Source organism: Amphibalanus amphitrite, unplaced genomic scaffold (assembly GCF_019059575.1).
Source record: "Amphibalanus amphitrite isolate SeventyFive unplaced genomic scaffold, NRLGWU_Aamphi_draft 000446F_arrow, whole genome shotgun sequence".
Lineage (NCBI taxonomy): Eukaryota > Metazoa > Arthropoda > Thecostraca > Balanomorpha > Balanidae > Amphibalanus > Amphibalanus amphitrite.
In genome coordinates this window covers 194,918-456,751 of record NW_024881940.1, presented here as the reverse complement: position 1 = coordinate 456,751, position 261,834 = coordinate 194,918, and the positions used below count along the sequence as shown (strand labels likewise).

At 47.8% G+C, this 261,834-nt stretch overlaps 10 protein-coding genes and 11 non-coding genes across 24 annotated transcripts; 12 read left to right on the top strand and 9 right to left on the bottom strand.

Moving 5' to 3' along the window:
- Positions 1 to 25,168: 25,168 nt before the first annotated feature.
- Positions 25,169 to 29,806, top strand: LOC122391622. Its single transcript, XM_043385735.1, has 2 exons — positions 25,169 to 27,528; positions 28,520 to 29,806. Exons 1-2 carry the CDS (start codon positions 25,272 to 25,274, stop codon positions 29,014 to 29,016), a joined length of 2,754 nt encoding a protein of 917 aa, XP_043241670.1. The 5' UTR covers positions 25,169 to 25,271; the 3' UTR covers positions 29,017 to 29,806.
- A 4,521-nt stretch (positions 29,807 to 34,327) lies between these two features.
- LOC122391617 (myocardin-related transcription factor B-like) lies at positions 34,328 to 108,238 on the top strand. Its single transcript, XM_043385731.1, has 17 exons — positions 34,328 to 34,489; positions 91,284 to 91,393; positions 94,163 to 94,292; positions 95,515 to 95,580; positions 97,665 to 97,961; positions 98,444 to 98,722; positions 99,094 to 99,269; positions 99,689 to 99,814; positions 100,181 to 100,361; positions 101,055 to 101,254; positions 101,880 to 101,969; positions 102,371 to 102,520; positions 103,514 to 103,619; positions 104,054 to 104,698; positions 105,029 to 105,252; positions 105,665 to 105,731; positions 106,684 to 108,238. The coding sequence occupies exons 3-17, from the start codon at positions 94,187 to 94,189 to the stop codon at positions 107,151 to 107,153; spliced, it is 3,183 nt and encodes a 1,060-aa protein (XP_043241666.1). The 5' UTR covers positions 34,328 to 34,489; positions 91,284 to 91,393; positions 94,163 to 94,186; the 3' UTR covers positions 107,154 to 108,238.
- Positions 52,961 to 57,422, top strand: LOC122391618 (uncharacterized protein DDB_G0271670-like). Its single transcript, XM_043385732.1, has 3 exons — positions 52,961 to 53,360; positions 55,686 to 55,941; positions 56,426 to 57,422. The coding sequence occupies exons 1-3, from the start codon at positions 53,259 to 53,261 to the stop codon at positions 57,358 to 57,360; spliced, it is 1,293 nt and encodes a 430-aa protein (XP_043241667.1). The 5' UTR covers positions 52,961 to 53,258; the 3' UTR covers positions 57,361 to 57,422.
- On the bottom strand, positions 58,205 to 63,042 carry LOC122391619 (protein ANTAGONIST OF LIKE HETEROCHROMATIN PROTEIN 1-like). The gene is made up of 5 exons (XM_043385733.1): positions 62,477 to 63,042; positions 60,575 to 60,790; positions 59,858 to 60,111; positions 59,225 to 59,321; positions 58,205 to 58,875 (listed from the first exon to the last, which is right to left on the bottom strand). Exons 1-5 carry the CDS (start codon positions 62,750 to 62,752, stop codon positions 58,372 to 58,374), a joined length of 1,347 nt encoding a protein of 448 aa, XP_043241668.1. The 5' UTR covers positions 62,753 to 63,042; the 3' UTR covers positions 58,205 to 58,371.
- Positions 108,239 to 108,468: 230 nt separating the features above from the next.
- On the bottom strand, positions 108,469 to 110,729 carry LOC122391620 (glycine receptor subunit alpha-2-like). The gene has a single exon (XM_043385734.1). It carries the CDS (start codon positions 110,577 to 110,579, stop codon positions 108,825 to 108,827), a length of 1,755 nt encoding a protein of 584 aa, XP_043241669.1. The 5' UTR covers positions 110,580 to 110,729; the 3' UTR covers positions 108,469 to 108,824.
- Positions 110,730 to 113,246: 2,517 nt separating this feature from the next.
- On the top strand, positions 113,247 to 168,221 carry LOC122391616. The gene is made up of 16 exons (XM_043385730.1): positions 113,247 to 113,512; positions 125,050 to 125,125; positions 153,916 to 154,008; positions 159,170 to 159,231; positions 159,941 to 160,075; positions 161,238 to 161,375; positions 161,606 to 161,693; positions 162,004 to 162,110; positions 162,380 to 162,527; positions 163,014 to 163,208; positions 163,635 to 163,761; positions 164,134 to 164,299; positions 164,727 to 164,865; positions 165,107 to 165,161; positions 165,474 to 166,710; positions 167,227 to 168,221. The coding sequence occupies exons 1-16, from the start codon at positions 113,453 to 113,455 to the stop codon at positions 167,266 to 167,268; spliced, it is 2,868 nt and encodes a 955-aa protein (XP_043241665.1). The 5' UTR covers positions 113,247 to 113,452; the 3' UTR covers positions 167,269 to 168,221.
- A 6,007-nt stretch (positions 168,222 to 174,228) lies between these two features.
- LOC122391631 lies at positions 174,229 to 174,346 on the bottom strand. The gene has a single exon (XR_006258387.1). It is a non-coding gene; the product is annotated as a U5 spliceosomal RNA (small nuclear RNA).
- A 1,220-nt stretch (positions 174,347 to 175,566) lies between these two features.
- On the top strand, positions 175,567 to 175,685 carry LOC122391635. Its single transcript, XR_006258391.1, has one exon. It is a non-coding gene; the product is annotated as a 5S ribosomal RNA (ribosomal RNA).
- A 459-nt stretch (positions 175,686 to 176,144) lies between these two features.
- Positions 176,145 to 176,311, bottom strand: LOC122391628. Its single transcript, XR_006258384.1, has one exon. It is a non-coding gene; the product is annotated as a U1 spliceosomal RNA (small nuclear RNA).
- Positions 176,312 to 183,047: 6,736 nt separating this feature from the next.
- LOC122391634 lies at positions 183,048 to 183,166 on the top strand. The gene has a single exon (XR_006258390.1). It is a non-coding gene; the product is annotated as a 5S ribosomal RNA (ribosomal RNA).
- A 445-nt stretch (positions 183,167 to 183,611) lies between these two features.
- LOC122391630 lies at positions 183,612 to 183,778 on the top strand. The gene has a single exon (XR_006258386.1). It is a non-coding gene; the product is annotated as a U1 spliceosomal RNA (small nuclear RNA).
- A 1,436-nt stretch (positions 183,779 to 185,214) lies between these two features.
- LOC122391636 lies at positions 185,215 to 185,333 on the top strand. Its single transcript, XR_006258392.1, has one exon. It is a non-coding gene; the product is annotated as a 5S ribosomal RNA (ribosomal RNA).
- A 483-nt stretch (positions 185,334 to 185,816) lies between these two features.
- On the bottom strand, positions 185,817 to 185,983 carry LOC122391629. The gene has a single exon (XR_006258385.1). It is a non-coding gene; the product is annotated as a U1 spliceosomal RNA (small nuclear RNA).
- A 2,689-nt stretch (positions 185,984 to 188,672) lies between these two features.
- Positions 188,673 to 188,791, top strand: LOC122391633. Its single transcript, XR_006258389.1, has one exon. It is a non-coding gene; the product is annotated as a 5S ribosomal RNA (ribosomal RNA).
- A 483-nt stretch (positions 188,792 to 189,274) lies between these two features.
- LOC122391627 lies at positions 189,275 to 189,441 on the bottom strand. Its single transcript, XR_006258383.1, has one exon. It is a non-coding gene; the product is annotated as a U1 spliceosomal RNA (small nuclear RNA).
- A 6,751-nt stretch (positions 189,442 to 196,192) lies between these two features.
- Positions 196,193 to 196,311, top strand: LOC122391626. The gene has a single exon (XR_006258382.1). It is a non-coding gene; the product is annotated as a 5S ribosomal RNA (ribosomal RNA).
- Positions 196,312 to 210,976: 14,665 nt separating this feature from the next.
- Positions 210,977 to 211,094, top strand: LOC122391632. The gene has a single exon (XR_006258388.1). It is a non-coding gene; the product is annotated as a U5 spliceosomal RNA (small nuclear RNA).
- Positions 211,095 to 231,245: 20,151 nt separating this feature from the next.
- On the bottom strand, positions 231,246 to 235,118 carry LOC122391615 (transforming growth factor beta regulator 1-like). Of its 2 annotated transcripts, none has more exons than XM_043385729.1 (4): positions 235,090 to 235,105; positions 234,506 to 234,542; positions 233,812 to 233,950; positions 231,246 to 233,364 (listed from the first exon to the last, which is right to left on the bottom strand). In XM_043385729.1, the coding sequence occupies exons 3-4, from the start codon at positions 233,931 to 233,933 to the stop codon at positions 231,972 to 231,974; spliced, it is 1,515 nt and encodes a 504-aa protein (XP_043241664.1). In that variant the 5' UTR covers positions 233,934 to 233,950; positions 234,506 to 234,542; positions 235,090 to 235,105; the 3' UTR covers positions 231,246 to 231,971. The 2 variants fall into 2 exon arrangements, with proteins under 2 accessions (XP_043241664.1, XP_043241663.1); XM_043385728.1 differs by having other exon boundaries at positions 231,252 to 233,364; positions 234,455 to 234,542; positions 235,090 to 235,118.
- A 319-nt stretch (positions 235,119 to 235,437) lies between these two features.
- Positions 235,438 to 241,217, top strand: LOC122391614 (zinc finger protein 551-like). 3 transcript variants are annotated; one of them, XM_043385726.1, is made up of 4 exons: positions 235,438 to 235,464; positions 236,240 to 236,987; positions 237,460 to 237,582; positions 238,923 to 241,217. In XM_043385726.1, the coding sequence occupies exons 2-4, from the start codon at positions 236,321 to 236,323 to the stop codon at positions 239,738 to 239,740; spliced, it is 1,608 nt and encodes a 535-aa protein (XP_043241661.1). In that variant the 5' UTR covers positions 235,438 to 235,464; positions 236,240 to 236,320; the 3' UTR covers positions 239,741 to 241,217. The 3 variants fall into 3 exon arrangements, with proteins under 3 accessions (XP_043241661.1, XP_043241660.1, XP_043241659.1); XM_043385725.1 differs by lacking the exon at positions 235,438 to 235,464 and adding an exon at positions 235,466 to 235,681; XM_043385724.1 differs by lacking the exon at positions 235,438 to 235,464 and adding an exon at positions 235,691 to 235,865.
- A 13,047-nt stretch (positions 241,218 to 254,264) lies between these two features.
- On the bottom strand, positions 254,265 to 255,692 carry LOC122391613 (C-type lectin lectoxin-Enh5-like). Its single transcript, XM_043385723.1, has one exon. The coding sequence runs from the start codon at positions 255,635 to 255,637 to the stop codon at positions 254,918 to 254,920; it is 720 nt and encodes a 239-aa protein (XP_043241658.1). The 5' UTR covers positions 255,638 to 255,692; the 3' UTR covers positions 254,265 to 254,917.
- Positions 255,693 to 257,448: 1,756 nt separating this feature from the next.
- On the bottom strand, positions 257,449 to 258,545 carry LOC122391612 (lysozyme 2-like). Its single transcript, XM_043385722.1, has one exon. The coding sequence runs from the start codon at positions 258,470 to 258,472 to the stop codon at positions 258,020 to 258,022; it is 453 nt and encodes a 150-aa protein (XP_043241657.1). The 5' UTR covers positions 258,473 to 258,545; the 3' UTR covers positions 257,449 to 258,019.
- Positions 258,546 to 261,834: the final 3,289 nt, after the last annotated feature.

Here is a 261,834-nt window from a genome sequence, read left to right as displayed (position 1 = left end):
GGCGAAAGATGGTTATTGGTTATCGTTGTGCTTCAGGTTTTTTAACAACATCCTAAAGTGCATTAGACTGTGGAAAGCTAAATATGACAACTTATACCAACCGATACTGGTAGCAGCATAGCATATGTAATCTGTAACTCACCACGTCTTAGATACTACCTGGGCTCTGTGTCTGTCTGATATATTGATCTCTGAACGTGAAAGTAGACAACAAAAACAACAAATATCCGATCATAAAAAACATTTGACAACGCTGAACAACGCTTAAAGCCCTAGACGGCTCCAAAATCACTGAGAGCTGTTTTGATTCCTTTTAAGCATATTAGGGGAATTGGTCTAAAACAACACCCTGATCATTTCTCCGAATATACCCCAAATACACTTTAGAAAGTGTATTCTTGTGTATTCTTGAATATCACTCTGAAATTCTTCTAATATACCCTACACTGAGAACCTTATTGATTCCTTTTGAGCATATTAGGGGTTTTGGTCTAAAACAACACCCTGATCATTTCTTCGAATATACCCAAACTATACCCTTGTTCTTTAAATAGCTCCCTTGAATTCTTCTAATATACCCTAGTAAGTACTGAAGAGGAAAGGAATATGATTACTGTTCTATTCCCTGCGATACCCACAGTACACTCCTTCTAACCTACCAAAATACCCTTACATCGAAACCTCTAGTATTCCTTCTAAGCGTATAAGGGGAATATTTTGCAAACTATACTCGCATTATACCACGTAACACTCCCGTATTATTCTGTGCTTTCCATCACTGATCTCAATGTATTCTTGCATTAGACCCCACATAAACCCAGAAGGGAAAATAATAATGCCCTAGGTATATTCGTCGTAGAACTTGCTCAGAAACTGTCTCATTACTCTCAGCTCCCTCGTCCGATTTCCCTTTATATATCGTAACACATCCAAAACGAGGGTTAAGGTTCTATCCCCAGCAGGGCGCGCATGGCTGAATAGCCCAGCGGGACGCGGGTTAGTGGTCAGCAACACGTCCAGGGAGCGACTGCCCGTCCTCCTCGCCCGCCCGGCCGGCCAGTCCCGGCCCGCCGACCGGTCACCGCCGGAGGCGCCGAGCGGCACAGGTACGGTATCTGACAGTAGCGGCAGAGACTGTACACTAGGGTATATTAGAAGAATTCAAGGGAGGTATTTAAAGAATGAGGGTATAGTTTGGGTATGTTCGAAGAAAATGATCAGGGTGTTGTTTTAGACCAAAACCCCTGATATGCTTAAAAGGAATCATTTGAGGAATCATTTGAGTATCTTAATTTACGGATGAATAGCCGCACGATATAATTTTTGGCACAATGTGTCAGGGCACCGTTTCCGCACGATTATGACACATCCCTCATGATACAACCCGCCAACACCTCAGTGCGTCAGGCGGGGAAGGGGGATGACTGTGGGGGTGACACTGTGTGTCAGAGGAGGGGGTGACGTGGGGGGGGGGGGGGTTGACGTGTCTCGGCGTGGGCAGAGACCTGTGCCAGACAGGGTCAGACCCCAGACAGCGAGTGGGTCGTCCGCCAGATGCCGCTGTAGGAACGGGGTCAGGCGGAGTCCCTCTGAATGTCTGTTCGGACCGTTCTGAGCTGCTGTGTGTCGACGGGAGACAGGAGTAGCAAGGGAAGGAAGAGAGAGAGAGAGAGAGAGAGAGAGAGAGAGAGAGAGAGAGAGAGAGAGAGAGAGAGAGAGAGAGAGAGAGAGAGAGAGAGAGAGAGAAAGAGAGACATACAGACAGACAGACAGACAGACAGACAGACAGACAGACAGACAGACAGACAGACAGACAGACAGACAGACAGACAGACAGACAGACAGACAGACAGACAGACAGACAGACAGACAGACAGACAGACAGACAGACAGACAGACAGACAGACAGACAGACAGACAGACAGACAGACAGACAGACAGACAGACAGACAGACAGACAGACAGACAGACAGACAGACAGACAGACAGACAGACAGACAGACAGACAGACAGACAGACAGACAGACAGACAGACAGACAGACAGACAGACAGACAGACAGACAGACAGACAGACAGACAGACAGACAGACAGACAGACAGACAGACAGACAGACAGACAGACAGACAGACAGACAGACAGACAGACAGACAGACAGACAGACAGACAGACAGACAGACAGACAGACAGACAGACAGACAGACAGACAGACAGACAGACAGACAGACAGACAGACAGACAGACAGACAGACAGACAGACAGACAGACAGACAGACAGACAGACAGACAGACAGACAGACAGACAGACAGACAGACAGACAGACAGACAGACAGACAGACAGACAGACAGACAGACAGACAGACAGACAGACAGACAGACAGACAGACAGACAGACAGACAGACAGACAGACAGACAGACAGACAGACAGACAGACAGACAGACAGACAGACAGACAGACAGACAGACAGACAGACAGACAGACAGACAGACAGACAGACAGACAGACAGACAGACAGACAGACAGACAGACAGACAGACAGACAGACAGACAGACAGACAGACAGACAGACAGACAGACAGACAGACAGACAGACAGACAGACAGACAGACAGACAGACAGACAGACAGACAGACAGACAGACAGACAGACAGACAGACAGACAGACAGACAGACAGACAGACAGACAGACAGACAGACAGACAGACAGACAGACAGACAGACAGACAGACAGACAGACAGACAGACAGACAGACAGACAGACAGACAGACAGACAGACAGACAGACAGACAGACAGACAGACAGACAGACAGACAGACAGACAGACAGACAGACAGACAGACAGACAGACAGACAGACAGACAGACAGACAGACAGACAGACAGACAGACAGACAGACAGACAGACAGACAGACAGACAGACAGACAGACAGACAGACAGACAGACAGACAGACAGACAGACAGACAGACAGACAGACAGACAGACAGACAGACAGACAGACAGACAGACAGACAGACAGACAGACAGACAGACAGACAGACAGACAGACAGACAGACAGACAGACAGACAGACAGACAGACAGACAGACAGACAGACAGACAGACAGACAGACAGACAGACAGACAGACAGACAGACAGACAGACAGACAGACAGACAGACAGACAGACAGACAGACAGACAGACAGACAGACAGACAGACAGACAGACAGACAGACAGACAGACAGACAGACAGACAGACAGACAGACAGACAGACAGACAGACAGACAGACAGACAGACAGACAGACAGACAGACAGACAGACAGACAGACAGACAGACAGACAGACAGACAGACAGACAGACAGACAGACAGACAGACAGACAGACAGACAGACAGACAGACAGACAGACAGACAGACAGACAGACAGACAGACAGACAGACAGACAGACAGACAGACAGACAGACAGACAGACAGACAGACAGACAGACAGACAGACAGACAGACAGACAGACAGACAGACAGACAGACAGACAGACAGACAGACAGACAGACAGACAGACAGACAGACAGACAGACAGACAGACAGACAGACAGACAGACAGACAGACAGACAGACAGACAGACAGACAGACAGACAGACAGACAGACAGACAGACAGACAGACAGACAGACAGACAGACAGACAGACAGACAGACAGACAGACAGACAGACAGACAGACAGACAGACAGACAGACAGACAGACAGACAGACAGACAGACAGACAGACAGACAGACAGACAGACAGACAGACAGACAGACAGACAGACAGACAGACAGACAGACAGACAGACAGACAGACAGACAGACAGACAGACAGACAGACAGACAGACAGACAGACAGACAGACAGACAGACAGACAGACAGACAGACAGACAGACAGACAGACAGACAGACAGACAGACAGACAGACAGACAGACAGACAGACAGACAGACAGACAGACAGACAGACAGACAGACAGACAGACAGACAGACAGACAGACAGACAGACAGACAGACAGACAGACAGACAGACAGACAGACAGACAGACAGACAGACAGACAGACAGACAGACAGACAGACAGACAGACAGACAGACAGACAGACAGACAGACAGACAGACAGACAGACAGACAGACAGACAGACAGACAGACAGACAGACAGACAGACAGACAGACAGACAGACAGACAGACAGACAGACAGACAGACAGACAGACAGACAGACAGACAGACAGACAGACAGACAGACAGACAGACAGACAGACAGACAGACAGACAGACAGACAGACAGACAGACAGACAGACAGACAGACAGACAGACAGATGCGAGAAAAGGGAGGGACAGAGCGAGAAGAGTGCTATTATCTCCTTTCGATGAAGCTCCTCTCTCTAAAAGCTGGTTCAAGTCGGCCGGTGTGCACTGTCCACTCAATTCCAGTGAGCATGAAGCAACCGTGCTCGGTGGCTTGCCGGTCACTGATTGGTGGCCTCATGTGACCTTGACCCGACGTAAGGTCGCCCCGCTTGATGGCGGCGCGGTCGGTAATGGCGGAAGTCTGTCCTAGCTCTAAAAGGATGTGTACCGTGATAGTGAAGCGCGGATGTGACATGTGTTTTCTGAGGCTGATTAAGCTAAAGCGACCCATCCCATTCTAGAAGCACGTTTACAAAAGTAAAAAAAGTGAAACAACGATGTCGAAATCGGCATACATATTACATCAACTACAAGTCAATGACAGAATTTTATATATTGTTCGCCGTAAAAGCAGGACTGTTGATGATGATTTGGTGTTTTTAGGGCGCACCAGCAACGAGATTATATGGCGCCCATTGCTTGCTGTGATCTTCAAGATTAGGTGAAATAGAAAAGAAAAAAAACAGCAAACGGAAGTTGGCGATGGAGAGGGGTGAAACGGGATTGCCGGTTGAGATGAAAGATGAAAGAAAGAGGAGGCCTGCGGAGCGGGTGATGGAGAGAGCAAGGAGCAGAGAGGCGGCGCAGGGCGGCTCCTCTGAACGGCTCGCAGCTGTCAGTTGCGGATCGCTCTGCTGCGCGGCCGCCGCGCGTCTCGATTGCGTCTGCTCTGACGATCACTCACCCCGGCACCTGACACCCGGCACACGCCACGCCACGCCACGCCACGCCACGGAGAAGTACGGAGGGATACACACTACATGGAGGCCGCCGGCGCACCGCCGCGCCACGCCACGCTGGCCAAAGGGCGATAGATATACAAGGATACAGCGCACAGGGCTTACAGGGCACAGCTGACACTCGCGCACCACGCCACGCCACGCCACGCCACGCCACGCCACGGAGAAGTATGGAGGGATACACACCACACAGAGGTTGCCAGCGCACGCCACGCCACAGAGCGATATGGAGGGATACAGACTACACAGAGGCCGCCAGGGCGCACACCACGCTGCGCCACGCTGGCCACAGGAGGATGCAGAGGGATACACAAGGGTCGCCAAGAGAGGCTTACGCAGCTACGCTGCACCGGCGCACGCCGCGCCGGTCATGGTATTGTACATGTCCAATCGTTCCATGTTAGTTAGGTGTAAAGGACTGTCGATTTTCACAGTAGCTCTCACGAAAATAACGTCGTGATCAAAACTAAACGTATATTAAGGTTTCCATGACGAGATACCCATTTGTGAATGAAGCACCATTGAGATTATCTTAGAGATCATACTTGGCTGATCATACACACATATAAGGCTGCACTGCAGTGGTCGGTCGACTTTTTTCCTTCCACCAATCCGTGCTGCATTAGAGAGAGAGCGCTGAAAAAGTTGCCTCTACCATTACGTATGCCTTCTCGTTCTCGTCACTGACACACGCACTGTTGTTCTAGTTACGCACATAATCCCATGTCCTCCTAGTCTCCCGTACACAAGCGCTCCACACACAAATGTCAGCGCTGCTCATAATGGATCACTACTCGCACCGAGCCAAATCCATCCTAACGAGGCCCAAGACAGAGCCTCCCCCTCCCCCCCCCCACGACGGATTGGCTGCCTGACCCTGACCTGAGGACGACTGCGACCCGATTCCACGGCCACATCGCGTCGGTGAACTATGTCTTTTAGATGGATTTGATAATCTGGTTTGGTTTTACGAGTAGATTCGGTAGCAGGCTAAACTAAATAATCACGCGACAGAACTATGTAGAGAACTCAGTAAAGTGTAACATAACGAAAAATATCTAGTGTTAATTCCTCTGGCGGCCATCTATGCCTTTTACTGATTTAAGAGTAATGCAATTATGTATGAGCATATTTCTACCGTCTGAAAAGCGTCATACATATCGTATCGACAGGAACTTCGTACCTTTTCGCTTTGCTTGCCCACCGACCATTATTTTCCAGAAAGCACTTGCTGATTTGTTTCCGAAGATGTTCAGAGGTGTTTGCTCTATTCTCCGATAACGTCGACTCGGGATCATTTGTTTTCTGCAGCGGCAATGCATTGCTGACGGGGAACAATAAACTCACAGGCTAAACGCTTCAAGAATGATGTTCTCTGGCGATGGTTGACTTGACGGTACCACATTACTCAGGCTTGCATCAATATCGCTGGTAGTCGAGCAAGATGAAAGTGTGTTCGAGTTGAAAACATTAACATTGCGTCCGCTAGGCTTAACAACTATAACTTCGGCTGCTAAACTGCTATAAAATTTGTTAATTTTTTAACGTGATATTTACATAAAACATGTTCCTATTCCAATCACGACATTTTACTATCACTTCACTTTAGACGTACCGTCCGACAGCTACATACATTCCGTCTATCAACGAAAAGTGTAACCAAAAGGTCACCTAAGGCGGGGGCAGTGGGCCCGACAGGTCAGGCCCACACAACTATGCCCTCTGCGCTCGAAACTCTAACTAAGCGGCCAAAGAAAATAGCACGCTCCCCGATTAGAACCTATGACAAATTAAACATCTCTAGATCGGGGGCGTAGGATACGGTTTTACAGATCATGGCTTCTCATGGGGGGGGGGGGGGGGGCGAGAGGGGGATGGTGAGTCAGGCTCCCGATTGGATGAATTGGGATGAATTGGAATGGAATGGGTCCTTATAAGGATAACTGTGGAACGGGTGGACAATTGTCCAGGATTTCATGGAATGGGTGCTCAAAATTCATAGGATGTGTTGAACCGAGGCGAGCATCTCTTCTTGTGTTGATTGGGACTATAAGCAAGCAGGCTACCACCCTGCAGGATTGACCGGGGTATATGATCCTGTCTTGGTGGAATTGATTGAGATTTTCATCAGCTTTTTGCTGTCCGTTAGTGTCTGAGATATGCTTGAAGGAGATGCATGGCTGAGGGACTGCATACTCTGCCGCTCGAGTGTTGCGCACCAAAATGATAACAAAGTTGAAAGATATTGAGCCTAACCGGAGGCTAATCAGACGAACAGAAATGATATAATCTCTCTTCAACATTTTAATTGACTTTAAAATCGAGTTTAGGCGAACACCTTGAAGGAGTACCTAAGCACCAATAAACAAAAAAAAAAACTACAATTCACTCAGAATTGTAGTTTTACATCCAGTATTACATCCAGTAATATCCAGTAAATACATCCAGTATTTAGGCGTTTCTACTCCTTGAACAGTGAACATACGTCTGTCTCGGCGGCCAGGTGGTGCCACCGTTTCAGTAAATATTCCGCGTCTGACGGGCGAGGGGCGGTACCGCCCCCCCCCCCCCCGTCACCGGGTCCGACGCCAGCGGTGACTCACCCGCGCTGGCACCGGCGCCATTTGGATTTTAATCTGCCGCTCTGCCACCAAGTGCATGGCGGCGGACGCTGAGATTTGGCGCCAACAATCGTCGGGCGCCAAGGACAGGTGGCGCGCCAAATTCCAGCGTGCCTCGGCGGCCATCTCCGGATCCAATTTAGCGGCCAAAATTCGTCGGCAGGCTGTAGTCTGGCTCACAGTTGTAGACAGAAGTTTGGCTCACAAAACGACCTCTTTAGTCTGGCTTTTACTTGTTGGGATGGCTGAGGAAGTGCAGCTGCCAACAGTTTTTTAGTGAGGGTTTTTGATGTGCCTGATCGTCGCGAGCTTGAAAAGTTAGGCATGTAGCTGACAGGAAGTTCGTAAAAGAAAAACAATAAAAAAACGGGAAAAGACATAACATAATAAGTTACCTAAAATGTGTGAGTCAATGAAACTTCATTACAGATCATAAGCTGTAAAAACGTTCTCAGCGTCGCCCTGAACGATTTTGATTTATTTGTAGAACTTAGAACTTCCGGCTCCGACTAATTTATCGTTTTCGGTTTATCTCTACAAAATCATCAAGAGCTAGCCGCTGTCCATATTTCACCAATACCCCTCTCAAAGGAATCTCTTCAATAACCGTCATCGGCTCCGGACGTCCAAATGCCTGGCTCCGAGCGGGAGTCGGCGGCCGCCAAGGCCCGATTTAGCAGCGTGACATTTGGAGTTGGGCACCAGCAGCCGCGAGGGAGGCGCTGATTGTTCCTCCGACGCGCCTCCAGCCAGGTGATTCAGACGCACCGGAAAATTCCAAACATTCCGACGGCGTCAATGGTACAGGTGGAGGCAGCTGTCAGGGGTTTCGGCTATCTCAATTGACGTCAAATCTCCATGGAGCTCAATGTTAGCAGCTGAGGGAGGACTTTGAATCGAGCACTGTTGACCAGGATGAAGACTGCAGTCTCCTCTTAGATGGGTGACAAATTTACGAGCAGCTTATGCAGATTGAAAACTGCGGGAGTGCCTCAAAATTTGTTATTTGTTGAGAAGTCTGTATTTACTTGCTTTTACTTATTCATAGATATTACATAGATGTTTGAATATCATAGATGCATTACATAGAAATAGAATACATAGATGTATCAATATGATTCATAGATGTATTCATCCATAGAGCTGCGATTGGTCTAGCTGATAAAAATGCCAGAAAACAAACTCGAAGCATCGCCTTTTACCATCTCGATAGACTCAACAGTTGCGTCAGACGGTTAACATCAGCATTAGCCGATATCCGAACATTTGCTGCAAAAACATGACCCCTCTCTTTAAGAGAACACACGCTCTAACACCTTCAACCACTTTCAGCTATTCTTTCAACGCTCGTCTGTTTTTCTTGTTCCACTTCCTCCTTGAAGAAGTACAAAAGACTCTAATTAGCAGGGCCGTTTTTCTTCCCCTTTTACAAAGGAAGCATCGTGCTCGCCTCTTCCTGTGAGGTTCGTCTCGTGCCTAACCTACCTCTCCTCCCCCGTTATCTCTTAGATTTTCCCCAGCTGTAGGGGGAACGGAGAGCGTTAGCATTAGTGGTGTCAATCGGAACTTGAATCTTCGGAATTCCGATTTTGTCCAATGTCCAATTCGGAATTCGGTTGGACAATGGCCGCAGGCTTTGGACAACTTTGGACAATCGCTTGCTACACCTCAACATTTTTAAAAAGTAGTGTGTTTAACATTGATTGGCTATTAGAAAGCTCAGCTTTCGATATGATTAACACTTTTTAGCTTGTAGCGGTACATGAAAAGCAAATGAAATAACAGTGTTGAGTGTATATTTTTGCGTAGGTGTCGGACATCTTTGGACACATGGCTGGCTTGGACATTTTTGGACTGACAATCGACGTAAGCATTGGACATTGGACGGACTTTGGACATACGTTTTCTGAAATTGACACCACTAGTTAGCATGCAGTTAGTCACCGGGCAACCGAACCACTGAATCGCTTGTTTTCTTCACCAGACCTGCGGCAAAAAAAAAAAAAACGGGCCAACATGTCATCTTCTAACTGGCACAGTGGCGTGGCTGTCAGAAGCGGCTTCCGCAGCTATTGGGGTTTGGCACAGAGCACCGGCAAGTAGGACAAGGGGTGACTCAGGAATGCCAACAGAATTTCCTGTGCGCAGTGGTCGTGGATTTAAAAGCAAAGTAACGGTTTCAAGACATTCACGTAGCCATGTCGCGATAGTGCTGTAAGGTCTTGATGCATACTACGAATTACGATGGTATCAATTTGTCAGGTTAGATGAAAACTCTTTTCTAATAATGTAGCCTATGGTTTGTTTTGTCTTCCTAATTGGCTTTAAAGCTTAATTTTGAAAAATACGATAACTTATTTATTCTGAGCCCAAGCAGCACTCGAGAAAAGTTTTTTTTTCACGTCAAAGTAAAAGTTCGATGAAATTACAGTTGAGAAACCGGGAACATGAAATTCACCAATTACAGCGTAAGGGCAGGCTGCAGGTTGCAGGTTGTAGGCTGAGCCAGTGAGCAGTTGGGGTCGTTTGCAGTTCATGGCTAGGTGGAATTTTACCATGAGCACCTATTCAACATGAAAGCTGCAACACTTCCGCGGTTGGCCAGGTAATGTCTCGCACAGAACGCATCCACCCAGTGCCAAAACTTTAATTAGCCGATTTGTTTGCGCAAGTGGCGTGATTAATTCAGCCATCTACATCGGTATTTCGTTACGTTATATAATTACGCATGCAATCCTGCAATTTATAGACACCTGGTTCAATGTTGTGTTGGGTGATAGGTATAATAGTATATAGTTATAGTATAATCTCGTTAATTCATTCACAAGTAATCAGGTCTGAGTTCAAAACGCTTTTCATCACTGGTGTAAGTTGTAACAATAGCCATTGGATCTATGTATGTAGCTTTGCAGTCATGTGATCGTTGCGTTCAGCATTATACGCCGGTTGTTCTTTCAAATCTGCAGTGTGAGATACCTTTTCTGTAGCCCACGCTATCCGAATGCCCCATTGAACTTTGAAGTCCTCTCTCCTTTCTCTCTCTCTATCCTATCTCCTTTTTTCTTTCAATCCCTCATCTTCATCTCACTCACTCGCCCTCTCTCTTCTCTCATTTTCTCTCTCATCTGTCCCTCTCCTGTGTTCTCTGTTTGTTTTTTTTTTCTCTCTCTCTCCTTCTCCCTTTCTCTCTCTCTTCCTCTCTTTTTCTCCCTATCTCTCCCACTCCCCTCACCCTTTTTCTCTTTCTCTCACTCTCTTTCGCTTATTCCTTCTTCTCTCTTACTTCCCCTCTCCTCTGCGCAGCATTTCCTCTCCCTCCCTCTGTCTTCCTTCCACCCTCGCCGTCGTCTGTCGGACGACGGAAGCGGTCCGTGCAGCTCTCCCCCTCTCTCTCTCTCTCTGCTCCCTGCTCTCCCCTGCCGATCGGCTGCACTGCCCTGTCGTGTATTGTTGCCTAATCGCGCCGTCAGTGCGTTTGCCATCTCTGCGATTGACGCAATAGCGCAGGTGCCGCCTCGCCACCGCCGACTGCGATTGGACAGACAAGCCAGAGGCGTCGCCAGAAATGAGCTGATTGGGGGAGTGAGCTTTTCCTTCTCGCCCTTTGGATAGGTTAGATCAAGAGAGAAGAGAGGATATTCGAAGTTTAGGCATCTCTCACGCCTACCGTCGCGTTTATATTGCGGCGATTTACATGATTACCATCAGGCGCAAATATGCCTCTTCCACGAAAATTCGCACGTCCGAATGATTGCACTAACACGCGCTCTCGCACGCACAAGCACGTGCAAGAGAGGGCGAGAGAGCGAAGGAGAGAGCGAAAGGAGGATGGATTTGTCTTTTTCAAAGAATGTATTTGTCGTTTTCAAAGAATTTGAGAAGGCTTCTCATTTCAAGGTATTGTACCAAAGCCAAAGTCTATCCAACTCCGCCAGCTTTGAGGCACTGACGCCGCCCCTGCCACTGTCCACCCCGAGTGACCTTGGGTGGGAGCGTTAGCCCTCGGGCTGCGCGAGCCGCCAGCCGCGAGAGGCTCCATTCGTCTTGTCGCACCGCCGTCACCAGTCTCCGTCTAGTTTCTAAAACCAAACCGGCAGATCCGATCTGCGCATTCGGTCAGCACGTGCTGCTGAGAGATTGCAGCTTGAGTCCTCGAAGAGCGCAGTAAAAATGGCCACCGCCGTAATCCACTAAATGTGCTCGACGCGTGAAAATGTTGTGTTGGTTTTGCAAGGCAGGGAAAAGGTGCACTGACCTTTTACGTGGCTGCTTTTTTGTGATCGTTATGCGTCGTACGTCGTTATTAATGTTTTCCGTATGTCATCATTATTTACCCTTGCGCTGCCATTATACGAGTACTAATGTTTTCTGGTGATGCGAAGCTGACTGAGGTGGTTAACGCGCCATCGAACGCAGCCATCGCTCTTCCTTAAATGCGTTTATCAAGCGTGGAAGCCTTTTCGTTGTGCAATGGAAGCAACAACCATCATAAGAGCAAAACGTGACGCATGGCATTCCATTAAAATATTGAAGGAACTTCAACTTCTGGAGCGATCATTGTGGAAGGAGAGAGAGAGAGAGAGAGAGAGAGAGAGAGAGAGAGAGAGAGAGAGAGAGAGAGAGAGAGGAGAGAGAGAGAGCGAGAGAGAGAGAGAGAGAGAGAGAGAGAGAGAGAGAGAGAGAGAGAGAGAGAGAGAGAGAGAGAGAGAGAGAGAGAGAGAGAGATAGAGAGACTGAGAGAGAGAGAGACTGAGAGAGGGAGAGACAGGCAGACAAACCAACAATGAAACAGAGAAACAGATGCAGAATATAACTATTTGCCTGGGCATTTAATTTCGTAGGCGACTGGCCGTGGCCTACCATTAATTTGTTTCTCTTTCTTTCATTTTAGGTAAGACTTTTCCATCCACGTGGAAATATGACAAGATGGACGAGAGGACACGGTCAAATGTCACCTGAGCTAAGCTCAAGGTAAGAAGACGTTATTCCCAGTTCCCACACCTCTTAAAACCCAGTCACAGAAAGTTCGTTGTCTCATAATGCTCTTCCCTTCTTTCCCATCGACCCGAAGGCTACAGTGACGTTCTATTTGATCTCGTTCACGAGTTATGATGTTCAATGTAAAGATAAGCCAGAGAACGCAAATGCTATGCCTTTGATCTCTGCTTGAGGACTGTGGAGCTTTGCTGGTCTGTCATATTTTTCTTCCGGCGCGTCGGAAGAATGCTCAACGGACAATGGCGTCGTCTATTTTCAGTCACGTTGTTACTGCCCAGTCGGTGGTTGGCTTTTTTACTGACGACCCAGAAAAACCGACTCTTCCTCTCACTGCCGCTGCCAAGTCTGTCGGACCCGTGCCCACAGGTTTTAGTCACAGCGCGGACCACAGTTTCTTCCGCCTCCCAGTCTCCCCAACAACCCACAGTTACTTCCGCCAACGCACACAGTTTCTTCCGGCGCCCAAAGTCACTTCCACTGCCACCCATAGTTACTTCCGGCGCCCACAGACTGAGTCATTTCAGCTGCCGTGCCACAGTTAGTTCCACTGCAACGACAAAGTCTATTTGCTAGTCCTCCCACAAAATCTGCATTGCCAAAAATCTGCACAAAATCTGCCCTGCCCACAGCCAACACCACCTCCCACTTTCCGAGATCCTTTATAAACCCACGGACACTGTCTACCGCCCACACCCCACATTCTCAACTTTAGCATTCAACGCCACCCTTTTCCAGCCCCCGCCGCCGCCACCGCCGCCACAGCCACCGTTGGCTCAGAACACGGGTTTTCGTGTGTGGGGTGGGGCCAGCAAAGTCGGGCAACGGCTTCCTCCCCTCAAGTCACAACCACCAGGCAGTTTTTTACAGACATCACAACATATTGCCTCGGCAAATGTGCCATGAAGCGAATCCATTCGGTACAGGCTAGCGATATGGTACACCTGGGCAGAGGCCAGAAATTTTGTGTGTTGAAGGTCTCTGCTAGAAAGGTAAGTAATTGGTTGTGGTCGTTGACAGTTTGCTGGGGATCCGACGTTAATTTTATTATTTGAAGCTCATTTAGCTACACCCTTTCTATTGGTACCTCACCAGCGAATTGTTTCCAAGACATCGCGAGAAATTGAGATGTTCTGGTCCATTGACTAATGGATTTAAGTAAATTGCTAACATGTTTACCTAAACGGAAGATATCTTTTCCATCAATTTATGTGTTTATCCTACATCATAGGCAAAGGCTGACCTGCCCTGCGTTTCTCTGCATCTTTGGTTCTGCCAACATCGAAAAGCAGATAGTGATCGCCTCAAGCGCTCCACGTTTTCGCCGCGCTGCCGAAGATCTGCCGCCCGCCTGACAGCCCTCCTCGCCACACCTGTCTCCCAAACAGCCGTCGGCCTCTTCCGGCCAGTTTCCGCCGGCGACCGCCAGGGGCGCTGGTGTCACCCGGCCACCGACGGCCGTCGACGTTCTGAAGACGACTTTTGGAGAAGGGCCGCGTCGCCGACCGACGAGAGTTTAACCTAGTTGGGAGGGACGTGTGGAGGTGGTGTTGGCACCGGCGCCGACGCAGGGGCGCGCTCAGGTGAAGTTCAAGGGTGGGGGCCGATGCGTGATGATGGGCGGGAAGACTGAAGAGCAGAATTCAGAAACAAGTGGGCGTAAGATCAGCAAAGGAGGCTGAGTCACGACAGTCGGCAAATTGCTAGAAAACAGCTGAGATTCGGTTCATAAAGCTGCAATTAAAACGTTGTTATCGGTTTCAACCAAAGGCCAAAGGCTAAAGGTCAAAGTTATTAAAAAAAAGATAAAAAAGCAAGTCCATTGGCGGCATTTCAATTTGCAATAATCTAAGTATACCTACCTTTTTGACAATATTGTCTCAAACAAGGAACAATGTCACTCATTCATTGGGTTAAAAGTCATGAATTAAGCTATACTTTTTCACTTTTATCTAACCCACCATACCCCGGTAAACTCATCAGGTATAAGGACAGAAACGATAATGATAATGTCCGAGAGCTGCCATTGACGCATCGTGAACGCGCCCGTGCGTCGCCAACACTGCTAACCTCGCTCCTGCGTCGCCCCACCCTCGTGGCCTCCTGGCGACGCCTCTGGCGTGCCATACCTTTCAGGCCGGAGAGCCGACCAAATGGGCCAGAGGCGCCGGGGTGGCAGAGAGACAGACTTGGCGCAGCCGACATATCGTGGCGCACCGTGGTGACGGGTGGTGCTCACTGCTCACCCCCTCCCCCCCCCACACCACACCACACAGATGAGTGGACTCGGCGCCATTGGCTGGTGTGGTAGAGGGGGGGGGGTATGACACATGTCTGAATCAAGCAGGAAACAAGGGCGTGGTTGTGATTTGTGAGACAAAAAAAAGAGACACGCCGGCTAACTCGGGAGAGGACCACTGTCTCAGACACTTTGCTCTAGAGAAAGTAGGTGCAGGTCACACTCTGTATATGGAATAAAAAATTCAGGTAAATAAAAACAAAACATGTTCGTAAGCACAGTCAAGTTCATGGCATGACATCTCCGTTGAGCAAGTTTTAGGTACAAAAAAAAGCTAAAAACTATGCCTTGATTTAGGTAATCCACCTAAAAGTACTGAGAAATATTTGAAATAAATGTTTTTTTTTCTATTATAGCATGAACGGCTCTGCACGATTGTCATTTACATGACCAAGCAGCCGCCGGCAAGAGTCACTCGCACCGAGTTAGCGTCGCAGTCTCCAGCGTATAGCGGCTGGTGCGCCTGACGGGGTAGGCAACCCGCACTACACGCCGGCACGGCGGGCTGCCTACCAGCGCAGGCATAGAACCGCCGCGCCGGAGAGCCCGATACGGCAATTCGCATGGGTCCTTCCGGCTGATTTTCAAAGCGATTGCTCTGATTTGTAATTTCAATTTCAGATCAGTGGAAACCCGAAAACTTAAAACAAAGCAAAGAGTACCAATAACACATTGGGAAAATAGGGATAAACGAGCCACCTTTGGAAGTTGAAGAAAACCCCTGCAGAGGCTGATATCACTTTTGTATCAAGGAATAGCAAATTGTCAATTAAACTCTACTGTTGATCCAAGAAGCACGCTGGTGAATCCAGTGCAGCACACTACTGATCCCGGTGCTACGCTCCCTGCTGCGAAATTTCAACACATGCTTTTCTCCTGTCAATTTTGCATCGAGTTCCATCAAAGGCTACATGCTGCCTGCTGGTCGAGACTTGACAGCGCACAACAACGAGGCCTGTTGTTCCATTTGTGACAGAATGAGATGCTTCTGGGTGTGCGGCAATAGGCTTCTGATTCTGGACAAGACGTCTCAATGATGTTTTTGCAAAGAAATGCCAGAGAACACTCGTCTTGCTTATTGCAAGAGTCGTTCATGCAACCGAAGCCGGGCCTCGGACGGGTTGAGATGTTGCTGTCAGTCAAACTGAGTTGGAGGCCGAGTAGTCACGGCTTCGAGACATTTCTTCTCCCTTTTATTCTCCCGCCTTATTATGCAATATGCATTTTTCTCTTTGATTTCGATAGCTAACATTTTCGCAGATGATATACGAGGAGCATTTATAGACAGTGACGACACAACAAACAAAATGAGAATAATTGAAGAAAAGTAAAGTAGCACTTTCTTTACGAATTCCTAAATTGCATTACCGGGTCTCAATCAAATTCGGATCAAGACTTGCAATTTCTCGAAGCTGGTTCAACTGGCCACTCATAAACGATCGTAGTTCCTCGATGATAAAGTTTTTTTTTGCGAATGGAAGAGGGTGACAGATGATTCTTGATAAGAAGAGAAACTGGTCATGGGAGGCGTCGATGTTCATGCCCGTGACTTATCTCCATCTCCACGTGTTCTCTCTCTTCCTCCCTCCCATGACTCACCCCTCCCCAGCTGACGCGGTTTTGACTCAGCGTGACTCCGAGCCGCGCCGCGTCGGCCGCAGCCGCGCCGTGTCTGCCTCGTGGTGACGATGGCGGCGCGGTCACAGTTTACATGGAGCTGATGCAGCCAGGTGCTACCCGCGACCCAAGGCCGCCCCCGGTGTAAACAGTAGGCTGGTTGGTCCCTAGCTGGTGCTGGGGACCAGGTGGGAGGTAAAGGTGGTGCCCTGGGGTGCGGGGGCGGGCGAAACGTGTTTGGTTGAAATCGACGCATTGGAGTACCGGTGGCAGTTGGCTGGACTTTCCAGCGCCTTTAACCCTCGCCGGCACAGGGCAAATTTCAACACATGCTTTTGATGCAACCCCCCTAAGTGATGCAACCCCCCCTAAGGTTTTTCGCGAATAACTCGCGTAAAAAGCGGCCGATTGCGACGAAACTTTCAGTACCCTCGCATTGGTCAATTTTACACCTACTCTAAAAATTCCATGACCCTGACCCCAATGACCTTTGACATGTGACCTCTTTTCCGTGACCATGTTTGGCCGAAATCGCGATTCGGCGTATGTCGGCTCGCATTAGTCGCGCGTTTGCAAGTTTTTCGTGGTTTCAAACGTTCAAACATGTGATTTGATGTTGCTCCCATACATAAGGGTGGGTGTCAAGGTCACCTGAAGGTCAGGTCAGGTCATTGACCTTTGGTGACCTCGGGTGACCTCGGTTCACTTTTTCGAGTTTCACATGCTTCTAGGCTAGTTTTTGGAGCTGAATTCGAATTTAGCAACCATTTGAACATTTACGAAGTAGTTTTGGTGTCTTCGTAAGTAACATGTTACGAAGCTGTCAGAGGCGGTTGACACGTATTACGAATACCGTCACAACCCCTACCGGTTGACCTGACCTGACCTGACCCGACCTGGTCTAAATGCTTAAAGACATCATCTCTGATCAAAACTAACACGATATTCGTGATTAGCACCCCGGAAAACCACATAGCAGCCACACTTTACGACTTTCTAACAGGTCCCGATTTTTCCAGTTTTCGGGTCATTGACCTGACCTGGAAGGTCACCCGATGACCTAGGACCTTAAAATGCGGTATCATCGGCCTCCTCTCGTGACGGCAACACGCTCGTTTTTTCCGCGAAGCTCTAGCTCGATCAGGGGCCAAACGCGAGGGGGGTCGTATGTACCAACCCCCCCCCCCCCCCTTGTGCCGTCGAAGGACGCAAAATGGCCTGTGCCGGCGAGGGTTAATTCACACTTTTTACGGTCTTTGAGTTCGTCGATGTGTAAATCAGCATTTAAAGTATTTAAGGAAAAATCTTTAGAGACAGACTGGTTATTCTTTATCTTTAACGTGTTGCCTCTTTATACCGGGGTCAAATAGTCTAGCGATTGATTTATTTCAACAAATTTCTTGCACAATGCACATACCTATCAAACAACCATCCCATCTTGGAATCATCTTGGACCCACATTAGCTTCATTTCCGGCTGGATCGGAGACACCGAACAAAAAACGTCCCAACTGGAGCGTGATCAAGGCCGTCACCAGCACACTCGACGCGCCACCGACCTGTCACTTCAACCTTTTTCTCCGGCACACTTTTTGCCTAAGCAAGTCTGGCTGATTTCGCAGAGCACATGTGCCGTTTTGGCCTCGCTCTGAAGTCGTCGGCGGGACGTTTTTGCGTGTGGGCCTGTTTGTGTGCTCGAGGGAGTGCGTTGAAGTGCGGATGGTTTGTTTTTGGGTGTCTCTATTGTTCCTTCGAGGGAGTGTCACACGTGCTCTCGACATGGGTGATGTGATGTCGGTGTAATAACGTCGTGGACGTTGTTTTGGTGATGTTTAAGGTGTAAATCATGAATATTGTATTTTGGAAGTGACGATAATGCGAGAGAGAGAGAGAGAGAGAGAGAGAGAGAGAGAGAGAGAGAGAGAGAGAGAGAGAGAGAGAGAGAGAGAGAGAGAGAGAGAGAGAGAGAGAGAGAGAGAGAGAGAGAGAAAGAGATGTAGTCGATTGCGTGTTGATGTATTGGATTGAGAATAGCTGTTTTCAAGATGTTTATCTGGTACACAGTTGATGCACATTTGGTGCGGACTAGGTGCAGATTTGATCAAATTAGGTGCAGTGTGATTCGTGGGGGCTATCAGCCACTATTGCACAAATTGCTAATATGACTGCTTTCTCAAATTATCAGGCATTGTTGATTAACACACTGAACTAAATTCACGGCTTGAAGATATTTGCTGTAAAAGAAATCTGCACTGAGAGCTGTTTTGATTCCTTTTAGGCATATTAGGGGAATTGGTCTAAAACAACACCCTGATCATTTCTCCGAATATACCCCAAATACACTTTCTTTGAATATCACTCTGAAATTCTTCTAATATACCCTACACTGAGAACCTTTTTGATTCCTTTTGAGCATATTAGGGGTTTTGGTCTAAAACAACACCCTGATCATTTCTTCGAATATACCCAAACTATACCCTTGCTCTTTAAATAGCTCCCTTGAATTCTTCTAATATACCCTAGTAAGTACCGAAGAGGAAAGGAATATGATTCCTGTTCTATTCCCTGCGATACCCACAGTACACTCCTTTTAACCTACCAAAATACCCTTACATCGAAACCTCTAGTATTCCTTCTAAGCGTATAAGGGGAATATTTTGCAAACTATACTCGCATTATACCACGTAACACTCCCCTATTATTCTATGATTTCCATCACTGATCACAATGTATTCTTGCATTAGACCCCACATAGACCCAGAAGGGAAAATAATAATACCCTAGGTATATTCGTCGTAGAACTTGCTCAGAAACTGTCTCATTACTCTCAGCTTCCTCGTCCGATTTCCCTTTATATATCGTAACACATCCAAAACGAGGGTTAAGGTTCTATCCCCAGCAGGGCGCGTATGGCTGAATAGCCCAGCGGGGCGCGGGTTAGTGGTCAGCAACACGTCCAGGGAGCGACTGCCCGTCCTCCTCGCCCGCCCGCCCGGCCGGCCAGTCCCGGCCCGCCGACCGGTCACCGCCGGAGGCGCCGAGCGGCACAGGTACGGTATCTGACAGTAGCGGCAGAGACTGTACACTAGGGTATATTAGAAGAATTCAAGGGAGGTATTTAAAGAATGACGGTATAGTTTGGGTATGTTCGAAGAAAATGATCAGGGTGTTGTTTTAGACCAAAACCCCTTATATGCTTAAAAGGAATCATTTGAGGAATCATTTGAGTATCTTAAGGGCATTCCGCCAGGAAAACGGCAGAGTTATAGGAGCATGACACACCATGATCAAAGGGAATAGAGAATCGTTTTGGTTGTCAGTGTGATGCAGGTTTGGTTAAATTAGGTGCATTTGACAGCCCATCGTTTAAACGGCTAATATGTATTGTATCTATTATGACCAGGCTTGAATATGCTTTAAAGCTAGTTTGAGAGACATTGTAACAAATAGTATAGGAAAATTAACCTCACTCTCATGCTTCTTAAAAGTAAATTCCGGATTCCAAAGAAAACAACTTTTCGAATCAGCTCTCTGATGGCGCCGAATGCCGAAAGCTTCTCTAAAAGTTGTTTTCTTTGGAATTCGGAATTTGCTTTTAGGAAGTATGAGCGTGAGGTTAATTTCCCTACTATTTATTATGGCCGGTTATTTAATGGTATCGATCACCACCGTTAGTCGTTGGTAGTTTAGTTAGGTTTTATGCCTCTGACATTTGAATCATTTGATATGGGATGCGGGCTAATACGATAGCCAGTTGGTGTCAGTATTTTAATTGTTTGCTCAGTTTTAATGATGCTAAAAGCTTAAATGAATAACTATTATATGTCTTCCTTGGTCCGCAGAAAGGGAGGCTGGCCGCTGGAATAAGGAATAATTCTGCCTACAGAAACCCCTTTTTCAGGATTCGTAGTTTTCTTCATTCATATTTCAATCCCAATTTCTGCCACCTCAATATTCATTTTTAGAGTCTATCTCATCAATTTGCATAATGGACAATTCCATAAACTGGCACAGCCGACATGGCTCTTGTTTTGGCACTTGCCACAGGCTGGCGTATGCTCGTACTTACATGTGCTCTTGTTTAGTCTTGCTTAGCGTGCTGTATGTAGGTACATACATACATACGTGTGACCCGGGAACGATAGCTGCCCCGGCCGGCCGATAGCTGGTCCGTCGATTGCAGACAGCGTTGTATTTTACCACTCTTCAGAGTGGCCCTACGCCGAGCTCATTAATCCTGTTGAAAATCCCCGGATTAAGCATAGCCGAGGTGGTCACGATAACGTATAGCGCTCAACAAAGGAGGTTATCTCAAACCGTGCATGACAGTGCTGCGTTTCAGTGCAATCAGTGGACAGATATTGATAGCAACTTATGCATTGTGATGGGCTGTCCCGTCCGATTTTGCGCACAAGTTGTGGCTGTTGGTGCACTTTGCCCCGTACTTTGCCCCGCACTGTCCTTATACGCAGGGGCTCCGACACGGCCCCAGTATTGGTACGGAGGGTCGGTCCAGCCAAAAATCCACAACCTAGAAAAAAAAAACTTTAGGTTCTCTATTTGCTCTTATCATGATCCTCACGATGAGAGCGGTCATTTTCACGGAATTCGAAAATAAAATGCGGGTCATAGGCGCGGGAGCCGGGGGGGCAGTGGGGGCAGCTTGCCCCCCCAACTCTGGGGCCGTGGGGGCGGTGCCCCCACAGCTTTGAGACGGAATACCACACTTTTTTTTGCAAATGTTTTCTTTTTTTGTTGAAAAAGCCGAGGGGTGAAAAATAAGTGGCCTAAAACCGGTGAGAAAACTAGATTTGGGGGTACCCTAGGTTAATCTCTATTATGGTGTGCCCCCCCAGTCGGAAAGTAGTTCCCGCGCCCCTGATGCGGGTTATTTGTGAACATCCCTGCACGTCAAAATAATTAATTCAGTTCCTTTTCAACTGGCATCAACAGTTCCGTTGCACGAACAAATCGCCCGGCGTTAGAGTGCTGAACTGATACCGAGCTGCCCTGTCTACCTATCTGTCCACCCGTTATCAGCCTCAGCCACCCATTGGTAGAGTGTGATAGGATAATGCCGGCAGTCGTATTGAGGTGAACTGAGACGGAGCCAACTGAGCCTCAGTGGTGTCCGCAGATCCGTCAAGAGACGGCGGGTCCTAGAGCTCTGACAGGTGATTGAAGGTAGCGACGAGACTGGAGGTACTCACTGAAGACTGAAGATTCTTACTGGGGACTGAACGTTGCAGCCATTAAGAGTGGAGGCATAACTCAACTTTGGAGGCGCGCGAGGGGACTGCAGGTGGTGATGCAAGCATAGAAATACTGACTGAAGATGGACATGAAGTGAGGTAAAGTCCTGATTGCAGTACGGAGGCTGACAGATAGCACAGCTCTTGTTGCACCATTCTGGACACTGTCTACAGACGGGTGTCTGTGTCAGGACCTATAGCTGTACAAACGGGCATCTTTTCCGACGACGCCATGGGAAATAAGCAGACAAAACCAATGAAGAGAGTAGAGAGTGAGGAGACAAAGCCGAAGAAGAGGCCAGAGTATAACAGACTAGAGAGTAAGATAGAAGGGGAAGAAAAAAAGAACATTGCTAAGGTTCTGGCCATGACGATGCTGCCGCCGACCTATCAGACAGATTTGAGTGGGAAAGTGCCGGCTGCCGCGGTGGACGCTGCCATGGCTGTCTCACCGGTTGGCCAGGAGAACCCCATGCCGGCTACCGCGCTGGCTACCGCCCTGAAGGCGGTACCACAGTCCGACACTCCCGAGATTGAAGGATCCGAGAACGATACGTCTAAGAAGGAAGATTTTCGAAAGACGCTAATTGCCAGTGTCGATGAGCGTATAGAGGTTCTGACGCGAGTGTTGGACGCACCAGACGACAATCCTGCTGAGATGGCGGCCGCGCGGGCGGCGCTGGCGCGCTCTAAGACCTACCCCAAACTGAAGGAGTGGAGACCCTTGGAGGAGATAAGCGCCAGAGAAAAACACAGGAGCGTGCTGGGCGGAGGTGTGCTGCCGGATGAAGAGGCGTGTGTTCTGGCGCTGTACTGCGACCTGCTGAACGGAGGTGAGCCGGGGGAGGCCGAGTGCAGCACGTCCACTGGCGAGGACACCGTGGACAAGGAAGAACTGAGATACGAGCTTGAGGTGCAGAAAATGTACAAACAGCTCATTCCTGGCTATACTTGGTACTGTAAAATGCAAGAGTTACAAGATAAAGCTAGCTGGAGCACATCCGTCAATGCAGCCAGAACTGCCCAAAGAATGGAAGAAGAGCGCGTCCGCATGGACTGGAACGAAAGTCTAGCTAGAAGGCCTGTTAGAGCATATGATCGAGATCAACCAGATGATCAGCTTCCTGAAGATATCAGGGCAAGGCTACTCGAGCTCAGACAAAAGATTGCCATTGGTATGCATGCCTATACATGCCCATTTGTCACCAAAGCTGAGAAATTGGTCAGCCTTTTAAAGCTGATTCAATGGAGAGTCGCTGCAAACAATATCATCAAAACACACTCCGGTCATGAAAGAGAAATCAGTCACCAATCGGGGTCCATGGTGCGAGGCGTCACAGATATTAAGAATCCTGTTGTGAAGCAGGTCACGGTTTACCCGCCGGTTAACAGCACCAAAGACGCCCCACCCCAGGCCACCGGAGAGGAAGCCGGAGAGAGCTGCACGAGTGCCCCTGTGATGGAGGGAATCCGCAGAGCAATCACTGAAAACACTTTGGAAGAACGTTAAGAACGTACAGGGGTATTTAGACCCCTGTGGGGTAAAATGTTATGCCACCGTTTTTCAGAACCCCCATGGTTCTTCACGTAGACGGCTTTGCATTCTCATGAAAAGAATCCACACGATTCTTCCAAAGACTCTTATGAGGTTTAGGGTTTATAATAAGAGCGTTCCTAGCACCTAGATAAGAACCCCAAAGGGTCTGTGAAGAAGTCCCTGAGGTTTATAGGGAAACCACCCTGTGTTCTGAATATCGGTTGTAGAACCCTTTCAGTTCCATTGCAATACCGCAAAATCCCCGTTCATTCGTCTATTGAACCTCTCATGCATGGCTATCGACCTGCGCCGTCACATCTGCTGCGCAAACACAGTATTTGATACACCTTAAAATGTATTACATTCCTCTTTACTCTGAGCAATCAGCCTGCAAGTCTCCAGTCAGGAACAACCAGCCCGCAACCAGCCCATGCGATCAGCCCGCAACCAGCCCGCATTCAGCTTGCGATCAGCCTGCAAGAACGCTTTCCCCTCGGCCTTGTCACTTGCCTTACACATCCAAGCCAAAGAACTCCAGAGCCTTTCGGGCATGTTTAATTATTCAGGTTGATTCCTTCACGCTCAGGGTTGCTTTCTGCACAAATATGAACACATTTTTAGCTTTAGCAAGTGGATGTTTTCCCAAACACAGCATGCGCTATCGCCCATGTCAGCAGCCGGGTGGCGATATCGCATTCTCCCAAATCACATACAGTTTCTCCTTCCACCACCAGCCTCAAGCCAGCGTTTTCGACGATGTCGACGTCTCCGCGCCCCAGGACGCTCTCCTCAGACTCCAGGGCCTCAATCAGAGCGGAGATGGCCTCGTCCCCTAGAATGAAGAGTCGGGCGGATGCGTTATTCAACAGGCAGGGAGTAAAGAAACTTAGATTGACTTCAGAGACCATGAGCCTACTCCAAAAATAAAATAATGCACTTAACATATAAAGTGCAGCTAAATAAAATATTGCACTAATCAGCAAGAACTTATGTTTATTAAAATCAGCCAAATTTATACCTAAATCACTTGACCCCAAAATGGCAAGCTGATTCTATTCCTGATTTATCTTCATTTGGAAGATTTGTCTAAATACCACATGCATAATTTAAGCTATGGGGCATTTATACAACATATAAATACTTACTGCATTGATTGGTCTTGCATATGAGTTTTCTTCATCCAATGCATTCATCCATGCATTTGAAGAGCGTTGTGATATTGCTTATCATTGTCAATCACAAGTAATATAAATAATACACAACACTTGACAAGCCAAAAATTAACCTTATTTCAGTTCTTCAATATTCGATTACTTGCCATTCACCCAATCTTGCACCAGCCGCTCGTCACTGCACAAAGCGTGATACAACGCGATCGAAAAATGGCGATCGCTTCCGGTGGACGCTAGAACGTGGTACCGCGGGCGTGGTCTTGATGAAAGCCATTACACTGATTAAACCACAACCCCTTCTTCTTAAACCCGATGCTAGTTCGTGCAAAACCTTCAAAAGGTTTATCTTTCGCGCGCTTTGTGTGACGTAATATCACGTGACTAGGGAGAACGAAGAAGAACCGGTGTTGGTCGAGTTGAAGCCCCCTGGGGCCGCTAAGACTGCACGCGAAGAAGCAGCACGTGTCTTCGGTCTATGTGAACCACTGTGTGTGTTCTTCATGAACCAGACGTTCTGCTTCGCCTCTAAGCCAGTTTACCCTAATACCCAAAAAACCTAAGTGTGGAATATTTTAAGATGCTTTTGCATTACGTTCTTTCAACTTGTTTTCAGTGATGGATCCTCCGCTGTTACCGGACGAAACGGCCGCAGCTCTAGGACGAGTCCTGCGATGGAGAGAACAACTTCTCTCCGAGTCAGACAGCAGACATCGGGCACATGATTACAAGCAGAAATGGAAAAATGTTTTACAGGGCTTTGAATTCAACCCACAATGTAAACAAAAAGAAATCGAAAAAGAACACCTGTCAAACTGCGGAAAGGAGAACGGCGAGGCAAATGCACCCAAGCTCATAATGCAACGTGTGATTATCTCTGGAAGCGTAAGTGAGGAGACTGAAGTGCATATCGTCAAGTGCGATCCCGGCTCAACAGTTCGGGAGTTTGAGTGGGTTAGTGAGGACGGCTTTGCTATGACGCATTGGATTAAGGAGAAACCTGAAGAGATGGCGACAAGGGAACGGGAATCAAGGGATGACGTGTCACCTCATGATACGTTCGTGTACGGATCTGACATTGACTTCATGCTCGATGTTGGGCCGGTGAAATTGGAGAAAGGACCGGTGAACTTGGAGAAAGGACCGGTGAACTTGGAAAAAGGACCGGTGAAATTGGAGAACGAACCGGTGCAGAAAGACCGTAACACAAAGCAGAGCTGTCTAAAAACCCTGACGACCATTATGGGGCATTGGAAAAAGTCTTCTCGGGATAAAACAGCCCGCGATGGCCCCTTCACTGCGAGGGTTACCACTAGCTCAGTGCAAGTAACCTCATATAAAGTACTGCCTGACTCCGACACAAAGCAGTGTAGTTCAGAGACTCTGCAAAATAACCCCAGCACAAAAGCAAACTGCTCTAGAGTCCAGCGAGAGGACGGCAGCACAGACTCAGAAGGTCCAGACAACATTCTCACTCTTCATGCAGAAGAAATCAAAGATAAGTCGGGTTTCTTGGAGATCTCTCAGGACCTCCCGCGGGAGTCTGACGTCTCTGACAGACGTGAATTATTTACATTCCAATGTCTCAAATCACATATAGCCGCAGCTGTGAAAGAACATGTGAAATGCATCGAAGAGGATCGCAGGGGGCCGAACATTGTAGTAACCTTCAATGATGACATGATTGACCTCGTCCCCTGTCTCCAGTACCCCGGGAGGGTCAGTGACGAGTTTGTGAACCGAGAGCGACCGTCGGGGCAGCCGAGCAAAGACTTGGTGAAGAAGCTCAGTGAGATGTCAATCCACCTGGTTGGTATACATGGCCGTTTCCGTAAATCATTTTCACGTCTCGAATCGGAGGTGATCCGTTCTATGACCAAGCCCCAGCGGATCTGTCTGGTCCTGCTCAAACACTGTGCGGCAGTGACGGGAGGTAGGCAGCACGCATGGGACAAGGAAGCTCCGTTGAAGAGCTACGAACTGAAGACGGCAATGATGTGGGTCTGCGAGCGACGTGCGCCAGAGCTCTGGACTTGGGACGGGATGCTGGCGTCGATGAAGGCCGTTCTCGACTATCTTCTGGATTGTGCGGAGCAGGGTGATCTGCCGTGCTTCTTCTCTCGTGAGATCAACCTGTGGGAAGATATAAGGCCCGATACTAGAGCGGAAGACAGATTCGCCAAATGGTCTGCAGTGTTCAGGCTACAAGTTCTGCTGCCGTGCGCCATCCAGCTGCTGTTGGCTGGCCTGCTGAGCTCGAGCCAGGCGCCGCTGATGCGCCACCTGCTGAACCTCCCTCTGGACGCGCAGCAGATGCTCTGGTGTTGCTGGAAGCGCAGAGTCGACGACCTCTACCCGACGAACCCGTATCATGACGGGAAGATTGACCCGCATGACTTGTGCTGCGAGCTGTACCCGGCGGCGGTGGAGGGCCGCCTCTGGTCGGAGCAGTTCCTCGACACCTTCCGCTGGGAGTCGCTGCCGGCGCGCTGCAGGGAGCCCGACTGGTTCGCCGAGCATGGCCGGGACACGGACAGCGAGGGGGAGGAGGAAGACAGAAAAGACAAGGACGGAGAAGGAGAAGAGGAAGGCAGAGAAGACAAGGACAGAGAGGGAGAGAACGAACGCAGAAAGGACAAAGACGGAGAGGGGAAAGAGGATCACAGAAAGGACAAGGATGAAGAGGGAAAGGAGGGGGACAGCGAGGACACAAACAGTGAAGGAGAGGAGGGGGACAGAAACGACACGGACAGAGCGGGAGAGGAGGAGGGCGGTGTGGCCGGCGCGATGAAGACTGGGAGCGGCAGGGGGGAGGTCACCGGAACAGCTGAGAAAGGGGGAGAGGAAACGGGAAAGAGGAGCCCGGACATACAGGGTGCGTCATAAGTTGTGGTACACTTTTTCTTTTATCAATAAAAAGAGTTACAACAGGTTTACAGAGTTGAGTATTTCAGTAGAGGATCTCTATGAAGTTAAGTCAAAACACGTGTAATATCATGAAAAAATATTAACTAGCTGAGCCTTAATGAAACAAATGGTAACTGACCGCCCGACAGCTAAGTGCACACCATGGCGCCTTTCTCCCCAACAAAGGAAGCTCGCGGGGCCATCGTCTGCATGAAGATGGCGGATATCTCGGTAGCAAAGATATGTCGCGCGCTTCGCTGCACGCGGAATCTTGTGTATCGGACGTGGACCCGGTACCGGGAGACCCAGAGTACCGGAGACCGATTCTGTTCCGGCCGCCCCCGGTCCGCCCACACGCCTCAGCTGAAAGCCGCGGTTCGCAGCCGGATTGTCCGCAACCCCGAGCGTTCCATGCGCCAAATGGCCCGGGACCTTAATGTGTCCGAGCGTTCCATGCGCAGACTCATTTCTAAGGATATGCGCGTGAAAAGCCTCCGCAAGAAGCACGTTCACTCCCTCAACGCTGCACAGCGCCACACACGGAAAGAAAACGCTCTCAAGCTCCTCCGGACCGGGGGCGGCCGGAACGGAATCGGTCTCCGGTACTCTGGGTCTCCTGGTATATACCGGGTCCACGTCCGATACACAAGATTCCGCGTGCAGCGAAGCGCGCGACATATCTTTGCTACCGAGATATCCGCCATCTTCATGCAGACGATGGCCCCGCGAGCTTCCTTTGTTGGGGAGAAAGGCGCCATGGTGTGCACTTAGCTGTCGGGCGGTCAGTTACCATTTGTTTCATTAAGGCTCAGCTAGTTAATATTTTTTTATGATATTACACGTGTTTTGACTTAACTTCATAGAGATCCTCTACTGAAATACTCAACTCTGTAAACCTGTTGTAACTCTTTTTATTAATAAAAGAAAAAGTGTACCAGAACTTATGACGCACCCTGTAGATGACGAGAGTGCTACGACTTCCGAAGAAGTGAGACTAAACGGATCAAGGTCTTTAAGAGGCGTCAGCGAGCAGACTCCACCAGATCAGACGCTCAGCCCACCTCACAGTCCCTCAGTCATGCCGAATCAGGCTCCCAGTCTGGACAACCAGACTGTCTCAGACCTCATTAGTCTGGACGGCCAGACTGTCCCGGTCCCCAGTAGTCTTGGCGGCCAGACTGTTTCGGTCCCCATCAGTCTGAACGGACAAACTGTCCCAGTCTCCATTAGTCTGAACGGCCAGACTACTCCAGTCTACGTAAGTCTGGACGACTCGACTGTCCCAGTCTCCATCAGTCTGAATGACCAGACTGTCCCGGCCTCTATCATTTTGGATGGCCAGATTGTCACGGCCTCTATCAGTCTCGATGGCCAGACTTTCCCGGTCTCCATCAGTCTGGACGGCCTGACTGTCCCGGTTTCCATCAGTCTGGACGGTGAGACTACCCGACTCTAGTGTCTAACAAACAGTGGAGATGAGACTACCCGACTCTAGTGTCTAACAAACAGTGGAGGTGAGACTACCCGACTCGTGCCTAACAAACAATGGACCGGGCCAGATAACCTCGACTCCGCCGGACCTCAAATTCAGCGCACTGTGCAAGTCGTGGACTTCTCACAGCATGTGGACATTCTCTATGATGACAGGGAAAGCTTCTTCGATGGCATGACCTGTGTTTGTGTAATGTGTATCTATCGCAATGTGCAGAGCGAGTTTGTATTGATGTGTATGTGTTGTGCACACACATATGGGTAATTTCATTTTTATGCCAACTGAACAACTGGTGTACACGGCACCCCCTCAGATATTTACGAAAATAACTGATATTTACGAAGTAAAATTTCACTTTTAGTTGTTGAGTTGGCATGGAATGGCACCTATGTAGGCTGCATTCGTGCTTTTGTGCTTTCTTGTTACCTTGTGTGATGGTTACTACCGTTATCCGTAAATGCCTCTGTAAATTTGGCTGTGTATGTATAGTTCTTCTATATTTTTTTATATTTAGCAGAGTGAAAATACGCTTAGTAAGTAGGTCCAACTACCTGCAGTGTACACTGCACACATCGCTATTGAATTGAAAGACAGTAGCCAAACTAACAATGAAAATTGTACTTAACCTGTTATGTGGTTATTGGTGTATGTAAATCTGTGCTTTTGCCTGTCTTGCCAGTAGAATTGTGTGCCGACTGCAACGATGTATGCTGTTATTGAAACATGGAAATGTATACAGGGTGTAACGAAATTATCCGTACATCTTTCTTCCCGCTGAAATTAAGAAGCAAAAAAGCCTGGTGCTTATCCTTTAAAATGACGATATAGCCACCATTCATAAGAACGCAGCTACGAATGCGCTGGAGCATTTTAGTCACCAGGTTCTCCAGCACACTGCATGATGGGTTTGATGCGGTTTGATGTAGAGCAGCGCCACTGAAAACAAATTTACTTATATTTCATGAGTAAACTCACGTAAAGGGCGGTCATATGGACACCTGCGGAGCGAGTCAGCTGATGCGGCCTACACTGTTATTACCGCTCAGCCATGCGTTAACTCATCTCGATGAGCTGAGCGATTTGTCAAAACTCATGCATTCCTGGTAACTCATTTCCAATGCTCGTATTACGTGAGTTCATCTTCTCATGGCTGGGCGGCTATAAGGACACCATCCGTCTGACGGCGCCAGCGATCGGTCAATCTTCTTACCACTCGGTGGTCGACAGGAACTATAACGCGGACAAAAAAAAAAAAAAACAAAAAAAAAACGCACACACACACACATCCGCAGCTAACTGGACGAGAACCCATGCGATCTTCGTAAATACGAGGTGGGTACCCTACAGCTAGGCCACGCGTCTATCTGACTCATAATGAGGTGTTAGTCAGTTTGAATGACGCAGTGGAGTTTTCTCCGGGTACGGCTCCACTTGGTTGCAAAAATGAAGTAGGTACGCCAGCCAAACGCTATCTAGACTCCGTATAAAAAGCCATCGAAAAGATATGCGCTTACCTACACAGCGCACAAGTTTAAAAAGCACAAGGTAGCATAGCTACTGATATTGCTACTGATACTGGTATCAGTAGTAATAACCCGCACGGCCGACATCTCAGCCAACCTCGCACCAATGTTGGGGGGGGGGGGGCGAATTCGGCATGAAGACAGGTTATACAGAGCCGTCAGACGCCCGGTACAGGGGCGGCTACTGCCCCCCCCCCCCCCGCCCTCCCCCACTATTGGCAGCGTTCAGCTCAGTGAAAAAGTGATGCAATAACGGGCATGGCTCCACCCACACACGTGGTCATGGTGGAAATTTACGTCTAAGATCTTTTTATTGCAATTTAATTACTAAGCTATAAAACATTTAAGTTGTTTATTCATTCATGAATGAGACAGCCGATTCCAGTCATGATTTATCGTGATGCATTTTCACTTCCACTTACCCGCCACGTCTCAATTTGAGCCCATTGCTCTGTCCCTCTAGCTGGCCACTCCGCACAACTCCATGGTTTGTTGTCCTCCCATACTCTCTCCCCTAACTTATGTCCTCCTCACTCTCCACCAACGCACCGCTGCCCTTCATGATGTCAGTCACAGTGTCTCTTGGCGGACTCGATGCACCTGTAGTCACCGCCCCCCCCCTCCCATCGCCCCCCCCAGCCCCTGGCGAGCCTCCGTCTAGGCGAGTCTATGTAAACATTGTGCATGGCAGGGATCCAGGGTGGAGGCTGTGCCCGTGTTCTCGACTCGGTAAAACAATGCCCGCCCCCGCTGTCTGGGTGCCGAGCGTCGGGAGGACGGGGCAGGTGGCGAGGAGCGCTGGGAGGACGTGTTGAGGACGAGGTGTGGAGGACACAGGAGGACACAGTATCTAGGAGGACAAAGATGAAGCTGAGCTCCGGGAGGACGGGGCAGGTGGTGAGGAGCGCCAGGAGGACGCATTGAGGGCAGTGGAGGACACAGGGTCTAGGAGGACAGGTGGTGAGGAATGCTGAGGCTGAGAGTAAGAAATGAGGACAAGTATGTATGTATGTATTTACGATCATGGGCGATCCACACATGGCGTGGCGATTAGGGAAGCTAAAAGGACATCTGAACCATAGGAGATGGGGTCTTGGAGGACGCATTGAGGACAAGATGTGAGGACAGTGTCTAAGAGAACAGGCGATGAGGAACATTAAGATGTAGTGTTTGAGAGGACCATTGTGGTCAGGATTTGAGGCACGCTTGGAGGGCCCAGACACTTACTGAGACGACACATTGAGGACAGATGTGTTGCAAACACATCTTAATTTGTTTGCAAAGAACCCGAATCACTTGTCCATTTAGCAAGTGATGGATAACATCAAACTGTCTGTTGATAAGTCAATGTTTTATGCCACACACAAACAGTTTTGGAAGCCTGGTTTTCACACTCTTTTCGCTCTTTGCCTCAAGGTCTCAACCCTGTCTTTTCAAGACCCAAGATCCGCAGTCTCTAGCAGCTAAATGCCATGATGCCCCACGTGTCACCCTTTCCCTTGTGTCCCCTCTGCATCTGTTCACCCCAAACCAACACTTCCCGTCGGCTGCTGGTTGAGCTCGTGTCCCGGCGCAGGCGCGTGCACCCTCCCTCCCCCCCCGACCTCCCCACCGCCTCAGGCGCTGCCTCAGGCACCGCCCATCCCCACCTGGCACCAACGCGAGACGCGCCTGTTGACTGCGTGCTTTTTGTGGGACACGTTTTGTTGGGTGGCTGCGCTAACGGGCCGTTTTGCAGTGAATCGTGCTAGGTCAACAACATTGTTACCATTCCACCGTGGGATGTGTGTGCGGAAGGAGGCAAGACGCGGTTATTCGTGAATTAGGAGCGTGCTTTTTACCAACTAATGGGGCAGGGATGCGTTGTATGATGCCAAGGCACAGAAAGATAGTACGCATGCACTTTTATTATTTTGTCGGCCGAGTATGATATATTTTGCCAAATCCTGCTTCAACAATTCACGACAGAATTAGCATCCATAATCGGTAAAAGGGCCTTATAGGGGCCTTAAAGGGCCTTAAAGGACTAACCAAACGAAGCAATTAGTCTTAGTCATGCTCTTAGCCGCTTCACTATCTGTATTTACGCGTTCCATGCGCTTCATTCCAGCAATCCGACCCAAAAGAGGGTGCTCCCCGTCTCGTTCCTCGTTTCCTAGTAAAAGTACAAATTTATCTCGCTTAATGACTCATCACTCGTTCATAACCCTCCTTCAGTCTACTGAGCTCACTCAGGACCTGTAACGACGGTAACTCCGCCCCGTCTAATTGCTCCTTTGGAACTGCTTCCCGGCCCCTGGGAAATGACTACGAGTAGGACAGTCCCCAACCCCATCCCATCTCTTGCCCTCGTGCTACTTTCAACTGCTCCCTGAAAACTGAGGGCAGGAGCCGTCCCATACCTCGCCATGTGCTACCTCCACTGTTTTCTAATGCCACCTATACGGCTGCCACATTCTTCGGCGTTCCCCGCCACCTCTCCTCTGCTCCCTGAGGACACCGTTCCCATCTCAGAGTGTCAGTAACGCACCAGGTGTGCAGTTCTCTAACGCCTGCTAACGACGGCTCACTGCTGTCAGGTGACAGCTGGTCGGGCAGCTGTCAGCTGACAGTTCACACCTGACAGCTGGCAGCTGACAGCTGCACATGGCGTAGCAGCCATGGTGGAGCCGACAGTCCGCACGGCACTGCCTGGGGTTAACGGCCTGACGCTCCGCACCGGGATAATTAATGGCTGATAGTTCCATTCCGTCTTCTTCAGCTCAGCAGAGGAGCAAAGATGGGAGAGAGCGACCAAAGAGTTATCGACTCATGAATGACCAAAAGAGTTATAAGCCCCAAATACATGAGTAAGTCAAGTAAGTAGGTACGCATCAGGGACAGGAACGGATTTTCCTTTCCGCTTTCCATTGTATAAATCCATTTGTAAAACACATTTACTCTACTCATATGTTTGGGGTCCCGGTCATTGAGAAGCTGGACGTGGGGGGGGGGAGGGGGGCTGACAAAGCGTCTGGACCTGAACGAATCTGGTCATTACTTTTATGTAGTGTGGATCTTGGATCTCACTCTGAGCCGCTAACGTTCGAGGGGGGGGATTCTTCTCCCTATGGGATCCACCCCGGCCCTATATAACAGTTTGATCATACTTTGGGTTGATTTGTGATAAGAAGGAAGATTTGAGCAGGAAGGACGTTAGGGGTTGGGTAACGAGCTTTTTGTTTTGTTGGGTTAGGCCCTTTCGGTCGACAAGACCATTGCAGAGCCGGAAGGATGATAGGAATTAGGGGAAGACATTGGTCTAGGCAGGCACCCTAGTGAGTCGCCGGGGAGTATCGAGCCTCTCAGTGACCATATTATGCTTATCCCGACTGCAGCATATTTTATACCCAAAACTCGGTGCTCCGCGCTAAGTGTACCGTATTGTGGCGGTATCTGGCGGACAATAGTAGAACTATCTGTGTAGATGGCGCTATATGGTCTCTGTCACGGCTGAAATCCTTTGCGGGCAGAGCAGTAGACCAAAAAAGGGATTGAAGAACAGGTAGGCAGTCAGCTACATTTGGTTTAAAACTTATAACTTGGAAATCTGAGCCTATTTGAGTGTAAAAAGGGTGTGAGCCTTGCACAGACATCAACACATATAATCGTACCCAAGATTCCTTTACACCTGCCCTAATGAAGTTTTCCTGCTGCAGGAAGGGAAAACGCTACCATATTGAAGGATTTTTAGAGCTTCATCTGGCCGCACAAAAGCCGTTGGGATGGAGACGTAAACAACGGAAGGGAGGTGCGGAGGTGTGTGCGATCGGTTTGTGCGTATTGGCGTGTGATTTATGTGATTTATAGTGTCAAGCGGGTGTCTAACACTGCGAGGGCATTAATTTTTGGATTGACACGTCTCTGCACATCAGGTAAGCAACGAACATTCGCGTAGAACGAGCAGGTGATGCCGTGACGTCAGAGTGATTCATTTGTGACGCATTGGTATTGACCTTCCTCATGCTCATCCATTGAATGATCAAACCCTTTATGATAATTAACTTCATTTTTTACATGAAATACTATCACATATATGGATGCACATCAGTCTTATGATGGTCGGGAAGGGAAAAGTGTGCATTGCAGGCTACCTTCAGACAGCAACAAAGCTAAGCACTTCAAAGCTGCAAGTTCAAGCAAACTGCAAATGGGGCCCAACCCAACTTCATTTGGCCAGTCTTCTTAGCTCTGACATAATCTGGTTTAAATTCAGACTTAGAAAATATACTCATTAATTCAGAGTTTCAAATAATGCCATTTTAGTTGAAGCGTAAAATGGCTGGGCAATCAAACAGTGAAAGACGAACATTGGGTATGATGAATTTGAATTTTAGAGGATAGCGAAAGGCATGCAGTTTTGGCTGATAGCGTGCTGATGATAACAAAGGTATTTTTAAATATTTGTATGCTGAATGTGCCTCTAGATCTTAGGTGAACACCAAAACAAACCACAATGACCTTGAAATAAATTCACCTCGCAGCACCGCACAAAACTCCTGATATGGGAGGCTATAATTCATTTTGATAATTTGTATTTGCTTTAATGTTATATAAGTCATGTATTCAATATGAAAAATTATCTATTCAGTGATAATGTTTTCAATTCAATCAATTCCACATGAGGGTATCCGAGTCTGCTGTTTGGACTGTTGGACTGTAAGGTTTCTGAGAGAAGCACCTACCTATTTAACTTGTGTTTTGCCACTTTATTTTTATGCCTACATGCCTGCGTGTTCAATGCTAGATGCCTTTTACAGCACAAGTTTTCAGAATTTTTAACATATTAGGCCTAGATTTAAAAACCACACCCCATTGATGTGGTTTTACTTGGGCCTGGTAGGGACTGAGTTAGCACCACCAAAAATTACAGCATTTTGATATAAGTCCTATTTTAACATTATATGGTAGGTAGGTAAGGAAAAATGTGTTTATACTCTGAAATTAACCATTTTATCACTACTACTGAATTCCAGAATGGTTGTGGTGCTCTTTACCATGCCTTTCATACAAATTTTGTTTTTATTTTCCAATGCCTTTACAAACATTGTTAGTTGGGAACTGACACTTTTTTAAGTAGGGGACCAGTAGGAGTTGAGGTTGGTCTAAATTGGGGCTGGTTTTTATTATTGAGGATGGGACCTTTATATTGATCATTAAAAGTGTGGCTTTCAGGCTTACCCTTTATAGGAACATTGATTTTGATTCGAAAATCGTTGTGCGCCGGTACTTTCGATGTTTTTGTAACGATGTATGGTCCGGAGCTCCGTCCTTTTCCCCGCCTGCCTGCGGTAAGTTGGACGCAGTGCTGGTGACAGACTTGCACCCGCTTCCGGTTTGTCTCTGACCTGCGGTGCTTCTGCTCAGTATGACGGGAAACCCGTCTGGACGGCTACTGGGAGGCGTGTCGAGAGAAGGCGGTGTTACCCAGTATCTTGCTGACTACTGACGGAAGGCTAGGTTGCCAGTTGCCACTAGGCATGTGGGCTTGCTGGTCTAGTTGCCGACAGTCTGCATCGAAGGCGTTAAGGCGCTGTTGCCACGGAAGCATTTTTGATTGCTCGCTGATATGGCTGGGAGCCGGCAGAAGTCAAGGCTCGCTGGTCCAGTAATCCACCGTCTTCACTGAAGCCATTGCTACCACGGCGGCGCTGCTGTCTTGCCGGCTGATAGGTATAGCCTGTCGACGGCAACATGCTATGCTGACATGGATGTTTACCGGTCTACGTAGCAGCCGGCCGCCGGGAAATCTGTTACCACGATAGCCTTGTCCACCCACTGGTCCATCCGACCGGTAGTGTGCACTAGTGCTGGCTCATTGCCCCTTCTCTACAGTACACCAACCGTTCCGTGGTTCCCAAACCCTGCACGGGGCCGGCGCCCGCTTCCATGGCCAAGCGTGGCACCCAAAAACCCTGCACACTGCGGTCGACCCGTGGCAACCAAACCCTTCCCACGGCAGCCGGCCCATGGCACCCAAATCCTACCCGCGACGGCCCGCTCGTAGCACCCAAACCCTACCCGCGGCGGGCCCGCCCGTGGCACCCAAACCTTGCACGCGGCGGCCGCCCGTGGCACCCGAAACCCTTCCCGCGGCGTCCGGCCCGCTTCCATGGCCATCCCGTGGCACCCAAACCCTTGCACGCGACAGCCCGCCCGTGGCACCCGAAACCCTTCCCGCGGCGGGCGGCCGCTTCCATGGCCGGCCGCGGCCCTCCAGCCGTGCACGGCCGTGGGCGTGCCGCCAGTACGCCGCGGCGGACCGGTCTGACGGGTACTACTCGGCGTGCTCCAAAGCATCCCTCACCACTGCCGCCGGGGCCGGGGCTGGCGGTGTCCGTCCAGCCTACCCCCCTCCCCCCGTCCCAGTCCCCTGGGAGCCGGGCAGGCGGCCGGTCGGCCGCGCGGCCGCACGCCAAATTACATACAGCTTGCATGGGTGCTGGATGGGTTGGCGGTCGGAGTGGGCTGCAGGGAAAGCATGACCTTTGTGCTGTTCTATAGAAGGGTGAGAAGAAGAAAGCCACATGAGTCACAGCCTTCGATGAGTTAATAGTTACGATGACGAAGCCTTGAACGTGCTGCCAAGGGTCACAAACTTCCTTCTATGTCTTCCGAAGTCACCGGTTCATCCAATTCAAAGTTTTGCGCTATTTGGTCAGTTAATTCTTGCTCTTTGGCGACACCGAGCTTCCTCTACTGGACCGGACTCCGGATTGGTTTTGTTGTTATGATTCTGGCGGCGTTTCATGCTGATTAGACATTCCGGGTGACGAATTTTTGTTCTCTGGCGACCCCGAGCGCTCTCATCTGGGCTAGCTGCTGGATTGGTTTTGTTGTTATGATTCTGGCAGCTTGTCGGCGCTCTGGCATGCGGTGTTGCTATCCGTGTGTTTGTGGTGTTGATCCTGTTTGTGTTTGTGATGTTGCTCGTGTTTGTGTGTTTGTGCTGGTGCTGATCACCAACCTGCTCTGGGGATCTGGTGCAGCTCAGTTGTGACGACACTAATAGCTGTTGAGATGCTGTAACGCGTCATAAACAACTGTCAGAATTGGTGTTTGCAATGATTGCTGAGGATCGTCTTTCACAAACCCAATCAAACTTCTACGTTATTGCCCGGTCAGTCAATTTAATAAGGTCCTGATTTTGATGTTACACTTGACGACATAATTCATCGGTACAAATATTTTGGATTTCATAAGGTTGGCTGAGGCTCGCTACCGGAGATCATGTAGCTACATCAGCTCTCATAATAAATAACATTCTTCTAAACTGGTGCATTAGTGGCTTTCCTTCTGGTATAATTTAGTCAAGAACCCACCGATTCGGTCGCTTGCTTATTCTGGCACTGTGCATAGGCGGGCCAGGCGTCTGGGGCTATATTTATGTGTCCATAATGGCATGGTGTTGGAGTATGGTGATTTATCCATGGTGCAACAGCTTCGTACCTACGTGCTTTTGTTTCGGTTGAATTCCACTCTGCTGAAAGCTTCGTCGCTTTATCGTTGATTGTTCATCGTTGTCTGAAGCTTCATATTTGTTTCGCTTTTTCAGCGTTGATTATTTGGAAGGTGCTTTAATGCCTTCCCATGGCTATCCTGAAAAGACTAATATCGCGTGAATCGTCGGATAGATCCTCGCGTTCGACTTACACTGTAAAAAATGTTAACTAACTTCCGTGTTATCATGGCAAATCTCACTAACCTAAAGCGTGTAAAGTTTACACGCATCTACTGGTCAAACGTGTTTTATATAACACGCTTTTAAGAAAAAACGTGTTATGAAACTAAGACATTAGTTTTCGACGTGGTGTTGACATACACGCCTTTTGCGTGTGACCGTGTTACTTAACTAATATCTACCTGTCAATGTACTAATATTATGCGTGTAAAGTAACTAAAAAGTTAGTTATCCTGGCAAATCTCACTAGGCAAAAGCGTGTGAAGCTTACTAGCATTTTGCGTGTAAGCGTGTTTCCTTTTGTGCGTGTTATGTAACACCGAAGTTAGTTATCATGCAACTAGGCATCGCCTAGTTGCAGGATAACTAACTTCGGTGTTACATAACACACACACAGAAGAAAACACGCTTACACGCAAAATGTGAGTAAGCTTCACAAGCTTCTGCCGAGATTTGCACAACGTGCACATGTTATCCAGGCAAATATCATTAGCCAAATGCGTTATAAACTTCGGGATGCAGTGTGTAAATACAAAGTTTTCACGCATTTGGTTAGTGAGATTTGCCAGGATGACTCGAAACGTGCAAATATGTTTTACAGTATATATACATGTTGTGCGTTTTCACACACCGTGCTGCGACACGCGTCGAAATTTTTATTTAAAAAAGTATCAAACAGACGAGTATTTAAACACAAAGATGTTTATTCAAACCAACGAATAAAGCAACGCAACCAACCTCATGCCAACCAACGTCATAAATCAGTCGGTAATCTGCATCGGTCGTGGTGACAAATCTGCACTGATTCACACCTGCAACTATAAACAGCCTGCAGGAATCCGCACCAGCCATGACACCATACAGGCTCCAAATACGTATCACGAAAACATTGAGAATGCTTCATTTCTGTCGATATGGGTAAACTAAATTGCAACAAAAGGGCAAAAATTCCCTGACCGAACAATGGTGGCTCATGTGTCTACAAAAATCTTATTTGACAACTGGTTGCAGTGACAGGAATTGCATAAAACAGCACCTCACCGCGTTCACTGGTTGAGCGCCCAACCAAAAATTAGGTACATTTAATTTCTTGTTCAAAGCTTAATGCGGTTTTAGTGTGCAACATGCTCATTGAATTCAGTCCGTCATATGTACTTATAGACGTCAATTGACAGTCAACAAATGAACAGTGTCTCCAACCTGAGACCCTCTAAAGCCTGGTTGGAGGTTCAATTGAAAAGAAAATGAGTGACATAGGTACATAAACCACACTAAAACGCCAGCAATATCTGCACTGATCTTTCCCATAATCACTCACCATACCAGTAAGGATGAAAGCCATGTCCAACAGTCCATATCATTTCACTGTTTGACTTCTTATTATTCTTATTCTTAACACCACTTCAGCTCCTTATATAATACTGCACACGCAACACTTATACGCCACAGCTCAGCTCCTTCACAACGCACACGTCCTCTCCCTTCTCTGACTTGGCACAGACTGAACAGTGAACATGGCGGGCGCAGAGGGGCGCACAAAATGGCGATTTTTTCAATTAACTAAGGTCTTTGTAATGCTACAACAAAAAGGGTAGTAAGAAAACTAAGATTGTGAGTTACAACATGCGTTTGATTTGTTAGTTAACACGTTATCCAGAAAAAAAGGCAAAGGAAGCATAAACAAACATGTTTGTCAAATAACACGGCATGGTTTGCACGGATAATATTTGTCGGCTTACAATGATGTTAGCTTTTCTGCTTCGATGAAATGGATGTGGTGTTAGGTTGCAAACATATGTGTTATCTGACCCGTTTTTTGCAACAACGTGTGTTTTAATACTAGATTTTGCTTGAAGAATTAACTAACTGGTTTGTTAGCATTTTTTACAGTGTACGCTTCGACGTCGCACTTGTTTAATGTTCATTTCTGCTGGTGCCTTCATTGCTATTTCGCTCTCATCTGAGCTTTAGGGGGTCGGACGGGTCATGACCAGAAAGTGGGATGGATCCGTACTTCATCAGCTGATCTGATCGTCGCTGAGGTTCATCGGCCACTGCTCTCGCTCTTTGGGAAGCTACAGTCGGCTTTGGTAAGGGTATAAGTGAATAGTGATATGCGATCAGAAGACAAGATTTGGGCCAACTGCCGAGAGCATCGTACCTAAACCGTATGTTTTGAAGCATGGCTGAACTATTACTGGAGCGTTACTGTTCCTTACCCGACCCCTCATGTTTGTTCTGCTTTACTTCGAATGTAAACATCTTTTTATATAAACCAACTTCAGTCGCTTAGAACACAGGATTTCGATCTTTGCTCCACACCACTCGCCATTTCAATAAACATGAACACCTACCACTAAGACTGAACCATATGTGACATGATTCTTGTATCTCTCATCGCTGCACTCTGTAGTCTTTCCCCTCCCCTGAACATGGCGCCAGTACTGGCTGTCAGTCTGCCTGACATCCATTGGCCGCTCGATGCACCCTAGTACCCGGATCTAGTGCTCCCCGTCCCGGATAGTAACCGATCTCTACCGAACACGCAACCGGTACCCCTGTAAGGTCGTCCAACCGGCCGGCGCGGCCGAGAGTTTGCAGTCTGGTATCGCTCACACGTCAATGTGGTGTGATCGGTGCGTTTTAATCAGAAATGATGTCATTGGAGCAGATGGAGATCGACGTCATTGGCGTCACCGTTGTCTGCGTGGATCTGCTGATTCGAGGAGATTGTCAATTGCTTTTCTTCAAATTTTGTAAAAGTTTGAGTCATAGACATCTGTACACCAAGTTTATGCATTGACGGGTCCAGAACACATACTGAGCAGCGCTTGTTTTTAACTAGTGACTTGATGCTTTGATGGGATAGGGGAGAGTGGGGCACATTCGTGCAAAAAATGGATAAACCCATATATCTGTTCTTTGGTTAGTGCAATGGCAAAATTGTTGATTGTAGTATGGAAAGGAACTATTGCAGATAGTTTTCCTCTTAAAAAGTTATCCTATAAAATTATTGCTTCCATTAGAAAAAATGACTTTTATTAACTCTGAACATTTGCACGAAACTGCCCCACCTATGGGGCACATTCGTTCAAGAGATGGGGCACTTCCGTTCACCCGGCAAAATTCGAGAAATTACCGGGCATTACCAGAAATTTACCAAAGGAAATTGGCAGGGGGTCATTTCACTTGATTCCTTTCGACAAGAACGCATTGCACAACAAATGTAGAAAGAATGGGCTGGCCAACAAGAATGTACCAACTGCCGGCCTCCGTGACCTCGCCAAGTTCGCGTGAATTGCTCGTCACGACGTCGCAAGCAGTCGAGACTGAGTCAGGCGAGCGTCATTGGAGAAACCTACTACAGATAAAGTCATAAATCGCAAAAACTAAAAAAAATATGCACGAATGTGCCCCCAGGCAGTGCGTACAAGAACCTGCCCCACAACGTTATTAGTAATATATTTCAAAATTTCTTTTTGAAAAAATGACACTTTTTCAACAAACAAGTTTGCAGCAGTTCCGTAAATAGAGTGGGCTTCTTCACCCCCAATTTTGAAAAGCTGAACCACATTTCCGAGTCAGGATCACGAAAATGGATGATATGAGAGAAGTTTGGAAAGCTCACGAATATTACAAATTTGCGTTTTTATCAAGCATGACAGCAGGTATCTTCTACGGTGAACGAAGGGCGGCAATGATAGACATATTTCCATAATTTACCTTGAGCTCGTGCAGTCACTCGTGTTCCCATAAACTGCTGAAAACGAATGTGCCCCATGCACGAATGTGCCGCACTCTCCCCTACATCCGCTGGTCTCATAATCTTCTACATTTCTCAGAATCATAATCTCGATTTCTAATGATGAACTCCATGTGTGTTTAAGCTCCATAGAGCTATTTTAAGAAAACTGGAGCTCATCTCTCCATCTAATGAACTGTCTAAACGTAAAAAGAAAGACAGGAAGCTCGGGCTAGCAGTACGGCGCGAGAGGTCGTATTCTGTGAGTGTCGTCGGTCGCCCACGCCCCTGTTATCTTCCCCATGTTATCGGATGCGGTGATGGAGGGTGATAGCTGGGGACTTGGGGTGGAACCATGGTTGGTGGGTCCTACATACTGTTCCCGCCTGTAACCAGTTGTATGGAATATGGATGCTGTGCTGATCTAATTGCATGGTTGCTCTTTGTCAAACTAGTATTTTCTCCAAATCTATTTTTAAAATGTATCCAGGACTGAAGGCTGACGAAACTGCTGATCACTAAGTGTGCTGCTGATCGGAGCATGATAGATGTACCAGCCCATACTAGCAGCGGGACCTTTTCCGACTTTTAGTGGTCATGAGTTCGGAATCGGCCATTTCTGAGGGTCGTGGCAGTGCCCTTCGCGAGCCTGGCTGGCAAACTCAGACTTGTAAATGTAGCTCCACGCACGGATTGTAGTGTTTACCAACGGCTCGGCGATATCCGATCAAACGCGATAGCCAATCTCGGGTTTGAAGTATGCCGTTCCGCCTTGTTTAACAGGAACCATGACATTTAATTTAGTCAAGTTTGTCTTGACGCTTCATTTCAAAGAAATACACCGCGCTTAACATTTATACCTATTTGTTTTTTTTTCCTAGCGCAAAGGAAATGAGTACATAATTGCTATTAATTCTGCAAACACTCTATTCTCATTTTACACCGCTATAGCCACCTCGACCTCCAATCTTATCTGCTAAAGTTCCTAGATCTCCGTGGCTTTGAATGAAGATAAGTTATCTGAAAAGTGGCTGAAGATGCTCTTAAATGTGAATGACTTTCATCCTTCACCGTGCTGGACATGACCTAAACACCAACGTATTAATTTGAATTTTTATTATTCCAACAATCGTGAGAAACATTTTTTTTTTGTCTTTGGTTCATAGCGTGTTTTCATTTGGAAAGGTGTTTTTAGCTTTCGAAGTTCCAAGGAGTTTTGCTTCGGCATCTGTTGCTTCTGGGTAGCGATTCATTAGCTTCCATTTCACAGTGTCCTATGCAGTTTTATTTTCTTAGGCCATAACCTTAGCGGACTTTTTTGGATTTATTAAATGCACGCATTGATGCATTTTATTTTCATCCAATAACTGATTGCAAATTCGAGTTTTAAGGGGTTTTAAGTTATGGACAATAACATGCATTTTCAGTTTGAGAAATCACGATTCATTCAAAGTTAAATACAGCGTTTTTAGTTTTTTTTTTTTGCAATTGAAGCTGCATTTATAACAGATTTTTGGAACTACTGGTTCTGTCCATAAACATTCTTCCGCCTATGCATGCAAGTTATGGAAATGCTCCGGTATGTGCGCAGTTTCCGCCGATGCCTGTTGCTCGTTCAGTCAGCAGGCCGTCCCCACACTCGGCATGACGTCACTGACCTTGTGACGTCACCCGTGAATCACCGGGAGACAGGTGGCGCCGCGCCGCGGCCGGCGCCGGAGTTATGTTTGGCCGCTGGCTCGCAGGACCTTCGGCGGGCGTTATGGGCGGCTAGTGGATTTCGGGGTCCTCCCTGTGGCCTCGGTAGAGAGCGAGGAGCAGAGCCTCGTCCTTCCCCCCCCCCCCTCTGGCATTGTCCTGCAGGAGCCGCAGCGGCGGCGGCCGGCGCACGGTCTATCGTGCAAACCTGAAACTGCATGGGACTGGGGTTGGTTGGTGAAACTGGGTCTTTGTAATAAAATGCTTCGGGTGCGCGTGCCAATGTGACGGTAGGAGGAAATGTTGGCCACCGCATTGTCCTTAGAAGCGTGCATCGCATGCGTCCCATACATTCTGGACGAATTTTGTTAATGGCGGTTGCGATGTACCATTGTTCCTGAATGGAGGAAGCTACTTAGTGCAGCGGTGGGTGACATTTGTGTCTGGTTGGTTGGCGTGCGTTGCGTGCGTAATGCGTGCAGGGTGCTGGTGCAACTGCACATACGGGTCACCCATTGCAGTGCGGCGCTCAGAGATATTATAATCTGATCACGGTATATTTATACTAGATAAGCTCGCACGGAACTTATTATCAATTTTTCCCACTGGAATCCGGCACGGACCTTTTGATGACCACTTTTTTAGGCGATGGCATCAGCAAGGGCGAGACGTCACGTCCGTAAATCTGCCGTGACGTGACGTGGAAGACGCCATCCACCCACGACTTGGCGTCGGTTCCAACTGCCAAAATCTCAGATCTGACTGACGTTGATTGGAATGTGAAAATATAGATGGTCATCTGGATTATCATTTCTTTGAGGGTTTCAGTATTCAGGCGCTGTATTTCGTCTGTTGGCTGATTTTTTTAGGCAATTTTCTAGAGGAAGCCTGGTTTGTGGTTATGTGGACGGCCTGTTAGTTTATCAATGCGTCAAGCAATCAATGCATGAAAACAAATGGGTCTTCCACCATGTCACAAGAAGGCCGAATATTGCACCATTGATGCTAACGGCCTTGATTGGTGCCCTTAACTTCCTACGGTGACCGCCATCCTAACGCCGGGTTCGACTGACATGTTGAGTTGACGTGTGTCCGACGTATCGCACAGTGGAAGCCGACCTGGCAGGCGGCAGGGAGACTTCGCGAACGTAGCGTTGAGGCGGCGACAGGGACCGCAGAGGCGACGTGACTGGATTCACCAACACTCCATCGCAAAGTCCGGAAGGAGCCGGAGCGGTGTGGGGAGCCAAGGAGAAAGTAGTTGTGCACGAGGGCGCTAGATGGCGTCGGAGTAGCGTCTTGGGTCGCTGTGGGTCGTTGAGGTGTTCCAAAAGAATGCACGGCAGGAGCGGAGATTCGTGAGGGGCGGTGTCGCTGCATGAGGCTGTAATTTTACGACGAACGCTCGCGGCTCGGCCCATAATTTACGTCAGGGAAGGCTTTCGTGGTCTGAGGTATGGTTGAATGCGAAGGCAAACATTCTATTTTTTAAAGAAACTTTGTATTTAAGACTCGCATTTTAAGAAAGCCAAACGAAGCTCACTGCCCCTCACGTGCCCAAGCTTCCCTTAGTGAGCGTCTTGGGCAAAGAACTTCGTCACTCATGCATCCAAACTCTTCTGAATTAACAGATCAGGTGAGCCTCTGTTTTGCAAGAAAGAAATAATCAGCATTTTGCTATAAGATCCCTGTTTCGAGCCCTGCTTCCCACTAGGAACATTCGCCCCACCCCTCTGGCCAACCTAATCCCACCAGCATCTCATCCCATGAGGCCTCATCAACGCAGATCCAACTGCGTGTGTGGCTCTGATGCCACTGTCCGACCACCTCGCTATGACCGTGCCGTCCCTTCAGTCATGTCCCACAACCAGCCTTCACAGCCCCCTTTACGACTCGACCATGTTGGCATGCTGGCTGCCGACGAGCACCTTCAAGCGTGCGACAATCGCTCCTTTCTCGCGTTGACCTCTGACAGGTGCTATGTCATGGATGGACGTGACACTGGCGCTACGATGCTTTGGGGTTGAGGAATTGGTAAGGAGTGGTCGAGGATGAGTGGTTGATATTCGGGGCTTCGAGCGTGCCTCTGGTAACCAGCTGTCTTTTTTATTTCGTTTAATTTCATTTATTTATGAAAGTGAACGGGTGTTTTATCTGTGTCAAAGTACTGAAGCGACTTGACTGGTGCAAAAAAAAAGATTTAATTGGCTGTAGATGATATGATGCGCTCACCAACTGGTGGTCTTCTTAGGTCTTGAGCTGATTTGATTGTTCCTATCCGTTTATCCAATCGCCCGTGATTTGGTTTTGCTGAACAGAATGAGCCTAAATCAGCAAAATAGATAGCCATCCCCGAGTCTTTTCGTATCTCTACTTAGCATTTTTATATGCAATTACGCCGCTAAGCTCGCACTTATGAAAGTCACTTCAAACTTATCCAACAACCAAACCTGTGCCTGCCCGGTGTCCCTTGTCTGATGTCAATCTAAGTCACCGAGTCACTGGTCACACGTCCCTTCCATCAGACTTCACACCTTTTAAACACCACTCTCTTGTACTTAGCCTCACCAATGGCCATCCATCGCGTCTGTATGCGGTGGGCGTATGTGCGGACGCTGACATGCCGTCGGCACCAAATCCTTCGCTGCGGTGAGGCATGGTCGAGCGTCGTGTCACGCATACTGCGTGCTAGCCTGACTTCTTGGAACGTGCTGCAACCTCGTCGCGCCGTTACTGGCGCTGGCGCCTGGTCGCTCCTGTTCTACAGTATGGTCAAAAGTTGTGTCACGCATACTGCGTACCATCCTAGCTCCCTGGAACTTGCAGCTACCATTTCGCACTGGCTGATCCAGTCCTGTTCCAGTCTTCCACGCTCCAACGTTGTGTCACGCATACTGCGTACCATCCTAACTCCCTGGAACTTACAGAGCTGCAACTTGGTAGCTCTACCATTTCGCGCTGGCTGACCCAGTCCTGTTCCAGTCCTCCACGCTCCAACGCTGTGTCACGCGTACAGTCCCAACCCTACCGCGACGAGGCCTCGTTGGCCGTTCGATACCGATGCTACGTGCTGGTCACTCATATCACGTCCACCTCGTGACTCAGAGTTACATCACCGCGTCAGGGTTTCTCTGGTCAACCGGTCGCCAGCCAGGCGCCACAGGCCTGTGCCAGAGGTCCCACAGGTCACAAAGGTGTGTCGTTGGGTTTGGGATGAAGGGGGAGGTGTCAGAATGGTGGACGTCCTCTTTTTACGAGTCGTAAAGTGGTCGTGAGATCTAGGAGGTCCTGGGCATTCACAATGGCCATTGGCTACTAACCAAAAGTTAGGGCAGATTCATGCGAGGCGAGAAGATCAAGTACATTCGAACGGGATGCGATGTCGAGATGGATCAATTTGCCTAATACTTGAACCAGGTGCATGGGTTAATAAATTAATAAAAGCTAGAAGTGACAATTCATATTTCATCCCTTTGATGACGTTCCGCCTTATTCTTATATTCGACCCAAGTTCTTCAGAATGGTAGCTCAATCGGCTTGGTTCGATCGGTTAAAACTGGCAGAAAGACCTTGGCACCGTCTTTTGACTAGAGTGAGCTTTGACCCACTCTGTGAGCTGAGTGGGATTGAGCGACGAGAGAGCTGCGACCGGTGGGCCAACTGGTCGTTATTTTGGCCAACGATAGCCTCTAGCTCTGTCTCGCTATCTCCCGCTCATCTTTTCGAGCACTCTCCTAATGGCTTGTGCTGAATTCATCTGCTCAGAAGATGACTGGGGTTAATTCTTTAATCTTTTTTAAATATTTTCTGTGGTGATAGCGAACTTAATTAGTGACTATTCGAAATAGACAGCGTTTTGCTTCTGTATACTGAATAGTGTTTGCGCGTATTTTGGTGTTCGGTTTTAAAAACCTAAATGCCTATTTGTATTTTGAAACGCCGTCATTTTCCCCATTCCCTACGTCTTATTCAAGGATTTGCCCCCCAAAACGTACTAGCCCGCCTGTTTATTTGTTTCACGTGCGCCGTCTCACCAGGTTCTCTATCCCGGCAACGTGATTTTATCAGTCGGTGTTTATTTGAACTAGCGGCGGTGTCTGTGTTGGACTCCCATTTGTCAGGAGTGAGCCTGCCACGTGCCGCCCTCGAGGTCAGGTCGGAGTGGTTCCCCTGGTACCGTGAGAGACATGGCACGCACAGAAGCGTCAGGTCACTGGTGTTTAGCGGGATGGTAGAGATGGGATGTGGGACAGTGGGCTTTTCACCTCGTGCAGTTCACTTGCAGGAGTGCACTCCTAGCGCGTGAGGCATGTCGCTTGTCTTATATTGAGCGGATGTCGAGAGGTAGGTTTTTAAGGACGTTTGGAGCGGATGATGCCTGCTTTAATGTATTTTAGACATTTTTATTAGGAGGGATTTGGACGTTTTAGATGACAAATGTCCTTTGCCCGTTTATTTATAAGAGATATCTAGCCCAAGGTTTTGGGAAGAGAGTGCTGCAAGGATGTTTATCAGTTCCTCTGTTATTTATTTTTTGCGCGTTTTCTCCCGTCCCTGGTAGTCCCGGCTCGGCACCGGTCGGTACAGTACCACCAACTCGCCTCACCTCCGTCCACTTTACCTTGGCCAGTTGCTCAATCAGCACGGTCGCTCGACGTCGACCCTCATTGTTGTCTATTAACGGGAGACGAACCATTGTGGCCTCACGGCTCCGCGCGCGTCGCCGGAATACACAACGAACTGCGGGCTATCTGCGCAGCGCATCGCGATCGGGGAGAGGGAGAGAGAGAGAGAGAGAGAGAGAGAGAGAGAGAGAGAGAGAGAGAGAGAGAGAGAGAGAGAGAGAGAGAGAGAGAGAGAGAGAGAGAGAGAGAGAGAGTGAGAGAGAGTGAGAGAGAGAGAGAGGGGGGGAAGCAGAGAACGAGAGAGGAAGGGAAGCAGAGAGAGACATGATCGAGAAGGGCCAGAAAAAAAATAGAAAGCGCGCAGGTGCGATTCGCTGATAGCCTACCGAACGAGGCTTGTCGTGAGCAGAGCACATTAGCATTGTGCGTTTGTGATGTCATGATGCAACCCATTGACGCATTGTTACGCCCCGATGCGCTCTGACATTGAATTATGCAACGGAATGTAATCAACCAATCGTATATCAACCGGTGTGGTGATGAGTTAAAAAACATCGTCGGCTGGTCCAACACTATCAGTGCTAAGAATGATCGCCCTTCTGCCCAGCTGTCCGATCGCCCGTTATATCGGCTGTTATATCGCCCTTAGTGCTCATCGCCCTGCCTTACCGGGTTGTGCCGCCGTATGGGGTAGCGGAGAGTGACATTATCACGCGAACATCTCTGTGGCACGTGGCGTAGTCTCTTGACGAGGTTTATCTTTGTGTTTCAGGTGAGTGCTGAGACTGGGACGACACGACCCCGGGTCAGTGGTGAGTGACATGGGGCTGCTACAAGCGCTGGAGAGAGGGAGAGGTAGAGAGAGAGAGAGAGAGAGAGAGAGAGAGAGAGAGAGAGAGAGAGAGAGAGAGAGAGAGAGAGAGAGAGAGAGAGAGAGAGAGAGAGAGAGAGAGAGAGAGAGAGAGAGAGAGAGAGAGAGAGAGAGAGAGAGAGAGAGAGAGAGAGAGAGAGAGAGAGAGAGAGAGAGAGAGAGAGAGAGAGAGAGAGAGAGAGAGAGAGAGAGAGAGAGAGAGAGAGAGAGAGAGAGAGAGAGAGAGAGAGAGAGAGAGAGAGAGAGAGAGAGAGAGAGAGAGAGAGAGAGAGAGAGAGAGAGAGAGAGAGAGAGAGAGAGAGAGAGAGAGAGAGAGAGAGAGAGAGAGAGAGAGAGAGAGAGAGAGAGAGAGAGAGAGGAGAGAGAGAGAGAGAGAGAGAGAGAGAGAGAGAGAGAGAGAGAGAGAGAGAGAGAGAGAGAGAGAGAGAGAGAGAGAGAGAGAGAGAGAGAGAGAGAGAGAGAGAGAGAGAGAGAGAGAGAGAGAGAGAGAGAGAGAGAGAGAGAGAGAGAGAGAGAGAGAGAGAGAGAGAGAGAGAGAGAGAGAGAGAGAGAGAGAGAGAGAGAGGAGAGAGAGAGAGAGAGAGAGAGAGAGAGAGAGAGAGAGAGAGAGAGAGAGAGAGAGAGAGAGAGAGAGAGAGAGAGAGAGAGAGAGAGAGAGAGAGAGAGAGAGAGAGAGAGAGAGAGAGAGAGAGAGAGAGAGAGAGAGAGAAGGAGGAAAAGGTGCTGGCGCCTTGTCATGCTGCTGAGAATCTCTGAACTGCAACCGAAAGAACGTAAAAAAAACGTAGCCTAATGAAGTTGACTACGTTTTCGGAGTGCAACTTGTTTGCACCGGATTCTATACCGTTGCAACAGTGTACTGTATCGTTCGTTAGGTTGAAGAGCCTAGTGATGCAGATGCTCCCTGAGGCATGCCTCGCCGGCCATATGGTCGGGATGAATGCGTTCGAAGCGATCTATTGGAATTGCATTGTCTGTAAGACTCATTTAACACTCATATGAGGGAAAGTACGAAGAGGCGTCATAAAACCATAATGAACCGGCGATTAGTTATTGGAGGAGAAAACGCAAGGGGTGTTCAGTCGTAAACGAATCCAATAGTCATGTGGAAGTGTAGGAGTGGATACTCAATAACAAATGACGACTCTATGCGCTTTATTCACACCCCTCTCTATCTTAATTGAAGTTCCATCGTGATTCGTGGTGTTAGAATCCTTCTATTTAAAATTCAGATGAATGTGGAGAATCTCGAACAGATTAAAGCGTAGACATGAGTAGGCGACATTTTGTCCTACTACTGGGGCCAACACAACGTGGGCGGGCCAGTCGTGATGACATCTGCGCTCGCGAAGAATGTTTTCTAGATAGCCACGTTTGTTACGGAGATAGACGGTATCATTACGACACCTAACGCAAACAAGGCTACTGGCCTGCTTGATCTTAACTCTCGAACATAATGAGGCTAACTCGAACTTTTTCTAGTGGTTATGTTACCCTATATCACCTTTCGAGGTGGTTAGTCCTAATAACTTTTCATCGTTTCTTAGCGAAGGTTTCTGGGTGTTATCGACTGTCCTATTTCTCTCTACCTTCGCCCATTTCTTGTTCCACCTGATTTCGCCGCATTCCATTGGTTGAGTCTCTGGCGAAACTTCAATGCTTTGTCTCGTGATATTTCATGTCAATGAAATTCCCAAATCCATTTCATCCGCTACTTTTCACAGGTCTCGCCATATTTTTGCACGCCATCACATTTTATCTCTGGGCAACCCTACTTCACTACCTACCTTTCATTCTACTTTTTCTTGTTGTATGTCCGTTTAGGCGTCATTAGGCGTCTATCCTCTTGGTGATAATACAAAACAAACGAACACCACTCGCTCGTTATTTCCACTATTCCACACCTCTATCCCATCCCATCCCATACCATCCATGCCACCTCTCTACCCATCATAACGTCACTTTTCCCATCATAACGCCACGTCTTTCACTGACGCCGCGTCGTTTCACGTTCCTTTCGCCGCTGGCGGCAGCGGCTGTCGTGAGTGATGGCCACGACCCCACGGCTGCCGCGATGGATTCAGTTCGCGCCTCACTTGACAGTGGTATCTGTCTCCATTATGGGCGGTTAAACGGTGAGACAGCCGTGCCTCAGGTGCTGACTCCACGAGGCAGGCTCACCGCTGGACTCCCCGTTGAGACACCCCGCTGGGTCTCCCTGCTGGGAGAACCTATGGGCTCTTGGAGCCGGCGGGGCCGCGCTGGACTCTGTCGTGATAGCAGCTCATTTAGAAAGGGAGAGGATATCATTACATGATTATCTCATTATGATGATATTCATTTAGTGTTAAATTTGTTTGATGTAGTTTATCTCTCGGTCTTACATGATTATCTTATTATGATTATATGCATTTGAGGTGTTTATTTTATTTGCTTCTCTTTAGTTGTCTGCATTTTTATTCCACAACTTTATCGGGGCTCAGTCGATAGCAGTCGTTTTTCGATCATTCGAGCCTCACCAAGTCGGCTTTGCTTCAACAAGAACTGGGCCCGTCACGGTATCTTCAGCGTGGGTGGACGTCGCCGTTCTTCGTCGCTCTCAGGGGTGAGGGGGGGATTCGAACCGTACCGGGACGGGCGCTGACGTGCTGAGCTATGGTCGTTCACATGGCGTGCTTTTTACCACCGGCTTATCGGGTCAGTCACTGCAGTGGTCGGTCTGTGGCTGCGACCGATTTGGGAGTCCCGTGTCCGCGGAGTAGGACAAATCAGTCACGCTGTGGTCGACTCGATCAAGGGCTGCGCGATCAAGGCTGTTTTTGCGAAACAATGCGATATAAAATGATTGACAGTGGTGCTCATGTAAAATTATTGTTTTCAGTGGAAAGTTTTGTATCTACGGATGGCGTATGGCGGAGCAATTTGTAAATCGTTTTGGTGATAACTCTTGAAAACATTTCGATTTTTTTTAGTGTGTCCGGGCTGTATGCACTATGCCATGCGTAGTTGGACGATATGACATGATGCGCATGCAGACGCGCTTTTTGATGCTTTGAGCCAGCGTCACAACAGTCATCTCTACTCCCTATCTTCCATGCGCCCGGACCCTGCCAAACCAGCGCCGTCTACAGGGGTGAGCTGGCGTTTTGTATGCACAGCACACCATGTCTGATGGCGCGGACAGGACCCTCGATCAGCGGAGAGAGGGGGAGAGGGATCAGGGAGGGTCGGAGAGAGGGCCAGTACCGTTCGCAGCAGTGAGCGATACAGTTAAATGGACGCACGGGTATGTCCGATGTGGTGAAATCGCTATATCGACGCGGCGTGATCACTTACTTGGGGCGTGGCTGGGGATTCGGTCACGTAGAGATTCGTACCTATAAATCGGACTAGTAGCTCGTTATGGAGAGCCTGACATGCTGAAGTTGTACTTTGCTACATCGCTAACTGCGTTACAGGTCATTAATTGCTATAGTTCGTTTTTTTTTAAGTTTGACCCTCACTGTAAACGTCTTTTTGAACATAGCACGAGAATTGCTAGCTGAATTACTTACCCCGTTTACATGAGTCAGCGAAAATGACGTTTAGAACGGATATTTCCGTTTAGCGAAAAGTGCGCAAGTTTCGACTCATGTAAACTGGTTAGCGCGCGCAAAAATGACGATTACGCGGAACGGAAATATCCGATGAATTAATGGGAAATATCCGTTTAGAACGTCTTTTTTTAGCGTATTTTTTGAAAATATGCATTAGGATGACTCAGCAATGATTATTTTGTTTATAATTTTCAAAAATAACTCATAATAAGTCATATTTACGTTGAATGAAAAGTAAAATAACAATATAATTAGCTTTTGGCGCCCCATGTCGCGCCTATTTTCAAAACAGCTGTGTTTGGGCTGGCGGCCTTGGTTTGACTTTGTGCCAGTTCAAGTTTGAGGGCGTTGATCAGGGATATTGTCTTTTGTGCTCAATTAGATCAGTTTTTGTAAACATTTTGTTCGATTCCTTGGAGCCGTCGCCAGCCATGAAGCATTGGACGGAGGATGAGGAGCGAGCGCTCCTGCGTATCGTGCAGGAGAAGAACCTGTTGGGGGCGATCGACGGAAGGCGAGCGCGGAACTCCCAGGTTGGTATTTGGAAGACCATTGGTTGAAAGATTAAAACAAAACAGTTCAAGTTATAACACCGCCCATTTTGTTGCTTTGTGTGCTTGATCATCAATTGGGGTGTTGCAATGGGTTTTTTGGAAAATATTGGTGGGCTGGTGGCCATTTTCAACTTACAACAAAATCACAAATTATCAAAAATTCAGCCACAATAGTGTTTAGTTCTTCCACCAGATCTGCCAATTGGACTTCAACTTATGCTTGTGTTGCTTAGCAAAAGAGAAATGAGTAAAATTTATGCTGTCAGGTCAATCAATTTATTGTTCACGGGTTTGATGAAAATGTAATTTTTTAACGCCAGGCTCAAAATTGATACATTTCATACCATTTTGTGACAAATAGTATATCAATCTGGAAAATATTAGTTTGAATATTTGCTTAAAAAAACAGGTACATTACATGCAAAAATAACAAAAGCCTATCAATGTCGCTTAGCCTTACGTCCCATGTGTGATCAGGCCTAAGTTATACCTGTTTTGTGTAAAAAAGTATGGTAAGTTGTGATGTGAGGTGTCACTTTGAAAGCTAAGAAGTATGTATTCTTTCCTTTCATGTTTTTGTTTTGTCAATTCCAGTTTTTAGAGGGTGCAGAAGTGAAAGGTAGCTAGCCGCAGGCTTGGGTTGAAGCCCTTTTTTGCACCTTAAGTCCAAAATTGAATAAAGAAGTTGTGCCAGTGCTACAAGCAGAAATAGCAAAACCTAATCCAACCTTAATTGGCCTTAAGGTCATTTGACATTAGCTAATTGCCTAAGTTAAACTTATTAAGTATTAGGTAGGTACTAGTGCAGACAAAGGTTGTTCAACCAAGAGGAGGAGCTATACCCGACAACCCGTAGATGCTCTTTCTGCCCAAAACAAAACAAACCTAGCCTGATCTAATTTATCCTACAACCTACAAACTTACAACCTACAAACTAGCAATCTACCAACCTACAACCTACCAACCTACAGCAGCTCTCCTTGGTTGGAAAACCTTTGTGTGACAACCCCTCCCTAAATTAGGGAAGAGTCTAAAACATTTAAGTGAAAAATCTCCCTCTTTTTCTGGCTAGACAGCTCATGCAACAGGTTTAAGCCTTTATTCGAGGTTCCAAAAAATGAAGTCCTTTGACCAAGCTGAGACGGAATACCTCACTTTTTTGCAAATATTTTTGTTTTGTTGTTTTCGATGAAAAGGCCAAGTTGTGAAAAATAAGTGACCTAAAGGCTAAAACTGATGAGAAAACTAAATTTGGGGGTAGGTGCCCTAGGTTGATCTCTATTATGGATTACACCAGACTCCAGAGAGGGTCAGTTGTGCCCCCCCCCCCCTCCCAGCCTGAAAGTACTTCCCGCGCCACTGCTAGCCATGGTATGGTATTTATCAGATAAATGTTATAAACAAAACCAGCTGATTGGGAAACAAAATCTTGCCTTGGCTGCTTTGTCCTGGCTTGTTGACACTCTTTAATTATGATTCACTCTAAATTTTCACTCTCACATCGCATTAGAATTTCACAGTGCAAACCATATAATGTTCCCTTAATTGCCATCAAAGAATGTCATTTAAGCCTTGCTTCCATGCTTTTGAAAACAATGTCTGATGTCATTTTCATTCATCATAGCATGGGCAGTTGAACAGCAATGGGCGGCCTAGCGGGCAGTCGTATAGCAATAGTTGATTTGACAGCCGCGAGGTGTCAGGCTGAGGCTGGCAATAAGGCTGCCTGGTGTTTGTGTGTGTCTGATGCATCTTTGTCAGTCCCTAATTGTTTCCCAAACACAGTGATACGCCCTGATGACCTCGGTAGATTGGATTTCTCAAACTGCAATACATCATAGCATCTTCAGACTTCATCGTTCTTTTGTACGGACTTATTAAATGTATACCTATATCCAGGGCCTAGTTTAACATGTTAACTGGGGGGGGGGGGGGGTCGCTTCCCCAGTCCCCAGTCGACAGTCGAGCGGATTGCCCACCACCAGTGACCAACATTGCCCCCCCCCCCAGTCAAAACGTGAGCTTTTCACAAAATTAACTTTTCACAAAATTTTTGTCAAAATAAGTGTCCTAAATCCAGTGAGAAAACAGGATTTGGGGGTTCCCTAGGCTTAGCTCCTAGTTTCTTGCCCCCCCCCCCCTACAATAAAAATTCCTTTGACGAGGACTTGCCTATCTCATAGAGGATTTTCCCAGTATGCCTCAGGGACCCAACCGAATGATTTTTTTTTTATTACCCGGCTGTGTGCCTCTTCTCGAGGTCCATTTAATTACAGAATTGTTTGCTTTGTCCTTCATTTTCAGATATTCCAGTGCCTCAGTGAGGCCATGGGAGACATGGGGTACGACCGGCCGGCGGAGGTTTGCCGAACCAAGTTAAAAACGCTCCGGCTGCGTTTCAACAGCCTCGCCCGGGCCCGGGCACGCTCGGGAGCGGGCAGTGGAGAAGACATGCCGCACCAAGATCTGCTACAGGAGCTACTTGGTGGCCGACCGGTCGCCACCAGCACCGGCTCTACCATGGATCTTGGGATCCCGCAAGCAGATCCTCCACTGCCCGGTGAGATATTTGTGTCACTCTTTTCTGATAGGCCCAAGGGTTTTCTTTTATGTTCTGTTTTGTTACTTCAACTTCATAAAGATACTTTTCTATGATAAAGACCTTTTCTATGTGATGCTGAATAAATGCTCAAGCTTGTCTGGTGTCTGGTGTGTCTGGTGCATTTTTTTCTTTTTTAAGCATCAGATTAACGATACATTATAATATTGTCTACATTTTCTGACGTCCTAACTAATCCCACGTGTGAAACAAAAGCTCGGTGGGTGCGAGGAAGCTCAGTGGGTCCGTTATGAGCCTTCAAAATTCCTAGTGTGGGGCCCCTCAGAGGCCGTCATGGCTTCCTAGCTTCCTAGCTTATTGCACCGTGTGTCTCAAATCTCTTTATGAAAAGTTAAGGCACCTCTGCTCCCTCCAAAGGGCTGCGTGTCCTAAGGAAAGGCCTACTCATTACGGAGTCTTATCGATTCTCGTCATGTCTTTTCAGAAGACAACGTCGTCTCCTTCCGGGGAGAAGCCGTGGACGCCAATACCGACGACATATCCACCGTCGCGGGCGACGCGGAGCTGCAACAGCTTTACGAGGACCTCTTTGAGGCTGGCACGCCTCAGACCCTGCCCGCCTCCGCCGCCCGCCCGACCGCCGCTCGCCTGCCCGCCTCTGCCGCGCCTCAGACCCCGCCCGCCTCCGCCGCCCGCCCGATCGCCTCCGCCGCCCGCCCGCCCGCCTCCGCCGCCCGCCCGATCGCCTTTGCCGCCCGCCCGACCACCTCTGCCGTTCGCCCGCCCGCCTCTGCCGCCCTCCCGACCACCTCTACCCTGAGCCCTACCCCGTCTTCCACCGCACGCCCCGGTCCATCTACTTGCGTTCCGCACTCAGCTTCCGACCTGCTCCAAAGCCCGCGCTCCTCTCAATCAGACAACTCTCTGCCACACCTCCATGACATTCCTGACGACCAATCCGTATCGAGCCACCAGTCCTCTCTGTCGCCCCCCGCTCCTCGCTCCGTTCCTGAATCCCGTAATCGCACCACCTCCTCCTCCTCCTCCTCAACCACTTCCAGCACCCGAAGCCGCCACCCCACCCGCCTTACGCCCGCACAACCAGCTCCGCCAGCCGACGACGGCCTCAGCGGCACCGAGAGGGCCGCTCGGCAGCGGCAGGCCAGGCGCCGCAGCGCGACCGGCTACCGGGACCGGGTGCTGTCCGCCCTGGAGGCCTCCCAGGAGGAGGACCGCCGGGCGGCGGCGCGGGAGGAGGCACGCGACGAGCGGGAGGACCGCGTGCTGGACGCCCTCCTGGAGGAGATGCGGGCCGGCACCAACCTGCTCCGCGAGGCGGTCGGCGTGATGCGCGACATGGCCGCTGCGTCGGCGCGCCGGGCGCACCGTCGCCGTTCGCGGTCGCGTTCACCTATGTAAATATGAATATATGTGTTATCGCACAGCGGAAACTCAAAATATAATCAAGATTTACTTTGTCAGACGTGCGTTTGTTGATTGTCGTGATTCGCGGGCGAAGCTGTCACACGTGCACGTCGCGAAGGGCCGGGGGTTCCTTCATCAAGTAACGGGTGCATTCGTTACGGTTTTAGTATGTTGTTGGTATTTTGAATAGGTACTCAGTATTGTATTAGATGCTGTGCTTTGGCAAGAAGTTGGCATTTTCTTCATGTCAAGTTGGCTTGGTTTCGTTATTTTCCCATGGTTTTATTTGGTATTTGTTTTGGTATCGGTAGCCCGATTTTCTACAATTGACATCGCTAGTGAAGACAGAAAAACGGTAATCACAGAGAATAGATACTGCTACGCGAATGGTCAGGGGCCAGGTAGTAGTATACACGAGGTAAACAGTATACGCAAACACAGCTCTGTTCCAAACGAGGTTTATCGGAATCTCACGGATCGTACGCAACGTCATTCGAGTGACATAGCGCACGCCGCCGCACTGCAGCGCCACGCGGTGAAACAGGGCCCTGGTAGCATTCAGCTCCTTCAGACGCACCGAGAGATATGCGTGCTGACCTTGAGTCCACGTGACCTGAGGTCATCACTGAGTCAGGTCGAATGATGTACTTTGATGCAAACTGACGAGTAAATTTCGATGTCATTGGTTTTGGTCAAACTTGATAAAAAACTAGACCTCTAGCGCCACTATTCCGCCTATCTGGACCCCTGCATCACCTGACCTGAGCTTTGACCTGACCAAATGTGGACAAAAAAAGTGGACAAATCAATTCAAAATGCGCTTGGAGGGAAGCTCATATATAGATGATCAGTTTATTCAGCGGTCAATGTAAACACGGTTTACAACAGCGACGTCCCGAACAGTGCACTGCTTACATGGTACGTTGGCACTTTCCTGCTCACAACTGCACACACAGCTGGCGGTAAACTCAATCTGAATAATCGCCGCGCAGTGCACACCACACATCAGAAGCGCAGAGTGGACTGTCTGAGTGGGCAGTGTCTCGCTAAGTGCACCCGCACGGCATCTCTGGCGTCACGCGCAGTCCGCTCATTCAACGCTGGGTGCGCGCGTCCAGCTGGCTGGGGGTACTGGCGCGCTACATCCGGACTGGGAAGCCAAGCATCGTGAAACACCTCGGACTGAGTCTCACAAAAATTGTGAAGTATGCAGCACGTTGAGACAATCAGAGGGACCTTGTCCACGTCTACCTCTATCCTCTTTTGCAGTTTGCGCCACCTACCCTTCAGTCGACCAAATGCGCATTCGATGGCCATACGACCTGCGCTATGATAAACATTGAAGGACTCCCGCTCGGCCTCCAGCTGCTGTTGCTCATCCGTCAGGCCTCTGCTCTGTGCCGACGCCAGACTCAGCGCGTATGGCTTCATCAGCCACGGCTGCAGTGGGTACGCAGGGTCCCCGAGCAGGCAGAGTGGTACAGGAACGCCCTCAATCATCCTTGGCTCCTGAAATATGACGGAAACAAACACTCAATAGCACGCATTAACCCTATTCCGGGCGGGCTCTCAAAGGTTCGGAATCGGGCGGGAACCTTTTCGACCCCCTTTAAATCTCGAAAACCAAGAATCAGCGACAAACGGTATACGGCTTTTTATAGTTCGTTGAAAGACCTACGAGTCCAGCCTCGAGTCCGGCTCGGCGTCCCGTGCCACCAGCTCGCCGGCGGCCGACGGCTGCAGGGCGGCCGGCAATTGCTGGGGCGCTTTGGCCGCTTACAAGATACGCTTTGGCCGAGCGAGACACCAAACGTTAGCACATTGCGCATGAAGAAGACGATACAAAGTGCGTGTTTACCTTTGGTAATCTGGGCGAATGATCTTGGAGAGGAGATGCCGCAAGAATTCCTGCGTCATGGCTGCTACCAGGTGCGCCGCAGTTAATGTTGCGAAACCTGCGCCAAGGAATATAATGTGAAATTCACAAATTCATAACGAGACGGAAGCACGGTACATCATATCCATCATACCACTGACATTGCTACTGTCGCTACTCGCTACCGATATGTTTAGGTCAAACGCCAGATATTCATTGCAAGAAATGTACAACTTAACATGCTTGCTGAGCTGATGTATCTTGTAAATTGCATGCCTTTTGACATACCATTTTTGTCATTACTTGACAACATTTTACCAACATCCATGGCTTGGGTCGCTAATGATGTTATGTGGAATAATTGGGTTTTAAATTGCCAAAGCAATCAATTTCCGAATTGCAATAGTGAACTCATAATGTAGCAGTAGCAGATAAAACTCATCATCATCGCTTAACATCTTCCATTTGCTTTTGAGTAATACACGAGCGTCGAGCATTTAACCATCCCGTCACTGAAAAGTAAATAAACCAAGCCATCAAGCATAATAGTACAGTTTGGTACCACATCTAAAAAAGATCACGGTAGTACAAGGTAGCCCAATTCGAAGTACTCACAAGTATCTGTCGTCACAGACGGCCTGGAGCTGTATTGAAGGCCAGCCTTTTCTGTTGACGTAGTCCCGAAAGCCGTCGCTCGGTGCCGTGATTGGAATGTGTGTGCCATCGATAGCACCGTAGGCCTGCGGGAACGACCATTTGGCCTCCCAACGACGTGCGATTTCAATGGCTTCGGCAGCAGACGGCAGCTGGATGTAGTCGGCCATGCACTCGACAACTGCTGAGCAGAACCCCAGAAGATGTTTTCTCACCTGCGGCAAGAACGTCACAATCGGTTAATGTGTATCAAAAAACAATATGAAAGGACCTGAGCACACAAAGAAAAAAACGCGCATTATGATGAACTGATACTTGACTTCCAGGGCACTGGCTGGTTCGGGCATCACTGGTGCCACGCAATGTATAATAGATGTAACAATGAACTTGTGCACTTGGTGTGCTGATAAGAGGTCTTTGTGCACTCTGCCTTGCAAAGGCAAAAACGATTGTTAGGTTGACCACTGACCTCTAGCATCAGAGGTCAACCTGATGACCTCTGGCCTGGCATAATCGTTTTTTGCCTTTGCACGGTAGCACTGCACCTACCCTTCTGCTGATGAAGAAGCATACATCAAAAGCATATATCACTGGCATTGACTCCATTAGGATACCTACTGCACAATGCATACCTATTATCATTTATCACATCTTTGAGGCCGGCCATGTTCTACTTACTGTTGTTTTATGGGATCCAAACTGGTTGGCTGTGACACGGTATTCCATGTTGCTGGCAAGGTTGTACAATGCCATTGCCACTCTCTTCTCCAATGGGATGGGTTCCCTCACAGCTGTCGGTTTCGGCTCCATCTTGTAGCGTACGAGGTCAACAAGCTTCAAAAAGGATGTCTTCGTCATTCGGAAGTTTTCCCGCCAGCGATCATCTTCCCATACCTGCAGGCAATAAATACAAAGAATTTGATGCTGAAATCCATGGGAGATAAATATTGCAACAGGCTGAAAACAACAGGTTACATAGGTTACATCAAGTTAGAGGTTATATACAAAACAGTAGGTACACTGAATAGGCCAACAGGGGACAGGCCGGCAAAGGGTGATTGGAGAAAATGATAAAGATAGATGGCTTTAGTAGCCAGTCTCTTGTGCAGTCTCTTGTGCATTTGTAGTCCTGTTAAGATAAACAAGCACAGAGAAAAGACAGAACCCTGTGACAAGATCACAGCAACATACAATATACATTGCTATGAGTGTATGTCTAATGCAGCCGCAGGTTTCAGTTGAGAGAAACCAAAGAAAAGTCAAAAGTTGAGTCTCAACAGCAGGAACGGTTTCTGTGGTGCCACAAGGGAGAACCATGGAAAGCATTGAAACTGATAAAACAAGAGGTGCTGGATCTGCAATAGCCTTCCAGAAGCAGATTACCACTGTCAAATAGAACTGTGAAAATAGAATTGAATTCTCATTGAACTGTCAAATGCAACTGATTGATCAGTTAGCATGATTTCAGGGATGTAGCCATGGGGGGGGGGGGAGGGGGCACGGGGCCATGCCCCCCGTGATGGCGAAAAATAAAATAGAATTAAATATATGAAAAATAAAAAATAGCTGCACCAGACACCCAAAAATAGTGGGCCAAATCTGAGCCCCCAGGAGTTTCACTGTTTTGGAGGAGTAACAACACTAGGGCTGCATATTTGCCTGCATGATTTTCAGGATGGCTAGTATCGATGCTTTAGAAATAACAAAGACCAGCATCAGCTGGAAGACACGTGTAGAAGGGCACACTGTCAAATTTACTTAGGTACACTATTCTGCAATCTGCATCTTGTGCTTTTACATTCATGCAACTGTTTTAAGCAGAATTTTGTGAAAATGCATTATTAATATTAATTCAGGTTTCTGTGGAAAACAACTTTTCAAAACACTTTTAGCATTGCACCATCATCATCTCTTGTAATGGCATTGCATCATTTCGGCTTTGCACCATTATCTCTAGCATCAGCTGGCAATGCTCGGCACTGCACCATTTCAGCTTTGCACCATCAACATCTGACATCAGCTGGCATTGTTCGGCTTGCACCATTTTGGCTTTGCACAATCATCATCTGACATCAGCCAATACTGCTCGGCTTTGCACCATCATCTGACATCAGCTGGCGTTGCTCGGCATTACACCATTTATGCTTTGCACCATCATCTGACATAAGCTGGCATTGTTCATCATTGCACCATTTCGGCTTTGCACAATCATCTGACATCAGCCGACATTGCTCGGCATTGCACCACTTCGGCTTTGCACCATCATTTGACATCAGCTGGCATTGCTCGGCATTGCACCATTGATTTTAGCTTTGCATCACCATCATCTGACATCAGCTGGCATTGCTCGGCATTGAACCATTTCAGTTTTGCACCATCATCTGACATCAGCACTGGCCAGAGCTGATGCCGGAGATGATGGTGCAATGCTCAAGCTTCTTTTAACATTTTGTTTAAAATCTGGGATTCATATTAGCATGAGTTAGGTTCATTTTCTATTTGTTACAATACTGACAAAATATGCCTAGTGCTTAAAATGTGTCAATGTCAATGTATAGGTAGGTAAAAATAGCCACAAACCTGCATCACTTCTCTTTCGAACCAGTGCTTCCTGAGACGTGGCAGCATCCACCTCCTCCCACCATTTCCAAGCTGTCTCTGAACTTGCTGGAGGTCCATCAAAAGATTTATTATTAACCTGCGCTTCTTTCTCAGACGTTGCTGGGTTGCAGCACAGCTCTTCATTCTCGTCCTAGACACCAAATGGTAAACTGCCTTCTGGCAGTTCACCAAATGTCGCCTACACAGCACTAATAAAATCATCGCCTGTGCCATGAAAATATCAAAATCTTCCATGTTTAAGCCTGTGAAATTACATATCCTGTACACATCAACCCAAGCCACAAACGGCACAAACTTGAAAATATGAACTGGAGTGTGGTCAATTGTCAGAGCTGCGCCAGATATGTAAAAATGCGCAAAATATCCGTATTTTTCGGGCTGCCGGCGTAAAGGGAATTATCCGTTCCGGAACGGATTTTTCCGATAAGGCTCATGTAAACGGGGCCGGACCGAAACGCATTTTTCCGTTCCCTGGCTAATCGGATATTTCCGTTTAGGCTGAATGACTCATGTAAACGGGGTAACTGAGAAAACTGGTTGGCGCACACTGATTTAACCAGATTTCACAGACGATCAATTTCATCAAATTTATTTACTATTTCACAGACTCGTAAATCGTATCTGCCAATACCTACAGCCTCACAGGGATAGACGACTTCTCAGGAATTATGTCTGAACTAATAAATAAATTGCAGGGCGCTTAACATAACGTTAAATCGTCGATGTTCAAAACTTATTTTTGAAAATATTATTCATATCTACAATACAATGTGCGCTTACCAGTTTTCTCAGTAATTCAGCTAGCAATTCTCGTGCTGTGTTCAAAGAGACGTTTACAGTGAGGGGCAAACTTAAGAAAAACGGACTATAATTGTTTCATTTCATTAACGTGATGTTTTATTGGTTATTTATGAAGTAGTTTCTTTTCATTAAGCTGATCTTTTATTGGTAATTTATGAAAGCTTAGCCTTAATCATTTTTTTTTGTATTTGTATTATTTTTCAAATTCCTTTCATTATTTATTGCTCATTCCTTGGCACTGTTTTATCGAATTCCTAATGCCATAAACCTTGCTGAAGTGTTCCGCCGACAGTAATAATTCCACTGCTCTCTGGCCTCGCGCTGACCCGCGGGTCCGTCGTGCCGCTCTCCAGCCGCACAAATTCGCAGAACTCACTCTTCAAGAGCCGTCTGGGCGTCCGAATCCCTCCTCGAAGACGCTAGCCGCCGTCCGAATCTCATACTCTGTCAGTGAGTTGGCGTTTAGAGTTGTCTGGTTGGTGCTGTAACCGCTGGGTCACCAGGTTTACAGTCAGTTGGAGCTATCTTTTGAGATGTGCGCTCGAACGAATGGCAATACGCGGCACTGCAATACGCAGGAAGGCAATATGCAGGAAGGCATTACGCAGGAAGGCAATACGCAGTATGGCGATGCCGCGGTACGGTCGATTTCCACGGGGACTGGTGTGCTGGGTTGGGTTTGAGTGTCGTACAGGGGCGGATCCAGAAAATCTCCAAGGGAGGGGCCATTAGAAACCAGGAGGCCCCCCCCCCATAATCCCACCTGTTGGAGGCCCCATCTTCCCACTTGTTGGCCCCCCCCCAAAAAAAACTGCGTCTATTGAGCTTATCTAGCTGTTCAGGCAACATCTCAACATCTGTGCAGGCTTGGAGGCCCTCTGTGCAGGTTAGGAGGCCCTGTAAAAATGGTCATCTCTGTGAGTATAAGAGACCTCCAAGTTATGAAAAGCTTTACCAATCTTCTAACAAAGAAGTCTTCTCAGCTAGTCTTCTAAGAAATAACTAAGTGGGTAGGTTAAAAAAAAAACTCATCGGATTTCGGCCACTTTATTTTCAGGAGGCCCCCTTTTCAGCTTTTTAACTTTTTAACTTTTTTTTTAAATCAGCCAAGGGGGGGGGCCATGGCCCCCATGGCCCCCCCTTGTATCCGCGCCTGGTGTCGTAACCGCGTCCATCGGAGTTTAGTGCGGTTTTAGGACGCACGCACTTCGGGAGATATCTGCTAGCCCGTGGGACGTGCGTCATATAGTTAGGATAGTCATTGAAGTGGCTAGAGCGAATCGCATTGGACCGGCACAGACATTTTTTTAATGTAATTATCTTCAATATTTTCCTGGTCGCCTCCATAAAGTCTACAAACATTCTGCCTATTTCTAGACAGTCGCAACAGCCGCACACGCTAGCTACCCGCCGCCTGCTCACAGTTGCTTGCTATTTCTGCTCATCTAGCCTGACCACCAGGAGACCCCAGACACCCTCAGACAACCTCGCGGGCATCAGCGTCGCTCAGTCCGACCACCTCATTCCGAATTACGTTTGGGTGCCGCGATTCGGCCCAGCGCAGACCTGGGGCGCGCTCAGTTCTGATGCGGGCAGTCTCTGAGGCTACGCGGCACTGTATAGGAACCTGGCCAGCATAGGAATGAAGTGATGTGGTTGTGTAACTTTGGCCGACGCTGAAGCGGCTACCTCAGCGAGCTAGCGAGAGAGCGGGCGGGTGGCAGAAGCCGCTGGGTGGACTTGGTAGGAGTCTGACGGGTCAGAACGGGCTTCTGATGTAGTTGGGGTTGATTGAGATGTCTTCTGGGTCAGACATGGTCCTGATGTAATCGAAGTGGTGAAGTCTGCTTCTGATGCTGATAGATATGTTGATGTATCCTGAATGGTGTTCATGATGCATGATGCATCTGGATTATTCACGCAGTCAAGAAGTTGTTCTCCATGTTGCGAGTTCATATCGATCACCAGTTCGTACATCGGAGTAAACTCCATGGACAATTTAAAGTGCGCAATACCGCTAGCCACTCGCTAATGGGCGCCGATGGCCTCTTGAAGTCCGGGCACTCCAAAATAAAATCCTTAGACAGAAACGACTTGGGGTATACCTTTTCATGTATATATGTTACAGTGTGTCTGCGAAATCCGTGAGTTCGCAAATTCACTGTTTGATCCTAGGGACTCCGCGGAGTCACGTAAACTCTCGTGAATCCGCGGAATCGCTGCCGTGGCTTCGCGGATTTACTAGAGTTTTCAGTGCATCCGTGAAGTCACTGAAGAGTCGCGGGGATCTTCGAACTTCCTAGTTAGTCCGCGGACTAGCGATTCTTTTTCAGTGAATCCGCGAAATACCGATTCTTTTCAGTCATATACGAGTTAACATGATTGGAGCGGACTTCAGCCGTCTATAGTACTATTCAAGAAGGCTGCGTCTGTCCGTTACCGAGATCCCGATGCGGTGAATATACAGTATACCCACGGCACATACCTCATGTCGGATGGACCCCCATGGTTTTTCGCTAATTTCTCGCGAAAAAAGCAGCTGATCACGACGAAACTTTCGGTACCCTCGAGTTCATCAATTTTACACCTAGCCTAAAATTTTCATGGCCCTGACCCAACTGACCTTTTGTTCTGTGACCTATTTCTTGAGACAAAGTTTGGGCAGAATCGCGAATCGGCGTACGTCAGCTTACATTGTCCGCACGTTTTTAGTTTTTTTGTGGCTTTAAACGTTCAAACATGTATAATGATGTTGATGCAATGCATTATGGTGGACGACAAGGTCACGTTGAGGTCAGTTCAAGGTAAATGACCATTAATGACCTTGGTTCACTTTTTGAGTTTTATTTGTTTCTAGAGTGGTTTTTGGAGCTGATTTCGAATTTAACAGCTATTTGAAAATTTACGAAATAGTTTTGGCGCCTTCGTAACATTCTTCAAAGCTGTCAATGATAGTCGACACCTACTATGAATAGCAAGCAGGACGCCTATTGGTTGACATGACCTACCCTAACCCGACCTGGCATATCTGCATGAAGCGATCGTCTATGATAAAAACTAACATGAAATTCGTGATCAGCACCCCGAAATACCCTGTAACATCCTCACTTTACGGAGTTCTAAGAGGGCCCGATTTTCCCAACTTTTTAAGTCATTGACCTGACTTGGAAGTCAAATGATGACCTTGGACTTTTGCGAAATTGCGAAACTGGCGCAATTGCGAGGTCGAGGTCCACTCAGATAGTTACATAACTATTTACAGCAAATACCCACGTTTAAGTGGAATAGTGCTGCGCGCAAGTTTTTTATAATCTAAGAAAATAGTACCTATTTACAAAAAAAGTTAGAATACCTACGTAACAATGTAACATAAAACTTACCAAACGTCCCGACATTTTTATTCTGATAGACTGATTGTACAGCCCACCGCTAAAGTAATGTAGGGTTTTACCAATCTCAACGGTTGGCTTTGACTGGCGATTGTTTAATGCGGAGTGATCGAAAAGAAGATGTCAATAGCTAAAGTTGCAGCTGCAAGGGTGACGATACATATAAGCTACATTCAAAGTTTCACTGTAGTCTGGCTAATCGTTCCTAAGCTTCAGAAGCAGAACATACCCATGATTGAAACCCCACATTACTTCTGCTGTGGACTGTACCTAATTGACATGCCGGCCAAAGCACAACACGACCACCATATCGGCAACATGATTCGGTTCCAAATTCCAATTGTCTTTGAGCCTCTACGAATAATCGGCAATAGCTCTAAATAACGTTTTTTGGACATTCTCTGAAAAAAAGAATCGGTATTCCGCGGATTCACTGAAAAAGAATCACTATTCCGCGGATTACCTAGGAAGTTCGCAGATCCCCGCGACTTTTCAGTGACTTCACGAACGCACTGGAAACTCTAGTAATTCCGCGGAGCCACGGCAGTGATTCCGCGGATTCACGAGAGTTTATGTGAGTTCGCGGAGTCCCTAGGGATTTCGCGGATTAACTAGTTACTTCGCAAACTCACGAATTTCGCGGACGCACTGTAACATATACATAAACTGACTGCGTTTTGTGATTAGTAGCCAGTGGGTAGGTATATTGGGATGAGCCAATCTTCCTTCCATCATCAACTCGATGACTGGTCAACAACTTTTGAGTCTGCATCACCGCCCGGAGTTCCCTGCTAAAGAGCTGCGAAGCTGGACCGACAATCAGGGCCGATTGTGTGGCGGTGTGGCCGACTGGGGGTGATTTATCGAGCCCTCTGGCGACCCTGACCTCGATCGGGCCCTCTCCGTGGCTGAGACGTGACGCTGGGTCATCTGACTTCGGCCGGGTCGGAGACCTCTGCTGTATGACACTGCTTACTCGGACCTTAAACCCCTGCTTTGTGACTATTTTAAGTGAACGTGACCGTATGGTATTATTGGGCTTTCATAATGTGCCTTTTTAAGCTGTTGGTGTAGATAACTTGATTTTGTTTTTACCTGGCTGACTTACGGGCAATATTCAAGCCTGGAAGTTAACAAATATTACAAACCTCATATAAGAATTTCACTGCAGATATTTGGCAGATAGCCTCCAATAAAGAAGTCATTATTGTTTTAGCGACCATTCCATTTTCTGTCAGGCCTTGTATAATATCAAAATCATTTCTATCAGTCATCTGCATTGTTAACCTACGTTCTACCGCCGGTTATGCTACCTCAAATCCTCCAGCTCATTTTTCAACGTCCACTCTAGCCCGCTATCCTATGATAGTGGCACGTGCCAGCGGCCAACTGGCCCGTGCACAGAAGGAAATCAGATAGTCCACCAGTGAATAGAAACTGGGCACCGCTGGAACCGGCCTGGTTCGTGCACGGTACACGATACGAGGAGGCTGTTCTAACTGGTGTCGCAAAATCGGTACTAATGTCGACAGGTGAGACGGATGTGTCACTGACACGTCGGAGGTGTCGGACTGACACACCACCGTGTCGTGTCATTGTCGGATTTACGATGTGGCGCGCAGGGTCCATGTTTTCCGTCATTTGCGTGGTGAAGACAAAAGGTGCGTGTGCGTAAAATGGTCTGATTACGAGATGAGTGATTTTGATTGAAATGTCAGGCATCGGCTTCGTTATTTCAGGGTTCGTCTTTGCACCTTTTGACCGCTCGCCCAGTACACGTGCTAAATGTGTTTATTACACCTCGATTGAAATCAACCCTTCCAAACGACGAGCCGTCACTGCATAAGCTGATTATTTGAGCCGAAGGACGCACTTGAACTTCAGTAAGCCCCTTGGAAGGCTGCACATCGCCACAATGACCTTGGCTGCGCTGACTCACTGAAGACCGTGCTGACCTAGAAAACTCCCTCTCTATGCTCCTGACATCCCCCCGCTGGCTTCTAGTCACTCCAGCCGAATCCCTATCCGACTCTATCTCGTTAAATGGCGTCACGACGAGCTCAAATAATGGAACAGACAAGGCGTTAAACCAGATTGGATGAGCTGCTTAAGAGGCTCTCAATTGAGCGGCGAATGTAATGGTGTGAGGCGAGGATATTTGCGGCGTTCTAACTAAACGAAGAGATAAGATGCATCTGAGATCATAAGAGCTGGATATGTGAGATAGGAGCGTTTATGATACGCGGAATACGGATATAGGAGAAAGGCATTGTACAATTATGAAGAAGTAAGAGAAGCGGAAGAAAGAAAAAGTAGAAGTAGTGGAAGAAGGTAAAAGTGTCCAGTAAGAGGAGGCATTTTGAGCGCACAGGCATAGCTAGCTTTTAGGCGTTGGTTGATTGGTTCGAGAAACTCTCAGCGAAGTCTGTAGAAGCTCATTTCACTCTCACTGACTGGACCATGAAGCGGAATCGTCCGAGTCCGGCTCGCACAGTTTACATAGTTTGGCAGTTGGCACGTAGTTTGGCAGTTTCCCCGAGGCATGGCCGCGCTCGTATTATATAACTGATGGCTTTGGTCATGCATGGTTATCAATCTTGTCCAGGTCGTTCAGCTTTTAACGCGTCTCACGCAACCTAGAAACATGCAGTTTAACAGTTTCTATTTTTGATTGCAAAAACATGATCTCATTTAGAAGAGCATTTTATTGAGTGTCTCAGTTTGAGTTGAACAGTTTCAGTGTCACTACCTAGTCAATCACCTGACATGACGCGGTTACCAGTTACCATGCCGTTCAGGATACCATGCGCGGTCACTCCAAGCTAGTTTGGAGTGATTCGTATGTTCTTATGTGCAGGAGGGTGCTGAATATCGTGTTAGTGACTCAGTGACTCATAGGGTGGCGATGAAATGAGGTCCGATTTCCTGCAATATTCGTTGGAATAGCTGGATAAAGCTTTGCATTAGTTCAGCTGGTGTTAGGATTTTCTGGCGATATGAATTATAAAATAGTCCGGCATATTGATAAACGAATATGTCCTACTCGCAATTGACACTATACATCTGAATTTGTCGTGAACGAGGAAAGGGTAAAGAAAAGGGTGATAACGTTTTACCTGTGGTGTCCTTTTTTTCAAGGCATATTTCGACAATCAATTACTAACATTTCTTTCTTCGGTAGACGGTAACCCTGTTCTCGAAACATAACGAATCACTCAGTAGTCACTTTAGTATTCACCAATAGCTTGTTTTTCTATTACCACCTTTTGTCACCACTGGATAGCTAATTAAAAACGCAGCTCATTTGCTTTTTCGGCAGCGGTTGCGCTTCCAGGTTTGACGGAGCACCATGTAATCACTGTTCAGGCATAAATTACTGAACGCATTCGATCCATGGGACTCACTCGACTAAATATAACGTCTCAGCTTATGTTGTGGTTGCGGATATCTGACTCATTCAAATTTATGAGCTTAGTAATGGATATGGCTGGTAGAAACGCCTCATGATCCTGATACTTTGTCTAATGCCCTGAAGTGAGAACGCAGACCATATTTCATCAATGGAAATTCACTTGAAACACCAGTTCTTAAATCATTTTCATTTGCATTAGTGCTGCTTAACTTGCATTGTTCTCTCCCGAGTATTTATTTTTCTCTAATATTTATAGAGGTGGATGGTTTCGCACACTCCGAGTGTCCTGTGTCCTCTGGCTTTGTCCCACTCCAAGCTGAGAGACCGGTGCGGTGTGAGACCGCTGTGTGCGTTCCTTTCCGTTCCCTCATTGTCTGCTCAGTTGTGTAATGTCGCCTCTTCTATTGTGACCCGCGCCGCGACCATGCTCCTTGTGGAACCTAGCCGCCTAATTGATGATCCCAGGTCATCCGGAGACCCACTAATCTAGCTAATTCGCCCACCGATCCTCCTGCGACGCGAAAGCTCGGCGATCGGCCGACCGCCGTGACCTGACTTTGACCCGATGCGACAGGGAGCTAATACACCGACGTTGTTAATGATTCGGAGAACATCGAACGATGGCGAAGCTCGCTAGGTGTTGTTCGACACGACACACTGCACGGGGGATCGAAGAAGAATGAGCTACTGATGGACGCGTGCCCTTCTCTTTGGGTGAAAATGTCGTCAGCTGGGGTGTCATTCGTGCTACTCGTGGTCTCTCCAGCGGTAATATCCGCTCATCATCTCGTGGAGCACACGTGTGGCGAGGAAGGCTGACGCGCCGACGCCGGTGAACTTGTATAGCTCCGAAATTCCATTGTAGACCAAGCGAGAAAGTGAGATGTCTCGGCTAGAACGCGGGTGACGAGCAGGGTTTCGTAATGCGGACCCGAAGAGGGTGATCGGGCGCGAATTGCACGTTAAATAATGCATCTCAGTGTCGGCACGGGGGTTTCGGCTCGGAAACAGGGCGGTGATATGGCTGAGATAGCCTCAACGCGGGCGACTGCACACCTCCACGCGGGTGACTGCCTACGTCAATCCAGTTTTCCATTTCACAGATGCTCTTAGGTGTCTCAGGTCCGAGGTGTTTGTCAGGTGTCTATCTTTGACGGAGACGAGCATGGGCCTGTGATGTTGAATGCAACCATCACTTTGACACGATGGCTTGTTTGGGCCCTTACTTTTCTTTTTACCTTACCAATTTGGCAATGCAGTTTTGCGAATAACACCATGCAAACTGCATCTCCAGCAACGCCAGTTTTCCAAAATACTCGCGGAGTCGTGGCTACTACCCATGTCTCAGGAGGCGCCTCTCTGCTACCTTGCCGGCAAACGCCGTAAGAACATGACTTCTCTCAAATCTCCTCTTAGAACTTCTTTGACTACATATCTTCTTCAGCTGCCACTTTCAGATGACCGTATTCAATGGCTGTTGAATGGGACGATGGTCTGTGCAAACTGGGCCACTTCTTAGGGCGCTCAGCGGTGTTTTGAACTATGTGCGCGGGTCAAGTTTTTATGCGGGCGGCCCACAAGGACGGGCCAGTCAACGCTAATGGATTTTTAACGACGAGCCACCTTGGTCGCTCCTTCGCGGGATGGCTAGTGCCGCCGCTGCTGGTGCGAGTTGGTGTCGAGAGCCTCATGGACCAGAGGTGACCTCTTCCATAAACTCGTCATTGTGGCAGTAATGTGTGTTACTCGCGAAAGCCATTTCATGTCTCTCATCTCCTCTGTTGCTTGTCGATGTCTACTCGTCCCAGACTGTTTCTAGAAAGGAAGCGTCTGACATCTACCATATGGGATGTTCGCTGATTGAAAACAAATAGCACCTGGCGGCCAATCATGTGTTCGCTCACCCAGCCAATGCCCTGAGGCACTTTTCCTGGCTGTCGCTTGCGTCACTTCCATGATTATGGCTGGCGGGAAATGTGCTACGTAGTCAAGGCACGCCGCAAAGTGTTAGAAAGGCCGCACTCGCTCGCTCTTCACTATTAATTACCGAACTGGCATGGTGTAATTACCCGGTGGGGAGGGGAAGGTCGCTGAAGATGGGGGAGGGGCTCGGTGGAGGCCGGGTGACCCGGGGAGGTTTTGCCAGACAGACGAGGGGGTTTGGCGAGTAATCTCGGCGGGTCATCTGAGTATGGAGAAGGCACTGGGTAATATGGTTTCTTGGATGCGAGTATGGCGTAAGATGGGTGGAAATTAGTGATATGTCGACCGATTGTTTTAATTAGATTGCGCTCCTGTTTCTATACATTTCATCGCAAAAATGATTTGATGTCGCTTCTCTTTCCAGTTAGCTGGGAAATTTGTGTAGTTTACTATGTCGCCTGACCGGTAGAGTAGAAAGTGTTGAAAGTTTAAGTCCGATGGGAAGAACCCTATTGGATATCTACAGCTGCAGTAATTAGCATAAAGCTCCGTGGGATAATTGGCGTGAATTGATCCTATGCTAAGTGCTACAAGTGTGCAGGTTTTATTGGACGATATCAAGTATCTCGATCACTATACACAACATCGGTTTCTGTGAATCCTCTTCTGTTCAACAGATTCATTTTGCTGGAACTCAGCACAAGAATCACCAATTACAACTGAATATGCCAAGGGAGTCTCCAATAGTAATTTGATATTAACTCCGTGGTTGCCGCAATGACACCCTCATTCCGCATTCGTTGGAAGTAATTCCTTGGCCAAACGTTATGTTGTGAAACGCTTTCCACCAGCGGCAATTACATTCGGTTGGAGGCGTCGGTGATGAAAAGACTACTGAAGACCACTGATGAAGTCATCACTGGTACTAATATGTGTCAAACACCTACAAATGTCTGTCGAATAATTATCACTGCGACGACTCCTAATTTGCGATAGGTGACGTAAAAGGTGTGGTGTAGAGAGGTGCGTCGTAATTGACAAGGTGCGAGCTGTCAGCGAATCGACAGCTTGCTTCATTGTTCGATTGTTTCGGTTCGGCGTTAAATAATGCATTCAGATTTGATTGGTTTAATTGAGTCGGTCTGTGACACTTTTGATGATGTGGTTTTCGAGCCACTTCGATGCGTTTCTTCACTGGATCTTCTATTTATACCCTTCGTTCGCAAATTAATTGGCAGCTTTATGCCACTTACATGCATCCCTATCAACTTTTGGATGACGCTGACAGATCAACTGAGTATTGAGAGCCAGGGCGAACGGGCCTATCCAGTTTCTCCTGCCCACTGCCCAGTGTCCACTGCTTCCATAGGGGGAAGGGTCAGAACCGGGGCCTCGCCACAGCAGGTCAGATAGCAACCTGCCTAGATGCACGACAGATGCTATGGGACCACATGTCGCACAATAGAAGCGTGCTGTTCTTCATTGAGGTCGTCCAGTCATCATTGATCATGCCGAAGTGACCTGGCGCACGGCCCTCACTGGCTGGAGCAGTACTGCACCTCTCACTGATGATTGATGGCTCTCTGAGGCTGCACTTAATATCCAGCGCCGTACTGCAATCTTGCATGAATGACAATGCATCGCGGCGGGATGTTTCATGGGAACAAAACATATGTCGGCAATGTAATACCTTGTTATTTTAATAACCCATCATCTGCTATGAGGTGACCGAGAGGGCCTCATTCTGCAATGCCGTGCACACTGGGTTACGTTTCACCTTGCATTAGCAGTTGGCATAAAAGTATTCAAAGAAAAATAAGAAGCACATTGTCATAAGCTAAAGAATGGACCTAAAATCCAGCAGTTTCCAGCATTACATGTAGCGTTTCGCTGCCTGAAGTAACCGTTAAACACTGATTACCTGCTGATAGAATCTACACAGGCCGGCGAGTATTGCCTCGCAACGGCACAGCGAGTACGCAGAATTAGGGACAATGCGCGGACACAGTGGCTCGCTACTAGGGTAACTCTTAATCAGCGGGTCAATCAGCTGTGACCACTAACATTGAACAGCACCCTCAGAAGCAGACGACGGCCAGAACGTGTACTTTTTACCAACCGGGAAAACGGCGTATTGAAATGTCTGGTTTTTATATTAATGGCTGCGATAATTTCGACAATGTCATTCAGAATTACCGTGATGACAGTTATATACTGCATAAAAATCATAATAATGTTCCTATATTAAATTTTTTCTACCGTTCGTCGTGAAAGCATTGCTCTCTTTCCTGGTAACCGGACAAAAGATCGTAAAGCAGAAGATCGTATGGCAGAAGATCGTAGGCAGTTGATCGTATGCAAAATATCGTAATGGATAAAGATCGTACGACATAATGCTCGTATGGACAACAGATCGTATTCGCTAAAGATCGTCAAGGAAAATAATCGTATGCCAAAAGTCGTAATGGATAAAGATCGTACGACATAATGATCGTATGGACAAAAGATCGTATTCGCTAAAGATCGTCAAGGAAAATGATCGTATGCCAAAAAGTCGTAATGGATAAAGATCGTACGACATAATGCTCGTATGGATAAAAGATCGTACCTATTCGCTAAAGATCGTCAAGGAAAATGATCGTACGCCAAATGATCGTATGAGATAAAGATCGTACAGTCAAAATATGGTATTCACATGGTGCAGCCCAACTCCAGCGCATACACAGCTTATCAGTTTCTGTGTTCGCGTAGTAAGTGGCCGTCGTAAGCTCGACCATACATTGATGTTATTTCAGAGCTTAGATGGCTCAATGACACCTAAAAGCAACGCGTTGTATATGTGCCGAATAAATGAATGTATGTGCTGCCGTTTTCATGTACCTATTTGAAGTGAATACAACTAAACCCATGTTCCCCCCCCCCCACCCCCCCACCCCCCCGCCTGGAAGGTTAAAATGTTGCTTAAGCGGCTGAAGTAAACGGCGTTAAAATACTTTTTCCTTCGCACTGTTACATTTTCATATTGAATCGTCATCGCTTTACGAGTCATCAACAGATGTTTATCGCGTTATCACTATCGAAGTCGCAATGCTCCTAGTTATAGGATCCTAGTTTCAATCCAATCCTAGTTATAGGAGTCATTGTTATCGAAGGCCGGTTAAAGATGTCAATTGTCCATCTTGGTTCGAAATCGCCCCAGTAATTACCGAGTTACTGAAATGGGAACAAATTTGGCACCTCTTTTTTTTGTATTTTGTACGTGCATTGGGGGTCACTCACATAGATCAAGGGTATCCGACCTTTGGTAGAAGGGATGCAGCTATCCTATAAAAATTACCGCAAGACAATCGCTCAAGCCGCTGCTGAGATATGCATATGGACCTCTCAAAATCATTACTTTTGCAAAACTACTTGAACACCCTTGACTTCTCACGTGGCACGTGCCACGACAGCCACTGAGATGTATCAAAAGTAGTCAATTACGGGGAAAAAGGGATGGGGCTACCCAGCAAAAAAGACCGGAGGCCAATCGGTTCAGCGGTTGCTGAGATATAAGCCTCTCAAAAGCGTTACAGGCCGGGCCGGGCCGGGCCGGGCTGGGCCGGGCCGGGCCGGGCCGCTCATACTGAGATTTTCCCGTTATATTCAAAAGACTTTCGCTTGGCTCGCTGCGCTCGCTCGCTCGTAACAACACTATTCTATACGATTATTTACTTTACGAACGTAACGTTACGATCTTTTGTCGAACGATCTTTTACAACATACGATCTTTATCTTACGATCATTTTCCTACGATCTTTTTTGTACGATCCATTGCTTTACGATCTTTTGCTTACGATCCTTGGTCGTACGATCTTTTGCGACATACGATATTTATCTTACGATCATTTTCCTACGATCTTTTTCATACGATCAATTGCTTTGCGATCTTTTGCTTACGATCTTTTTGTCGTACGATCTTTTACAACACACGATCTTTATCTTACGATCATTTTCGTACGATCTTTTGCATACGATCAATTGCTTTACGATCTTTTGCTTACGATCTTTTTACCGTACGATATTTTACAACATACGATCTTTATCTTACGATCATTTTCGTACGATCTTTTTCCATACGATCTTTTGTCTTACGATCTTTTGTCACGTAATCCTCTTTCCTTATCATCAACTCTAAAACCATCCGTCGTCGCTGTATCCTTTTTGTGCACTCAGTGTTTGCACAAACGCCCACAAATCTAAACCGGCATCTCGGCGCTAGCGTGGCACGCGGCCCGGTTGAGACTTTGACGTTCGCCTTCCGCCCGCCGCACAGTCTGGCTTGTGCAATCCTCTGTGCATTTATTTTTGTGCGTTCGCCGGTCGGTCGTTGGTCTGTCTGGCCGCTCTGCATTGGTCTGCAGTGGCAATGTTGTGGTATACTGGCGGGGCAGAGGGCAGTGTCGGGTTGAAGGGCGAGTGACGAAGTGCAAAGTGTCGCAGAGAGGGTGAGGTGTGGCTGGCGTGAGTGCTGAAGCTGACAGAACCAGAACGATCGGTGGTTGTCAGGATCCTGTTTGCTAAGAATGTTCGGATTGTGACCTGTGAGGACATACTAGTCACTGCTTATCGAAAGAGATGGTTTGTGTCTGTATACGAGAGTGCAACGAGACGTATGGAAGATTAAGGATGCGAGCAAATGTTTGAAGACTTAATTGGCTGCACCTCAAACAGTGGTGATATTTATACAGAGCCTGTTGTGGGAGAAGAAGCACTCATTTGGGACGTGTGCATACCTATTCAGCATTTTCAGCTGAACTACATATTCGGAAGCGGATGTGGCACTTGGAATCCTCTACTTGGATTGGGGTGTGTCCTCTAAAAACGGCTCGCAACTCCTCGAACTCCACCCCGATATCCGTCGTCCCTTCGCAGCGACATCTCTGTGCTCAGTCGGCCACCCGCAGTCCCAGCTCACGTCCCCGTCCAGCTGACACCTGGACTGACCCGACGCCAGTGACCCTGGCGACCCTGCCGGCCCCGCTGACGTGGCGCCGACCCTCCACTGACCCAGTGTCGAGCGGCCAGCGGGCGTCCTCCGGCCCACCGGCGCCCAGTCGTCGCTAGAAAGTGGTGCCGCCACCACCCGAGCCGCCGCCTTCTGCTGCGCGCACGCGTAGCCCAGCGCACACGGAGCTTGTCGCGCGACGCTCGGCGAGGGTTTTTGGTGGCGCGTCGCGCGCCAGTGGTTTTTGCGCTTTTTGTGGTAACGACAAAGCCGTGTTTTAATTAGGATAAAGGATTGATCTCTTGTGCAACGGCTGGGTTGTGGAACGCGAGGACTGCAGTTGGCGTCGAGACGTTGAAGTGCGCGCAGTGTGGTGTGCGTGTGGTGAAGGACGGCTTAGCTGCCAAGGAGCCGGGTCATGCCACTACCAAGCAGCACCCGTTGTAGGACGAGCTGACCGCCCGAGTGGCGGTTTTGTCACTGGCGGCTCGTCGCTAGCCGGGACACAGGCGCGTCGGCGGACTGTGCGGCGGAAGGAGCTGTGATAACGAAAACGGGGCGGATTCGTCCGGCCAGAACGAGTCCTGTGCGTCCCTTGCCGACGCTCGGGTCGGCAGGCTAACGTCGGTAGGTCTCTGTCCACCTTTTGCCAATCTGGCTGACATCGCTCGGTGTTCCACCTGTGGTCGTGGTCGACTGTGGTCGCGGCCTGCGGTCGCATCCTGTCGCCATGGTGAAGGGCAAGACGAAGGGAGTTGCCACGAAGGCGGCAGTCCTGGAACCGGATATTCACTACGCGGAGGAGGCGGATCCTCGCTCTCCGAATCTTCCGGAGCCGCGTGTGCGCTGTGATCCGTCGTCGCCGCCGGCAGAGGTCAGGTCACAGGTGAGGTCAGTGCGTCGGACGCCGAGAAAGCGTTGTCGACGTTCTGATGTCAGCCGACGATCACCTGCAACGCCTGTGATTTCGTCGGCATCTTCTGTATCTTCACCTACAGTTCCCATGAGTTTGAACTCAGCGCAATTAGCAACAGCTCACACATTGACATCGCCGGGAAGGACAGTTTCGGGAGTGATATCATCATCCTCATCATCATTGCCAACTGCTTCTTCATCGTCACCTCAGGCATTAGTGACGCCCTCGAACTCGAACGCTGCCCCAACGCCTTCAGTGCGAGTGAAGGCTGAACCTATGTCTGATACAGACGAGTGTCCAGTGCGTGTGAAGCAAGAACCTGACGAGTGCTCTGTGCGAGTGAAGTCAGACCCTGACGCGCCGCCACCTCCTACGGTGCGTGCCCAAAAGCGACGCTCCGGTTCTCCTCCGAGGGACGAACATGACGTCCCGTGGTGGCAGGAGCCCGTCACTGCCAGCATGTCCATTGGAGGACTGACTTTCCTTCAGACCGGTAAGGATGTGGATGACATTGGTGGTCGGAAAAGGGGAACTGGGTCATGTTCCTTTGATATTTTATTTCATGCAAGCCTAAAAGAAGGCGGATCGAAATATCTAAATATGGAAACGATTGGGACAGTTCAGCTGTAAATCTTATGCATGGTAAAAACTCCAGTGTCCAAAGTCGCGTCTTGGCAGAAAGAGAGCTTATATGGTTCATTCAGACTTGTAGAATCAAACAATGTAACTGTATAACCTTGTAGCTGCCTCGGTCACCTTTCCGGATGTTCAAAACGCCGTTCTCGATTTGTTCTTAATATCTCTCATTTCAATCAAAGATGGGTTATTTTATAGTCGATGTTTCTTTTTTGTCATCTAACTGCTTGCAATCATAGCCGGTTATTGAGGCTAAGTTCAGTCGGAGATCATAAGGTCAGACTGCGTCCATTGTTCTTGAAATACTGCCAGAACCTCCAGGTCGCAGGTCTCTTTCGCCTGGCTTTCGACATGTAGAAAGCATCGCCGATTTTCTCCTGTGCTCGCGCCGTCTATTACACGTGCTTCGGGTCGGTACGAGAGTGAAGGGAAAATGGCACATTATCTACGGATCCGTCGATGGGGCGAATTCCTTTAGTGCTCCCAGAGTGGTCATCCCCTAGCGTTCCCCGCACCACATTTTGTGCCGCTGGGCTTAGCAGCTTGTGAACTGCGTGGGCTCAGCCGTTCTTCCAAATATTAGTTATTTGATGAAATATCATAGTTGCGTCCCAGGTTTGAGTATCAGTATTACAATGAAGCATGTGTCAACGGTCGCCATGCATTTATTTCCAATCTGCTTGTCCCGGTTTTCTTCTGCAAGTCACCTGTTTCACGAATTTATCTCTGAACTGACTATGCTGTCACCGAGCACTCTTCTGCGTAGTTTCTGCCACGTAGTTTCCGTAGTTCTCGCTCCGAGGAGTCCTCCCTGCACCGGTATATTAATACGCCCTCCATAGCGACGGGCTGCTACTGTAGCGATACAGAGATACGGTGGTCGGCCTTCCGGTACCGCTGCTGCGCTGGCTTCCTGTCCACAGAAGCGGGGGTGGCTGACGGAACGTCAGGGTGTACTGCTGAGGTCGCAGGAACGCGCCCTGTGAACCGGGCTTCGTCCTGTCGTGATGGGTGGAAAGTGTCAGCTGCTCGAAGGGCGGGGCGCACTTTGGGAGCGAGCGGAGCTGCTACAGGATGAGATTTGAGCAGGAATAACTAGTATCGCCCACTTGCAGGTAGAATAATGGCATGCTGTGGAAGTAGAAATGGTCTTGGCTTACTGATCACGTGATTGTTATAAAACCTGTGTGCAGGGATTTTAAGGAATTATGGGCGCTGATCATTGATGAAGTTCGACCGCCCTGAAACCTAAATTCATCAGCGGATTTTGTGGTCTTAATGATTGATGCCTGCGTGCGTATCAGACTTATCCACGAGGCCGTTCAATTTTAGCTGGGCGTCAAATACTTGTCTTGGGCTTCAGATAATCCCATATCGCCAGTTGAGCAACGCTAATGCTACCAGGTGATGGACCCAAATGCTCACTCATGCCTTTGCCACATAACTCGTAATGCACCGGGCGCTACTACATAGTTTTATTTTGGTTGGTACCGGCACTGAACCCGATCTGTTGTTGCCTTCGTCAGCGGCCCATTGTGTGCTCCCGGCCCTCTAAAGTGCCGCCGAGACGCAGGGTGTAACTCAGAAGCCAACCCTGTCCGACCGCTTCGCTAAGCTTCATCACCTAAACTCACGCGATGTTCACACCACCGCGGGCGGCCGGCAAGTTAGCACAGCAGCCCATCAGTTCAATCTGATGAAGCTACGCTATCTGATGAAAATCCCCATCGATTCTATCTTCAAATCAGCTACAGGTCTGCAGCTGTTCGCCCATAGCTTTTAAACCCCAATCATAATTCGCGATCTTTGGGAGTATCCTCAGGGTGTGCCGCTACTAATCAAAGCGTTACGCCTCGGCTTTGCAGCAGCACTGACCACCGGTGATGCCTAGGGCACCCGGTCAGTGGAGCCAACCGATGCCGTTGACGTGCCGCGCCAACGGGCCAGCAGCGACCTTGCTAGGCGAGAAAGTGGTTCGGACGTGACCGGAGCGAGCGGCCTGTCATTCTTCAGGTCGGCGCATATGTGTGAGAGGCAGGTCGCTCGCTGGGGCGGGCGGCTCGCGCCCGGGCTGAGGTGTGCATAGCGGGCTTTTGTCCCTAAGGGAACGGCTGTCACGAGCAGGGTGGAGGGATGAATGACGGGTTTGTGACGTCATGTGTTTGGATATGACGTCATGTGAGGCGGCTGTGGAGAAGCGTGGTTTTACGCCGAGAATTAGCGATCATGGCCGCTCTTCGCGATTTCTACATTTTATTACAAGGCACGATGTTTTCTTAAGCAAGTAGTGTCGCCAATCAATGTTGATGAAATCGCCAGTATATTTAAGCAAATCAACGAGTCATAGACAGACGAGCGTGGTGTACCAATTACATAATTGGCAGCTTATCTGAGGACGCAAGACAGATGCAAAACATTCAACCCTAAGCCTTAGACAAATGCCGTCAGCGGCGTCACTTCGTCGCCACTCGGGTAACAAATTAGACGTACTCGGCAAATTGACGCTAAAACACGTAATCCATGCAAATAGCTTGAAGGCAGAGACAGGCTGCTAAGCTGTGAAGCTGTGGGGAGCTTAATTTCATGCAGCGACTCGCAATCGCTGACAGGACAGGCGACAGCTGAATGGAAATCAATGGACGAGGGCTTCTGAGCTTAGATGCGAAGGCAGGCCGAATACTTTTCTTTTTGGAAGATGAGGTAGACTATAAACATGTGCCATGTGAAATGCTTCGGAGCCATTTCATTAAACAGAGTTGCTTCGTCTTACGAAAAGTATGATATTTTTCTGATCTCCATGCATTTATAATTTACCTGCAAATACCTCTGTTCTATTTATTGATACAATATTTATCTGTCTGTCTTCAGATCGATTCAAGTTTTTTTTTTCTTGATACACGCGGTAAAATGCCGTCTTAACTTCTACCCGTTTTCGAACTGCTTTGAGTCCCTGTTCATTACTAGCTTTTCTGACCCGACAACTGTCGTCAAGCCACGCCCTCGACCCGCATGATCCCAATGACCTCATTAACGTAGTTAGCTCCAGATTCTGGCCCTGATTTCGGCTGCTTAGCGGGCCATTCTCGAGGCACGCGTGCATTAAGTGCACAACGAACGCACGTCGAGCGCAGACGTGTGAACAGAGGGAACGTGATGACAGGGTTACACCCACCGGGCACGAGGGTCATTGCACGTGACCGACCAGTTTGCTAGTTAGCACTCGGAAGTCTGTTAATTTTCGCTGTTGACGGTGGTAGCCTTGACTGATTTGGCAACGAGTCTGATTTTTTTCTGATGTAATTATCGTGTGGGGTGGGTTTAGCTGGCAGTGCCACGTACGATGTCCATGCTAATATGACAACGATAAGCGGTGGCTGTAAATTATTCAGCGGTGATCTTCCCTCATTTACCTCTGGTTTGCGGCTGTGGCCGGATGTCTAACTTCTAAGGATGCTTACGCCGAAAGCTGAACGGTATCCTCAGCTGAAAATGAAATCTGGCGACGAAAGCAAAATTATAAGGAACTTCATCTGTGTTATTGTGCAGCTCTTCTCAGTTCTGGCGCATGGCAACTACTGCAGTTCCACTGTCCACTGTCAAATGTTGTATCCTACTTTGGAGTCTTTGGTGGACGCTGTGGCTGCCCACACTCTGATGTATCTCAACCCCAACCGTTGCACAACTCTCTCCTCATGTAGCACGCTGCCTGGTTCCTTTTTCTCCGCACTGAATACACTGATGTTCGTGCGATGGATGTAGCTTGATTGTACCCTGCTCTCACCAGAGACTCTGCAATCTGTATTGCAGGCATGTCTGCCGCCATAGCGTTGGAGCTCTGTCCAGTGATCTTTGTGGTGGCCACTGCTCTGCTGTTGCCAAAGGACGTGCGCTAGTTGAATATAACTCAAACAGGCATGTCTCATGCGTGACAACGCTGTCCTATCCTTGTCACGTAGGTATTATTTCGAGACAAACACCGGACAATACTATTAGAGTTATTCAACCTCTTCTTGTCTCCTGTTGCTAAGCGTGACACTTATAGTGCATTGCTGATAATAGTGTTGGCTGTGCATTTACTCGTGTCCTGAGGGGAGCCTGCTGCAGTTCCGCAACCCCAGTGACCTAAACTCAGTGTAAGCTCGCCAATCGGTGACGGGTGATTGTTTGCGTGCTTTGGAGCCATCGCTCAGAAAGGGACTGCACCTACGATGGACACGTGTGCCAATAGAGAAATATAATAGCTGGCTATTTTTGTAATATTTTGTAACTAAGATTTATGTGGGGAGATACTTACTCTACAATGTAAAGAATTAAGTTCGGATAGGAACATCATGAGATATTAATTATATGTTTGACTGACATGAATATGATTTATGTGAGTTGATGAGATGAATTCTGAGTCTTCACGACCTCTGGGTCGTTTTGGTACTGACCTACCTCTCTGAAGGTCACTTTACCGCCTGCAGACTTCTCCAACACCGTACCAATCTACACATGTGTCATAATATTACGGACGAGAGTTGGCCTTCGTCTCCGATACATTACTGTGGGCCTTGGTGGTATTGGTTAGATGTTCGGACCCCGTCAAAACGCTGCTAGTGACCAATTAAACACAGCGGGGTCACAGCCGAGGGCACAGCGGGGTCACGGAAGGCGGCAGGGTCAGTTCGATTAGTTACAAGCATCCTGACTATGAGATGCCGTATTTTACGGAATATTTTATTTTGATTTTTACGCTGTTTGGAAATTATGTGGTATTCTATAATGGACATTTTTTGTTTTACCGGTCATAAAATGTCATATCTGCGCTTTAATTTTGGTCTATGTTTTGCCTTATGTCAATCATTCTAACCGAGTAACACTGCCAAAAATTCCGTAGTTGAAAGTCTATCAGAATATGTCGGAGAACATTTTACCGCAGCACCCGTGGGCTTCTACAGGCTTTTTACATTCGAAACGTCAAATTCGCCGCCTTCTTTACGCCGTCTCAAGCCTCCGTTCATTGTTATTTTACGACGGTATAAATTCAGCGCGTAAAGCCATCAAATGTTTTGTTATTTAATCCGTTCATAGGACGGCGTATCACTTCTGTTGCAACCGTTATTCGTACGTGGCAAATCGCTGGTGGTCTCGCAAACGGTCTTTCACTGTGTTACCTAGCTAGTAGTTAACGTAGTTGCCGTCCCACAAGGGTGGTTGGCCAATGGCCATAGTGGAATAGCGTAGGTGCCATTTCTTCAACAGGTGGCAGGGACTGGTCAGTTTTCGGCGCTGTGGCGGCCGGTTGACTAATTGCTAAGGCAAACAGGATCGAGCGGCCGGCGAGGGTCATGCCTGGAGCGTATGGGGCTCCGAGCAATAAGGGGTCTTGTGAGCATCTCATCTCCCCTGACATCTTTTCAGAGGTGACGTAGGGACTATAGGGACAAAAGTCGTTTCGGTGGGTTTACGTTTGGGGCAGGCCATCACATGTGCATTTCTCAGCGAGCTTAAGTGTGTTTGTCGGGCTGAACGCCGTCACCTAGTCCTACCTCGCGACTCGCTTCAGATGCCGTCGTCTCTAACCACAAAAACCGCCTTCCAACCGGCGGAATGATGACGTCATATTCCGGCGATCCGTCATCACCGGTGACCGCGTCGGATGTGTGCCCTTTTTGCACGCCACTCTCTCCGCCTCCGGCCGCACGGCAACGCCTGGGCGCATTAGCCACGCGCAAAAAGGGCACACGTTTTTCTGAGATGTCTCATGTTGATGCGATAGTTCATTAGTGAATGACTGTGGTGCCGCCTAGCTAAGGGTTTAACATTGGCCAGGCACGGGTTGCGATGGCATTAATCAGGAGGTGTTTTATGCGCGCAGTAGTGTGATTATTTCGAAGTGATGCATAGGATTAGGTATATGCGTGGAACGAAGTGCCGCAATGCCTAAAGCCGTCATAAAACGTATTTTGTATTGTGTGTGATATCACCAACCATACTTGGACCTTAAGTGGAATCTCAAGGAATAATTGTTACAAAATGGAACCGTATGCAAAAAAGCACGGTCACCTACTTCGTTGCCGTCATGTTCAACAAGTCCCAGGAGTCGTTGGACATGATTCTTCATCTCTGCCACCGGTATGCTGCTTGGGTTATACCTCTCTCTAAAAGGGGCATGTTGAACTAATTCTTACAAGCCCAGCAAATATGCGTCCCACCGTTTGAACCCACGATATTCCTGTCTCAGCAGCCAAACTCAAGCTCGTAGGTGTAAGCCGTTGGGTGGATCGCCCTGCTACTTTCAGATGTTCTGGGCGAACCATCTTTCTCTCTTCAAATCACCACAGTAGGTGGTCGTCAGACACCATTTTCGCCCGACCAGCTCCTTTATCTTTTGATTACAAGTGAAAAACGGCCATTGTTTATGGTAGCTGCTAAATGGATTAGGTCATTACCGCGGCTTGGTGAGGACCTGGACTGAAGATGATGTAAGTGTGCGTGACAGACGGCCTGGGGGGCTAACATCAGGTGGGTCAACTCCTGGGTTCTCCTGAGTATCGGTTGGGTCCCACTGAATCTGGAGGTAGCTGCTTCTAAGACCGGCTACATTTGGGCGCAGCTGCTCTAAAACCTATCATTGATAAATATCAATAGTAGACTGGCAAGTTAGGTGTAACTTTCTGCTACGACTCTTCGTTGTCATCATTGTTTGTTGGTACCTGTCAATGGTTATATCTGTAGATGTTCTAAGATGCCTGGAGACCAGCTTCATCCGAAACCAAATGCTTAGTAGAGTGCGGGCTCACCTGGGCTTCTCTTACTCCTTTATCAGCTGTTTTGGGGTTCATGGTGAATGGTAACACTCCCTCACTTATGCATAGATCATCCATTTAACCGAGACAAGCAAGTGAAAATGAACTGGTCATTTAAATCGACCTACAAGTGGTGGTCTCGCCTAAATGGCCCAATCGTTCCGCCCCATCCATTTAAATCAGTTCACCCCGTCGAGAAGCGCTGTTGAGAGATGAGGCACCGATCTGACAATTGATAGCGATCTAATAAGACTCATCTCCATACTAAAGCGCCGTTGCTATAAACAGGAGGCCTTGAACGCCGATCATGTCAATGACTAGAAAGAGCAAAAGGCTGAAAACGACTAAATATTGTTTGGAGTTCCTGAGTTATTGTGCAAAGATAATATTTGGAAATTGGTTAATGTGTATGCCATTGTCCTCTTAGCTGAAAAATGGCTTTATTTCAAGTCAAAGCTTACCAGTTTCGTTTATCACGATAAGTTTCTATGTCGTGTTTGATAGAGAACTGACGATGCATTCGTGAGCCCACCCGCGACTCGCCACGGTAATAGTGTATTCACGTGGTGTCCAGGGCCTTTGTTATTCGGTTAAATTGTCGGTAGCTGCGGTACCGCCCAATGCCAGTGGCCATCATCGGCACGCACGTAGGCATCACGCGCTCTGTCCCGCCTGGGTAGAGGGGCGGAGGATGTGGATAGAGTGAGGTATGGGTGGATTTTGGGGAAGTTGGTCCACAATTGTCAGTGAATGCGGTTGTGCTTGTGGTTGTGCACAGAGTATGACAGTGACTGATACCTGCATAGTAAGCTGTTTAGGTGCGCGTATGTGGGTGAGGCTTCACACTTCACAGTGTGCTTTGCCGTATCTTCGATGTTGTGAGTTTGCTTGCCACAATGCGTAGCAGCTGTCCTGACCCCTGAGTGCTCGAAGGGGCGTTAGGGGAGACTGGAGACGGGCTAGTAGTGGGGTTGCCTGCGTGTCTATCTAACGCGGACCCGTGCTTGAGTCACCACTTCGTTATTACGGAGCGAGCGAAGCGAGCGTAGTCTTTCCTTAGATTAACGGAAATTTCTGAGTATGAGCGGCCGGCCGGCCGGCCGGCCGGCCGTGGTCACGCTTTTGCGAGGCTTATATCTCAGCAACCACTTGACCGATTTACACGCGGTAATTTTTGTAGGGTAGCTTCATTCCTTCTACCAAGTATTGGACTATTTCCGATGCATGTGGGTGACCCCTTATGCACGTGCCACGTGCAAAACGAAGAGGTGTCACTTTTGTAATTGTTGCAATATCTCCGTAACTACTTGGCCGATTGCGCTGAAAGTTGGCATGTAGGTAGGCACCCACTAGGCAATGCATATCCATGTGCCAGAGTTGGGGTGCTGCTGCACGTGCGCACGTGCAGGGGTCGTTTCCAGATCTCGAGAACGGCTCGACCGATTGCGCTCAAATTTGGTACACAGTTAGAGACCGGTTAGTAGGGTGCCGTGCACAAGTCAGTTGGGACCCATTTTGCACGTGCGCACGTGCAGGGTGCCGCTTCCAGATCTCGAGAACGGCTGGGCCGATTGTGCCCAAATTTGGCACGTCGCTAGAGACCGGTTAGTAGGGTGCCGTGCACAAGTCAGTTGGAGGTACCCCCTCGCAATTTCGCACGTGCAAGGCCCACCCTCTCGCTCGCTCCGTTGGTCGCCCCAAAAGGCGTTATACTGGTAGCTTATCATCATTTATGCACCATCATTGCATGCATGATGAGAAGGTCAATGATTGACCGCTGAATCTATGCCGTGGTATGACAAATCGACTGGAGATGCGCTTCATTTATATCATCTGCACATGCCAAGAAGGTCGTGACCATGGGATAAAACATTATTTGAACCTTTTTCTTCGGTACACCCTTCCAATGTGTGACATGGTTTTATGTGATTGGCCCAATAGAAGTGGTGTGTCAAATATTTTCAATCACCTTGCGGCCATCAGTGGCATTTGGAATACGGAACCCATGTAGAAGAATCTCTTTCTTATTTCCAACAACGTTTGCTCTGAAGAAAGATTATTGAAGCGTGCCACGCTTGACTGACGCCCACGCTGCCCAAGCTGAGTTTCTGTGCACATTTGGTACCAGTACCCATCCGGTGCCTGTCTTCTAGCCTCGCCTCTTGAATCGTAGAATCAATGATAGAAGAGCCGATGGCATTCAGCATGCATGCTCGCCATAAGCGCTTGATGTGCTCGGTCAGGCAGATAACATAGTGGACTGGTCAGCGTTTGCTGGAAACTTTCATAACTGGTCACCGGCATGATTGAAGTGACGAACAAAAACCTGAAGTGATGACCCAGCGAGTCCTTTTCATATAAGGCTTGGCGGAGGCCGGATGTGTTTATTATTACCCTTCGAGCTTCACTAAGCCAAGTATAACCCAAGATCGTCGAAGATCTCTCTCACCTTTTTGAACATCTGGTCAACTGGTCAACCCCAGACTCTACCGTGACCCTTTCTGACCTAATTGACCATAGTTGACCCTCGCTGACCCCTTCTGACTCAACCCGTCGTACAGTGCAGTTGATTAACCCGGATTGCGTCTGGGCTAGGTGCGGCGCGTTTTATCGCCAATTGATAGTCAATTCTTCGTCATTCTCTATTGGCCATTGCGACCCGCCCGCTTCCCGTTCCAAGAGAGATATGATGTGGAGTCGTGAGATAGCGCTGGATGAAAAGCTCGAAGCGTGGCTGAAGCTCCTGGGTTACGCCGTTTGGGATAGAGCATCTGGCTTTCGCTGTTTTGCTCTTGCATCTTGCTTTCCATATGCTCGTATCATGTAGATATGGACATGTTTGCACGTTTGTGGGCATTTGTAGCTGTCGATTCTTCTCAACTCTTGACAGCCTTACAGGCATACACACCCTCGAGCTTTGGATTGTTGCTCAATCAAATGCAGCGGCTACCGTGCTACTAAGCTGCTGACATGCGGCGGTGTAGCTCGTGGGCTATGCCGCCACGTCTACAAGCGAATGACAGGAAACGTTGTTCGTTCCAGCAGAAACCTTGTATGTTTCCCTGTCCGTCTATCCTCCCTTCACCTGGCCCTGTCATCGTGGTCTAGTCACTCGTCATTCTCACGGCTATACCCGAGAGTTATTCTGGAATAGTCTGGAATCCTTGCTAGTTGCTAATATTCTCTCGACCAATGTGGTGGGAATCACGAGCTGTCTATGAGATGTTGGTTACAGCCATGCGAGGGCCGTCGCCTGGGCTTCGAGATCAGTGCCGCTGCTTTACTTTATCCCGTGCTTCTCGCTTTGCAATGGCCATGCTCTATCCCGTGAGTCTGGCTTAGCAACCGCCGAAGGCTGTCTCGTGAGTCTTGCCTGGTAACCGTTACACAACTATTCCGTGAGTCTCACTTGCTCTCCGCCCCCCTCCCCCACCCCCACCCCCTGGCCTACCCACCGCCACCCAAGTCAGAGCTGTTCTTGCACGGTGCGTGCAACAGGGCGAAGGGCGCCGGCTGACTGGCTTAGTGTCTGGGCGGGGCGGTATGGGTGGCACTTGTTGAGCTGCTTTGCTGAGCAGACCGGGGTTAGCTGTTCGATTCAGGATTCAAGATACCTAACGGAATGAAATATCGTGAAGTATTTCGATTCAGGATTCAGGATACGTAACGGATTTAAGTATCCTGAAGCAGGCACGTCGTATTTGGGGATGAAATTCCCATTCAACACTTATGGCCATATCCGTAATCGCCTAACACTGCACTTAAATGCCATCGACCGCCTGTTTGGAAACTCGCATGGCGCCGTAATTTTTCATCAGCTATGTGCCTCTCTCCCCCCTCTCCCTCCCCTCCCTCTTTTCCTACCTCCCTTGCGTCTTGTTCTGATGTATGGCCCTCCTTACAGACCGCGGCATGTAGCCATTTACTAACCTTTCTAATGACCAAAAGATGCTTCTGATGGAGCCCGCACTAGGTCATCGCTCAGAGGTCCTCGCCACCCACAATGCGCTCTGTCGCTCGACGTGCGTTACGTCCTGACCGACCTGACCGAGCCAAGAGGCGCCCCATGGAGACTCACCTGACCTGACGCACGGTGGAGGTCGTCGCCGCACTGCGTTGAGATTCTATCAGCCTGGCGCGCGCGCGCGTCAAGTTTGTCGCGTTTCACAATGGTGGAGCGCTGCGGGCGGTGAGCTGTCCGAGGTTGAGATCAGGGAGGTCTAGAGGGGACCTGACAGGGAGAGTGACAGACGGGGGATGGAAGACATGCGCTGATGGATCTGCGTGTGGCGCACTATTGTTTAGAGAGGTGCTTTTAATATCTGTATGCTGCCGCCCTCCAGGCGTAGTGTTCTGTGCAGTGAATAACTAGCGTGGTCCTCCAGCAATGGGCCTACAGATCGCTGTAAAAGTAAGTGGGCTCCAGTTGTGTTTATCAGCTGTCGCTCTGATCATTTTGATTTGGCATCCTTTTCTCCCACTTCAGGTGTCGCCAGGTTTCACGGCAGCTCCCGATGTGCACTAGCCTTGGCATGAGTACGACAGCAACTGCGTATCTTCCATTCATAAAACGCCGTCATGCTCGTACGCTGTCACAATGTATCTTCAGCACTAGAACTTATCTCATTTGTACCTTCACGGCTATCGGACCATAACCAATGTGTCACTATTACACCGAATCACTCACTGATAGTTCTCTCAGTGAGCCAATCGCTGCTGGTTGGAATGTGGATCCATATGGTCCATGACATCGCCTGTCCATCTTCATAAGTAATCACTTCTGACTCCGAGATGTGTAGGGATAATAGAGGACTGCCACTAGTAGTGAATGGATATTACCGAGTAAACTGACGTCCGTCTCATTGGGGAGTGTGGAAACCGTAGGGCCTCAGGGTGCGTGGAGATACACATTATGAGGGTGGGCCTTCGCTGGCCGCTGTTCAGGTCGGTGAATGGGAGCAGGATGTCTGATAGAGCGATAATAAAGCGTGGAGTTGTGGTGGACATCTGTAAGCAAGGCGTAGTTTTTGAAAGAAGATGACATCCCAAATGCACGTTTATACCATCATTCAGAAGCTGTTATTTTTAAACATCTTCCTCTACGTCTGACTTCTGCTCGAAATGTTGTTTTTTTTCATAAAAAACATTGACTGTGGCGGCTGCTTTAGATGGTTGGTGCATGTGAAATATCTGCCCACCAATCCCACTGTGCGGGGCATTGCGTATTTCCCAGCCCCGAGAACCAACAATAAGGCAGTGTGATGTAGCCCCGTTCCGCGCCAAAACTCGCCCGGTATTCGGGGAGAGGGACGGGGTGCGGAATTCGGGGAGGGATGGGGCGGTGGTATGTAGTTTGGGCTTCCGTTCTGGTCGGCTCGTGCCGCGATAGAGTCGAGGTCAGACCTCTGTTGGCCGGGCCGTTGAGCTTTGCTGTGGTAGCAGCATATTGGGGCGAACCATCCTGAAAGGAGGCATTCGTCTGGGGTGCTGTAGTTGGAGGGATAAATAAATTGGCTGGTGGTTGTGGTGTCTGCTGGTGGTTAGGAACACCGGGCTGGTGGCATCCGGGAGAGACGTTTTTATGCCGGTCTTCAGAGGTTCGAATCGTGGTCTTATGTAGTCGTTTCATTCAATGAGTTTTGCTCAATAACAAGTAACTTACTCATGCTCGTTACTTACTGAACTGGACGAACTAAATTAACTGAATGTTTTTGTGCTTGCAGCGGCTTGTCAGTTGTCTTGCAGCGGTTATGTTTCCTTTGTTTTTTTATATTTCTATCAACATTTCCTTTCGACATCAAACTGTGTGGGATAAAGCTAAAAAAACTTGTTCCAATACGCACCCCTGCACCACGCCCCCATCCCCCGCTAGTCGCCCCCTCCTGACGTCTGTTTTCTCTATCGTTTCAGAGTCGGGACTGAGGATAATCAGCAACAACCGCGAGTTCTGGTACTGGGGCGTGCAGCTCGACCCGGACCTGTTGGTCACCATATCGTCACTCTATCCAGAGTGGTTCAGGGTGAGTGCCTTATACCTGCTGCCTTTCTTAGGGCGAGAACACAGGCCGCTGCCCACCGCCCAGTGGCCATATCGTCCGTCACTCTTTCCAGAGTGGTTACTGGTTCAGGGTAAGTGTCTTACGCCTGCTGCTCACCATATCGTCACTGTATCCAGAGTGGTTCAAAGTGTCCACCTACTGCTTGTCTTATAGTGAGGACACAGGCTACTCACTATATCATCATCATGCTTACTATATATCACTTTACCCAGAGTGGTTCAGGGTAAGTGCCTTATTCCTGCTGCTCACCCTAAAGTGAGAACACAGGCTGCTCACCGCTCACCATACCATCACTCTATCCAGAGTGGTTACTGGTTCGGGGTGATTTTTAAACTCGTGAGGTGTGCTCTCGTCTTGACAGGTATGGGTTCGTGAAGCATGGATGTGTGATTAATTTGACCGATGGATCCCACGTCAAATTTACCCGGCATCGCCTAGACGTGCGGTGTGCTTGGCTAGGTGTACTTTTAAATCCTTTAATTCATTTAATCTGACTCTATTCAGCCGTCTCCGACGTAATCTATGACTCAGATGACTCGCCCCATAACTCCTATGACTCGCCTATAGCAACACCACCACATGCTCCGTTTTATCTGTTGACTCTGACTCGAGAATGTTGGCCGGCGTCCAGCGCGTGACATAACTGTTACGGCGTTGACTCAAATGACTCCATCTGTTAAACAGCTGTTCTTGTGCCATGAACTCCTGTGTGGTTCCCCCTGTGGAGTCATGGCACCTCCTGACCGCCAGCGAAGTGCTGGCAGCTGGCCCTGACTCCCCCTCCCCTTTCCGGCACTGTGCCAAACCCCTCCTCCTCCCTCGAGCGACCCAGTCATCCCTCTAACGTTGACGTCATCGACTCGTCAGCCAATCAGAGACGAGTATAAATACCTTTGGTGTCCCGAATTGGACCTTTGGTTGACCTGAAGTATGTTGTTCGACGGGACTATTGGGTGGTCTGCCCGGAAACAGAAATCATTGCCCAGATACCATTTTGATATTCCCAATCATCTATTGATGTTAGACTTCTTAATGAACATTTTCATTGAAAAAAGTTTTGCCTGATGAAACAAATTGTGGTAATAAATTTATGTGCGTGCAGGTCTTGCGAACGTGGAGCAAAGCACATATCATGCGGATCGTTCCTTGTTCTCTCCTTTCAATTCTCATAACATCGGGTCGGCTTTCATTTATCCTTTTATTGACCTTCTCGCCTCTCGCTGTTTGTTTTTTATATCCCTGCTAGACGACTGTCCTCGCGCTGTTCGATCTGTTAGCGACATACGGTGGCGCGTGGGAGACCTATCTGGCGCGCCCATCAGGTTACGCTAGACACCAGTCCCTGGTGAGATTTTGGCACCGGTTTTGTTGGTTGGAAAGAGGCGGCGTTTGCTCTAGCTAGACTGGGCTATGTGAATACGAGCGCAGTGTCACCGTTAAGCATGTAATACCGAGGTAAACAGTGTTGGAAATGGTTACGCCACGCTCATATTTTGCACCAAGTTCCCCATTGTTATTGCCCTATCTACGTGATCGGTATGAACGTTCGGCCTGAATGCAAATGCAGCTCTGCATAGGTGGTAAAAACTGATGTGTTATTTCACTCTCAATGCGCTGAATGTATGGGTTATTAAATTACCGCGTGTTGCTGACCCAAATGGTTGCCAAGGACGGTCTCTGTGCGGTTGTTGGGTACTGTCTGTCTGTACGGATAACTTGGCTCAAGGCATTGCATTCCTGTGCCAGTATTGTTTTGTTTAGACCGTTTCTTTAGGTTGTGTTGTTGTTGGGCTATGCTCCAACTTTGCATAGATTCCTTGGGTGGGTTTCACTCGGTGACAAGTATGTATATCGTGCAAAAAGATGCCTCATTATTGCTGTAATTATGTTATGTAGGTATTTGTGAGCATTTTCATTTGCTTTTTACACAAATCCTTATGCGTTGGATAGCTAATTGTTGTCTGCTCGTTATTTGGTGTGTGCGCTCTCGACAGCAGCCGTGGTACTCTTGTCCGCAATAGGTATGTAGTGCGTAACTGTAGTTCCAGTGCACTGGTGACCTGATAAATATCGTACGAGTACCATTTACTCAGACGCTCGGCGCTCAGTATTCAACTCATTCTCTTTGGCTCGTTTCTGCCCGGCTTTCGCCTACGTCACTTACGTCTGTGGCCCGATGGCCCAGCTGATAAGGACCCCGCCCATACCCATCCGGGCTAACCCGCGACCGGCGCCGATGGAAACTTCTTCAGGCTGGTCGATTGGCTTGTGACGTGGCTAAGTTGCCATGGTTGTATCGAGGTGCTGGACTGTGGAACTGAGTATTCTGTATGCCCAGCTTATTGTCAGGGATTCTTTGCCCCTATGTTGCACTTTGGGATGAGTTGGAAGGGGTGGGACTCAAGGGCTCGTAAGGTGCGTTAGGGGAGCATTATACAGCTCTGCCTAAGCCCTGGAAGGAATCCTGCAGTTCTACCCAGGGATGGGTCTTGTTGACCAAGGTGTTGATGATATAGCATGCGTTGCATTGTTTGCAGATGTTGATAAGTAACCAAACTTGATTTAACTCAAATGCCGTTGGTTTTGCTGTAATTCTTGTGATAGGTCACTGGCCAACCCCAGCTCACTGTGCGTAATGTCACCCCTGCTGACAGCCCTTCCCCTTCTCTAGCCCCTTACCTTCCCGCGCATGACCTCTACTGACCACTCTGTCCCCCTCTCTGCCGGCAGAATTTCGACTTTGAACAGCTCGACATGGCCGAGGGAGGGGGCTCCCCGCCCCCCATCATCCCCCTCTCGCCACCCCAGGCAGAGGTGGATGAGTCGCCTCTGCAGAAACAGATGGATCGAAACAAAGAGTGTGAGTAGTCAGTAGTCATGACTCATGGCTCCTGACAGCGGACCTTAGGAAAGGGGTATCGTTTCCCTTACTGAGGAACCTTGAAAGTGATGTGGGTAGGTATGTATTTCTGTGAGTGGTTGGTTACTTGAGTGGTATGTAGAAGTCATGGAGACGGATCTCTCTCTCTCTCTCTCTCTCTCTCTCTCTCTCTCTCTCTCTCTCTCTCTCTCTCTCTCTCTCTCTCTCTCTCTCTCTCTCTCTCTCTCTCGCTCTCGCTCTCGCTCTCGCTCTCTCTCTCTCTCTCTCCGCTCCTTTTATCGTGCCTGTGTATTTATCATACTCAGTCGTTACACATGTGTTACATGTTTCCAATGTGGTAGGTTACCTATTTTACTGTATTAATCTAAACAGGTCCAGGTCGTGTCAAGCCCAGTGAGATAATTTATCAGTGACTTGTTCCATTTATTTTTGTCGTTTGTTTTAGTTTCCATTCTGATACCATCCCCATTGGCCCCTAAATGATTTACATTGGCTGATGCCATCTTCTATTCCGTCAGTTGTTTGATCTGATCAAGTGCTTTAATTGGGTGTCCGAACTTGGCACGACATTCTTTCTCGAGTAGGCATGCGTTGGGTTTAACCTGCTGCGTTTGTCTGTGCGTGAGCGTATAGCTGGCCCGTATAAATCAAAGTTCATGGATGGCGAAAACGTGATGAGACCATCGAGATGGGAGGATTTAGTCGATCTTGGTGTATTGAATACTAATGGCTAGAAATAGATCAGTGTCTAGGCTTCGGGAGCTCGGCCTTGATTTATAGTATTACCTATGTAAAGTGCTGTCGAATATATCATGTCTTCTGTCGGTTTAAGTCACGTTTATTGCGCAATTTCTGTCACGTTTGTTGGTCGTAAGGTTTTCAGCGTATTCTAAGTGTAATGATTTATCGTCCATGCATTCATACGGTTTATTCTCTTCACCATTATTTATTACCATTATGTCCAATATCTAGCCATTCAATTTTACATATATCCTTTTACTTTACTTTTACTGTATATCCTTTCTTGCACCAGTCTAGTGCTTTACTGTAAACCTGTATTTGAAAGAAAAAAAAACTGATACTTTTTTATCAAGTTTGCACAATACGATTTAGTAAAGTGTACTGCACTGTTTTTTTTTTTGGTCCCCGTGTCTCGTTATTGATCTGTTTCGTGACCCCGCTCCTCTTATGTCACCCACAGCTCTGAAGGTCAAATTGATGACCAGGAGACCCATGAACCAACTGGTTGACCAGGGCATTCTTCCGTGTAAGTATTTTGATATGAAACGCTCGCATTTGATCTCAAGTTTTATCTCATCACCGTTCTTTTATGCCAGTGTTGTCTTGCTTGGGAATCCTGGGAGTGGGACCTTTCAGGTTGTAGAACATAACAGCCCTGGCATGAACCAAGTTTGGCCAACTTCATCAACTTCAAACTTCGACCTGCTCGGATCTGTTCCAAAGCAACGCCAACTTTTGTCAGCCGTACCTTATACCACCTCCCCGCTATCATGACGAAGTGGATGGCGCCCTCCTTCGTACTATCTCCAACGAACCCCACCCAGCGTGGGACGAGTCATCCAATGTTGCGTGGGCGGTCACCGGTCTCCGTCCTTCCAAACGACTTGCGTGGGTGTCTTCCTGTCCTAACCGCCCTTCGCTCCTCTGTTGAATAGCTACCTAACACAGCCATAACAGACTGCAGGTCCCGTAAGAGGGTGGACTGCAAGCTATAGGTGCTTCATCATAGCAAGGACAAGCACCGTGTCATGGTGTTATAGTCGTGCAATCTAAGGCAGTTCCTCACATGGAGAGAGAACGGGTTCATGCTGGAGAAGGGTGCGGATGGTCTTTGACCTGTCCTTGACCTGTACTTTGTCTGTACCTTGTCTTTGACCTGTACTTTGTCATTTTTTGGGCACTTGTCCATTAGTAGCACTTTGTTCAGATTTCAGAACATCAAAACGCTCAGTGAATCTTGACATCTGGCCAAATCAGGTATAGTCTCTTGAGTTTCCTAGCTCCAGGGCTGCTGAGTTGATGGATTTTCGGTGACTTCGACTCAGACTCGGACTCCGGCTTCAAAAAATAAACTCCGACTCCGACCCCGGTCAGAACTGTTGACTCCGACCAACTCCGACTCTGACTCTGACCCCGCAGCACTGCCTAGTTCATCACCCGAGTTTGATCGATGTAAGAAATACATCCCGCAACGCGATGAGCTACTGTCTTCGCATCTAAAAACGCCCGGTGACTCATACAATATGCCCTCCGGACATACCTACCGCGCGTGCGCCAGAAACGGGGCGTCACCTCTGACCCCTGACTCCTCCTCCTCCCATTCCTCTGTCCTGACGCCGCGCACCCTTTCTCTGTCGGGGATGAGCTCTCGCTACTTTATCTTACTCAGCGGCGCCCGGTGGCGGAAAAACGGTACATTGCGATGTCACGAGTACTGAAGGAGCCGGGACGGGTGGGACTTTAGCGGCGGTTTGGCGAACGTCTAAGACGGGATAATGGTTTTGAAGTCGATCTCAGAACACTGGAACTTCGTTGTGCATATTATTCAGGAAACCCCTTGATCGACCAGGGCTAATTGGCATTTGTAATGTCTAGTACGCGAATGAATGAATCTCGGATATCACTTTTCATGGGCTGCCTCCTAAGCCTACAAGACAAGCACGATTGCTTACGAATCGCTCAATTTCTTTGGGTTGCCAACAGGCTGCAACTGAGCTTACGAACAAGCCTCAGAAGATAAGCTGCAAGTTGCGAATTACGAACGACGTGAATCGTCTCCATTTATAACGATAGTCATCTGTATTTTGTTTATTAAAACATTATGGTCTTGGTTGGGGTGCAGGCTCGAACACGAAAGCAGGATGCAATGCGAGGAGAAACATGGGGTCAGATCGCAGATAGCTTGTTTCTGATTCAGTGTCGTCAGTTCGTACCGTTATGGATCATTTATCGTTGTTTAAAGACGATCTCAGTTGAGATGAATGCTCATCTCCGACCTCAATTGATGTGACCCACATGTGGGATAAAATCTTTGACAAGAACCATGCGAATTAGCTGCTAGACTACCCAGTCACTTCTTTAAAAATGGTCCGTGCACAGTCGTTTCTTTGAGGCTGGATTTTACATGAAAAGACATCACACGCTAAATAGAAACATTCTCCAATGGTTTGTGGGGTGTAGGACTGTAAGGAGAAGCATCTGATTCTGAAGCCTTTGCTGTAATTATGAAGTGTTTACTAACACCCCCCCCCCCCCACAACACACACTTTGGTTCCCTGCATCTTTTTGTCACCTAGCCTACTCTGACTCGAATTTCCCTTTCCCCAACAGCATTGAAGGCATCACCGGCACTCTACGAGCAACGCCAGCGACTGGAGCGAGCCAAGACGGGCGACCTCCTCAAGGCCAAGATCCAGCGCAGGCCAGACCGGCAGGAGCTAGTGCGTCAGCACATTCTCGAAGACACTGGGAACGTGCATCCTGCTCTGGTGGAGAAGCAGCGGCAGCTGAAGAAGGCCCGGCTGGCGGATGCTCTGAATGTTCAGCTGTCACATCGGCCGGGTGTGCTGGAGCTTATCAAGGCGAATATCCTGCACACGGATGAAACGGTCGAGAAGGCTGTCAAAGGTGGGTACGGGTGGACGAGGGCAGATACATTATACAGTACACACACTACACATAGCACACTTAACATTAGACACTACTCAGTACACACTACACGCTATATGTAGAGATTGTATCCGTAGAGTGTACAGAGCTAGAGTCAGGAGAGTGTAAAATGGACGCAGTTATTGCTTTGACTGAAACTAAAATTGACGTCAGAGAAGTGGAAGCACTCATGCCTGTCTGGGCGAGTGTATTCAGTATTGGAATAATATCCTGCAGTAAATTTGGCATTGTTCTTTCCTGTGTTACGAACTTACAATGGCACGATTCGCCCCTTCAGTGATTACTGATTGTACTTTTATTTTGCCAATCTGTCAACTATAATCGGGTAGTGTACCGGGGAGCTACTGTTTTTTTTTTATGTGACAACTAGCAAATGTCATTTGTCTTTGGTATGACCTGACCTGACCTAACTGACCTTACATTTCTCTCTTTACCAACAGAGGGTGCTATCGACTTCCGCCCCACCTCCCAGGGCGAAGCGCGTCGAAAGCCGGCCGCCGCCTTCTTCCGCACAGAGGACGACTCGAGTTCGGACGCGGGCAGTCCGGACGGCGGCGCTCCACCCCAGTCCCCTGCGGCGCCTCCCAAACCGCCGCCGCCGCCGCCGCCGCCCCCGCCGCCCGTGTCGGCTATCTCACCCAGCGCTGGGAGCAGTGTGAGCACTCTGAGTCCGCTGAGCAGCGTCAGCAGCCCGCAGTCGATTGGAACCATCAGCCCCGGTGAGTTGGGGTGGAACGGTTTGTGGGAAGTGCAATGAAGGGATGGACATGTCAGGGCAACAATGTTGCGCTTACTTTGAGGTTTTGGTTGGAACGGATGTCCAAATGGAAATAGCTAGCAGAATTGATGACGTCAAGAAGTAATTCATGCTATCCCTTTTCACTTCGTTATCCTTTATTAATTCAAGCTTTATCTTGACGACACTTGTTTGACTCCAACCATCATCTAAGGCAGGAATTGTCTCTCCTTAAGAAGTATCTCTTCGTCGGCGAGATTAGTGTTCTCATAGACAACCCTCTAGCTACCACCTAGCCCCCACCTAAGAGGTAGTGTCATAGGCGTGGCACTAACTCCCCCTCTCCTTCTACAGGACCGAGTGTGGCCGGTGCGTCCATCCTCTCGGCCCGACCGGCCTCTGTTCTCTCCCATCTGGGTACGCCCCCACAGAGGTCCGAGGCGCCCGGGAAGGAGCTACACCACAAGAAGAAGAAAAAGTCCACCAAAATGACGCCCAAGGCTAAGACCATCAAGTTCCATGAGTATAAGGTAGGTTGATATCGTGAATGATTAGGCATGAAGATGTAGGATGCTGTTTTGATTGTAAGTATTGCATTTTAACTTGTCATGAAATCCTGTAAATGCTGAATATTAGGGGCGATTGTTTGGTCATTGAACAAAGTGTAAATATTTTGTAAGGTAAACATAATTTTTGGAATGGGGAATGATATAGCAAGAAGAGGCGACATTATTTTAGTCAACCAAATGACTTACAACTGGGTGCCATCTTTCTATCGTTGTGGCACGGCAAACCCCAAGCCGTTATCATCGGTCATATCCGTGAAGTAAACCTGCCAGGCCAGTTATATAATTGCTTACATTTGTTCGAATGGCTGCTATCACACCAACCCCTCCGCCTTGCGGCGTCTCACCCACACTAACATCATTGTCGTCCCGTGTGTCTGCAGGGTCCGCCGAACGCCACCAAGGCCTCCCAGTCCCTACCCACGGCTGCCGACGGGGAGAGTTCGTACGAGCTGCTCCTGCAGCAGCAGCAGCTGTTCTTACAGTGGCAGCTCGAGTGGCAGCACAAGGTAGGTAATACGGTGGAAATAGAAGAGCGAGGCTGATGGAGGGATAATAGAAGCAATAGAGACAAATTATAGAGGCTATGGGGTGTAAGCCGATGTTTTAAAGTTCATAGAGTGTGGCGTACTGTGATTCTGTTGATGACTTTGCTTTGGATTTTTGCGGTAGAAGCTTATCAATTACTGTGAGGTTGCTGTCACCGTATCATATACTGTTTGCTATTTACCCCTTTTTAGCCATGAATCCATTGAGTGATTTTGCGGATAGCCCCTGTGGATGGTCACATTGATTGAAAGGTGCACCCCAAACTCCCCTGCGTCTGTACATACACTTCAGTGACTGACAGCGTTCTCGCACGCCCCGTCGTTCAGTACCCGCAGATAATCCTGCCGGCGTCTCAGAAGCCCATCTCATCGGCCACGGGTTCGTCCACGGCCACCACAGTCAGCCAGACGGCCTCGGTAGCCGGGGCGGCACCTTCTCCGCCGCCGCCGCCGCCCCCGCCACCGCCGCCCAGCGACCCGAGATTCGCTAAACTGGAGGAGATGAAGGGTGAGTGGTGGGGAAGATATTTATGGGCGCAAATGATTGTTTTCGGCCCGCTCTAAATCCCGAATAAATGAACAGCCAGACTTTGACTATATGTGGGGGGGGGGGGAGGGGATAGTCGGCTTTGGTTTTTGATTTTATATAACGCAATTTATGTACGATAACCTGGAAGCAAAATTTAACTCTAGCTGAGCTAGGTCTTAGCCTGTCTTGCTTTGTAGTTTGGCGTCTCCATATTTTCCAATTCATCTTTTTTCTCTGTCCTTAGGCTGTTTCACTGTGAATTTTTGTCGCTTTGAAGGGATACTTCCTTCAGATCTTCATAAATGGACGTTGTTTGTTTCAAATGTTCGTCACACTAACTCAGTTTTTGTCGTAGTTTTCTACCTATCAACCACTACCTATCCTGCCTCGTTATTTCCGAATGTACAGGTCTCGCGAGATTAAGCGGTAGGTTTTGCACTTTTACATTTCCGGTTATATCTCAGAAACTAATCGATCTACGATGAAGCCATTTTTACACGATCATGGCCGGCTTGTTACCCAACAAGTCGATCGCATCTTCAACACTTAAAAGCTTAAGACGACCAAGATATAGCCTGAAGTACACTAAATTTTCTAGGTGCAAAACCTACCGCTAAAACCCGCGAGACCTGTACATTGTGCGTTAACTGACCCGGCCGCTCTCCCCCACAGTATCCGACCTGCGCGTCGAGCTCAAGAAGCGCAACCTGCCCGTGTCAGGCAGCAAGCCACAGCTGATCGAGCGACTGAAGCCGTTTGTCGACCAAATCTCTGCGTCATCGAGTCGCGCACAGTCACCAGCCGTACGATCGGCTACGGCCAGCCCCTCGGCAGTGCCCGCGGCAGTTGTGCCGTGCTCCACTGTGACCACGGTAAGGAGGGGGGAGGTTGTTGTTGTTGTTGCTTTTTAGTTCCTCTGTCGCTATTGAGGTAAATAGCCGAATAGCTCTAGGGTAGTAGGTTTGGGAAGGCATGGCCCTGATAAATCTGAAACAGACTCTTTCCGCATTCAGGAAATCGCGTGCGAGAGCCTATTCAAATACATTATAATTCTTCCCGCATCAATCGCATGCGGGAGGTGCGTGCTATTGATGCAAGTGTGCATCCATGCATTTGAATACGCTCTCGCATGCGATTTCCTGACTATGGAAGGAGTCTGTTTCAGGCAATAGAGATTCTCTTGTGGATAGGAGGGTTGAACGTGGTTTGGCGATTGGTTGTAGGGTAGCTGTCTCAGTGGTATTGAAATCCTAGTCTAGTCTATGTGGTAGAATATAGATGGACGATTCTGAACCCCTTTTGTGCGCAGTAGTTAGTCACCTTGACCATATTAGTTCAACCCTTAATATGTTCGACGTACGTATGGTGGCTAAGCTGACGGTATTGACCCTCTTATGAATGTGGTGGCTGGCTGGACGACGATATACCCTTGCTTCATGTATGTACCTAACCGTTTGGTAGATACATCTAACCGTCTGTTGCGCTGTGTTTGTGTAGGTAAGCATCCCGATCTCAATGGCTACCGTCCCGGCCGGGGTGAGCCGACTGATCCTGGACACGGGACAACTGCAGGTGGCCGATGGACAGGTCAGTGTCTGGTCACCAGAGGTCACACAGAGGTCATGGTCGTATTCGTCTGGCACGCTATGCACAGGGCATATGGAGACACATTGGCCAAACTTCGGTTACACGAGAAACGCTAGATCATACTAGCGTATGCACATTTTACAGTGTAGCCCATGGCCAAAAGAAAGTTTGTTTGAGTACGGAACTTCTATCTCCTTCAACGCTCAACGTGAAGGCTGCAATTATGGCAACAGAATTAATAGTGTGGGCCTGGGATGTTTCGAATCTCCGTCAGGCGTCAGTATGCATGCTACTGCTGCGATAGCAAGGTAGTGAATGAATACTTAGTATCCTGCCAGCTTTTCATCGTTTCGTGTCATCACTGTTTGTTGGGTACTTAAGGAAATGCTATCTCTCCCCAGGTGAAGGTACATCTTCAGTCGGTTGTGTCGCAGCCCCTTCAGCAACAACAGCAACAGCAGTCACAACAACAGCAGCAAGAACAAGCTCAACAACAGCAGCAGCAGCAGCAACAACAACAACAACAGCAACAACAGCAGCAAACTGTCCAGGTACTGTCCGTTAGCATACCCTTTGCTTATTATCACATGACTTCGCTGATCGTTCGTCTGTCTATTTACCAGGGTTGGCAGGGGGTGGCAAAAACTGGTTTTTGCCAGTGGTTTTAACCGGTTTAAACCGGCTGGCAGAAACCCTTGTGGCAAGAACTGGCAAAAACTGGCTAAAACTCAGATGGCCAAACCTACAACTTGTCTAGTCAGGAATGGATTTGAAATGTACAAATGCATTTCTGGTAGTTATATAGATGCACTAAACATCCGAAGTTGCCTCATTCCTTATCCCTGCTTAAAATGTCTATGTATGTCGGTAGACATCCACAACGGAATGTATTTCCATGTAAGGGGAGAGAGGGACAAGGCGGCCACGGTAAGTAGGGTGTCATGCGGTGCCGTGCGCATATCAGTGGCAGATACCTCTTTGCACTTCTGATTGTGCAGGACTCACCCAGTCACCCTTGCACTGGCTCATTTGTCACCCCCAAAAGGCATCTTACTAGCTCCTTATGGATAGCCCATGAAAATGTTTCTGAGTGAGGTATGAAACATTTCAATGGTCAGTGTCACTTCTTTTTGAAAGCATAAAGCTTTCACCGAATTCTCCTTAAAATGTTTCCTGTTCAAAATCATGTCTAGGCATAGCATTGTGATATTTCTGAGTTTTTGCCAGTTTTTGCCAGTTTTTGCCGGTTAAAACCGGTTTAAAACCGGCAAATGGCATAAACTAGTTTTTGCCGGCAAAAATGCCAACCCTGCTATTTACTTGGGATATCGGCTGGATGCTAGAGTCTGGTCCTTATTTTGGCATTCATTGTTTTGTTTAACCGGGCACTGCCCTATGGCTGTGTGTGTCGATTATCTGACCGAAACCGGGCAGTGTCTTTCGGTATGTGTTTTTGTGTGTGTAGGTCATATTCTGACCAAACCCTAGCTTTGTGTCTATCTGTGTATGTCAGTTATATGACGAAGTCTTCCCTCCCGTTTCAGTTTGTACCGGACGTGGTATCGATGGCGATCGCCTCGGCCAGTCCGGCCAGCGTCGGCTCGATACACAGCTGTTATGACGATACGTCCCAGTCGCAGGTCGACTTTGGTGAGTGTTTACAGCCGGCCATTGCGAAACGCAGGATCGATAGCAGCTAACTTTACTGATTGTCTTTCTTGGCTTTGGTTTCAGGGGTAGCTGGGTTTTGTGTTTTATTTTGAATTTTCGCGTTGACTTCTGTCATGGAAGGCATAAAGCAAAACAAGAGTATCTGGAACAGTGCTAGGTTTCTTTCTAAGGATATAGGTTTCTTTCTAGGATAAAGAGATTTAACGATATCCTAGCGTTTCGTCTTTCTTTTCGACACTGTTTCTTAGCCCTGTTTTCAGTGCACTAAGACGATAGCTACCAAATACATCCTTCTCTCTAGGCGATGCTCTACACTTGTAACGTAATAAAGATGATGTAATTTGCGATTGCGCTCGGTCTCCAGTCGTTGCCTGAAGCGCTAACGGCGTTTATGTGTGTTTGCTCTCCCGCAGGTCACAGTCAGGGCTCGGAGGGGCCCGTGTCGCCCGTATTCGACGTGGCCATGACGCCCGGTGACGCCCCCATGGAGCTGGAGGAGGTCTTCGACGCGGCGCCGCCTCCCCCACCGCCTCCCCCTCCCCCGCCTCCGCCTCCTCCCCCGCCGCCCCCACCCCCACCCCCGCCCCCATCCCAGCCGGCCCCCTCCCCGGGCCCCAGTCAGCATATTGTGACGGAGGAGGCCATTCAACAGCAGCGGAGGCGAGTGGAGGAACTGAAAGAGGAGCTGCAGCGGAGCCAGCACATTCTCCAGCAGCAGCAGAACCTACTGCGTCTGCAGAGCGGTCAGCAGCAGCAGCCGGCGACCAGCCAGCAGCAGACGAGTCAGTCCCCGCCGGCCGGGCAGGCGCCCCCAGACGCCAAACGGCTGCTGCTTCAGCAGCACCTACAGCAGAAGGTGGCCGCGCAGAAGCTGCAGACGCAGCTGCAGATGTTGAGACAGCTGCAGACCCTGCAGCAGCAACAGCAACAGCAGCAGCAGCAGCAGCAACAGCAACAGCAGCAGCAACAACAACAGCAGCAGCAGCAGCAGATGCAGCAGCAGCAGCAGAACCATGTCACGTCACATCAGAGGACCGTCTCTCTTCCTACCTTCGCCGGTGAGTTCATGGATATGTTACTGCCTTACTTGTCCTGTTTTACTAACCATTTCTATGCAATTCGTAAACCGGCAGGAAAAAGTGAAACACGAGTATAAATGTCCTGGACCATGTAGCAACAAATGTAGCAAACAATTTTGATGCATTGTTTTCTGCTTAGCTTCCCACTTTGCGTCGCCCGATAACATGTGCCTTCACATGACTTACCCGCTTCGGGTCCAGTACCATTGTTCAGTGTCCAGGCCTTCTTAGTGAAGGCAGACGGACACACAGCGCTATCCTGTAACTCAACTGTGTTTCCATATGACACCCCCCCCCCCTCTTCTCCAGGTCTTCTAACGCAGCTGCAGCAGCACCAGCAGCTGTCTCCAAGTCAGCAGGAGCAGCCGTCCGGCAGCCCTGCTGACCAGCAGTCTCAGCAGTCTCAGCAGTCTCAGCAGCAGCAGCAGTCTCACCGGCCCCTTCACAGGACGTACACCGAGCCGGGTGGATTTGTACGGCCACCGCCGGACTATGTGGAGGCCACGCGCACCAAACCCTCCACCAGCCATAAGGTGAGGATGGTGGATGCTGGGACGGAAATAGAGACACAGTCGAGTGGTATAACACTCTAGACAGAGAGGCAACAGAATGCTAGTCTTTGGATATTGGTCACCTTTGAAGGGAATGGGACGAAACTGACAGGAAAAATGGAACAGAGCGGTGATGTGGGATATGTTCCTTTCTGGGAGGTCATACTGTATCCCTGTTAGGTGTTTTGCAAAGCATAACAGCTTAAAATGTCCTGAATTTAGAAAAATAGTACTCGGATCCGCCACTCAGAACAACACTCCATGAGTGATGGATATTACGTCTGTCATATTTTCCTAATGCCATGAATCCGACCCAATCAGTTCAGTGTCTTCCTTGATGGTCTGCCTGTTAATTCGGACGTTGTCTAACGTTACTCCTCTGCCGTTATTTCAGTCGGCTCGTCGCTCGTCGCGCAGTCAGGCTGTAGATGATGTACTGGAGATACTCATCAAGAACGGAGGTGAGCCCAGCGCCGCGGGGAGACAGCTGATGTGGATGGGAGGTTCAGTGTTCATTCCTCATGTCTTACGCCATTGCCTATCCATAACTGTGTCTGTCCAGTGTCCCCGTATACACCCTTATCTTTCTAGTTGAGGTTTATTTGCCATTGGGTCTACAGTGCAGGGATATTTCTATCTCGCACTCCTCTGAGATGCAAGGATAAGACTTTGTTATTTCTGCATCCCTCTGAGATGCGAAGATAAGGTCTCGCGGGTTCAAAACTAAAAATCAAGAGTTCAAGTGATGATGGGTCAATAACTGAGCTATTTTTAACGGTGACATAGATGACTACATTTGAATATGATATTTAAATAATTAAGAATAAACCTCAACATAGAAAGATATAGGATTCCTCATGGCTCACTCGTGGAAGATCGGATATCTTTTCCTCGCGTGTAACAGAAAAACCTCGCTCCTTCGTCGCTCAGTTTTTCAGTAACCTGCTTGGAAAAGATATCCTTATCTTCCACTCGGAGCCATGAAGAATCATCTATGTCCGTTCTAGAGCCTGTCACTTTGCGTTTCCCAGTCTGTCATGTCACAGACATCATTTGGATCCTCAGTCTCGTTTCAGAGATGTAAGGGTCTGTGTGATTCCTTGCTTGTTCATCTGTGTTCATTCCTGAGAAGTTCGCTCATCTAACCCTGCTCTGCTGTGCAAAGGCAAAAACGATTACGCTGGGTCAGGGGTCATTACGTCACCAGGCTAGAGGTCACCCGAACGTAAATCGTGTTTGCCTTTGTACGGCAGTGCTATACCTTTCCAAAATTGTCCGCCCCTTTTGATACGGCCTGCGTCTCTGTATGTGTCTCGCTCCAGACCCCTACCCGCCCCTCTAACTATGTACTTTTCCTGTTTGCAGAGCTCATTTCCCCCTCTAACTCTGCGTCTATTTCCCCTGTTTTCACAGAGCTGCCTCCCAGTGCTGCCATTGAGCCGAGCGGCGGCCAGCGGGCTGCCCCGGAGCCGAGCCCCGCCGCCGCCTCCGTCTCCGCTCCCTGCACTCAGTCCGCCAGTGACTTATTCGCTGACCTGGCTGAGCTTGGCTCCATCGACGAGCTAGAGCTAGCCGAGCTAGAGGCGATGGAGCTACAGCCTGCTCCGGAGCTAAAGCGGGAGGTCAACACACCGGAGCCGCAGATGGTCCAGCCGGTGGAGAGTAGCTCTTATCACCCTCCTCCAGATGCTGATTTTGATATGGAAGAAATGTTGGATACGTGGCTTCCTGCCAACAGCGACTCGCACAACAGTCGAGACCCGCTTCTGCCTAGCGCGGCGGACCCACTACAGATGCTTCTGATTGATGGCGTCGATTTAAAGATGGGGGGCGTGGACAGCAACTCTTCCATGCAGTGGGACCGGCTGGATTTTCCCGCGTAATACGTGACCCGGTGAGGAGCGAGGATGGGAGATTTGATGTCCAATGGTGCTCAACGGCCACGAAATCTCGCGCGCCGGACTGAGGGGGACAACAGAAGCGGTGCGGGACACCGCACAGTGCCAAAAAAACGGCGCGAAAATGGCCAATTCGTGGGTCAGGTCTTTCTTTACGATTTAATGAGGTCTGCTGCGGGGAGCGACGCAGGCAGCTAGAGGGAAGAATAAAAAGAGAGAGGGGTGGGAGGGCGCGACTGTTAATGTCTATAAGAATGTGTGAGGGAGTTCTAAGAGTGATTTTATGCGATGTTACGGATGGGATAAAGACAGTGATGTGTTGAGCGATAAAAGCCACGGCTGAGTGGCGCACATTTGACTGAGAGGTCTAGTCGGGTCCAATATGGGAAGACGGCAAAAGCCATGCGCGGAGATGGGGCGGGCCCGAGCCGCTATTGTACGCCGGTGGCGTTAACGCTCCAATCATATCTCGTGAGGGATCAGTGGGCCGCGTGCCGATTCCAGCGGCCGGCGCGGCGCACAGTGCGTCGTGTCACGTTTGTTGTTTGTTTGTTTTCTAACCATTCCACATGTGTTCTGCGCCCGCCTAGCGTCCAGCAGTCCTGTAGCTAACCCGGCAGATGCCTAGCCCGCTAATTTGTACAAAGCCAGCGTGGCCGTCCCTTCCCTTCATTCGGTGCGATCCCGTTGTCTGGGCTACTAACCCGTTAGACGTTGTGATAACTGTAGCTAGTGTCGCCCGTGTGTGTAAATATGTATTGGAGTTTCGAGCGACGGCCGCGTGTGGCGCTGCGGTGCTGATATAGGTGGCGCTGCGGTCGCCCGTTTGTGCAGAGTGGTTCAGTGGATCATGAAGGGTTTTATCGCGACAAAGCAGAGAAGAGCCATAGTATGAAGGAGGGCATGGGGACCTGGGGGTGTTTCGCACAACCACACCTGCCATTTGGTGCTCTTGTTCCCAATGTTGATGTATTTGTAAAAGGAGACGGCTTGGCGCCGCCAAAACTGTAATTCTGTACATACACCTACAGATCTTGTTCCGTTGCCTCAATAAATCGAGATAGGCGCATGAACAATTGTGTTTTTGCAGAGCATACGGGTGAGCCGGGTTATTTTCGCTGATGGTAGTTCTGATGTGAGCTCGAGTACATATGTCCCTACCAGTGGGTGGGTGGTGGGTTGGGTACCCGGCAACACACTGTGTTTGAAGAGAGGCATTTACAACCAACCTATTCTGTCCCGTTATAAATCGGTACATCAGAGCTCACTGGCTGGAGTTCGCTGTTTTCTGACGATAAGAGCCTTGATGCTTGTGTATTGCCTTGAGAGGTCGTGCACTTACATTCTAATTATCTGTTCACCGACGTGAGATAATACAAACGGTCATACATTATGCTTCACAAGTACGCATTTCACACAGTGAACGATAAGTAGAAGCATTGAAATGTATGCCATCAAACGAACTTCAATCTTGGGTGTGGTGACTGGTGACAGAATCATGCTGAAGCACTCATGCCACAATGTAAATTGTAAACGTTGCAATCACATTTACACGATTACAAATCATTCAGCACGGAAAACAACAAAGACCGAGACGAAATATGTTTGGCATATTCACAGCACGTTCCATTTACTACTCGATCATGCTGATCTAACTCAGTGTAGCTCACTTTCATCCAGAAAATGCATGACGATCGGCTCTGGGGTGAACCCGCGCTCCAACGGACCTGCTAAATCCTCCGGTGGATGCGCAGCCGTCAGATAGTAGGCCCAATAACAAATATTAAACACTATAAACGCTAGCGGATACAGAATCAGAGAAAGCTTTTCAAACACGACAGCCTTGTGATCCAAACGGTCTTCAAGAGTCGCCCTTCGTTGCCTTGTGACAGCCTCTGGTGGAGTGGGAATCGCGCTTGGTGATGGCTCGGGGGCAAAGGTGACACCCAAGGCAGCAGCACTGCGCTGCTTCGAGGGGCCTGATTTTACGATGGAACGCACCCCAGCGCTTGAAGAACCAGCAGCAGTAATGTCAGGTCGACTGGAGACATCGAAGAACTCTGACGGGGCAGCTGAAGCAGCAACATCTTCACTTTCTTCTTCTTTGTGTTCATCTCCGAAGAAGTCAGCAAACACGCGTTTGTTTTCCACAAGCGCAACCGATATCGGTGTGAAGAATCCAAGTTTTTCTTCTTTATACGTCTGCGAGACGACGAAGAGTAGACGGATGTCCACTAGACAGTCGACGACGGCTGCGAATACGAACGTCAAACAGACAAACATCCAGATATCGATGGCTTTCAGATAGGATGTATCCGGCGAGTGGACACTGACGAGCGTGAAGAGGGCTGCCAGCGTCAGCATAGTGGTAATGGTGAGGATGATCCGCCCCTGTGCGTATGTCGGAGGTATGATGAACGTCAACCAGGAGATGATGACGAACAGCACCGTAGGAAAGTAGATCTGAAGGATGTAGAATTGTAGCTTGCGGGAGAAGATGAGTACGACGCCTAGCTGAGAGAAGTTCCCTGTCATGTATTTGACGTTTTGGATGTCGAGCACACGCACTTGGAGGTCGAATTGATCCAGACTGTAGGCTTTTTGTATGCCGATGGGCCGGTTCTTGGACCACACCAGTGTTTGGAAATCTTCGGTGAGACGCCAGCTCTCCAAAAACATTGGGCAGTATTGGATATCCATCGGGAAGTTGTGCAATCTCATGTTGCACGATAACTTGAAGACGCCAAACATCGTGAATGTTATCCGTCCTTTCGCGTTCACTCCGAATGTTTGTGCCTTCATCAAAATCTCTGGTTTGTAGACTTCTTCAATGCCGTGGATAAAAGTGTCTGGCAACCACAAGTGGCTTGTAGTTATATCGGGGACATACGATGCTGTACCATTGTTCACCTCATATGTATTAGGACAGTCGTTTGTGAACTCAGGCGGTAGACGCAGTCTTGTGTCCGTCCAATATTGTCGAAAAATCATCAGCATTCGGACGCTACCGAATTCTTCATCGATCTTCTTTATTTGCAGAAGGTCCAATTTGTTTATGACCATAAGGCTGCATTGGGGAAGCTGTATCTCCTCCTTGAATTCCTTGCATTCCGCCTGACTCCTGTTCAGCATATGACGATTGAAAGTTGGCGGAAGAAATCGATTGTAATGATGTGTGTGCAAAGTCCTCTTCGAACATTCAATGTGCCTTAAACTTGAACGATTAAAATCCCTTACGGAGAACGACGAATCTGTGGTGTTTGTTGGCTGCTGCGCTTCTGTGGTCGACTCCGTCGTAACATTCTGTTCTCCCTCACCACGACATCGATGATCAATGATGATTACGAAGCTAATGAGTGCAAAAATGCACAGAGTGCTCATAGAGCATCCAGACGTTTCGTTATGAGTCATTTTAAACGTGCAAAAATGTTATGTTACTCGAGCTTTGGAATTTTCTACGTTAAATACGAAAGTTTGCCAATGATTTGGCGAAATGACTGTGAAAGCATTATAAACATTTTCGTATGGTGTCCTCATTTCTGCAAACAAATCACTGCAAATGCACAAATTCGAGAGGTCATCAACATTGTATACACTTTAACAGCGTAAAAGCACGTGGCGTTGTTATTAACCTTTTCTTTCGAGCTAGTTCTTCAAGATGGGCGGTGGGTGCATTTTGAGCAAACTGGAACCATTGAGGGAATAACTACATATGTTCACTGCTCAGTGTCTTACAGATCTGGATTGGACAAGTGACTTGCCTTCACAAAGGTAAGCCATGTTCAGTCCATCATGTCAATCACAGCTTTAATCTCAGTATGCCCGGTTCCGGACCTGCCACCCGTTCCGGACTCCTGAGCCATGTAGTCATGTCATGGGACGGACGTGCTTGTTATTTGCTCGGACATAGCGTTTTATAGTGAAACTTCGAAATAAATTCATTGAATTTTGAAGTTTATACGGGGCATTACGCCTGACGGTGAAACGTTTTGTCCTTAATGTTTACTCATTTGTATAGAATAAACAATAGGGACGTAACTCGACGATCTCACGCGTTTCAGATCCAGGGGCGGATCCAAGGGGGGGGGGGTCACATGGGTCATGGCCCCCCCCTTTAGGCCCGGGGGCCCAAAGACCTTCCAGGGGCACCACCGGCCTATCAGGGGTATCACAGTCCTGACAGGGGCACCACAGGACCGCCAGGGGCACCACAGGCCTAGCAGGGACACCACGGGCCTGGTGCCCCTGGGCCCTGACAGGACTGTAACGCCCCTGACAAGCCTGAAGTGTCCCCGGCAGGCACGTGGTGCCCCTGACAGGCCTGAGGCGCCCCTGCAAGGCCGGTGGTGCCCCTGGCAGGCCTGTGGTGTCCATGGCAGGCCTGTGGTGCCCTTGCTAGGCCTCTGGTGCCCCTGACAGGCTTGTAATGCCCCTGGAAGGACTGTGGTGCCCCTGGGCCCTGACAAGCCTGAGGTGCCCCTGACAGGCCAGAGGTGCCCTTGCTAGGCCTGTGGTGCCCCTGGCAGGCCTCTGGTGCCCCTGACAGGCTTGCGGTGCCCTTGGAAGGACTGTGGTGTCCCTGGGCCCTGACAAGTCTGAGGTGCCCCTGACAAGCCTGAGGTGCCCCTGACAGGCCCGTGGTGCCCTTGTTAGGCCTGTGGTGCCCCTGGCAGGCCTCTGGTGCCCTTGCTAGGCCGTTGGTGCCCCTGGCAGGCCTCTGGTGCCCTTGCTAGGCCGCTGGTGCCCCTGGCAGGCCTCTGGTGCCCCTGCGCCCGGAGAGGACTGGTGCCCCTGAAAAGTCTGAAGTGCCCCTCGGCAGGCCCGTCGTGCCCCTGACAGACCCAAGGTGCCCCTGCGAGGCCGGTGGTGCCCCTGGCAGGCCTCTGGTGCCCCTGGCAGGTCTGTGGTGCCCCTGGCAGGTCTGTGGCGCCCCTGGCAGACCTGTGTTGACTGGTGCCCCTGCTAGGTCGCTGGTGCCCCTCACAGACCTGTGGTGCCCCTGGGCCTTGACAAGCCTGAGATGCCTGGCTATGACAGGCTCGTGGTGCCCCTGATAGACCAGTGGTGCCCTTGCTAGGCCTGTAGTGCCCCTGGCAGGCCTCTGGTGCCCCTGCTACCCCTGCGCCCTGAGAGGACTATGGTGCCCCTGAAAAGCCTGAAGTGCCTCTCGACAGGCCCGTGGTGCCCCTGGGCCCTGACAGGCCTAAGTTACCCCTGCGAGGTCGGTGGTGCTCCTGGCAGGCCTCTGGTGCCCCTGGCAGGTCTGTGGTGCCCCTGGCAGGCCTGTGTTGACTGGTGCCCCTGCTAGGCCGCTGGTGCCCCTCACAGGCCTGCGGTGCCCCTGGAAGGACTGTGGTGCCCCTGCCCCTAGGGGTGCTCATGGGCCCAACAGGCCCGTTGTGCCCCTGACAGGCCTGTCGTGTATATGTACTTGCTAGACCTGTGGTGCCCCTGCTTCCTGGCAGGCCTGTGGTGCCCCTGGCGGGCCTGTGGCGCCCCTACAAGGCCGTAGGTGCCCCTGACAGGTTTGTGGTGTCCCTGGAAGAACTTTGGTGCCCCTGACAAGCCTGAAGTGTCAAGGACAGACCCTTTAGACGCCAGGGTCAAGTTCGTCGGACTGACAACGATTTGCTTACCTGATAACGTTCCTGGTAAGTACTCATTACTCAGCGTCCACAACCTATATACACATAGCACATTCATATATACTTGCTTACAATTGGTAAATGTGGTTGTGGCTAAGAGGTAAGATACTGACTAAAAATAAAAAATAAAAATAAAAAACTGAAAATGGGGGCACCACCAAAATGAAGTGGACGAAATCCGTTGAGTTTTTAATTTTGGGTATAGGTAGGGGCACCACTTCGATTCATGACCCTCCCCTTGGAGTTTTCCTGGATCCGCCCCTGTTCAGATCCCACCGTTCCGTTTGGATGTTTTCTTGGTTGCTATTTCACTCGGGCAACAAAACACGCCACCGCTACAGCGAGAGAGCCTGGGCCGAACCAGTTTACTAAACCGCTCACTAGATGGCAGGCTAGGCCGGGCCCATTTTCGGCTCAGGCCTCGGGTCTCTCCGACGGACGGCGAGGCCAGTCAGTCGAGCGCGGAGCTCGAGTGCTGGAGATTCTACCGCGCGCTCCTGTGGGCTTGTGGAGGCGTGATTGTTGTGTAAAATGACAGAATACCTGACTCAGTGGCTCTATTAGGAGCGTATGGTGGGTGGGAGGTCGTGTAGGTGAGAAGGAATTGTGAGCAAAGGAGCCGGTGGTATACCCGACATCATGACGACTAATAAGTTGGATACAGACGAGGTGGCCAAATTGGTGGACACCACTTATAAGGTGAGTCAGTTGGAATCGTCAGTTATCGGTAATCATATTTTTGAGTCCAGTCGTTACGGAGCTCACGAGTCCACTCGGCGCTGGACTGGACTCGCGAGTTCAGGCTGAGGCAGAGCCCACTGCCGGACTCATAAGCTTGAATAGCACTCATCTCACTGTCTAATCGGAGCTCTACTCACGAGTCCAAATAGCGCCCTGCTCGTGAGTCATGAGTGTATACTTAGAAGCTTGATCCACGAGCCAGCGTGGCGCTCGACTCACGATCTAACTGGCGCCGGACTCACGAGTCACGAGTTCGACCGGTGCCTGAAGTACCGCCGATCTGGTGTGTCACGGTAGTCAATAGATATATGTTAGTGATAGATGTTGGCACAGATAACAGTAGTGCTACTGTCATCTGTGATGTTGGTTATCCAAAGTTTCTGGCCATCCTAACTATTAAATTCCACCCCAATTACGATCTCCACATGGTGAAACTTCGAATCAACTTCACGGAACTTCTTCGCATACCTTTAACCCTCGCCCTGGCAGGGGGGTCGATGCGACCCCCCCCCCCTAAGGTTTTTCGAAGATAGCGTAAAAACGGCGGCGCGCAGCGCCGCCAAATTTGGCACAGCCTATGGGGCAGCCTTTTTACATATGACCTGAAAATTTCAGGTCCGGGTGACCTTGGGTCAGGTCACCAGGTCAGAAAAACCGGTACAAGGTCATGGTCAAATTTCAACTTTCTTTTTGCACCTGTACAACTCACAGTTTTCGACTGATTTCCTTCAAACTTTCAGGATGTGCTAAGTTCACCGAGTTGTATAACATATAGTTTGGGTTTTTTGAGGTCACTGACCTGAGGTCAGTTAGAGGTCATTGCGTCGTAATGTTAAGCCTATGGGAAAATACTAAATTCGGAAAATACCGGAGATATCCGCTTCGTTCTATCACTTTTGTGCTTTGAAACCACAGTACGTAACAGCAGGTCACTTGGTGCTTCTTTGTTTGGTGTACTTATCCATGGGTCAGGTCAAATGAGGTCAACTGAGGTCAAATCACACTTTTTCCAATAACTTGGCACATAATGACGCTAGAGCTTAAAAATGGTGTCATTGTGTTCCTGGTGATCAGCCGAATCGAATGATATGCGATATGATGCAATTTGGTTAATTTGAACTTAATTAGTTAATTTAAGCTTACTTAAAAATTAAGAAAAACTTTAAGTACACTTAAGCAAGCTAAAAAGTATATCATTCGACGCGCCTTGACGTGCTGAGTTCACTGGTGCTTTTCTTTTTGCTCTATCTTAATTAGATCAAAAGTTATAAGCGAAAAACTTTTGACCTGTTTTTAGCGAAATTTTTACATTTATACCCCCCAAAACCCCCCTAAATATTGACCTAGAACAACCAAATTTGCACAGGGGCGAGAACTCCATGGGGCCCACCTACCTGCCAAATTTGGTGTTTCTAGGTGCCATAGGAGCCAATCGCGAGGGGGGGGGGGTCGCATCGACCCCCCCCCCCTGCCAGGCCGTGTTATGAAAAAGGCCCTGCCAGGGCGAGGGATAAAGCATTCACCTGACGGTGAAACGTTTTGTTTAGTTTTTGCGAAGTGAATGCCCGCCAAAATGTAATTGCGTCATTGTATCCATGCTTTTCTTGTTTTCTTTCGTAGATTTCATTCGAGTATTTCTAATGGGACCTGGGAGAAGTAAAGGGGTAGAGCCCGCGCCAACAAGGTAGATGCAAATAAGACACACATTCTGTCACTGTCACGACCATAAAAACGGCAAGTCAGAAAGCGAACGGCAATCGTGACCAGAACATGGCCGTAGCTAGCTGATCTTGGATCGCTAACGATCGACAACACAACACTTCGTCAGTTTTAATTATTCCATCAGCGTTCCAGTATGCGTTTCCAAACTCGCACTCGGTCTTTTGGTGTTTACCGCTTGTAACACTTCAACCTTCGACGATGTCTTCAAGTCCATTCAACGTTCTATCTATCAAATTAAAATCCATTGCATAAAGCACTTGATCAATTATATGTCGGGAAAAAACGTCGATCCGATGCCCCTTCCTCCCAGTCCCCACCCCCTCCCAATTATCATACGGTTTCACAGTGTCACCGGCGGCCGTCCAAAACCATTATCAGGGCTCGTGCATGGAATTGCTCACTGCTTGTGGTCAGGTTGTGGGCTGACGCTTCAGCTGTGTAACCAGCTCGTCTATTGGATCCCTAGGGCATGATTCTATTGCAACTGTAAGCTCAGTAAGTAAGCCTAACAGGTATGGCCAATGATGTGATGGCTGGCAAACATTTGCCCATTGATGGAAGGATGCGCCCTTACGCACAGTAGAAAGAATACAAGTTTCTCGAATTATCTTAAATTTCTTGCACGGCTTCTGAAATCTAACATTCCGCAGATTCACCACCAGTCCCACCACGCGTTGGCATACATACCAGTGAATCGCCGGGGCTTTCCTCGCCTCTGTTCTGTCATGTTTTAGGGGCTGGCGGCACACATCAGCTACGAAACTATTTGGCACGGGCCCAGGGCACAGAGGGGCGCCTGGTGTCTTGGCAGTGTGTCCCAGGTCTCCTGGGTTGTCAGTGTTATTCAACATAACACGCACAGCGGTGGTTGAACGTTACTCATCTCTCAGCCCTCTTCCCTGGTGCTCTATCCCTTGAGGGAGCTTCCTCTTCTCTTATTGGCAGGGAGAGGGGGTGTTATGAAAGAAAGCACGTGACCCGGCCAACTCGGTCATCTCTCTCTCTCTCTCTCTCTCTCTCTCTCTCTCTCTCTCTCTCTCTCTCTCTCTCTCTCTCTCTCTCTCTCTCTCTCTCTCTCTCTCTCTCTCTCTCTCTCTCTCTCTCTCTCTCTCTCTCTCTCTCTCTCTCTCTCTCTCTCTCTCTCTCTCTCTCTCTCTCTCTCTCTCTCTCTCTCTCTCTCTCTCTCTCTCCTCTCTCTCTCTCTCTCTCTCTCTCTCTCTCTCTCTCTCTCTCTCTCTCTCTCTCTCTCTCTCTCTCTCTCTCTTTTTCTCTCTCTCTCTCTCCCCTCTCTCTCTCTCTCTCTCTCTCTCTCTCTCTCTTTTCTTCATCCTCCTATTCCTTTCTCCTTTATATGTATTTATGTTCCTTCTCTCAGCTCTCTCCTCTATTACCCTTTATTCTCTTTCCATACTTCTATATCTTATCTCGCAGTCACCTCTTCCCATCCCTCCCTCCCTCTCTCCTCTCTCCCTCTACGTGACTAAAGCATGGTGGCATGAGTGGCATGACACGACTCCAACTAAAGCGACACCTTGACTCAGCAAGCAGCGACGTCCGTCAGCTGGCTCGTTGCATGTTGTCGCGTAACTGGAACGCAATTAAACTGTTTGAATAGCCACACGACAATCGTGTTTTGTGTTGTCCCTCCGAAGTTAGTTGGTGACCTCGAACTGAGGTCAGCCTTGTAACTTGGCTGTAGAAAGTCTTTTTTGATTGGTATATTTTATGCCGAGGCAACTTTGTGTTGTAGGATTGCCGTCTAATGACTAAAGTTAGCTGGATTATTGGTTGATGAAAATTACTGGTAAGTCCTAAAGTTACACAAGGTTTTACATTTTTCGAAATGAACGACCTCTGTTGAAGAAGCTTCCTCAAAACTTTATTCTTTTACCTTTTTAGCTATGGACAATGGACTAATGTAAAAATGTTGGTACCTAGTATTTTATTTAAAAGATTTGAAAAATGCAACATCAAATTTATTTGTCATTTTCATATAATATAGTATGTCATTGTCTACTCACTGCCGTCTGAGCATTCGCCGTCTAACTCGACAATTGCCTATGGCACCTTTTTCTGAAGGCGGCTGCGTGAGATATTTACGACGATGTGTTTACGACGATGTACGACTGTGCGCCCCACGCATGGCTACTGCTAACTAGCTCTGTGGCATATCTCACCGGCCCTGATTGGTCGCCGCTGGAAACTGACAGCTCTGATTGGCTGGCTCCTCTTTATCAGCCCGACTACGGTTTATCTCGCCCATGATCTCCTACAAACTGCTCGTCCTATCGATCGCTCTGTTCCCGTCACTTTCGATTATGGCTTTTCCTTTCACATCTTTATATTGTTATCAGGACTGGACTCATGTTATTTTGTTATCGATTAACAGTGGTAGCAGTTCTTAGTCGAAGCAAGGGCGACCGAAAATAGCCTTAGTTTTCCTTGCCGGTCCGATAAAATACGTCTAACAGCCTCGGAATTGGGAAAAAAATAATGAACCTTAGAACGAACAAATGAAAATATTATTTCCCTCACTTTAATTGCTAATCCTACAACAGCAATTCAGAATATTATTTGAAATGTCACTTTCTTAGAAGTGGGCAGCAATCATTCCTTCAAAGATCAGGCTCATAATCTTATCAACGCCATCTGCAACGCATTGGTGTCTCTCTGACAAGCCCCGGAGTCTGTCCGCCCAAATCACCTTTCCTGAACTCCGGGTCGACAGTGAGATGACCCACCGAGACACCCGGAGCCGGAGCCTGTACAGTCCGTGACCTCGTTGACCTGAGACCGACCTTGTGACCCAGCCCCCATGCCGTGCTAGACAGGTGGTAAACAACGCCTTCAACAAGCTCAAGGCCGGGAGCACCCGACTGAAGCGTTTGTACGAAAATAGGAAGCAGAAGCTGCATCACCAAGCTTCCATGGCGTTTACGTGGACATCACATTACTTGGGCGGGCATGCAGACCCTCTAGATTTAAATTAGAACGCTATAGTCTTCTTCACTGTCTGGTTAACTGCTTGTATATTGGATTAAAAAGTAATTGATGGATAACAGACCATAAACAACAATTAGTGTTTCTCTGTTGCAGAAAAAGGGCGTTCGCCTCCACTTTTGTTTTCTCATTTCTTAAAGGGAGATAATGACCTTTTTCCACAAAATCTGAGTTAGGACCATTTTCTGACAAAACACAACAAGTTATAATGTAAATTAAAACCATTTTGCTCAATTCGGTACCTTGCCGCAAATATCTCAACTTGAAGTCACGTTAGCGGGGAGCGCTGAAAATGACCGTTGAATAAGTACTTACATCACTTTTTGGTACTTGCATGTAATTTTGTAAAATGAGCGTATTCCTTACATTTGATCTTCATCACATCTAGTTAGTTAATGGTCGTCTATAGTGCCTTCAAAAGATATTCATGGTTTGGGGGTGGTTTATGTCTAAATTTACGCAACTATTTTTCCTGTTCATCATCTGACGCCATATGCTGCTATTTTAGTAGCAACGACTCAATTTTGAATCGGTCCCGCCGACTGCACAATAAAAGAAGATAGATACAACACTTTTGCGGCATCACTGAAAAACTTATGCAGTACTGTTATCAAAATTTTCATAACACCGTTCGACAAACCTGAAGTCTTTTTGAAATAAATATGCTTGTATTTTTCGCTTCAGGCTCTGACGCCAAAATAATGAATTTCGTAGTCGCAATCGCAAGATTTGGCTGCGTTTCTGGCGCATGCCGTTCATTTGTGGCGCAAAATAATGTAAACAGTGTCATTTCTCTAGGCACTATGTACCCCCGAATTAGAATCTAATTAATTCTAAACCGAATTAACTCTAATTCAAATTAGAATCCTTACAACCAAGCAACGACAAGGCGATAACATAAACAAAAACCCAAGCGTCGCTGTTTGAAACAAAAGCGCCATATACTGCGACTTTTTTATAGAGAAGGACAACGCATTTCGGTGGGTGTTACAAGTACTGCAAGTACTGCTTCTTTTTTGCAAAAATAAAAACCTTTTTCACATACGAAAATGTGCTAGGAAATTTTCATATTTTATAGAAACTACAGTAGAAATAGTATAGATGTCGAGTAATTTTTATTTAAGAAAAAAGAAAGCTCATTATCTCCCTTTAACTAACAACGCATTTCTGTTGGCAATCCATTCTCGCATTCTCTATCGACTTTCTGTCGACGGCATAAAACAGACGGCCAACAGGTTCCGGTGACACCGCTCCTCCGAAACTCTGCCAGGTCACCGTTAGGCGGCGCTCCCACTCTCTCCGGCCGCACCCCCGGCCTCTCTCCTAGTCACGGAGGCGGCCGCGCCCTCCACACCTCCGCTCCTCCCTCTCTCCCGCCCTCTCTCCTCCCCACCCCTCTGTATTCCGAGGTCAGGGGCACTTCATAGCGGAGCGGCGGGACATGCTCTCAGGCGGATGAGAGAAGGGTGGGCCACCCACAGTTCCTGAGAAAAAAAAACAGGTTATCTGATTTATTTGGGTGAGTGGGTGGTTTATATCAATGTAGCCTCAGAAGAATCTTCCCATATTGCTAGGATGTTGGTTAGAATTGACGAGGCAATTAGGGATTCGGAGGTTGAGATTGACATGATTAAAAATTACATACAGGTGCAATGGGTTTAGGAGTTCTTTATATGTTTGCTACGGGCGCAGAAAACATTTAGTTTTGTTTGCAATGCCGCAGGTCTTTGCTACATACGAGTACCTATGCATCTGTGTTCTTACGCGGTATTGTCGTTTGGTGATAACGCTGCCTCTAAAATGGAATGCCTATCAATAGGTGATACCACTTCAAATCGCAAAAACTTGCTCGATAAAGGTAAAACAAACAACCTCAGTGAGCCGCATTGTGTCGACGCACCAACAATGCCGTTGCCTGCCCTCGGCGTGATTGACGTTGCCATGCCTTGGCGTTTCGTAACTGCACCGTCCATGGTATGCGTTACGGCAAAGGCGTCACATTCTTCGGGCGTGAGGTTGTTATTGTTACGTCACAATCGTTACATTGCTGAAGGCTGTAAAACCTTCTACTGAAGAAAACAAACACTGACAATTACACGCTGTTTTACCAAACCGGGGCTTAGGGTCAAGGTTGTTGCCTTAGAGGTACCAGAGCAATTTGAGCAAAGAGGGTAAAGAGGAAAACAATTTAAAATTCGATGCAATGATATATGCACTTAAAGGTGTGTCATAAACATAAAAGGCTATAAACTTCGATCAACACATTCCCCTGCTAGACATGCATCGACTACATACGCTCTAAAAGCCCCGTATTTAGACCCCCGTCTGTTGAAATGACAGCAATTAAACCTGTGACCTCTAAGGCCTCCCATAGACACACACCTCAGACCTTGAGCGCTACCGTCTAATAGAGGATAAAGACGCGAGGCTGGTTCGATCCAGGCTGTTACGTCGCAGTATTATCGGTTTGTTGATGTAGTTGGTTCAACCTAACACCGAAGGCGTTTAGGTGCTGTGGGTGCCTCTTGTTTATCAGTCGATGTAACATTGGGAGATTGTTGATAGTCTCGTTCTTGAATTCACCGGATCTGAGGAAGGGAACAGTTAGAGGTCAAACAGAGCTATCAAACGGTAAATGAAAAACACTTGTGATATAAATAGGAGGTTGGAAAAGTGAACAATGAATAGTATTTTAGAATTAAACGCCTATCGATTATCGAATTTAATTTTTGTTACGCTGTTAACTTTAATTATTCATTTCATCAACAAAAGTCCCGATGCCAGTTCTTTCACATTGTTAGTATGTGTGTAGTGGTGGTTGTGTTGGGGGGGGGGGAGGAGGCGAGAAACAAAAATGTAAACTAGCACTAACCAGGCTAATTGCAGGCGTTTCCTGCGATGCAGCTTCATTACGAGCCAGTGCAAAGCGACTTCTCCCAAATATATCGAAATAAAACTAAGCCCAAACGACTGACCCGACCCCACCGAGGCGACGGGGAAAAATACCTCATCCACTCTCATGTAACTCAAATCATAACCGAAAAATACGATGTGGCACTTGGGACAATCAGTCGCTCTGGTGCCTCATAACAACTCCAAGGTGGCACTTAGCTGTATCCTGGCGGCGCCATGCCTGCGCGCTGCACCGCGTGCTCGTGGCCAGGTCACGGACAGGGTCAAAGGTCAACGCCGCCGACCGCGTGACCTCGCTCAGCTCACACCGGTTGGACAGGGTGTCGCCATAGGCAGCGCTCGAAGGGATGGAGCCTCGGTTGGGGCTGGGGCAGGCGTTGCTTCGTGCGTTACTTTGCTTTTCTTGCTGGGTATCGGTGTCATCTTGTCGCATCTCTCATTGGCATCAGTGTCCCCTCACTGCTTTTCTCATAAAGTATTACTGTTTTCTTGTAGGGTATCGGTGTCATCTGACATCGTATCTCTCGCTGGGTGTCGCTGGCGTCGTCACTCGCGCCAGGGTCGGTCGGTACTTTTTAGCTCTGTAATGGGGACATCCGGTGGTTCATTAGAGCCGGAGCGCAGTAATAGGGCTGGGCTTGGCGCCGTGGTGGTGCAGAGTAGGGCGTTGCTGGGCTCGCCTCTAATCTGTAATAGACAGCGCCCAGTCGTGAGCATGGCTTGTCAGTGCAGACTGAAGGTCCCCTGATATTTTAGTCCGTAATATGACAGACCTACGGCGCCCAAATTTTGCGGCTCATAACCTATCCGGCTTTCTGAGAGCATCGGACTGACGTGAATCGTGAAGTGAGATGTTACGTGACTCGTGAGACGTGACGTAAGATGGTACGCTCGAAGGCAATTAAATGATACAGCGCTGCTTATACCCACGCCCCATTATTGCATGATCAACGCTAAATGGGATGGTTCGCCCATCCTAGTTTTACCAAGCCGACACTTTTTTAGCTCAAACGATGACCAATTTTTAAGCCAGCACCTCACCGCCTCATTCAGGGCAGTAACTGCTGCATTGTCTTAGTATGCACTTATGTTTTCACCGTCCGCGTGCCATGGAAAGTGATCCACATGTGAGCACCTCTGGCTCACTCCACGGCCTAGTTTCTGCGTCCGGGGGCGGGTGGCGATAGTGGTGGAAACTCAGCGCGGATCCCACGGCCTGTCCCGGCGGGTCCAGACTGTCTGGGATCCCTCGGGGGTGGGTCCGGGGCGTCTGGGATCCTAGAGTGGGTCCGGAGTGTCTGGGACGCCGGGGCGGGTTCAGACTAGAGCGTCTGGGGACGCGGGACGGGTTCAGAGCGTCTGGGATCCCTCGGTGGTGGGCGGGTCCGGGCTGTCTGGGACCCAAGGGAGTGGGTCCGGAGCATCTGGGATCCCTCGGGCGTCTGGGGTCCGGAGCGTCTGGGGCCCTGGGGGTGGGTCTGGAGCGTCTCAGGGAGTTTCTGCAGTACCAGAAACTCTCTGAGTGTTTGAAGACCCTGGAAGTTAATAATTGCCTCGAACTCTGAAATTTCCTCAAATCCTGATGGTTTCTCGAGCATTGTAGCTGCCTCAAACACTGATGCCACATCAAACCCCGAGGCTTCTTCAAAACCTTAGGCCACTTTGAGCTGCTTGGGACCCAGCGCGATCCGTCCTGCCTCATACCCTCAGACAAATCCAATAATGGTCAGTTTCCGTCTTCTAGAAAATCACCTCCATCTGTCTTTTCGACACGCTGATATGAGCCGAACCAACGTACCAGGCCCACCGATGGACTGTTTTGTCTTCGTTAGTCTGAACGTTTGCCCGCGATTTGTGTGTGCGGCCGTGTTGGTAAGACGGCGGTAGTGTGTATTCAGTGCTCATTGGTCACATGTGGTGACGGTTGGTGCGTTCATTAATGGCTCCTGTGTGGACGGGTGGGGCGTCCACTAATGGTTCCCATGTGGACGAGCTGTGGACGCCCTGGAAATAGAAGTAGCAGCAGCGACGTCAACTGAATCACCAGCGGCGGCAGCAGCAGCAGCAGCAGCAGCAGCAAGAGATCGGCTGCGGCTTTTCTGCCTGTGACCTCTACGAAAGCTAATGAGATTGAGGCATATCGATACCATTCTCTGCTTGGGATATTGACGCTATTGATTTTGACAGTTGTTATTCATGGAAGCCATCATAAAAAGGTTTCCCGCTTTACGCATGCTGAGCCTTTACACGAATCGCACGCATATCCTGCAACTTTTGACCACATAATTCACATATCATTAGTGAACATTTATTCTTGAGCGTCTCACTGGAATTCGAATAAACCAACCAGCAACCCACATCTCAGTTTGCGTCGACTAATAGCGATAAAACACATAAGGAAACCACAGTGACAGATCATCATCCCGCAGGTGATAACCATTAGCCTGAACGGTGATCAGTGGTCCCTAACATCAGCTCGGTAAGGTCCAGTTCAAATCGGAGTCCCCACCACTACCAGCCGCGGCTCAAACGCCACGTGCGCGCCACAAATGGTCATCGTGGGAACTGCGGCCAAAGTGGTCACCACAGCGCGCCGTAATCGTCTCCAAATAGGTGTGAAGCCACTGCTACAGTTTCCATGGGAACCTGCGGACGCTAACCGGGTGAATAAACTCGACAACTGTGACAGCGGAAATGCCAGAGCTGCGAGATTTGCCTTTGAGTGGGTGCTATCGCTGTCATTTCCCAGAACTACTAATTACTACGGTAGGCATAGATCACCACTTAGCATTGCAATTACGCACATTTGTGGCTAATTTTGGGTAAACAATGACCGAATATGCAAACTTTTAAAAAAATCACATGTCTGAAGATTCTGAAACCATTTTCTTCTTTAAAACAACTTTATAGAAAATGCATGCTCATTACTCAATTACAATTGATATTAGTGCCACAGATAATACCATTTAGCAGCGGTCTTAACGACTTTCGAGAAATGCAGCTTCCAGAAGACTGCGAGATAATGCTCTCCCCTTGCTACTCCCTCCCGCGAGACGACGCATGCGCTAGTGCCGTACTACTAGAATGACATAGCTTAACAGTTAGCAGCCGTCTTCTACCGTCGTCCACCCTATACGATACCAACCTCCCCACTACCGTGGGACACACAGACACCAATCGGGGCGTCGCCCACCGCGCCAGCTGACTCGGCGACGTTTTCGGCGCACCTGTCCTAGATCACTTTCCGTGTGCCGATTTCGACTCGTCTGCTCCGATTTTGGCACCTAGCGGCCCGCCCGCCGGCGCCGGGTTGGCTCGAATGTGTGGCGGCGGACCATGTGTGAGGGTAGTTGCGGTTAGGTGTAGTTTCTTCGGTGGTGGATAGAATGATTTAGAGGCTTGGATTCATGTCACGTCAATTGTCGCTAAACACAGTCTACAAGCGTGGCTTGGCTTATGGTTATGTGTAAATTTCAGTTATTTTCATGAATGAAAAATGGATCTTTTGTGGGATATCGCTGCTTGCTACTGATATTGTTTGTTTCAAGTGATTCCAAGCTCAGTTAATGCAACAGGTACTGCTTGAGGCTGTGGGTGTGCCCTCAGCCCGTAAGCTTTGTCCACGTGAGCCAATGGATTACCATGGGAAGTGGAGGAATATCGAGAGAACCACTAAAACCCGCTGACATCGCTCGGTTCCCTGGCCAATCACTTTGCAAAAGTTGGACGCGACTGCATGGGGCCTTCCCATTGCTGAATAGAGAAAAAAATGACTGCCTATAAAATGAACGTTTATATATGACGTTATCTGTTGGATGTGTGATTTGTGATGGGCTGACAGTATGTCTGTCTTGTTTCAGAATATCTTGGACAAGTTTAACCCCAGTGCCAGGCAGCTAATCGCTGCGGGAAAGGCGTATCTCAAAGCTCTGCATGGTGAGTACCTATACCCAAAGTGGTTGAAATCCACGACGGAGTCAATAGCTGTTTTCACGACGGCCACCTGGTACACATTTGGTGCCCATCTGGTGCAGATTAGGCGCAGATTTGGTCAAATTAGGTTCAGTGTTTCTCTTAGTAGCTATCAGCTAGGGTTGCACTAATTGCTTATATGCCTGCTTTGTCATATTATCAGAGAGCATCATTGATTAAATCACTGAAATAAATTCATAACATGAAGATATTGCTGTAAAAGAGATTAGGTGCAGATTTGGTCAAATTAGGTGCATTCGCCGGGAGTCCCGTCGTGAAAACAGCCAATGCTGCACTATTCATCAGCTGATTTGTTAGTTAGGCCCACGCATGCGTTGCTGGATGCCTACCTGTCACTCATTATTTGCGCTAGATATCTTGTCAATGAATCGGCCAAACCGAAGTCGCATTGTTCCTAGTAGCTGATCTCGCTAACACGACTTGTGCTACCTATCGACCTGCCGGCACACTCCTCGATATAATCGCTACCAACCGACCAGATGCAGTGACTCGTCGAGGCGTCACCAGGTGCCACTATGGATCACCTCACGATTTTACCCGAATAGTGCTGCGTCACGTGAGTGCTGCAGGTCGGAGGAGAGCCGTTACCGAGGCGCGCCCGATCTCTCGCATCGACGACGCCGAGTTCAACTGGTTACTGTCAACCAGCGACTGGTCCGACCTGCATCGCGCCGCCTCGCCGGACGGCAAGTGGGCTGCGTTTCTCGGGACATTTACATCTCTGCTGGACCGCGTGGCGCCCCGCCGGCGCGTGAGACTCCCTCCGCCGGGCGCCCCGCGTATCACGGACGCGACACGTGACCTGCTGGCGCGGCGGCGCGCGCTGCTCGGTCCCGGTCAGAACCGCGCTGACTACAAGGATGTAAACCGACTGTGCCGAGCCGCAATTAGGAGAGACCACGCCGCCTACTACACCGACCAGTTGCGGGAAGCCGGGCCGACGCGAATGTGGTCGGTGCTGCGGCCAGTCATTGGGTCGGGGAAGGGTACCGCCGCTGCCCCGCCGGCAAGCACACCGGACGCTCTCAATGAGTACTACGTGCGTGTGGGTCCGACAACGGCGGCCAGTGTGCCGGCGCCGCAGACGGCGATACCGAGTTTACTCCCGCGTGTGATGTCCTGCGTTTTTCGACTGCACTCTGTCGGTTTAGATACCCTGTATAGTATTGTAAGCTCTATGAACAAGTCAAGTCACACAGGCTTAGAAGGAGTAAGTGTCGACATGTTTAGACGATTTTTTCATGGTGCAGGACCAGCACTAGTAGATATTGTCAACTGTAGTCTTGAGACCGGAATAGTGCCAGCAACTTGGAAACACGCATTAGTTACCGCCTTACCAAAAAGCTCAGACAGCCACAAACCGTGTAACACGAGGCCTATATCAATGTTACCAGCCATTATGAAGGTCTGCGAACGTGTAGTACAGGGTCAGCTCGCCGAGTATTTTAACGATCATCATTTATTTACTGACGCACAGCATGGCTACCGGCGAAATCGTTCCACCGAAACCGCCTTATCTGTGATAACCGACAAAGTGTACCGTGCGATGGACAGTGGCGAAATATCCATTTTAGTACTGCTCGACCTTTCAAAGTGTTTCGACGTAATTTGTCACGACAAATTGCTTGCAAAGCTTCGCCTTTACAACATTGACGCTCCATGGCTAAGCGATTACCTGCGCGGACATTCACAACAAGTAAAAATGCGACATACAGACGGTTCATACACATACTCAAAGACGCTCCCCATCACATCCGGTGTGTATCAGGGCGGTTCCCTCAGCTGTTTGCTATTCGCCATTTTCGCCAATGATATGTGCCTGCATGTTCCTGAAGTCAGCATTGTTCAGTTCGCAGATGATACGCAGATTTTAGTGACCGGCAAAAAAACGAATCTGAGTCAATTAATATCGGAGATGGAACGTGCACTATCAAAGCTGTTTGACTGGTTCTGCGCTAATGATATGAAGGTGAATGCGACAAAAAGCCAGATGATAGTGTTTGGCACCCGCCAGATGCTGCGAGATATGCCTCCCGTGAGGCTCACCGTGAGCATCCGGTTCGCTGGGACTATTATGCACGAGTCCGAAACTGTGAAAAATCTAGGCGTTGTGATGGACAAGCACTTAACTTTCCATAGTCATGTGAACCATGTCGTCTCAAAGTGTACCGGATCACTCCTGGCCTTAAACCACGCGAGGCATGTATTACCAACACTGACCATGAAACCAATCGTGACCTCGTTAGTAGTATCAACTCTGCGTTACTGCCTTTCCGTGTATGGCACCTGCGGAGCTATAGAGCGGCGTCGACTGCAGAAAGTGCTGAATTTCTGCGCTCGTGTGATAAGTGGCCGACGGAGGCGAGACCATGTATCCGACGTGTTGCGCAGCTTAAGATGGTTGACGGCTGACAACCTGGTATTGTACCACAGGGTGTGCGGTGTACGACGCATTGTCGAGTCCGGCCACCCAAGCGAGATCGCGAGCACGTTGGTCACCGCTGCCGGCCATGGCCACGACACGCGGAATGCCGGCCGACTACGTCTCCCGCGAATACGTACCGAGGCGGGTAGGAGACAACTGGTGTACGGGGGCGTGGACGAGTACAACCAGTTTTGTGAAATTTATGACGGCCGAACATCTTTTAAATATGCGCTCAGAAGATTTTTACTTCTGAAGCAGGCAGCATAACAATTTATCACTGACACTGACATGGCAACTGTTCTGTGATGTTTTGTACGAATGTATGTGTGTATGCTCATTTATCTATAACTACTCGTTTTTACGTTATATGACACTGCGTTAATGAAAAGCCGCGAAAGCGGATTAGCGTGAATAAATGAACTGAACTGAAGTAGCGACCGGAAATATTCGTATTGTGCAATATGTGCATGCATGAGACAGAGCACTTGCTCTCGCTGGTTTGCCCATCTTTTTGCGCTCCTTCATTTTGATCGATTTGATGTCTCCCCCATATGTTTTATGGCCATTTTCTGGATGGCAGTAACCATAGTGCGCCGTGCGTCTAGCAATAAGTGCGAATATCGCGCCTAGGAATAGGGGAAAACGCCATTATGGGCCGACGTTTGATGGATGTGGGCTGGGTTCGTGAGATCCGAGCGATCTGCTGAATCTCCCGCGATCTGAGAGAGAGAGAGAGAGAGAGAGAGAGAGAGAGAGAGAGAGAGAGAGAGAGAGAGAGAGAGAGAGAGAGAGAGAGAGAGAGAGAGAGAGAGAGAGAGAGACCCCTATATGTGGAATTTGTGGATTGTGGATGTTGGCGCCTCGAGTACCTACACTTCCAAAAAGGCTGGGGAGCCTGCAGCGGATATTAGAGTGTATCCTGACAACAGAAGGACTGCGCGTTTGCTGAGTTAAGATCTAAAAGATTTATTTTCACCAACCACGCAATTCACAAGTTTCCATATCGGGTTTCGCTTTCATTTTGTCTGGTCATTGGAATTAATCGAGAGCTGGGTGTAGCGAAAACTTCTCCTTAGTGACCAGACCAATTCAAATGCAAGTCACCTGCAATTTCTATGCAAGTCAGCAGGTCATCTTGTGTGGCTAGATGACGAAGTTGATGGATAAGCACCTGTCGCTAGTCGTATCACGCTTCACTTGTGCTTCTGGTGTACGTCTGTGTTTGTGCAGCGACCTGGATCAAAATGACCAGTTTCACGTTTATCAGGTGCTTATAGAATGCCCAGCTGTTTCTTCTAGCTTCGTGTGAATAGTTCAATTATTCTTTTTCACTTCTTCCTTTCCGCGCTAATTGTTTAATGCTGATTTTCTTTGCTTCATGTTGGCATATAATATAATCCTTCTTCTTTCTTAATGGCTTTTCCTACAAAGAGCGATTAATGAATTGAATTTCTCTTTTATTTTCCAGACTTTTTGCAGCGCTCTTCCCTCGTTGAGCGCTTAAAAGCCTTAATGAGGCACTCAATGCCTGCAAAAGATATATGAATAGCTCATCACTTCAGCTGCCCCAACTGTTAGCAGACAGATCTCTCGCTTTCTCTTTCGTTCCCCTCTTTAGCATGCTGCCAGTCAGCCAATCAAACAGCCGGAATGGCTGTGACGTCATCACAGGCCGACACACATTTCACGCACGATTGGCCCGCGTTTGACTGAAATTTGACGGATCACTGGCTGGTGTCATTTAACCACGGGGCTTGCCGCTCAGCGTTACAAATTAATTACCTACCTGGCGTTTGACTTCACGGCGTTTGTTGGCCCACAAAAGACGTTGATTGGATAGCTGGATGACCTTGGTTGGGCTTTGATCGGTGAGTGATCGGCTGATCGCGCGGCAAAAAGATCATATGAATGGCTGCAGGGGCTATGATTAAGCCAGGCTGAAGCCGCTAGGTTTTTTGAAAGCTGTTGAAAGCTGCAGACGCTTTCCGATTATGTGAATCGTCAAGGGCATTTTCTAATTTCTGTCCTATTTTTATTCGGAAAGCTGCTTTGATTCAACCACATCAATTTCAGTTTATGCCATGAATTAGATTTACTCGCGCTAATGGGCGACCTTTCTCTCCGCTACTGCATCTCGCCTCTTTAAGACCGGACCGCACTGGACCAATTGGTCCCCGTGGAACGTGACCTCTGCTGCCTTCAAGCTCGACGGTGCCGTTACGTGCTGGTATGGTGCAACATTCATCCAACAATAGAAGCACTATCGTCGCATCACAGCGTCGTTCTTCTTCGGGTGTCGTGCCCCAGGGGCATCTCTGTGGCATCTTGACATTCTACTGACCTTGAATTTTGTGTCGAGTAGCTCGTTTGAGCTCAGGGAGAGGAGAGTAGATCGCTTGGTGACCTAGATGCTGCCCAACTTACGTTTTAGTCTTTGTCTGCCTTGACGAGACTGCTCTGCTGATTGACGAGTGCTTCTCTTGCGGATTTTTGGCGTGAACGAGTGGTATGCAAGAAGCGAGAATTTCTCACTTACAGGCATGTCTGACACTACGAAGACATATCAGGCCATTATAAAAACACGGCACATGGAATATTCAATGTGATCTCGCCATTTTTTTTTTTTTACTTACATTTGAAACGATTCTTTCCAAACGAAACAATGAACGTCGTGTCTCATATGATTTACGAAAACTACAGCATTGTTGCCGACGGGCTCATTTCCCATTGCGTGCTCACCTATGCTCTCTAACAGAGGGCCTTCCTGTGCAGAGGGCCTTCCTGTGCTCGGTCGTCCTCGTCGCCTTGCGTGCCCTCTCACATAACTCCATCCGCCGCCCTTGGCTGTGCGTACGCGGATGTGCAGCTAATGGCGGAATGGGAATTGGCGTTTGGGCGCGCCCATTTGGTGTCAAAGGGCGTCCCCGCCCTCCTTGTCACAACTCGCTCACTTCCGCGATGGGAGGGCTGTGCCCTTGTTCGCTTTGACTGAGGCTAGCTGCTTGCGGGCATAATTGTTGTCATCTTGCAACTCCTGTATAGGAATAGGACGCAAGCTATATTGAACAGTATATTTGAAATGAATTGAATTAAATTGAATAACAGACCAATGTTGAGTAGGAGTATGCTTTTGATTTTTGTTAGACTATTAATGATATTTTTATTGATGTTCTTGTTTGTTTCGGTCCGCGTTGTTTGATGCCTCGTCTTCTTGCTGTTTTACTTCTCTGTTGTCTGGTGTTGCAGCTCCGGCTGTTCGCTCGATATAACTTATCAGTGTTCGTTATGTTAAGGTCCATTCAGCAATCAATGTACAACAACAAATGTTTACATCTTCTCCTTTAGCGTGGCATTATTCACTGGAACACATAGGTATGCAGCATTTATCAAACGAGTTTAATGGTTTGTTTTACAAACCATAGGCGGCGGTACGGGGAGGGCACCGGGGCACCGTGCCCCCCTTTGATTTTGGCATTTAAACATTAGCCCTATGGGCGTTGCATGGAAAGAATGGGACCAAAAGTCGGGAGTGCCCCCCCCCCCCTTAATTGAAGGTGTTCCGCCGCTACTGTTACAAACTGCGAAACTATTGCGACTAAGGACCTCGCAGGGTGTCTAATTTAATGGCGATACCTCTCCACTTCTCCGGCCGCTGAGCTGTCTATGAGCCCATGACTCGCCCCTTCTTTGCCATGCATACTGATTGAATCACCCGTCCGCTTTTCTATCGAGGAGCGTTTCTCTGGCCCCTTTTCAGTGACGCGGCTGGGCTTGAGAAGTCTGGTGGAAGCTATGTAAAGGCTGGTACTGCAGTACACGAAGGCAGATACTTGATTCTTGAGCTTTGATATGTTTGATCTCGACAATGGCATTCATCATGGTTCATGTAAGATGTCACTGAGTGGACTTTACTGTCATAGGGTTCCATTTCCTTTGTGGATTAGGCAAATCAAAAATATGTAGTAAGAAAGCTTTTAAAAGTTTTCCGTCACTTGTGCCCAATTTGAAAGTTATCACGATCCAGCCACTATCCATGTCAGTTGTTGTTCTGCCCAGTCAGTTCCGTGATAAGTGGAAGAGGATAATCTTTTTATGAAATATTATATCACGTCTTTGCTTAAAATTCTGGAGCCAGGTTTCCACAGACACTTTCAATTACACCTCATCAGAGGCCCAAACGCCCGTCGAATAGAAACGGCCCGTTTAGTGGCTCTCGTGTGTGGGGTCCTCTGGGATTTGAGAGAGCGCCCAATAGGGTGGGAGCGAGGGGATGTTATTCTCCCTTCACTGGCTGGCTGACGCGGATCTAAATCCTAGCGGAGAATAGCCACTGCAGCTCATCATAGGGGCAGAGGATGCTGGGCGTCTTTTGGAGTGAATGAATAAATTCCGGGAGTTTGGAATCTTTTATAAACTTGCTCTCAGAAACTTGATTAAATCTCTGAAGTTCGCTCATGATTAAGAGGAGAGAAGAAATGCTCTCAATAGAAATACGCGTATGCCGCCTGAGGCCGACTATGCATCAATATCAAGATGATCTTCCAACCTCTTCTTCCCTACGTCCTCCCCCTCTCTTCTTCTTTTCTCATCTTCTATCGATTTTTTATGTTCATCCCCTCTCTGTCCCCTTCCCTCCTCCTCTTCCTCTCTCTCTCTCTCTCTCTCTCTCTCTCTCTCTCTCTCTCTCTCTCTCTCTCTCTCTCTCTCTCTCTCTCTCTCTCTCTCTCTCTCTCTCTCTCTCTCTCTCTCTCTCTCTATCTCTCTCTCTCTTACTCACTCACTCTCTCTTTCTCTCTCTTTCTCTCTCTCTCTCTCTCCCTCTCCCTCTCCCCATCCAACGCCACAGACTATGGATACAGATACGCCATTTGTGGTCGGCGTACACCCTTGGGTGCTGTCTCAGCTCAGCTTGTGAGTGCCGTTTTGTGGATGTTTTCTTGCCGATAACGAGCACAAAACGAGTGTTTTCATGAGAGAGTGCTGACGGAAGGGTGTCAATAGTGCGGGTGTTTAGAAAGTCATCGATACCGTGTGGTCCTTTTCGTTTTTAAAACCGCATTGTGGATGAGTGGGGTAGTTGATGATATTTTCCATGCGTCATGGTTTGACTGAATGTCATCCTGTTTACTGGCTTCATGGTTTGACTAAACTGAACACGTCAACAATTCCTTGCATTCATACGCTTCCTTTATCAGTCAGTGCCCACTCCAAACAGAAAGTGGAAGAGCCTTGACTAGTCTTCAACGATGGATGGCTTAAAATCACGAAGTGCCAGGTGGAGCAAAATCATAACCACTTGTCAGTAGCTGATGGAGGCGGAGGAAATCAAACATTGGAAACTCAGAGTTTCCTCTGAGTTTCCAATGTTTGAACTTCGCTAGGAAACTCCAATGGAACCGCGGACATTCCTATCGCGTTGTTGATATTCGACTACAAAACTGCAATGCTGTTTATAGGGGAAATGCCTACCGTTGGTATCTCCGCTCTCTTGTGTTTTCCTTGTGCTGGTCGACGACCTGTTGCATTCTCTCGGATTGAACGTTTCAACAGTTTCCTTGGAGCATGACGAGATGAAAGGAGAATCATGAAGTGCAGCTGACACGGTGAATCACGAGGATTTGTTGGAATTCGTGCTGCCTCTGATCTCATGTCAGCTGCCTCCGTGCCTCTGACTGAAGAGTCAAGAGATAACACGCTGCACAGCAGATGCTGCTTCACAGCTTAGATATCAAAATGAAACGTTCCGGCATTCATTTTGTGCTTGACGAGATGTAATATCACATGGCTTTGAATTTTGACCTACCGGTGCAGATGTGCTATGAAGTTTTAATCGGTGATGCGGCATTATCTCTGGTGGTTATTGCCACAAATGACTGTCAAATATTCTGGTAAAAGCTATCGCATGCCACCCGATGAGATGTGAGCACAAGAGCATTCAGTACTCATTAAATGGGTAAGGTTCACTCATCGAGCTAAGGCGTCTTTTCTCAGTGAATTAGGATACATGATTCCCTGCTGCCTACATAATCTTCCGATCTTACGATGCCGATTTCATCACATTTCACCCCAGACTTGTCAGTCGCATCTCAAGTGCCCCTCACCTCGTCAAAATTCCAAATTCCAGCCCTCTTGTAAAACACCTGACCTCGGTCTAGATGGCCTGTTGGTCTCTGGAGTCACCACAAGCGCTACCCCGCTCGCCATGTTCCCTTGACCTGCGCGCGCCCCACCCGGGTCGACCTTTGACCTGCGCACACCACAGTTTCTCCTGCGCAATCGGGGGGATGTCGGAAAGTGAAACGCGGTACATGTCTGACACAAAGGTCGCATCGTGGTGGCGGCTGGAGAAGCTAATGATCCGAAATTACTGACGCCGGGATGATGCGGAATTACAAATCGGAGATTACGGGAGGATTTTTAGATGTGGACATCGGAAACGTTTACAGCGTGGGAAACGAACGTTTATTATAGATTTGTTATCTACGGCTGGGATGTCAGGTTTCCTTCGTAGAATTTGAGGGCGTAACTTAGTAGTTAAGACGAGTTTCATACGGAGAGATGCAATTACATCAAGCTCACAAAACTGTGTAATTAATCTCACCGCGCGGAGAAAACTTTGACAACTTGCGGACTACGTCAGAAAATCACCTGGCTGTAAAAAGTTTACATTCCTCGTCCAGCAATCTGCATAAAGTCGAAAAGCCAGGCAATATTGCAGCATCGCTATGAACACTAATTATTAGAGGCTTGATTGGAATACTTGATAAAAAGGATAACAATTAAATCCCCCAGAAAAAACCGCTATAAACATCGTTAGTTCTCGCTTCCTACTGCAGCGCCTAAAGCCAATGCTGTCGCCCATTGGGCCGAAAATTAAGGTCTATTTTCTCCCTCGTCGGAAAGTGACGAGCAACTTGAATACATTCCTGGACAAAGTTTATATGCTGTGCCTCTTTGTACGAGTGCTTCTTTTCTATTTCTGCCAAAATAAAAAGCGCGCTCTATCGACACAAGAAAGGGAACTCGTGTGTTTTGAAACTGCAACGATTGAGGCCGTATTTGTGTGAATAGATCGCGAGTAAACGAGAGCTGTCACATATTTCCACTTTCTCCAACAACTTCTGACCTAATCGACTCGATCTGTCGCGTATGTCACCGGAAGAGTCTACTCCACGTGCCGGAGACGACGGGGAAGGGATGAGCTGAGAGCGAAAGGAGGAAGGGTGGGAGGGAGACGAAGCGATAGGAACGATAGGAAGTCACAGTGATAGTGAGAGTGAGAGTGAGAGATAAACGGAAGCCAATAATACGGATGACCGAGCAGAAATGGCGTAATTGGTGACACAATACAAGCAGAGTTAGATACGCTACACAGAGGCAGAAGTCAGAAGTTACCGTGCCGTAGGGTGCAGAAATGTTAGAAGGCGAACATCACAGAAACAGCAGACCTAGTTGAACGGGATAGAGAGCAGAATATTTCATGCAGTGAAGAGACGACAGATTATGTCACACAGCACATGCAGAGGCATATTTGTCACATTGCATAAAAATCATGGACTTAGCTGTACCGCGCATTTCTTTAATATCAACCGAATTGCAGAGAAAAGGCAGTTTGCCATACCACTTAGATACGGCAGAATTAACCCTACCGCTCGTATGAAAAGCAAACACATTAGCTCAATCGCCGTCGCGCAGTCGGCACATGTATCCGCAAACCTAATTACTAGTTCCACCGCGTGGAGAAAACAGAGCAGGCCACACCGCGGAAACGAAACAAGAGTTCCGCACGATGAATGTAGAAAAAGGTGCGACTGTGATTGAGTGTTGCGCCACAGTGTCAGAGCATTGATTGAGAGGGTCTCTAAATCGTGGAGGGAGCGCCTCTTGGAGTGTCTTGTGTGGGATGTGCGTTACTGAGTGAGTTTTGTTTGCACCCACGCGGTGACCTAGATGGGAGGGCCGAATCAGGGCACAGGACGGAACAAGATGGATGTGTTCAGGTCGGGCATACCAATGAAGAGATGTGGACTTTGTAAGTGAACTGTAAAAAAGTGTTTCATTGGGAATGGTGTGATAAATCTGTCAGAGATTTCTAGTACGCATTTTGTCTTAAGCACAAAGAAAAGCATGTCTGATGCCTAAAAAAAAAAATAGGTTCCTGCTCACTGGCCCCAGTAGAACTAGTAGATCATCAGTATGAGTTTGAATATTGCATATTCCAAGACTTCTTATTAAATTGCTGACTTTTTAGCAAACATTTGAAGCACATATCTGCAACTTGCATGTCACGTTATGTTATGCTTGCCGGCCTCACTTTATGTCCAGTGTCCACGTCACGATAAATATGACGGTACGTTCTACCATAGACCCGGGAACAGGGGGGGGGCAGCGGGGGCGCTTGCCCCCCCAACTTGAGAGCCGAGGGGGCGGCGCCCCCTCAACATTGAGGAAGAGAGAAAGGATCTTTCCTCCCTTTTCCATACCTACTTCTTTCCTTTTTGTTTCCTTTATACATCTTAACATCAACACACGGCATTTTCCTTGCCATCTGAGTTGTTTCTGTTGATACAGTATCGATTTGTCAACATCTGCTATTGTCATCCCGCTTTGGTTTGGGCCTGACCTTGGCCATAAGTTTTACAGACCATATTTTATGCTGGACCATTTTAAGTCAGCTTTGAGAAATATGCACATAACGTACAACGGTGGTAAAATCGTTGCTATAGGCATAACACAGTTTACACGCTCCGGGTGTGAGGGAGGGGTTCGGGGCAATGAGTGCACTTAAACTTTAAAGGTGCCGCCCTCGGAAGGCCGGTATGGGATAAAAGCTCAGCGACACTAAGGACTGGTGTGGTGCCTTCGGTTATCGGTAGTACCCTCAGAGAATCACCGGCGTAGGGCCCTCAGAGCCGCTGGTAAGGGGCCTTTAGAGGCACTGGGGCCGTCATGCAGGTGCCAGTGTGGGCGCTCAGAGGTGCTATTGTGATTCTCTCAGAGGCGCCGGTGAGGGTCCTTACAGGCGTTGCTGTGGGCCCTCATAGACGCTGGTGTGGAGCCGTTACAGACGGGAGTGGGGCCTTTAGAGCCGCTGACGCGAACCCTCTACAAGCCGGCAGGGGGTTCTCAGTGATCGGCAAGGGGCCCTTAGGCCGGCAGAAGCAGTTTTGTGGGGTCCTTACTTAGAGACCGGCATGGTACTGTCGACGCCGGTGGGGCACTCAGTCACCGGTGTGGGGCCCTCAAAAGTCACCAATGGGTGGCCTTTAGATGCGCAGGTGTTGGCCGTTGGGTCCTCAGAGCCACCGATATAGGACTTTAATAGACACTGGTGTAGGCACTCAGAGTTGGGCGTGTGAAACCCTCAGAGACACCGCTGTGGGCCTTCACTGGCGCCGATGAGTTACCGTTATTCCCCAAAGTTACCGTTATTCGGCCCTCAGAAAAATAAGTGTGGGACCATCACATGTGGGAAATGCCCCTAGAACTGGCCCCTCATAGGCCGATAAGAACTCTCAGAGGCCAGTAACGGGCCTTTGGAGACCACCGAGGGACCCTTAAAGCCGTAAGAGGTCCTCAGAAGCCGGAGTGGGGCCCTTATGGAGATCTTAGTGTGGCTATTTAGGGCCCATGAGGTGTTCTAACGAGCCCCATGGGCCCTTCTGAGTCGAAATATGGTCATCGTTAACCTTCAGCGGTCAAATGGCGCCGCAGGGACCCTCGGACCCGAGGGTCCCTTTGAACCCAATGGGGGGGGGGGGGTACGTGTCCCCTAAGAGCCCCAGCTACGCCACTGTTTCATATGCATCATGTCAGGTATTTTAGGCTCGCCCCCCCAACTTGAAAATCGTTCCCGGGCCCCTGCGTTCTACTGCCGCAACTTCCGACCAAAATATCCTATGCTGCATCATGTTGACCATTCAGCAAATGTCCATCGTTTACCCTTGCTCCCCTCCAATCCCCGTCTCCATCCTGCCGGTGACACTGCACGGTGCAAGTTTCACATCACCTTTAACCTCGCTCATATACCCAACCAGCTGGCGAGCGGTCATGCATGTTCGTAGTCACAGCGGTGAAAGGATTCGCCCAACGCCTGGGGCTAAAGGCAGGCGTCCGCTGCAGCGACTGCCAGCCCGACACCGGACGTAAGACTTTCTTTTTGCCAAGGGGAGATGGATGGGAGTTCAACGGAGACTGTAACGGGGACGTGACTGATTTGTGATTTGTGAGGCATTGGGGAGTGGTGTAGCGTCGTTTATTGGAAACTGGGCCAGCCGCACTGAGAATTATTTTTGACACTTCTGTTCCAAAATTAGATGTGGCAAGTTGAAAATGCGAGCTTAAACTTTCACTTAAGTATTCCAAGTTATTTGTTATTTATTTCATGTCATTTAAACAGTCATCAAGTATGATGACGCCCTATCATACCGAAGCATTAGAGCAGAGTAGGTATGTCGAGCTATGTCACGATCAAAAACAGATCAATCAAATCCAACAGATTAGGAGCCTATTGACCTATATCGACCGAGTCCGTGCTCACTGCTGTAACTGCCAATGGTCGCTTCGATTAGATGTCACTAAAGGTCAAACGCCTCAGGCAATAGCGACAACACAAGCCAGTGACTCTCGGCCATTACATACATGAAAGTTACTGTCTAAGAATAGCCCGATCAAGTTGGGCTTCGTGATCAACGTGCCACCTGATTTGGCTCATCATTCCATCACTCTTTTGGTTTATCGTATCGGTTCATGCAGTTCACCAGAAATAGTTCATATCCCATAGGTATGTAGATCCACCAGTGCGTCGATTCGTTGGTTCATGGGACCATCAGTCCGACAATTCATTGGTTCATCAGTTAATTGGTTCATCAGTCCGTTGGTCCACCGGTCTATCCGTTCATCAGCTGATCAGCGAGGACCTTCCTCGGTTCAGCGGTCCGAGAATATTCGATTTCTCGTCGCTCGATTCTAATCTGGTGGCGCCGTGGGGAGCACAGTCGAGCCGACCCGGTTGTCTAGCTAAAAGTGTGCCTGCCTAGATTGTCCCCAAAACCATTGATCAGGTCGCCCTGTGGCTGACCCACTGTCGCGAGCGCCGGCGTGGTGACCCCGAGTGACCGTGAGTGACCCTTGACCCCGAGAGTTCAGTTCGAGGCAGCAGACAGGAGTCGAGTACAATGCCAAATCTGGGTCTTTCAGGCTAATGGTAAAAACCACATATGGTAATATAGGATGTTCATGTGCTGCGGGAACAGGATGCGTGTTACTTACGAAAATCGCACGGTATTATTTGGACCAATTTCATTGTACTGAGGGCTATACGAGATAAGCCATGCAAATCCGATATTTTTCTTGATCGCATTATTTTCGTAAGTTTTTGTTGCCGTTGTTATTGTTTTAATGAGAAATGTATGGCTGTTTATGTCAAATCTTTTTACACACTTAAATATAATTTTACAAGCTTTTTTTTAGCAGGTAAGTTCAGGCGGCTATAATTCACGAATACACATGGTACACTCCTTCAGGTAGAGGTCAAACATCTGCAACCGAACTATTGTATCCTTCAAGTATACCATCGCCTGGCAGAAGTGAAACCCAAAGACTTCAAGACCATGTCTAAGCCTCTCTAACAGGATAGCACTAAACCTCTCCACGCGAGCCACTCCTGAACCTCTGGCTTAGGTCCCGGTGGCGGACTGTGACCTACTTTCCGGCACCTCAAGAGTCAGCTGACCGTGGTAGGATGACCCCGTGCTGGAAGGGTCAACGTGGGCCGGCCCCTCCACCTTCGGGTGTGGGAATTCGCGTCCTCGTTGGAACTGTAAAAACACACCGGAGTTGAAGGTGTGAATTATGACGGAACGAAGTTTTCTTTTTTCTTTTTTGAATATACCTATAAAATGAGGAATGACTGCTAAAGTGCTGATTGTAGAGCTGTGTAGAGATATGGACAAAGTATGCTTGGTTAGACAAACAGATTCATGGTGTCCAACGGATTTAAATTATAGCGTAGCTCAATTAAGGCCTTTTCTATTTTTGCAACCACTTTGGAGTGTGGTAGCTATAAGCTCCATCATCTCTTCCAGGATGAATGCTCCCGTCTCACTCAATTTAATCCCACCCCTCTAATGAGATTTATATGCAAATTCGCCGGAAGCTCACCGCCATTTAACCCCAGTGGACAAAGAGGGCCAACCGAGGCGCGAGGGTAAGATCGGGAGAAGGCGGACCAGATTTAGAGAGTTGGGACGATAGTTGGAGAGTTCAGCGATGCCGATCTAAGTGGCCACGTTTCTGCCGCCGGCTACAATTGGTGAGCCTGTTACGAAGAAGCACTGCTGATTAGTTGAAGGAAAAGTCACCGGGTGGTGGGCACTATATCTCCACAAAGCAGCAGCTCCAATGATATTTTTAGAGCGTTTTCAGCCGCCGGCCTCGCTGGATTCCCTAGAGATGATTAACTGCTGGTGGCTAGGAAATATTTTTGGAAATTAACTTTTGAATGCCGTCATAAATTATAAAGATAATGAAATAGTTTAGACTTTAAATACTTTCATCTGCGAGACTTTCGATTAGAGTGTGACTTTTCGTGGTTTTGGCTTTTGATCTTACTTGATGATATTGTCGTCTGTCATTCTCTCACCCACCTTATCAAATATTGGACAAAGATCGGCTGAGAAACGCACTCAACAAGGCACTCGATGACTGTCCTGAGCGGCAGCATTCACAAGAACGAAGGATCACATGACCTACAAGAGGGACAACACACAGTGTCATGCCACCCATCCCCTTCCCTCTCGCGTCCCTTCCGCTCCCTTTCCGGAGATAGGCGGCTATGCGCGTACCTCCGGGGCTACGCGTTTCGGTAGAAAGTTGTCTCGCTTCACCTGCGTGTGTTCAAAGCCGGATCAGCTGAGTTCACAGCCCTCTCAGTGGTCCCAAAGCCGACAAACTTAGATAGATACAAGTGGATCTACTACCAGATCCTACTAGACCTACAACCAGATGTCTGGATCTTCAGCGGGCGTGAAGATTCCACGCGGGCGAAAGCTGACCTAAGGAGATTATATCGCGTGTTACGGACGACTCTGGGGATAAGTTGTTGTGAGAAATCGCTACTATATAATTAGAGAAGAGAAATACGCGTATGTTTGGTGCTGAGTGGGGCATCTCAATTATATACCTATTTTTAAAGGTAGATCTTGGAAATCAAACTAACGTGTAATCGTCAACGATGTAGGATGTTTGAACAATGCTTAGAGAGCCTTCCCTGCTGTGAAAAGTCATTAACCTGTTGAGTAATCCGACACCTGTTGTCTCCATAAATGGCGGCGGAAGTGCTGTCCACATTAGTCGCATAATCGGCTCGTGAAAATGCTAATCTCCTTTTCACCAGAGTTCAGGAATGCACTCAAATCCCGTTCCAGCTGCGGGAGACTTGTTTGGGAGTTCGGTCTCGCCGTGGTTTTCCTTTCTCCATGCCATGTAGGGTTGTGCCGTATTACCCTGTGTTCGTGTCAAATTTGGGTGAATTAATGTAGACCGCTAGGACACCACTCCTTCAGATTTCAGATTAATGAATGGAACCAGCTGTGCGCTACCATGGCTTTGATTACAAATGACGGACGGTTTTTTAAATGACATCGATGAGAAGAAAGGACTCGCATCCCGCGCTGGGTGATCCATACAGACAGGAACGTCATAATATTGTGACTAGGTGGTAAGCTGTTTCACATAGATTTGGCTACCATATGGCACATTTGTGTTGGAAAGGCACGTAGTGCATTCGGCCGAAATTACATATCAAACATTCGCCAGCGTTTTAAATCTTTCACTGTAATTAGTTCGATTTTTCTCAATCTTCTACTGGAATTGAACATATTTCATAACATTGTAAAGTCAAAGAACCTTATAGGTTTAGGCTTTGGGTTAAAGACTCATACTGCAAGCCTATAAATGTGCATTATGTGAATCAAAAGCTATGTGAATAGAAACATTGCAGCAATGCGTTGCGTCTGAATTTCATCTTTATCGTACTTCTCGTAAATTTTAGCCACCACCTAAGTGTGCCAAAGTTAATAGCACCATCGCTTCTCGTTTGTTGGCGAGTGAACGCGCGGAAAATGAGTTTGGAAAGGAACGCAGATTATGGCATAACTTTTGAACGTCACACCATTTAAAACAGCTTGTTTCCAGTTGACATGATCTTCACTCTATTTCAGACCCAATAAAGCTTTTGCTCAGTTCCATTTTTAACAAAACGACTAGTCGATGCTGAGTTGATGATCAAATGATTTACTATTTGGGCGTCTTGTAAAGTAGTCGCGACTTCGCCTTCCCCGAAGCGAGAAAATACAGTCGATTTTGACATCACTATGGAATATGAAGATGGCTGAACTCGCTAGAATCATCCAAATGCAATTTTGCCTCTTTCCACAAACGCGCTGTTTACCGAATAAGGCATGGATAACTTCGTTGACTGGAAATAAATCACTTTGACAAATAGTAGAAATTTGCTGTTCAACGTTTTGTCGGTTCGGAGTCCAACATTTGTTGCCAGTCATCCTTCTTAGGTATGTTTCAGATTTGCTGACGTTCTTTTGCTGAAATAACTTTTCTTTTCCTGTTTGGCTAAACAGCCTACGTTATGCGCCTACTAACCTCATACGAAGTAGGTAATTTAGCCCCGCAACCCTTGTTGCTGAAAATGCTGGCAATCCTTGTTCCTGAAAATGCTGGCAATCCTTGTTGTTGAAAATGCTGGCAATCCTTGTTGCTGAAAATGCTGGTCAGCTGTAAAAATTACATCGTCGACATGTTTCTTATTTTGGTAAGCCGTCACCTCATCACTTTCGCTCATTTTCGACAGCTCACGTCCCAACTTCCTCTTGGGCGTTAAGTTCCGGTCCCGAAACACCATGTGTGAACAAAATCCCGTATCCAATTGAGTTCCGTACCCAGCTACCTTCCTTGCTAGGTGATGTCGGCACCCACCGTCACGATTTTGAAAGAAACAAGCGGAAGGCGCCCGGAACTCATTTCTGGATCGCCACAGATTGTGTCGCTCCGCCCTCACACCCGTTGCTTCATCCATGAGGAAGAGCCCGCCCTAGATGACCCCATGAGAAGCGCAGTTCCCATCCATTCCCCACTCGCGCCCCGCGTTGACCCGGGCATCCTGTTTCGTGGGTGGGCGCTCACCATCACGCCAGTAGCGAGGCTTAGAGCGGCTACCGTCACTTTCCATTTCATTGGGTGCCGCTTTTCTTACGAAGGCTGTCGGTCGCCCATGAGAGCGTTGGCTACCGGAGCCAGATGTAGTTTCACTTTTTGTTTAGGTGTTACGGCGTGGCACTGTGAAGGCCTTCAGTGTGCCTGCTGAGGCGTGGCGTGGAACTAAAGGAAGATTGATTTGATACGGGAAGACAATTTGACGGTCATCACACTCAGTGCCACCGGCCAAGATGGGGAGGGGAGAGGAGGGCAAATCTATGGAATGATACTGACAGGAGGCGGGCGGGGGTGGGGCCGATGTTTCTTTAAACATAGACCTCTGTATCCATATGTCTGTGATCAGAGAGATCCAGAACTTCATCAGGAGGTTGTAAATGTACTTCAACTTGAAAGAAATTGTAGATTTGCTCATGACTAATAATATCACATATGTCACGTAAAAATCGCCATCAATGTAAATACTTTTGCTCTTTATTGTGATCTCCGTTCCCCATTGTCTTTTCCTCGATCGTGATTCCTCGGCCAGCCTCTCTATTGTGCGGATTTCGTCACCCGTGGTGAGCGGCACAGCTCCTGTTTCCGGAGCCGTCTCGACCCCAGTGACCCCAGATGACCCCGGTGACCTCAGATGACCCCAGTGACCTCAGATGACCTCGTGGCACCTGATGTGGTGAATCCCGCTCGGACGGCGAAAGTCGGATCCCAGGATCCCAGCCTCTCCCTCATGGCTTCTTCTGGTAGACTGCCAACTCGAATAGTGGATTAGCGGTCGTCTGTTCTTGGTCTTTTCTTTCAGACAATCGAAGAGTTTCGTAATGAGCCCTTGGCATTTTAGGTTGAATTGAAGGCGAGATGTTATGTGGAAGCGAATGAAAGGGCTTTTGCAGCTGCATTATGCATTATGGGTGCATACTTTGGCAGTAAGTGTACCGAGTGATAATACTGAACCCTATCACCTCAACCTGCAGATAACCCGATAATCACCTCGAAATATAGCATCACCTCTTATTATGATAACCCAAAGTTATCATAATAAGAGGTCGAATCATACCTGCTGAGTGAGAAACAGTAAAATAATAGATAACTCATGCACATTTGACATTGCATGTTTTATCGAAATCCCTGCGGCGAACTGCCTTCTAAAGGCACGGATTATCATCTTAAGCCAACTCCTCAGTCCTCATCCGTCCCGCCACCACTCCTACAAAGAGCTGTGGACCTCCTATCCGTCAGATCCCCACCCACAGCGCATGGGTGGAGCTTTTCCAGGAAAGTTGGTGGGGCAAAAAGTTGTCAAACCTACAATGTCCGATTGTTAAGTTAGATAAAATTCAACAATGATCAATTCTTTTCATTACAGAGATAATATTTTGCATTACACAGACATTTCAAAGCTCCTCAATGCGAAAAGCATAGGTTTGCTAAGCAGTAAAGTCCTGCAAATCGGCTTAAGTTGGTGGGGCAAAACGCTTATTGGTGGGGCAAAATGGCAAGTTGGTGGGGCAGGCGCCCCACCAAGTGAATAGGAAGCTCCACCCCTGCCACAGCGTTGTGCCACTCCGATGAATTGCACCCTTGAGCGCAGCTTGTTTGGAACACTGGAGCACTGGAACACAACAGGAACACAGGAACAGTTATGGGAGAGACAACACCGCAAAAGGGTCGCACCGGAATGCATCAGTTCCGCTAACGACACGGCTTGGTGGCTTCGTTTTGTCCTGGACTGTTAAGTCGTTTGTTCAGTGTGACATTGTCATTGTCGAGGACATTCGTGGTGAATGCGTTTTGTTCGACTGACGGACACTGATTGCTTTGAGGAGTGCCTACAAACGCGAGCTAATATCCTTTAGCTTGGCTATGGTTAGCACTGGTGTCAGCTCTGGTGACAAACCCGTTGTGAGAAAGGTAGATAGATAGATAGATAGATAGATAGATAGATGTATTCGAACAAGATCCATTATAAAACAATGGCTTTTCACTAGTTCACGTAAGCGAATTAAAACTTTGTGGACACGGCGAAACAGACATACCAGCTGGCAGCTACAATCACGCACATGATGAAGTCGGGTATACCCTACTGCGACTTAACAGCGCGTCTGACCGCAGAACGGAACCCGCACGTTCCGGGCTCCACACCGACACTGTTCAGTAACCCTACTCCTCGGTAGCACAGCCGTCTCCTCCCTGCCTCAGTTCGGATAGTCGGGAGCGTTTACAGGCTGGCCTGCCTCGTGTTATGGCTGTGGCGCTGATCAGCCCGCAGACCAATAGTCGCCATGATGCTTTCAGGCTGCCCTGAAACTATAACCCGCTCGACCGCACACACAGTGTGATATATCACAAGCTGTTCAGCAGTGAGCCACTGCAGTTGTTCCAGGGACTGAGATACGAGTACATGGTCATATCGCCTCTTGCCCGTCACTATATCGAACGCAGAAGTTGACAAGTTTTTGTACACGTCGAAGCTGCGTCATGCCACACGAACCATACACTGACAAACAATACCGTAACACGGAAAGGACAAGTGCCTCGACAATGCATTTCAGTGTCACTCTTGGGATCACGTGACGTGCATGAGTCAGAGCAATAAGAATGCCCGTGCACTTTCTAGTTACATTGTCGATGTGCGTTTCATAGTTGAGATGGCGGTCAACGTAAACACCCAGGCCGTTCTTGGCGGCTCGCGACTCAGCAACAACAGTGCCACAAAAGTGAAGGGAGACTAAGGGCAGGTCGCGCAGCATCGCTGGCGTACCTAATACGACCATTTGTGTCTTAGCTGTGTTAAGCATCATGCCGTTAGCACAAAACCACTGATACATACGGTGTAAGGCGTTCTCCATACAGGCCACCATTCGCTGCACGTCACGTTTCTTTCCGCTGACCAACAGCTGTGTATTATCTGCAACTGGACAATTGTTACTTCATCTGAGACACTGAGGCTGAGGTCGTTGGCATACAACATGTACATGACGCATGATAGCGCTCCGCCTTGAAAAACACCAATGTTATTTTCTCGTGAGCGCGACAGTACGTTCCGTCCTTTACCGGCACACAGCCTAACCTGCTGAGTGTGATCAGACAAATAACTGCTGAACCATTTCGTGTCAGGTCTTTTAAGATTGAATTAATTTAATTACTAAGCAATGATGTATCACAATGACATTGAGCTTTTCATACCTGTAGGTTTTTATCCCATTCATCTCATAGCAAATCAACCCATCACCCACTCCTGCGTTTTTAAGCTATGCTACTCGGATTCGCTCAGAAACACTCCGAGTCCTATCCGATCAGACCATCTGTCCCCGCTCCACTGAGCCGACTGAAAAGATCGCATTTATCTGCCCAATGTAATCACGACGACAGAAAACAGGACAGGGCAGCTCCCTTCTCAGTAAAAAAAAAAAAAAACAGCACTATCTCAAATGGGTCCACGATCTCATATGGATGAAGGGGGATGAATCTGAATGGCCGACGAGAGAAAATGATTGAACGGTGTTTTTTTGTTGTTGTTGCCGGAGCGATTTGAGTTAGCTGGTGATAAACATAATAGGAAGGGATGGGAGGTGATGGAGAAGGGATAGGTGACACACATCAGTGGGGTATATGTCAGATATGTGATATTCTTAGATGACGACCTCCTTTATTGTTAGTGTGCTATAAAATTACATTAATTTAGATATCATATTCTGAGCACCAGACAGTTTGTGACCATTTCTAGATAAATTATGTTAAATTGTGGTTGCATGGACGCATTAGATGGTTTTTATTTAGCCTCTTTTTCTTGTCTGAATTTCATCTTTAAATCCCTACCTTTTTTGTGTCCCTTTTGATCGTCTCGCGAATTATATCTAAAGTTGCTGGTAATGAATTTTTGAAAGAGTTTGAAGTAGGAGAGATTGAACCAAACTTCAAGTAGCTAATGAAGCTTGATTTCATTCCAAATATTTAAACATCGCTCGCTACTCGGGCTCAAATTGCATTGCATCGCTTCGCTGACGCCTGTGTCGCGGTGAACGACCTCTCTATGACCGTTCCTCACCTCCGACCGCAGTACCATGGGTGACAGACAGCCGGTATGTTCCGCAATAGGAGCCGTCATGGTGCACGCGTCTCGGGTATAACGCTGTGACCGCAATGCTGTCACGCCGCGTGTGCTTCGTAGGTCACCGATCCGGTAATGTTATGTCAGGTCGACACACCGCGTCTCATGGGCGCAGTTTTAGGAAGTGATTTACTTTAGGCATTCCTTACGCTATTTTATACCTGACGGCTATGGCTTACAAATTTGCATTTGAAGCATTTTCATCAATCATGCATATGAAGCATGATAAAACCGTTCAGAATGTGTATAAATATCAGCAATAAACGTAAATACGCGAAGTACATTATACCGGACGCCAACATAATGTCAATAATGAATAATGAACGTAAATGTGTGCTGAAGAATGTGTACTTACTGACAGTGCAAGACCGTCAAACTTCACCAAGTGCTAACTTGGCATTAGTATTTGACCCTGGTGCCATCGACCATGGACCAGCGGCCGCCCATTTCTGCGGGTTCAGTCTGGTATCAAGCTGCGATGGTTCTTCAGCAGGTGGTTCCCTGGTTTGTGGTTCGGAACCGTCCCACACGACTGGTGAACCATATCAACCGCTGTGCCGTGGATAACCGCCGTGCGGTAACCCGTGAACAAGTGTCATTTACTGGAAATTGTTGAGTTATTGTTCGACTCGACGGCGCTGAAAGAATTAGACTTCGCCATTGAAAATGGTTTACAGATACTTGTTAGAAGTGTTGACCGTTTTAGAAAGATTGTTTATAATTTGGCAGGTCCTGAGTTCTTCAAGGGGTATTAAGTACCCTTACAGTTTGAGCTTGAAGATACATTTGAGTCTAAATATTATATGAGAATAAATATTCTTACTTAGCCGATTCAAGAATGACAGCAGATGAATAGGCATTGAGGTCCTCATCCGTTCTGCACGGGTACACGTTCACATATTTGGCTGATGTAAGGTCAATCCCACCACTAACGAGCTCTCTCGAGAGAACCACCGCCAAACCCGCCAAACCAGAGGATAAACCAGCACAACCCCAGCCATAAGTACCGACGTGGAATGAAAGCAAACGAATGGGTATTGGCGTATTAATTCTACAGGGTGTCCCAGAAGTCTTGAAGCTTTTTTATTTTTGTCGTGTGACCTTGCTATGCCACCGATTAAGGCAAATGATGCCTCAAACAAAAGAGAATGAACTGAAATTTTGTATTTTCATGCGTAGAGCACCACTTTAGTCAGGTGGCCCCCGTTGTGAGTCGCATAAGAACGAGCGCAAGAGATCACGTTCTTCGCTGCCGCCAAGATCTCCCGATTTGCGAAACACCGGTGTCGCCATGCCCGTTGCTTGTCAGCTTCAGAGCCTTATTCCATGAAGCAAGCCAGGAAACAGCGTAGGTATTGACCCCAGACCCCAAGAAAACATTAGCAACATAATGATTTACTGATCAGGAAGTCTTCTGAGATGTTTTCACGCATCCATTACAAAAATAAGGCTCAGCTGCTTGAGCGCGCTAAGCAACAGCCCATTTTAATCCTTTCATTCGTCGCATTATTATGGGGCTTAGACAAATATCAACCTGTCACAATTTGTGACACAAATAACATTTGCGACACATATTTATCATGGAATATGTGTCGATATCAATCACTCCTCCAACCCGACCGGTAGCCCAACCTCATGTCAGTGACCTCTGATGACGTGTCAATGACGTCATTGTGTACCGGACAGTAGCCGGTCGGTGACCACGCTGACCAGTGGACCGTGGCAGCAGCTGACCGCTGGTGACGTCATGATGGACCGTGGTGAGGTCAGCTGGCAGCTACGAGTGAATTTCCTTGCCGGAACATATGAACATGACACATAGGTGTTCATTGCTTCTTGCCTTAAAGTCTCATAATTAGATCGAAACCGCATGGCTTCTAAATGCATGACGAGTATTCCAATGATGGTTTTGATGTGCACAAGCGGTAATAATTGGCCTCAGAGTGATAAAAAACTTAGTAACAAAACATATATTTTATGAATCGCTATCTGCACTTGCATAAATGTTGTCAAGCGGAGAACGGCTATGGACTATTTTGTTTGATATCATATTTGGGCATTGTCAGATTGCCAGACCAAAGGTCGTACAAAACTTATCTCAATTTGGCACAAAACCTGGAAAGTGTCGTCTGACACGTGAGCAAGCTTGTCAGGAGTGCAAAGACAAACCAGAAGTGTCTCCGCGAAGTCATTCGTCGCGGCCCGGCCGTCGTCGATGCCGTTGTAAAGTTCCCCGGGCGTGGCCTGGGCGAGGAGCCGCACGGCGCGGCGGCAGGGCAGTGGTGCGCGCTTCCGTCGAATTACGGTCTCATGGTTCATGCCCCATGCCTCCGTCATGGACGTGCCTTCATGCCTTCATGCCTCCGTGGCTGCTGCTGCTACTGATCGCTTAACGCTGGAATTGATAGGCTGTGCTATTTCAGTTATCTGGGTTTGGAGCCGACTGTATTTTGTATAAAATGACCGTTGACCAATGACCGAACGGTCGGTGACCAGTGACCGAACGGTCGGTGACCAGTGACCAGTGCAGTGACCTTTAACTGATGCGGTCCGTTTCTGAGTTCCCAGATTAGATACACGAGCCGGACAGGGAAGCATACTGGTTTGTTATCATAATCCGTCTGTCAATTCTACTATCGATGGCTTTCTTCGTGAGCTACTGAGGTGGTTTACTCCTTACGTCGTAAAAGTATCAGCCATCGAGTTTAGTCGATCGCTGCTAACGTTTCAGGGTATCTTTTTCTTCCGAGTCCAACGTCTAAAATCCAAAGCTTTCCCATTCGTATTTCATCAGCACCCCAATGTTTCTCAATGAAGCTGGTTCGTTTTAGGAGAAACCACACGATCCAGAAATGGAACAAACGCACCAAATGAACAGACGCGTTCACCGTCGTCGTGAAGCGAATTTCAGAAACCCAGGACCAGCAGAACGTTGAATTCTCGACCAGCTTGAAGCGTCAGTAGTTAAAACCTCGCAAAACACGTCGCCTGCCTTGTAGAGGAGTAGCCAGGGACGTTTTACGAGCGCAGTTACTCTCAAGCTAGGCTACGTCCGCCATCCATGCCTGATGAGGTTATTCTGGGGCTAAATCTGGCGAGGTCCTCGGTGCTTCACTGTGCTTTAGGGCCTGTTACGTGCGGCCAAGGGAGGAGGCAGGAGGGCATACTGGGATATGGGGATGGAGAAAGTTCCTTCTGAGACATTTGATCTCCTGTGTGCGTATACTTCCGTCGAGGTCGGCGTCCTGTCGCCCGAGGGATGACCCCCTTCCTCAACCCCTCCCCCCACGCACACAATTACCCCATCCGTGATTACTCTCGGAGTAATGTAATCCCCTGCCTAGCCGTGTTTCGCGACCCATTACCTCCTGGTCTTCTCCACCCCTCTCTCTCTCCTCTCCTTCACTCTCTCCTTCGTCGGAGGGCGACGGAGGCTGGTGTGGGATAAGATTACATCATTTGCATATGATCATTAGGAGACCACCGACGCTGCCTCGTCAGTAGCAACAATTGATTACGACCTACGATTGAAAGAAGTGGCGAATTGTTGAGTCATCTTACATCAACCCTCTCGTTACGAAATGTGAGTCCCAGTTTTCATCAAAGCATTTCTGAGCGGCCGTCTTTCCTACCGTCCAGCCACTTTGAGCAACAACAAAGACACAAACAGCCACAAGACGCACATTTCTTGTTCCGCAAATCACGTTGGCTGGAGAACATGGCTTCGCTTTTAAATTAGGCCCTCTCGCCAGTTGACCAGATTGGAACCTTTCCAACAGTGTGAAAAACATCACAGCCAGGTTTTTCAGACGTTCTTCAAGTTACAAAGAGGAGGGATATAGTGGCAGAAGGGAGTGAAAAAGAGGAGTCAGGAGAGAAGGGAACGAAAAACCGGAAATAGCGAAGTTGTTGGCATTTCAAGATAAATTTCAAAATACTGAAAAACACGCATGGATTGATACCGAGACGGACCAGCAGACACACACAGTGATTACACACACATAGACGGACCCAGCCAGAAGATACACATACATGCACGACGCCCGGCTAGACAGACAGACACACAGTCAGGCAGACAGACATGCGTACTCATACGATACGGTGGCAGACAGTGACAGAGCAGCACCGATACACACAGTGTGAGGGGAGAAGGAAGAAGCCCTGCGGAATGCCGGATAGTGTCCCAGATGGTGCGATTCTCACGACCAGGGGAACATCAATAGGTTTATCTGAGTGATCGTGACTGAGGCGACAGTTGTGCATCCTGTAGGCAGTGTAGGTAGCCGGTGCCGAAGTTGTCTACCGTAGACGGCGTAGCCAGCTAGCGGTATAAGTACGCACGCGTGATAAGTAAGTTTGCAAATTTGCAATGCAGAGCAAGCTTTTCTCGACGCGCTATCATCTTCAAGTAAGGCTCGACGAAGACTTTGCTTTTTTAGCTGCTCACTGCTCACTGTGCTCAGTGCTCAGTCGCATGCTTCACAGACTGAAAATTAGTTTCTGCCTTTCACTTTGCTTTATATCTGTTCCACCGTCCACAATTAATCAATTTCTTCCCGTCCACCGCATCCCAGTCTGGCTCACTCCACTTTTCCTTTCATTTCAATTAGAGCGCACAATGGACCACTATTGCGGCATCGATGGTTCACCTGGCTCTCATGTTACGACACCTCTGTCTAGAGGAAGCTGTGGTCACTTGGCGGTTGTGCTCAGCTGTCTGGAAGCTCGACCTTTTGACCCTCCGCCACCGCTAGCTGTGGGTCCATCGTCCCATCGCTCATGGGTGGTTTGCCGAGCAGGGTTTATGAGCTGGCATTGCGGGAAAATTGTTTTCAGATAGGTCTGAAAGGTGGGGCGATGTGGCAAACGAGAAAGTTATCTTAGAAAGAAGGGAAGTAGGCTTTGAAGAATCGAACGCTCATAGAAATTAAGTTTTATTTCGGCTTATTATTTATGGTACGCTATTATTCTCTTTCTGCATGCAGAATACTATCATAATAACTACCTAATATATAAATAAAGGAAAGAAAGATCCTACATATCTGAACTTCCAAGAAAGTGAGAAAAAAATAATAGAATGTGCAGTCCTTTTTCCTTGGTCTTTGGGCCTTTCCTTGTCTTGGTCTTTTCTCTTGATATATGCCGGATGTGTTATATAATGTTTTTAAAGGGAGATAATGACCTTTTTCCACAAAATCTGAGTTAGGACCATTTTCTGACAAAACACAACAAGTTATAATGTAAATTAAAACCATTTTGCTCAATTCGGTACCTTGCCGCAAATATCTCAACTTGAAGTCACGTTAGCGGGGAGCGCTGAAAATGACCGTTGAATAAGGACTTACATCACTTTTTGGTACTTGCATGTAATTTTGTAAAATGAGCGTATTCCTTACATTTGATCTTCATCACATCTAGTTAGTTAATGGTCGTCTATAGTGCCTTCAAAAGATATTCATGGTTTGGGGGTGGTTTATGTCTAAATTTACGCAACTATTTTTCCTGTTCATCATCTGACGCCATATGCTACTATTTTAGTATAGCAACGACTCAATTTTGAATCGGTCCCGCCGACTGCACAATAAAAGAAGATAGATACAACACTTTTGCGGCATCACTGAAAAACTTATGCAGTACTGCTATCAAAATTCTCATAACACCGTTCGACAAACCTGAAGTCTTTTTGAAATAAATATGCTTGTATTTTTCGCTTCAGGCTCTGACGCCAAAATAATGAATATCGTAGTCGTAATCGCAAAATTTGGCTGCGTTTCTGGCGCATGCCGTTCATTTGTGGCGCTTGGAAACTTGGAAACAAAGAAGCGTAGGCACTATGTACCCCCGAATTAGAATCTAATTAATTCTAAACCGAATTAACTCTAATTCAAATTAGAATCCTTACAACCAAGCAACGACAAGGCGATAACATAAACAAAAACCCAAGCGTCGCTGTTTGAAACAAAAGCGCCATATACTGCGACTTTTTTATAGAGAAGGACAACGCATTTCGGTGGGTGTTACAAGTACTGCAAGTAGGTACTGCTTCTTTTTTGCAAAAATAAAAACCTTTTTCACATACGAAAATGTGCTAGGAAATTTTCATATTTTATAGAAACTACAGTAGAAATAGTATAGATGTCGAGTAATTTTTATTTAAGAAAAAAGAAAGCTCATTATCTCCCTTTAAAACACTTTCAAAGCTGAGATTGGGCACCAAACAACCTTCCTCAAACTTCCTCACGTGCCTGGCGCCCTCAGCAGCAGCTGCCGCCGTCCCGTGCCCGGGCGCCGGGCTAGGAAGCCGTGCAATCTCGCCCTGCAGTCGCGCCGCCGGGCGGCAGGAGGCAGTTGGACGGTTTCCCCCACCGTTCTTAGTGTCGAAATCGACTGCCGTCGGCGCCGACGACGACAGGGGAGGGAGGGGAGGGGGAGGTGAGCGGCAGGGGCTTCCCTGCCGCCTTCACCTATTTTTGAGCTGTGATACATAGCATATAGAAATGTAGAGAGGAAGTGAGCTAGTATGAAATTGCGTCTGTTTCTTTCAGTTCTAGCCTCTAGGTAAAGCAAGCAAATTTTCCACGGCTATTTCAAGGACATAATAAGCTTCACATTTGAATCAGACGGAACATTCTAAGGCTTGTCATATTATTACAAAATTATGAAGACGCATGCTAATGTTGAGTCGAGATCAACATAATTAGCATATGAAATAGGACGGTTTCAGTTTCGAAGTCTTTGACTTGTGTCAACGTGTTTCAAAAACGTCCTACGTTCCACAGAAATGCAACATCCTAAACAAGCTCAAATGAAGATTCCACACCCAACCGACGTCCAATCTTGTTAAGATTGACCTTTCCTTCGACGAGAATCGCAGATGTGATGACATTTGGACATGCTTGGCAGTTTGGCACCTTTTGTCCTCTGCGCACTGCAACCAGATGGTGACATGTCCTTTCTGTTATATTGCAGGCGCCTCGGCGGCCTCCAAGGCTTACCTGGAGGCTCTGAGCCGGCTGGGTAGCTGCGCTACAGAGTCGGCATCACATGGCGCCTCAGATATCGGTAAGAAAACTGGAAAACAATAGATAGGTACTGCAGTAGATGCAATAAATGCAATATGTCCAAATGACATTGATCTACACGTTCTAGCTCTCCAAAGAGTAATGTCCATTACTCTTTGGAAAGCTAGAACGTGTAGATAATTTTGCGTGTGCTTGTTTAGTGCCAATCATCGACAAATTTACTCGTTTAATTATTCAATGTTACTACCTATTGTCTAATGATGCAAATCCTAGACCTATTATAAGTTGCAATGCCGAATTTATGTAAAGCAAAGTAGACTTTAAAGTTTATCTTATGTGAAGTCGTGAGTCTTAATTAAAAATATCATTTTCAGCATACATTGCAGATGTCTTTCACAGCCATTATACTTTCGGCTGATTGATCACGTTCCTAATCGTTCCTGTCTTTGTTCCACCGGTGACATCGCCTGCTGAATCTGCCTCTCAGTGGCCGTAATATCCTCTGACCGAAACTGTCCAACACAGTGTCCGTTCCGATTTAACGCAGATGAATAGCCAACCATTTAGCTGCGGCGACTCACAACGCGGGACGCTTTGTCACTGGTCACGTGATCGCTTGTCAGCACCCGCCCTCAGGGCATTAGCCACGGGGAGGGGTGGGAGGGGTGGGGGCTCGAGAGGGGTCGGCCGGACGCCTAGGGGAGGTTGTAGTATGAGTAGACTTAGAGCAAACCCGGCGTCTGTTGGGATATCCAACAGGACGTTGCCCCGGGGTAGGCTCAAAGACTGATGGGTGGGCTGGGATATGTGAGGATCTGTTGCGCTGCTCAAATGATGAAGTGCAGATAGCTTCAGATGGGCCGCTGAAAATGTAATACAGAAATGCTGACCAGTGGTCATAGTTCGAAATTGAGCGTTTATTCGAGCCGTTTTTTTTTTAGAAAACGGACAACGCGGAAGTTGAGAGCGCTTCCTGAGGCGTTGACTTTAGGTATGCATGGGCTGCATTGTAAAAAAGTAAGCAGCTCATAATCTTATGCACAGCTTTGCAAGACAAAAGGCAACTGCCTAATATCCATGCATTAAGCTGCTTTACAGATGATCCTAGAAGTGTTTGAGTGTAGTTATTGGGTGAGAATTCAAGCTCTGAAGTGCCAACGTTTATTAAAAAGTTGAGTAGGTAGGTACCGACGAAATGATAAAATGGTGTTCGTTTTGCAGTTTGAGCCAGAACACTTGTAATCCATATATTCAACAGGCATTCACTATAACTTACAGCCTAAGCATTGTAAAACTAATGCATCGTCGCCGTTTCGCCACTTCCGCGTTGTTCTTTGTGACCGGGAAGCGGCCTTCCGCTTACATTAGCGCACAGCAGGGTGCTCTGAGGGTACAGACAGGGGCTGTCGCCCTCTTCCCTCCCTCCTTCCCTCTCTCTCTCTCTCTCTCTCTCTCTCTCTCTCTCTCTCTCTCTCTCTCTCTTTCTCTCGCTCTCTCTCTCTCCCTCTCTTTCTCTATTTCTCCCTCACACACTCTCTTTCTTTATTCTCTCTCTCTCTCTCTCTCTCTCTCTCTCTCTCTCTCTCTCTCTCTCTCTCTCTCTCTCTCTCTCTCTCTCTCTCTCTCTCTCTCTCTCTCTCTCTCTCTCTCTCTCTCTCTCTCTCTCTCTCTCTCTCTCTCTCTCTCTCTCTCTCTCTCTCTCTCTCTCTCTCTCCTCTCTGCAGTGTATGCTATCAGTCTGTTGTCAGTCCCAAGTCAAAGCTGGACGATTGGCGGATGGCCAGATTTAGATACTGTCGCATAAATACAGGCTGTGTCAGGGCAGGGAATATAGACACGTTGCGTTCAATGATGTGAACTTAAGTCACAGTCGAGGTGGGAAGAGAGAGAGAGAGAGAGAGAGAGAGAGAGAGAGAGAGAGAGAGAGAGAGAGAGAGAGGGGGGCAAAGAGACTAAGATAGAGCCAGGGAAAACGAAGGCATAGATAGAGTGAGGAAGGGGAGGAAGAGAAAGAGAGAAAAGAGCGAGAAAGAGTGCGCAGAAAGGAGAGAAAAGAGACGCGAACGGAAGGAAGGAGGGTGCCGCCGTACCGAATGTCCCCCACACGAGGGCGAGGAAAGTAATGTGATTTACGTATTATCCACGAGACGCCGATGACTGGTGTTGGCAGTCGGGGAGTGGGGGAGGAGAGAGGGGAGGGGAGGGAGGGGAGGTAAGATGGTGGGGTGGAGACACACGTCGAAAGGGAGGGAGTGAAAACATCAGCGGGAGACGACAACACATCATAACGGGAGGGGAGAGCCACACTCGAAGGCGGGAGAAAAAATACAGAGCGATGGAAGGGTGGGCGTCTGCTCGTGCGTGTGTGCAAGCGCAGGGAAATGCCTGCCAATATGGTCATTAATACCTACCGTAAGGTGGGGCTATTTGAGACAGTGGGGCTATTTGAGACAGTATTTAAAATTGTTATTAAATAAAAACCGTTTGAAATTTCTGCTTAATTTTTGCTCAGGCGATTTACCGCTCAATTCCACACCTTTCTGAGCAAAAATATTACATAAAAATCAAACGCTCTTCATTTTATAGCGATTTTAAATACTGTCTCAAATAGCCCCACTGTTTCAAATAGCCCCACTTTACGGTACTCTAAATATGGTAGTTGGTATTAACGACTTTGTTTTACGAACAAGTGTCATAGCGGTGCACGTAAAGCGGTGCAATTTATACATTAAACAGCTCTGATCTGATTTTACTGCCTCTAGCACGTGCTGATCGTTCCGCTAAAACCCTATTTTTTACACGAAAGGCTGGGCATTTCATTGATTTTAATGTCATCAAGAGTACAATGAAGTACAATAACTTACGATTATTAATACTTTTCAGTTTCCCTGCACTTGTTCCTGCACTTTTTTGCCACTGTAAAAATATAAAAACAGTCACCGAAGGCGCTAGCTATGTCCCTCAGCGCGCAGCGCCCGATCGCAGACATTTGATCAATCCGGCCAGAGCGGAAGCAATCCTATTTCCCGCACCTCCCCTCTCTGATAAACCCTGCACAAAGGATAATTGCTGCCAGATTAGGATCACTCGGCTCCATTCCCGGGAGGAATTATCTACACTCGATGTTGATTTAATCAGTAATGCTCAATGGCGTCCCTTGGACCTTGGTCATCTTATAACTGGTGTGACCTCAGAGTTATTTAAGGGTTATTTTGTTGGTCTATCCCTTATAATTTTTTTGAAGTGGTGTTTTTTTATTGGCAGCTATGCTTCAGGCACCTTGCGACAACAAGTGAAATAAAAGCACCATTATTGTCTGTTGAAGAATCCGTGCTTCATTTTACGGCTGTTTTAGAATGGCGCTACACTGAAAACAATTTCACCCAAAACTGGCGAGTAAACCGGTGCCTCGCGGGTACCCCTATCCGCAACCATTTTTAACCACCCTCCCAGGAGTCAATTTAGGACATAACACTTTCGCAATTCACTCTGGAGAGTAGTAACCCTCCACGACTATTCGCGCGCCAGTGGCTCGCGACCCCTCCATCGAAAGGTATTCATCGACGCCTACCTGGCAGCAGCGCCCCACAAACCCCTAGGAGATGGGGTTACCCTCCACGCCTACCCTTCGCCGACCAAGTCACGAGGGCCAAAAAAACTCCCACGTTTGACCATATTTGCGGGAAAATATCTATATTATAGCAATCTCGCACCTAGGAAACATCGGTGAGAAAGTTTCACACCCGTGGGAAAGGTCAAATCGAATTCCCATAGAAACTTCGACATGACTCAGTCACCGGCAGTCATGCAGACCGCCCGAAATCAAGGAGATGTGTCGCCGCTGCTTTCGTGACCTATATAAGAATCAAAATGGTCTCACTTGGTAGTTTCGGAAGAAAAAGCGTTGCCAATCGTCCCGTGATGAATATTGCAGAGATTTTAAAGATGCACCCTAACAATTTTACTTTCGCCCCCACTTGAAAACCGCCAAACAATGTGCCAACATATCATTGGTTCAAAAAAAAAGTTAAAAAATTGTTGTAATTCAAAACTGTATGAGACAACGCCATCTAGTTGTAACAGTAGATCCAACTCCTTCAGGGCAGGTTATGTAAAGGTCGCCATCCACGGATACGCGTTTACGATACCTCGAGTAGTTCCAACTCTTTCAGTGAGGGCTGTGCCAATGACTCGACACCCGCGGGAACAATATCCGGTGCTGGGTAGCTACCTTACTGCAGACTGTGGGTACAGTGCATATTTACGAGTAATAAGGCAGGCAAGTCTGCTTACCCTCTAGCTAGAATCTGGACATGGCGAGTTAATACACATATACCACCCGCAGAGCAACGCTTAATTCGCCAGCTTCGGGTGAAATTGTTTTCAGTGTACTCATAAAGGTTTGCTGTTGACCTTTTCTTTAGAAAAGATGAATATCCAGACTCATCATCTCAATCATCTCACGTACAACAGGGCACCGAAAGAGAAGCTCGAAGCTCCAAGGGCTAGTCCGCATGCCCCTAGCCAAAAGATAAAACTCAGCGAGGAGACAGACCCGGGGTGACGTGGTGGTTCGGCACCATTTAGGCCGGCGCGGTGGTTGGTCGGTTTTATCGCTGAAAATCACATCAATCACGGGGATGGAAGAGACGGGAAAAAGAGACAAAGGGAAGCACGGCCATAGCGGACCGCTAAATGGGGCGAGGGGGACAAGGGGACAGCTAAATGGGGGCAGGCGGGGAGGAGAAAGACTGGGGAGAGACGGCACACCGTGGGCTGGAAAATCGGTCAAATAGCGTGACGAAATGCTCGTTTGGTTCGTTTGGTGTAAGCAAGGGAGGCTGACACTTGTAGGGAGAATATCACGGAGAGAATCTCATCTCAACTCAACGAACTTTTAATAATAGTTACGTATGCTGGAAACGTAAAAACAAACTAATTTTGTGATAATCGACATAAAACTCGATCAATTACGTATGTTGATTAACTTAATTTTGGCGTTTTTAAGAGGAACTCAAACAAGGAGTCCGCCAGTGTCGATAAGATTAGCTTCGGGTGGTTTTTGCGCGCTAAATAAATATATGAACTTATTCCTTTATTTTATTATCATTTTTTGTGCCTGTTCCAGCACACTTTGCCCCTGTTTGACTGTTTGCACGTGATCGTGCCTGGTTGTTAATCACCTCATTTATTTTTTCCAGGTGAAACGCTGAACGACATCGTCCAAACCTATTCAGAAATAAGGAACCATGAGCTGACACTGGTAAGCAATCACCACTGGCCCATGTAACAACGCTTGATGTTTCAAAAATCAAAGCACTCGCTTGGGCGTTGTAGCGATATGTTGATCAATGAGCTACGAGCAAGGACGTCTCATCTTCAACAATGCTATCGCATATCAATTCATTTAAGTTAAAATTATCATCGTAAAGAGACCACTGCATTCATTTATAGCCATCAAACTCTTTATTCAAAGCAGCTCAGCAAGTTGTACAACTGAGGAAATTATACTGCAGGACTGCGCTGCCTGTATTGTATGTATGTATATGGTTTATGTGTGTCAATGTGTTTCCCTCTGTAATGCCCACCGAATGGTGGTTAGTGGGAATATGAAATCTCCTCTGAACGGCAGCTAATGGCATTCCATGACATCCCTTCCATCTAACTGACATTCTTTGGAAAATCTCAGCGCCTAATATCACAGCGACTTCCGTTCGCCCAGGGCTAATCGGGTAGCATTTCATAACCGGCGTTCTCCCCTATAAGCTGAATGCCACTCTAAGCTTGACCTGATGGATACTAGAAAGGTTTCCGTTGTACATACTTGTGTTACAAATTACAATGGTTCATTTCTAACCGGTGTTCTTCCATGTTGCTGAAGGCATTCTACGTGAACCTGATGAGGACTTAAATGTTTGGATGTGGTTCGAACTTCGAATGCTACCTTTCTAACCGGTGTTCTTCCCCCGCAGCTGAAGGCATTCTACGTGGACCTGGTGGCGCCGATGGAGACCAACATTGAGAAGGACTGGAGAGTGGTGCAGGCGGAACACAAACGGTTCACGGCTCACTGGCGGACGCTTCAGGACAGCTTTGGGCGAGCTCAGGTCAGTATGCAAGACAGGAGAGCGTCCGTTGAGCTCAGGCCAGTAGGAACAGAACAGGAGAGCCATGGATGAGCTCAGGTCAGTTTATTGGGGAGCTTCGGTAGAGCTCAGGTCAGTGCACTGAACAGGAAACTTTCCGTCAAAATCGGGTCAGTTTGTAAGACAGGAGAGCTCGCGACAGGTTAGTATATGGGCTTAGGACAAGAGCTGCGGCCCGGCACAGGTATGAGGTAGGGGCACACATCAGGATGCTTCGGACGAGCATAGTCAGTTGTACATTACAAGAGAACTTTGGAAACGTTCACTGCTCAGATGGGGGAGCTTCCGACAGCTCCGGGTCGGTACTCAATTACAAAACATCGGAGCTTTAGACAGACGGGCTCATCCGTCAGTCACCTCTTGCCGCCAATGGCATTCCCAAAATATACACATGAAAGCACCTGCCTATTATGCTACCGCATACCTAACCGCTTAGCCGCGCGCTAAGCTGTTTCATCTTTGCATTTAATTTTCGCCGAATCGGCGGCTGCTTGGAAAGCCGCTATCGCTCGCGGACAGGCTGCCAGGTTTCAGAACAGACGTGCTGGCAGCCCACGTCTTACCGAGAAACCTTAGCCTGGCATCGGAAGCCAGACGGTGGTCGGGCACCGTTCAGAGAACAGTGACGGCGGAGCCCCGCGACTCTGGGGCAGGCTGAAAGATGTCGTACTGTTAGCTGTTGTACCAACAATTCATGTCGTAATGACCACACCCAAATCCTCTCTAGTCTACTTGTCTAGTCAGTTGACTGTTACGACGCTCTTGCGTTGTTCTATCTTACCTTGTCGTTTTGACCAAGTCTTTTACTTTCTAGTCTTGGTATCTAGAAGGTTTCTTCTTTTGAAACACTTGTTTTATTAGTGCGACGTTATGGGCGCAAAATGACCTTTGCTGTCGGCGCGCCCTAAAGCCTCAATAAACAAACAAACAACAACAAACAAATCGTAATACGAGCAGTCGAGCTCTAAATAATGAACATTGCCCGCGGTGCCTGGGGGTTCCGGGGCTGATCTGAAAGCTACCCTTCCGTACAATACATATTACATGCATAGACCACATATAAATATCGTGGTTTAAGACATAAGCTTCCGATATAGTAAGCGCATGACCCCCATGCCGGCAGGTTGGTGTGAAGAAGAGTCAGAAGAAGTTGAAGAACAGCAAGAGCAGCACAATGCTGGACAAGGAAATCAAACAGATCCAGAGGTTCGACGAGGAAAAGATCAAGTGTGAAATGTTCCTCGAGAAGAGCCTCAAAGATGTAAGGAAAAACTAATGATTTCCTTTAACCTGCTGTCGTCTTTGAAAAGTGTTGAATTGGGCTACATAAAACGAATAAACTTAATGAAGCAGAGCAGCGTAGTCTTAATTATCATACCGTTTATATGAGGACCTCAACCACACGTAGCCCAGAAACCTGGTGCTTTGATATGTACCTTTTTATATTTCGTTTATGCCATGACTGACCTGAAGACCTTGCGTTTTTCACAGGTCATGACCCAGGAAAGGAGGCGCTACGGGTTCGTACTGGAGCGGCAATGTTCGCTGGCCAAACACTTCCACGCCCTGCACAGAACGGGTGAGTGATCGGGGTTTTATCACTCGCGACTCCTGTATAAGTTTGGTGGGAATATTAATATGTAGGTACTGTAGGTATAAAAATTGAAGAGAAGTTTACTGTCCTAGGCCTAGAACTTTGTCTTGAGCAAGATGTTTGTTTACTGGTCAACCGTTTCCTTTCCATGGACGTACCAAGATCATTTCACAGATCATATCACAGCACGGAACGAAATACTCGTATGTGTAACTTCTGATGTTTACAATTGGATCCATTTTAAGCGTTGTCGTCGTCCACCCGCGACTTATCTATTATTTTTCCATTCCTTCAGGAGAGAGCTGTTTGGGTCCGAAATTGGAGCAATGGAATCAGGTGGCCCAAACTAGGGAGAAGCTACGCTCCGATGTCGACAACTACTTTGGAGTAGAGCCTTCCCAGGTGAGGATAAAACGTTGTTTGACAACGTTATTGTAGGTATTGAATTAAGTTAAAAACTAAGATGGATGAAAGAGGTAGGTCTAAGGTCATGCAGCTGATCCATCTCGAAGTGCATCATGAATGCTGTCAAAGCATCGAGTTAAAATAGTTACGTAGTATTTGTAATGTGTGAACGGGGATGCGGAAATCGGGTTCCTGCTATCATAGCTAAGCAATTGGAAGCGTTTTACCAAGATATAAATCGCTAACCCGCCTGTGCTGTGTTCCAGTTTGAGTCAGCCTCCTCCAAGGACAGCAGCGCCATGCTGAAGCGGAATCGCTCGGTGGACAGCAGTGTACTGACCTCGCCTGACCAGTGCCGGCTGATGAGGACCCGGTCCAACTACGAGTTACACTCGTCCACCAGCTCCTTACATAGTGAGTGTACCAGCTCTCTGCGCCAGCTCTCTATACAGCAAGCATTTAGCGACACTCTGCGTGTAGAATCATGTGTGCCGTTAGAAGATATGGGGCATGTGGTATAATTAAATATGTCATTTTTGCCCAATTTGTTTTATACCTGTGAAGATTGACCTTTTCGAGTGGAGGAATAGGAATCATATACCTCCAGTGAATTTTTCCTGCCGTCCTAAGTCCTAACGCTTTCGTCCTTCCATGGCAATGCCAAAGATGTCCTCTCGGGCAATATCGACCACCTTCTTCCTGCGTCCCAAACCAGGCCGCCGGGGCAGTCCTGAACTCCTCCTTTTTCTTGCCAGCCAGCGTTCTCAGCTGACCTACCGTCGGCAATTCTAATCGCTCTCATCATTTTCTCCGTCAGTTTTAACTCACTCCTCTTCGGCAGTGTTGTCTGACTTTGTGGATCTGACCAAGTCAAATCTAACCTCTTCTCTCCCCCGGCAGTGATGTCCGACCCCGTCGAACCGGAGGTACCCTCTGCCGGTCCCATCCGACCAGCTTGGGACACTGACTCCAGCGACTCGGCATCAGCCGGCTCCCACAGTGCCGAAAGACCGCTGGTCAGGGCGATCTACGCCTACCTGAGCAGCGGCGAGCATCAGCTCAGCTTCCATCAGGGGGATGTCATCGCCTGTATTGGTGAGAGGGGGATTCACGAGGGAAATACTGTATCGTTGGAGTACTTGTGAGCGGGCATTTCACGAGGGGCACGTCATCGCCCGTAATGATAAGCAGAGTTTCTTGAAAAGACATAGCATCTCCTGTGCTATTGTACTATGTATTGGTGTGCTGGGTTCCACGAAATATTTTGGCGTTTGGGAGAAGAGCTGCGGAACGAGAAATCAATGCCCTGTTTTGGTTCCGCTTGGTGGCTGATTCTCATGTGAGCTCGTTATACATATATAAATAAATGTGGTAGTTCAGTTTTCATATCGGTTAACTTTATTTGTAGGCGTGGTTTCACGAGACAGCGTGACTAGTTCTCCTACTGAGGGTCTGGCCTCTGGGCGTCTGGACTCTCACCTTTGGCTTGCCGCCCACCACTGAACCCCGTCTCGTTCACAGGGGAGCGGAACAAGGGCTGGCAGTTTGGTGAGAACGTACGGACCCGCCGGTGCGGCTGGTTCCCCGCTGCCTACACCGAGCCCGTGACCGACTCAGCCAGCTCACAGGGCTCAGAGTCCAGCGCCGAGTGAGTCACCGAACGACTCACCGACTCACGGACTCACTGACCAGCTTACTACTGACTCTGGGACAACTCAGGGAACGACTCACGGCTGACTGACTCTAAGACTCACTGTGGACTAAAGGACCAGCTCACAGCGCCATCTGACCTTGATAGCACCTCCACACTGGCACTGTCCTTCCTGAAGGCTACGCAACGTCTTCGCGATTTTGGGGTTGAAGTTTGAACGAATGGCGTTTGAAGTCAGTTCTTACCTGCAATGTTACAACCGTTACAAACAATGTGAAGCATTGGGAGGGCAGTCTCCTCAATAACAGATTCCACATTTGTAAGGCAACAGGCTTACCTCCCCCCCCCCCCCCCTATCACTCTTCACAGAGCGTCAGCCCCAGGCAGCCGGCCGCGCTCACTCACCGTCCGGCCGGAAGAGGCGCCACTGTCGCTCTCCACCTTCCGTCCGTCGCCGCCAGGGGCGCTGCCTACACCCAGCCGGCGGCCCACCAGCGTGCATGCTGAGCTGACCAGCCGACTGGCGGCGAGGAAGGTACGAGCTCTATATAACGGGGCGGATAATAAGCGCATCACGCAGCTTTGCAACGTCTTGCAGGATGCCGGATCACGGATGTGGGGTTTTGCACATCGATGACACAGCTGCAAGGGCTCAGACCTTGTGACAAAGAAGTCATGCCCCTTACCTTAGTAAACGGTCGGGCATGGAACTCGTAACCCCAGCCATGACTTACAGGCAGGCATGACGCTTCGTCGTCTTCTCTTTGAGGGCTGTGATATGCGGCGAAGGTCACCAGGCTTCAGCGCATGGGGGGAGGGGTATGGCCGCATTGTCCCCTCCACTGGGTCCTCCAATGCATCAGCCCACCCTTCCTTGTTGACGATGACATAGTCTCGTGACTGATCCTTGCCTTTGACTGATGAGCTCCTGTCTTTTTGACTGTTCCTGTCTTCATTTGCAGCTCAAACCTGCTGGTACATCTGGACAGCTGCCTCCACCGCCACCGCCGCCGCCGCTGCCTCCAGAAATGAAGCGCTCTCAGACTACACCGGTACTAAACGGACCAGCTGACACCAGCCTGCATAGCTCCAATGACTCAGGTGAGGAAGGAAGAAAGTCTTGTGGAAGCAAGAGGAGCGCGACAAGTCAGGCACCTCCAGACAAAACCTAGGCTAGGTAATGTGTTAGAAAAGAGCCAAGGCTTCAGCGAGGGTCAAATGTCGTAGCGGATTCTTGAGGTCTGAGGATGGTGGTTGGGGCGGGTTCATGTAAAAACAAAAGGCGCTGTTGTCTGCCCCTCATGCTTTCCGCAGCACTGACAATGATACGGATTGTCCGCAGGTTTTGGAGCGGACCAGCACCCTCCTGCGCCGGAACAGTTCTCTTCCGACCCGCGGTCAGTGAACGAAGGAGGCCAGAAGTAGCCAGTGGCTGCCTACTAACCCAGACCCTTCGGAGCAACCCCTGAACCCTGACCTCCCATTCCTGCTCTTCATCTCAAGTCAAAAATTGACCTAGCACTATTCTGTGTATGCTTTTATAGCTCCTTCTGTATTTCTAATGCTTTGTTTTTCATAGATGTTTGTGTTGTCGATTTTTTAGTTGGTTTGCTTAAAAACTTAGTTTAACCTCGTAACCTTAGTTTTATTTTCTTCGTGTTTTGTTTGCATTTTGTTTGGTTTACGTTAACACTGCGGCGTGGCACCAGGTCGACGGCCGGAGGGGGTCTGCCTCAGACCCGCCAGGGCTGGCTTATCTTCAGCCAAGGCGACGACACGGAGCTTCTTCGGCCCTACCTGGGGCCATCCGGCAACAAGGGCGTCCAGTTCACGGAGGAACCGTCTAGCGGAGAAGGCAGTCGCAGCGCATCCCTTCTCGACCACTTCGTCACCATCGACCGCAAGGCCCGCCGGCGAGCGAGTCGAGCCCGGCTCGGCCGCAAGGCCTCTCTGCTGCGGGCGTTTCGTCCGACCCCCGACCAGCCCCTGAGTTCCGACGAGTTGTGGCGAACGCCGGAGGTGGAGCGGAGCGGGTGGTCCTCTCCGCCGGCCACCATCCCCGAAGAGCCCTCCGAGCCGGGGCGCACCAGTCCTCGCTCTCTCTCCGAGTCGGACCTCCTTGACCTGGACTCGGGAGACACCCTACTTCTGGTGCAGGACTATCGGGCGCTAACTGTGGCAGGAGTGGAGAGGAGAGCCACCAGGGGTGGGGAGAAGGAGAGGTCCAAACCCGGTCAGGGGATGGAGAAAGAGGGACGACGAGCTGCCGCGGTGTTCGCTGAGGAGTCTGCCGTGGAACATCTCAGTCCGGAGGAGCCGGTGTCGCTACCGGTGGAGAGAGCCCCCTCGTCACGCCGCTCCCCGGCCGGGTCTTCAATGTTCCCTGGCATGGCCTGCCTCAAGTCGGCCGGCCGCGCGAGACGCTCCACATCGACAGCTCCTCTCCAGTCGATGACGAATGTCATCGGAGACGATCCCGAGCCCGTCAGCCTTCCGGTCGACATCCACGCGTGCGCCGCGCGTCGCCGCCGCGCCGTGGACGTCGCCCGTCGCCGCACAGTGGGAGCTCTCGTCAGTGAGAGACCCTCCGCCCTGGCGGTCAGCACCGCTCGAAAACACGACACCGTCTCAATTTTCCAAACGGATGCCGAGTACGAAGAGCTCCGCTATGACGCCGCTCCGGCTCCGGCTCCGGCTCCGGTGTCGTCCGGAGCCGGACGCCGGAGATCCGGCTCCTCAGAGCTCCGGCGGCACCACAGTGTGGCAGCTCCGTCTGTGAGTGAGAAGCTGCGTCAGTTCAACATCGACCTGTTCAACTACGGCAGCTACTTGTCGAGGAGGCTGTACCTGCCGGAGAAGGACAGTAAACTGGAGGAGACTGAGGAGGGACAGCGGTGCGGGCCCTGGTACGACCTGTGGGCCGCCGACAGCAGCTGCCGGAAACAGGTACATGGCGAGGAGAGGAACGGGATGGGGGATGGAATAGTGAGAGGATACGGGAGGGGCAGAATAATGGGGAGAAGGGACGGGAAGGCATGGCTATTCGGTACAGGGGACACCGACACTCGACAGGCTTGGCTATGAAGTCAAGGAACGCATTGTTGTTGGTTGTGTAATAACTCGAAACGGGGATGGGTCGGCTTCTCAGTCGGTGTCAAGAGCATGGGCTTTATTCCAGATAATTTGTACATGTGTTTACAGTTGCACTAACAACTAGTTGCCCCGCTAAGACTCCTAGCACTTATGTGGCATTCATTCACTGAAAAAGCTTTTACCGTCGTTTAGATTCTAGGAGTGTCCCTCCCTCCCCTGCACATGGCGTGCAAATTCTGGCTACGCCTTGAGATGGCTTAGTTTAAGTTATATTTTTATGTCAATTCACACTGCGTAGGAATTAGTTAATCTGTCGTTGTGATTATTCCCTAGTTTTAGCCGCAAATAACCTGCAATTTCCTTCCGCAGGCTGAACACGGCGAGGCTGCGTCGACCGCCATCCACCAATGACCGATCAGCACCGCAGATCACGTGATCACTCGACCGGGCAATCGCCTGATCACGTGTCTCAGGCAACCAGCAGCAACCAATCGGCGCTCAGCTATCGACGACGAGCTGAAACATGGCTAAAAAACTTCTAAGAACCTCAGTGGACGTCTGCTCGGAAGGACTTGGGAAACAAGAATTATACGGCAATGAACAGTGAAATCGGTTACGACGGTTGTTAAATGCAGTGGACCAACCGTGAAGTAACGGTGCAGCTACAACTACTACGTTGATTTTTCATTGAGTTGTAATCGGATGAACTACGTTCGAGTCCCCAATGTGCGGTGCCCAGTTCTTTCGTTACTTTACGAGGGACCAGGAAGGTCCCTACGATATGCAGTTAATGTTGTTGCACTGTATGTTGTACCGCGTCAGGACGGGTTGTGTGGGAGTTGGGGCGATCTAGTTGGGTTACCGTTGACGTTTAAGCGAATTCTTCTAGATGTTATGTGACACGGAAGCAAGTTTATATTTGTTTTTCGGAAAATTGCCTCGCTATCCCGTTGTAATTATCTGATACTTGTTTAGGATTAACATATTCAATGCATTTGCAAGTTAAATTCCGCGAATAATTAAGCTGCTGCAAATCCTACTCTGAGCTATCATTTCCAGCTCCACTCAGTCGCCTATCAGTCACGTGACCCTTCATGCCGGGTCGGCTATCCTCTATGCCACGACCACGTGACCCGTTAGGCAGGGTTGGATGCCCGCTACACAGTGAACGTATGTAACATGGGGAAGACTCATGGGTCCGCTATCCATGGTGAGGCGTTGTGTCTCTCTTGCTGGGCGTCACGACTGGACGCAGACTGACGAATATGGTAAATGTGAACGCTAACCAAAAATTTAGATAGAACTCGTATCGTTATTTTTGCAAGTATCCGTCGATGTAGAAATAAAACTGTTTGTGGAATTGATGAGATGTGTGATTGAGTTAAGTGTAGACTTTTGTAAAAAATGGGTGAGTGAATGTGAAATATATACCTATCTTATATGTATATGCGACTATTAAAAGTGGTTCATTTCTGCGTTTATTGTTGCCGATGAGGGATGCTTTTAGACGGATAGCTGGAACAAGTAAGCACAAGACTCAGATAGCGGATGCTATGGCTAGGAAACGCAGCCAGTCGTACAAGACAGCATAAAGATAATGATCCATCTCGATGAAACATGGTCATTTGGAGAGATAGTCATCACGACAATCCAACAAATGAATAGAAACGGTGTATTCGCCTTATACAGTTTTCCACAATTTTAGGGACTAAATGGATTGACTAATGAATACCTCGTGTTTAATTACATTATACCATGAGAGCCTCGAAAAAAATTATAATAATAATCTATATCAGCGACTGTATCGCCACACATCTCAAACTTACTTTCATACGAGTAGGTAGGTATTAACGTCAATTGCACTTTACCCTAAACAGCAGTCAGCTCGAATCCCACCTGATGTCGCCAACAGGCAACAGCCTATAATGTCGCTATCCGGCTTTATAACTTTCCTGCCCTGAGAAACTCGAGCTTTCCCACCCGCGCTCATTTCCAGACCGTCTTCCCCCCGGCGCCGCATCTCGTTCCTGCCCGCTGATTGGTCGGACGGTGGACCGTCTCCTAGGGGGCGGGGCTTGGCCGGCGGCGGCTGCGGGCGGCGGGGGAGGTTCTCACGGGACCGAGCGGCCGCAGCTCCGCGTGGTGTCGCCGGGTTGTTAGTTGTGTTTCAGATGTGAGTGAGTGAGGTTGGGTGGAATCCGCGTGTGTTGTGCGTGCATATATTGCTCAGTGATCAGTGTTAGACGCATTTATGGTCACGGGTGCAGCTGTCCGTGGGAGGATAGTGTGATGTCAATCGACATGAATGTTTGACCAGAAACGCAGCGAGGGGGACGGACGTCATCCATGGCATACTTCAGCTGGTGAGTACAGTCCTTCACGTTGGGTATCGGCGCTAGGATTCATTAGTGACGTTCTGAACGTACATATTATGATATCGGTTCACATAATCTTCCCGACAACTTTTATATTTAATACATTATTCAGCATGGCTCCATGCAACAATATCGCCGTAGGTTCGCAGCAAACCCATTGATTGGGTATTGGAATACTGTGTTGGCCTCAGGTGATCACGGGTTGTCATATTGATCAATCATTATCTCTCGTCTAGCTACAAGCTACAAGCTAACGCACACCTAAACCAAAGTTCGGAAGTTGACTTTACCAACGAGTTACGACACGATATTAAATTTTAATTATACCTACCTTCTTGCATTCGCTAACAGCTGAGGAGCCGGTATTCAGTAGTCACTTTTATACCAGGACTAGCACAGCTAACCTTTGGGGCTCGACCCACCCAGGCCTGCCCCGTACCCGGGCTATAGCTCGGGGGCACGGTGTGTTCAGAGTAGGGCAGAGGGGCCGGGGACGAGAGAGAGTCAGTCTTGGAGCAGTGGTCGGCGTCGGATAGCAGAGGGCTCTGCGTAACAGGACACCAAAGTGAGTGGACCAAGCTGTCAGTCGATATGTTCTAGTAGCTAATTGACTTGCGTTCTTTGCATCGCCATACTTAAGTTTTGGTGGCTTGGGGAATGCAAGTAAATGTGTGTATGAATAGCATGATAAATGATAGCATGAGCATGATAGCATGATATAGCATTGACCGATACCAAAGCCTAGGGGAGAGCGGGGCCAGTTGAAACACGGGGTCAGATGAAACATGGCTTTATTTTCAACAATATGCAACATATGGCGTTGCCGACACCACTGCGCATCCGCGCTCGACCACTTTCTTTGTCAACGGCGTTTGGGCGGCAAACGGACGGTAATTTTGATTTGACACTTGTTTTTGTGTCTTTGAGGGGCGTTTGGGAGAAATCGTTTTTATGAATATTTTGTGATATCGCATATACATTTGTTTGCTGAAAGAAGAACTCCTGGCTCCGGAATAACACCTTATTTGGCCCTTCATTCAGCATGATGCCGTCCCTCCAGCTCGTTTGACATGTGCTTTACGGCGCGTGCGAGATGGCGGGAGCGGATGGGGTCAATTGAAACGCTTCTCTAAGGGTCAGTTGAAACAGGGCCACAGGCCGTTTCAATGGACCCCGGTGACCTTTGCAATGGTTATTGTTCAGGGGCTGTAAACATTAAAGGAAATAGTCCACCTTTGAAATGAGCTTTTAAACTGAAATAGTAGTTTAATAGAGTTCAATTTTTTACCCCTTTTCTCCAGCCTTTTGCTTGAAAGCACACTATAGTCTGAGATATTTCTCATTTTTCTCATCCGCCCATTTTACCATAGTCTATGTACTTCATGTCACCTATTATGAGGAACTTTGCACTTTTAGCTTTCCAACGACCTATTGAATGTAGCATTTGGAAAAGTAAACCGGACAAAATATCTCCTTAAGAAAGTGGCCTTAAAGAGGAAAACATCCCATTGTTAAGGATAGGTGCAATTGACGGTAAATGTCAAGTTTACGTCCTAAGCACATTTCAATGATATTTCTTTCATATTCTTACATATTTTGACATGCTGAATCCAAAAATCATACTTACATGTCTCGCAAGAACAAAATCATCACCAATACACTAAGCAATTACACCTTCGGACACCGCACGATCAAAACACGTCAAGAGGAAATCGAAAGTATGCAGCGTTGCCATTGATGAAAAATATTTCCTGTCGAGAAATAAAAACAATCAATATATGATAAAAATAAAAAAGAAATATATAAAAAAATATTTATTTTAAAAAATATAAGAAATTAAATAGCAAAACAACAAAGGGGAAATGTTGGGAACCGGGGTTATTGGGTGGGGAGGGTTAGAAAAACAGGGAAATGTTGGGAATCGGGGTTCATGGGTGGGGGAGAGAAAAAATGAAAATGACATCATAGGGAAATGTCGGGAACCGGGGTTTGTGGGGAGGGGGATGGAGAAAAATACGATAAGAATGGTTACAATATTTGGGAAACTTTAGGAATCGGGGTTCTTGCCTCAAATCTAGTTGTTACCTGACCTGGCCTGGCCTGCCTGGCCTGACCTAACCTAACCTAACCTAACCTAACCTAACCTAACCTAACCTAACCTAACCTAACCTAACCTAACCTAACCTAACCTAACCTAACCTAACCTAACCTAACCTAACCTAACCTAACCTAACCTAACCTAACCTAACCTAACCTACTGATTTTTGCCTACCGGGGATAAGGAAAAAGTTGCTTGCAGGAATAGATTGCAGGCAAGAGTAAATCAAATATTTTTAGGTTAAGTGGTCATGCATCAGGCTTCAGGCCTTCGGCCTGAAGCCAGATACATAACCACTTAACCTAAAAATATTTGATTTACTCTTGCCTGTAATCTCTCCTAAGGCATTGCCTTCGGCACTGCGCTGCTTCGCCGCGAGAAATATTATGACAACCTTATTCACAGTTGAATAGCAACTGTTAGATATCATTCTTGATTTTGGCCAACTTTGCACAAGTACCTAATCGCCCCCCAGGCCCCAGTTCTCAGGATTTTCCTTTCCTCCCCCCCCCCAACCCAATAACCCCGGTTCCCAACATTTCCCCTTTGTTGTTTTGCTATTCTATTTCTAATATTAATATTTCTTTTTAAATTATTTTTTTTTACATATTTCCTATTTATTTTTATAATATATTGAATGTTTTTATTTCTCGACATTAAAAAAAGACAAAATATTTTTCACAAATGGCAACGCTGGACACTTTCAATTTCCTTTCGATTTGTTTTGATCGTGTGTTGTGGGAAGGTGTAATTGCTTAGTGTATGGGTGATAATTTTGTTCTTGCGAGACATGTAAGTATGATTTTTGGATTCAGCACGTCAAAATACGTAGGAACGTGAAACAATTATCATTGATATGTGCTTAGGACGTAAACTTGACATATACCCAATTGACCCCATGGGCTGGTTCAATTGACCCTCGCATCGGGGTCATTTGAAACGGGCGTAGAGCTGTTTTATAAGCGTGCGTTTGGCAGCAAAATATGTTTGAAACATAATTTTACATATCTTAAAATAAAGCCAAAAGAGTATATTTTTTCATGGTATTGTGCATTTTTCGATATGACAACTAGATCTCGCTGTGCATGTCAATATATAAAAAGTGGTTCAACTGGCCCCGCTCTCCCCTATACCTACCTTAGGATAACCTGATGTTCAATGATTGCAAAGCCCAGGGTGGGTGACGGCACGTGATCGCCTGAGGCGGTGGGGGGGGGGGGGGGGTAAACATATCTTCGTCATTTAATGCTCAATGCAATCGCTGCGACTGCGAAAGAACGCGACGAGACCAGTTGGGGAAACTACGAGGAGCCAAACAAAAATTGGATTAGCCAATCAGCGTCTGGAGTGGGCGGGGCGATGACCATATATGGTCATAAAATCAGACAACTTCATCTTTTCAATGAATTTTAGCATTCAAATGAAAAAATAAGGCATAAGGATGTTTTTTAACCACACAAGGCCTACACTCACCCGGTGCATAATTAACTGGCGGCTCTAAATCGCAGAGATACAACGCAAGGTCAAACCGTGATTGGCAAATATGGCGGATTGAAACAGACGCGCCAAAAAATGTAAGCAGTACCGTGGTTTAAAAATGTCATTATTTTTATGATTTTGTTTATGGTTTTTCTAATTGTAGTTAAGTTATTATTTTAGAATTAAATATTTTTGTTTATTGTAATTAAATTAAATCTTTTAACAATTTTCTTTCATAAAACCAATCCATTTATTGAATGGCCAGCTGATTGCGACGCCCAGAACATGCAGAAAAGCCGTTTTCCTATCGCCATTTTCGAGTCAATTCGCCGAATTTAATCAAATCACACCAATTCCTAGTGAAAAATGGAAGCCTTTTCTCTCCAATAAGTGGACGCGATACCGCAAGTACCGGCTTGTTATACCGTTTTTCACCCTTAGTAGCGGGGGCTGCATTTATGCCCATATATGGTCATCAAAAGTCCATTTATTGACCAATCCATTTTTTGACGTTCGCCTCGTAGTTTCCCCAACTGAGACGCTTCAGATGAGTGCTCTAAAGTTGAATTTTGAAGTCACAGGTCGGGTCAAGGTTGAGGTCAGGTCAAACACCTGAAATCGGGTTTTCAGTAGCATGGACTTCAGAACCTCGCAATGGGCGTCTCTCGTCATAAACTGTCAAAACGGTGCACAAGCAATCATATAAGGCCTACAAGAGTGTCGGATCCATGTAGGGTAGGTGTCAGTTAAGCATAGGTCAAGGTCTAGGTCAGGTCAACCAGGTAGGCACATATCTCCGAAAATCAAAACTGATATTCGCAGCCTGTGACACATGTTTATGGGTAATTTTGGGCGTAGAACACGGTGGTAACATTCATTTTATCATATGTGTACGTGTTTGGTTCAAAAAGTTCAATTTGAAATGCATGTATCATGGTCGTGAAGAAGTCACAAGAAATTGCCAATATTCAGTTTAAGATTTTGGAAAATGTGGAACGATAATCAAAAATCGAAGATAGCCATTTGATTGCTCATGGTATTGGCAGTCTAATGGCGTTCACTGCATTTCTGTATTTTTATTGTGATTTTATGATTTTTTACATACCTATGTCGTTTTCGGTCGGAAACTCAGAAATCATGACATCACAAAAACTTTGATATCTCAAAAATTTTCCGCCCGATTTTTTTTTTTTGAAACTTTGTCACAATAAACTTCGATCAATTCCCTACAGGCACCCAAATTTTGGCACGCCGTTTTTATGTCGTAGCGCGGCGAAAAAGTGGGGGCGTTTAACGCCCCTCTCCCCCCCCCCCCCCAGCAACTCGCGGGATAAATTGATGAAATAGAATTGCCGCAGGTAGGGAATAAACCGATCCAGATGGTATATTCATTACCTCTCCACACATCATGTTATCAGTAGGCCACCATTGTGGTGGCCGTAAGAAATTCGGCGAATACTCATTTAATTGTTCCCCTCCACGGAAATCTTTAGTAAAAGGCGAAAGATTTGTACGTTTTGAAGGGAAACCAGAGATGGTTCTGGGGGCGAATTTTCAGCCTATACCACGCACTGGTTAGATCCTCATCGTTAGTTTTAGCTCCATTGTGGCCAGTGCAGCTCTAAAGTTATGTTGTCCTATGCAAGAAGTGCGCTGTCATGAGGCAAATTAGGTTTACCTCTTTCGACAAGTAAAGTGACTAAAAAAAACTTTTCATTTGTCCACCCAATAACTCAATATCTCTCCAAAAATTAAGGCCCCCTCGTTTTACCCCATCTACCGGGTGTAGCTTTAACCACAGCTTACGAAACAGCTCACCGAGATATTCACTCCGACTAGGACGGCCATGAAGTTGGTCCTAGGATTTCCTTGTCCATGAATCCAGTTTCTTGTCTATGAATCATGTTTTGGAAAGTGTTTGCATAATCAACGTCAGTCCATCACTACACCATCCCCTTTACACCGTTCACCGTTGTGGCGGGCCGCCGACAGTGACGACTATTTGGGGTTCATGTGAGTAGAAGTGCTGTGGCGTCATCTTTTGTGTTACAGATATGGGTGGTTTGCTTGCTTTGTCGTAGTCGGCCTGCCGCCAGGAGCGATTTCGGCCGTGTCGAATTTCTCGGTTGGGCTTTCTTAGGAGGCAGGCCTCCTACGATTGGCGATACGCCAGCTGAGTGGCGGTACTGAGTGGCGGCGCCATCTGGCGTGTCTTTGGCGTAATGGTGACACGCTTGCGTGGACAGCGTACAGGCCTGCGTTTGCGTGGTCTGGCTTGCCGCCAGGGGCGATATCGGCCAAGTAGGTGTTTTTCTCGATTGCGACTGCGGTTTGCGTGATTCGTGATCTGGATTGCCGCCAGGGGCGATATTGGCTGCGTTGGCGTATTTTGGTGGCTCGTCTTCGGCTTGTGTCTTCGGCTTGGTGGTGTTCGGCTTCCTTCTTCTTTGAATGCTCTGCGACAAAATTTCCCACGAACAACAGGACTTTTTTTTTCATTTTCATTTTTTTTGGGGGGGGGGGGCTTTTTCTTTATATATATATATTTTTTTTATATTTTTTTTATTATTATTATTTTTTTTGCCACTTTTTTTTGCCTCTTTTTGTCAATTTGTACACTTTATGGGCACAACACAACAAAACACTTTTTTTGTGAGCCTTTCATCATTTTTTTTTGCATCATTTTTTTTTTTTGGCTCATGTTTTTTTTCTCCTTCTTCTTCTTCATGAGGGTGGTGAAGCTGGATCCCTGTTGTTGGCAACGACCATACCATGCTGAAAATACCAGTTCCCGTCCGATCACTGAAGTCAAGCAGCATCGGGCCCGGTTAGTACTTGGATGGGTGACCGCCTGGGAACACCGGGTGTCGTTGTCATTTTCGCTTCATCAATCGGGGCCTGATTGTACATATGTATGCATGTATGAATTGACATCAAAAGCCTTCCACATAAGGCGTGGCGATTACGGCTTTTCGTGACGTTTGATGATTGATAAGATGTGATGATTGTTTAGGACAGCTTAACAGCAACGCCGTCAAGTCAACACTTAACCATTACATTTGCTCAGGGGCCAGGGCATGGCAATGGCGTTAGCAGATGTTTATGAACATGACGTAAGTAGGCATACCTTTTTATACACAATGTGGGAACTGGGGTATACCCTGGAGTCTAGGAGCAACGATAAATGGAAGTAACAAATGGTACTATTTGGGACACTGTGCTATGTGCTTCTGTATATAAAGGCACTGGCAATGTTGGTCCCGAACTGTCGCTGATACACAACACACTTACATTTCAACTTAGTAATCTCACTTCCTCATTTATCGGCAATTAAAAAGGGTTGGAGCGCGAACGCAACCTACCCCGCTAACAAAAATTGTACTCCCGAGTTATCCACATTTGGGATAATCGCAAGGGTCAACCCAACCGAAGTGCAATGGAAGGGCCTCGCCCTGGGGGAACCGCCTTCATGATCACGGTATCCCCTGAGCCAGGTAAGTATGAGTTCCACCGTTTTCATTTCATTTGTTTGTTAGGTGCTTCGGTCCATTTGGACCATTGCGCACCGTGTGTGTATAAACTATTCAATGTTTATAGATTCTACTCAAGGACCGTGTTCTTCTTTATAGACGATGTAAGATGTTTATTGCAGCCAGAAAGGAGAAGAGAAGCTGTAACAATGATGGATGATCATCGCCTAAAACAACTGATAAACTCATAGGGACGTCATGCGTTCGGCAATAAGTGTGTATTGGTGTGCGCTCGTTGTTGTACTTAGTACAATGTAAGACTATGTGTTCTATTGTAAGCGTGACTCGACAATGTGGACAAATAGTTCGAGGCTCCCGGTCAAAAATGAAGGAATGAGTAATATACGTATGACCAATTCTTAATCTCGCCAAGACCTGTTCCTCTCTTCTGGACTGTCGATTCGATGATGACCAATTTGCAATGTGTGGTTTGATTCGAAACAGCTGCGTTCCCAATCCAGTTGTGTCCCATAGGTGTTGCCAGAAGCGACAACATTGGTGTTTTATTAAAGCCCTGACGCTATTATGATCAAAAGGAATATCTGTTATTGTTGGAAGAAAAAGGGCTTCCTTGGCATATTCGTCGGCTTTTTCATTGCCTGCAATGCCACAATGACCCGGTATCCAAAGAAAATGAATTTCTTTTCCTGCGTTTGTAAGTTGCTGATGAAGACTCACTAAGTCATGAAGAATGTGTTGTGTGATGTTTGGCTGTAAAAGACTTTGTATAGCAGATTTGGAGTCGGAGCAGATACAAGCATGCTGTATGTGATGTTCATCAATGAGTTTTAGAGCGAGATATATGGCATACATTTCTGCAGCGTATACTGATAATTCATCGGCTATTCTTACGAGTGTTGGAGGAAGACCTTGCGAATAAACGCCTACTCCAACAGTATTACCTCGTTTCGATCCGTCCGTGAAAAGAAAGCGACAGTGGACATTTGTTGCCTGGTATGAAAGAAATGTTTGTCGGATCTCGTTGATCGAGAGGTTATCCTTAGGCATCGTAAATAAAAGTGCAACCGACAGGGGATGGATCATCCAAGGCGCCATCTGGCTGCGAGGCAGAGGTGTAATATTTGGAAGAACACATCCTAAGTCATTTTGATACTTGTTGAATCTCGATGCTATGGTAAGGCCTGTTCTCTTCTCGCATCTACCTAGATAATTGAAGTGTAATCTAGGTAGAATGGATATTGCTGCATAAGCTGCGTGAGAAGGAAATTGTTTTATTTTAGTTTGATACCGTAGTGTTAAATCCATCCTTCTTATGTGCAAAGGGGGTATGTTGGCTTCGACCTGTAACGCTGATATAGGCGATGTTTTAAATGCACCCAGAGCTAATCTTAGAAAATTGTTTTGTATCGTTTCTAGTTTAAGCAAATTATGCAAACTGCCTCCTGCATACATCACAGCTCCGTACTCTATGATTGGCAAAACTATTCCTTTGTATAATCGTAGTAAAGTCGAGCGGTCGGCACCAGCTGGCGTGCTAGTAAAGCAACGAAATAAGTTTAACCTTTTTTGACATTTAGTTCGTACATGCTTGACATGTGGACCCATAGTCAATCCGGGATCCAAAACAACCCCAAGAAACTTAAAGTTCTTAACAAGCGGAATGTGTGTACCATTCAGTGTGGGAAGTCTGGATGGTTGTATTCGAGTATTTCTGGAGAAAATCATAAGCGCCGATTTTTCTGCGGAAAATTCTAAACCGTATCTAACCGACCATTGTTCTACCTTATGAAGTGCAGTTTGTAAGTTATGAATGCCTATGTCATAGTCGGGTGCCGTACACCATATAGCGCTGTCATCAGCAAAAAGAGAATAAGAAACGCCGGAAGGAATGTCCTCAAACAAATCATCAATCATGATGTTAAAGAGGATCGGCGATAGACAACTACCTTGTGGGAGTCCGTTTTCCGTTTCGTAAGTATTTGAGAAAATGGAGCGAAGCTTTACGCGGAAACGTCTATTGCCGGAAAGGAAGTTGTGCAAGTAGTACGCCAAATGACCTTTAAGGCTAAGTCGTTTCAGTTTAAATAGCAAAGCTGGTTTGTATACCGTATCAAATGCCTTTTTAATATCTAAGAAAACTGCTGCAGTGTGTTGTTTCTTTTTATATCCTGTTCTTATGTCACTCTCTAGTCTAACTAATTGGTCGATTGGCGAATGGTGCTTGCGAAATCCGCACTGGAACTTGGAGAGCATATCATGAAGGAAGAAAGTGAGACGCTTAGAGACCATTCTTTCGAGTAGCTTCCCTAAACAGCTGGTCATAGCAATAGGACGGTAATTATTTGTGTCATATCGAGCTTTGCCTGGCTTTAATAAAGCAACAACCGTGCTATCCTTCCAATCTTCTGGAAAATGATGACTAGTGAATAAATTATTGAAGGCTTGCAGGATGTGGAGTTTCGAGTGTTCGGAAAGATGACGGAAAAAAGAATAGTGAATCTTGTCCGGTCCTACTGATGTGTTACCAGCTAAACTAATAGCATCATTAAATTCAGGCAATGAAAAAGGAACGTTATAATCTTCTGTATTATCAGAGACAAAGTCGCGTGGGTCGAGCAAAAAACGTCGACGCGCAACTTCAATGAAGCGAGGACGATATTGTTCATCAGAACTGGTGTGTGATATGTTTTCAGCCAAACAGTTCACGACGTCGTTTGGCTCACTGACTACATTCCCAGTTCCTGGAAGTCTAAGAATCGGGAAAGTTGCACTAGAACGTTTTCCCGATAATCGGCGAACTAAATCCCAAATTTTGCTAAGTGGCGTGGACGAAGTAAAGGAGGACAAAAAACGCTGCCAAGAGTCACGTTTTGCTGTCCTTATAACTCGTTTTGCGTTGGCGCGCTCTCGATTTCTGTTTATTAATGCTTGTTCTGTGCGATGTCTTAAATAAGCCCGAAAAGCTTGCTTTCTTTTTGCGATAGCTTGGCGTACCATGGGAGTCCACCATGGTACTGCATTTCCTTTTTTGCATGGTTTGGTCATAGGAATGCATCTACTTGCTGCTGAAATAATTGCTTCGGTGATAAAAGAAATATCATCAACTGGGTGAGCAAGGTGTTCATCCAGTTCGACTTCACATAACTCCGTGAACCTGGCCCAATCGGCCTTGTTCAAATTCCATCGAGGGCTGAAAGAAGAAACTCCTGCAACTGGAAAGCAAAAGCGAAGAAAAATCGGATAATGGTCACTATCGTGTATGTCACTATCTACATTCCACTCAAACCAAGTAGCCAAACATGGAGAAGAGATGGACAAATCGATGGCTGATTCAGTGTTATGCGATAAATTGAAATGTGTCGGCTGGTTGCAATTGAGTATTACCAGTCGATTTATGTCCAAGAAGTCTTCGAGTATTTTTCCTCTGGGCTTTAATGTTTGTCCGTCCCACCAAGCTGGACTGTGGGCATTAAAATCACCCAGAAGAAGAAAGGGATTCCGAAATTGGCTGACGAGATCATTGAGCTGCCTTAGAAGGTCAGTGTTATCAAGATCTGGTGGAAGATAAATACTACAGATGTCGATGTTCCTGCCATTCATATATATTGTGCATGCTACAGCTTGCAAGTCTGTTTGGATGTTTATTTGACTATGTGTGTAATCGTTTTGAACATATAAAGCCACGCCGCCGTGTCGGCGTTGTCCGTAAAGTTCGTCGAATCTATATAAAGTGTAGTTTGCTAGTTGAAAATTGTATGGATCCGTCGGTAAGAACCAAGTTTCTTGGAGAGCAATAAGTACCGGAGTAAGTACGGAGAAGAAGTTTTTTATTTCGGCCCACTTAGAAAGCAGGCCACGACAGTTCCATTGCAGCATGGTGTACGAATTCATGATTGTGGACGCGAAGATCTTCCACGGCTGGGCGAGGCCCAGCTCGACGCGCGGTTACGCCCCATCGCCACCCGAACCGGTGGCCGTGGCTGGCGATCTTTGGACTGTTCATCCGTGTGATGGGAGGAGGGTTTTGGGCGAGAACCACTCGATCTCTGGACCCTTATCCAGCCAGTGGAGCGGCTTGCCCCAACAGACTTTGGTTTCTGCGCGATCTCGGGAGAGATAGCTGGCTGGGAGTCGGGAGGGGACGGCATCTGTTCATCAGGGACCTCAGACGTCTGAGTCGTGCTCGTGGTGGCGATCGGTTCGGGGCTCAGGGGCCGCAGCAGCTCCAGAGGAGGTAGTGCGGCGATCGGCTCAGTCTGTGTGCTGGAGGAGGTTGTCTGGGTGCTGGCAGCCTTAGCGTAAGTCCTACCGGGTGTTGGTGTTGTGGTTTGGGCTTCCACGCGACGGCGGGCCTCAGGGTAGGAGATGTCAGCTTTGGCTTTGAGTTCACAAATGCTTTTTTCTTTTTTCCAGGTCGGGCATTGAGAGGATGAGACTGTGTGGTCTGGGCTTCCGCAATTGAGGCACGAGACAGGGGAAGTGCAGGGAGAACCCTCGTGAGGAGCCTCACCACACTTGGGGCAGCGAGCAGTCTGCCGGCAGGAGGAGCTACCGTGTCCAAAGCGTTGGCATTTGTAGCAGCGAAGCGGGTTCGGGACGAAAACTCGGACATCCTTTTTCAGCCAGCCAATCACGATACTTTCCGGCAGAGTGGTGAAGTCGAAAGTAAGGACTAAGAGACTCGTGTCGTGTCGTTGGCCATCACGGAACGTGGTCAGACGTCGGATGTGGGTCACCCCGTCCCCTCTGAGTTCGGCCAGGATCTCGTCTTCGGTCATGTGGCGGAGTTCGGGAGCGAAAATAGTTCCTTTACAGGAGTTGCGAGCGTGGTGGAGCGAAACGGTGACCTTCTTGCCGCAGAAAGTTGTAGTCTTCAGGAGTGCCTTTGTGTGTTTGCGTGAGTTCGTTTTGATGATCAGAGTGCCGTTCGCTGGTGCTTCTATGTCTACATAGCATGGACCGCATATGGCGTCTACCTGTTTTTGTGGCCAGAACACGTTGATCTTCCGGAAAGAAACCTCACTATCACAAGGCTTTACGACCAGGTAAGAACCGTTCGAAGCTAAGTAAGGCTCGTCAGAAGAGCGATCAGCGGTGGCACAGGCAGGTGCGTAATCAAAGTTCGTGCGCGGGTCAGAGCTCCGGGAGTGGTCGGTGGACGGGCGAGGGTCAGAGATCCGGGCGTGGTCGGCAGACAAGCGAGGGTCGGAGTCCAGGGCGGGGTCAGAGGTCGAGCAAAGGTCAGAGGTCCGGGCGTGGTCGGAGGACGAGCGAGGGTCAGTACCAGGTAGGGCAGCCGAGGGGTGGGTGGAGGAGGGAGGGGTAACGGTTGGGCGGGAGTCGGTTTCCATGGAGGCAGGAGCAGGGTCAGGAGAGGGATTCGAGACGGGAGGAGAGTCGGTGTCAGAGTCGGAGCAGGAATCAGAAAGCGGGCGCTGACGGCGCCGCTTCCCCATGATGGGGCAAACGGAAGTTGGGTATAGGCAGTGAAGGGTCAAGGATGGGAACAGTTGGTATCAACAGGGAAGATAGGAGTGCGTGCGCGAGGAAAGAGCTCAAACAGTACCCGTGAAATGCCAGCCAAATGCTAACGATCACCTTAGCCTGTGTGTTGTTGAGTTCCACCGGCGACTTTTCCGTATATATCCCATAGTGACTAAGGAGTACGTTCTTCCAACTAGAAGTTCATGGGATAGCCTAAAGCTGACACAAAACGTTAAGGGCGCATGCTGCTTTACAAAAATTTGATGGTCCTGAACCCCTTGTCAGCATTGTTCACCTTAAGATTCAGAAAAACGTTACGGCACATTTTCTAAAAACGCAGCATAGAATTTGGTGCAGTACAAAACTGCCCTCTATGAGCTGTATATTAAGTTATAGTTCAGAGAGTAATCTATGGACCGATAGATCAATGACCTGCTGGTCTATCATGGTCAATCATTACCTACTACAATATAAGTCTACCAGTTTAGTTCATAAATTATTAAACTACCCAGAATGTTACAAATGTTAACTTATTTGAAGATATTTAAGTCAAGACGTAACATGAACATGACTCAAGTAATTAATGACTCCCATAGCATAGAGTGACATCAGCGAGCTCTAGCGGGCTACACCACCGCCATCTATAGGCCGTTGGTAGTAGGTATATCGATAACAGTGGGCTAGCGGGCTACAACACCGCCACCTATCGGAGGTTGGAGAAATTCGCCACCTCTCCAGCTATATCATATTTCATGAGTGACTAAGAATGCTGAAACTTCTCATTTGAGATCAATTCAGACGAGCCTCGTAATATCGCAATATGGCGGAGAGCAGGGCATAGGGCACTGAGCAGGACACGAGGTATGCACTGGACAGGTCAGGGTTCAGAGCTGGGCACAGTTGACAGTTCAGGGAACAGGGAAGGGCGCGAGGCATGACACAGGGCAGGGTATAGTATAGGGGGCATAATTCGAAGAGCAGGGCAGAGAACAGGGAACATGACAGATAGCACGTGCACGGAACAGGATATGACATATTCCAGGGCGAGGCAGTGACCCGGGACACGCTTCATGTTTTAGCTGTCGCCACTCTTAAAGCTAACAGTGCAACTACGACGGTTACTGAATGAATAACCTCTCAACACTATAGTGACCACTCAGGACGTGGAAATGACTATGGTATTTGGGGTTCAGGTGAGTAGAAGTGCTGTGACGTCATCTTTTGTGTTACAGATCTGGGTGGTGAAGCTGGACCCCGATTGTTGGCAACGACCATACCATGCTGAAAATACCAGTTCCCGTCCGATCACTGAAGTCAAGCAGCATCGGGCCCGGTTAGTACTTGGATGGGTGACCGCCTGGGAACACCGGGTGTCGTTGTCATTTTCGCTTTGGCAGTGAGGGCTGTGATGATCGTCTATAATTTCCACTGAATGCTTTTTTCGTTATGGCCTCTGCGGAGCAGTCTGGAAACATCTTCATATTTGTTTGGACTCAACATCTTCATGCTTCGCAACGTTCTTCTCCGTAGTGAAAGACTCTTGGAGTTGGGACTGAAGTCATCGCCAAAGAGTCAAAGACGTTAACGCACCATTGTTTCACATTGCGGAGATTCCGTTGTCCTCAAACGGCAGTGATAGGTATGACCTGCCCTGAAAATGCAGTTTCTGTCTCGAGATTTGACCTGAGTTACGTCCAACTGTGTGTGCCGCTTTCCAGCTTTCTTGTGCTGTCGCTTTGATATGGTCACTGAAGCATAAGACAAAACAGCGTCAACAGTCAACACGTAAACCATTACATTTGCTCAGGGCATGGCAATTGCGTTTTGATACATCAGGCATGACATACATATGAGTGATCATGAAGGCGGTTCCCCCAGGGCGAGGCCCTTCCATTGCACTTCGGTTGGGTTGACCCCTGCGATTATCCCAAATGTGGATAACTCGGGAGTACAATTTTTGTTAGCGGGGTAGGTTGCGTTCGCGCTCCAACCCATTCTTAACTTACATAAGCGGTGAACTGAAAGAAGCGTTAGTGAAGCAAGAGTACCTGTGTTGACGGAACATGTATGTAACATACATGTTATGTAGATACATGATCTATGCATACCTGTATGCGTAGATACATGTATCTACGCATACTTGAATATGTAAGAAGCCCAGACATCTCTCAAACGCCGTATTCCTCAACAAATCATCGTGTCGTGTCGCGGTGCCACTGCCACCGCCGGGCCGGCGCGGTTCACGGTACACTACAAACACAGCTGCGCGCCATAAAACTAGCGCTGCGAGCGCAGGAAATGCGGTCCCCCGGTCCCGGATCACCCACACACGCGCTCATACGGAAACACACACAACACACAGCACGCCACATTATACCAATTCATGAAACGATTCTATCACAACCTGCATAGACGATTTCCGCAAGCATGCTTAGGGTCTTCCCAAGATACCTATAAGAAACAGGTAGATCCGATGTTTGAAAGTAAAGCCCCAGTCACAAATGTGACGCACCTGTGACATTTCCTGACACCCACGTGACTATTGTATTAACTTTTGTGTTTTGCGATGTTTTGACCTTATTTAAAGTACTGAAAGCTCAAAATGAATGATTAATGTTGTTTAAAGCAGCATATTAATAATTATGTTTGTAAATTATCGATAAGCTGCTTATAGCAGGTCACGTGATTGCTACCAGATTATGTGCTCAGAAAGCATCTTTTCAACTTCGATTTTGAACAATTTTTACCTCCTTTGAGGCCAAATGATGGACGGTTTGAGGCACACGATGAAATGCTGAATCTATTGATGCCAAAATTTGTTCGTTTTTTGCATTTTTAGACTAGTATATCCTGGCTCAAACTTTGACCAGTTTGTGTGTAAACCCTATGGTGAAGGGAAAACTTCACGCCCAGCAGACGTCTTTACAGTGCTGCCAAATCGTGTTTGGTGGGGGTCGAGTCTTCCTGCCCAAGTCGTTCCGAATGTGCTGCAAGTACCTTTTGGTAGAGCAATGAGAAATTATATAGGGTGCTACGGAGCCTAATGTCAAGACTAAATAACTTATTGGTGGGAACATGGGCCTCACCGGGATGCCCAAGTTACTCATGCTGCAGATTTGCTTTATGTCATACGTGACTTGCCGAGCTGTCGGCCTCGGCACATGCTTTAAAGACTTAGACCTAGTGTGCCTGCTGCCTAGCGTCTTTGTCCCATTTTGGGGCAGAGACCCGGGACACGCTTCAGCTTTCGCCACTCTAAAAGCTAACAGTGACTACGACGGTTACTGAATGACTAGCGTCAACATTGAAACCATCTTATTCACTCGGGACGTGGAAATGACTATGGTATTTGGGGTTCATGTGAGTAGAAGTGCTGTGACGTCATCTTTTGTGTTACAGATATGGGTGGTGAAGCTGGATCCATGTTATTGGCAACGACCATACCATGTTGAAAATACCAGTTCCCGTCCGATCACTGAAGTCAAACAGCATCGGGCCCGGTTAGTACTTGGATGGGTGACCGCCTGGGAACACCGGGTGTCGTTGTCATTTTCGCTTCATCAATCGGGGCCTGATTGTACATATGTATGCATGTATGAATTGGCGTCAAAAGCCTTACACATAAGGCGTGGCGATTACGGGTTTTCGTGACGATTGATGTGATTGTTTGATGATTGATAAGATGTGATGATTGTTTAGGACAACTTAACAGCAACGCCGTCAACAGTCAACAGTCAACACGTAAACCATTACATCTGCTCAGGGGCCAAGGGCATGGCAATGGCGTTAGCAGATGTTTATGAACATGACGTAAGTAGGCATACCTTTTTATACACAATGTGGGTACTGGGGTATACCCTGGAGTCTAGGACCAACGATAAATGGAAGTAACAAATGGTACTATTTGCGACACTGTGCTATGTGCTTCTGTATATAAAGGCACTGGCAATGTTGGTCCCGAACTGTAACTGATACATAACACACTTACATTTCAACTTTGTAATCTCACTTCCTCATTTATCAGCAATTAAAAAGGGTTGGAGCGCGAACGCAACCTACCCCGCTAACAAAAAATGTACTCCCGAGTTATCCACATTTGGGATAATCGCAGGGGTCAACCCAACCGAAGTGCAATGGAAGGGCCTCGCCCTGGGGGAACCGCCTTCATGATCACGGTATCCCCTGAGCCAGGTAAGTATGAGTTCCACCGGCGACTTTTCCGTATATATCCCATAGTGACTAAGGAGTACGTTCTTCCAACTAGAAGCTAATGGGATAGCCTAAAGCTGACACAAAACGTTAAGGGCGCATGCTGTTTTACAAAAATTTGATGGTCCTGAACCCCTTGTCAGAATTGTTCACCTTAAGATTCAGAAAAACGTTACGGCACATTTTCTAAAAACGCAGCATAGAATTTGGTGCAGTACAAAACGGCCCTCTATGAGCTGTATATTAAGTTATAGTTCAGAGAGTAATCTATGGACCGATAGATCAATGACCTGCTGGTCTATCATGGTCAATCATTACCTACTACAATACAAGTCTACCAGTGCAGTTCATAAATCATTAAACTACCCAGAATATTACAAATGCTAACTTATTTGAAGGTCGTAAAATGAACATGACTCAAGTACCTAATGACTCCCATAGCATAGAGTGACATCAGCGAGCTCTAGCGGGCTACACCACCGCCATCTATAAGCCGTTGGTAGTAGGTATATCGATAACAGTGGGCTAGCGGGCTACAACACCGTCACCTATCGGAGATTGGAGAAATTCGCCGCCTCTCCAGCTATCATATTTCATGAGTGGCTGAGAATGCTGAAACTTCTCATTTGAGATCAATTGAGACGAGCCTCGTAAGATCGCAATATGGCGGAGAGCAGGGCATAGGGCACTGAGCAGGACACAATGTATGAACTGGACAGGTCAGGGTTCAGAGTTGGGTATATTCAGGGTTACTTTTACAGGAAAAGTTGAGAGGGGGAATAAAGTTCGGGGCAAAGGCGGATCCAGGGGCATCTGAAAGGGGGGTGGGCGGCAATACCATTAGGTTTTTCGTTAGGATGGAGCCCGCAGAACCTTACCTACCCCCAAATCCTATTCTTTCCTCGGGTTTCAGCCACTTTATTTTGGAAGGTTGCCAAAAAATAATTTTGCTAAAAAATATACGCACCTACCTTGGCTGTAAGGGGCGGGGGAGGTCCCAACTTTACTGCGCCCTTGCAAATGCCAATCAGTAGTATCAACCTATCAGTGGTATCAATAACTAGTAGGTATACCCCGGCCAAACATTAAGTAACGCCTTTCTAAAGAGAGAGGTTAATCCGCGCCCTGATTGGAGGTCATTTTGGCCCCCATGTGGGTTTTCTTGAAAAGCGAAGAACGGCGGCGCGCAGCGCCGCCAAATTTTTAGTAACTTACCGGGCATCAATTTGAAACCTTCGCACAAAATTTCAAGTCTTAGGTCACCTTAGGTCAGGAGTAATTGATGTCAAACTGTTCGAGCAAAAATGAGCAAAAAACATGAAATTCTTAAACGCTCACAAAAGCTACAGTTAACGAGCAATTCCAAAGTTCTTTGTGTGGTCGTGTATGTAGAGAAACGAAGGCGCTACAAAACTGCAACCTCTACAACTACAAGGTGGGCAGTGATATCCGAACAAAAACTAATGAAGCACAAAACTTGAATTATTACTATTAGTATTAGTGAGCACTGAGCAGTGAAAGTTCCATTGGGAAAGCCGGCTGTGATGAGGTACATTTTTTTTGCGCCCTGCTCTGCATGCAAAGCAGATGAACGTGAATGCTGCATAAAGAGAAAAGTCATTTATTACTCAAAGCTTTAATGCCTATGGGACAAAAATAACGTTGTTTTTCCTTCAATGATTCCGGTTTGGAGGATGGTTAAACACGGCCATTGTCATATTGGGACAAAAATTTTTACATGTCTGGCCTTGGCGTCGATGAAAAAGTGAAAATAATCGTAAATAAATGGGTCGTTTCTGAGAAAGAACACAGAATATAAAAGGGGGTCCAAAAGGGGGTCACCTTCTTTTTGCGTCAAAGGAGGGGCCATGGCCCATTGCCCCCCTCCCCCTGTATCCACCCTTGGTTCGGAGAGGTAATCCCGTCCCCCGCCGGTTTCTACGCCGACGCCTGTACCGATATGTCAGTGATTGCGAAAAGACGGAAGAGACAAGACAAGAGACGGTCCCACCGACTATCCGATCGGTATCGGGTCAAATCTGGAGTTCCTGCTGCACTGAACGTAAAATGGTTGGATGGAACCGAAAATTGAAAATTAATAATTATCTTAACGCCAGCAACGTTGATTGATGACGAGAATCTGATTAACGATGGCTATAGAATCTGAATAGCGAATTGATTGAAAATGGGCTCCAAAATAAATTTGAAAGGGGGAAATTCCCCTTTCCCTCCCTAGCCGTTCAGACACGATTTGAAAGGGGGAGCGGAATTTTCGAAGGGGGGAAATTCCCCTCTTCCCCCCCTTTAAAAGTAACCCTGGGTATATTTGACATTTCAGGGAACAGGGAAGGACACGAGGCATGACACAGGGCAGGGTACAGGGGGCATAGTTCGGAGACAAGGGAAGAGAAAAGGGTACATGACAGATAGCACGTGCACGGAACAGGATATGACATATTCCAGGGCGAGGCAGTGACCCGGGACACGCTTCATGTTTTAGCTGTCGCCACTCTAAAAGCTAACAGTGCAACTACGAAGGTTACTGAATGAATAGCGTCAACATTATAGTGACCACTCAGGACGTGGAAATGACTATGGTATTTGGGGTTCATGTAAGTAGAAGTGCTGTGACGTCATCTTTTGTGTTACAGATATGGGTGAAGCTAGATCCCCTTTGCTGGCAACGACCATACCATGCTGAAAATACCAGTTCCCGTCCGATCACTGAAGTCAAGCAGCATCGGGCCCGGTTAGTACTTGGATGGGTGACCGCCTGGGAACACCGGGTGTCGTTGTCATTTTCGCTTCATCAATCGGGGCCTGATTGTACATATGCATGCATGTATGAATTGGCATCAAAAGCCTTCCACATAAGGAGTGGCGATTACGGCTTTTCGTGACGATTGATGTGATTGTTTGATGATTGATGAGATGTGATGATATGATTGTTTAGGACAACGTAACAGCAATGCCGACAACAGTCAACAGTCAACACGTAAACCATTACATTTGCTCAGGGCATGGCAATGGCGTTAGCAGATGTTTATGAACATAAGTAGGCATACCTTTTTATACACAATGTGGGTACTGGGGTATACCCTGGAGTCTAGGAGCAACGATAAACGGAAGTACAAATGGTACAAATGTACTATTTGCGACACTGTGCTATATGTGCTTCTGTATATAAGGCACTGGCAGTGTTGGTGCCGAACTGTCGCTGTTACACTACATATATACATTTCCACTTTGAAATCTTACTTCCTCACATATCTGCAATTAAAAAGGGTTGGAGCGCGAACGCAACCTACCCCGCTAACAAAAATTGTACTCCCGAGTTATCCACATTTGGGATAATCGCAGGGGTCAACCCAACCGAAGTGCAATGGAAGGGCCTCGCCCTGGGGGAACCGCCTTCATGATCACGGTATCCCCTGAGCCAGGTAAGTATGAGTTCCGCCGGCGATTTTTCCGTATATATCCCATAGTGACTAAGGAGTACGTTCTTCCAACTAGAAGTTCATAGGATAGCCTAAAGCTGACACAAAACGTTAAGGGCGCATGCTGCTTTACAAAAATTTGATGGTTCTGAACCCCTTGTCAGCATTGTTCACCTTAAGATTCAGAAAAACGTTACGGCACATTTTCTAAAAACTCAGCATAGAATTTGGTGCAGTACAAAACTGCCCTCTATGAGCTGTATATTAAGTTATAGTTCAGAGAGTAATCTATGGACCGATAGACCAATGACCTGCTGGTCTATCATGGTCAATCATTACCTACTACAATACAAGTCTACCAGTGCAGTTCATTAATCATTAAACTACCCAGAATATTACAAATGTTAACTTATTTGAAGATCGTAACATGAACATGACTCAAGTACCTAATGACTGCCATAGCATAGAGTGACATAGCGAGCTCTAGCGGGCTACACCACCGCCATCTACATATAAGCCGTTGGTAGTAGGTATATCGATAACAGTGGGCTAGCGGGCTACACCACCGCCACCTATCGGATGTTGGAGAAGTTTGCCGCCTCTCCAGCTATATCATACTTCATGAGTGACTGAGAATGCCTAAACTTCTCATTTGAGATCAATTGAGACCACAGGCTAAGGTGATCGTTGACTTGCTCCGGCAGTTAGCATTTCACGGGTTTGTTTGAGAGCTCTTCCTACACCCACCTTCCCACCCACTTTGATCCAGTTTTTCCCTACTGTCCCACTCCTTGAACCCTCACTGCTCACACCCGCATTCCGTTTGCCCCATCATGGGGAAGCGGCGCCGTCAGCGCCCGCTTTCTGACTCCTTTACCGATTCCGATTCTGACTCCCCTCCAACCTCTACTCCTGCTCCTGACCTCGCTCCCGCCTCCATGGATACCGACTCCCACCCAATCGTCACCCCTCCCTCCTCTGCCCGCCCCTCGACTGATCTACCCGGTACCGACCCTCGCTCGTCCACTGACCACGTCTCTGACCTTCGCTCGACCTCTGACCCCGCCCGGCACTCTGACCCTCGCTCGTCTACCGACCTCGCCCGGAGCCATGACCCTCGCCCGTCCACCGACCACTCCCGGAGCTCTGACCCGCGCACGAACTTAGACAACGCACCTGCCTGTGATTCGGTTGATCGCGCTCCGCTCGAGCCTTACTTGCCTCTCCACGGTTCTTTTCTGGTTATTAAGCCCTGCGACGACGACGTTTCTTTCCGGAAGATGAACGTTTTTTGGCCTAGGAAGCAGATCGCTGCTATCACTGGTTCCATGGATCTGGCTATCGAGGCTCCGGCAAACGGCACTCTGATCGTAAAAACAAACTCCCGAAAAGAAACCAAACCGCTTCTGAAGACCACGACTTTCTGCGGCAAGAAGGTGACAGTCTCGCTCCACCAAAGCCGAAACTCTTCCAAGGGCACGATTTTTGCTCCGGAACTCCGTCATATGTCTGAGGATGAGATTCTGTCTGAGCTGAGGGGTGATGGTGTAACACACATCCGCCGCCTGACCACCTTCCGCGATGGGCAACGGCGAGACACTAGTCTGCTAGTTCTCACCTTTGACACGACGACTCTGCCTGAGAAGATCATGATCGGCTGGGTTAGGAAGGACGTACGAGTGTTCATTCCCAACCCCCTCCGCTGCTTTAAGTGTCAGCGTTTCGGTCACGGTAGTTCTACTTGCCGCCAGTCCGCCAGATGCCAGAAGTGTGGAGAAGCTCCACACGAGGGCTCAGCATGCTCCACTACAGTCAAATGTCTGAGCTGTGACAGCACAGATCACTCTGTCTCGTCCTCACAGTGCCCTGTCTGGCAGAAGGAAAAACGCATCTGTGAAGTGAAAGCCAAAACCGCCTGTTCCTATCCCGACGCACGACGCCGGGTAGAAGCAGAGAACGCCACTCCGACTCCGGGCAAATCCTATGCAAAAGCCGCCAGCACCCAAACTGTCTCATGCAGCACTCAGACCGAGCTGATCGCCGCGCTCCCTCCCCTGGAGCTTCTCAAGCCCCTCGCTCCCAAACCGGCCGCATCCACAAGCACGACCCAAACCACTGAGGCTATCGAGATCGATGAGCCAGTGCCCTCGCCTGACTCTCAGCCAGCTTTCTCTCCTGAGATCGCCCAGAAAACGAAACCGACCCCAGGAACAAGCCGTACTACTGATTGGACCAGAGTACAGGGGCGCAGCGGTGCCCATCCCCAAGCCTCCTCTCCTCGCACAGGGGATCGCCAACCACGTCCACCAATTCGCGTCTCGATGGGTAGGAACCGCGCGTCGAGCTGGGCCTCGCCCAGCCGTGGAAACTTCTCTCGTCGACAACCATGAATACGCACACCATGCTACAATGGAACTGTCGAGGCCTGCTTTCTAAGTGGGCCGAACTAAAAAACTTTTTCTCTGTATTAACACCTGTACTCATTGCTCTCCAGGAAACTTGGTTTTTACCAACTGATCAGTACAATTTCAATTTATCAAACTACACTTTATATAGACACGACGAGCTTTACGGACAGCGCCGCCACGGTGGTGTGGCGCTATACGTACAGAATGATTACACACATAGCGAACTCGATATACACACAGATCTACAAGCCGTTGCATGTACCATGTATATCAACGGTAGAGACATAGATGTATGTAGTATTTATATTCCTCCGGATTTCGATAATTCCGAACTTCTTCGACAGCTCAACCATCTCGTTCAGCAATTCCGACATCCATTTCTTCTTCTGGGTGATTTTAATGCCCACAGCCCAGCTTGGTGGGATGAACAGTTGTTAGACGGTAGAGGCAAAATAATCGAAGACTTTATTGACGTCCATAGGCTAGTTACCCTTAATCTTAACCAGCCGACACATTTCAATTTATCTCACAACACAGAGTCAGCCATTGACTTATCACTCTGTTCTCCGTGTCTCGCCCCTTGGTTTCTTTGGAGCGTTGATAGTGACATCCATGACAGTGATCATTACCCGATTTCTCTTAAATTTAGTTTTTCAGTTACCGGAATACAATCATTTGTTCCTCGTTGGAACCTTAACAAAGCCGACTGGGTGAAGTTCACCCAACTTTGTGAGGCTCAAATGCAGGATCGTTCTGCAAATCCAGAAGACGGAATATCTCACATTACAGAAACAATTATTTCAGCAGCCAAACAGAGCATTCCAATGACAAAAGCTTGTAAAAAAGGCAAAGCAGTACCATGGTGGTCACCGGTTGTGCAGCAGGCCATCGCTAAGCGAAAGCGAGCCTTTCGTACATATTTAAGACTCCGAACGGATCAGGCCTTAATCTCACGAAATCAGGCGCGCGCAAACGCCAAGCGTATTATCAAGATCGCTAAGCGTGAGTCATGGCAACATTTTCTCTCTTCATTTACTTGTAGTACACCACTCAGTAAGATATGGGACTTGATCCGTAGAATGACTGGGAAGCAGACAAGTGCAACTTTCCCAGTTCTCCGTCTTCCAACGGGTCGTGTAGTTAGTGAACCAAAGGAAGTTGTCAACTCATTAGCATCACAAATTTCACACACTAGCTCCGACGCAAGATACTCTCCAGATTTTGTGGCTGCAGCACGTCGACGTTTTCAGGTTGATCATGCATCTTTTCACTCTAACAATGACGAAAGTTATAATGCTCCTTTCACTCTCCAAGAACTCAACAATGCCATAAGTACCTCCGGGAACACCTCAGTCGGCCCGGACAAATTACATTACGCCTTCTTTCGCAATCTTTCAGAGCGTTCGAGACTTTTGGTTCTCAAAACGTTCAATTCACTTTTTGCCAATCATTTATTTCCTGAAGAATGGAAGACAAATACAGTAGCAGCGTTATTAAAACCAGGGAAAACGACACACAATCCTACCAGCTACCGACCTATAGCCATGACAAGTTGCTTAGGAAAACTTTTGGAGCGCATTGTTTCTAAGCGTCTCTCGTTCATTCTCGAGCAGCAGGACATGCTTTCAAGATTTCAATGTGGCTTCCGAAACAATCATAGTACAATAGATCATTTAATTCGACTTGAAAGCGATATTCGACTAGGTTACAAAAAGAAACAACACACTACAGCTATATTCCTAGACATTAAAAGTGCATACGATATGGTCTACAAGCCAGCCTTGATTTGGAAACTCAAGAAACTTGGAATTAAAGGAAATCTGGGCTATTACTTACTCAATTTCCTCACTGGTTCCAGACGTTTTCGAGTTCGGCGTCGTTCGATTTTTTCCGACTTCTTTGAAACTGAAAACGGTCTTCCGCAGGGAAGCTGTCTTTCTCCTCTGCTTTTTAACGTTATGATTGATGACTTATTCCATGATATTCCTTCTGGAGTTAAGTTTTCTTTATTTGCGGATGATAGTGCCATATGGTGCACTACACCCGATTATGACGTAGGCATTCAAAGATTACAAGCTGCACTCGAAAATCTTGAAAGATGGTCTGATAAATACGGATTAGAATTTTCTCCAGAGAAATCTGCATTGATGATATTTTCGAAGCATGTTTCTCTTCGACCTTCACGCCTTCCAACTTTGAAAAACATAGATATTCCACTGGTACCTCACTTTAAGTTCTTAGGAGTCGTCCTTGACCCACGGTTGAATATGCACAAACACATAAAACACATACGAACAAAGTGCCAAAGAAGACTTAATTTATTCCGGTGTCTGCTTAGTACACCAGCTGGCGCAGATCGACTTACTTTATTACGTCTTTACAAAGCACTTGTTCTTCCAGTGATAGAATATGGTTGTGCGATGTACGCTGGCGGTAGCCAGGCAGCTCTGCAAAAGCTAGAGGTTGTGCAAAATAATTTTCTTAGGCTGGCATTAGGCGCCCTTAAAACCTCTCCAATACATTCTCTTCAAGTAGAAGCAAACATACTTCCCTTACACATTAGACGCATCGATCTTACCTTACGATATTATGCGAAGATTAAACAGTTTCCGGAGCATGCAGCATTCGCAGCTTTAGATGTGCTCCCTCGACTACATTTTAATTATCTCGGACGATGCGAAAAACGAACAGGCCTTACGATAGCATCTAGAGTTCGAAAATATGAAGAAGAATTGGGTTACAACATGCCTGCTGTTCTTCCACTAGCTCGTCTTGGGTTCGCACCATGGTTATTCCATCATCTCGCTATTTCTTTGCTTTTCACAACATCCAAAAAGTCTCTCTCGCCTGAAGAGGTCCAACAAACGTTTTTGAAATATCAGACACAAAATGCAACATATCGTTTCATATACACAGATGGGTCGAAAGCTAACGACCTCACCGGTATAGGCATTTTCTCTCCAGATTTCATTAGGATGCGGAAGAGGCTCATCAATAACACGTCAATATATTCTGCTGAATTATATGCAATCTTAGTCGCACTCCAGCTGATCAAACAGTATCGTGTCCAGAGAGCTTGCATTTGTTCCGACTCGAAGTCCGCTATTCAAAGCCTTCAGAATTTGAACACCTCACAACATACACACATAAGTATAGCCCAAATTCACCAGCACCTTTCGGAGATAGGTACCAAAGTACAGTTTTTATGGATACCTGGTCATGCTGGCATAATGGGAAACACCATGGCTGATCATTATGCCAAGAAAGCCTTGGAACTTCCACACATTTCTCAAGCACACTTCGATATTGATTCTATTCGCACTTCCATCAAATCTCGCTGCACTCATCTTTGGCAACTCAATTGGAATACCAACGGACCAGGCTCACATCTTTATCGAATCAAACCGAAGATCGGATGCTGGTCATCTTCTACTAGACATTCCAGAAAAGAAGAAAAGGCGCTAGCTAGACTTCGCATCGGCCATACTTACCATACTCACTCATTCATTTTTGACCGTCGGCCACGGCCCGCCTGTCCCCGTTGCAGAGTGCCACTTAGTATTGAGCATATCCTCTTGCACTGCCACAAATATGATAATGAAAGGAACATTCTGCATCAATATTGTAGGCAGAATGCACTGCAACTTACGGTACCGGTTTTATTAGGAAATGATTATGAAGACCTCTTACATCTCTTATTTTCATATCTTACCGCAACAAATCTCATAAATCGTTTATAACATTAACATACTACAACACAACACACTAGACTTCACAATATATTAACCATGCTACGTATATAAATATATCGTTGATCAACACAAACGGTGCGCAATGGTCCGCAAGGTCCGAAGCACCTATCCAACAAAAGAAAAAGAAAGACAATTGAGACGAGCCTCGAAAGATCGCAATATGGCGGAAAGCAGGGCATAGGGCACTGAGCAGGACACGAGGTATGCACTGCATAGGTCAGGGTTCAGAGCTGGGCACAGCAGTTGACAGTTCAGGCCAGGGAACAGGGAAGGACGCGAGGCATGACACAGGGCAGGGTATAGGGGGCATAGTTCGGAGAACAGGGCAGAGAACAGGGCACATGACAGATAGCACGTGCACGGAACAGGATATGACATATTCCAGGGCGAGGCAGTGGCCCGGGACACGCTTCATGTTTTAGCTGTGGCCACTCTTAAAGCTAACAGTGCAACTACGACGGTTACTGAATGAATAACGTCAACATTATAGTGACCTCTCAGGACGTGAAAATGACTGGTATTTGGGGTTCAGGTGAGTAGAAGTGCTGTGACGTCATCTTTTGTGTTACACATGTGGGTGGTGAAGTTGGACCCCGATTGTTGGCAACGACCATACCATGCTGAAAATACCAGTTCCCGTCCGATCACTGAAGTCAAGCAGCATCGGGCCCGGTTAGTACTTGGATGGGTGACCGCCTGGGAACACCGGGTGTCGTTGTCATTTTCGCTTTGTCAGTGAGGGCTGTGATGAATAAGATGATCGTCTATATTTTCCACTGAATGCATTTTTCGTTATGGCCTTCGCGGAGCAGTCTGGAAACATCTTCATATTTGTTTGGACTCAACATCTTCTCTTCATGCTTCGCAAGCTTCTTCTCCGTAGTGAAAGACTCTTGGGACTGAAGTCATCGCCAAAGAGTCTAAGACGTTAGCGCACCATTGTTTCACATTGCGGAGATCGCGTTGTCGTCAAACGGCAGTGATGTGACCTGCCCTGAAAATGCAGTTTGTCTCGATATTTGACCTGAGTCAGGTCCCACTGTGTTGTGCCGCTTTCCAGCTGTCTTGTGCAGTCGTTTTGATATGGTCACTGAAGCAATAAGACAAAAAAGCGTCAACAGTCAACACGTATACCATTACATTTGCTCAGGGCATGGCAATTGCGTTTTGATACATCAGGCTGCAGGCATGACATACCTATACGTGCATAGACGATCCCGCAAGCTTGATTAGGATCTTCTGCCCAAGTCGTTCTAAATTGTGCTGCCCAGGGAGACACCGGTTGGTCACGTGACTCGGAAACAAAAATCAGCTGATAGAGTGGCGGAATCGCCGTAATCAAACACGAATAATTCCGGACGATAGAGCGGCAGTATATGAGTTTTCTTCACGATAGGCAAACATTGCAATGTTTTATCATTTTATGATCAAGAAACGTTCATAAACCATATATTTCTTCGATGATTACTGCCGCAACCGACGCGCTCATATCGTAGCCAGCGCATAAAGCTGTGCTTTGCGATATTAAATGTAAAGAAAAACATTCTATATCTTGCTTCAACCTTCTACTTACGCTTTTATATATTACGACAGCGACACCATACGGCCTCACCGTTCCGTGCTTCTATCCTCAGGATACTGAAATTCTTCTCCTGGCCACGCCGCAACCCCCCTCCGGGCTGGACAGGCAACTTTATCTCATGCGGGCTGTTCCCTTGGAGCGGCACCGCTGCTCCCGAGGGAGCGTACCCCGTAGCCGGGTGCAGTGAGTGCCTTGGGGCTGGGTGGCCTGTCCTCTGGACGGGCTCAGCCCCGGCGACTCACTAGGGTGCCTGCCCAGACCAATGTCTCCCCCTATATCCTATTATCCTCCCGGCTCTGAAATGGTCGCATTGGACCGAAAGGGCCTAACCCAACAAAACAAAAACAAAAACATACGGCCTATCGACGCTATGCAACTCCATGGAGTGTCCGGCCGCACTCTTCCGAGTGTGCCGAGATCAGAGGCGGACCATCCGCGGCACGTCCAGCTGCACTGCCCGGTCGCTGGGAGGGCGACACCTAGCGCCGCTCTGGCCGCTCGCTTCCGCGCACAACTAAGCTACCTGGCTACGCCTGTGGGAGGGGAGGAGCAAAACCAACAACAGTCTGATGAGCCAATGGAGTCTGCGAGCCGCGCCAATCAGCGCCCTTCCGCGCGCAGACGGGAGCTAGAGCTATTCATCTCCTTTCCTGTTTTCGCTGGTCCGCCAGTCACCAGCACCGTTCCGTACTCTCGATCGTAGCCATTCAGCCGTGTTGTCCTATACAACAACAGTCAGCAGCCTCGGATCGCGCCAGTCGGCCGCCAGAGAATCTATATTATTTATTTGCCGTACAGCATTGCAAGCGTTACAGTGTTTGCAGCCGGGTGTAATCAGTAGTTGACACATTTATGTTTTGTATCACAAAATTTAAAAATTCATTGAAATATATTCACTTTAATTTGCATACAGCTTTTGATTCTTGACGCAGATTGTTAGCCCTTGCTACATCAAACAGCCAACATCCATATTTCTATTTCCAGAGCTGCAGTGCTGGACACCGAAAGTACATTATGTTCTAATAATTCAATCCAAAGGCAGGGGCGTAGGCAGGGGGGGCCACTGGGCCATGGCCCCCCCCTTGGGCGCCGAAGGCGCCCTTTGCGATTGGAGGGCGCCGAAGGCGCCCTCCAATCGCAAATGCAATTGTGATATAATCGAATCGAAAAACAATCGCGACTGGAGGGCGCCCTCCAATCGCGAATGTGTTTACAGGGAAAATACGGATGGAGGGCGCCCTCGGAGGACGCCCATTCCAAATACGGTTGGAGGGCTCCCTCGGGCGCCCTCCAACCACATTTGTAGGCTGTAGCTCTCTAAGCGTAACGGTGGTCGCCTATGTAAGCCGCTGTCCTGTAAATAAGCGCCCTCTCACCCGAAGGCGCCCTCCTGTAGGTCGCCACCCTGCTACACATTGCCGCCCTTCTGCTGATCGGCGTCCTCATAATTATTGGCGCTCTCCTACCTATTGAGCCCTCATGTGAAATTTTGAAGGCCGCCTTTCTCCCTTTTGGCACCCTCTTGTTCAGTGCCGCCCTCCAACCTATTGGTTCCCTAGTCCTTCCTGTTGAATGTTAATCGGGGCCCTTCTCCTATTGGCGCCCTCGTGTAGATCGCCGCCCTCCTAACCACTGGCACCCTCCTGTTGATCACCGCCCTCCTATCCACTGGCACCTTCCTGTTGACCAGCGCCCTCCGCACAGACGCCCTCCTGTTCGTGTCATCCTCTTGAGCAAAGGCGCCCTCCTCACCATTGCCACCCCCATTTTAATCGTCACCCTTCCGCTCATTGGCGACTTCCAATTGATGACCGCCCTCCCACCTATTGGCGACCTCTTGTTGATCGCCACCCTCCTATTGGTGCTCTCCTGTTCCTCGCCACCCTCTTACCTGGTGGCGCCCTCCTGTTGATTGTTGATCGGCGCCCTCCTACCTATTGGTGCCCTCCTGTTGATCGCTGCCCTTCTATCCATTGGCGCCCTCCTGCTGCTCGCCAACTTCCTACCTATCGGTGCCCTACTGTCGAAACTCGGGATGTTGATCGGGGCTCTTCTACCTATTAGTGCCCTCCTGTGGATCGCAGCCCTTCTACCTATTGGCAACATCCGTTGATCGCTGCCCTCCTATCATTTATTTACTCCTTTGGCATGTTTTTCAACTTAGTCGTTCTATTGCACATAGTTGATGTCTTGCCTGTGAAAACTGCCACAAATGAACGTGCATTCAGCACAATGAATGAAGTATCTATACCTACCAAAACTATCTACGCTCTACGATGCATAAAACACGTCTTTGGTCTTAACGGATTGATCCTACTTTACGTGCATCATGGCATCTATATGGATTACGATTAAGTATTGTCAACAGGTTCGGGCGCAACAGCAGGCATCTGAAGTTTCGGTGATTGAAACTGGTTATGTGGGTACACTGTATGCATCTGTGAGAAGGCTATGAAGGCTGGTCTGAGGTAATTTGGATGATGTTTACGCATCTCGCGCTCTGGTATCAATCCGATACGGTGATCTGGTGCGTAGATATGCCACCGCCAATAAACTTTTATACATCGACACCCATGAGCCAAGCTTTCTGTATAGTTTGTGTGGCAGCGGCCCGACCAAACCTTAGGTATTTTTTACACCTTCAAATTTGGTAAAAGAGCGAGAGGAGCTTTGAACAGTGATCGTATAAAAGGCGTGCCTAAAAAGCGGAGGAAAAGGTTGTTTTCAAAAATTTCGCGCGCCTTCGGCGCAGCATTTCAAGGACACTTGACCTTTTGTGACCTGGAGTATAATGAATACACACGATGCAAAATCAATGCAGCACGACCTATACGAGGTTACGCAAAAAAAAAAACTGGTGGCATGGTAAAAAACGCCTCCCAACCCCCCAACCCCCACTGAGCGATTTTTTATCTCGCGACCGTATGGCGCCCTCCTTGGGTGAGGTGGCGCCCTCCAAACCCTTGGCCCCCCCCCTTCGCGATTTTCTAAATACGCCGCTGTCCAAAGGCACATAGATTTCACGACAAACTTCTAGGTTCCAGAGCAAGTATTTTCTCGCCAGAAGCGCGCGATTTAATGCAGCTGGCGCGCTCACAATAACTAATATCGCGCTCGCCAAAACCTGCCGGTTACAGCCACTCACACCTTACTTCCAACCTCCGTCCCATTTATCATTTATTAGCATATCGAGACAGAATGAGACTACGACATAATCGTCAAATTACATAACACAAATTGCGGGACGTCATCGGAGAGCCCGTTAAAATACCAACCCCAATCTCGGCCAACACGTTGGGACGGGGCGGGGGGGGGGCGGGAAGGGCTTGAAGCTGGAAGACGTATCGGCGTATCCTTCATAGACACGGGTGTTTCGCAACGCTGGAGCGTCGAGCCGAATTCGTCTCAATCGCCGCACTAACACAGCAGCGCTGCGTAGCGCGCTGCAGTACGCTGCCGTGAAACAGGGCCCAGGAGTCGGATGGTCTCGGCGGCGGCGGCAGCGGTGACGGCGCTTGTCACCGTGGAGCCCTTGAACGACGCCGTCAGCTCGAGCACCGGCGACTAGTGACCTGTAACAGAGCGAGTCGCGTCTCGTCACGTCGTCACCTTTCAGTCGCGACGGCCGTTATATAAACAGTTACTGAGAACATCACGTACCAGCCACGGCGACCGTCACATTACAGTCACGGTGATCGTCACACAGCAGTCACGGCGACCGTCACAGGTCACGACGGTCATCAAATACCAGCCACGGCGAGTATGACTCATAGTCACAACGTCTTCTGTCGCACACTCAGTCATAATTACAGTACATTAGCCTGTGCATAAACATCTCATCCAAGAAGTCCAAGCCCGATTATTACCCGCGTGGGGCTGCGGTTTGGTGGCGTGCGGCGACCGGCCCGACGGTTCAACGCCGGTGCTTACAGCGGGTCGATCCTGACCAGTTCAACTGGCAGCTCACCGACACGGACTGGACACCTGTGTTAAAGCAGCAGAGACCTACGGAGAAGTGGGAGGAATTTCGCAGGATTTTCCTATCACAACTCGACACAGTGGCCCAGGCGTCCACAACTCGACACAGTGGTGACCAAGGCGCAGCTGCGCCCCCCCCCCCCCCCCCCGGTTCACACAATTACTGACCTGGAGATAATGTGATGGTTTCTGGACAATGTGGCTTGATACTGGCCACCACACTCTACAACTTCCTGCCAGGTGACGTCCTTCAGCTGGATCGAACCGCTGTCTTCAGAACCGCCGACAGCAACGAGCCTGTTGAAAGATAACATGCTCAGAACTAAAAAACCACAAAGCATACAATGGAAACGACTAAGCTGGCCACAGGCACGGTACACAACGGCGGTCTTTTATGCTAAGAAAGTTCCATCGCCACAAAAGATTGCAAATGGCTATGTTATAAAAAAAACTCAGATATCACATATCTAGTCTGATAATGGATACCTGGCCGCACGTCATGTGGATGGCAGCATGGCTTGAGCTGTGTGCTTTGGCATTTCCATGGTGAGATTGGACCCCATGCATGGCGCTGGTGTTTCGTCTGCACGTGCATGTCTGCATCTACTGATCTGGGGTGGTCCAGTTTCCAAGATCTCTTGAGCGTGCTGGGCTACTAAGTTAATAGGTATATTACACTACGCATTCGCGATGGTCCACAGTGATAAAATTGTGGTAAATGGATTTTCTCCTCAGTCCTCTTCTTTTATTCCAACCCTTATTTCTCACTGCCGTTTGGCTGAGGCACCTTGAGGCTTGATGCAGAACGAGAATGCCCATGTCGTGTGGCACACCTTTGATGAGCGTCTGTCCCAGCCAGCATCTGTTAGCAGTGGCTAGGTGGCTGTGCATAAGCAGACCCCTTTGTCAAGCTGACTTGGCTCAGAAACTAGCAGGAGGTTGAGTGTGCATTCTACGATGGGTAGCTGCTCATCTATGTGGCTCTGTGACACAGGATCAGCCTGAGAGAGAAGAAAGCCAGTCAAGGCAGTAATGGGATGTTGTCAGACTGGCAAAATAGTAAGTACTATGCCACAAGTTAAAAATCAATTTAAAGTTTTGTTGGGTTGCCTTTCAAGTTTTGGCCCAAAAAGACTACAAAGTTGGAGGAATGATAGGAATTAGGGGGAGCTATTGGTATGGGCAAACACCCTGGTACAAGTCATTGGGGCTGAGCCCATCCAGTGAACAGGGCACCCTGTCCCTAACACTGCACCTGGCTCCGTGTATGCTCCTAGGGGAGCTTCCCACATGGGATGAAAGTGTCCGCCCAGCCCAGAACAGGGGGTTGAGGCATAGAGAAGGATTTCTGGTATTCATATAGCAGGCATCTCACATGCTGCCACCCATTTGTGAAGTCGCTAGACTCTCCAGTTCTTGAGACATTTACACAAAATTCGCTTTTAAATCTAATCAAATACCCACCTAGTCTAACAGAACAAAACATTATCTAACCTGACCTAACCTTACCTACTAAACTACAACCTACGGTTTATGGTAAAGCTGGCGTCACCGTCAGTTGGTAGGGTGTAGGGCAGGGGTCGGCAAATGGTGGGGCATGCCCCCCTTTGGGGGTAATGGAGCCCTTTCGGTGGGGGTAATGAGGGATTCTGAGAAAGCCTATCTTTTTAGAGTTTGTAGCTCCAGTGATGGAGCCATCGTGACTGTTGCATCCCAGGGTTCAAAGATTAGCCCAGGCCAAAGGCACAGCACACATTGATTAGATACCAATTTTCATGTACATACCTGCTCGCCTCACCATCTCACCCCTCCGTACAGTCGTACAAAAGCAGCTGCACCGTCGCCCGTCTGTTGGCGTTTCAACAGCCGCTAACGTAAGGAGGAGGAGTCGATCGGACCCCCGCGGCCTCTCGGACTCTGAAATGGAGCTGTGCCCATAAAAAAGACGAGCGTGCTACCCGTGACAATAGGAAGCCGCTGCTGCCCATTTTTAGGGTCCTTGGTCATTCCGTCTCATTCAAGAGGGCAATGACAAGTGTCGAGAAAATCGGGACCCGCTATAACTTCTTGAAGTGAGATTTTATGGCTCAAGATGATCTCCAGAAAAAGCTCATAAGCCAACGGTCATTATGGGTCCAGAGGCCACTTTCACCAACAGAAAAATAGCCGCCTGCCGGAATTTTTTGCCTAAAGATCGTTTCACATATGGAGCGTAAACGGTAAAGCCAGGGCCTCGGCTAACATGTTAACTACTGGGGCAAATGCCCCAGTAGAGTCGAGGAATGCCCCAGTAGTGGTCAGGCTTTGCCCAACCTCCACAAAATGAGAATATATCAATATTAACCTTCCAGGCGGTGGGGGGGGGGTCATTTTTTGCCCCCCTTTAGTTTTTTCAATATATCTCGAGAACCGCTGCGCCGATCGTCACCGAACTTTCAGTACCCTCCCGGGAGCAGCTAGCGCACTTGGTGACCAAAAATTTTTCCAAAGGTTATGATAGGTTGGCCGCTAATGACGTCAGAGTGACGTCATTTTTGCCATTTTCGACCGAAAAAAGGTTTCGCGGGAAGAGCTGTCAGGCCTACAGCTTTAGAGATACAGAAAAATATTTCAGACATAAAAGGTGTGGAATTAAAAGGGCTACAAAACTGTTCTTTCGGTTTTTCGAATTTTGTGGATTTTGACCCCCCCCAAAAATATATTTTTTTCAATATAATAGCCAAAAAATCCAAAAAGTTTTTTGAATTTCGAAAAAAAACGGAAAACTTGTCATAGTCCCTACCGCCTTCCATCTACATACCAAATTTGAGATCGATACCTCTTTTTTTGGCCAAGTTATAGCGAAAAAACTGTTCAAAATTGATGACGTCAAATTTTCAAACTCAATTTTTCGCAATTCTAGACCTCGTAGCGCAAAACAAAGACCACCATTAGACTCCCCGTGCCGAGTTGCATCGAATTGATACCCATTTTATGCAAAAATATCAACTTTGAAATTTGACATTTTTTGACCTGACCTTGACCTGACCTCCACCAGAAAGTGACCTAAACCGTACCTGATTGTCTTATAAACAACACCATTGAGTTGGAAATGAAAAACTGGCCATAAAACATGCATCACATAACCTTAGTAAAGTTGGGCTCATGTGGTGACCCTTGGTGACCTTTGGTGATCTGACCTGTGACCTGACCTGGTATGACCAGTGACCTCTAATAGCAACATATGTACTAGACAACTGACGCCTTATCGCTGATTTTCGACAAAATGCGTTTTACTCGGTGTTTAGCGCTTTCCCTAGAAGCCCCGTGAACGGTGAAACATTTTATCTTTGACCTGACCTGTGACGTCATCGGTGACCCCGAGGTCAATGAAATTTGATTTTCCTCGACAAATTTGACAGGGCTATCGAACGCCGTTTGAATTTTCCGGATCCGTCCAGTAGTTTCGGAGATTCGGGGGGGGGGGCAAAAAAATGCCCCCCCCCCCCCACCGCGCGGAAGGTGGCTGGGAGGCCCACCGCCTGCCGGGTTAACGTACATTCTTTCATTCGGGAGCGGTTGAAGACGTTTGTGGCAAGAAATCAGGGGCGGCGGAAGAGGAGTGCGCGGTGTGCACTTGCAGCTGCATCCTCAATTTCCATCCAAAAGGCAAAAACATAGACGTGCATTGGCAAACATATCTTTTTGCACCCCATAATCCATCTTCCATCTTCATTCGAAAGAGCGTCAAAAATAATGACGAAATTACTTCGGCCACTTTTTTGGTCAGGTCAAAGGTCAGGACGGTCATGGTGAAGGCCAAATTTCGCCGATTTTCAGGCCGAATATGGACAGTTTACAGGATGCCGACGCATAACTCGGGAACCAATTAGAGCTACAGCACCGCGGAAAAGCGCATTTGATAGCCATATTAGCATGCTTTCTGGTTATTTCTCTTAGATTTGACCTAACGTCAACGGTTTTGCCTGCAAGGGGCAAAAACTACCAAAATAGACGTTTTTTTCGGGAACAGTTTTTCTGCAATAACTTTTTACTCATGACCGGAAATTGTCATGTTGCATATCAGTGGATCTGCATCGTCGAGACAAACACAACTAAGGCATTTTCATTGCTCTAGCATGCCTCTTTCAAAAGTTATTCGCGAAAAACTGTTAGATACCATTCGTGAACTGAGATGACCTCAGGGGCATAAAGAAGGGTCACGGATGCTACTTTCATGTTCAGGGTGTCAAAGTCACGTACGGCCCTCCAGAAAAAGAGTGGTTGGTTAGCCTGTGTGCTTTTGGTGTAATAACTTTGAATGACAGAGACACTCCTGTAAAATGACTCAATAGAAATGAGAAGAGGGTTCTTGCACACTCTTCGGCAATGGTTTTCAACAGCCATTAGACGTATTCATCAATGCAGATACTCAAGATAGGTTATTGTGATGTTGGCAACCAACCACTAGGTACCTGGAGGGCCGTACAGTGTTTTATAGTGTTTAAAATAACTTTCGTCCAAAAGAGGTGGTTTTGAATTTTCTCCCATGGACTTATAAAAGAGGTCGCAAAATTGAGCTGACCTTAGGTCACCGATATGAAAATTCCGAGATATAAATTTTGTACATGCTGTTGCTCTTATCATTCGCTGAAAGTTTCAAAGTGATCGGTCACTCGGTGTAGCTACGGCATACATTGAAACATTTTATGAGGTGAGGTCACTTGAATTGACCTGGTGACCTGATCTTGAATGACCTTGGTCTGACATTTTTACAACACGTGTAGAATTGATGGATGATGGAGCGCAGCCGTTTTTTAGATATCCGCAAAAAACCGCAGGAAAAACCGCAGGTGTTCAAATACCCCCCCCCCCCCCAGCAGGGCGCCAACACGCTTCGCCGATTTGCCCCAGTAGTCAAAATTCCTTAGCCGAGGCCCTGGGTAAAGCCCTATCCGCTTACGAGCCCATCGCGTTTCCGCTCCGTATGTGAAGCGGTCTTGAGGCAAAAATTCCGGCAGGCGGTTATTTTTCTTTTGGTAAAACTGGTTTCAGGTCATGATATTTTCCGGGCTGGTAAAAAAAAATGTTGGTCTCGAGGGTACAATTTGGTCGTGATCCAATGCCTTTTACGTGAGCTTTTAACGAAAAACCACCCGCCGCCCCTATACGTACAACGGTTAAATGGGATATACGCATAGGCGGCGGAACGTGGAGGGCACCGGGGCACCGTGCCCCCTTTGATTTTTGCATTTTAACATTAGCCTTATGGCGTTGCATGGAAAGAATGGGACCAAAAGTCGGCAGTGCCCCCCCCTCCCCCTTAAAGGGACGGTATCATCGAAAAAAAATCAATGTATGGAGCTGATTTTTTTACTAGCATTCCTTATTTTTCTGAATCAGAAAAACATAGTTTGAGGACCGAACTCGGTGAAAAATATTTTTTCATGAGCGAGTCATTTTCATGAGCGAACCACCACTACAAGCATGGCCGCCACTTTGGAAACCTGCGAAATTACTACAGAACTGGCGCAGATAATACATTATTGACGCTACGCTTACGCGGCCGCTCTATTGAGTTGTCGTTAGGGAAAGGCAGCATTAGGTATTGCCCAGAAGATATCACGTGACAAGCTGAAGGAATTCCTTCAAGCTGAAGGAATTCCTTTATTGAGCCGCTAGAATCCGAAGGAAACAGCGGAAATTGCCTACGACTATTTAATGAATTTAACGGTGATGAATAAGTGCGAAAAACGTTTTGGCTTTAAGTTTATAAAATTTGATGAAATGACCAGGGTACAAGTTTTATTACTGGCGGTCAATTCAAAACGGCGCAAACATTTAAACAGTGAAGATAGTGAAGCACGATTCAAAGTGTAGTACACCTTTCGTTGTATTTGATGCATTGGAAATGCACAAATACCCAAAGAGTTCCAGGACGGTATGGAATTTCAGTAAACTTGGTTGTGTCAGCAATGGGGTCTGGTAGGTGGGGGTAATGGCCCTGCCTGGCGCCCAAAAAGGGGGCACGGCCCCGAATGACCTGCCGACCACTGGTGTAGGGTATAGGTTAGTATGTTAATAGCCAATAGGTAAGGTTAGGTAAGGTTAGATTGTTTTTAAATTTCAGCTTCCTTTTATCTACACATTTACTGGCTAGCGCTGAAGGTGACTCCAGCTTTATTGACACCCCGTCAAGTTCGTCACCAGGGTGGTGTTTCACCGGTGATAGCAGCACGCTGCTATTCTGCTGACGTCACACTTGTGGTTGTGTTGGAGCAATGTGTTATGTGAGTGGGGCTTGTTGATGTCTCCATGGAAACCTAATTTGACACATGAAATAGCAGCGTGCTGCTATCACTATCACCAGTGAAACACCACCCGGGCCAAACTCGCACCACGCTACACTAAATCTGCGCTGCACGAAGCCAAATCCGCAACGCACCAAACCTACACCAGCTGAACAGCCCCACGAGCCACAATGACAACATCTCGTCGAAATTGCCATGCTTCATCAACTAGCCGTTGGGGTAGAGCATACTTGGTAGGATAATTACCACAACTACAAGACAAATCAATCAAAACATCAACTACCTTTGGCCTTGGCCTAGTTACCTTTTACCTATTTTGATTTGAATCTCAACTGAACCACAGAATTCAGAAAAGGATCTAAAACACAAAATCACCCAGCCTGACAGGCAAAATCTCAGGGAAAAAAATAAGTTTTAAAAAGAAGGTACCAAACCAACACCTACCTTCCATTATTTATAGTCACAGTACCTTCCATCTTTACCTAACAAAATCAAATCAAATAACAGACCCCAATAGAGTTCAGTGTAACAGACAAATACAAATTAAAACAAAGGTGTTCTCCATCAGCAAACGAAATGCCGTTCAACCAATCAAATGCAAAGACATGCGTCTGCTAGCGACAGAGGTATATTAGCAGCATTTACAGTACAGTGGACAAAGCACAACTGAGGGTGGTCTGCGGTTTTCAATACCGAAATTCGTAAATTTCCCAAGTTCATCTTGTTTTATGACTCATATCAAAAGATAGAGAATTATTTTATGTTAATTATTAAGCTTGAACTAGACACCGACATTGTCTTGTTTTTTAGTAATATTCCATTAATTGTCATAGTGCTACCTTCAGCAGAATGGAAGATCATTCATTCTAGACCAAAAAATACACCTTACATCTTCGAAACTGCAATGAGATATGCGGACTTTTAAAGAAAATTGAATTCTCATTTTGATATAGACGTTTTAAGAGCATATACCTAACAAGTTTACCAAATACAGATGTTTTTGCTCAGGAGTAATCGGTTCCAAAAAATATAAGTTCGAGATTCATAAATACATTTCTAAAATTTCCCAAGATCATAGCGCTTCAACATTTTGATAGGTAGTAGCGTTAACAATTTTGTAATTTTTGGTGAATGTTTTAGACACCGACATAGTCTAGTTTTAGAAAAATATTACATTTAGTGGAACAGGGTGACCAAGGACACCAATGGCGGTGGTGCATTCAACATCAACTAAATGCAGTTTGAGTTTCCAATGCTTAAAAAGCAACAAAACTGACATAATCTGAAAGAAAATTTAATTTTGATATTTATTGACCATGATTGAAGCCCCACATCACTGAAATTACTCGACAATTCAGGGTAGAGCATTGGCAGGTCCGGTAGGCTGAACAGCTCAGAACCATGATAATTTCGAAATTGAATGAAAGAATGTCGGCCTTTGATATTACTTTTTGTCCTTCAATTTTAATTTTTGATTGTGAAAAATTAATTTTGTCCATGAGCAAGCTTTGCGTTTTAAGATATATAATTTTTAAATGGCGGAGATAGCCAACAATTTATTTTCGTTAATGCTTCACAGGTTCATACATGACGTGCTCTGTGATCATAAATCAAAAATATATATACAAATCGTAAAACTCATCGAAATTTGTTGCTTAGTTCTCTTTTTTAGACTTAAAAGGTCAGCTGAAAATAGTGGTCAAAATACCTTAGTGTTGTAATTTCGAACCGGTTTTACCTAGTTCTCTATATACCGTGGTGCTGCCGAGTACAGTCCAGCGCAGAAAAAAAGGTGCGGTTTCAATTGTGGTAACGCCTTGCTTCTAGCTTAGAAACGATTTGCCAGACTACAATGAAATTTGGGATGTAGCTTGCATGTGTCGCCATCATTGCAGCTTCAAGTTTATCTTTTGGCCAACTCTTGGATCACTCCGTATGTAAGAATTGTCAGTCAAAGCCAACTGTTGAGATTAGTCAAACCGCACATTTCTTAAACGGTGGTCTGTACCCATTTGTAGAGCAAAGAGTAATCCTATCGGGTGACACCGAACCTAATTTCAAGATAACCAACACTTGTTGGTGGGACCACGGCCCTCACCGGGATGTCCAACTTCCAAGTCAACTATGTTGCGGATTTGCTTTATGTGACTTGCGGAGCTGTCGGTTCATGCTTTCGAGACCTTCTGTGCTTGCTGCCTAGCGTCTTTGTCCCCATCAACACATCTAATGTTCAACTGAGACGCAAGCCGTCCCCCGGCCATTCCGTCCCGGCGGTGGCCGGCCGACACTATACATATATGGCCTTGGCCGGCCGACTACCACTACCTCCACACAGGGTATATAGAACAACGGGTACACCAACGACGCGGAAAGCGCCCATTTTACCTGGATGAGTTACATGGTAGGTGATATATTTTTTGAATATGGAAAAAATAGAGTATTCTATTCTGACGAGAAAAGCCAAATTCATAAAGCAGTTATTTTTAAATTATATGTACCAGAAATAACATACTGACCATAGTTTAAAACTTAGTTTAAAGTTAGTTGAAAAACGTATAGTTGATACTAAGATGGAAGGAATCAATGGAAGGCGGAAATGGCGCAGCTGTTTCATTCTTAAAATGTGTTCGCAAGCAGGATTTACGTGATGCTAGCGACATCTATTAATGTAATCGGGGACGCTGATTGGCTGACCGAGTCCGTGAGCAGTATCTTTAATGTACGCCAGTACAGGGTTGAGGCAATGTGCGCATGCGCAGGAACTTGTGCTCTCATGAAGGGGCTTTTGGTACATCGGGCAGCGCCCAATGCTTTTTGGACCTGTTATGACCTCCGCATCGAAAAACGCTAGATAAAAAGGTTGTAGAGGAAGCTTGATGCTACCTTTCCCCACAATAATATTGGCACTTTATCTTTTAGCTTACGTGTGAGGCTCGCTTGAAAAAGGTCGATTTAACATGGAAACCCTATGGGGTAGTAGTTTTTGAGCGCCCATTTGGCCTAATGCTACCAACTGTTACTGGCTACCCCTGACCTCCACAGGCGCCACTGTCGGCGGCCCGCCACAGCGCGCAGGGGCGACGCCAGGGACGGTGTAGGGGAGGTCAGTATATTTGAACGGTGTGGAAGGGGATGGTGTAGTGCTAAATTACGTTGATTTTGCAGCTATAATACATTCCAAAACATGATTCATAGACAAGGAAGTCTTAGGACCAACTTCGTGGCCGTCCTAACTCCTAGCCAGAATGAATATCTCGGTGAACTGTTTCGTAAGCTGTGGTTTAAGCTACACCCGCTAGATGGGGTAAAACGAGGGGGCCTTAATTTTTGGAGAGATATGGTGGTTACTGGGTGGACAAATGAAAAATTCTTTTAGTTACTTAACTTGTCGAAAGAGGTCAACCTAATTTGCCTCATGACAGCGCACTTCTTGCATAGGACAACATACCTTTAGCTGCACTGGCCATAATGGAGCTAAAACTAACGATGAGGATCTAACCAGTGCGTGGTATAGGCTGAAAATTCGCCCCCAGAACCATCTCTGGTTTCCTTTCAAAACGTACAAATCTTTCGCCTTTTACTAAAGATTTCCGTGGAGGGGAACACTCGAATGAGTATTCGCCGAATTTCTTACGGCCACCACAATGGTGGCCTACTTTCAACATGATGTGTGGAGAGATTACGAATGATACAATCTGGATCGTTATATTACCTACTTGAGGTAAGTCTGTTTCGTCAAGTTATCCCGCGAGTTGATGGGGGGGGGCGTTAAAAACGCCCCCACTTTTTTCGCCGCGCTATGGCATAAAAACGGCGCGCCAAAATTTGGGAAGCTGTAGGGAATTATTGATTGAAGTTTATTGTGACATAGTTTCAAAAAAAAATCGGCGGGATTATTTTGAGATATCAAAGTTTTTGTGATGTCATGATTTCTGAGTTTTCGACCAAAGAAATCATAAAATCACAGAATAAAAATACAGACATGCCGTGAACGCCATTAGACTGCCATTACCATGAGCAATCAAATGGCTATCTTCGATTTTTGATTATCGTTCCACATTTTTCAAAATCTTGAACTGAATCTTGGCAATTTCTCGTGACTACTTCACGATCATGACACATGGATTTCAAATTGAACTTTTTGAACCAAACACGTAGGCACATATATGACAAAATGAATGTCACCACCGCGTTCTACGCCCAAAATTACCAATAAAACATGTGTCACAGGCTGCGAATATTAGTTCTGATTTTCGGGGATATTAGCCTACCCGGTTGACCTGAACTTGACCTTGACCTATGCTTGACTGACACCTACCTGGATCACATGGATCTGACACTCTTGTAGGCCTTCGGTATATGATTGCTTGTGCACCGTTTTGACAGAGTTTATGACGAGAGACGCCCATTGCGAGGTTTTGCTAAAGTAGCATTGCGAGGTCCATGCTACTGAAAGCCCGATTTCAGGTGTTTGACCTGACCTTGACCCGACCTGTGATCTCAAAATTCAACTTTAAAGTACTCATCTGAAGCATCTCGTCGCGTTCTTTCGTTTGCCGCCTCGTGCGTTTCGCTGCGCCTATTGGTTCTCGAGTTATCGGCTGGGGGCGTTTAACGCCTCCCCCCCCCCCCCCAGCAAACGGCGGATGGCGAAATACCCCAGCAACTGCCGAGTTATCATACGCAGGCACTTGTGTACCCGTACCTAGTCACGTAGCCGCCGGTAGCTGACGTAACTGAGGTAGATACGATTATTATATGTCTTTGCCTCACGGGTGACTCATAAATGATGCCGAGTGTTTCCACTTTCCTCTCCCTACGTTATATTACATTTATTTTACAATATATTTGTACCTACCTGTGATCAAACATAACTTTAACAAGATCGGAAAACTCAACATATATATATATATATATATATATATATATATATATATATATATATATATATATATATATATATATATATATATATATATATATATATACCTATACAACTTCACGAAAAGGTTTATATGACGAAGGAAACATAAAAGATACTTTTTAAAAGGCTGAAGCTCTGCTTGAGGCTCATAATGAATAATAATAATATAAGAATAACCAGTAACCTCATAATAGCCGTTTGCACGACGGGCTATCCGGCGAATGCACCTCATTGAACCTGATTTGACCAAATCTGCACCTAATCTCTTTTACAGCAAATATCTTCATTTTATGAATTTATTTCAGTGTTTTAATCGATGATGCTCTCTGATAATACGACAAAGCAGGCATATAAGCAATTAGCGTAACCCTAGCTGATAGCTACTAAGAGACACACTGAACCTGATTTGACCAAATCTGCAACTGTCTGGACCAGATGTGCACCAAATGTGTACCAGATGGCCGTCGTGAAAACGGCTAATATTAATCAGAAATAGGAGCCAAAAAGTTATATACAAAATGATCGAATATTTCGCTCTTGGAGCTTCGTCAGCGATCGTCGCTGATGAAGCTCCAGGAGCGAAATATTCTATCATTTTATATATAACTTTTTGGCTCCTATTTCTGATTTATATTATGAGGTTACGGGTTATTCTTATATTATTATGAAACATAAAAGAAGATTATAAACAGATGTGTCCGAGGGTAAGTAGGCACACTTATTTATATATACTGTGGGTAAGTACTGGGTAATACCCTGGGGTCTAGGAGCAACGATAAATGAAAGTACAAGTGGTACTATTAGCGACATTGCTATGCGCTGCTGTATATGAGGCAATGGTGTTTAGGTTCCGAACGCCCACTGGATTCACAATTAAATTAAATTTTACTTTAACAGTAAAACGCCTTTGGGCGAAGAACGAGCGAGCGAGATAGTGAGCCCTGCACGTGTGGAAAGGCGAGATGGTACTTCCAACGGGCTTGCGCAAAGCACCCTTCTAACCGGTCGCTAGCGGTGTACCAAATTTGAACGCAATCGGCCCAGCCGTTCCTGAGATCTGGAAGCGGCATTCTGCACGTGCGCACGTGCAAACGGGGTCCAAACTGACTTGCACGGCACCCTACTAACTGGTCCCCAACCGTGTACCAAATTTGAGCGCAATCGGCCCAGCCGTTCTCGAGATCTGGAAGCGCCCCCTGCACGTGCGCACGTGCACGCACGTGCAGTAGCACCCTAACCGCAACACATGGGAATACATTGCCTGGTGGGTGCCTACCTGTATGCCAAGTTTCAGCGAAATCGCCCCAGTAATTACCGAGTTATTAAAATGGGAACAAATTTGACACCTCTCATTGTTGTATTTTGCACGTGCACTGGGGGTGACCCACATGCATCGGGAGTACCCTATTTTTGGTAGAAGGGATGCTGCTACCCTACAAAAATCACCGCAAGTCAATCGCCCAAGAGGCTGCTGAGATATGAGCCTCTCAAAATCACTACTTTTGCAAAACAGCTTGAACACCCTTGACTTTTCACGTGGCACGTGCCACGACGGTCACTGAGGTGTATCAAAAGTAGTCAATTACGGGGTAGAAGGAATGGGGCTACCCAGCAAAAAAGACCGCAGGCCAATCGGTCCAGTGGTTGCTGAGATATAAGCCTCTCAAAAGCGTTACAGGCCGGGCCGGGCCGGGCCGCTCATACTGAGATTTTTCCGTTATATTGAAAAGACTCGCTTCGCTCGCTGCGCTCGCTCGCTCGTAATTACCTCACCTCCCAACCAATTGAAATGAAAAAAGTAGGAGCGCGAACGCAACCTACCCCACTATAGTTCGTTTTTTTTTCAAAAGGACTGCTCCAAGTACGTTTTTCGTAAAAGCACGCGTTTTAGCGAGCAAAACGAGCAAAAACCACTGAACTCTAATATATACTGGAAGGAGCATTGGTGACTTGTTTTTGTCTATCGATTTCCGCCATGTTGTGTATACCAGAAATATAAATTGCATGTACGGTAGCAGAGGTGCAGTTTAGTGAGAGGTACACTACTCAAAAATGCTGCTGCTTCATGCTTGCAGTTTGATTGCAGTGATCAACTTTTCAAGACTTTGGTATACACAACATGGCGGAAATCGTTAGACATTCTGGCCCATATACGGCCAAGGCGAGTGCCTCCCCCTGGCAAAAACTGAACCTGAGAAACTCGAACGCCGCCTTATTTTAACATGTGAAGTATTCCCAATAATTTCCATACGTGCATTTTGGAACCAGGTATGAGAACAGTGGTGACGTCATGCTGTCGAACTTGTATTGCTATGTAACGTATAACTATCATGGACGAAACCGCTTACTCGATTATAACCTCGGCAACAGTGAAAAACGAAGTTTTTCCCAAATTCGTCGAAACTTTGTCCCATCGTACGGACATTGGGTGCCTGCTGCCACCAGTGACGTCATCATAGTATGCTAATTTTTCAAGACACAATTTCCGGGTACTTACCGTGCACAATTTGAAATCGAATATTTTTTCGGTAAGAAATTATTGGCCAGACGCTGAAGCTGCCAAAACTCATGTGAGAGCTTCGATAAGGAACTTGGAGCCAGCGTCCTTTTGAAAAAAAAAACGAACTATAACAAAAATTGCACTCCCGAGTTATCCACATTTGGAATAATCGCAGGGGTCAACCCAACCCAAAACTTAAGAATGGGCCATGCTTAAGTTTTGGTGGCTTGGGAATACAAGTAAATGTGTGTATGAATAGCATGATAAAAGCCTATACCTACCTTACGATAACCTGATGTTCAATGATTGCAAAGCCCGGGTGGAGGATAACCTGATGTTAAATGATTGCAAAGCCCAGGGTGGGTGACGGCACGTGATCGCCTGAGGCGGTGGGGGGTAAACATATTTTCGTCATTTAATGCTCAATGCAATCGCTGCGGCTATGGCGATGCAAAGAATGCAAGTCAATTAGCTATGTGCTAGAACATATCCACTGACAGCTTGGTCCACTCACTTTGGTGTCCTGTTACGCAGAGCCCTCTGCTATCCGACGCCGACCACTGCTCCCAGACTGACTCTCTCTCGTCCCCGGCCCCTCTGCCCTACTCTGAACCAAGGCTATATAAACCAGGTAGAACGCTCCCGAAGAAAAAGTGGTGACAAGCAATATTTAGTTGCCGCGACCCTCACTTGTTCAAGACTATATCCGCAAGCAGCATTTACAAGCTAGCGGAAATCGACCAATCAGCGTTCGGCGATACTCAACGCTGATTGGCCCGATGCTCGTGACGAAATTGCGGGGGACTGCAGCTATTCCCCTATGGCGTTTCATTGACTTATGACTTTTGAAGGGGATTTGTATCAGTTTTGTTGGGTTTGAGGCCATTTTTGAGCTTGGATATTCTTTCCGTGACCTTTGACTATATAATAACGACATTTAATCATGACATTTCTATATACTACCGGTGTCACATCGGCCAAAAAGACCGTAAGTACATGGGATAGACGGACCACTGCTGATGGGGCCACACATGCCGGCGTGTGGTCATCGGAGGCCCATGAGGGCTCGACATGGGCCCTTTATGGGTCGGTATAGGCCCAGTGGGTCCAGTGCAGGCCTACCAGGGGCCGGTGGCACATAATGTAAGGCTGTCTCGGGACGTTGAGGGCTCATGGGGGCCATATAGGACCATTAGGGACCACATAAGCCAATCAGGGGTCCATTTAGGCCAATAAAGGCGCTTCAGGGACTTGAAGAGGCCATTCAAGAGCCGTGGTGGGCCCATGAGGGGACGGCATTGGTCCATCAGGTGCAGTCAGGGGATGTTGTACGGGTTTCTCAGTGACCCATTTGGGCATATCAGTGACCAATTTAGACTAGTGGTGTCAATCGGTTACCAAAATTTCGGTATACCGATACCGAACCAATACCGATTCGGTATTCGGTATTATATACCAAAAGCATTTGGTATTTTGTCGGTATCATGAAAATCATCTACTGTCATAAAATATTTGAAAGCATTTTTGATAAACCTTCTGAACTCAAATTTGATTTTGCTAAATGACACTGGATGAAGAAAAATGGCAATCATGACACATTTCTCCCAAATGCATGATGTCCTAACAAATGGGCAAACACATCAACTGTAATATCAAATACATCAGTCTACCAATGTTAAATGGCAACTTATCAGTGTTAGCAAATTCCAATACCATGAGGATAATTATCCTACAAAGAAAGCCAATGTGCAAGAAATAAACATGAATTAATGTTTACCTCACTGTATGCTGGAAAACATACTTAAACTGCCTTTCTCAAAATTTTCCAAAGCATTTATTAGCAACAAATTTGACTTTGTTTTGAGGAGTCTGTGATTGATCTTGACCTTGTCTTCCTCTCCATTTTACTGCAATGCAATTACATTATCCAAAACCCTGTTTAATACAGCACTAGCTTCACCATTATCATCTAATATTTAAGGCAGCATTTGTCACTTCATCATCACCCGTATCACCCCACAGATCTTCAACTTCGCTCAACTTCAAAAAGCCTTGTAGTGAGCGATGCTGTCATGATCCTGTGGATAATTTATTTTCTTCAATTAATGTTCTCTTTCCTGCTCTCTCAACAGATACAGATCACTAGCAATTTTATCATAAGCACTCATAAAATATAATTGGCTTTTGGCTTGACTCGCACACAGCAGTTTCAACACTGAACACATCTAAAAACATTTCATTGTCGCAGCTGCGCCAGGTTAAGGAACCGATATAGCTCAATAATTAATTGAAAATAATTGAACAACTATGTTTTTCTGGTACTTCATTTTTCAGCAAAAGCGGCCTACAACTTTCTTGAATTAATTTTAAGATATCAAAATTTATACAAGGAATTTTCATTTAAGTGGACTTAAGCAAAAAAGAAAAGAAAAACTTTATTTTATGCAGTTTAATCATTAATGCAAATGGCCGCCGCCTGTTAGGCCCAGGGGTGGATTTTTATATTAAGTTGGGGTTGCACGTGCAACCCCAACTTTGAATTTTGCAACCCCAACATCGGTTTGTGCAACCCCAACTTTACAACTGAAATAAATCGGCGGGCGCCTCGAATGGTGCCGCCCCCATAACCCTGAGCCATCACAAAACTCTATGCCACCCGTTGACTTGGCACCATCTTTCAAAAGAGCCCTCCCCATCATGAAGCAATAGTCACCCCTCAACTATCTATTGTAGTTGCCGCCTCCTCAGACCTCAAATGTAGGTGCCGCTCCCTCGAATGTAGGTGCCGCCCCCTCGAATGCAAGTGCCGCCCCTCGAATGTAGGTGCCGCCCCCTCAAACGTAAGTGCCGCCCCCTCCAATGTAGGTGCCGCCCCCTCGAATGTAGGCGCCGCCCATTAAATGTAGGCGCCACCCCCTCGAATGTAGGTGCCACCCCCTCGAATGTTGGTGCCGCCCCTCAAATGTACCTAAATGCCGCCCCTCGAATGTAGGTGCCGCCCCCTCGAATGTAAGTGCCGCCCCCTCAAATGTTAGTGCCGCCCCCTCCCTCGAATGTAGATTCCGGCCCTCCTCGAATGTAAGTGCCGCCCCCTCGAATGTAGGTGCCGCCCCCTCGAATGTTGGTGCGAGAATGTGGGTGCCGCCCCCTCAAATGTAAATGTCATCCCTCGAATGTAGGCGCTGTCTCCTCGAATGTAGGTGCCGCCCCCTCAAATGTTAGTGCCGCCCCCTCGAATGTAGGTGCCGGCCCTCCTCGAATGCAGGTGCCGCCCCCTCGAATGTAGGTGCTGGCCCTCCTCGAATGTAGGTGCCGCCCCCTCGAATTTAGGTGCCGCCCCCTCGAATGAAGGTGCCGCGCCGCCCCCTCAAATGTCGGCCCCGGCCACTTATGCATAGGTGTCATCGGTCATCCCATAAAATGTAGGTGCCGTCCCTTCGAATGTAGATGGCACCCCCTAGGGTGTAGCTGCCGCCCCCTAAGGCCTAGTTGCAGTGCAGCCCCCTCAAATGTAGGTGCCACCCCCTAAGTGTAGGTGCCACCCCTTGAAAGGGGTGCCTTTCCCTCACATGTAGATAGATGCCGCCCCCCCATGCGTGGGTGCCGCCCCTCAAGTTTGTGTGCCGTCCCTCAAGTTAGGGTGCTGCCCATAAAATGTAGGTGCCGCCCCCTCTAAGTGTAGGCGCTGCCGCCTCAAGTGCAAATGCCATCGCCGCCCCCTCTAATGTAGGTACAGCCCACCGCTAAAGTAATGTGTGGTTTTACCAATCTCAATGGATGGCTTTGACTGTCGATTTTTTAATGCGGAGTGATCGAAAAGAAGACGTCAATAGATAAAGTTGCAGCTGCAAGGACAACGATACAGGCTAGCTACATTCAAAGTTTCATGGTGGTCTGGCTAATCATTCCTAAGCTTCAGAAGCAGAACATACCCAGGACTGAAACCGCACATTACTTATGCTGTGGACTGTACTACCCTCCTCTCAAGAGCTTGAGCTGTCACAAGGCCGTATAGAGCTGTCGGACATGCAAAAATGACCAGTTAAAAAATCGTGGATTTCGATTCCTGGTGCGCCGCTCACCGCTCAGTGGGGGGTGGGGGTGGTGCCCAGTGGAGGTCGCAGGGGGCATCAGGGCCATGGCCCCCCAAAGACAAATCAGGGGCCATCATATAATTTGCCCCCTTAAACAACCGATGGGCCTCGATGGGCGTAGGGGCCCTGGCTCTTACCCGATTGTCACGAGGCTCAAGAAACCAACGCCAGGTATTATGTAACAGCCCTCATACCGGTCTTTGAGTTTCCTGACTTCTGAGGGCGCTTCAGTGGCCTTCAAGGGCCCACATCGACCTCTCAGGGCCCTCCACTGGCCCTAAAGCGGCATCAGGAGTCCCCCAACCGGCCTTTGAGGGCCCCACACTGATCTCTTGATGGCCTCATTTCTGTCTCTGGGGTTCAGGACTGACCTTTGGGTGCCGGTCACTAAGAGCCCACATCGACCTCTGTGGGCCTCAAACTGGCCTTTGAGGGCCCTGTACTGGTCTCGAGCGCTCCCAAGTAGACCCAAACTGGTCTCTGGGGGTTCACGCCTCTAATGGCCTCATTTCTTTTTCTGGGGGCCCAAGACTGGCCTTTGGGTGTCCCCGAGGGCCGTACTGACTTCTGAAGGCCCGATGCCGGTCTCTAAGGGTCCACATCGGCCTCTGAGGGCCCTATGCTGACCTCTGGGGTCCAACACCGACCCCTGCTGGTCAGCGGTCAGCGGCTGGGGTCAGCGGGCGCGGTTGGAATGTGGACCAGTCTTGTTCGAGACACAATGCAAGCGGGAGCCCTACTGTCGCTTATAACAGGCCCCACACTGGACTCTGAGGGCCCCAAACTGGCCTCAATGGGCCCCAGCCGGTCTATGGGGTCTCTACACCGCCACTGATGGCCCTATTATGGTCTCTGGGGTGTCAGGTTAGTCTGGTCCCTGAGGGCCCACATCGGCCTCTGAGCCTGGGGCCCCATACAGGCCTTTGAGGGCCAATACTGGTCTTTGAGGGCCCTACACCGACCTCTGAGGGCCCCGAATCGGGCTTCTCTGAGGGACCCACACTAGCCTCTGATGAACCCATTCCGGTCGCTGGGGGCTCAAGATTGAACTTTGGGTGCCTCGCACTGGGCTCTGAGGGCCCACATTGACCTCCGAGAGCTCCACACTGGCCTGTAAGGGATCATATTGGGCTGGCCTCTGATGACCAAATGGTTTTGGAGGGCCAGTACAGGCCAGTGGCCACTCAGGGTCCCAATTCCAAACCGGCTTTTGAGGGCCATAACCGGCATCTGATGGACCGAACCGGACCCTGGTGGCCCAAAACAGGTCTCAGAGGGCCCCGCACCAGACTCTGAGAGTCCCATCTTTAGTCTCTGTGGTCCAAGGAAAAACTTTTGGCGTTTCATGCCGTCCTCCGAGGTTCCCTGTCAGTCTCTGTTGGTCCCCATGCCGGAATTTCGGAATTTGAGGGCCGTTATCTCGTCGCAGCGGGCCGGCATTAAGGTCTATTACCATATCGGGGTCACATCGGTTTCTGAGGGCCCATGTCTGCTGCCAAGGGTCCCTGGTCTCTGATAGTTCCATTTAGGTCTTTGAGAGCCCGGGCCAAACCCATCATAGGCGCCTCATGCTATCTTCTTATTCTCTGCCGATCTCGGAGGGCCCCTGTCGATCTGCTTGGCCCGTGCAGGTTTTTAAGGGCGCTGCTAGTCTCTGAGAGCCCCATGTCGTTAGTTGTGTCTATTTTGGGTCGCATTGGCACCACACATGTCTCTTAGGGCCCATACCAGTCAAGGGGTCCCACATTGACCTCTCAAGGACCAACGCTGGCCTCAAGGGCTCACACCACCTCAGAGGTTCCGAACTGGCCTTTGACGACCCCGCACTGGCCTTTGATGACCCCGGGCCTGCACTGACCTCTGATGGCTCAAGCAGGTCTCGTAAGACCCATGTTGGAGTTCAAAGACCCATACTGCTGTGCGAGGTCTCACCCGATTTATGAGGGTCAATCTCAATACTGGCCTTAAATGATCTTACGCCGGGCTTATATAAGGGTCTCATACTGGTTTCAGAAGTTTTCCGCTACTTACGAAAAACTTCAGGGGGAGGGGGCGGATATTCGCCCCCCCCCCCTCCGCGGTACGCGGGTTAAGCTAACATACCGCCCCCCAGCGAGGGTCTACAGGGGCCCCTTTGCCAATTCACCCCCCCCCCCCCAACGCCAAGTTTACGACCGTACCTGGTGGCGCCCACTTCCGGACTATTGCGCCCCTCGGAACCGCTTTGGGCGCCCTTTCAGGGCTGTGCAACCCCAATAAAAAACAAAAAAATCCACCCCTGGTTAGGCCGCCATTATGGAAGAGGTGACACGTGACGTGTGTCAATGCTTCCGTAAAATTATGGACATTTTACTTAGATTTCATCGCGATATCATTACAGTGGTGTCTGCTATCTATCAGTGTGCCTCGTAAGTAATTATTTATCAAGTTTTGTTGTGTTACACATTTGTTTATGAAGAAAAATTGGCTGCGTCAGTATTGTGACATCCTCACCAATCACCATGCTACTTGGGTTTAACTGTAGGTATCATGGGCTTTGTTTACATTAATGGTGTAGCCAGCCCAAGGTGTAGCCCATCATTGTCAATTGGGTCACCACTTTTGGATCATGATAACACACTTAACCCTGTCTTGACCGGACTCGAAATGAATGACTTGAATTGAAAGAAGGTTTGATGGTTCAGGCATGGACAAGATTCAGGGTTCAAGTTATTTTCCTAACACCTCATGCAGTTGACTTGAATCCACATTCCAGTAAAATAACTGACCTGAATTATTGTTAATAGGTACAAAATAAGTTATAAATATTTTTTTGCAATGCAAATAATTAAAGAGATTGCCTGATTTGTTTTTGTTACCTTATTTCAAAGTATGAGGTGCCTTTCAAGGCTTATCATATGTCTTGAGAAAGTTTGAAGCATTTGTTTGATAATTCCCTGATTTCGGTATCTAGTCGGTATTTCCCCCTATTTCTGAAAATCGGTTCGGTTTTGGTATACTCTCAGTGGTTTTGGTCGGTATCGGTTTGGTATTGGTTTCCAAAATTTCTGAAATTGACATCACTAATTTAGACCCAGCAGGGGGCTTTGTAGACCTATCACTATCAGGGGCTGGTGATGGTTTATCGGGGGCCAGCGTTAGTCCATCGGGGCACGGCATATGCCCATCAGAGGTAATTGCGGGCCCACGCTGAACAATGATGGCCCTTCAGGCTTCAACGGCCCCTAATGGATCTAGATTGACCCATGTTCCATGATGTGTCATGTATGCCCCTATGGCAGGCCTACTCAGACCCCTGATGGACGTTCCCGGCCTCTGATGACCCTATACTGAATCGTGGTGGGGCTCTAAGAGTCTCCAATAACCCTTCTTCAGCCCATTATTACCATACGCTGGCACTAGAGGCCCCACATCAGCCGCAGGGCAGTCCGTGCCAAGACAGCATGTCATTTCGGCCGATATTACATCGGTAATATTAATTAAAATCATGATTTTATGGTGCCATTATATAGCTATCAGTCATAAGAAATATATTTCAACTCGAAAACAGCTCGAAACAGCATATAATCTTAAAGAAACCCCTCCGAAATCCAAAAGCCTATTCGGGTCCATAGAGAATAACTGCGGTCCCCCGCAATTTCGTCACGAGCGTCGGGCCAATCAGCGTCGAGCACTGCCGAGCGCTGATTGGTGGATTTTCCGCTAGCGCGTGAGTGCTGCTCGCGGAACAAGAGTTCGTCGGCAATCCTCCACAAACGTCTGTCACCACTTTTCGTAATGCTAAACAGCCGGAGCGTACCCCCCTGCTCTGAACACATCGTGCCCCCGAGCTATAGCCCGGGTACGGGGCAGGCCTGGGTGGGTCAAGCCCCAAAGGTTACTGTGCTGGTCCTTGGTATTGAGAGTGACTACTGAATACCGGCTCCTCAGCTAATTAGCGAATGCAAGAAGGAAGGTATAATTATTAATTAAAATTTAATATCGTGTCGTAACTCGTTGGTAAAGTCAACTTCTGAAACTTGGTTTAGGTGCGCGTTAGCTTGTAGCTTGTAGCAAGACGTGCGATAATGAAAATATTCAATATGCTAGTCCTATCGCCTGGGCCTAACCCTCGCCCGTATAGGGGGAAGGGGGTCGAACGGACCCCCATCGCTGTTTCGCGAAAACTCGCGTAAGAAGCGTCTGATCGCGACGAAACTTTTCGTGCCCTCGCGTGAATCAATTTTACACCTACCCTGATCATTTCATCACCCTGACCCTAATGACCTTTGACCTACTTTTCGAGACCATGTTTGACCGGAATCGCGTTTCGCGTATCAGATATGTCGGCTCGCATTAGCAGCGCGTTTGCAGTCTGTTCGTGGTTTCAAGCGTTCAAACATGGAATACGATGTCGCTCCCATGCATAAGGGTGGTTGTCAAGGTCACCTGAAGGTCAGGTCAGGTCATTGACGACCTTTGATGACCTCGGTTCACTGTTTCTAGTTTAACATGTTTTTAGTTTTTTTCTAGCTGAATTCTAATTTAGTTACCATTTGAACAATTACCAAGTAGTTTTGGTGCCTTCGTCATATATTTACGAAGCTGTCAGGGGCGGCTGACACCTACTACGAATACCCGGCAAAACCGCTACTAATTGACCTGACCTGGCCTAAATGCATGAAGCCATCATCTGTGATTAAAACTAACATGATATTCGTGATAAGCACCCCGAAAACCCCCATGGCAGCCACACTTCACGACGTTCTAACAGGTCCCGATTTTCCCGACTTTTGGGTTATCGACCTGACCTGGAGGCTGGAAGGTCAACCAATGACCTAGGACCTTAAAATTGAGGTATTTATTTACTTTAGGTCCGCATAACAGAGGGGTAAATAAAAGTCATTCACACGATACTCTAAGACCTCCTGATTTTATTTCTGATACTTATTCCTTCTAGAAACCAATTTAAAAGCACCAGTACACTAATATCACCAGTATCACCACAAACGGCCCCACCTCCGACCGGACCCGGAACTGCACGCGTCAAAAGACCGTCTGCGCGGCGCACCCGCTACAAATGGTCCAACCAAGGTTGAGCGAAATTACAGATGATCATAAATTGTAAGGAAAGTGACGTCAAAATAATCGTGGCGGAGCGGTGCAGTGCCGAAGGCAATGCCTTAGGAGAGATTACAGGCAATGGTAAGTCAAATATTTTTAGGTTAAGTGGTTGTGTATCTGGCTTCAGGCCGAAGGCCTGAAGCCTGATGCATAACCACTTAACCTAAAAATATTTGACTTACCATTGCTTGCAATCTATTCATGCAAGTCACTTTTTTCTTTTCCCCCAGTAGGCAAACATCAGTAGGTCAGGTTAGGTAAGGTTAGGTTATGTTCTGATCATTTTCTCATGCTCTATTACCTTTGCTTAATATTTTCTCTTTTTTTATTCACCGTTTTTCTTGTGCTTTGGTATTTTGACGTCATTTTCATAACGTCGAAAACTAATCGCATTATTTTTTTTCTTTTATAGGGCAACGTTGTATGTTTCGTTTTCGTCGCGGAAGCCTGGCGGAAGCGTGCTTTCTCTTCAGTGTGTATTGTGCAGCAGTGCTGTGAAATGTGCTGGGGTTCTAGCATCTTATTTTACATTTTTGATGCATTTAAGCATCATATCTGAATTCAGGACATCAAATAGTGTAAGAATGTGCATTTTTTCTTGTTAAAAAAATATTGCGGACCTAAAGTAAATATTTACCAAAATTGGGTAGCATCAGCTTCCTCTCGTCACGGGCAACACGCTCGTTTTTCGGAAAAGCTATAAGTTGCTAGCTCGATCAGGGGCGAAACGGCATGGGGGGGGGGTCCAACGGACCAAAATACCAATAGGGGCGAGGGCTAACACTAACAGAGTATTCCAATGGTCGGAGCAAACCTAAGGCGATATTGTTGCATGGAACCATGCTGAATAATGTATTCAATATAATAGTTGTCGGGAAGAATATGTGAATTGATATCATAATGCGTTCAGAATGTTGCACGGCCGACTTGGATCACGTCACTAATGAATCCTAGCGCCGAGACCACACGTGAAGGACTGTACTCACCAACTGAAGTATGCTATAGCTGACGTCCGTCCCTCCTCGCTGCGTTTCTAGTCCAACATTGACATCCATGTTGATGTCAATGTTGATTGACATCACACTATCCTCCCACGGACAGCTGCACCCGTGACCATGAATGCGTTGATTGCTAATCACTGAGCAATGCCTATATGCATTATGCACGCACAACACACGCAGACTCCACCCAACCTCACTCACTCACGTCTGGAACACAACTAACAACCCGGCGACACCACGCGGAGCTGCGGCCCCTCGGTGCCGTGAGAACCTCCCCCGCCGCCCGCAGTCGCCGCCTGCCCAGCCCCGCCCCCTTGGAGACGGTCCACCGTCCGACCAATCAGCGGGCAGGAACGAGATGCGTCGCCGGCGGGAACTGACGGTCTGGAAATGAGCGCGGGTGGGAAAGCTCGAGTTTCTCAAGAAAGGCGGAAGACGGTAGTGCACACTGCAATTACGTAACGTTTGAAGTTCCATGTTTACATGGCTTGTTTGATTTCCGGATGCTAGAAATGGAGAAGCATGGCTATATATTAGCGCTTCTACAAAGCAATGGGAAGTGAGAAAAGACCATAATCGACCGTTAGATGCTATTGATAAATCGGTCTCTACCACCGGCACTGTCAGCTGTCACCTGTCACTGTCAATCAAATCATTACTGTCATCTCGGCTGTCAACTGTCATCTGCCACCGCCACATGTCATCTGACTCACTGCATCTTCCACTCATGTCCCCCTGTCCCGTCCCCTCTCCGGCCCACTTCTCGTATTCGCCCCCTCCCCCGTCGCGGGCTTTGCCGGTCACTTGATCGGTGTGCGTCTCAATTTTCATTAGTGGAGCGTGCAGTGGTGTCTTATAGCCGGGCCAGTTGGTGTCAGATCAAATGATAGTCACTGGCGGATCCAGACTTGCGTTTTGGGGGGGGGCCAACTCCTGCAAGTAACCAAACCTAGGGTACCCCCAAATCCTGTTTTCTCATCGGATTTAGGCCACTTATTTTTTCGTCACAGCTCTGAAACGATATTTTTTTAAGTCTGAAAGTTGTGGGGGCACCGCCCGCACGGCCCCAGAGTTGGGGGGGGGGGGGGGGCAAGCTGCCACCACTGCCCCCTCCCCCCGGTTCCCGCGCCTATGGAGAAACTACCGGGTTTACTAGCTTCCTTCATAAAGTGTCGTCATGTCTTATCGTCACCCGAGAAGGTCTTATTGCATAAATATCGATTGAGCTGTCAAGTTAACAAACTTGCTGTGGCAGCCTGACCTGACATGACCCGGCAACTTTTCATTCACGGAATATGCGCAATAAATTTTTTAGGAAAACTCACTGAGTTTTCGTTGAAAAAAAAACTTGTTTTGTTTCGTATAATTGTACAAGAAGCATATGAGGGACCTTTTTGTCCCTTCCTGCGAAACGGTAAAAGACTTATTTCGGTCACAGCTCAGGCCAATCTCTAAGGGTCAGTCGGGTCACTTATTTCTTATAAGGGTCCTTACGGCATCCAAGGACCAATTCCGGCTTTTGAGTGCGCCACATCAGCATTTGATGCTACGACAGATGTCGAAATCTGAATATATGTTACAGGCCGTATGAAAATTCGGTCCGTTTGCAAACGGCCTGGCCCAGTCAGGCCATATGAAACTACCTGAAAACACCGGCCGTTTGCAAACTATGACCTGAAATATCAGACCGTTTGAAAACGACCTAGTTAGTTTCGGCCTAGCGAATCCAGGGGGGCCACGGGGTCATGCCCCCAAGCCTGAAAGGGGAACAACATATATTTTTTGTCCCCAAAAACACTTAAGAAAAATGAATGTGAGAAGGGCGTAGTAGGTAGAGAGAAAATACCGTATCATTAAAAATATGTGAGCTTGATAAAAGTGTTGGTCTTGTCTTCACCCAAGAAGTTCTTATTGCACACTTTAACCATGGATGAAAGAACCTTCATCCCCTGGTTCTCCTTCATCCATGCTTTAACTCTCGATCGACGTGTGAAGTTATCGTGTAAGGTATCATGAAGCCGATCGCGACGAAACTTTAGTACCCTCATGGTGACAAAGTCTGAAAATTTCATGACCCTGACCCAAGTGAACTTTGACTTGTGGCCTATTTCTCGAGACTGTTTGGCCATGTTGGAGGCCATGTTTATAGCGATTCGGCGTATGTCGGCTCACATTATCCGCGCTTTTATAGTCTTTTCGTGGTTTAAAACGCTCAAACATGTGATATGATGTTGCTCCCACGCATTAGGGCGGATGCCAATGTCACCTTACGGTCAAGTCAGGTCATTGACCTTTGATGACCTCGGTGCACTTTTCCGAGTTTAACATGTTTCTAGGATAGTTTCGTTTAGCTGATTTTGAATTTAGCATTTTGCAGCCATTTGAACATTTACGAAGTAGTTTTGATGCCTTCGTATCATGTTACGTAGCTGCCAGTGGTAGTGGACACCTGCTATACGGACGCCCATAAGTACCCCTACTGGTTGACCTGACGTGACCTGCCCCGACATGACCTAAACGCATGAAGACATCATCTATGATCCAAACTAACATGAAATTTGTGATCAGCACAAAAAAAAACGTATTACAGCCTTACTTTAGGAGGTTCTGACAGGTCCTGATTTTCCCGTCTTTGGGTCTGTGACCTGACCTGGGCGGTGTTTCACGGCACGCTGCCAGCCGCTGCCAGCGCTGATGGCACTTTTGGTTTCAATGGAGACATCAACAAGCCTATACCCACAACACTACCGAAGGCTGACCTTAGCTCGCGGAATGCGCTATCAGCGGCTGTCAGCACGACCGTGAAACACCGCCCTGGAAGGTCAACCAATGACCAAGGACCTTAAAATCGGGTATCATCGGCTTCGTCTCGTCACTCACGGGCGCATTCCGCGAGCTAAGGTCAGCCTTCGGTAGTGTTGTGGGTATAGGCTTGTTGATGTCTCCATTGAAACCAAAAGTGCCATCAGCGCTGGCAGCGGCTGGCAGCGTGCCGTGAAACACCGCCCAGGTCAGGTCACAGACCCAAAAGACGGGAAAATCAGGACCTGTCAGAACCTCCTAAAGTAAGGCTGTAATACGTTTTTTTTTTGTGCTGATCACAAATTTCATGTTAGTTTGGATCATAGATGATGTCTTCATGCGTTTAGGTCATGTCGGGGCAGGTCACGTCAGGTCAACCAGTAGGGGTACTTATGGGCGTCCGTATAGCAGGTGTCCACTACCACTGGCAGCTACGTAACATGATACGAAGGCATCAAAACTACTTCGTAAATGTTCAAATGGCTGCAAAATGCTAAATTCAAAATCAGCTAAACGAAACTATCCTAGAAACATGTTAAACTCGGAAAAGTGCACCGAGGTCATCAAAGGTCAATGACCTGACTTGACCGTAAGGTGACATTGGCATCCGCCCTAATGCGTGGGAGCAACATCATATCACATGTTTGAGCGTTTTAAACCACGAAAAGACTATAAAAGCGCGGATAATGTGAGCCGACATACGCCGAATCGCTATAAACATGGCCTCCAACATGGCCAAACAGTCTCGAGAAATAGGCCACAAGTCAAAGTTCACTTGGGTCAGGGTCATGAAATTTTCAGACTTTGTCACCATGAGGGTACTAAAGTTTCGTCGCGATCGGCTTCATGATACCTTACACGATAACTTCACACGTCGATCGAGAGTTAAAGCATGGATGAAGGAGAACCAGGGGATGAAGGTTCTTTCATCCATGGTTAAAGTGTGCAATAAGAACTTCTTGGGTGAAGACAAGACCAACACTTTTATCAAGCTCACAGATTTTTAATGATACGGTATTTTCTCTCTACCTACTACGCCCTTCTCACATTCATTTTTCTTAAGTGTTTTTGGGGACAAAAAATATATGTTGTTCCCCTTTCAGGCTTGGGGGCATGACCCCGTGGCCCCCCTGGATTCGCTAGGCCGAAACTAACTAGGTCGTTTTCAAACGGTCTGATATTTCAGGTCATAGTTTGCAAACGGCCGGTGTTTTCAGGTAGTTTCATATGGCCTGACTGGGCCAGGCCGTTTGCAAACGGACCGAATTTTCATACGGCCTGTAACATATATTCAGATTTCGACATCTGTCGTAGCATCAAATGCTGATGTGGCGCACTCAAAAGCCGGAATTGGTCCTTGGATGCCGTAAGGACCCTTATAAGAAATAAGTGACCCGACTGACCCTTAGAGATTGGCCTGAGCTGTGACCGAAATAAGTCTTTTACCGTTTCGCAGGAAGGGACAAAAAGGTCCCTCATATGCTTCTTGTACAATTATACGAAACAAAACAAGTTTTTTTTTCAACGAAAACTCAGTGAGTTTTCCTAAAAAATTTATTGCGCATATTCCGTGAATGAAAAGTTGCCGGGTCATGTCAGGTCAGGCTGCCACAGCAAGTTTGTTAACTTGACAGCTCAATCGATATTTATGCAATAAGACCTTCTCGGGTGACGATAAGACATGACGACACTTTATGAAGGAAGCTAGTAAACCCGGTAGTTTCTCCATAGGCGCGGGAACCGGGGGGAGGGGGGCAGTGGTGGCAGCTTGCCCCCCCCCCCCCCAACTCTGGGGCCGTGCGGGCGGTGCCCCCACAACTTTCAGACAGAATACCGCTCCTTTTTGCAAATGTTTTCTTTTTTTGTTGAAAAAGCCAAGGGATGAAAAATAAGTGGCCTAAAACCGGCGAGAAAACTATATTTGGAGGATCCTACTCCTAGGTTGATCTCTATCATGGTGTGACCTCCCCCCCCCCCCCGTCTAAAAGTAGTTCCCGTGCCCCTGGGTTTCTCTACGCTATTGAATCACGCTGCTGATTCTAGTAAGTATCTACTACACAACCTTCTCACATTAATTTTTCTTCGAGCGTTTTGGGGGGCCAAAAGATATGTTGGCCCCCTCTTTCAGGCTTTTTGGGCCCGTGGCCCCGGTGGCCCCCTTGAATCCGCCAGTGGGGGCGGTGCCCCCACAACTTTCAAACGGAATAGGTACCGTCCTTTTTTGCAACTGTTTCTTTTTTTTGTTGAAAAAGCCAAGGGATGAAAAATAAGTGGCCTAAAACCGGTGAGAAAACTAGATTTGGGGGGACCCTAGGTTGATCTCTATTATGGTGTGCTCCCCCAGTCTGAAAGTAGTTCCCGCGCCCCTGACTTTCTCTACGCTATTGAATCACGCTGCTGATTCTAGTAGGTTTCTACTACGCAACCTTCTCACATTAATTTTTCTCCAAGCGTTTTGGGGGGGGGGGCCAAAAGATATGTTGGCCCCCCCTTTCAGGCTTTTGGGGGGGCCATGGCCCCGGTGCCCCCCCCCCCCTGGATCCGCCAGTGATGATAGTGCACTCAGAGTCGGCCGTCGGGTGACTGAATTGTCAGGAGGCCATGATGATATCTAGACCATCATAAGGCATACCTACCGAATTCTGTACCTAAACCTGAGCGCCATCGGTAATCAGTCTGTGATTACTAAATCGATGCGTTTTTTCCAAACCCCACTTCCATCGTCCGGTGAATTTCCGACCAATTGGATAGAAACTTAAAAAAAGTAGTCACTGGGATCAGAGGCGGATCCAGCTCCAGAGTTTTTTTTGGGGGGGGCAAACCATAACAATTTATCGATTCTTTCCATGCATCGTCCATAGGCGTAATGTTAAAATTATGCCGTTTGGGGGGGGGCAAATGCCCATTTTGCCCCCCCCCCTGGATCCGCCAGTGACTGGGATGTTCTCAAGTTGGCAGTAGCGGCGGAACACCTTCAATTAAGGGGGGGGGGGCACTGCCGACTTTTGGTCCCATTCTTTCCATGCAACGCCCATAGGGCTAATGTTAAAATGTCAAAATCAAAGGGGGCACGGTGCCCCGGTGCCCTCCCCGTTCCGCCGCCTATGCAAGTTGCCAGTTGGTCTGCCTTGACAGATCCAGCAATGCCAGAACAAGCTTACAAACGCACACATTTGATCAGGATTTCAGGATCGGACGATTGGACATTTTTTAAGGGTGATCTTCGTGCTTCCCGGAAATTCACGGAAAAAGCTATAGATGTGAGGTTTGAAAAAAATACCAGTTGATATTATATGCCTAGGTACACTACAAATTTACATCCGGCCCGACCATTGCGATCGAAGTGTGAAGACTTGTTGGCTATCTGTCGCTCATCGCTCATTATTCTCAATAAAAGCTGTATTTGTTCGACATATTCCTTGGGCGAAGCTTTCTCCACGTCAGCAAGCGTATCAACAAATGAAAGTTCACACTCTATTTTACAATGAGATCAAAACACAGTCGACAGGCTTACACATAAGTCAATATCGTTCCCTGAAAACGTTCCACGCCCTCCCGCCCCTCAGTTTACCGACCGGAGGCACTTCATTCCCCTCTGACCCCAGTGGACCTTTGCCGGCTGAATCCACAGCTCAGTCCTAAACTCTGAGCCCGGAGCGTGGTCACTTTGTCGCTGGACCCCACCGCATCGGCCTCTATGACCTCCTTCCTCACTGGACCCACTCTCAGCAAGACCCATAGCTCAGTCCCAGGTCTGCCCTCGGTGGGCTCACAGTGCGGGCCCTCTGTGGTCACTGGGGGCCCCCATATGCCGTAATCGCCACGCTGTATGTGGAAGTCTTGTGATGTCTATATATACATACATTCATAGATACATACATACATACAAACATACATACATATATTCACTGGCCAACTCTACTAGCCAGGCTCACAGCACGGTCCCTCAACTGGGCCGCTAACCTACTGCGTTCATTGGGCCCCTCTATCCTCCATTGGGGCCCTCTATCCGGCATTGGGCCTTCATCGGGCCCCTCTGTCTTTCATTGGACCCCTCTATACTCACTGACCAGTGACCCCTCTATGCTCAGTGACCGCGCTCTATCCTCACTGGGCCCCCTCCACCAGCCTAGCCCACAGCGCCGACCCGTTTACACTCGGCTCAGTCTCCCCAGGCACCGCCACAGTCGCTTCAGTCACCTCAAACGCCACACTCCTATACCTCCCGCACTGGGCCGCCCCTGCTGAAGCCTGTAGCAGCTGCTGTACGGAAGGGTGGGTCAGACCGAAGAACGCTTCTCCGACCACGCGGCATGAGGCCGGCAGGGGACGTCCAAGTGCCCCAGATAGACGCTGAAGAAGTTGGCGGTGACACTCGTCTGCGCTTTTTCCAAGGAATGTCACGGGTTGGGAAGAGGAAGAAGGTGCTGAAGAGACTGTGGAAGACTCTGGTGATGGGTCAGCGCTGTCATTTCCTTCAGACGTCTGAGTGATGGACGTGATGGAAAAGCGGGGGTGCGCGCCGCCGTCTTCGATGGCACATCGGTATACCCCAGTTCGGCGGGGCGTAGTCACACTGATAAAACGTCGTAGAGACACGAATCCGACAGGGTAGAGGGCGGTGGTTGAGTGGTAGGCTGGTCGATCTGGTAACACACGGCCCAAGCTCTGTAGAGTGAGGCCTCCCAGACGCAAAGGCAACACCACTACACCAGACGCGTCTCGGGGCAGAGCAGATACGAGACGGCGTGGACCTCGAGCGACACGACGAGAGACGGAGGGAGTAGAGGTGCGGGGGCTGGGTAGAGCGGGAGCGGGTCTCCACTGAGGGGAGGTAGAGTGAGAGGGGAGAGCTCCCACGGTCTGGGAAGACGACTGCTGTAGCGAGGTCCCCGATGGTTGAATTGCAGCTCTTGAAGTCCCCGCGCTTACAACTAGAGGTGTTGGTAGGCCATCAACCGTAGCTGATACGACAGGTAGAGGAGTCGGCGTCCGCCCTGCAGACCCTCTGGCCACCGCCACCGCAACTGGTGTGGTGTGGGGGCGGACGGTACCCACACTGGCCATCAGAGGCGCGGCAGACCGCCCAACCGACGCTGGCGCCACCAGGGGTGTGATATGAGAAGTGCTGGTTCCAGGCGTCGCCACCAGAGGCGCCACTGATCGCGCGGTGGGGATCCCAGCAAGAGAGACTGCTGGTACTGGCAGAAGTACTGCATTGGCTACGGGTGTTGATGCCATTCTGCCTACTGCCGCTGCTGTGTTAGCCGCGCTAGCAATGGACGCATTAGTGTGAGTGGCTGACCGAGCCCCAGTTCCGGCGGCGGCCGCTTGGGGCGCTGGTGTCGCACACTGCTGCTCAAACTGAATCAGTTTCTGCAGCAGAAATCGGCGCTCCTCCTGGGCCTGAAGTACCAGACGCTGTGCGCGAGCCGTCTCGTCACAAAGTGCGCCGTTTTCGTAGACGAGAGCACGCACCATCTTCCGTAGCCGCCGGTACCTGGAAAAATAAAACATTCATAAGACAATGATGTTGAATCACCAATTTAACTTTCCTCTGTAACAAATCATGGAATTTGAAACAGGACACTTGTGGGGGAATCACATCAATTAAAGAAAAACTAGTTGTTTGCCCAAAGCAACTGAATAACTGCGATTATCAGAAGGGCAGATTGAAAATCATGGGTCTCAGCTTAGACTCTAAGCTGGTGGAAGAAAGCAGTTCAAAAAGCATAATGGGCATACAAAAAGATTTTTGGAACTACTTGCTTAAAGCTGTTGTAGCTGAACACTGTAAAGAGCTATTTCCTTACACTCATATACATGATCGTTCGTATCACGCTTTGACATACATGCTTATACATGCTTTGACATGTTCAAAGCATGATGCTCTTTCAGTGTGATTGATGCCAAGTTATTTTAGTATGAGTCACTTTCATTCACTCACTTTGCTTTGGGGCTAGAGTCCAGTTCATGGCTTTTCAGAGCTTTGGCTTTTACAGCTTTTGATCTTTTCTTCTTGGCTAGGCTCAGGGATGAAGCTCCCATGAGCTGAGATGGGTTTGGCATCACAGCTTTAGTGGAACCTGCAAGAAAATTGACAATGAGTTAGAGTTCATCTTAGATAAATCATTAAAACCTTAACTATAAATCAACATGCATGCAGGTCTCAATACCATAATATCTACCTACATTACATATGAAAACATACATAACTCAATGTATACCTATATCCTGAAATTCTTAATACACAAAATGTAATGCCCTGCCTTGCCGCCAAACTACAACCACGATCACCCTTGAACATATTATATTACACGTCTGTCCCCTTACCCCTAGGCCCTAGCATCTTCAACAACATATCCCATAACTGCTGTGAAAGATAAAGGATAGGTCATTCCATTACTGTATCAGTATTGGCATGAATAATACAGGAAATTAGTCTCTATTTGGATAATATTGTTAATTTGAATACACCTTGGTACTAAGCCAACCCCAACAGGAACAGTGAACACTGCAAGCAAATATATCCCTGCATCAAACACCCTGACCCGTTCAAACAGAAGAAGGCTCCTCTATATATTTCGTACTTTATGATAACTCTGGACTCTGATGTAACTTCTATTTTCTAGACTGAGTACCTATCTTGATCTTCCCAAACACTTCTTAGCTTCATGCCTTGCCCAGGCCCATGTCACTCCACTTTTGATGACATCATAAGGGGGCCTCAGGACAATTAATGGCGCGCTGCGCCACAATCGCTCCCAAGCTACTTACCAACAGCTGCCATTTTTGAAAATATTATTTTGAAATAAAGTTTCAAGTTATGAAAATATTGTAATAAACTTGTAGCTTAAATCTATACCATATCTAAAAACTTACTGAAAAATGATTTATCCATAGTAAAAATATAAGCTCGATGCGTTTTTACGTTGCTTTCCTGCTGCTGCAGAGGGTTTTTAAATCGTCTATATCTTCAAAACCGGCCATTTCTTAGCATATTGCTGCTCTTTTTTGTCGCTGGAAAATTAGTTGGGCTTTCCATTGACATCAACGGCTGAGTGGTATGTGCAGAGTGCCATCAAAAATCTTCAAATGAAGTTAGTCATTTTTACGTTGCAAAGGAATGGAGTACCACTTGCGAGCATCAGGGGTGACGTCACTCAGGATCTGTCTCTGATTGGTCGACGGGGGAGTGACTGTACCTTCTATAGATGGCCTTGGCCTTGCCTTAGAGCAAGCAACCCTAGAGACAAGGATGTCAAGGATAGCGAAAACAAACATCTATATTCTTTTGAAGACTCCTGACCACTTGCCATCGTTGAAGACGTCACAAAAACCCAGCAGTATTTTTAGCCTGAAATGAATATATATTTGTGTTGAAAACTTGAGCATTGGTGATGGAAATGAACAATTGTCTAAAGTGATGCCTTAATGTCTTAATTTATGAGCTAATTGCGCTATTTGCCAGCTACCTTGCGGGGAAACGTTCAATACTTATGACGTCATAATATTAGAACGAGTGCATTTTTTTAGTAAATGTGAGCAATTGCTTTGCGGCAGAAACGGCGCATCTTGCAGCTTTCGGCAGATTCTGCATGTTGTGTATTATTGCATTTATAAATAATAATAAGAGGCTCTTATAATCGTGACTCCTTACCGATACTTACAATTATTGTCAGGAAGAAGTCCATGAATTTCTTAAACTCCTTTTTCGAATAGCTGTTTCTTTTTTACACTAAATGTGATCATTTCAGACATCAGTGTCATCCACTGTCTAAGAGGCAGAGCTAATCGACTTACCTTGATCAGTACAGGTAGCATATTTCCCATTAATCACGTTTCTTGGATGAATACTGCTACTTTCTCTGATGTTTAATACACTCCTTTAGAGGATAAATTTTATCACACTTAAGCTTTCTGAAATTTAACACTCCACTGGTGTGGGTAGTGTGTTCTTGTTCCGAGCACCCATTATTTTCCAACGACTTTGTTTGACAGGTAGACTGGAGGTATCAAAGATTTAAATTAGCTCACATATTTGAAAAATGCACTCGTTTTGCGTACAAAATATGGCGTAATAAGTATTGACCGTTTTACTGCCATACGGCTGGCAATAAGCTCATAATTAAAGACTTAAAATTCTTCCAAACCAAATCATCAAGCATCTTTTGAGTGTCTTAGTGGTGTCAGTTGAAGTTTGAACCCTACTAAATACCTATCTCACCTATTTGTGTGATATTTAAATTAGAGTAACCTACTTCAAAATGCATAGGTAGATATAGCTATTGAACTCTGCTGTTGATGGCTGGCATGCTGCATTTGAACTACAAGTTCTGACTGCAGCTTTTAATTTGTCCTGCGCACTGTTGCAGGTGCAAGCTGTGTCTTCATCGATCATCAGTCAAGGATTGACCAGTGGTGCCAGAGAGACTCCAAGGCATACCGCCAACGCCATGGACCCTTCTCACCAGGAAATCACAGAGCTGGTGCTCCACCACCCAGATATTCCTGCCGATCCATCGGCCTACTACCCGACGGAGCCTGTACAGCAGCCGTACGAGGCAATCCAGCAGCAGCAGCAGCACTCTGTTCCAATGGCTTATCCGCACCACCCGCAGTCAACAGCATCCTGTGTGCAGATGACTTATACAGTTGTGGAGCAGACCTCTCCTTCTGCTCCATCCATGCAAGTGGGCTATCTGCATCCTCTTCATAACCCACAGCAGCAGCCTCAGCAGCAGCCAGCTAAACAGTGCAAATGCAAGTGCACTTGTGAGGCTTCTGCCCCATCAGCCACACCGCAGGTGGAAGCCCCCACCCCCACCGCTGTCCCATGTTCCTCCACATCTGCCGGACCATCCAAACCTACCAAACCCAAATCAACCAAGGGGTCCAAACCTGCCAATTCCTCAGCCCTCCCGGACAGCCCGAACCGATCTCCGGTGGCTCGAGTCGCGGGCCCGCCTCCGCCTCCTGTACCGCTAGTGGAGGAGCTCCACAGTTACAGCTGTCGCATCTGCGGGAAGACGTTCAAGCTGAAGGGTGCGGTGGTAGTTCATATGAGGGTGCACAGTTTGGAGAGGAAGCACAGCTGCAACTACTGCGACATGAAGTTTAAAGGTGGGTGGGTGATTGAAAAATTGCTTTTGTTGTTGTTAAGCTCTTGAGAACTTGATAACATGATTGGCAATGTGATAACACTACATAACTAAAGCATAGGCCCGCAAAACAAAGGGCAGCAAAAAGTCTCAGTTGAAGCTTCCAATAAATGTAAAATATTATAAAGCAGGTGAATGAATGAAATGATGAATGAAATGCTAGTTGTGATGATCATGAATGCAAATTATCTGTGGGTGTTTATTTTTGCCTCCTTGCCTGCATTCCTCTATTGAGTGAAAACTGTCGTAGCTAGTGGAAATGTCTCCTTGTCATATTCTTATGTGTGATTGATGTGTGCTTGCATATTTCATAACGTTTATTACGTTATCGGCTATGGCGTTTCGTTAATTTTGACATTTATTACGTCTCACGCCAGGTGCTCCTCCCCATCTGGAAACTCGTTTATAATAACGCCACTGCTCTTATTCCCCAGACACCAACTCGCTACGGCAGCACATTCGTCGCCACACGGGCGAGCGACCGTACCAGTGCAGCTACTGCGACAAGGCCTTCAAGCAGCAGAGCGGTTTGATGCAGCACGAACGGCTTCATACTGGTAGGTGGATGGTGAAGCGCTGCTCTGATGGCTTGGAACCATCAATGTAACTCGAGGGACCCGGACTTCACACTGATAGATTGACTGGGGAGGCTGCTTTGATGGGTGGGGAGCCGTGAGATGTAGGTAACTGAAGGGACTTTATCCCGGTAGGTAGAGGGAAGGGCTGCTTGAATGGGATGAGATGCCTGTTATAGTTCGGGAGGTGGTACACTCATTAGGTCTTTAGAAGAGGGAAGGTTTAAATGTTGAGCGGATTAATGCAGCACGAGCGGCTTCACATTGGTAGGTTCAGGGGATGAGGACTGCTTTGATAGGGTGAGGCTGCCTTATTCGGTAGAGTTGTAATAGTTCGGTAAATGGCACGCTCATTGGGTGTCCCTTGAAGAGGGAAGGGTAGGGTGTTAGAGTGGTCTGACATCATACCACGAGCACGAGCGACTTTAGAGTAGTGGGTGGCCAGGGGAGGGCTGCTCTGAAAGCGGAGATCACTGACGAGATGTAACCAAAAATGCTGCAGTGTGCACACCGCACGTAAATTAATGTGCTGCATGTCGTAGAGATATTTGGTGGGTAGAGATCGGTCGGTAGAGATCATCCGATTCATGATGGGAGACCGCAAAGTCCTTGTGTCTATTAGGGGATAGTTAAGGATGGAGATGGGAGTTCTCTGAGTTACCAGATAGACGCATGCTGAACCCGCTGCTGTCATTGCGTCCCAAAAAGCCAACAAGTAATCGCACTAATTTAGGCATGAGTGTTTCATAAATATGCAAGATATTACAACAAAAATTACCCGACGTTTCGTTTATTATAACTTTTTCAAGGGTAATGTTATAATAAACGTTATAATAAACGAATCGTCGGGTAATTTTTGTTGTAATATCTTGCATATTTATGAAATAATCGTCACATTACAACTAGGCATGAGTGGTTGCACAGTAAACAATAATAAAACTTTTAGATTGGCAATCACCATATAATGGGTGGCAAAAATTGATATGCTCACATTTTTACTTTATTGGTGGCTATTCAGTTAACAGTAATAGGCAATTTTCTCCGGCATTGATTTTGTATATCTCGTGTGCCGTGTGGCGCCATCTACACATCGATGAGTGTGAAGCTTTCGGTTGTATTCTTGCGTCTTATCAGAAGTCGGCTCATCTATAAATATTGCCTGCCAACTGCATGTAAAAAAAAAAAAAACAAAGAAGGAAGTAAAGCTTGGTCTAAATAAACATGTGTACAGCTGCATACAGACATAAGCATAACGTATACCTGCGTGCATTCTTGAGTCATCTATTTTACTTAGCGTTGAGTACCCAAATATCGTTCCCCAGGTGAGCGTCCGTACGCATGCCGTTTCTGCCAACGTACCTTCGTCCAGAAAAACCACGTGGATCGCCACGAGCGCGCGCACACGGGGGACAAACCGTACACATGTCGTCACTGCGGTGCAGCGTTCGTGGATCGTAGCGGTCTGAACCAGCACGCGTTCAATCAGCATGGAGAGGAGCCACTGAAGCTGACCCCGGCTGGGACGGTGCCGAGGGGTAGTGGTCGTCCTAGAAAACAAGCTGAGTGTGTGGAGGAGTTGGATAATCCGGTGGTTGTGGCGAAGAAGGCCAAAGTGGAGCCGGCAGTGTATGCCGATGATGCTGGAGAGGATGGTAGACAGGGTGTTGAAGAGGCAAATGTTGAATACCAGAGCGGAAATGATGAACAGGAGCATATTGTGGTAACAGAAACAGGGGCAGTAAAAAGGGTGAACGCAAAAGGCACACAGAAGTTCCGAAAGCGGAAAAGGCGAGAAGAAGGAGCCGACAACCCTCAAAAAGCTCTCTGGAAGGCCGGTCTAGCCCCTCACCCGGGCGGGCGCCCTCCAAAGCACGTAGCCGACGTGTTGGTTCTCCCAGCTCCCGTCAGTATCGTGCGCACTGGTAGGAAGCGCATGTCACAGACCCTGGTGGAGGATCTGGCGCTTCTGCCGCCGAGGGAACAGATCAGAAGTCGCGGAAGGCCGAGGAAAGAGGAAGAGAGGGCGATGCTAGAGGCGGGAGCGAGGATGATGCAGAGCGAATCCAGTGAGGATGATATGGGCGTTATACAGTCTCCACTGGCGGACAATTTGAGTGAGATCACTGTTGAAGAGTTGTGAGGTCAAACTAGACACTCGGACGCTGGATCGTGTTTGGTTTAGTGTAGAAAATGGAGGGATAGGGTCGCTCGAGTGAATCGTTGGCATGCGGTTGTTACATTTGTAGATATTAGATCGATTATTTGTAGTGCTGAAGGTGTAAAGTATAAAACCGTCATTCATTATTTGATGTCGCTTAGATGCGATTATGTCTGGCTTTTTTCTCCTTGGCAGGAGTAGGTGTTCTATTCACTGTGCTCGCTAGAAATCGCATTTCGTTACATGTCAGTATGTGACGAAAGTTCGAACTCAGCGCACGTAATGTCTTGACAATCATTTTCTATTATCCTGGTGCAAGGATGTCTCTCTAAACCTTTGAAGTGCAGCATTAGGTTGTGCATCTTGTGCATCTGTAGTGCAACTTGTGTATGTCATATAGTGTTTTGATGTGTACTGTGTAACATAAGTCATTGGGGCTGTAATTTATGTAAAACAGCTCCTAGACGTCAGCCAAAAGTCTTGGCTTTGAGCTGGTGCCGGATGTCTTTTGTGGTTATGCTTTTTGTCCTCACAACTTTATTGCGTCATTTCATTCAAAATCGTGCCATATATGTTGAGCTTCTACGATTTTGTAAGTTTTTTATTTGGTGGCTTCACATACAAACATCTTATGACGTCTATTTTATCTTTGTAATTGATAATTGCTCCGTCGCATAATTGCAACAGAATGCAACACAGTGGGATGGTGGCTATAACCGATCTCCCTCATCCTTTGGTTTTGTGTGGACGCTTGCTTGCCTGCAATATGTAGAAAACATCGAAGCAAACACACTTAGAGCTATCCGAAAGTTCATTTAGAAAACATCGATGGAAAGCATAGCTACATTAAGTGTTGAGATTGTGGTGTATGTGAAGTGTCCTTGTATGCATTGAATTTCGGTGGAGTGAGTGTCCTCACGTGTGGAGCCGTTGCCAGCTTGTCACCTATAACCCGTGAGCGTGCTACCTACACCACCTAGGCCCGCACCAGAATTAGTCCTGAGATGATCCTTTTCTGTTTCAATGAATACCGACCGAGTACCGCCCTTTCAGAGCTGTTTATGTGATTCAGTGTGGACTTAAGTGTGTTGTGTCTGTAAATAGACATTAGGCAGTAATAATGTCTGCTGTATGCACCTACTTTAGGGCAATAGCGGCTCCTACTTGCCGTCACTGGCCTGGCCAGGGTGTAAAATACATCGTCTCTGTCTTGTTTTGCGCTCTTGGTTTCTCTTTTCTGGGGCGCGTTTTATTGCACACAAACGATTCGTTTATTTGATTCGACTGATGTTACCGTTATAATTTTCTTCTCGCTGCCTTCTCTTTCGAATTTTTAGGAGGTAAACAATGAACTCGCATATTAAAAATGTGCTCCGTATCAAACATGTCTCTTTCTAGTTTACATAGTCATAACTTTTGAGGAAAACTTAGATTAATGACACTGTCTTCGTTTGTTTCATGTTTGTCATGCTTTCTGACGCATCGCTCCAAAGTGCGGTGACCCTGCCTCCTCCTCCCCCACCTGAGTCTGTACCGTGCACCGTTGCAATGTAAGCTGCAGGAGCGACACGAACCATGTAAGATAGCATCTCACCACAGCCGAGCCGGGAACACTCATGGTTCTGGCACGTGTTTGGCCTCAGGGAGTGGCTAGAACGGTCTAGGAGGTCGTAAAAGCATGCATGAATAAGTAGCGGGAGCGGCAGGGGTGGAAGATGGGGGCAATGGACGAAGATGGCGAGCAGGGGAAGAACTTGTGGGGAGATATGTTTGCAATATTTACATCTTAGTAGGGTTCCGAGGTTGTTAAACAAACTTGATGCGGAGCGACTTGGAGATGTGCGAAATGTGCCGAGCTTGTCGTGAGTTTAAAACAGGCTCATACTCTTCAATCTATGCTAATGCTCACCTACATGCAGGTGATTGTGATCGATTCGATATCAGACCAACAAGAGGTGACGACGCAATAGTGTCTGCATCGTGTTTGCTTCTTTTCTTCTATACTCATTTTTTATGTTTATGGTTCGCAGCTCATAACGTGAACATAATGCCACGACTGTGCCGTCAAATGCGACATAGGACATGCTGTGTTATCAGTTATGCTCTGTCCGAAGCTAGGGCGCGGGGCAGCCTGATGCATGATTCCGGAGACCTATGTATGTAGTTGTGGAGTAACAGCCAATCGACGCAGATGTCGCTGTATGTTGAACTCTCCCTCGCTGGAAGGAGCACTCTTCCATTATAGGTGTCGCCACATGCCTCGCTCCAAGCGTTAAGGGACCAGGAGCCTTTTGGTTTGCGGGAGTTGGCTCGTTCGATCTTCTGGGCAATGAGATGAGATGCGAAGAGTTTCGAGTTGGGAAGACATCCAACTGATAAAGCAACCGGTTGGTGCGCCGCAGCGGCTTTCTCTGTATCGCGACTCGAGACAGACAGGCCATTGGGCCTTACTATCGGACAACGGTCACACCGGGACCGGAGCTTACTCAGGGCCTCCTCTAACATACCCACACGGTTCGTCGGAAGGTCATCTCAGGCTCAAAAGAAACGGTATATACCATTCGAAAGCTGACGGTGAGCTGAATCCAAATATGTATTTTTTATCAAAATCGATCGATGGCCTTTTTTGAAAATTGCGGTTTTGTAAAAACTTAATAATCTTTTATTCAACGGGCTGTCCCGGACATTCTTGAAAACATAAACATGTATTTTTGAGTTCCAGTGAAAGCTGAACGCCAAAAGAACAATATTTAGCGAAGCAATATTTCCAAACATTAATATGCGTCTCCCACAGCCGACAATAAGGCGCAATCACACAGCTCAGTGTCACGATGGACCAAAGTCAGCCACAAAGAAGCGTGAAATGACCCTTATCGACTCGCAGACCCGGCGCTCTCGGCCCGCCTGACCGGTCACGGAAAGAACGTTGGGCTCTCGTTCTACTAAACAAATGTCATATTTGCGACTTTAACTGTCCACATCGCTATTAAAGTTATTCAGGATACCTGTGAAGAAAATTCATTGTTCTGCTTGGTTTACAACATGCTTTAATTTACATTTTTCTTATAAATGTTTTGTTCCATCCAGCTGCGATTAGTGCCCGCGCAGGGGAAGTGAGCGGGTTTCGCTGTCAGAGGCTGTACTGGTGACAGCTGCTCGGCCGTGCGACCGGTCAAAGGTTACCCTGCCCCGCCGGGCGCTACCCCCACTCCACCCGAGCTGAGGCCGGTGCAGCCTCTGACATTTCAGCGCGGCCAATTTTCCTTATATGGGCATGATACCAAGCTCAACTGAGCAAAGCAGACATGAACAAATGCAAATTAATGCATGATGTGAAGATGACAGAACAATGAATTTTCTTCACAGGTATCCTGAATAACTTTAATAGCGATGTGGACAGTTAAACTGACAAATATGACATTTGTTTAGTAGAACGGGAGCCGAACGTTCTTTCCGTGGCCGGTCAGGCGGGCCGAGAGCGCCCGGTCTGCGAGTCGATAAGGGTCATTTCGCGCTTCTTTGTGGCTGACTTTGGTCCATCGTGACACTGAACTGGTGATTGCGCCTTATTATCGGCTGTGTGAGACGCATATTAATGTTTGGAAATATTGTTTCGCTAAATATTGTTCTTTTGGCGTTCAGCTTTCACTGGAACCCAAAAATACATGTTTATCTTTTCAAGAATGCCCGGGACAGCCCGTTGAATAAAAGATTATTAAGTTTTTACATAATCGCAATTTTTAAAAAAGGCCATCGATCGATTTTGATAAAAATTACATTTTTGGATTCAGCTCACCGTCAGCTTTCGAATGGTATATATCGTTTCTTTTGAGCCTGAGATGACCTTCCGACGAACCGTGCCACTGGGTGGGCAAATGCCTACCCAGTCACCACAATTGCCCACCCAGTGGCTTCAATTTGCCCACCCAGAAGCAAATGCAAAAATAAAGGTCCGGCCAGACGTCCGGTAGGAACTACCACTTCGGTTTCCCGGGGGAAAAAAACTTGCTAGCAGCCAGTGCCCCAGCCCCCAATCACTGCAGTGCAAGTTATTTTTTTACAATGGATGCATCTGAATGCAGGGGCGGTAGCAGACTTGGCGTTTGGGGGTGGGGGCAACTTGGCAACTTTGCCAACACTCGGAGGGGGGGGGGGGGGCGGTGCTAGCTTACAGGGGCCCATGGCCATAGCGGCCTCAAAGGCCCGTATGGAACCCCAGAGGCCGATGTGGGCTCTCAGAGGCCAGTGCGTGACGCCTAAAGGTGTAAGCCAGGGGTCCCCAGCCAGACAACAAAATAGGGCCATCAGAGACCTTATAGGCTGATTGGGGACTAAATAGGGCCTCAATTTGGAGCCATCAGAGGCAAATGTGGGCCTCAGATATCAGTATGAGGCCCTTACAAGACTGACATTGGTCCTCAGAGACCGGCATCGATCCTTCAGAAGCCAGTACGGGGCCCTCAGAGGCACAAAAGGGTCAGTCTTGGATCTCAGAGGCAGAAAATGGGCCATCAGCAACCGGTGTGGGACCTTTAGAGGTCGGTTTGTGCCCTCAGAGGCCAGTTTAAGGCCCTCAGAGACCAGTACAGGGCCTGAAAATGGCAGTTTGAGGCCATCAGAGGCCGACTTAGGCTCTCAAAGGCTAATGCGGGTCCTTGAGGCAAGGATGGAACCCTCAGGGGTCAGTGTGGCACCCTAAAAGACAGGCTTGGGCTGGTGTTGGACCCCAGAGTCCAGAAAAGGCAAAGTTGAGCCCTCAGAGCCGATGCAGGTCCTTAACCCGGCAGTTGCTGGGGTATTTCGCCACCCACCCACGGTAGGCGATCGGGCCGGTCTAGCCTCGCGAAACCTCAAAGACATTTTTTCCGAAAATTGGAAAACAACGCATACTAGTCGACAGAAAATTCATCAAAGATTACGATTAGTGCATTTGCATGGCTCAGGAAACATTTTTTCGTAGACAAAAGTATCGTTAAAGACAGCGTTCCGTAACACTTCATAAGGGGGATAATCACAGCCGATTTTTACGCTCTTTGAATATTTTGCGGAACGATGAAATTGCTAGGTGTTGAGCATCCATTTCGCATGGAAAGTGAAATTTAGGTGTTTAGACGATTCCGCCATAGAAAGCAAGTAGACAAAATCAGTTCAAAATGTCTTATAATTAGGTTAACTTTTTATATTTTTTTCTACCACTGAACATTACGTTCACTGAATTAACCAAGCCCAGCAAAAAAAGTTTTACGAGGATGAACTGAAAATAATGCTGTATCGCATGCACTAAGACACTATCTATTAGGGGAGCCAGTGAAAATTTGTAGCAACTTGCAGCCCTAGCATCCAGACACTTTTTTCTTCTAAGGGTTGGCCGTGGCTTGGTGCACTTGAGCACAAGTGGTAAATGCCCCAAAGGGTGTTTTCGCGATAGCTCAAAACACCCAGGCAATAGAGAGCTGCAACCTGGCATACCTGACCTTTGATGCACGCTGGATCTTGTGACACCAGCCGCACTTTCAAGTCAGGTCAGGTCACTGACCTATGACGTCATAAATGAACCTCTGCACGATCCTCAGATGTCGCAACCTTGCAACGCTCTCAGTGCCAGAGTAACTTTCACAGGGAGGTGAGACTTGCAGGACTTATTGTCCTTCAGAGGTCTTACAACTTGCATATCTCAGATTTTCCCTAAATGTCACATAAAGTCAGGTTGGTCACGTGACTTCACCTATAAGTCAATGGGGAAATATGAAAACTGTTATTTTGGCGCCAGGAATGATATTCAATTGTCTCAAATACATGAAATCGTTACTTCATGCACTCCTTGCAAGATCTGATGCTGCATTTTTGCATTGTTGACCTTGCATGACGTCATTTATGACGTCACTAGGGTCATACGAGTTTTTCGTCAATAACTCCCAATCAAATTGAGCTAGAGAGTCGACAAGGTCACCAATAGACTCCGGAAGACCTGCCGAATCGAATGATATGCGATATGACCTCCTTCGACCAACTTCGTGATTTGAAGACCTCTGACCTGACCTTGACTCGAGGTCAAGGCCAGGTTGACCTTACGGTGGCCTCACCCAAACAAAAGTATACCATTCGACGCGCCTGAGCAAGGTGAACACGACGATGTCAAAATCGTGGTTCTGCGGCCATTTTTTGCGAAGCTATTTACCAAAAACCAAACCCGCTGCTTGGGTCATGTTATGAAATGGGGCCTTGCCGGGCGAGATTTACGCTGTTTCATGATATGTATAAATTGGGAGGGCATTATCGTTTGAATAAAAATTGGTTTGGAAATCATGACGTCACTGAAACCTCGATATCTCAAAAATTTTCCGGCCGATTTTTTTTGAAATTTTGTCACAATAAATGTCAAACAATTCCCTAGAGGCACCCAAAATTTGGCGTGCCTGCGCCGCGCCGTTTCTTTTTTTTTTGTTATGGCCCAGCTAAAAAAGTGGGGGCGTTTAACGCCCCCCCCCCCCCCAGCAACTCGGGGGTAACCCTCGCCCGTATAGGGGGGAGTCGAACGGACCCCCCTCGATTTTTTGCGAATAACTCGCGACCTGTGACCTCTTTTCCGTGACCATGTTTGGCCGAAATCGCGATTCGGCGTATGTCGGCTCGCATTAACCGCGCGTTTGCAAGCTTTTCGTGATTTCAAACGTTCTAACATGTGATTTGATGTTGCTCCCATACATAAGGGTGGGTGTCAAGGTCACCTGAAGGTCAGGTCACGTCATTGACCTTTGGTGACCTCGGGTGACCTCGGTTCACTTTATCGAGTTTTTTCATGTTCTAGGCTAGTTTTTTAGCTGAATTCGAATTTAGCAACCATTTGAACATTTACGAAGTAGTTTTGGTGCCTTCGTAACATGTTACGAAGCTGTCAGAGGCGGTTGACACGTAATACGAATACCCGTCACAACCCCTACCGGTTGACCTGACCTGACCTGACCCGACCTGGTCTAAATGGCATGCTTAAAACATCATCTCTGATCAAAACTAACACGATATTCGTGATCAGCACCCCGGAAAACCACACAGCAGCCACACTTTACGACTTTCTAACAGGTCCCGATTTTCCCGGTCTTCGGGTCATTGACCTGACCTGGAAGGTCACCCGATGACCTAGGACCTTAAAATTGGGTATCATCGGCTTCCTCTCGTAACGGGCAACACGCTCGTTTTTTCCGTGAAGCTCTAGCTTGATCAGGGGCCAAACGCGAGGGGGGGGGGGGTCGTGCCGCCGAAGGACGCAATGGCCTGTGCCGGCGAGGGTTAAAATTGGGTATCATCGGCTTCCTCTCGTCACGGGCAACACGCTTGTTTTTTTTCCGCGAAGCTCTAGCTCGATCAGGGGCGAAACGGCAAGGGAGGTCCAACGCCCCCCCCCCCCCTATACGAGTACCTACGTTCGCGGCTGGAAAAACATCAATACAGGGGATGGTTAAAGGCCGGCATCGGGTCTTCAGAATCCAGTGCGGGGCCCTCAGAGGCTAATATGGGCCTTTACAGGCCAGCATGGGGCCTCAGAGGTCAGTGTGGGACCCTCAAAGACCGGCATGGGCCAGGATGTATTACAAGTAGATTAAGGTCAATAAAAGCCGTATTTAGATCAAGAGGACGCGCCAAGAGTATGCTGACCATGCCTCCTAAAAAGAGGCAGCGAGCATCACCTACCTATTCGATTTCTGGTTCAAGGAGCAATCATAGTAAGTTTAACTCTGCACTTTTGCAGTGTTCTTAAAATTTTAAATGTATGTAGACTAGAGATGTCAATCGGATACCAACTTTTTGGTATACCGATACCAAACTGATACCAACTTGGTATTTGGTATTTTGATCCTAATGTTGTTGGTATTTTGTTGGTATTACGAATCCGGCTAATGTATAAGAGGATACGAATTCGGTAAAAAGTTGGTATTTATCTCATGTTCCCAAGTTGGTTTGGATTCGGTATTTTTCATGGTTTTGGTTGGCATTTGGTTTGGTATCGGTATCCTGATTTCCGTTATTGATATCACTAATGTAAGCAATAGGCATACCTATAAGGTGAAATACACACGAAATACCATATCACACACGACAAACGTTAAACTATAAATGGCACAGTTGGTTGACTGTGAAAGTGACATAGGCCTTAACCCCCCCCCCCCCCAGTCGCAGGTGAAAATGGTTGCACCCCAAAACAAGTGACTGGATCTGCCCTTGGGCAGGGGAGCGGCGAAAAATTTTTGCCCACCCAGTGAAAAATCCTTAGAGGAGGCCCTGAGCTTACTCCTACGACCAAAAAAGTCCGTTCACTTCCAGCTCAATTCCTGGAGATTGTTCTGTCCAGCCCGAAAACATAAGAGGGTGATGAGGGAGAAAGGGTGATTCAGAGGCTGCAGTTTACACAGATTACCGTTTACAGGTCAACAGGCCTGTTTGACTAGAGCTAGACCGTCTGAAGATCGAGACTGAGCCGAGCTTGAGACCATTGACCTATATTAAGTACTTATTACTTAGTATTATTATAGGTCAATGCTTCAGACCGTCTGAAATGTCTGCTCTTTGTCTTTGTCCGTCAATCTAGCTGAAGCAAAACACGAAATGTTGTTTTGCCGTGGGCTACAGCGCAGAGTTGCTGCTCATTGCACTGGTTAGAGGACCGGTTGACTAAAGGGTCGATTACATGCAGAAATAGAATCGCTCCACTCCACCCTAGATTGATCTGTGGCATTGAGCTCACCATCAGATATAATGCTGACAAAAACCAACCGCATGCGCCTCCTGCCTTTTTGTAGCCATGAGACCCTCTACCCGAACCATTACGAACGCCCTCGAAAAACGAGCACCCGCTGTGAGCAGTGAGTTCGAAGCTCCTCAACACTGGCATTGCGGCCTCAAGCCCGCCATCGCTTGTAATTTGGCATCGTTGTTACTCATCCGAGCGATAGCCGCAAGGGCGTTTCTCCGTCCGTTTTTGTTATAATCTCGACCCTATCGCCGCCGGCCGCGCAGTGAGATGGCGAAAAATTAGCATTATAAAAAAGGCCGACGGATCAGCGAGCGATGGCTTTACGATAGTGAGACGATAAACTAATGAATCGCCGTGAAATGGTCTTTGTTGGTGGCTTGTAATGAAGTGAATTGAAAACGTGCCAAAGAGCTTGTGAAGGTATTTTCAAGGATAGGGATGTCGTAGTCGAAGTTTGCTGACCTTGTGCTTCGAACATTTTTCTCCCTGATTTTTTTTTCTGTAAAGCGATTTTTTGTTATTGGCTCGAGTTTTACATATATCATTGATGAGACCATCTCAAGACTGGGTATAAAGTGGACTGTGGCACACCTTAGCCGTAGGACATACCGACCTACCTAAGTTGCAATTTGCAGCTTGCAGTGGCCAGTAGGACATAACTAATCCACTTTAGCGTCCAATGCACCTTCCCTGCAGCAGGTGCCATTTCTAAGCATTACGTCACCCCTCTCAAGCTCCCTTGCAATATCCGATCAACGATATTGATTGCAGAATTAGTATTCTGGCCGGTATACGCCCGCGTGATCCACTGATGACGTCAACTGAGGTAGATGAGATGAACAGTGGCTGTCAGAGGTGATACATGGTCATAAAATGTTCAGTGATATACGCAGCCCGTCCTGAGCAGACACGGGATCCCTGCAGGGGCCAACACTGGGGTATAAACCGGCATCGACGCTTCACAGTGTCTGTTAGACGAACACAGGTACAGGTGTCTGGGTACTGCTTTGACCGTCTCAGGTCTCGTGAGCTGAACGCTAACCCTAATTTTTGGAGATGATTTAGAAGAGGCCCTCCTAGTATTTTAAATATCTTTTGTTACGACGGTATCTCCACGGACGAGTTTTCCACAACTGCGTATTTTATTTTTTTCATTGTTTGGCCAGTCGCCAAAACCCTTTGACTTGCTTCTGTTGAGGTTTGAGCCGAATACCAGTGAACCACAATGAAGGACATGATGCCTCCTTTCTGGAACTTTGGCGGAAGTCTTTGTCGCATGTTTTGCAAGATTAGCAGCTCGTCTTGGCTCGTTTCAAATGACGAACCCTTGTTCAGAAACCACTTACGTGACATATATGCGAGGCCGCATGTATAAATGCGGATTTGCGAAATTCGTGAGTGAGCACTAAGTCCATCTTCCAAGGACATTTATTGGTCATTTCTATTTGTCACCGTGTGCTTCATTTCAGTCGGGTTTTAACACAGAATTGCCGTCTTTGGTACAGCCTATTTTAACGCCAGAATGCTTGACTTTGAGTAGACCTTGCCTCCAGGAACTAGGAAGCGATGCGGTATTTATGCCGAAAACGAGAGGGTCGCAATTTTTTCACGAAAGGTATTTTATTGAAAATAAAAGCCTTTTTTCGGCATGTTTCATTATTATGACATCGAATTTGCCGGTTGGATGATGTCCTTGCCCTGACTGTTGGCACGTCTCCCCATTCACACTGTCATGCCACCTCATTCCGTCTAACATAAACGTCCCAGTCGATAAGTCGCCAGTCGGTAAGCGTCGGCTTCCGCGCAATTTTCGGCTGTCGCGTCCCACTCAGGAGCTCAGACCACACACGTGGAGGGCATAACGTTCTTTGAGGGGGGCAGGTCCGGAAGCTGTCCATTGTAGATGCCATCAATGATAGAGCTGATTTTATGTGGAATGTGTGGCATTTCCGGTGCTGTGTTTGTAATTAGGTATACCTAATTGTGACGAAATGGCCATTAACTGCTTTTTTTTTTTTGCTCTGAAAGTGAAGTGTCGGTATCACTCAAGCGCTGTAGGTAAACGAAAAAGTTGCATATAATGGTTGATTAATAATGTTGGTTTATAATGCTTCCTTTATGAAACACTCGGGCATCCTTTTGATAATCTATTGAGTATTGATCATAGACCTCCCGATGCCTGTAATTTTAACTGTCTAATTTCTCTGGATGGATAGATATCAAAGGCGTTGCACTCGAGCACTGCGTTGCCCTCCTTCCCACAGTAATATGATCCCTCCCGGTCCGCTAAACCACCGTGGGAGCCCCGTCAGCCTCTGTTTAGCAGCTGACCCCCGTTCCCATCGTACGTCGTGGTCACACGGCCGCACATGCGGTCTGTTTGTTGATACAGCGCCTGTTGCAGCAATGCAGCACCCCCTTGAAATGTGCATATATGCAGCAGAGGCGGAGCTATACATACATAGTTATTGGTTGCTGGTAGGAGTAAACGTAATTACTCGTATGGCAAGAGCGGATAAAATTGGTTGAAAAGCGATCTTCAGTCTTCACATAATTTTGCCAAGAAAATTATCTTGAATGCTGTGGTAGGCGCAGCCCTTCATTCAGCCCATATCAAATCCCCGGCTAGTCAGATAGGCATTAGGCAATCTGTTAGCTTCTCTCAAACTTTATTCCTAGCTCCTTTGCTCCTTCCAAAATCAGTAATTTCCCGATAGATCCGCACCGCCGCGAATCCCCCCGTGTCACGGTGCCTGGACGCGCCCTTGCCGTGTCGTCGAGAGGACCATGGCACGCGCTGTTCGGCCGTGGGAGCGCAAACATACGCCTGGGCGCTAACGAGTGTGATGAGAACGCTAGCTGCACGCCGCTCCCAGAGACGTGAGGGCAAGGCTGGCGGGAGGATAACTCATGGAGAGAGAGAGAGAGAGAGAGAGAGAGAGAGAGAGAGAGAGAGAGAGAGAGAGAGAGAGAGAGAGAGAGTGAGAGAGAGAGAGAGAGGGAAAGAGAGAGAGAGAGGGAAAGAGAGAGCGAGAGAGAGAGAGAGAGAGAGAGAGAGAGCGAGAGAGAGAGAGAGAGAGAGGGAAAGAGAGAGAGAGAGAGAGAGAGAGAGAGAGCGAGAGAGAGAGAGAGAGAGAGAGAGAGAGAGAGAGCGAGAGAGAGAGGGAAAGAGAGAGAGAGAGAGAGCGAGAGAGAGAGAGAGAGCGAGAGAGAGAGAGAGGGAAAGAGAGAGAGAGCGAGAGAGAGAGAGAGAGAGAGCGAGAGAGAGAGAGAGAGAGAGAGAGAGAGAGAGAGGGAGATGACAAGCAGACGAGCAGATAGAAAAGCTGGCTGGAGGAGGGAGAAATCCTGCATAACTGTAAATACGGTGTCGTTTTCGCTAGATAAGCACAGTGATCAGATCCAGATCGACTTCCAGAGTGATCGATCAACCAAATCAACCCTCAGCGACTGCATTCTAACACGCTCCGTTAAAACGTAAATATTAATGTGTAGCATTAGGATCACTTGGATCACCCCAGGCATAAGCCAAAGCTGCTCAAAGCTATGTTCCATGCACATGAATACGGGTAGCTCATGTTGACGAGTTATCAATGTTAAATCCGGTGGCGGATCCAGGGGAGTGGCTTTAGGGGCCGAAAAAAGCCGAAAAGATGCGCCGCCCTGCGGAGCTACGGTTCGGGAGCTACGCCCTGCGTAGCTATACGATGAACATCAGAACATGCCCATAACCACAAACAACATCAGAGGAAGCCCAGGAAGGGAGAGAAAACTGTCTTCAATTTTCACTAAAGGCGCCCCTGTTACGGAGAAAACATGCCGCCCCCCCCCCCCCATATCATACCATTGGTCCCTGGCCGAAGAAAATTCTGGATCTGCCCCCGGTCTAGACCGAATAAGGCTGCACAATGGTCGAGGAATGGTCATTACGGAGCGAGCGAAGCGAGCGGAGTCTTACGTAGAATAACGGAAATTTCTGAGTATGAGCGGCCGGCCGTGGTCACGGTTTTGCGACGCTTATATCTCAGCAACCACTTGACCGATTTACATGCGATAATTTTTGTAGGGTAGCTTCATTCCTTCTACCAAGTATTGGACTATTCCCGATGCATGTGGGTGACCCCTTATGCACGTGCCACGTGCAAAACGAAGAGGTGTAACTTTTGTAATTGTTGCAATATCTCGGAAACTACTTGGCCGATTGCGCTGAAAGTTGGCATGCAGGTAGGCACCCACTAGGCAATGCATATCCATGTGCCGGAATTGGGGTGCTGCTGCACGTGCGCACGTGCAGGGGTCGATTCCAGATCTCGAGAACGGCTGGACCGATGGCGCTCAAATTTGGTACATGGCTAGGGACCGGTTAGTAGGGTGCCGTGCAAAAGTCAGTTGGGACCCATTTTGCACGTGCGCACGTGCAGGGTGCCGCTTCCAGATCTCAAGAATGGCTGGGCCGATTGTGCTCAAATTTGGTACGTCGCTAGAGACCGGTTAGTAGGGTGCCGTGCACAAGTCAGCTGGAGGTACCCCCTCGAAATTTCGCACGTGCAAGGCCCACCCTCTCGCTCGCTCCGTTAGTCGCCCCAAAAGGCGTTATACTGGTCGCAGACGCTGAAGCTGACGACTGACGAGCTAGTACCTACTTTCTGTTTCTCCGGGCCCCGGTGCTCGGCGCCAACCGCGCCGGGCCGGGAGTCTGAACACGCCCCGTCTAACTTGGCTCCTGGGCCACGTAGCGACACGCGGTAAGCGGCATTCGAATGAGCGTGGAAAATAATGAAGATAATACTTCGGTCAATTATTTGGTCAGGTCAAAGGTCAGGTCGCCAGAGGTCATTAAAGGTCAGATTTTGCCATTTCAACAATTTTCGAAACACCGCATTCGCAGTCGATAGCTTTTTGGCAACACTTTTGCGTAAAAATGTCCTCAGATTTGACCTCAGGTCAACGGTTTAGCCTCCAGAGTCCAGAGGGCAAAAAAAAAATAAATAGGGCCGTTTAAAAAAAACTGCTTTTCGTTAACGACTCTTAACCCAAGAGAGCCACGACATCACTTTTGCCAACATCGTGTTCTTCTCGTCGAGACGCGTCGAATGAACTATAAGTTAACCTTGAAAAGTCGTTTTGAAAATTTGACTTCAGGTCAAGGTCATGACCTGATTGGAAAAGGTCATGCTACATATCAGTCGATCCGTATCGTCGAGTTGAACAGATCTGAGGTGTCTTTATCGCTCTAGCATGTCTCTATCAAAAGTTTTTGTCAAAAACTGCCAGGGATCTTTCATGACCTGATATGACCTCAGGGACATAAGGAGAGGTCACGGGTGCCATTTTCCGGTTCATTTTGTCAATTTTACTGTAACCCAATGTTTGAGGGTGTTTGGAATGACCTTCATCCGGAAAAGGTGCCTTTCAATTTTATCCCATTGACTTATAATGGAGTGGTCGCAAAATTGACCTGACCTTAGGTCACCGATATAAAAATTCCGATATAAACATTTTTTATATACTGTTACTCTTATCATCGCTGAAAGTTTCAAGGCGATCGTTTAGTCTGTGTAGCTATGGTGAGGATTCTAACTTTTCCTGAGGTGAGGTCACTTGACGTGACCTGGTGACCTAACCTTGAGAGACCTGGGTCTGAAATTTTTACAACATGTGCGGAACATATGCATTAAGGTATCTGCGAAAATTGCAAGGGGTTGTTCAAACTTCAAACCCTCCCCCTGGCCCGGTGTCGGTTAAAGAATTGACCCATTACAGGTACAGGTATAACTGTATTACAACTCCAAATACATATTGAAATACATTTGTGTTGCACACTTTGTTAACTGGCAGCTGGCAGCGTGTAAAACTCGTCCTTATTCTACGAAAGCCTAGTTTGTATTTGTTTAACCTCATTCTGGTTACACATCCCGCTCGCCCTTTGCTTGAGAAACACAAATGCACCTTGCGACCCAAGCATATAGCACTTGCGCAATAGTACCGGTCGGGAAACTACGAATAGCTACTCGTCTCCTTCACTGGCGGATCCAGGGGGGGGGGGGGAGCATTCAAGGCAATGCCCCTCAGGCCCGTTTGCCCCCGCCCCCTCCCCAAGACTCGAGTTTTAACATTACTCCTATGGTGGTTCATGGAAAGAAAGGGGCCATTTCGGCCATCCCCCCCCCCCCCACAAACGGTTGGCTGGATCCGCCAATGGTCTCCTTAGCATAAGCACTCCGGTAACATAACCCTCAACCGGTCAGAGGGTTGATGCAACCCCTACGTTTTTTTGCGAATAGTGACGACAAGTTTTGAAACACTCGTGCGGAGCGCGCTTTTAAAACATTCTCTTTTTTAGTTCCGGCAACCGCGGTACTAGCCATCTGGATGCACGTTCAGACTTTAGTCAAGAAAATCACTCAATCTCAATTCAGTACGATTTGGCACAGAAAAGGGTACTGACCCGTGCACACCCGGTCGTTCCACTTTCCGGGTATAATCAGTTTATACAGTGTCACACAATCCTCTTTCCCCCATCTGTTATTGGGCTCTCCATTTTTCCAGCTGGTATAATCCACCGGTGTACCGTCTACCCAGGCCCAGGAGTTGCCACCAAACCGTCTGAACAGCCCTATCCAAACGTCCTCCTCTTCACTGTCGCTCGGCAGGCTAAGAATGTGGTCCTTGTTGCTGTTGTGGATGGACGCTAATCTCGCCCTGGGGTCGTAGGACGCACAGCCCTGATGTGCCTCCAGCCAGGTGGCTTTGGTGGGCGATATCAGGTAGCAGCTGTTTCCTCTGCGAATCCAGTTGGCAGGGCAAGCTCCGGGGGTTCGTGTCGGAGGAGGTAGCTGACGTTGAATTTCTTCCAGCTGTTGCTGAAGTTGCTGTTGATCCGCTGTCTGGCGTGCCTGGAGGTCGGTTATTTTCTGCTCAATTTGCTGCAGCTGATCCCTGAGCTCTGTTGTCGTGATACTGACGTGCTGCAGCTGATCCCTGAGCTCTGTCCTTGAGACTGGTCCTACTCGCTCCAGAAAGGTGTCTGCCAGGCCGTCGACGATGTCTTTCACCGAAGCGGTGAAGGCACAGAGGACGGGCGTCAGCGCTGCGCTCCACACCACCAACAGGAGAAGCGGCAGCTTCATGGTTCCGCCGCTGACTCCACGATCGCCAGGACGAGACTGGGTGCGGCTGCCGGCTCGACGAGCCCGACTGCTGTCATTTGTTTATCGATTAGTGCACACTGGACACTGGACATGCCATAAGCTCACTCAGGGAGTTGCCTGGTGCGGTGTTACTGAGATTCCAGGCCGTCAAATGTAAGCCAAGTTCTTCCGAGAAGGGTGCAGCGCGGGGATTTCTGGCTTCCAACCGAACATGATATGTCCTCTTATGTCCTGGGGTGTGGCTTGAGAATTGAGGTACCCGTGCCATGATAAACATGGGCTCAGATCCCAGGCCACCAGATCTTTGTAAATGCACTCGAGATCACATAAACAATAATCTAACATGATTCAATTTGAACTGAGATATGCCTAGGATTCAGTACATAGTTGAAAGAAAATGGTGATATAATCCTTGCAGCTTCATGATAAATAACATAAGAGTGGCTGAAATATACAATTAAAGTGCGCCAGTGTCTTTCCTTCTTTCATCCTTTCTTTTGTTGAGTATAGGTGTTTCGGACCTTCCGGACTATTTGCACCGTGTGTGTTTATTTTATGTTAGATAGAGTGAATGAAAACGAGAGCCAGCTTATAAGCGATGAAGTGGAGTAGACCCATTTGAACGAGAAAAGAAAAGAGGAAATGAAGTAACGTGGGATGAACGACAGTTTTAGGATTGAAAATGAGACTTGACATTAAGCTATGCAAATCGGACCTATGTAAGTACGGACCTATATCTACCTTACCCTCTAGGTATTCCTAACCTGTGCTAAACTCCGCAGGGTGTGATGTAGTTGTCAGTTCCTAGTGACGTCATTGTTCCTCTGCAGTGACGTCACTGTCCGCCTGCAATGACGTCATCTTTAGCCTTGACGGCGGGTGGCGGCCGGCACAGCAGCCGTTCTGTCAGCTTTAATAGCTGCGGCCAAGGGCATGCCTACGTAGAAGGCTGGCACAGTCATCTTGGCTCATTATTCCATTATGACGCATCAATCGATGTCATTATTGACTGACATTTCCGGTGTGGGTAGTTGTATTCTGGGTAGTTGGTGATCGGATTTGCACTTCTAAATTGTTCTAGGCAAAAGAGCGTTTGAAATTCCGATGGATGGAATTCAGATCCGGCATTGGTAGGACAAGTTTCCGCATACATTTTATGCGGGATTGGTGTTGTTCTTACTGTAAGAGCATGGTCTTGTCGATTTTAGCAGTATTAAAAAGACATTAAAAAACTATATAACAACATAAAATAGCTGTTTTATAGATTTGAAATATTGTCTTCAATGCCTATTTTTCGCAGAATAAGAATCGTTTTATGTTTCCGACATCGCGTCAGACTTGTTTGAAGGCTGCAATCACATCACACCTGTATGTAAATACGTTGCCAGACTTTCCAGTCATAGTCGTGGTGCTGTTCTCTAATGAATAAAAAATATAATTTGAAACCGCAATAATTATAATACATAGGTACAAATACCAAACACGAGGTCATCAGAGACGTCGAAATATGCGTGTTGGACATTATGTAGGTAACGTACGCTATTTTATATTTGATATTCCTACTCGATGCTGTTAACATTCTTAATTAACTCGCATTGCAATGGGCTTTTCATTCACAACCAGATGTAATTTTTATCGCCATCATCCTCGAGTAGACGTAGCCCGGCCGTTTGCACAGAAACAAAAATGCCCCCTCCCCCAAAAAGTTCTAAAAGACTCTGTTTTCCAATTCCACTATAAACGGCTCCGATTTAAAAGCAATATCTGTGCGCTTTTTACTATAAAGAACGTTTATTTCATTTCTGTTTTATTGTCGTATCACGTTTATTATATCCATGGCTATAACAACACCTCTGCACACACGGAAACAACATGAGTATGCAACATCGACTGAGCTGCCCTGTCGAAGAGCGGCGCAAGTCATGCAAACAACACAGGCCACATCAGGTGCTCTAGCCCCATAGAAAAGAGTGGCCTAACAGCGCAACTCGAGCCTCCATTGAAGGCCAAAACAGCCGAGTTAAAAGCCCAAGACGACGCAGGGGGAGACCTTGCCCTTTTCGATCCACGGCTGCTTGAACTCAACAGTAGTGATGTCAATCTTGGTATAGTCATGGCGTCGTATTGTTCAGCGGTCCAACCTCTTCGTGGTGCCCCCTGCCAAGCTTTCTATTTCCTTCGAAAGTTCTGTCACGACTTTCTCCAACTCCTCCCAGACACCAGGCTCCGTCCAGTATTTTTCCAACATCTCTCCATTAAATTCCTTGCTGCAGCGTCCTGAAGAAAGTCCCACAAAGTGTCTCACCAAGTGTTTCAAGCATGATGAACCTCTGGGTGTCCTGCAAGGATCACTCATCGCTCCTAAGCGTTGGGAAAGTAGGAGAGGCAAGACTCGAAGCGGCGCCAGTAGTCAGTCACCCTCACTCGCTGAGTGTTGGTACATCCGTCAGGACCGGCCTTGTGCACCATGGCGTAGTCCTTGCAAGTAAACTGGCCATCCCCATCGCAATCCCGCGGGTACTTGGCCATGTACTTGCGGATGACAGCCGCCGAGCAGAAGGGGTCGGTCGTGCACGACTGGAAGTTGTACTGGGCAAAGTTGGGCTCCTTGGAGAGCTCCGAGTCGATGAAGAACGCGTTCGAGATGCGGAAGGGCCCGCAGAAGCCGTTCTCGCAGCCGAGCTGCGTGTTGCACGCGCTGGAGGCCTCGCAGATGCAGCCGAGACAGAGGGAGGAGACCAACTCCTGGGTGGTGGCCGGCACCACGGCCACAGCCGCCAGCACGGCGAACAGCACGACTCGGCACGTCTTCATCGCGGCACGGCTGAGCACGGTCTGGCTAGCCGCCGAGGCCACCCTCTAAATATGCCCTCGGTCCAAACAGGATTTCCCACCGCTGACGACGCCTCTCACGAGAGTTATTCGCTATTCGGACAGCGCTGCATGCTGAGTAGATTGGCCTCGTGCCCGATTATAGAGTCACCTGCGCAGCGGCTTCCCAGACAGGTGCTTCGGCAAATTAACCTTGGAGTCTCGGAATCACCAACGATGTTTGGGAACTCTCAGAAGACAGCCTTAACCGGAAAACGCCTCCAAAACCGGTCTCCGAAACGCACACGCATGCTGCAAATCCAAGTAAACATCGGAGGGGATGGATGCAAATTTTCAGACGCCAGTTGTGGCTCAATCCGGTTGGGTCAGAGAGGAGAGCACTGGCGATCAGTGAACCAGGAACTGGTGAGGTCAGGGTCAGTGACGGGTCACCGGGCGGCTGTAGCGGGACGGTGGCAGGTCGTGACGATGGGGATGGGGTGGTGGGGGGAGGGGGTGTTGTCTGTGCTCAGTGAGGCGTGATTGTTGATGGTATGGATGGGGGGGGGGGGGGGGGCTTTCAGTGTCATTATATCGGTGTGATTAGGTGTCAGTGTAGGCCTAATCTCAGTTTTTTTTTTTTGGGGGGGGGGGGTACTAGACTATTTTGCAACATGTTCTTAGCGCTCTTAGTGCTCTTGTAATGCTTGTCATCTTATTGCTTCTTGGAATCCTTTTATTTATCTTTCGACACTAGCTGAATATTTCGTTAAATGATTTAAATGCTTCGCATATAAACAACAATGATTTAGAAGTATGCTTTTCAAAAACTATAGCTTTCCAATGAAGTGACGTCCACGCTACTCTAAGACAGTGAAGGGCGGCTATAATTAAGCTCGCCAAGCGTCCCCGCCCAGTGGAGACTGCATCGAAGGACAGGAACATAACACCAGCGAGGGGCCAGCATAAGCCATGGCTGACAAGTGATAAAACGAACCCGCGTATCTCTTTTTGTCGGTGAAATATGAACTGTCACAAGTGGTTTAAAGGTAATGAGATATGAAAGGATTTCATTTCCCGATATAAATGTAGGGAAAAGAACTAGGCTTATTTTATTTTGAGAATACTTTGCTCAAGCAAGTGGGTACGCGGTATCGAAGCCATCCAACGGAATCGCTATTTGTTTTCATTTATTCTTTACGAAATCCTGACATTGTAAAATCGTGACCTTACCGTCATGTAAAGGTATGCATACCCCTAAATTTTTATACCCCAAATTTAATACGACCTGTTCAATTACGTGACCCACGAGCCGTCAAAATTTCACCGTCCTGCGTCAATCGACGGCGCCGCAATAAGCCTTTTTGGGAGTAACCCCGACGGTGGCGTGGGCGGCGTGGGCGGACTTTTTAAGCACATGAATGTGATAAATGTGCTTAATTCATTAGCACATGAATGTGATAAATGTGCTTAATATAACATAAGTCGATCCCAGAGTCCCCTAGCTTATAGCGACTCTGCATTTTGGAACTCACTTGAGGCTTGGCACTGACGAGTGACGAAGCACACATTTCTAACATTCACTTTGTGGAATTTCGGCTTGAGTCAGTGAATCAGCATTCACTTGCAAATCTCACAACGACGTTAACTTCTTGGGAGTGTACAATTACGCTGTGGTGTTGCCTATCGAATGCATCTGCCACCGTGTAAGGCTGTGCTCCACCCACCCAACAATACAACAGTATAGAACGGGTGGACGCATGACATCATCAGGTCGATGTTCTTCGACTCTCACCTTTCTCTCGGGAAAGCCCAAGCCCCGTGCCATCACTGATCAGCCGCCAATCGCCATGACAGGAACCGATAGCTCGACTGCTGTGACCCAGTATGGAAGAGGCCAGTTTCGTGGCAGCTAGATGGTAATGACGTCACTCTAGGTGGAATATGACGTCACTCGAGGTGAAATATGACGTCACTAGAGGCAGCACATGACGTCATTCTCTAATATCTGGGCGCGGCATTAACCATTACCTGATGACGTGAACGGACTCAGAACTGCCCGTTACGGGCATCCAGGGATGACGGTCGATGGGTGATCTCTCTGTTCAAACAATAATACATTTGTGGCTTCATAAAACAGGCATTGATCAGAGCTCTGCTCCTGATCGACCACTAAGCACTAAGCTGATTACTTTCGTCTCTCTCTCTCTCTCTCTCTCTCTCTCTCTCTCTCTCTCTCTCTCTCTCTCTCTATCTCTCTCCTATCTCTCTCTCTCTCTCTCTCTCTCTTCTCTCTCTCTCTCTCTCTTCTCTCTCTCTCCTCTCTCTCTCTCTCCTCTCTTCTCTCTCTGTCTCTTTGTCTCTCTCTCTCTCTCTCTCTCTGTCTCTCTCTCTCTGTTCTCTCTCTCGTCTCTTTGTCTCTCTCTCTCTCTCTCTCTCTCTCTCTCTCTCTGCTTCTCTCTCTCTCTCTCCTCTCTCTCTCTCTCTCTCTCTCTTCTCTCTCTCTCTCTCTCTTCTCCTCTACCCTCATCAAGGAAATAGTTTAAGTCTTTGGAATGACGTATCCAAGGCCATATATGTGGTACCTCATGCTCAACAGCAATATCCATCATTAAACATAATAAACCTTGCTGAAATTACTCATCATTGCTCACACAATGCCAAATGTGCGGGTCTCTTGTCTCCGACATGCAAAAGGAGCGTTCCGTTAAAAAGCAACATACCTTGAGAATCGCGACACAGTCAAGTCCGCTTTAGTGTGTAAGTTAACAGCTCAAGCAGACAAACATGATAGCAACGTTAATTCCTCTCGCGAGAAATAACGGTTTCTTCATGCTTTCCGTCTTCCGACTGAGTGGGATGATGGTTACGACCCTTCATCATCTTAAATCTAACTAAGAACTGTAGTGAGATTTTCGGAAAATGCACTTGATTATCGTCAAGGCAACTGACGCAGTGATAACAGCAGTTCATCTGCAATGAGCCTTTTTTTGTAATTCGCTCAGATCGCATGCACATTGCACACCATAGTAGGAAGCCATTTGGTTTTGGGTCCTCCTGGGGTGCGTGTGTGCTGTGCACAGAAGGGGGTTACGGCTGACTTCACTACGTGCAAATGCTATCTGCACACTGCACAGTACACAGTCAACAGTGCACAGCTCTCGGCTCGCTCATAGCAGTGTGTCCGTGCACAGAGTGTAATGCCGGCGCCATCCAGCGGCCATTTACCTAACCTGTGATTGTGTGAACGGTCAGTCGGGAGAATTCAGCGTGCTTATAGGTAGACCGGCGCTAGCGAGGCCACGCCGCAATGGTCACTCCGGACTGGCCACTGCGGGATGTATTATGCGCGAGAGGAGGGGCTG

Bases quoted from the DNA above. Each gene is read 5' to 3' on its own strand.
- LOC122391622 (XM_043385735.1), top strand. From the start codon at position 25,272: ATGGATCCTCCGCTGTTACCGGACGAAACGGCCGCAGCTCTAGGACGA. The intron at 27,529-28,519 runs GTGCGTCATAAG...CGCACCCTGTAG, and splicing joins GAGGAGCCCGGACATACAGG to ATGACGAGAGTGCTACGACT.
- LOC122391613 (XM_043385723.1), bottom strand. From the start codon at position 255,637: ATGAAGCTGCCGCTTCTCCTGTTGGTGGTGTGGAGCGCAGCGCTGACG.
- LOC122391617 (XM_043385731.1), top strand. From the start codon at position 94,187: ATGGCCGAGGGAGGGGGCTCCCCGCCCCCCATCATCCCCCTCTCGCCA. The intron at 95,581-97,664 runs GTAAGTATTTTG...TTTCCCCAACAG, and splicing joins TGACCAGGGCATTCTTCCGT to CATTGAAGGCATCACCGGCA. The intron at 100,362-101,054 runs GTGAGTGGTGGG...TCTCCCCCACAG, and splicing joins TAAACTGGAGGAGATGAAGG to TATCCGACCTGCGCGTCGAG.
- LOC122391615 (XM_043385728.1), bottom strand. From the start codon at position 233,933: ATGCCAAACCCATCTCAGCTCATGGGAGCTTCATCCCTGAGCCTAGCC. The intron at 233,365-233,811 runs GTGAGTGAATGA...TTATTTTTCCAG, and splicing joins GACTCTAGCCCCAAAGCAAA to GTACCGGCGGCTACGGAAGA.
- LOC122391616 (XM_043385730.1), top strand. From the start codon at position 113,453: ATGACGACTAATAAGTTGGATACAGACGAGGTGGCCAAATTGGTGGAC. The intron at 163,762-164,133 runs GTGAGTCACCGA...CACTCTTCACAG, and splicing joins GGCTCAGAGTCCAGCGCCGA to AGCGTCAGCCCCAGGCAGCC. The intron at 164,866-165,106 runs GTGAGGAAGGAA...GATTGTCCGCAG, and splicing joins GCATAGCTCCAATGACTCAG to GTTTTGGAGCGGACCAGCAC.
- LOC122391614 (XM_043385726.1), top strand. From the start codon at position 236,321: ATGGACCCTTCTCACCAGGAAATCACAGAGCTGGTGCTCCACCACCCA. The intron at 236,988-237,459 runs GTGGGTGGGTGA...CTTATTCCCCAG, and splicing joins CTGCGACATGAAGTTTAAAG to ACACCAACTCGCTACGGCAG. The intron at 237,583-238,922 runs GTAGGTGGATGG...ATCGTTCCCCAG, and splicing joins GCACGAACGGCTTCATACTG to GTGAGCGTCCGTACGCATGC.
- LOC122391620 (XM_043385734.1), bottom strand. From the start codon at position 110,579: ATGACTCATAACGAAACGTCTGGATGCTCTATGAGCACTCTGTGCATT.
- LOC122391618 (XM_043385732.1), top strand. From the start codon at position 53,259: ATGAAGCATTGGACGGAGGATGAGGAGCGAGCGCTCCTGCGTATCGTG. The intron at 53,361-55,685 runs GTTGGTATTTGG...CTTCATTTTCAG, and splicing joins GGCGAGCGCGGAACTCCCAG to ATATTCCAGTGCCTCAGTGA. The intron at 55,942-56,425 runs GTGAGATATTTG...ATGTCTTTTCAG, and splicing joins AGCAGATCCTCCACTGCCCG to AAGACAACGTCGTCTCCTTC.
- LOC122391612 (XM_043385722.1), bottom strand. From the start codon at position 258,472: ATGAAGACGTGCCGAGTCGTGCTGTTCGCCGTGCTGGCGGCTGTGGCC.
- LOC122391619 (XM_043385733.1), bottom strand. From the start codon at position 62,752: ATGGAAGATTTTGATATTTTCATGGCACAGGCGATGATTTTATTAGTG. The intron at 60,112-60,574 runs GTAAGTAGAACA...TTCTTGCCGCAG, and splicing joins TTGGATCCCATAAAACAACA to GTGAGAAAACATCTTCTGGG. The intron at 58,876-59,224 runs GTAAACACGCAC...GTCATATTTCAG, and splicing joins ATTCGCCCAGATTACCAAAG to GAGCCAAGGATGATTGAGGG.